Source organism: Triturus cristatus, chromosome 1_1 (assembly GCF_964204655.1).
Source record: "Triturus cristatus chromosome 1_1, aTriCri1.1, whole genome shotgun sequence".
Lineage (NCBI taxonomy): Eukaryota > Metazoa > Chordata > Amphibia > Caudata > Salamandridae > Triturus > Triturus cristatus.
The window spans coordinates 894,899,916-895,185,224 of NC_140579.1; positions in this window are offsets into that span (position 1 = coordinate 894,899,916).

Below are 285,309 nucleotides of genomic sequence, written 5' to 3' on the forward strand. Positions count from 1 at the left end.
GTGTGCAGGATGAGCAATGTGTGAGTGTGCAGGGAGAGCAGTTTGTGAGTGTGCAGGGTGAGCAGTGTTTGGGTGTCCAGGGCCAGCACTGTGTGAGCATGCAGGGTGAGCAGTGTGCGAGTGTGCATGGTAAGCAGTGTGTGCGTATGCAGGGTGAGCAGTGTGTGGACGTGCAGGGTGATCAGTGTGTTAGTATGCAGGGTGAGCAGTGTGTGAGTATGCAGGGTGAGCAGTGTGTGAGTGTGCAGGGTGAGCAGTGTGTGGGTGTGCTGTGTGAGCAGTGTGTGAGTATTCAGGGTGAGCAGTGTGTGAGTGTCCAGGACCAGCAGTGAGTTTGCATGGTGAGCAGTATGTGAGTGTGCAGGGTGAGCTGTGTGTGAGTATGCAGGGTGAGCAGTGTGTGAGTGAGCAGGATGAGCAATGTGTGAGTGTGCAGGGTGAGCAGTCTGTGGGTGTGCAGGGTGAGCAGAGTGTGGGTGTGCAGGGTGAGCAGTGTGTGAGTGTGCAGGGTGAGCAGTGTGTGAGTGTGCAGGGTGAGTAGTGTGCAGGGTGAGCAGTGTGTGAGTGTGAGCAGTGTGTGGGTGTGCAGGGTGAGCAGTGTGTGGGTGTGCAGGGTGAGCAGTGTATGAGTGTGCAGGGTGAGCAATGTGTGAGTGTGCAGAGTGAGCAGGGTGTGAGTGGGCAGGATGAGCAGTGTGTGAGTGTGTGGGGGGAGCAGTGTGTGAGTGGGCGTGGAGAACAGTGTGTGAATGTGCAGGATAATCAGTGTGTGAGTGTGCAGCGTGAGCAATGTGTGAGTGTGCAGGGAGAGCAGTGTGTGAGTATGCAGTGTGAGCAGTGTGTGAGTGTGCAGGGTGAGCAGTGTGTGGGTGTGCTGTGTGAGCAGTGTGTGAGTATGCAGGGTGATCAGTGTGTGGGTGACCTGGACCAGCAGTGAGTGTGCTTGGTGAGCAGTATGTGAGTGTGCAGGGTAAGCTGTGTATGATTATGCAGAGTGAGCAGTGTGTGAGTATGCAGGATGAGCAATGTGTGGGTGTGCAGGGTGAGCAGTCTGTGGGTGTGCAGGATGAGCAGAGTGTGGCTGTGCAGGGTGAGCAGTGTGTGGGTGTCCAGGGCCAGCATTGTGTGAGTGTGCAGGGTGAGCAGTGTGTGAGTGTGCAGGGTGAACAGTGTGTGGGTTTCCTGGGCCAGCAGTGTGTTAAATAGTGAGCAGTGCTTGAGAGTGCAGGGTGAGCACTGTGTGGGTGTGCAGGGTGAGCAGTGTGTTTGTGTCCTGGGCCAGCAGTGTGTAAGTGTGCAGGCTGAGCACTGTGTTCCTATGCAGGGTGTTGGACCCGGCCTCGTGGCGTGGTCCTGAACCCTCCTACCCGACCCGACGGGGGCTGCCCCCACCCTTCGGGGTCCCTCCGGATTGTACCTGGCTACCCGCACCAGCCTACGCGACACGGCTCGCCCCGGCCTCGGCCCCAGCGAAGCCCCGACATCGAGGCACCAAGATCCGGCCAGGGGGCACCAAGTGGCCACTCCACCGATCCCGGAGGAGGGGAGTTTCGATGGGACCCCCAACCGGCCCCCAACGCCTGGTTTCGATCGCCCTCCGGCCTTCCTGGGCCCTGGCGCCTTCCCCGCTGGGTGTCTGGCCTCTCCCATCCCGGCCCCTCCGCCCCCCAGGCACAAGGGTCCGGACATCAAAGGGGTCCAGACCTATATCTGGGGCAGCCTGAAACCAGGACAGCAGTTGTATCCTGGAGTCAAGAGCCCTGCTGATCGGATCGCGGCTGACCCTACGGAGAAAAGACTCATTACTTGGAACTGGGAACACTGAGCCCTGCTGACAGCGTCGCGGCTCCCCCCCTTGCTGAGAAGAAGACCCTCACGGAACATCGGAGCCCTGCTGACCTCGTCGCGGCTCGACCTCGCAGAAGTAAACCATCGGAGCCCTGCTGACCTCGTCGCGGCTTGACCTCGCAGAAGTAAACCATCGGAGCCCTGCTGACCTCGTCGCGGCTCGACCTCACCGCAACAATCCCCCGAGCCCTGCGGATGATGTCCCGGCTCCCGGAACCGCCCCGGCTCGAGGATTGAGAGCTAGGCGCAGGGTGTTCCAGTACCAGGCTAAGACTGAGACTGTCCCGCTACCCCATCCCAACCAGACTTTGAGACTCTTTTGGATCCCTCGATCCGCCTGTAAATATTGCCACAGAAATCTGCCTTGATAACCGATAAAAACTTAGAAGAATAAATACCCTGGCTGTGTCCCTTTGTGGTGGTGGGGTTGCTTAGCTGATATGATCATAGGAGAAGGACCTCGCCCAGGAGGCTTCTCAGCGGCGCTCGGCTACTCGCCTACGGAACGGTGGTCCCCGGGGTGGTCAGTCCGACACCATCGGGCTCCCGGAGGGCGCCCTTCTAACATTGGTGGCCAGCGGTGCGATCCGAGCCCGATGCAGATCGTACAGCGAGTAACTCACCCACTACCTACCTAGACACAGGGTAACCATGAACGACCAACAGACCACCCCAACCGCGGAGTTCCGACAAGAACGGTTGGAGGAATATACACATAAGGAACTAAAACAGTTTTGTAAAGACAAAGGCATCGCGACCACCGGATTAAACACAAAAGAAGACCTGCAAAAAGCCCTGTAGACCTGGGTAGAGTCCGAAGTGGCCTCCCCCCAAACCGAAGAAAACCCGGTGCCAAACGTACACCGGCAACCAACCGCCGCCCTGACAGAGAGGAGGACAACCAGCATAGAGACCGGCCTCTCCCCGGAAGAGATACGAGAACGGGAGAGGGTCAGGACCCACGAGTTAGAGCTCGCCCGACTCCGCCTGGACGGCGAACTCCTATTAGCCGAAAAGAAATTGGCCCTAGAGCAACTGCGGCTGCAAGAAGAGATAGAGGAGAAAAAGCGGCACCGAGAACTGGAAGAGAGGAGGCTAACCCTCGAGCATGAGCGGGGCCTTAAAGAACTTGAAATCAAGTCCAGAAATGGAGAGACCGGCACCCCCGGAAACAGAGACACCCGCACACCGGTCGAGGCAAAAGTACATATCCCCAAGGATGTCGTCAAAGAGTACTACAAGAACGACGACATCCAACAATGGTTCAAGGCCTACGAGGTAGCCATGACCGTCCATCGGGTACCCCGGAAAGATTGGGGTGCCGGCCTATGGGGACGGTTCCTCAGCGAAGGCAGAGACACCCTGCTACAGCTCCCAGACGCAGTGATGACCTCCTATGACCATATGAAGGAGGCCCTGCTCACCCGCTATGGGCTCACCCCAGAGATGTACCGCCAACGCTTCCGGGACTGCAAGAAGCTCCCCGGCACCACCTGGGTGGAATATGTGGACTTTTTTAGCAGAGCCCTGGAAGGTTGGATCAAGGGCAGCAAGGTCACCTCCTACGAACAACTGTTCAACCTCATTGTATGGGAGCACCTCTCTAACAACTGCTTCATCGAGCTGAGACAGCACCTCCTCGACAGCAAGCTGACCGAGCCGCGGAAGCTCGCCGCCGAGGCCGATCGATGGGTGAACACCCGGGTCCCTCGGAACTCGATGGGGGAGTACCAACGGAACACCACGGGGCCCCCCCGCCAGCGGGGCGGAGGAGGGGGATCGAACAGGAACAGAGACTTTCCAGCGGGGCCGCCCCGGTGTCCTCCCCGGGGACCGCCCTCAAACCGCACGTCCCCGTCCCTCGCCCGAAGAGGGGCCCCCCCAGCCCGACCAGGGCTTTGACCGATGGTGACGTGCTACAACTGCCAACAACCAGGGCACTATGCCAGTGACCCTACTGCCCTGTGAACCGATGGGCGGGGACCACCGGGCCACCCCCCCGCCAGTTGGCGGCTGCTGCCCTGGGGGAAGGGGGAGAAGAGGAAGAGAACTACGACGCCGGACCAACCGAGTGGGAACCCGCTGCCATGACATTAGTCTACCTGGGCAGCCGGGAAATGGTACCCCGGGCTCCCATCCCGAGCAACACCCAGAAGTACCAACAGTGGGTCACCATTAATGGGCGCCGGGCCGAAGCCCTCCGAGACACCGGAGCCAGCGTGACAGCCGTCCGCTGCCACTTGGTGACCCCCGAACAGATCTTGCCTAATGTACTGTGCCCCGTCCAGTCGGCAGACAACACTGAGAGCTTGTGCCAGATGGCCCGGATCCCCTTCGAGTGGGGGGGAGTGTCGGGCATGCTAAAGGTCACCATCCGCGACGACGCCCCCGTGGACTGCCTCCTCGGGAACGACCTGGAAAGTTCCCCCTGGGCCCACGTGGAGCGCCGAGAGCATCTGGGGATGCTGGGACTGCCCGAATGGGTCTGCGCAACCACCCGGTCCACGACCGCCCGGGCCATCCAACCGAGCGTCGAGGCTCTCCCCGAAGAGCCGGAAGGGCCCGAACCACCACCCCCCTCTGCCGAAGAAGAAGCCGACAACGAGGCCGGGCCGCCAGAACTCGCCCCGGACGAGGTCGCCGCGCTCGGCGACCTCCCCGAACTCGCCCAATGGCGCCAAGAAGGTGGCCCCACAAGGGAGCAGTTCCGCCAAGAACAAAAGACCTGCCCCTCCCTCGAAGGGACTCGACAGCAAGCAGCCGCCCAGGCCGCCGGGGACCAGACGGGGACCCACTGGGTCTATTGGGACAATGACCTCCTCTACAGCGAGCAGAAGACCGCAGAATTGGGGGCCAGCCGCATGCTGGTGGTCCCCCTCAGATTCCGGGACTTCCTCCTCAATCTGGCGCATGATGTGCCCCTCGCCGGGCACCTGGGGCAGGACAAAACATACAGCCGCCTGGTGACCCACTTCTACTGGCCCCGAATGCGGAAAGACGTGGACAATCATTGCCGGACCTGCCCGACCTGCCAAGCCAGCAGGAAGAGCGGGGGAAGGGTCAAAGCCCCTCTCCAGCCCTTTCCAATAGTCAACACCCCGTTCGAGCGAGTGGGGATCGACATCGTGGGGCCCCTGGACCCCCGAACCTCCCAGGGGCACTGCTTCATCCTCGTCCTGGTCGACCATGCCACCCAATACCCCGAGGCCATCCCTCTCTCCGAACAGTGATGGCCACCATGGTGGGCCGGGCCTTGATGGGAATCTTCTCCCGAGTAGGCTTCCCCCGGGAGGTGGTGAGCGACCGAGGCACCAACTTTATCTCGAAGTATATGCGGTCCCTGTGGCAACAGTGCGGGGTCACCTACAAATTTACCACCCTGTACCACCCCCAGGGGAACGGTCTAGTCGAACGATTTAACCGGACATTGAAAGGGATGATCAAAGGCCTGGAGGAGCCCCTGAGACGCAAGTGGGACGTCCTGCTGCCCTGCCTCCTGTTTGCCTATCGGGTGGTCCCGCAAAAGTCTCTGGGGTTCAGCCCCTTCGAACTCCTGTACGGACACCCTGTCCGAGGCCCTCTCAGCCTGGTCAAGGAAGGCTGGGAGACCACCATCCAAGATGCTCCCCCCGACGTCTATCGGTACCTCCTGACCCACCGAAACCAAACCCGGAAATTCAGGGAGCTGGCCGAAGCCAACCTCGAGGCCAGCCAGGAGGAGATGAAACGCTGGTATGACCAGAACGCCTCCTCCATCGAGTTCGAGCCCGGCCAGCAGGTCTGGGTCATGTCGCCCGTCGACCCCTGTGCCCTCCAAGACAAGTGGACCGGGCCCTTCAAGGTGGTTGAGAAAAAGAGCCCCGTCACCTACCTGGTCGACCTGGAATCCCCCAGGAACCCCCTCCGGGTTCTCCATGCCAACAGGCTCAAACCCCACTTTGCCCGAACAGAACTTAGCCTGTTGATGGCTACGGACGATGGGACCGAGGACGACTCCGAGCCCTTACCCGACCTCCTGAAAACCTCCAAAAAGGACGGCTTAGTGGAGGGAGTCATCCTCTCCGCCACCCTGACTCCCGATCAGCGCCGAGAGTGTCAAGGACTGCTGCATCACTTCGCTGCTCTCTTCTCCCTCACTCCCGGAGTCACACGATGGTGCGTCCACGACGTCGACACCGGGGACAGCCCCCCCATGCGACACCGAGCCTATCGGGTCGCTGAGCGAGTGCGGGCCTGCATCCACGCCGAGGTCGCCAAGATGTTGGCCCTGGGGGTCATCGAACCCTCCGACAGCCCCTGGGCCAGCCCTGTGGTCCTGGTGCCGAAAGCTGCCGCCCCCGGCACCACCCCGGAACTCCGATTTTGCGTGGACTATCGGGGATTGAATGCCGTCACCAAAACCGATGCCCATCCCATTCCTCGGGCAGATGAACTGATCGACCGCCTAGGAGCAGCCCGCTACCTTAGCACCTTCGACCTCACCGCCGGATACTGGCAGATCGGGCTCACCCCCGGCGCCCAAGAGCGTTCCGCTTTCTCCACCCCCGATGGCCATTACCACTTCCGAGTGATGCCCTTGGGCATGAAAAATGCCCCGGCGACCTTCCAGAGGCTGGTAAATAGGGTACTGGCCGGCCTAGAAGCGTTCAGCTCCGCCTACCTGGACGATATTGCGGTGTTCAGCAGCCACTGGGCCGAGCACCTGAGGCACCTCGGGGAGGTCCTGACCGCCCTCCAAAGGGCCGGACTTACCATAAAAGCCAGCAAGTGTCAGATAGGCCAAGGATCAGTAACCTATCTGGGACATCAAGTGGGGAGCGGCCATGTGGCTCTCCTCCAGCCAAAGATCGACGCCATCGTAGCCTGGGAGCCCCCAATCACCCAAACCGCTGTGAGGGCCTTCCTGGGACTCACGGGCTATTACAGGCGGTTCATTCAGAACTATGGAAGCATTGTGGGCCCCCTCATGGAGCTCACATCAAAGAAACAGCCCAAGAAGGTGCACTGGATGCCCCGCTGTCAGGCGGCCTTCGAGACCCTCAAGACAGCGATGTGTACCGCTCCCGTGCTACAAGCCCCCGACTACAGCAAGGAGTTTGTGGTGCAGACGGATGCCTCGGAGTACGGGGTCGGGGCTGTCTTGTCCCAAGTGAATTCTGAGGGGGTTGACCAGCCGGTGGCCTTCATCAGCCGGCGCCTGCTGCCCCGGGAGCAGAGATGGAGCACCATCGAACAGGAGGCCTTCGCCGTGGTGTGGGCCCTCAAGAAGCTCCGGCCCTACCTCTTTGGCACCCACTTTCGGGTCCAAACCGACCACCGACCCTTGCGGTGGTTGATGCAGATGAGAGGCGAGAACCCGAAGTTGTTGCGATGGTCCATCTCTCTGCAGGGGATGGACTTCACTGTAGATCATCGGCCCGGCAACGACCACGCCAACGCCGACGGCCTGTCCCGCTTCTTCCGCCTCGGCGAGGAGAACCCCCAAGACGATGGGTGACTCTCCCTGCTTTCAGCTGGGGGGCATGCCTGTTGGACCCGGCCTCGTGGTGTGGTCCCGAACCCTCCTACCCGACCCGACGGGGGCAGTTCCCACCCTTCAGGGTCCCTCCGGATTGTACCTGGCTACCCGCACCAGCCTACGCGACACGGCTCGCCCTGGCCCCAGCAAAGCCCCGACATCGAGGCACCAAGATCCGGCCAGGGGGCACCAAGTAGCCACTCCACCGATCCCGGAGGAGGGGAGTTTCGATGGGACCCCCAACCGGCCCCCAACGCCTGGTTTCGATCGCCCTCCGGCCTTCCTGGGCGCTGGCGCCTTCCCCGCTGGGTGTCTGGCCTCTCCCATCCCGGCCCCTCCGCCCCCCAGGCGCAAGGGTCCGGACATCAAAGGGGTCCAGACCTATATCTGGGGCAGCCTGAAACCAGGACAGCAGTTGTATCCTGGAGTCAAGAGCCCTGCTGATCGGATCGCGGCTGACCCTACGGAGAAAAGACTCATTACTTGGAACTGGGAACACTGAGCCCTGCTGACTGCGTCGCGGCTCCCCCCCTTGCTGAGAAGAAGACCCTCACGGAACATCGGAGCCCTGCTGACCTCGTCGCGGCTCGACCTCGCAGAAGTAAACCAATGGAGCCCTGCTGACCTCGTCGCGGCTCGACCTCGCAGAAGTAAACCATCGGAGCCCTGCTGACCTCGTCGCGGCTCGACCTCACCGCAGCAATCCCCCGAACCCTGCGGACGACGTCCCGGCTCCCGGAACCCCCCCGGCTCGAGGATTGAGAGCTAGGCGCAGGGTGTTCCAGTACCAGGCTAAGACTGAGACTGTCCCGCTACCCCATCCCAACCAGACTTTGAGACTCTTTTGGATCCCTCGATCCGCCTGTAAATATTGCCACAGAAATCTGCCTTGATAACCGATAAAAACTTAGAAGAATAAATACCCTGGCTGTGTCCCTTTGTGGTGGTGGGGTTGCTTAGCTGATACGATCATAGGAGAAGGACCTCGCCCAGGAGGCTTCTCAGCGGCGCTCGGCTACTCGCCTACGGAACGGTGGTCCCCGGGGTGGTCAGTCTGACACCATCGGGCTCCCGGAGGGCGCCCTTCTAACACAGGGTGTGCAGTGTGTGGCAGTGCAGGGTGAGTAGTGTGCAGGGTGAGCAGTGTGTGAGTGTGAGCAGTGTGTGGGTGTGCAGGGTGAGCAGTGTGTGGGTGTGCAGGGTGAGCAGTGTGTGAGTGTGCAGGGTGAGCAATGTGTGAGTGAGCAGAGTGAGCAGGGTGTGAGTGTGCAGGATGAGCAGTGTGTGTGTGTGGGGTGAGCAGTGTGTGAGTGTGCAGGGAGAGCAGTGTCTGAGTGTGCAGGATAAAGAGTGTGTGAGTGTGCAGCGCGAGCAATGTGTGAGTGTGCAGGGAGAGCAGTGTGTGAGTGTGCTGGGTGAGCAGTGTTTGGGTGTCCAGGGCCAGCAGTGTGTGAGTGTGCAGGGTGAGAAGTGTGTGAGTATGCAGGGTGAGCAGTGTGTGAGTATACAGGATGAGCAGTGTGTGGGTGTGCAGGTTGAGCAGTATGTGAGTGTGAACAGTGTATGAGTGTGCAGGGTGACCAGTGTGAGGGTGCCCAGCACCAGCAGTGTGTGCGTATGCAGGGTGAGCAGTGTGTGGATGTGCAGGGTGAGTAGTGTTGGAGGGAGGACCACCGGGGAGTCAGGGGGACTGCTCCAGCCATCTCCCTTCCGCAAAGTTATAGCCGAGCGCCGCTGAGAAGCCTCCTAGGAGAGATCCTTCTCCTGAGATCGTACTAGGCCCAGTAACACCACCACACAGGACTCTGTTTCAGTTGCTTATCTTGGTTCTTTATCAAAGGTAGCACATTCAATATTTACAGTGGGATCGAGTGATCCAAAAAGAGTCTCAATGTCTTTAGGGGGATAGGGTAGCGGGTCAGTCTCAGTACCAGCCAGGTACGGAGAGGCTCTGCGCCAGACCTTGCGTGCTGGTCTCGAAGTAGCTCGGACGGGGAGAGCCGCGACGGTGTCTGCAGGGCTCGGGGGGTTAGTTCCGCTTGAGTCGAGCCGCGACACAGTCAGCAGGGCTCCGGTGGTAGGTCCGCTTTGGTCGAGCCGCGACGAGGTCAGCTGGGCTCTGATGGCAAATTCAACAAGGTCGGGCCGCGACAGCGTCAGCAGGGCCCCAAAGGTTCGTGAAGGTCTTTAAGCACGGTGGAGCCGCGACGTCGTCAGCAGGGCTCAGGGTGTAGTTTCAGGATGAGTCTTTCTCCGTAGGGTCAGCCGCGATCCGATCAGCAGGGCTCTTGACTCCGGGATACAACTGTTGTCTTGTTGCCGGGTCGCCCCAGATATAGGACTGGAGCCCTTTGATGTCCGGACCCTTGCGCCCGGGGGGGGGGGCGGAGAGGCCGGGTAGGGAGCGGCCAGACGCCCAGCAGGAGAGGCGCCAGGCCCCAGAGAGCTGTGGGGCACTCGCACCTAGGTGTGGAAGGACGGTTGGGGGTCCCATCGATACTGCCCTCCGCCGGGAGTGGGAAGGGTTCACGTGGTATCCCCCGGGCCAGGGGTTGGCGCCTCAATGTCGGGCCTCGCTGGGACCGAGGCCGGGTGGAGCGGGGTCACGTCGGTGGTCACGTGGAGTGACGTATAATCCAAAATGGAGGAGCCCCGAGGTGCATGGGACCTCGTGCGGCTTAGCGAGGGGGAACAGGACCACGCCACGAGGCCGGCTCCAACACGCGTCCCCCCCAGCTGAAGGCAGGGAGAGTCACCCATCTCCTTGGGGGTTCTCCTCACCGAGGCAGAAGAATCTGGACAGGCCGTCCGCATTGGCGTGGTCGTTGCCGGGCCAGTGCTCCACGGTGAAGTCCATCCCTTGCAGCGAGATGGACCATCGCAACAGCTTGGGGTTCTCGCCCCGCATTTGCATTAGCCACCGCAAGGGCCGGTGGTCAGTTTTGACTCTGAAGTGGGTGCCGAAAAGGTAGGGCCGGAGCTTCTTGAGAGCCCATACCACAGCGAAGGCTTCCCGCTCGATGGTGCTCCACCTCAGTTCCCGTGGCAGCAGTCGGCGGCTGATAAAGGCCACAGGTCGGTCGAGGCCCTCGGCGTCCATCTGGGAGAGGACCGCCCCGACCCCGTACTCTGATGCATCGGTCTGAACCACAAATTCCTTGCTGTAGTCAGGGGCCTGTAGCACAGGGGCAGCACACATGGCCGCCTTGAGGGCTTCAAAAGCGGTCTGACAGCGGGGCGTCCAGTGCACCGCCTTGGGCTGTTTCTTGGAAGTGAGCTCCGTAAGGGGCCCCACAATGCTGCCATAATCTTTAATGAATCGCCGGTAGTAGCCTGTGAGGCCTAAGAAGGCCCGGACAGCGGTTTGGGTTGCGGGGGGCTCCCACGCCTGGATGGCATCAACCTTTAACTGGAGGGGCGCCACCTGGCCACTCCCCACCTGGTGGCCCAGATAGGTCACAGATCCTTGACCGATCTGGCATTTGCTGGCCTTAATTGTGAGCCCGGCCCTTTGGAGAGCGGCCAGGACTTCTCTGAGGTGTCCTAGGTGCGCGACCCAGTGGTTGCTGAAGACGGCAATGTCGTCGAGGTAGGCCGCGCTGAAAGCTTCTAGCCCGCCAGGACCTTGTTCACCAGCCTCTGGAAGGTCGCTGGGGCGTTCTTCATCCCGAAGGGCATCACCCGAAAGTGGTAGTGCCCATCGGGGGTGGAAAAGGCGGATCGTTCCTGGGCGCCGGGAGTGAGCTTGATCTGCCAGTACCCAGCGGTGAGATCAAAGGTGCTTAGGTATCGAGCGGCCCCTAAGCGATCGATCAGCTCGTCTGCCCGTGGCAGGGGGTGGGCATCGGTCTTGGTGACTGCGTTCAGGCCCCGGTAGTCTACACAAAATCTGAGTTCCGGGGAGGTGCCGGGGGCAGCGGCCTTCGGCACCAAGACCACTGGGCTGGCCCACGGGCTGTCTGATGGCTCGATGACTCCGAGGGCGAGCATCTTGGAGACCTCGGTCTGTATGCAGGCTCGGACTCGGTCGGGTACTCTGTAGGCGCGGTGCCGCACCGGGGGGCTGTACCCGGTGTCCACGTCATGGACGCACCAGGGGGTCACCCCGGGCGTGAGAGAGAAGAGGGCAGCGAAGGGTTGCAGCAGCTTCCGGCAGTCATGGCGCTGTTCTGGGGTCAGGGTGGCGGAGAGGTGGATGCCCTCCAGGGAGCCGTCTTGGCCCGAGGACCCCAGGAGGTCTGGTAGGGGCTCTGAGTCGCTTTCGCCCCCATCGTCGGTAGCCAGCAGCAGGCTTAGTTCAGTTCGGGCAAAGTGGGGCTTGAGCCGGTTGGCGTGTAGGACCCGGAGGGGGTTCCTCGGGGACTCCATGTCGACCAGGTAGGTGACGGGGCTCTTCCTCTCAACCACCTTGAAGGGCCCGGTCCACTTGTCCTGCAGGGCGCAGGGGTCCACGGGCGACATGACCCAGACTTGCTGGCCCGGCTCGAACTCGATGGTCGAGGCATTCTCGTCATACCAGCGTTTCATGTCTTCTTGGCTGGCTTCGAGGTTGGCTTCTGCCAGGGCCCGGAACCTCCGAGTCTGGTTCCGCAGGGTCAGGAGGTACCGGTAGACGTCGGGGGGGGCATCTTGGACGTTCGCCTCCCAGCCCTCCCTGACCAGGCTGAGGGGCCCTCGGACGGGGTGCCCATACAATAGTTCGAAGGGGCTGAAGCCCAGGGATTTCTGTGGTACCTCTCGATAGGCGAACAGGAGGCAGGGCAGCAGGACGTCCCATCTCCTCCTCAGGGGCTCTTCCAGACCCTTGATCATTCCCTTCAGGGTTCTGTTGAACCGCTCGACCAGTCCGTTCCCCTGGGGGTGGTAAGGGGTGGTGAATTTGTAGGTGACCCCACATTGTTGCCAGAGGGATTTCATGTATTTTGAAATAAAGTTCGTACCCCTGTTGCTCACCACTTCTCGGGGGAACCCCACTCTGGAGAAGATGCCCATCAGGGCCCGGCCCACCACTGGAGCGGTCACAGTGCGGAGTGGGATGGCCTCGGGGTATCGGGTGGCGTGGTCGACCAGTACCAGGATGAAGCGGTGTCCCAGGGCGGTCCGGGGGTCGAGGGGTCCCACGATGTCGATCCTTACTCGTTCGAACGGGGTGTGGACGGCTGGAAATGGTTGGAGGGGGGCCTTAACTCGACCCCCAGTCTTTCCGCTAGCCTGGCAAGTCTGGCAGGACCGGCAGTGATGGTCCACGTCCCTCCGCATTCGGGGCCAATAGAAATGGGTCACTAGGCGGCTGTAAGTTTTGTCTCGCCCGAGGTGTCCGGCGAGGGGCACGTCATGCGCCAAGTTCAGGAGGAACTCTCGGAATCGGAGGGGAACCACCAACACCCGGCCGGCTCCCAGTTCGGCGACTTTCTGCTCGCTATACAATAAGTCATTGTCCCAATAGATCCAGTGGGTTCCTGTGGGGTCCCCCGAGGCCTGGGCGGCCGCTTGCTGTCGGGCCCCCTCGAGGGACGGGCAGGCCTTTTGCTCTTGCTGGAATTGTTCGCGGGTGGGGCCCCCGTCGTCGCGCCACTGGGCCAGCTCGGGGATCTCGCTGAGGGAGGCGGCCTCTTCGGGAGGAAGTTCGGATGGCCCGGCCTCATCGTCAGGTTCCTCCGTGCCGGAGGAGGGTGGTAGTTCTGGGCCCGTAGGCTCGTCGGGGGCCGCGGCAGCGGCAGGTTGGGCGGTCATGGACCGTGTGGTGGCGCAGGCCCACTCGGGCAGCCCCAGCATCCCCAGATGCTCGCGGCGCTCCACCTGGGCCCATGGGGAGCTCTCTAGGTCATTCCCCAGGAGGCAGTCCACCGGGGCATCGTCGTGGACAGTTACTTTGAGGGTGCCTGACACTCCTCCCCACTCGAAGGGTATCCTGGCCATCCGGCACATGCTTTCGGTGTTGTCCGCGGTCCGGACAGGGCATAGGACATGCGGCAGGATTTGTTCGGGGGTCACCAGGTGGCAGCGGACAGCGGTCACGCTGGACCCAGTGTCCCGGAGAGCTTCGGCCCGTTGTCCATTGATGGTGACCCACTGCTGGTACTTCTGGGTGTTGCTTGAGATGGCAGCCCGGGGCACCATTTCTCGGGGGCCCAGGCATACGAGTGACATGGCAGCTGGAGCTGGTTCCCACTCGGGGGACCCGTCCTCGCGGTTTTCCTCCTCTTCCTCCCCTTCCCCCAGGGCTGCGGCGGCTATTTGTCGGGGAGGGGGCCCAGCGGTCCCGCTCCGCCGGTTCACAGGGCAGGCCGGGTCGCTCGCATAGTGGCCGGTCTGTTGGCAGCCGAAGCAGGTCACTGTTGGTCGGGGTCCAGGCCTGGCGATGGGGGTCCCCCTTCGGACCAGGGTCGGGGACGTGTGGTTGGCGGCTTGGCCTCGTGGCGGGCTTCTGGGCGGCCCGGTCGGGAAGTCTCGACTGCGGTGGGACCCCCCTCCTCCGCCCCGCTGGCGAGGAGGTCCCGTGGTACTCCGTTGGTAGTCCCCCACGGGGTTCCGGGGGACCCGGGTGTTGACCCATCGGTCGGCTTCGGCGGTGAGCTTCCGGGGCTCGGTCAGCTTACTGTCCAGGAGGTGTTGCCTTAGTTCCACAAAGCAGTTGTTGGCGAGGTGCTCCCAGACAATGAGGTCGAATAGTTCGTTGTACGAGGTGACCTTGCTCCCTTTTATCCACCCTTCAAAGGCCCGGCTGAAGAAGTCCACGTATTCGACCCATGTGGTGCCGGGGAGCTTCTTACAGTCCCGGAAGCGCTGCCGGTACATCTCGGCTGATAGTCCGTAGCGTGTGAGTAGGGCTTCTTTCATGTGGTCGTATGAGGTCATCACCGCGTCGGGGAGTTGCAGCAGGGTATCCCGGCCCTCGCTGAGGAACCTCCCCCATAGGCCGGCACCCCAATCCTTCCGGGGTACACGATGGGAGGTCATGGCTACCTCGGAGGCTCGGAACCACTGCTGGATGTCGTCGTTTTTGTAGTATTCCTTGACGACATCCTTGGGGATATGAACCTTCGGCTCGGTTAGTGGCAGAGCGTCCCGGGCCCCGGGGGTGCCGATCTCCCCCGTTTTGAATTTCAGTTCGAGTGCCTTGAGGCCCCTCTCGTGCTCGAGGGTTAGCCGTTTCTCTTCTAGTTCTCGCTGCCGTTTCTTTTCTTCGATTTCATCCTGCAGCCGGAGTTGCTCCAAGGCTAGTTTCTTCTCTGCCAGCAGGAGTTCACCGTCCAGCCGGAGTCGGGCGAGGTCCATTTCGTGTGTCCGGACCCTCTCCCGTTCTTGCATCTCCTCGTGGCACAGGCCGGCTTCCAGGATGCTTCGTCCCCCATATGTCGGGGTTATGGTCGGTGGCAGGTTTCCGCCCCGGGCCGCGGTTCGTTCGGCTCGGGGGGGAGTGGTCTCGGATTCTGCCCAGGTTTTCAGGGCTTTCTGCATTTCTTCCTTGGTGCCCAATCCTGTGGTTGGGATCCCTTTGTCCTTGCAGAATTGTTTCAGTTCTTTGTGGGTGTATTCTTCCAGCTTTTCCAGTTGGAAGGTTGCGGCGATGGTTGCTTCTTGGTCGTTCATGGTTCCCTTCTTTCCGTCTGGTTAGGTAGTGGTTGCGTTACTTGCTTGTACGATTGCGTCTGGCTCGGATCCCGTCGCTGGCCACCAAATGTTGGAGGGAGGACCACAGGGGAGTCGGGGGGACTGCTCCAGCCACCTCCCTTCCGCAAAGTTATAGCCGAGCGCCGCTGAGAAGCCTCCTAGGAGAGGTCCTTCTCCTGAGATCGTACTAGGCCCAGTAAAACCACCACACAGGACTCTGTTTCAGTTGCTTATCTTGGTTCTTTATCAAAGGTAGCACATTCAATATTTACAGTGGGATCGAGTGATCCAAAAAGAGTCTCAATGTCTTTAGGGGGATAGGGTAGCGGGTCAGTCTCAGTACCGGCCAGGTACGGAGAGGCTCTGCGCCAGACCTTGCGTGCTGGTCTCGAAGTAGCTCGGACGGGGAGAGCCGCGACGGCGTCTGCAGGGCTCGGGTGGTAGTTCCGCTTGGGTCGAGCCGCGACACAGTCAGCAGGGCTCCGGTGGTAGGTCCGCTTTGGTCGAGCCGCGACGAGGTCAGCTAGGCTCTGATGGCAAATTCAACAAGGTCGGGCCGCGACAGCGTCAGCAGGGCCCCAAAGGTTCGTGAAGGTCTTTAAGCACGGTGGAGCCGCGACATCGTCAGCAGGGCTCAGGGTGTAGTTTCAGGATGAGTCTTTCTCCGTAGGGTCAACCGCGATCCGATCAGCAGGGCTCTTGACTCCGGGATACAACTGTTGTCTTGTTGCCGGGTCGCCCCAGATATAGGACTGGAGCCCTTTGATGTCCGGATCCTTGCGCCCGGGGGGGGGAGCGGAGAGGCCGGGTAGGGAGTGGCCAGACGCCCAGCAGGAGAGGCGCCAGGCCCCAGAGAGCTGTGGGGCGCTCGCACCTAGGTGTGGAAGGACGGTTGGGGGTCCCATCGATACTGCCCTCCGCCGGGAGTGGGAAGGGTTCACGTGCTATCCCCCGGGCCAGGGGTTGGCGTCTCGATGTCGGGCCTCACTGGGACCGAGGCCGGGTGGAGCGGGGTCACGTCGGTGGTCATGTGGAGTGACGTATAATCCAAAATGGAGGAGCCCCGAGGTGCATGGGACCTCGTGCGGCTTAGCGAGGGGGAACAGGACCACGCCACAAGGCCGGCTCCAACAAGTAGTGTGTGAGTATGCAGGGTGAACAGGGTGTGGGTGTCCAGGGCCAGCAGTGTGTGAGTGTGCAGGGTGAGCAGTGTGTTCCTATGCAGGGTGAGCAGTGTGTGAGTATATAGGTTGAGCAGTGTGTGGGTGTGCAGTGTAAGCAGTGTGTGAGTGTGCAGGGTGAGCAGTGTGTGAGTGTGCAGGGTGAGCAATGTGTGAGTGTGCAGGGTAAGCAGTGTGTGAGTGTGCAGGCTGAGCAGTGGGTGGGTGTCCAGGGCCCGAAGTGTGTGAGTATGCAGGGTGTGCAGTGTGTGAGTGTGCAGGGTGAGCCATGTGTGTGTGTCCAGGGCCAGCAGTGTGTAAAAGAGTGAACAGTGCTTGAGAGTGCAGGGTGTGCAGTGTGTGGGTGTGCAGGGTGAGCAGTATGTGTGTGTCCAGGGCCAGCAGTGTGTGAGTGTGCAGGGTAAGCAGTGTGTGAGTGTGCAGGGTGAGCAATCTGTGAGTGTGCAGGGTGAGCAGTGTGTGAGTGTGCAGGTTGAGCAGTATGTGGGTGTCAAGGGAAAGCAGTGTTTGAGAATGCAGGGTGAGTAGTATGTAATTGTGCAGGGTGAGCAGTATGCAGGGTGAGCAGTGTGTGAGTATGCAGGATGAGCAGTGTGTGGGAGTGCAGGGTGAGCAGTATGTGAGTTTCAGCAGTGTGTGAGTTTGCAGGGTGAGGAGTGTGTGAGTATGCAGGGTGAGCAGTGTGCAAGTGTGCATGGTAAGCAGTGTGTGCGTATGCAGGGTGAGCAGTGTGTGGGTGTGCAGGATGAGCAGTGTGTGAGTGTGCAGGGTGATCAGTGTGTGAGTGTGCAGGGTGAGCAGTGTGTGAGTATGCAGGGTGAGCAGTGTGTGAGTGTGCAGGTTGAGCAGTGTGTGGGTGTGCTGTGTGAGCAGTGTGTGAGTATGCAGGGTGAGCAGTGTGTGGGTGTCCAGGGCCAGCATTGTGTGAGTGTGCAGGGTGAGCAGTGTGTCAGTGTGCAGGGTGAATAGTGTGTGGGTGTCCAGGGCCAGCAGTGTGTTAAATAGTGAGCAGTGCTTAAGAGTGCAGGGTGAGCAGTGTGTGGGTGTGCAGGGTGAGCAGTGTGTTTGTGTCCTGGGCCAGCAGTGTGTAAGTGTGCAGGCTGAGCAGTTTGTTCCTATGCAGGGTGAGTAGTGTGTGGCAGTGCAGGGTGAGTAGTGTGCAGGGTGAGCAGTGTGTGAGTGTGAGCAGTGCGTGGGTGTGCAGGGTGAGCAGTGTGTGAGTGTGCAGGGTGAGCAATGTGTGAGTGAGCAGAGTGAGCAGGGTGTGAGTGTGCAGGATGAGCAGTGTGTGTGTGTGTGGGGTGAGCAGTGTGTGAGTGTGCAGGGAGAGCAGTGTGTGAGTGTGCAGGATAAACAGTGTGTGAGTGTGCAGCGCGAGCAATGTGTGAGTGTGCAGGAAGAGCAGTGTGTGAGTGTGCTGGGTGAGCAGTGTTTGGGTGTCCAGGGCCAGCAGTGTGTGAGTGTGCAGGGTGAGAAGTGTGTGAGTATGCAGGGTGAGCAGTGTGTGAGTATACAGGGTGAGCAGTGTGTGGGTGTGCAGGTTGAGCAGTATGTGAGTGTGAACAGTGTATGAGTGTGCAGGGTGACCAGTGTGAGGGTGCCCAGGGCCAGCAGTGTGTGTGTATGCAGGGTGATCAGTGTGTGGATGTGCAGGGTGAGTAGTGTGTGAGTATGCAGGGTGAACAGGGTGTGGGTGTCCAGGGCCAGCAGTGTGTGAGTGTGCAGGGTGAGCAGTGTGTTCCTATGCAGGGTGAGCAGTGTGTGAGTATATAGGTTGAGCAGTGTGTGGGTGTGCAGGGTAAGCAGTGTGTGAGTGTGCAGGGTGAGCAGTGTGTGAGTGTGCAGGGTGAGCAATGTGTGAGTGTGCAGGGTAAGCAGTGTGTGAGTGTGCAGGCTGAGCAGTGGGTGGGTGTCCAGGGCCCGAAGTGTGTGAGTATGCAGGGTGTGCAGTGTGTGAGTGTGCAGGGTGAGCCATGTGTGTGTGTCCAGGGCCAGCGGTGTGTTAAAGAGTGAACAGTGCTTGAGAGTGCAGGGTGAGCAGTGTGTGGGTGTGCAGGGTGACCAGTGTGTGTGTGTCCAGGGCCAGCAGTGTGTGAGTGTGCAGGGTAAGCAGTGTGTGAGTGTGCAGGGTGAGCAGTGTGTGAGTGTGCAGGTTGAGCAGTATGTGGGTGTCAAGGGAAAGCAGTGTTTGAGAATGCAGGGTGAGTAGTATGTAATTGTGCAGGGTGAGCAGTATGCAGGGTGAGCAGTGTGTGAGTATGCAGGAGGAGCAGTGTGTGGGAGTGCAGGGTGAGCAGTATGTGAGTTTGAGCAGTGTGTGAGTTTGCAGGGTGAGGAGTGTGTGAGTATGCATTGTGAGCAGTGTGCAAGTGTGCATGGTAAGCAGTGTGTGCGTATGCAGGGTGAGCAGTGTGTGGGTGTGCAGGGTGAGCAGTGTGTGAGTGTGCAGGGTGATCAGTGTGTGAGTGTGCAGGGTGAGCAGTGTGTGAGTATGCAGGGTGAGCAGTGTGTGAGTGTGCAGGTTGAGCAGTGTGTGGGTGTGCTGTGTGAGCAGTGTGTGAGTATGCAGGGTGAGCAGTGTGTGGGTGTCCAGGACCAGCAGTGAGTGTGCATGGTGAGCAGTATGTGAGTGTGCAGGGTGAGCAGTGTGTGTGTGTCCAGGGCCAGCAGTGTGTAAGTGTGCAGGCTGAGCAGTGTGTTCCTATGCAGGGTGAGCAGTGTGTGGGTGTGCAGGGTAAGCAGTGTGTGTGTGTCCAGGGCCAGCAGTGTGTAAGTGTGCAAGCTGAGCAGTTTGTTCCTATGCAGGGTGAGCAGTGTGTGGGTTTGCAGGGTGAGTAGTGTGCAGGGTGAGCAGTGTGTGAGTGTGAGCAGTGTGTGGGTGTGCAGGGTGAGCAGTGTGTGGGTGTAGGAAGGTGGATATCTGACTATGGTTACCCCCAAATTTTTGCCTAGTGTCTAGCTGGTTTTTCGACTTAGTTGGCCTGAGATCCTGCTATTCAGGATCTCAGCCTGGCTGTTCTCTCTTTAAAATGGACTCCATGTACCTTAGGTACATACCCAATTGGTTGGATCACCCTGTCAGCCCCTGTACCAGTGTACACTAGGTACCCAGGGCATTGGTGTACCCAAGGCCTGCCAGGGGCTGCAGCATGTATTATGCCACCCCAGGCTTGGCCTAACAATCTGACACAACTGGCTGATCACTCAGCTGGGGTAAGTTGGTGTAATCACCTCTTACTTAGGTGTAGTATACCTATACCTAACCTTAAATGGGACACCTGGTAACCTATAAGTCACTCCTATGGCAGGCCTTAACAATCCTGAAGGCAGAGTGCTTGGTTCCATGTGAGATGGTGCTCTGGCATGAGCTGAGCCTGTCTGCAGGGGTCGGAACAACTTCCTTCTACTGTTTCCAGATATCGTCATACCATATACTCTTAAGTGCATTATGAACCTCGCGGTTAAATGCTATCTTTGGTTTGGCTTTATCAAAACATGTCGAGTAAGGTGTCATACGAATTGGAATACTAACCCCTCGCCAATTCTGGCGACGGGGTTAGCATTCCACCCTTCTAGAGGGACACGACATGTACAGTACCTGAAACCCGGGTAAAATCAGACATAGCCTCAGCTCCACAAAATGGATGCTGCCACCACAGACACAAGTCTGCCCTCCTGCTGCTGGGAGTCCTTCCAGCTTGGGAGGTGTGGACAAAGGGTTTCCTGCCAGGGGAGGTGCATGCACCACCCCAGACAGGATTTTGTGTATTGGTCAGGTAGGGCTTGAAAGAAACCAGACATGCCTGTGGCTCACAAGGAGCCTCGGTGCATATGCCAGTTCAAACCGGTCCTGGGGCACACCAGTCCCGGGCCTGGGGCGAGCTGGACAAAGGATTGGGGGTGTAACCACCCCCCTTCCTGGTCCCACCCCTAGGGAGGGACCTAGCAGGTAGTCCGGCCCCTAGAATCCGAATAAAGGTAGGAGCTGTGTCCTAAGACTTCAGACATCCTGGAATCAACTTGAAACTAAGAAGAAGACGGGAACTTCGACATTCTGCTGCACAGAAGACTGAAGAAAATCTCCCCTGTGGTCAGGGAGTGACCACCTTGCTAACGCAAGCACCATCCAGCGAATCACCGTCTGCTTTGCCGCCGCCTCCCGCCGGAGCCCGAGCCCAGAGACTGACAAGACCTGGACCTCCAGACCTCTCACCGCCCGATCCACAGTCCCTGCAAAGAGGAGACCCGTGGAGGCACCGAGACACGTGGAGCCAGCCATCTTGGAACGACTACGACAAGCTGACAAGTGCAACAACCGAGGCTCCCTCCAAGTTGTGCTTTGGGTCCTGAGAAGCCCAACCCTCGAGCGGCATCTGCACCAAAGGTGAGCCCTCCAGCATCTCCACGATCTGCGTGGGGCCCTTCTGCATTTTGCCACTCGACGCGCCTAACCGGTTGCTGGCCCGCTGGCTAGTGGCCATCTTGGCGACGAAATCTACGACAAACACCGCTGGTCTGGTTGCTCCAGACTGGCCCTTGCTCCCCTCCAAAGGAGCAATCCATCTGACCTTGCTGGTCAGAACCAACAGCTGATTTCCGAATCCTCCTGCAATTGCTTTTGCCAAGGCTTGTTTGCTTCGATCAAGTCGCCGACACCGCCGACAGCGAGAGCCTGCGTGGGACAGCTCGTGAGCCGACTCCTGGACGTCGTCGACCTTCAGGGACCACGTGGCTGCGGAGACAAGCTACCCCTCATCACCTGTTTGCACCCGACATCGCCTGGTACCCACCTGGTGCCACGCTGGTCACTGGCTAGTGACTGTGAACACTGTCCCCTCTGCTTACAGGTCTTCAACATCTCCGATCCACTCTTGGATCCACTGCATCTCTTCCCGACCGACCGCCTGCAGCATCTTTGTCCCAGGCTCAACGGAACAGATAGAAGAAACCCGACGCACTTTGAGGCCTATGCACCCGCTTCCTGTGGGTGAGGTAAAGCTGGCACACCTGTGCCCAAGTGTAGTAATACATCTCTAGTGCCTGTGTTCCAAATCTTAAGTTCCTAGGTCATCCGGAAGATTCCTTTTGCAGTAACTTTGTACTTTTTACGCACCCATTGAAACCTATGGGAGCCCGCGTGTGACTATTTGCTCTGCACACGCCACCCGTGGACCTCCTGGTCACTAACTGACGTTAGCTCCTTGTAGGCCCAGCGATTCTAGAGGCCCTAGGCCTTTTCCCTTTTCTGTTCGTGGTACTTATACCACTATTTTAGTATATGGTTCGAGTGGCCACCAGGGCCTATCCATATAAAGTGCAACTTCTGTGTATTCTGTTATAATCTTGTTTGACGATTTGTGCTCCTGTGCTCATAAAGAGACTAGGGGTTACTTTGAGAAATAAATACATATATATTTTGAATATATATCTGTGTGGTGTCCTTTCATTGGTATAAAAGGGGGTTACTATTGGTAAAACAGCCTGCTTAACACGCTTCACGAGTTTAGCCTCAAAGACTGCTTAGCCTACGCTACCACTAGGGCAGCTAGTCCAAAAAGGTTGACTTACAACCACACCATAAGGGTTGCTTGGCATGGTACAAGGTGGTCACTAGAACTAGTGAACAGCATATACCAGGCCAACTTCTCACATTGGTGAGCAGCGGTTGGATTTGAGCTTGCTGTGTTTTACCATTGTAATCTCTTGGTTACCAATTGAAAGATCACATAGGTACCTGTAGGTACATATAAAACAAGATTAGATATACATAAGTTCTACTGAACTTAGTTGTTGTAGAGCAAAGGGAGTAGCACACCCTGACTACAACTACTAGATAGGTTTAGTAGGTAAACACAAGTGTAGGTAGATTGCAACACATCCACCCACACTTAAGAGCAATGGCCGGGGCAGAGGGGTCCACTGTACCCATCTCTGTTGAGAGTGACCCCCAGAGGGCACCATCCAGCTTTGCTACCCTTAATCAGAATGAGCTCAGGCATTTGGCAACTCTTAGAGGCCTTAAACAGCCCAAGAACCCAAACTCTGCTGAGCTCAGAGAGCTCTTACAGAATGATGAGAATCAGAGAGCACTCAAGAAAGCTTCCCAGTTAGCCCCCTTAGGGTCAGGAACAGGAGGCCCCCCTTCTGAAGATACTACAGAGGTACCCAGTTCCAATAGCCATCCCTTAGATGAGAACCATACTACAGGGGAGGAAAGAGATGGGGATACAGATGTGAGTGGGGATGAAGGGAGAACTAGCCCAGTGCCAAGTGTTATACTTGGCCCAGCTAAACTAAGGCTGTTGGGGACTGACAGTGGGTTCACCCCATTGGATCTCCCCAGTGGACTTAACACAGGGCTTGGAAGGCAAAGGAATCGCTCAGGTGACTCCAATGCTTCCCATGGCTCTAGAGGCTCTCAAGGTCACTCCAGAAGGAGACTGACCACCCCTCAGAGGAGGGAACATGAGGCCAGAATGCAGGAAGCCCAGCTGAGGATCAGGAAGCAGGAGCTAGAAGTAGCCCTGATGGAAGAAAAACTGAACAAGGCTAGGCAGCCTAGAGAGAGTGGGTCTATACCCACTGGTGGCAGCAATGTCCCTAGGGACAAAGATAGGGTCTTTGACAATAGGAACCTGTCCAAGATTGTGCCCCCCTACAAAAGTGGGGATGACATCCACAAATGGATGACTGCTCTTGAGAGAGCCTGCAAAGTGCAGCAGGTTCCTGAAGACCAGTGGGCAGCAATCTTATGGCTCTCCTTTGAGGGGAGAGGCAGAGATAGACTCCTCACTGTTAGAGAAGAGGATGTCAGAAATTACAGAGTCCTGAAGAGTGTCCTAGTTGATGGGTTAGGCTTAACCACTGAACAGTACAGGTTAATGTTCAGAGACACCCAGAAGACACAGACTCAGGACTGGTCTGAATATGTGGAATGTGCCACTAAGGCTTTGGAGGGTTGGTTGCTGGGAAGTAAGGTGTCTGATTATACAGGATTGTACAATTTGATGATGAGAGAGCAGATTTTAAGTAATTGTCAAAACCAGCTTCTCCATCAACAGATGGTAGACTCAGATTTGACCTCTCCCCAAGAATTGGGAAAGAGGGCAGATAAATGGGTCAGGACCAGGATCAGGCCTAAAAACCAGGGTGGTGACCAAAAGAAAGATACCACCAAGCCTCAAGAGAAGGGTGGGGATAAAGAAAAAGAGAAACCTTCCTCAGGGCCCCAAAACTCCACACAGGGTGGTGGGTCCCAAGCTCCCTCCTCTACCACAGCCAAAAAGCCCTACTGCCATGAGTGTAAAACTCCTGGGCATTGGAAAACTGACAGCGGTTGCCCAAGGGCTAAAAACAAAACTGTTCCTCCAATTACTCCTGTCACACCACCTATTACTGTCAGCAGTAATCCCCCAGGTGGTGGGAGTGCCCCCAGAAATCTGGGTGGGTTTACTTGGGGAACACAGGGGGACCCTGGCTTAGCCAATTCCCCTGCAGCAGATACTCTTGTCTGTGATGGTGGCATGGGGTTTGCCAACTTCACTGCCTGTCCCAACACTTTGGGTAGGTACAGACAGGAGCCCTACATCAATGGTACAAAAGCTGAGGCCTACAGAGACACTGGAGCTAGCATCACAATGGTGGCCCATTGGCTAGTTCCCTCTGAGCAGCTTTTGCCTGGTTTCTCCTACCAGGTGACCAACATTGATGGCAAACAGAACAGTCATCCCATGGCAGAGGTATGTCTCAGCTGGGGAGGTGTCACTGGCCCTAAAAGGGTGGCAGTGTCCCCAACCTTGCCTGTAGACTGCTTACTGGGGAATGACTTAGAACTCTCAGCTTGGGCTGGAGTTGAACAAGACACCCATTCTAAAATGGTAGGCCTGTCACAAAAGGGTAGGGGGGTTGTGCCATTCACAACCCCTGTCCAAATAGATTTCCTCCCTGAAAAGGTTGGAAGGGCAGTGGTAGCCACAGCCCAGGCACAGACAGACTTCCCTGTAGAGACTGGCAGAGCTGTGACAGTCACAGCTCAAACACAAACTGAGTGCACCCCTGAAAAGGTTGGCAAGGCTGTAATGGTCTCAGCCTATACTCAGACTGACATAGGTGTAGTGAAGCCTGAAACAATGGATCACTCCACACAAACTGAGAGTAGTGGGGAGGAAGAAAAGTCTCCCTCTCCCCAGACATTAGGAAAAGGTCAGCCTCCTCAGGGATCTGACCTCACCCCTTGTGAAGGAACTGCCCCAGAGGTAGCCAGGCCTGGCCTGGCAGAGCCTCTGATGTCAGTGGCCCCTTCCAAGGTGGGACCCAGTCTGGTGCAGGTAACCTGCCTCTCTCTACCCTGCCCCAGTCAGCCCAGGACTGCAGAGGTCAGGGAGGCCAGTGGACCCCCAGAGGGCCCCTGTCCACAAGAACCCCCCCATCAAAAGAATGAGGATTGCCTGGCTAGTAGCCCTAGTCAGGTGATGGGTAAAAACATTCCTGAGGGATCTCCTTTACAGGTAGTTAGGGACCTCCCCCAGAGGGATTCTGTTGGGCACAGGCAAACCTGGGACCTTAGGGCCCCAAACCTGACCTGTCCCTCCAGTAAGCCCACAAAAGGGACCCAGCCTCCAGCTTTAGGTAGCCAGAGGCTGACCCTGAGAGCACAGTGCAACTCAGTTAAGGAAAGAAAGGCATCCATGGTGAAGGATGATTGGAGGAAGCTGAGGCCTCACTTTGAGGACACTCACTTCAGTACTCCATCTCAACACCAGCCTTTTACTTTGCCAAGACACGCCAAAGGTAGAGATTCCCTATGGTGGAGACCCTCTGATACCCTTAGGGTGAGGGATTGCTTAGTGGACCATGAGACAGGGGGTAACCATGCCAGTGCTGGTTCCTCCTTATATGGCCACTTGGGCAATATAGGCTTACCTGGTCAAGGTCAGCCTTATCTCCCTTCGTTTGGGGGGGGGTTGTGTAGGAAGGTGGATATCTGACTATGGTTACCCCCAAATTTTTGCCTAGTGTCTAGCTGGTTTTTCGACTTAGTTGGCCTGAGATCCTGCTATTCAGGATCTCAGCCTGGCTGTTCTCTCTTTAAAATGGACTCCATGTACCTTAGGTACATACCCAATTGGTTGGATCACCCTGTCAGCCCCTGTACCAGTGTACACTAGGTACCCAGGGCATTGGTGTACCCAAGGCCTGCCAGGGGCTGCAGCATGTATTATGCCACCCCAGGCTTGGCCTAACAATCTGACACAACTGGCTGATCACTCAGCTGGGGTAAGTTGGTGTAATCACCTCTTACTTAGGTGTAGTATACCTATACCTAACCTTAAATGGGACACCTGGTAACCTATAAGTCACTCCTATGGCAGGCCTTAACAATCCTGAAGGCAGAGTGCTTGGTTCCATGTGAGATGGTGCTCTGGCATGAGCTGAGCCTGTCTGCAGGGGTCGGAACAACTTCCTTCTACTGTTTCCAGATATCGTCATACCATATACTCTTAAGTGCATTATGAACCTCGCGGTTAAATGCTATCTTTGGTTTGGCTTTATCAAAACATGTCGAGTAAGGTGTCATACGAATTGGAATACTAACCCCTCGCCAATTCTGGCGACGGGGTTAGCATTCCACCCTTCTAGAGGGACACGACATGTACAGTACCTGAAACCCGGGTAAAATCAGACATAGCCTCAGCTCCACAAAATGGATGCTGCCACCACAGACACAAGTCTGCCCTCCTGCTGCTGGGAGTCCTTCCAGCTTGGGAGGTGTGGACAAAGGGTTTCCTGCCAGGGGAGGTGCATGCACCACCCCAGACAGGATTTTGTGTATTGGTCAGGTAGGGCTTGAAAGAAACCAGACATGCCTGTGGCTCACAAGGAGCCTCGGTGCATATGCCAGTTCAAACCGGTCCTGGGGCACACCAGTCCCGGGCCTGGGGCGAGCTGGACAAAGGATTGGGGGTGTAACCACCCCCCTTCCTGGTCCCACCCCTAGGGAGGGACCTAGCAGGTAGTCCGGCCCCTAGAATCCGAATAAAGGTAGGAGCTGTGTCCTAAGACTTCAGACATCCTGGAATCAACTTGAAACTAAGAAGAAGACGGGAACTTCGACATTCTGCTGCACAGAAGACTGAAGAAAATCTCCCCTGTGGTCAGGGAGTGACCACCTTGCTAACGCAAGCACCATCCAGCGAATCACCGTCTGCTTTGCCGCCGCCTCCCGCCGGAGCCCGAGCCCAGAGACTGACAAGACCTGGACCTCCAGACCTCTCACCGCCCGATCCACAGTCCCTGCAAAGAGGAGACCCGTGGAGGCACCGAGACACGTGGAGCCAGCCATCTTGGAACGACTACGACAAGCTGACAAGTGCAACAACCGAGGCTCCCTCCAAGTTGTGCTTTGGGTCCTGAGAAGCCCAACCCTCGAGCGGCATCTGCACCAAAGGTGAGCCCTCCAGCATCTCCACGATCTGCGTGGGGCCCTTCTGCATTTTGCCACTCGACGCGCCTAACCGGTTGCTGGCCCGCTGGCTAGTGGCCATCTTGGCGACGAAATCTACGACAAACACCGCTGGTCTGGTTGCTCCAGACTGGCCCTTGCTCCCCTCCAAAGGAGCAATCCATCTGACCTTGCTGGTCAGAACCAACAGCTGATTTCCGAATCCTCCTGCAATTGCTTTTGCCAAGGCTTGTTTGCTTCGATCAAGTCGCCGACACCGCCGACAGCGAGAGCCTGCGTGGGACAGCTCGTGAGCCGACTCCTGGACGTCGTCGACCTTCAGGGACCACGTGGCTGCGGAGACAAGCTACCCCTCATCACCTGTTTGCACCCGACATCGCCTGGTACCCACCTGGTGCCACGCTGGTCACTGGCTAGTGACTGTGAACACTGTCCCCTCTGCTTACAGGTCTTCAACATCTCCGATCCACTCTTGGATCCACTGCATCTCTTCCCGACCGACCGCCTGCAGCATCTTTGTCCCAGGCTCAACGGAACAGATAGAAGAAACCCGACGCACTTTGAGGCCTATGCACCCGCTTCCTGTGGGTGAGGTAAAGCTGGCACACCTGTGCCCAAGTGTAGTAATACATCTCTAGTGCCTGTGTTCCAAATCTTAAGTTCCTAGGTCATCCGGAAGATTCCTTTTGCAGTAACTTTGTACTTTTTACGCACCCATTGAAACCTATGGGAGCCCGCGTGTGACTATTTGCTCTGCACACGCCACCCGTGGACCTCCTGGTCACTAACTGACGTTAGCTCCTTGTAGGCCCAGCGATTCTAGAGGCCCTAGGCCTTTTCCCTTTTCTGTTCGTGGTACTTATACCACTATTTTAGTATATGGTTCGAGTGGCCACCAGGGCCTATCCATATAAAGTGCAACTTCTGTGTATTCTGTTATAATCTTGTTTGACGATTTGTGCTCCTGTGCTCATAAAGAGACTAGGGGTTACTTTGAGAAATAAATACATATATATTTTGAATATATATCTGTGTGGTGTCCTTTCATTGGTATAAAAGGGGGTTACTATTGGTAAAACAGCCTGCTTAACACGCTTCACGAGTTTAGCCTCAAAGACTGCTTAGCCTACGCTACCACTAGGGCAGCTAGTCCAAAAAGGTTGACTTACAACCACACCATAAGGGTTGCTTGGCATGGTACAAGGTGGTCACTAGAACTAGTGAACAGCATATACCAGGCCAACTTCTCACAGTGGGTGTGCAGGGTGAAGCAGGGTGTGAGTGTGCAGGGTTAGAAGTGTGTGAGTGTGTGGGGTGAGCAGAGTGTGAGTTTGCAGGGAGAGCAGTGTGTGAGTGTGCTGGATAAACAGTGTGTGAGTGTGCAACATGAGCAATGTGTGAGTGTGCAGGGAGAGCAGTGTTTGGGTGTCCAGGGCCAGCAGTGTGTGAGCATGCAGGGTGAGCAGTGTGCGAGTGTGCATGGTAAGCAGTGTGTGCGTATGCAGGGTGAGCAGTGTGTGGGCGTGCAGGGTGATCAGTGTGTTAGTATGCAGGGTGAGCAGTGTGTGAGTATGCAGGGTGAGCAGTGTGTGAGTGTGCAGGGTGAGCAGTGCATGGGTGTGCTGTGTGAGCAGTGTGTGAGTATGCAGGGTGAGCAGTGTGTGAGTGTCCAGGACCAGCAGTGAGTGTGCATGGTGAGCAGTATGTGAGTGTGCAGGGTGAGCTGTGTGTGAGTATGCAGGGTGAGCAGTGTGTGAGTGTGTAGGATGAGCAATGTGTGGGTGTGCAGGGTGAGCAGTCTGTGGGTGTGCAGGGTGAGCAGAGTGTGGGTGTGCAGGGTGAGCAGTGTGTGGGTGTCCAGGGCCAGCAGTGTGTGAGTGTGCAGGGTGAGCAGTGTGTGAGTGTGCAGGGTGAGCAGTGTGTGGGTGTCCAGTGCCAGCAGTGTGTAAGTGTGCAGGCTGATCAGTGTGTTCCTATGCAGGGTGAGCAGTGTGTGGGTGTGCAGGCTGAGTAGTGTGCAGGGTGAGCAGTGTGTGAGTGTGAGCAGTGTGTGGGTGTGCAGGGTGAACAGTGTGTGGGTGTGCAGGGTGAGCAGTGTATGAGTGTGCAGGGTGAGCAATGTGTGAGTGTGCAGAGTGAGCAGGATGTGAGTGTGCAGGATGAGCAGTGTGAGTGTGTGGGGGAAGCAGTGTGTGAGTGGGCATGGAGAACAGTGTGTGAATGTGCAGGATAATCAGTGTGTGAGTGTGCAGCGTGAGCAATGTGTGAGTGTGCAGGGAGAGCAGTGTGTGAGTATGCAGTGTGAGCAGTGTGTAAGTGTGCAGGGTGAGCAGTGTGTGGGTGTGCTGTGTGAGCAGTGTGTGAGTATGCAGGGTGATCAGTGTGTGGGTGTCCAGGACCAGCAGTGGGTGTGCTGTGTGAGCAGTGTGTGAGTATGCAGGATGAGCAATGCGTGGGTGTGCAGGGTGAGCAGTCTGTGGGTGTGCAGGATGAGCAGAGTGTGGGTGTGCAGGGTGAGCAGTGTGTGGGTGTCCAGGGCCAGCATTGTGTGAGTGTGCAGGGTGAGCAGTGTGTGAGTGTGCAGGGTGAACAGTGTGTGGGTGTCCAGGGCCAGCAGTGTGTTAAATAGTGAGCAGTGCTTGAGAGTGCAGGGTGAGCAGTGTGTGGGTGTGCAGGGTGAGCAGTGTGTTTGTGTCCTGGGCCAGCAGTGTGTAAGTGTGCAGGCTGAGCAGTTTGTTCCTATGCAGGGTGAGCAGTGTGTGGCAGTGCAGGGTGAGTAGTGTGCAGGGTGAGCAGTGTGTGAGTGTGAGCAGTGTGTGGGTGTGCAGGGTGAGCAGTGTGTGGGTGTGCAGTGTGAGCAGTGTGTGAGTGTGCAGGGTGAGCAATGTGTGAGTGAGCAGAGTGAGCAGGGTGTGAGTGTGCTGGGTGGGCAGTGTGTGTGTGTGGGGTGAGCAGTGTGTGAGTGTGCAGGCAGAGCAGTGTGTGAGTGTGCAGGATAAACAGTGTGTGAGTGTGCAGCGTGAGCGATGTGTGAGTGTGCAGGGAGAGCAGTGTGTGAGTGTGCTGGGTGGGCAGTGTTTGGGTGTGCAGGGCCAGCAGTGTGTGAGCATGCAGGGTGAGCAGTGTGTGAGTGTGCAGGGTGAGAAGTGTGTGAGTATGCAGGGTGAGCAATGTGTGAGTATACAGGGTGAGCAGTGTGTGGGTGTGCAGGGTGAGCAGTATGTGAGTGTGAGCAGTGTATGAGAGTGCAGGGTGACCAGTGTGAGGGTGCCCAGTGCCAGCAGTGTGTGAGCATGCAGGGTGAGCAGTGTGTGAGTGTGCAGGGTGAGAAGTGTGTGAGGATGCAGGGTGAGCAGTGTGTGAGTATACAGGGTGAGCAGTGTGTGGGTGTGCAGGGTGAGCAGTATGTGAGTGTGAGCAGTGTATGAGCATGCAGGGTGACCACTGTGAGGGTGCCCAGTGCCAGCAGTGTGTGCGTATGCAGGGTGAGCAGTGTGCGGAAGTGCAGGGTGAGTAGTGTGTGAGTATGCAGGGTTAGCAGGGTGTGGGTGTCTAGGGCCAGCAGTATGAGTGTGCAGGGTTGGCAGTTTGTGAGTGTGCAGGGTGAGCAGTGTGTGAGTGTGCAGGGTGAGCAATGTGTGAGCGTGCAGGGTGAGCAGTGTTTGGGTGTCCAGGGCCAGCAGTGTGTGAGCATGCAGGGTGAGCAGTGTGCGAGTGTGCATGGTAAGCAGTGTGTGCGTATGCAGGGTGAGCAGTGTGTGGGCGTGCAGGGTGATCAGTGTGTTAGTATGCAGGGTGAGCAGTGTGTGAGTATGCAGGGTGAGCAGTGTGTGAGTGTGCAGGGTGAGCAGTGCGTGGGTGTGCTGTGTGAGCAGTGTGTGAGTATGCAGGGTGAGCAGTGTGTGAGTGTCCAGGACCAGCAGTGAGTGTGCATGGTGAGCAGTATGTGAGTGTGCAGGGTGAGCTGTGTGTGAGTATGCAGGGTGAGCAGTGTGTGAGTGTGTAGGATGAGCAATGTGTGGGTGTGCAGGGTGAGCAGTCTGTGGGTGTGCAGGGTGAGCAGAGTGTGGGTGTGCAGGGTGAGCAGTGTGTGGGTGTCCAGGGCCAGCAGTGTGTGAGTGTGCAGGGTGAGCAGTGTGTGAGTGTGCAGGGTGAGCAGTGTGTGGGTGTCCAGTGCCAGCAGTGTGTAAGTGTGCAGGCTGATCAGTGTGTTCCTATGCAGGGTGAGCAGTGTGTGGGTGTGCAGGCTGAGTAGTGTGCAGGGTGAGCAGTGTGTGAGTGTGAGCAGTGTGTGGGTGTGCAGGGTGAACAGTGTGTGGGTGTGCAGGGTGAGCAGTGTATGAGTGTGCAGGGTGAGCAATGTGTGAGTGTGCAGAGTGAGCAGGATGTGAGTGTGCAGGATGAGCAGTGGGAGTGTGTGGGGGAAGCAGTGTGTGAGTGGGCATGGAGAACAGTGTGTGAATGTGCAGGATAATCAGTGTGTGAGTGTGCAGCGTGAGCAATGTGTGAGTGTGCAGGGAGAGCAGTGTGTGAGTATGCAGTGTGAGCAGTGTGTGAGTGTGCAGGGTGAGCAGTGTGTGGGTGTGCTGTGTGAGCAGTGTGTGAGTATGCAGGATGAGCAATGCGTGGGTGTGCAGGGTGAGCAGTCTGTGGGTGTGCAGGATGAGCAGAGTGTGGGTGTGCAGGGTGAGCAGTGTGTGGGTGTCCAGGGCCAGCATTGTGTGAGTGTGCAGGGTGAGCAGTGTGTGAGTGTGCAGGGTGAACAGTGTGTGGGTGTCCAGGGCCAGCAGTGTGTTAAATAGTGAGCAGTGCTTGAGAGTGCAGGGTGAGCAGTGTGTGGGTGTGCAGGGTGAGCAGTGTGTTTGTGTCCTGGGCCAGCAGTGTGTAAGTGTGCAGGCTGAGCAGTTTGTTCCTATGCAGGGTGAGCAGTGTGTGGCAGTGCAGGGTGAGTAGTGTGCAGGGTGAGCAGTGTGTGAGTGTGAGCAGTGTGTGGGTGTGCAGGGTGAGCAGTGTGTGGGTGTGCAGGGTGAGCAGTGTGTGAGTGTGCAGGGTGAGCAATGTGTGAGTGAGCAGAGTGAGCAGGGTGTGAGTGTGCTGGGTGGGCAGTGTGTGTGTGTGGGGTGAGCAGTGTGTGAGTGTGCAGGCAGAGCAGTGTGTGAGTGTGCAGGATAAACAGTGTGTGAGTGTGCAGCGTGAGAGATGTGTGAGTGTGCAGGGAGAGCAGTGTGTGAGTGTGCTGGGTGGGCAGTGTTTGGGTGTGCAGGGCCAGCAGTGTGTGAGCATGCAGGGTGAGCAGTGTGTGAGTGTGCAGGGTGAGAAGTGTGTGAGTATGCAGGGTGAGCAATGTGTGAGTATACAGGGTGAGCAGTGTGTGGGTGTGCAGGGTGAGCAGTATGTGAGTGTGAGCAGTGTATGAGAGTGCAGGGTGACCAGTGTGAAGGTGCCCAGTGCCAGCAGTGTGTGAGCATGCAGGGTGAGCAGTGTGTGAGTGTGCAGGGTGAGAAGTGTGTGAGGATGCAGGGTGAGCAGTGTGTGAGTATACAGGGTGAGCAGTGTGTGGGTGTGCAGGGTGAGCAGTATGTGAGTGTGAGCAGTGTATGAGCATGCAGGGTGACCACTGTGAGGGTGCCCAGTGCCAGCAGTGTGTGCGTATGCAGGGTGAGCAGTGTGCGGATGTGCAGGGTGAGTAGTGTGTGAGTATGCAGGGTTAGCAGGGTGTGAGTGTCCAGGGCCAGCAGTATGAGTGTGCAGGGTTGGCAGTTTGTGAGTGTGCAGGGTGAGCAGTGTGTGAGTGTGCAGGGTGAGCAATGTGTGAGCGTGCAGGGTGAGCAGTGTGTGAGTGTGCAGGCTGAGCAGTGGGTGGGTGTCCAGGGCCCGAAGTGTGTGAGTATGCAGGGTAAGCAGTGTGTGAGTGTGCAGGGTGAGCAGTGTGTGAGTGTGCAGGGTGAGCAATGTGTGAGTGTGCAGGTTGAGCAGTGTGTGAGTGTGCAGGGTGAGCAGTGTGTGGGTGTCCAGGGCCAGCAGTGTGTTAAAGAGTGAGCAGTGCTTGAGAGTGCAGGGTGAGCAGTGTGTGGGTGTGCAGGGTGAGCAGTGTGTGTGTGTGTCCAGGGCCAGCAGTGTGTGAGTGTGCAGGGTGGGCAGTTTGTTCCTATGCAGGGTGAGCAGTGTGTGAGTATATAGGTTGAGCAGTGTGTGGGTGTGCAGGTTGAGCAGTGTGTGAGTGTGAGCAGTGTGTGAGTGTTCAGGGTGAGCAGTGTGTGTGTGTCCAGGAACAGCAGGGCGTAAGTATGCAGAGTGAGCAGTGTGTGGGTGAGCAGGGTGAGCAGTGTGTGAGTGTGTGCAGGGTGAACAGTGTGTGAGTGTGCAGAGTGAGTAATGTGTGAGTGTGCAGGGTGATCAGTGTGTGAGTGTGCAGGGTGAGCAGTGTGTGGGCATGCAGGGTGTGCAGTGTGTGAGTAAGCAGCATGAGCTGTGTGAGTGTGCAGTGTGAGCAGTGTGTGGGTATGCAGGGTGAGTAGTTTATGAGTATGCAGGGTGATCAGTGTGTGGGTCTCCAGAGGCAGCAGAATGAGTGTGCAGGGTGAACAGTATGTGGGTGAGCAGTGCATGGCTATGCAGGGTGAGTAGTGTGTGTGTGTGCAGGTTGAGCAATGTGTGAGTGTGCAGGGTGAGCAGTGTGTGAGTGTGCAGGGTCAGCAGTGTGTGGGTGTCTAGGGTCAACAGTGTGTGAGTGTGCAGGGTGAGCAGTGTGTGAGTGTGCAGGGTGAGCAGTGTGTGAGTGTGCAGAGTGAGCATTGTGTGCGTATGCAGGTTGAGCAGTGTGTGAGTATGCAAGGTGAACAGTGTGTGGGTATGCAGGGTGAGTAGTGTATGAGTGTGAGCAGTGTGTGAGTGTGCAGGTTGAGCAGTGTGAGAGTGTGCAGGGTGAGCAGTGTGTTGGTGTCCATGGCCAGCAGTGCGTTAGTATGCAGGGTGAGTAGTGTGTGAGTGTGAGCAGTGTGTGAGTGTGCAGGGTGAGCAGTGTGTGATTTATGAAGGGTGAGCAGTGTGTTGGTGTCCAGGGCCAGCAGTTTGTTAGTATGCAGGTTGAGTAGTGTGTGAGTATGCAGGGTGAGCAGTGTGTGAGCATGCAGGGTGAGCAGGGTGTGAGTATGCAGGGGGAGCAGTGTGTGGGTGTGCAGGGTGGGTAGTGTGTGGGTATGCAGGGTGAGCAGTGTGTGGGTGTCCAGGGCCAGCAGTATGAGTGTGCAGGGTAAGCAGTGTGTGAGTGTGCAGGGTGAGCAGTGTGTGAGTCTGCAGGGTGGGCAATGTGTGAGTGTGCAGGGTGAGCAGTGTGTGAGTATGCAGGGTGAGCAGTGGATGGGTGTCCAGGGCCAGCAGTATGTGAGTATATAGGGTGTGCAGTGTGTGAGTGTGCAGGGTGAGCAGTGTGTGTGTGTCCAGGGCCAGCAGTGTGTGAGTGTGCAGGGTGGGCAGTTTGTTCCTATGCAGGGTGAGCAGTGTGTGAGTATATAGGTTGAGCAGTGTGTGGGTGTGCAGGTTGAGCAGTGTGTGAGTGTGAGCAGTGTGTGAGTGTTCAGGGTGAGCAGTGTGTGTGTGTCCAGGAACAGCAGGGTGTAAGTATGCAGAGTGAGCAGTGTGTGGGTGAGCAGGGTGAGCAGTGTGTGAGTGTGTGCAGGGTCAACAGTGTGTGAGTGTGCAGGGTGAGTAATGCGTGAGTGTGCAGGGTGATCAGTGTGTGAGTGTGCAGGGTGAGCAGTGTGTGGGCATGCAGGTTGTGCAGTGTGTGAGTAAGCAGCATGAGCTGTGTGAGTGTGCAGTGTGAGCAGTGTGTGGGTATGCAGGGTGAGTAGTTTATGAGTATGCATGGTGATCAGTGTGTGGGTCTCCAGAGGCAGCAGAATGAGTGTGCAGGGTGAACAGTATGTGAGTGTGCAGGGTGAGCAGTGCATGGCTATGCAGGGTGAGTAGTGTGTGTGTGTGCAGGTTGAGCAATGTGTGAGTGTGCAGGGTGAGCAGTGTGTGAGTGTGCAGGGTCAGCAGTGTGTGGGTGTCTAGGGTCAACAGTGTGTGAGTGTGCAGGGTGAGCAGTGTGTGAGTGTGCAGGGTGAGCAGTGTGTGAGTGTGCAGAGTGAGCATTGTGTGTGTATGCAGGTTGAGCAGTGTGTGAGTATGCAGGGTGAACAGTGTGTGGGTATGCAGGGTGAGTAGTGTGTGAGTGTAAGCAGTGTGTGAGTGTGCAGGGTGAGCAGTGTGTGATTTATGAAGGGTGAGCAGTGTGTTGGTGTCCAGGGCCAGCAGTTTGTTAGTATGCAGGTTGAGTAGTGTGTGAGCAAGCAGGGTGAGCAGTGTGTGGATATGCAGGGTCAGCAGTGTGTGGGTGTGTGGGGTGAGTAATGTGTGAGTATGCAGGGTGAGCAGTGTGTGGGTGTTCAGGGCCAGCAGTGTCAGTTTGCAAGGTGAGCTGTGTGTGTGTGCAGGGACAGCAGTGTGTGAGTATGCAGGGTGAGCAGTGTGTGAGCGTGCAGGGTGAGCAGTGTGTGGTTGGGCAGGGTGAGCAGTGTGTGAGTGTGCAGGGGGAACACTGTGTGTGTGCAGGGTGAGCAGTGTGTGAGTGTGCAGGGTGAGCAGTGTGTGGGTGTGCTGTGTGAGCAGTGTGTGAGTGTGCAGGGTGAACAGTGTGTGGGTGTCCAGGGCCAGCAGTGTGTTAAATAGTGAGCAGTGCTTGAGAGTGCAGGGTGAGCAGTGTGTGGGTGTGCAGGGTGAGCAGTGTGTGTGTGTGTCCAGGGCCAGCAGTGTGTAAGTGTGCAGGCTGAGCAGTGTGTGGGTGTCCAGGGCCCGAAGTGTGTGAGTATGCAGGGTAAGCAGTGTGTGAGTGTGCAGGGTGAGCAGTGTGTGAGTGTGCAGGGTGAGCAGTGTGTGAGTGTGCAGGGTGAGCAATGTGTGAGTGTGCAGGGTGAGCAGTGTGTGAGTGTGCAGGGTGAGCAGTGTTTGGGTGTCCAGGGCCAGCAGTGTGTTAAAGAGTGAGCAGTGCTTGAGAGTGCAGGGTGAGCAGTGTGTGGGTGTGCAGGGTGAGCAGTGTGTGTGTGTCCAGGGCCAGCAGTGTGTGAGTGTGCAGGGTGGGCAGTTTGTTCCTATGCAGGGTGAGCAGTGTGTGAGTATATAGGTTGAGCAGTGTGTGGGTGTGCAGGTTGAGCAGTGTGTGAGTGTGAGCAGTGTGTGAGTGTGTAGTGTGAGCAGTGTGTGGGTGTCCAGGAACAGCAGGGTGTAAGTATGCAGGGTGAGCAGTGTGTGATTATGCAGGGTGATCAGTGTGTGGGTGTGCAGGGTGAGCAGTGTGTGGGTGTGCAGGGTGACCAGTGTGTGAGTGTGTGCAGGGTGTACAGTGTGTGAGTGTGCAGGGTGAGCTGTGTGTGGGTGTTGAGGGCCAGCAGTGTGTTAAAGAGTGAGCAGTGCTTGAGAGTGCAGGGTGAGCAGTGTGTGGGTGTGCAGGGTGAGCAGTGTGTGTGTGTCCAGGGCCAGCATTGTGTGAGTGTGCAGGGTGAGCAGTGTGTGTGTGTGCAGGGTGAACACTGTGTGGGTGTGCAGGGTGTGCAGTGTGTGAGTAAGCAGCATGAGCTGTGTGTGAGTGTGCAGGGTGAGCAGTGTGTGGGTATGCAGGGTGAGTAGTTTATGAGTATGGAGGGTGATGTGTGTGTGGGTCTCTAGAGGCAGCAGAATGAGTGTGCAGGGTGAACAGTATGTGAGTGTGCAGGTTGAGCAGTGCATGGCTATGCAGGGTGAGTAGTGTGTGTGTGTGCAGGTTGAGCAATGTGTGAGTGTGCAGGGTAAGCAGTGTGTGAGTGTGCAGGGTCAGCAGTGTGTGGGTGTCTAGGGTCAACAGTGTGTGAGTGTGCAGGGTGAGCAGTGTGTGAGTGTGCAGGGTGAGCAGTGTGTGAGTATGCAGGGTGAACAGTGTGTGGGTATGCAGGGTGAGTAGTGTGTGAGTGTGAGCAGTGTGTGAGTGTGCAGGGTGAGCAGTGTGAGAGTGTGCAGGGTGAGCAGTGTGTTGGTGTCCAGGGCCAGCAGTGTGTTAGTATGCAGGGTGAGTAGTGTGTGAGTGTGAGGAGTGTGTGAGTGTGCAGGGTGAGCAGTGTGTGAGTGTGCAGGGTGAGCAGTGTGTTGGTGTCCAGGGCCAGCAGTTTGTTAGTATGCAGGTTGAGTAGTGTGTGAGCATGCAGGGTGAGCAGTGTGTGGGTATGCAGGGTCAGCAGTGTGTGGGTGTGCAGGGTGAGTAATGTGTGAGTATGCAGGGTGAGCAGTGTGTGGGTATCCAGGGCCAGCAGTGTAAGTTTGCAATGTGAGCTGTGTGTGTGTGCAGGGACAGCAGTGTGTGAGTATGCAGGGTGAGCAGTGTGTGAGTGTGCAGGGTGAGCAGTGTGTGGTTTGGCAGGGTGAGCAGTGTGTGAGTGTGCAGGAAGAGCACTGTGTGTGTGCAGGGTGAGCAGTGTGTGAGTGTGCAGGGTGAGCAGTGTGTGGGTGTGCTGTGTGAGCAGTGTGTGAGTGTGCAGGGTGAACAGTGTGTGGGTGTCCAGGGCCAGCAGTGTGTTAAATAGTGAGCAGTGCTTGAGAGTGCAGGGTGAGCAGTGTGTGGGTGTGCAGGGTGAGCAGTGTGTGTGTGTCCAGTGCCAGCAGTGTGTAAGTGTGCAGGCTGAGCAGTGTGTTCCTATGCAGGGTGAGCAGTGTGTGGTGGTGCAGGGTGAGTAGTGTGCAGGGTGAGCAGTGTGTGAGTGTGAGCAGTGTGTGGGTGTGCAGGGTGAGCAGTGTGTGGGTGTGCTGGATAAACAGTGTGTGAGTGTGCAACATGAGCAATGTGTGAGTGTGCAGGGAGAGCAGTGTGTGAGTGTGCAGGGTGAGCAGTGTTTGGGTGTCCAGGGCCAGCAGTGTGTGAGCATGCAGGGTGAACAGTGTGTGAGTGTGCATGGTAAGCAGTGTATGTGTATGCAGTGTGAGCACTGTGTGGGCGTGCAGGGTGATCAGTGTGTTAGTATGCAGGGTGAGCAGTGTGTGAGTATGCAGGGTGAGCAGTGTGTGAGTGTGCAGGGTGAGCAGTGTGTGGGTGTGCTGTGTGAGCAGTGTGTGAGTATGCAGGGTGAGCAGTGTGTGAGTGTCCAGGACCAGCAGTGAGTGTGCATGGTGAGCAGTATGTGAGTGTGCAGGGTGAGCTGTGTTTGAGTATGCAGGGTGAGCAGTGTGTGAGTGTGTAGGATGAGCAATGTGTGGGTGTGCAGGGTGAGCAGTCTGTGGGTGTGCAGGGTGAGCAGAGTGTGGGTGTGCAGGGTGAGCAGTGTGTGGGTGTCCAGGGCCAGCAGTGTGTGAGTGTGCAGGGTGAGCAGTGTGTGAGTGTGCAGGGTGAGCAGTGTGTGGGTGTCCAGTGCCAGCAGTGTGTAAGTGTGCAGGCTGATCAGTGTGTTCCTATGCAGGGTGAGCAGTGTGTGGGTGTGCAGGCTGAGTAGTGTGCAGGGTGAGCAGTGTGTGAGTGTGAGCAGTGTGTGGGTGTGCAGGGTGAGCAGTGTGTGGGTGTGCAGGGTGAGCAGTGTATGAGTGTGCAGGGTGAGCAATGTGTGAGTGTGCAGAGTGAGCAGGATGTGAGTGTGCAGGATGAGCAGTGTGTGAGTGTGTGAGTGTGTGGGGGAAGCAGTGTGTGAGTGGGCATGGAGAACTGTTGGAAAGGCGTCCGCCGGAAGGGGGTTCGATACACGTCTTGCCCACCCCTTTGACCCACCTCTCCTAAGTAAGCCGAACCAGGCGCGCACACCCTGATCTGCACTGTGAACAGAGGGACACCACACGTATTCTTTGTAGGACGATAAGTTCTTTTATCGATGATTCAGGGATCTTTATGACCCAAACGGCAAATAGTACAGCAGTGGCACACGTACCACAAATCAGTCGTGGGGAATGGGGGTAGCGGGACAGTCTTTCAAGATAGTGTCTCTGCGAAATACCCTGCGGAAGCTCACAATCCTCGAGCTGGAGGGTGTCGTGTCTCTGGGCGATCTCTTATCGAGTCGTCCTCAAGGGGAGCGCTGCGAGTCTCTCAGCAGGCACAGGTGGTCGGAGTTCAGGAGCCGCGATTCCGTCCGCAGGGCTCAGATGGTTCAATAGCTGGGGGCCGCGAGTCACTCAGCAGGCCTAGGTGGATCAGTGTTCGGGAGCCGCGACCTCGTCCGCAGGGCTCAGATGGTTCAATAGCCAGAGGCCGCGAGTCACTCAGCAGGCCCAGGTGACTTCAGCGTTCAGGAGCCGCGACAGCGTCAGCAGGCTCAGATGGTTCCAGGTCTTCTCTGTCCTTGTTTCTCCGGCACCCCTTGTTATACTCCGCTGGTTCTTTGAAGTCCGGAGTGCTCGCAGAGGGGGGACTGGGGTGACGGAGGGGGTTTGGCGGGATTTCCTGCCGCTCACTTCTTTGGTCTTTTCAGGTGGGCCTGGGAGGGACCCCAGACGCTCGGTAGGGGAGGCGCCTGCTCCCCAGGGGCCTGGTGGCCGATTGAGTCCTCCCGGGGAAGGCGACCCGAGGTGTGACTGGGCTGGCGCCTCTGGGTCTGTGTTGAGGCTCCCGCTTCCTTGGTTGGACATGCGTGGTAGGGTGGTGAGTTGGTCAGGCCTCTGGCCGGCCCGCGGATCGGGGGTGGCTGGGGCGGCCGGAGTCGGGGATGTCGTGTCTTGAGGGTGGTTGCAGGTTGGCTGGATGATGAAGAGGGTTCCGGTTTGATCACCGGGGGGCTGGGCTTCGGCTTGTTGTCTAAGTCCCTCGAGGGAGGGGCAAGTGGTCTGTTCCTGGCAGAACTCTTCGCGGGAGGGCCCCCCTTCGCAGTGCCACTGGGCCAACTCGGGCAGTTCTTCGGGTTCCATCGGGGCCTCCGGGGCGGAAGGTTCCGGTCCTTCCCCTGGGTTAGTGTCTCCTTCTTCCTCGGAAGGAGGGTTGTCTGCTTCTGGTAGGGGGTCCCTGTTCTCGGGGAAAGTGTTCGGTAAGAGGGCTTCACCGCCCTTGGAGGGGGCCACTCGTGCGGTCATGGAGCGCGTGGTGGCGCAGACCCATTCCGGTAGGCCCATCATCTCTAGGTGGGCTCTTCGTTCTACCTGCCCCCACGGGGAATTTTCCAGGTCGTTGCCCAGGAGGCAGTCTACGGGCTGTGAGGTCCGGACCGCTACCTTCAGTTCTCCGGAGACCCCTCCCCACTCGAAGGGCACCAGGGCCATCTGGCAGAGGCTCTCAGAATTGTCGGAGGATACGACCAGACAGAGGGCCCCGGCTAGGATCTGGTCTTCGGAAATTAGGCTGCGGTGGACCGCGGTGACACTCGCCCCGGTGTCGCGAAGGCCCTCGACTCGGTGGCCGTTGATAGTCACCTGCTGTCGGTATTTCTCTGTGTTGGCGGGCAAGGGTGTCCCGGGGACCATTTCTCGATCCCCAAGGGAGACCAGGGCCATGGCCGCCGGTTCCCATTCCTCGGAGTCTTCCATTTCTTCCCCCAGAGCCACGGAGGCCATCTGCCGGGTCGTGGGGTTGGTCGTTGTGGTTCGCTGATACTGGGGACACTGGGGGTCATTGGCGTAGTGTCCGGGCTGCTGGCAGCGGAAGCAGGTGATCCCAGCTCGTGGACCTGGTCGTCCTGGGGCTCCGGTGCTGGCTGGAGACTGGGCCGAACCCGCCGCTGGTGGGCTGCTGGGGGGGCTGGTGGAGGACCTCCAGGCAAAGTCTCTTGGTCGGCCGTGGTTCCCTCCGCCCCTCTGGCGGGGGGGACCCTGACTGTTGCGGCCGTAGTCCCCCACGGGGCCCCGGGTGGCCCGGGTGTTCACCCAACGATCAGCCTCAGCGGCCAGCTTCCGAGGGTCGGTGAGTTTACTGTCTAGGAGATGCTGGCGCAGTTCTATAAAGCAATTGGCCGCTAAATGTTCCCAGGCGATCAGATCGAACAGTTCTTCGAAGGTGGAGACCTTGCTGCCCTTGATCCACCCGTCCAGAGCTCGGCTGTAAAAGTTCACGTATTCGACCCACGTGGTGCCCGGTATCTTTTTGCAATCTCGGAACCGTTGTCGGTACATTTCGGGGGTGAGTCCGTACCGGCCCACGAGGGCTTCCTTCATGTGGCTGTAGGAGTTCATGACCGCGGAGGGCAGATCGAGCAGAGTGTCCCTTCCTTCGCTTAAGAACCGGCCCCATAGGCCAGCCCCCCAATCCTTCTGCGGGACTCGGTGAGAGGTCATGGCGACTTCGTAGGCTTTAAACCACTGCTGGATATCATCGTTCTTATAATACTCCTTGACCACATCCTTGGGGATGTGAACTTTGGTTTCCCCGGCGGGAGCGGGCTGGGGATTCCCGGGCGGCTGTGACTTTTCGTGTCTAGCCCGCAACTCAATTTCCTTCAGGCCGCGTTCATGTTCTAGCTGGAGTTTCTTTTCGTCGTGCTCCCTTTGGAGTCTCTTCTCTTCGAGTTCCCCTTGTAGCCGTAACTGCTCGACGGCTAACTTCTTCTCTGCCAGTTTTATCTCTCCCTCGATTTTTAGTTTTGCCAGTTCCAGTTCGTGGTTGCGGCTTCTCTCTCGGTCCGCTAGTTCCTCGGAGGACAGGTTCCCCTCTGGCCCGTTGTTTCTCGCCGGGGTGCTTGTTTGTTCATGGGTAGAGTCTCTTTCCGTTTGGGTCGGGGGCGCCCCCGTCTCGACCCAGGCTTTCAGTACTTTCTGGTAGTCTTCCTTTGTGCTCAGTCCGGTGGTAGCGATGCCAAGGTCTTTGCAAAACTGTTTTAGTTCTCTATGCGTGTAATAGTCCAATTGATCTTCTCAGAACGGTGAGCTTATTTCGGTACCTGTGGCACCCAGGGAGGTTTCTCCTTCCATTTCTGTTTGGTAGTGCGTCAGTCGTTTACTGCACGCTCTCCTTCGGTGTCGGCTCGGATCCCGTCGTCTGCCACCAAATGTTGGAAAGGCGTCCGCCGGAAGGGGGTTCGATACACGTCTTGCCCACCCCTTTGACCCACCTCTCCCAAGTAAGCCGAACCAGGTGCGCACACCCTGATCTGCACTGTGAACAGAGGGACACCACACGTATTCTTTGTAGGACGATAAGTTCTTTTATCGATGATTCAGGGATCTTTATGACCCAAACGGCAAATAGTACAGCAGTGGCACACGTACCACAAATCAGTCGTGGGGAATGGGGGTAGCGGGACCGTCTTTCAAGATAGTGTCTCTGCGAAATACCCTGCGGAAGCTCACAATCCTCGAGCTGGAGGGTGTCGTGTCTCTGGGCGATCTCTTATCGAGTCGTCCTCAAGGGGAGCGCCGCGAGTCTCTCAGCAGGCACAGGTGGTCGGAGTTCAGGAGCCGCGATTCCGTCCGCAGGGCTCAGATGGTTCAATAGCTGGGGGCCGCGAGTCACTCAGCAGGCCTAGGTGGATCAGTGTTCGGGAGCCGCGACCTCGTCCGCAGGGCTCAGATGGTTCAATAGCCAGAGGCCGCGAGTCACTCAGCAGGCCCAGGTGACTTCAGCGTTCAGGAGCCGCGACAGCGTCAGCAGGCTCAGATGGTTCCAGGTCTTCTCTGTCCTTGTTTCTCCGGCACCCCTTGTTATACTCCGCTGGTTCTTTGAAGTCCGGAGTGCTCGCAGAGGGGGGACTGGGGTGACGGAGGGGGTTCGGCGGGATTTCCTGCCGCTCACTTCTTTGGTCTTTTCAGGTGGGCCTGGGAGGGACCCCAGACGCTCGGTAGGGGAGGCGCCTGCTCCCCAGGGGCCTGGTGGCCGATTGAGTCCTCCCGGGGAAGGCGACCCGAGGTGTGACTGGGCTGGCGCCTCTGGGTCTGTGTTGAGGCTCCCGCTTCCTTGGTTGGACATGCGTGGTAGGGTGGTGAGTTGGTCAGGCCTCTGGCCGGCCCGCGGATCGGGGGTGGCTGGGGCGGCCGGAGTCGGGGATGTCGTGTCTTGAGGGTGGTTGCAGGTTGGCTGGATGATGAAGAGGGCCACGCCGTGAGGCCGGTCTCACAAGAACAGTGTGTGAATGTGCAGGATAATCAGTGTGTGAGTGTGCAGCGTGAGCAATGTGTCAGTGTGCAGGGAGAGCAGTGTGTGAGTGTGCAAAGTAAGCTGTGTATGATTATGCAGGGTGAGCAGTGTGTGAGTATGCAGGATGAGCAATGTGTGGGTGTGCACGGTGAGCAGTCTGTGGGTGTGCAGGATGAGCAGAGTGTGGGTGTGCAGGGTGAGCAGTGTGTGGGTGTCCAGGGCCAGCATTGTGTGAGTGTGCAGGGTGAGCAGTGTGTGAATGTGCAGGGTGAACAGTGTGTGGGTGTCCAGGGCCAGCAGTGTGTTAAATAGTGAGCAGTGCTTGAGAGTGCAGGGTGAGCAGTGTGTGGGTGTGCAGGGTGAGCAGTGTGTTTGTGTCCTGGGCCAGCAGTGTGTAAGTGTTCAGGCTGAGCAGTTTGTTCCTATGCAGGGTGAGCAGTGTGTGGCAGTGCAGGGTGAGTAGTGTGCAGGGTGAGCAGTGTGTGAGTGTGAGCAGTGTGTGGGTGTGCAGGGTGAGCAGTGTGTGGGTGTGCAGGGTGAGCAGTGTGTGGGTGTGCAGGGTGAGCAGTGTGTGAGTGTGCAGGGTGAGCAATGTGTGAGTGAGCAGAGTGAGCAGGGTGTGAGTGTGCAGGATAAGCAGTGTGTGTGTGTGGGGTGAGCAGTGTGTGAGTGTGCAGGCAGAGCAGTGTGTGAGTGTACAGGATAAACAGTGTGTGAGTGTGCAGCGTGAGCAATGTGTGAGTGTGCAGGGAGAGCAGTGTGTGAGTGTGCTGGGTGGGCAGTGTTTGGGTGTCCAGGGCCAGCAGTGTGTGAGCATGCAGGGTGAGCAGTGTGTGAGTGTGCAGGGTGAGAAGTGTGTGAGTATGCAGGGTGAGCAATGTGTGCGTATACAGGGTGAGCAGTGTGTGGGTGTGCAGGGTGAGCAGTATGTGAGTGTGAGCAGTGTATGAGAGTGCAGGGTGACCAGTGTGAGGGTGCCCAGTGCCAGTAGTGTGTGAGCATGCAGGGTGAGCAGTGTGTGAGTGTGCAGGGTGAGAAGTGTGTGAGTATGCAGGGTGAGCAGTGTGTGAGTATACAGGGTGAGCAGTGTGTGGGTGTGCAGGGTGAGCAGTATGTGAGTGTGAGCAGTGTATGAGCGTGCAGGGTGACCAGTGTGAGGGTGCCCAGTGCCAGCAGTGTGTGCGTATGCAGGGTGAGCAGTGTGTGGATGTGCAGGGTGAGTAGTGTGTGAGTATGCAGGGTGAGCAGGGTGTGGGTGTCAAGGGCCAGCAGTATGAGTGTGCAGGGTTGGCAGTGTGTGAGTGTGCAGGGTGAGCAGTGTGTGAGTGTGCAGGGTGAGCAATGTGTGAGTGTGCAGGGTGAGCAGTGTGTGAGTGTGCAGGCTGAGCAGTGGGTGGGTGTCCAGGGCCCGAAGTGTGTGAGTATGCAGGGTAAGCAGTGTGTGAGTGTGCAGGGTGAGCAGTATGTGAGTGTGCAGGGTGAGCAATGTGTGAGTGTGCAGGGTGAGCAGTGTGTTAGTGTGCAGGGTGAGCAGTGTGTGGGTGTCCAGGGCCAGCAGTGTGTTAAAGAGTGAGCAGTGCTTGAGAGTGCAGGGTGAGCAGTGTGTGGGTGTGCAGGGTGAGCAGTGTGTGTGTGTCCAGGGCCAGCAGTGTGTGAATGTGCAGGGTGGGCAGTTTGTTCCTATGCAGGGTGAGCAGTGTGTGAGTATATAGGTTGAGCAGTGTGTGGGTGTGCAGGTTGAGCACTGTGTGAGTGTGAGCAGTGTGTGAGTGTTCAGGGTGAGCAGTGTGTGTGTGTCCAGGAACAGCAGGGTGTAAGTATGCAGAGTGAGCAGTGTGTGGGTGTGCAGGGTGAGCAGTGTGTGAGTGTGTGCAGGGTGAACAGTGTGTGAGTGTGCAAGGTGAGCAGTGTGTGGGTGTTGAGGGCCAGCAGTGTGTTAAAGAGTGAGCAGTGCTTGAGAGTGCAGGGTGAGCAGTGTGTGAGTATGCAGGATGAGTAATGTGTGAGTGTGCAGGTTGATCAGTGTGTGAGTGTGCAGGGTGAGCAGTGTGTGGGCATGCAGGGTGTGCAGTGTGTGAGGACGCAGCATGGTGTGTGAGTGTGCAGGGTGAGCAGTGTGTGGGTATGCAGGGTGAGTAGTTTATGAGTATGCAGGGTGATCAGTGTGTGGGTCTCCAGATGCAGCAGAATGAGTGTGCAGGGTGAACAGTATGTGAGTGTGCAGGGTGAGCAGTGCATGGCTATGCAGGGTGAGTAGTGTGTGTGTGTGCAGGTTGAGCAATGTGTGAGTGTGCAGGGTGAGCAGTGTGTGAGTGTGCAGGGTCAGCAGTGTGTGGGTGTCTAGGGTCAACAGTGTGTGAGTGTGCAGGGTGAGCAGTGTGTGAGTGTGCAGGGTGAGCAGTGTGTGAGTGTGCAGAGTGAGCATTGTGTGCGTATGCAGGTTGAGCAGTGTGTGAGTATGCAGGGTGAACAGTGTGTGGGTATGCAGGGTGAGTAGTGTGTGAGTGTGAGCAGTGTGTGAGTGTGCAGGGTGAGCAGTGTGAGAGTGTGCAGGGTGAGCAGTGTGTTGGTGTCCAGGGCCAGCAGTGCGTTAGTATGCAGGGTGAGAAGTGTGTGATTTATGAAGGGTGAGCAGTTTGTTGGTGTCCAGGGCCAGCAGTTTGTTAGTATGCAGGTTGAGTAGTGTGTGAGCATGCAGGGTGAGCAGTGTGTGGGTATGCAGGGTCAGCAGTGTGTGGGTGTGTGGGGTGAGTAATGTGTGAGTATGCAGGGTGAGCAGTGTGTGGGTGTTCAGGGCCAGCAGTGTCAGTTTGCAAGGTGAGCTGTGTGTGTGTGCAGGGACAGCAGTGTGTGAGTATGCAGGGTGAGCAGTGTGTGAGTGTGCAGGGTGAGCAGTGTGTGGTTGGGCAGGGTGAGCAGTGTGTGAGTGTGCAGGGAGAACACTGTGTGTGTGCAGGGTGAGCAGTGTGTGAGTGTGCAGGGTGAGCAGTGTGTGGGTGTGCTGTGTGAGCAGTGTGTGAGTGTGCAGGGTGAACAGTGTGTGTGTGTCCAGGGCCAGCAGTGTGTTAAATAGTGAGCAGTGCTTGAGAGTGCACGGTGAGCAGTGTGTGGGTGTGCAGGGTGAGCAGTGTATGTGTGTGTCCAGGGCCAGCAGTGTGTAAGTGTGCAGGCTGAGCAGTGTGTGGGTGTCCAGGGCCCAAAGTGTGTGAGTATGCAGGGTAAGCAGTGTGTGAGTGTGCAGGGTGAGCAGTGTGTGAGTGTGCAGGGTGAGCAATGTGTGAGTGTGCAGGGTGAGCAATGTGTGAGTGTGCAGGGTGAGCAGTGTGTGAGTGTGCAGGGTGAGCAGTGTTTGGGTGTCCAGGGCCAGCAGTGTGTTAAAGAGTGAGCAGTGCTTGAGAGTGCAGGGTGAGCAGTGTGTGGGTGTGCAGGGTGAGCAGTGTGTGTGTGTCCAGGGCCAGCAGTGTGTGAGTGTGCAGGGTGGGCAGTTTTATCCTATGCAGTGTGAGCAGTGTGTGAGTATATAGGTTGAGCAGTGTGTGGGTGTGCAGGTTGAGCAGTGTGTGAGTGTGAGCAGTGTGTGAGTCTGCAGGGTGAGCAGTGTGTGGGTGTCCAGGAACAGCAGGGTGTAAGTATGCAGGGTGAGCAGTGTGTGAGCATGCAGGGTGAGCAGTGTGTGATTATGCAGGGTGATCAGTGTGTGGGTGTGCAGGGTGAGCAGTGTGTGGGTGTGCAGGGTGAGCAGTGTGTGAGTGTGTGCAGGGTGAACAGTGTGTGAGTGTGCAGGGTGAGCTGTGTGTGGGTGTTGAGGGCCAGCAGTGTGTTTAAGAGTGAGCAGTGCTTGAGAGTGCAGGGTGAGCAGTGTGTGAGTATGCAGGGTGAGTAATGTGTGAGTGTGCAGGGTGATCAGTGTGTGAGTGTGCAGGGTGAGCAGTGTGTGGGCATGCAGGGTGTGCAGTGTGTGAGTAAGCAGCATGAGCTGTGTGTGAGTGTGCAGGGTGAGCAGTGTGTGGGTATGCAGGGTGAGTAGTTTATGAGTATGGAGGGTGATCAGTGTGTGGGTCTCTAGAGGCAGCAGAATGAGTGTGCAGGGTGAACAGTATGTGAGTGTGCAGGTTGAGCAGTGCATGGCTATGCAGGGTGAGTAGTGTGTGTGTGTGCAGGTTGAGCAATGTGTGAGTGTGCAGGGTAAGCAGTGTGTGAGTGTGCAGGGTCAGCAGTGTGTGGGTGTCTAGGGTCAACAGTGTGTGAGTGTGCAGGGTGAGCAGTGTGTGAGTGTGCAGGATGAGCAGTGTGTGAGTATGCAGGGTGAACAGTGTGTGGGTGTGGGAGCCGGCCTCGTGGCGTGGTCCTGTTTCCCCGCGCTAGCCGCACGAGGTCCCATGCACATCGGGGCTCCTCCATCTTGGATTGCACGTCACTCCACGTGACCACCTGTATGACCCTGCTCTACCCGGCCTCGGTCCCAGCGAGGCCCGACATCGAGACGCCAACCCCTGGCTCGGGGGATACCACGTGAGCCCTTCCCACTCTCGGCGGAGGGCAGTATCGATGGGACCCCCTACCGTCTCTCCACACCTGGGTGTGATCACCCCACAGCTCTCTGGGGCCTGGCGCCTCTCCTGCTGGGCGTCTGGCCGCCCCCTACCCGTCCTCTCCGCCCCCTCCGGGCGCACGGGTCCGGACATCAAAGGGCTCTTGTCCTATATCTGGGGCGACCCGACAACAGGGCGGTAGTTGTATCCTGGAGTCGAGAGCCCTGCTGATCGGATCGCGGCTGACCCTACGAAGAAGACTCACCCTGAACCACCCCTTGAGCCCTGCTGACGACGTCGCGGCTCCACCGTGCTTAAAGACCTTCACGAACCTTTGGGGCCCTGCTGACGCTGTCGCGGCCCGACCTTGTTGAACCTTACCACCAGAGCCCAGCTGACCTCGTCGCGGCTCGACCTAAGCAGAACTACCATCCGAGCCCTGCAGATGACGTCGTGGCTCTCCACGTCCGAGCCGCTCTGAGACCAGCACCCAAGGTCTGGCGCAGAGCCCTCCCGTGCCTGGCTGGCACTAAGACTGTCCCGCTACCCTATCCTCTTGAACGAACACTGAGACTCTGACAGGATCCCTCGATCCCTCTGTAAATATTGCACGTATTACTGCCGATAAAGAATCTAATCTCGCAACTACTATTGAGTCCTGTGTGGTGGTGTTACTGGGCCTAGTACGATCATAGGAGAAAGACCTCCCCGAGGAGGCTTCTCAGCGGCGCTCGGCTATAACTTTGCGGTAGGAAGGTGCCGGAATAGTCTCCCTGACTACCCGGCGGGCCTCCCTCCAACATTTGGTGGCCAGCGGCGGGATCCGAGCAAACGCAATCGTACAAGCAAGTAACGCAACCACTACCTGACCAGACGAGAAGAGAAAAAGGGAACCATGGATGGCCAAGAAGCAACCATGGCCGCAACCTTCCAGTTGGAGAAACTGGAGGAATACACCCATGTTAGAAAGGATAGACGGACCGGGAGGGTCGGCCGGGGTCAGGGGGAGAGGTCTCCGGGGAGAGCCGTCTCCAGCGATCGTACAGAACAGTAACTTCCCCCCCCACAGACAGATACCACACACGGATAAGGTTCAGTGTTCTTTATAAGCACTTCTTAAGGTACGGTTGAATGGTACAAGGAGGTCTGGACTCAGGGGTCCCCTCGATTCAAGTCTCTCAAAGCAGGGTAAGGGGTAGCGGGACAGTCTGTCTACCAGTCAGGTAGTTTGGATGAGATGATGATTAGCTCACAATCCTCGAGCTTAGTTGGTGCGGGCCGCGGCAGCGCCAGCAGGTCCCGGAACGATGGTCGATGTACGGTCCGCGGCAGCGCCAGCAGGTCCCGGTGAGGATGGTCGTTACAACGGGCCGCGGCGGCGCCAGCAGGTCCCGACGAGGATGGTCGTTACAACGGGCCGCGGCAGCGCCAGCAGGTCCCGACGAGAATGGATGTTGTAGAAGGCCGCGGCAGCGCCAGCAGGCAGGACGATGGTTCACAAGAGCGGGCTACGGCAGCGCCAGTAGTCCGTCAAGGCTGAGTTCTCTCGGTGTCTCTCGACTCCAGGATACAACTGCCTTCCTGCTCCGGAGTTGCCCCAGTTATAGGGCAGGCGCTCTTTGATGTCCGGACCCTCGCACTTGGAGGTCGGAGGGCCCGGGATGAAGGTGTCCAGACACCCAGCAGGGGGTGGAGCCAGCGCCTGGGGGAGCTGGGGGCGATCGGCACCTGGCGGGGGAAGAGCTCTTGACACTTCGTCCTCCCATTGACCTGCCAAGTGGTCCGCTCACCTCCTGGGTGGATGGTGGTGCCGGGATGTCGGGGCCGGTCAGGCCCGGGGTTAGGGTCGGGGCGAGGCCACGCGGCCTCGTGGTGCAGGGCCCAAGATGGCGGCTTGAACCGGCCGGGGAAGCCGGTGGGGCTGGGCCTCGTGAGGAGTAGAGGTCCGAGGGCAGAAGATCCGTCGGGAGACGGGGTACGGGTGCTTTTCGTTGGTTATGCCTGGTGGGCCGGAGCTCGGGCCCTGTCGTGCGGGGAGGGAGCAAGCCCTTCGTGTGGCCTGTCCAACATGCGTCCCCCCCAGCTGAAGACGGGGAGAGTCACCCATCTCCTTGGGGACTCTCCTCGTCGAGGCGGAAAAAGCGGGACAGGCCATCCGCGTTGGCGTGGTCTTGGCCTGGTCGGTGCTCCACAGTGAAGTCCATTCCCTGCAGGGAAATGGACCAGCGCAAGAGTTTTGGGTTCTCCCCCCGCATCTGCATCAGCCACTGCAGGGGTCGATGGTCGGTTTGTACCCGGAAGTGGGTACCGAAGAGATAGGGCCGGAGCTTTTTGAGGGCCCACACCACTGCGAAGGCCTCCCTCTCGATGGTGCTCCAGCGCTGTTCTCGGGCCAGGAGACGTCGACTGATGAAGGCCACCGGCTGGTCATGACCTTCGGGGTTTAACTGAGAAAGGACGGCTCCGATGCCGTGGTCGGAGGCGTCGGTCTGTACCATGAATTCCCGACTGTAATCGGGGGCCTGGAGCACAGGGGCGGTGCATAGAGCGGCCTTCAGCTTCTCGAAGGCCGCTTGACAATCGGGGGTCCAGTTAATCCGCTTCGGCTGGTTCTTGGACGTGAGACCCGTGAGGGGCCCCACGATGCTGCCGTAGTCTTTCACGAACCGCCGGTAGTAGCCGGTGATCCCCAAGAAGGCTCGGACCTCGGTCTGGGTGACGGGGGGCTGCCAGGACTGGATGGCAGCAATCTTAAGTTGTAGCGGGGCCACCAGCCCGCTTCCCACTTGGTGCCCAAGGTAGGTCACAGACCCTTGGCCAATTTGGCACTTGCCGGCCTTAATTGTGAGGCCGGCCCGCTGGAGGGCCTGTAGGACCTCTTGGAGGTGACGGAGGTGGTCGGGCCAGTGGTGGCTGTACACAGCGATATCGTCCAGGTAGGCAGCGCTGAACTCTTCGAGCCCCGCCAAGACCTGGTTCACGAGGCGTTGAAACGTGGCGGGGGCATTCTTCATGCCGAAGGGCATGACCTTGAATTGGTAGTGGCCATCGGGGGTAGAGAAGGCTGACCGTTCCTGAGCCCTGGGTGTGAGGCCGATCTGCCAGTAGCCCGCTGTTAGGTCGAAGATACTGAGGTAGCGGGCGGCCCCCAGCCGGTTGATCAGCTCGTCTGCTCGGGGGATTGGATGAGCGTCGGTCCGGGTGACAGCGTTCAAGCCCCGGTAGTCGACGCAGAATCTCAGTTCAGGTGCGGTGCCGGGGGCAGCGGCTTTGGGGACCAATACAACCGGACTGGCCCAGGGACTGTCCGAGGGCTCGATGACTCCGATTGTGAGCATCTTGGCCACCTCCTCCTGTATGCAGGCCCGTACCCGATCTGGTATGCGGTAGGCCCGGTGTCGGACAGGGGGACTGTCCCCGGTGTCCACGTCGTGCAAACACCAAGGGGTGACCCCGGGGGTGAGGGAGAACAGGGTAGCGAACTGCAGCAGGAGGTTCCGGCAGCCCTGGCGTTGCTCCGAAGTGAGGGTGTCAGAGAGCCGGACCCCGTCCACGGAGCCGTCCTTCTCCTGAGTCTTCAGAAGATCCGGGAGGGGTTCGGAGTCTTCCTCTGCCCCACTGTCCGTAGCCATCAGGAGGCTGAGTTCTGAGCGCACAAAGTGTGGTTTGAGTCGGTTGGTGTGGAGGACCCGAAGGGGGTTCCGGGAGGTCCCCAGGTCGATGAGGTAAGTGACGGGGCTTTTGCGCTCGACCACTTTGAAGGGCCCCGTCCACTTATCTTGCAAGGCACATGGTTCGGTGGGGGACATCACCCATACTTGTTGTCCAGGCTCGAACTCAACGGAGGAGGCATTGTGATCATACCACCTCTTCATGTCCTCCTGGCTGGCCTCGAGGTTCGCCTTGGCCATCTCTCTGAAGCGCCGGGTCTGATTGCGTAGGGCCAGGAGGTATTGAAGACGTCTGGAGGGGTCTTTAGGGGGGCCATCTCCCAACCTTCTTTTACTAGGCTGAGGGGCCCTCGCACAGGGTGTCCGTACAGGAGTTCGAAAGGGCTAAAACCGAGGGACTTCTGGGGAACTTCGCGGTAGGCGAAGAGGAGGCACGGGAGTAGTACATCCCACTGGCGACGGAGGGGCTCTTCCAATCCCCCAATCATCCCCTTGAGGGTGCGGTTAAAACGCTCCACTAGTCCGTTCCCTTGGGGGTGATAGGGGGTCGTGAATCTGTAGGTGACCCCGCATTGTTGCCAGAGGGACTTCATGTATTTGGATATAAAGTTCGTGCCTCGGTCGCTGACGACTTCTCGGGGGAAGCCTACCCGGGAGAAGATCCCCATCAGGGCCCGGCCAACCACCGGAGCTGTCACGGTCCGTAGGGGCACCGCCTCGGGGTAGCGGGTGGCATGGTCCACCAGTACTAAGATGAACCTGTGTCCTTGTGCCGTGCGGGGGTCCAGAGGCCCCACGATGTCTATCCCCACCCTCTCGAACGGGGTGGTGACCACAGGGAAGGGTTGCAGAGGGGCTTTCAGCTTCCGACCACTCTTCCCGCTGGCTTGGCATGTGGGGCAAGATCGGCAGTGGTTCAGGACGTCATTCCTCATCTTCGGCCAGAAAAAGTGGGTCACTAGGCGGCTGTACGTTTTATCTTGGCCCAGGTGTCCAGCCAGGGGGACATCGTGGGCCAGGTTGAGCAGAAAGTCTCTGAAGCGGAGAGGTACCACCAGTACTCGACCGGCCCCCAGCTCGGCGATTCTTTGCTCGCTGTATAGCAGGTCGTTATCCCAGTAGACCCAGTGAGTTCCGGTGGAGTCCCCTGCGTTCTGGGCGCTGGCTTGTTGGCGGAGTCCCTCGAGGGAGGGACAGGTCTTTTGTTCCTGGCGGAACTGTGCTTGGGTGGGCCCCCCCTCTTGACGCCACTGAGCCAGGTCAGGAAGGTCCTGGGGTTGCGCGTCCCCTTCGGCCGTCGGGTCTGGGAGGCTGGCCTCGTCGGTGTCTTCTACTGGGGCGACTGGGGGCAGAGGTGCTGGCCATTCTGGTTCTTCTGATCGAGGGACGGCACGGGCGGCCATGGACCGGGTGGTTATGCAGGCCCAGTCCGGGAGGCCCAGCATCCCCAGGTGCTCTCTTCTCTCAACGGTGGCCCACGGGGAACTCTCGAGGTCATTTCCCAGGAGGCAGTCCACGGGGGCATCGTCCCGGACCGTCACCTTCAACAGGCCGGAGACCCCTCCCCATTCGAATGGAACGCAGGCCATTTGACACATACTTTCAGAGTTGTCTGCCGAGCGGACGGGGCAGAGAATGTTCGGCAGGATCTGCTCGGGTTTCACCAGGTGACAGCGGACGGCCGTCACACTGGCGCCTGTGTCACGCAAGGCCTCGGCTCGCTGTCCATTAATGGTCACCCACTGACCGTATTTCCTGGTGTTAGCGGGTAGGGGAGCCCGCGGGACCATGTCTCTTCCCCCTAAGCACGCCAGGACCATGGCGGCCGGTTCCCACTCTTGCTGGGCCGGCTCATACTCCTCTGGTTCCTCCAATGATCGCTCTTCCCCCAGGGCGGCGGCAGCTACCTGGCGGGGCTTGGGTGTTTGGTTCTGCGGGCAGCTCGGGTCATTGGCGTAGTGGCCGACTCGCTGGCATCGGTGGCACGTGACGTTGGCTCGGACCCCAGGACGCCACGGGGGGTTGCCCCGACCGGCCGGAGCCGGGGTGCTGGCCACGGGTGTTGCGGGCAAGGCGTCTCTCCCTCGCCCCTGGCCCCCTCCTCCTCCCCGAGGACGGTGCTGGCTTTGGTTGTTTCTGTTCTGTTCGTGTGGCCCCCTCCGGCCCACTCGGGTGCTTTCCCATCGGTCAGCTTCGGCGGCGAGCTGCCGGGGGTCAGTCAGCTTACTGTCGAGGAGGTGCTGCCTGAGCTCGACGAAGCAGTTGTTCGACAGGTGCTCCCATACCATCAGGTTAAAGAGTTGTTCGTAGGTGGTGACCTGGCTCCCCTTTATCCAACCCTCGAAGGCACGGCTGAAATAGTTCACGTATTCTACCCAAGTTGTACCTGGGATCCGGGTGCAATCTCTGAACCTCTGGCGGTACATCTCGGGTGTGAGGCCAAAGCGGGTGAGGAGGGCAGCCTTCATGTGGTCGTAGGACGACATTTGGTGATCTGGGAGCTGCAGTAGGGCATCGCGCCCCTCGTTGATAAACCTCCCCCAGAGTCCGGCTCCCCAATCACTCCGGTCGATCCGGTGGGAGGTCATGGCGATCTCGTAGGCTTTAAACCACTGTTGTATGTCGTCTTCTCGGACATACTCGCGGACAACATCCTTGGGGATGTGGACTTTTTTCTCGATTGGCCCCGGGGTGTGTGGTCGCTCAGGCACCCCCAGTTCTTTATTCTGTTTCCGAAGTTCTATTTCCGCCAGTTTGCGCTCGTGCTCGAGCGTTATTTTTTTCTCCTCCAGCTCTCTCTGTCTCTGCTTCTCTTCTCGTTCATCTCGGAGCCGCATGTGCTCGAGGTTGAGTTTCTGTTCAGCTAACTTGAGTTCCCCATCCATCTTGAGTCGTGCCATTTCCAACTCGTGCAATCTGGTTCTTTCTCTTTCCCGGATCTCCTCCTGCGAGAGGCCCGTTCCCCGCTCCTCGGGAGCCGTGGCGTTCCCCTCTGGTGTGATGCTGCTTTGGTCGGAGGGTCCGGCGACCCCAGTTTCTGCCCACGACTCTAGGGCGTGCTTTAGATCCTCTTTGGTACTCAGGCCGGTGGTAGCAATGCCAAGTTCTATGCAGAATTGTCTCAGTTCGCGGTGGTTGTATTCTTCTAATTTCTCCATTTGGAATTTCTCGGTGGAGTTGCTATCTTTGGCTGACATCGTGTTGTTGTCGTGGGGTGAGCTACTCTCTGTACGATTACGCGTTGATTCGGATCGCGCCGCTGGCCACCAATGTTAGAAAGGATAGACGGACCGGGAGGGTCGGCCGGGGTCAGGGGGAGAGGTCTCCGGGGAGAGCCGTCTCCAGCGATCGTACAGAACAGTAACTTCCCCCCCCACAGACAGATACCACACACGGATAAGGTTCAGTGTTCTTTATAAGCACTTCTTAAGGTACGGTTGAATGGTACAAGGAGGTCTGGACTCAGGGGTCCCCTCGATTCAAGTCTCTCAAAGCAGGGTAAGGGGTAGCGGGACAGTCTGTCTACCAGTCAGGTAGTTTGGATGAGATGATGATTAGCTCACAATCCTCGAGCTTAGTTGGTGCGGGCCGCGGCAGCGCCAGCAGGTCCCGGAACGATGGTCGATGTACGGTCCGCGGCAGCGCCAGCAGGTCCCGGTGAGGATGGTCGTTACAACGGGCCGCGGCGGCGCCAGCAGGTCCCGACGAGGATGGTCGTTACAACGGGCCGCGGCAGCGCCAGCAGGTCCCGACGAGGATGGATGTTGTAGAAGGCCGCGGCAGCGCCAGCAGGCAGGACGATGGTTCACAAGAGCGGGCTACGGCAGCGCCAGTAGTCCGTCAAGGCTGCGTTCTCTCGGTGTCTCTCGACTCCAGGATACAACTGCCTTCCTGCTCCGGAGTTGCCCCAGTTATAGGGCAGGCGCTCTTTGATGTCCGGACCCTCGCACTTAGAGGTCGGAGGGCCCGGGATGAAGGTGTCCAGACACCCAGCAGGGGGTGGAGCCAGCGCCTGGGGGAGCTGGGGGCGATCGGCACCTGGCGGGGGAAGAGCTCTTGACACTTCGTCCTCCCATTGACCTGCCAAGTGGTCCGCTCACCTCCTGGGTGGATGGTGGTGCCGGGATGTCGGGGCCGGTCAGGCCCGGGGTTAGGGTCGGGGCGAGGCCACGCAGCCTCGTGGTGCAGGGCCCAAGATGGTGGCTTGAACCGGCCGGGGAAGCCGGTGGGGCTGGGCCCCGTGAGGAGTAGAGGTCCGAGGGCAGAAGATCCGTCGGGAGACGGGGTACGGGTGCTTTTCGTGGGTTATGCCTGGTGGGCCGGAGCTCGGGCCCTGTCGTGCGGGGAGGGAGCAAGCCCTTCGTGTGGCCTGTCCAACAACCCACAAGGAACTCAAACAATTCTGCAAAGACAAAGGGATCCCAACCACAGGATTGGGCACCAAGGAGGAAATGCAGAAAGCCCTGAAAGCCTGTGCAGAATCCGAGACCCCTCCACCCCGAGCCGAAGGGACCTCGGCCCGGGACGGAAACCTGCCGACCACGGCCCCGACAAACGGGGAGCGAACCATCCCAGACACCAGCCTTTCCCCCGAAGAGATACGAGAACGGGAAAGGGCCCGGACACACGAAATGGATCTTGCCCGACTCCGGCTGGACGGTGAGCTCCTACTGGCGGAGAAAAAGATTGCCCTGGAGCAACTACGACTACAAGAAGAAAAGAAGAAATTGAGGAGAAGAAAAGGCATCGGGAGCTAGAGGAGAGACGGCTAACCCTCGAGCACGAGAGGAGCCTTAAAGAACTTGAACTAAAAGCTAAAGCTGGGGAGACCAGCAACCCCGGAGCCCGGGACGCTCTGCCCCCGACCGAGCCAAAGGTTCACATCCCCATGGATGTCGTCAAGGAGTACTATAAAAATGACGACATCCAGCAATGGTTCCGAGCGTACGAAGTCGCCATGACCTCCCATCGGGTACCCCGGAAGGATTGGGGCGCCGGCCTATGGGGGAGGTTCCTCAGCGAGGGACGGGATACCCTGCTGCAACTCCCCGACGCAGTGATGACCTCGTACGACCACATGAAGGAAGCCCTACTCACACGCTACGGACTGTCGGCCGAGATGTACTGGCAACGCTTCCGGGACTGCAAGAAGATCCCCGGTACCACATGGGTCGAATACGTGGACTTCTTCAGCCGAGCGTTGGAGGGATGGATCAAAGGGAGCAAGGTCACCTCATATAACGAATTATTCGACCTCATTGTCTGGGAGCACCTCGCCAACAACTGCTTTGTGGAACTAAGGCAACACCTCCTGGACAGTAAACTGACCGAGCCCCAGAAGCTCGCCGCCGAAGCGGACTGATGGGTCAACACCCGGGTCCCCCGGAACCCCGTGGGGGACTACCAACGGAGCACCACGGGACCTCCCCGCCAGCGCGGCGGAGGAGGGGGGTCCCACCGCAGTCGAGAGTTCCCAGCTGGACCGCCCAGAAGTCCGCCACGAGGGCAAACAACCAACCCCGCTTCCCCGACCCAGGGCCGAAGAGGGACCCCTATCGCCCGGTCTGGACCACGACCGACAGTAACCTGCTTCGGATGCCAACAGACCGGCCATTATGCAAGTGACCCGGCTTGCCCCGTGAACCGACGGAACGGGACCACGGGGCCACCTCCCCGACAAATTGCCGCCGCAGCCCTGGGGGAGGGAGAGGACGAGGAGGAGAACCACGACGACGGGTCCCCCGATTGGGAACCAGCCGCCATGTCGCTTGTATGCCTAGGCTCCCGAGAAATGGTGCCCCGCGCCACCATCCCAAGCAACACCCAGAAGTACCAACAGTGGGTCACTGTTGGACAGGCCACATAAAGGGCTTGCTCCCTCCCCGCATGACAGGGCCCGAGCCCCGGCCCTCCAGGTGTTACCCACAGAAGCAACCCGCACCCCGTCTCATACGGGACTCCTGCCCCCGGACATCTCTGTATCATGGGGCCGAACCACTACCGGCTCCCTCGCCCGGCCCGGCTGCCATCTTGGACACTGCACCACGAGGCCGCGTGGCCTCAGCTCGACCCTAACCCTGGGCCTGGCCAGGCCCCGACATCCCGGCACCACCATCCACCCAGGAGGTGAACGGACCACTTGGCAGGTCAATGGGAGAAAGAAGTGTCGATGGCTCTCCCCCGCCAGGTGCCGATCGCCCGCCAGCTCCCCCGGGCGCTGGCTCCACCCCCCTGCTGGGTGTCTGGACTCCCTCATCCCGGACCTCCCGACCTCCAAGTGCGAGGGTCCGGCCATCAAAGGGCGCCAGACCTATAACTGGGGCAGCTCCAGAGCAGAAAGGCAGTTGTATCCTGGAGTCGAGAGACACCGTGAAGAACTCATCCTTGACGGACTACTGGCGCTGCCGTAGCCCTGCCTTGCGAACTATCGTCCTGCCTGCTGGCGCTGCCGCAACCTTCTGCATCTTTCATCCTCGTCGGGACCTGCTGGCGCTGCCGCGGACCGTTGTAACTACCACCTTCACTGGGACCTGCTGGCGCCGCCGCGGACCGTCACTACCTACGATCATCTCGGGACCTGCCGGCGCTGCCGCGGCCCGTCCATCTAGAACGCCGAGCTCGAGGATTGTGAGCTATCCATCATATCATCGCATCTACCAGATTGGTAACAAGACTGTCCCGCTACCCCCTTTCCCAACCAAGGGACTAGAATCGAGGGGACCCCTGAGTCCTGACCTCCTTGTACCATTCTATCGTACCTAAAGATTGCTTATAAAGAACGTTAAACCTTATCTTTGTGTGGTGTACATCTGTGGGGGGAAGTTACTCGTCTGTACGATCGCTGGAGACGGCTCTCGCCGGAGACCTCTCCCCTTGTCCTCGGCCGACCCTCCCGGTCCGTCTAACATTGGTGGCCAGCGGCGCGATCCGAATCAACGCGTAATCGTACAGAGAGTAGCTCACCCCACGACGAAACCACAATGACAACCAAAGAGAGCGGATCCACCGAGAAATTCCAGATGGAGAAATTGGAAGAGTACAGCCATCGTGAGTTGAAACAATTCTGCATTGAACTAGGCATTGCTACCACCGGTCTGAGTACCAAAGACGATTTCAAGCACGCCATTGAGTCGTGGGCAGAAACCGGGGCCGCCAGACCCCCGGACCAAAACATTGCAGCATCAGAGAGGAACACCACGGCTCCCGAGGAGCGAAGAACGGGTCTCTCGCAGGAAGAGATCCAAGAGAGAGAAAAAAGCAGACTACATGAGTTAGAAATGGCACGGCTCAAAATGGACGGTGAACTAAAATTAGCCGAACAAAAACTGAACCTAGAACATCTGCGGCTCCGAGAAGAACGGGAAGAAAAACGGAGGCAGAGAGAGCTCGAAGAAAAGAGATTAGCGTACGAACACGAGCGCAAACTGGCAGAAATAGACCTACGGAAGCAGAACAAAGAACTGGGGGTGCCCGAGCAACCGCGCACCCCAGGAGCGACAGAAAAGAAAGTCCACATCCCCAAGGATGTCGTTCGAGAGTATTTCCGAGATGACGACATACAACAGTGGTTCAAGGCCTACGAGATCGCCATGACCTCCCACCGGATCGATCGAAGTGACTGGGGAGCCGGTCTATGGGGGAGGTTCGTCAATGAAGGCCGCGATGCCCTGTTACAGCTCCCAGACCATCTGATGACATCCCACGACCACATGAAGGCTGCCCTCCTCACCCGATATGGGCTCACACCCGAAATGTACCGCCAGAGGTTCCGAGACTGCACCCGGATCCCGGGTACAACTTGGGTGGAATATGTCAACTATTTCAGCCGAGCCTTCGAGGGTTGGATCAAGGGAAGCCACGTAACGACCTACGAGCAACTTTTTAATCTCATGGTGTGGGAGCACCTCTCTAACAACTGCTTCGTCGAGCTCCGGCAGCACCTCCTCGACAGTAAATTGACTGACCCACGGCAGCTCGCCGCCGAAGCTGACCGGTGGGAAAGCACCCGAGTAGGCCGGAGGGGGCCGCACGAACAGAACCGGAACAATCAAGGTCAGCACCGTCCCCGAGGAGGAGGAGGAGGCCAGGGACGAGGAAGAGACACCGTCGCGGCCGCCCCCGCTGCCAGCACCCCGCCCCCGGCCAGCCGGGGCAACCCCCCGATGCGCCCGGGGTTCCGAGCCAATGTCACGTGTCACCGATGCCAGCGAGTCGGCCACTACGCCAATGACCCGAACTGTCCACAAAACCAAACTCCGAGACCCCGCCAGGTAGCTGCCGCCGCCCTGGGGGGAGAAAAAATCTCCGAAGAACAGGAAGAATGCGAACAAGAACAACAAGAGTGGGAACCGGCCGCCATGATTCTAGCGTGCCTAGGGGGAAGAGACATGGTCCCGCGGGCTCTCCTACCCGCCAACACCAGAAAATATAGTCAGTGGGTGAACATTAATGGACGCAGGGCCGAAGCACTACGTGACACGGGGGCCAGTGTGACGGCCGTCCGCTGTCACCTGGTGACCCCAGAACAGATCCTGCCGAACATTCTCTGCCCCGTCCGTTCAGCCGACAATTCGGAGAGTCTATGTCGGATGGCCTGCGTCCCCTTCGAATGGGGAGGAGTCTCTGGCATGTTGAAGGTGACGGTCCGAGATGATGCCCCCGTGGACTGTCTCCTGGGGAATGATCTTGAGAGTTCCCCGTGGGCCGCCGTAGAAAGAAGAGAGCACCTGGGGATGTTGGGCCTCCCGGACTGGGCGTGCGTAACCACCCGGTCCATGGCCGCCCGTGCCATCCCCCGACCAGAAGAACCAGAATGGCCAGCCCCTCCTCCCCCGATCGCTCCAGTAGAGGACACCGACCATACCGACCCCCCAGAGCAAACCCCCGAAGGGCTCGCTCAGCCCCAGGACCTTCCCGACCTGGCTCAGTGGCGTCAAGAAGGGGGGCCCACCCAGGAACAGTTCCGTCAAGAGCAGAAGACCTGTCCCTCCCTCGAGGGACTCCGCCAGCAAGCCCTCGCCCAGAGTGCAGGGGACACCACCGGAGCCCATTGGATCTATTGGGACAACGACCTGTTGTACAGTGAACAGAGAATCGCGGAGTTAGGGGCCAGTCGAGTGCTGGTGGTGCCCCTCCGTTTTAGAGACTTCTTGTTAAATTTGGCCCACGATGTCCCTCTGGCTGGACACCTGGGCCAGGACAAAACCTACAGTCGCCTGGTGACCCACTTTTTCTGGCCAAAGATGAGAAACAACGTCCTCAACCACTGCCGGTCCTGCCCCACGTGCCAGGCCAGCGGGAAGAGCGGCCGCAAACTTAAAGCACCTCTGCAACCCTTCCCAGTTGTCACCACCCCGTTCGAGAGGGTGGGAATAGACATTGTGGGGCCCCTGGACCCCCGTACAGCACAAGGACATCGGTTCATCCTGGTACTGGTGGACCACGCCACCCGCTACCCCGAGGCTGTTCCCCTGCGAACTGTAACAGCCCCGGTGGTCGGCCGGGCCTTAATGGGGATCTTCTCCCGGGTTGGCTTCCCCCGAGAAGTCGTCAGCGACAGAGGCACAAACTTTATTTCAAAATATATGAAGTCCCTCTGGCAACAGTGCGGGGTCACCTACCGATTCACGACCCCCTATCACCCTCAAGGAAACGGACTAGTCGAGCGGTTCAACCGCACACTCAAGGGAATGATTGGGGGGTTGGAAGAGCCCCTCCGTCGCCAGTGGGATGTGCTACTTCCGTGCCTCCTCTTCGCATATCGAGAAGTCCCCCAGAAGTCCCTCGGCTTCAGCCCTTTCGAACTCTTGTACGGACACCCGGTGCGAGGGCCCCTCAGCCTAGTCAAAGAAGGTTGGGAGATGGCCCCCCTAAAGACCCCTCCAGACGTCTTCAAGTACCTCCTGACCCTACGCAATCAGACCAGGCGATTCAGAGAAATGGCGAAAGCGAACCTTGAGGCCAGTCAGGAGGACATGAAAAAATGGTACGATCAAAATGCCTCCTCCATCGAATTCGAACCTGGCCAACAAGTGTGGGTGATGTCCCCCACCGAACCATGTGCCTTGCAGGACAAGTGGACGGGGCCCTTCAAAGTGGTCGAGCGCAAGAGCCCCGTCACCTATCTCATCGATATGGAATCTCCACGGAACCCCCTCCGGGTCCTCCACGCCAACAGACTCAAACCCCACTTTGTGCGCTCGGAGCTCAGCCTCCTGATGGCTACAGACAGTGGAGCGGAAGAAGACTCCGAACCTCTCCCTGATCTCCTAAAGACTCGTGAGAAAGATGGTTCCGTGGACGGGGTCCGACTCTCAGATGCCCTCACCCCGGAACAGCGCCAAGGCTGCCAGGACCTCCTGCTGCAGTTTGCGACCCTGTTTTCCCTCACCCCAGGGGTCACCCCCTGGTGCTTGCACGACGTGGACACTGGGGACAGTCCCCCTATCAGACATCGGGCGTACCACTCAAAGTCATGCCATTCGGCATGAAGAATGCCCCAGCTACTTTTCGGCGACTGGTGAACCAGGTCTTGGCGGGACTCGAGGAGTTCAGCGCCGCCTACCTGGACGATATCGCTGTGTACAGCCGCCACTGGTCCGACCACCTCCACCACCTCCGAGAGGTCCTGCAGGCCCTCCAATGGGCCGGCCTCACAATCAAGGCCAGCAAGTGCCAAATTGGTCAGGGGTCCGTGACCTATCTCGGACACCAGGTGGGAAGCGGTCTGGTGGCCCCTCTACAACTCAAGATCGCTGCCATCCAGTCCTGGCAGCCTCCAGTCACGCAGACCGAGGTCCGAGCCTTCTTGGGGCTCACCGGCTACTACCGGCGGATCGTGAGGGACTATGGCAGCATTGTGGGGCCCCTCACGGAACTCACATCCAAAAACCACCCGAAGAAGGTCAACTGGACCCCAGACTGTCAAGCGGCCTTCGAGAAGCTGAAGGCCGCCATGTGCACTGCCCCTGTGCTCCAGGCCCCCGACTACAGTCGGGAATTCATCGTACAAACAGATGCCTCCGACCATGGCATCGGGGCGGTCCTCTCCCAGTTGAACTCCGAGGGACTTGACCAACCAGTGGCCTTCATCAGCAGATGCCTCCTGGCCCGAGAACAGCGCTGGAGCACCATCGAGAGGGAGGCCTTCGCAGTGGTGTGGGCCCTCAAAAAGCTCCGGCCCTATCTCTTCGGTACCCACTTCCGGGTGCAAACAGATCATCGGCCCCTGCAGTGGCTAATGCAGAAGCAACCCGCACCCCGTCTCATACGGGACTCCTGCCCCCGGACATCTCTGTATCATGGGGCCGAACCACTACCGGCTCCCTCGCCCGGCCCGGCCGCCATCTTGGACACTGCACCACGAGGCCGCGTGGCCTCAGCTCGACCCTAACCCTGGGCCTGGCCAGGCCCCGACATCCCGGCACCACCATCCACCCAGGAGGTGAACGGACCACTTGGCAGGTCAATGGGAGAAAGAAGTGTCGATGGCTCTCCCCCGCCAGGTGCCGATCGCCCCCCAGCTCCCCCGGGTGCTGGCTCCACCCCCCTGCTGGGTGTCTGGACTCCCTCATCCCGGACCTCCCGACCTCCAAGTGTGAGGGTCCGGCCATCAAAGGGCACCAGACCTATAACTGGGGCAGCTCCAGAGCAGGAAGGCAGTTGTATCCTGGAGTCGAGAGACACCGTGAAGAACTCATCCTTGACGGACTACTGGCGCTGCCGTAGCCCTGCCTTGCGAACTATCGTCCTGCCTGCTGGCGCTGCCGCAACCTTCTGCATCCTTCATCCTCGTCGGGACCTGCTGGCGCTGCCGCGGACCGTTGTAACTACCACCTTCACCGGGACCTGCTGGCGCCGCCGCGGACCGTCACTACCTACGATCGTCTCGGGACCTGCCGGCGCTGCCGCGGCCCGTCCATCTAGAACGCCGAGCTCGAGGATTGTGAGCTATCCATCATATCATCGCATCTACCAGATTGGTAACAAGACTGTCCCGCTACCCCCTTTCCCAACCAAGGGACTAGAATCGAGGGGACCCCTGAGTCCTGACCTCCTTGTACCATTCTATCGTACCTAAAGATTGCTTATAAAGAACGTTAAACCTTATCTTCGTGTGGTGTACATCTGTGGGGGGGAAGTTACTCGTCTGTACGATCGCTGGAGACGGCTCTCCCCGGAGACCTCTCCCCTTGTCCTCGGCCGACCCTCCCGGTCCGTCTAACAGTCACCATCAATGGGCGACGGGCCGAGGCCCTCTGGGACACTGGGGCCAGTGTGACCGCTGTCCGCTGCCATCTGGTGACCCCCGAACAGATCCTACCACATGTCCTCTGCCCTGTCCGGACCGCCGACAACACCGAGAGCATGTGCCGGATGGCCCGAATCCCCTTCGAGTGGGGAGGAGTGTCCGGCACCCTAAAAGTGACTGTCCGCGACGACGCCCCGGTGGACTGCCTCCTGGGGAACGACCTAGAGAGCTCCCCCTGGGCCCAGGTGGAGGGCCGAGAGCATCTGGGGATGCTAGGACTACCCGAGTGGGCCTGCGCCACCACTCGGTCCATGACCGTCCAGCCAGCTGCGGCCCCGGCCCCTGACAAACCGGCAGGCCCCGAACCATCTACCTCCTCCAGCCCGGAGGAACCTGACGAGGAGGCCAGGCCCTCCGAACTTTCTTCCAACGAGGCCGCTCCCCTCAGCGAGATCTCCGAGCTGGCCCAGTGGCGCCACGACGGGGGCCCCACCAGTGAACAATTCCAGCAAGAACAGAAGGGCTGCCCGTCCCTCGAGGGGGCCCGACAGCAGGCGGCTGCCCAGGCTGCGGGGGACCCCTCGGGAACCCACTGGGTCTATTGGGACAATGACTTATTGTATAGCGAGCAGAAAGTCGCCGAACTAGGGGCCAGCCGGGTGCTGGTGGTCCCCCTCCGATTTCGAGAATTCCTCTTGAACCTGGCACATGACGTGCCCCTCGCCGGACATCTCGGGCGGGACAAGACGTACAGCCGCCTCGTGACCCATTTCTATTGGCCCCGAATGAGACGAGACGTGGACCAGCACTGCCGGTCCTGCCCGACCTGCCAAGCTAGCAGGAAGACTGGGGGACGCGTGAAAGCCCCCCTGCAACCATTTCCAGCCGTCCACACCCCGTTCAAACGAGTGGGGATAGACATCGTGGGGCCCCTCGACCCCCGGACCGCCCTGGGCCACCGCTTCATCCTGGTACTGGTCGACCACGCCACCTGGTACCCAGAAGCTGTTCACCTCCGAACTTTGACCGCTCCAGTGGTGGGCCGGGCCCTGATGGGCATCTTCTCCAGGGTGGGGTTCCCCCGAGAAGTGGTGAGCGACAGGGGGACGAACTTTATCTCGAAGTACATGAGATCCCTCTGGCAACAATGTGGGGTCACCTATAAATTCACCACCCCTTACCACCCCCAGGGGAACGGACTGGTCGAGTGGTTCAACCGAACCCTGAAGGGGATGATCAAGGGCCTGGAAGAGCCCCTCAGGAGGAGATGGGATGTCCTGTTGCCCTGCCTCCTGTTCGCCTACCGGGAGGTACCACAGAAGTCCCTGGGCTTCAGCCCCTTCGAACTGTTGTATGGGCACCCCGTCCGAGGGCCCCTCAGCCTGGTCAAGGAGGGTTGGGAGGCGAACGTCCAGAGTGCCCCGCCCGACGTCTACCGGTACCTCCTGACCTTGCGGAACCAGATTCGAAAGTTCCGTGCCCTGGCAGAAGCCAACCTTGAAGCCAGCCAAGAAGATATGAAACGCTGGTATGACGAGAATGCCTCAGCCGTCGAGTTTGAGCCGGGCCAGCAAGTCTGGGTCATGTCACCCGTGGACCCCTGCGCCCTGCAGGACAAGTGGACCGGGCCCTTCAAGATAGTTGAAAGGAAGAGCCCCGTCACCTACCTGGTCGATATGGAGTCTCCGAGGAACCCCCTCAGGGTCCTGCACGCCAACCGGCTCAAGCCCCATTTTGCCCGAACTGAACTAAGCTTACTACTGGCTACCGACGATGGGGGTGAAAGTGACTCCGAGCCCCTACCAGACCTCCTGGGGTCCTCGAGCCAAGACGGCTCCTTGGAGGGCGTCCACCTCTCCGCCACCCTGACACCCGAACAGCGCCATGATTGCCAGAAGCTACTGCAACCCTTCGCTGCCCTCTTTTCTCTCACGCCCGGGATAACCCCCTGGTGCGTCCACGACGTGGACACGGGGGATAGCCCCCCTGTACGACACCGCGCTTATAGAGTGCCTGACCGAGTCCGGGCCTGCATAAAGACCGAGGTCGCCAAGATGCTCGCCCTCGGAGTCATCGAGCCTTCTGACAGCCCGTGGGCCAGCCCGGTAGTCTTGGTGCCGAAGGCCGCCGCCCCCGGCACGGCCCCCGAACTCAGATTCTGTGTCGACTACCGGGGCCTGAGCGCAGTTACCAAGACCGATGCCCACCCTTTGCCACGAGCCGATGAGCTGATTGATCGCTTAGGGGCCGCCCGCTACCTAAGCACCTTTGATCTCACTGCTGGGTACTGGCAGATCAAGCTCACTCCCGGCACACAAGAACGATCAGCTTTCTCTACCCCCGACGGCCACTACCACTTCCGGGTGATGCCCTTCGGCATGAAGAACGCCCCAGCGACCTTTCGGAGGCTGGTAAATAAGGTCCTGGCCGGTCTCGAAGCCTTCAGCACGGCCTACCTCGATGACATTGCTGTCTTCAGCGACCACTGGGCCGCGCACTTAGGACACCTTGGGGAAGTCCTGGCCGCTCTCCAAAGAGCCGGCCTCACAATTAAGGCCAGCAAGTGCCAGATCGGTCAAGGATCTGTGACCTATCTGGGCCATCAGGTGGGGAGTGGCCAGGTGGCCCCCCTCCGGTTAAAAGTGGACGCCATCCAGGCGTGGGAGCCCCCCGCCACCCAAACCGCTGTCCGGGCATTCCTGGGCCTCACAGGCTACTACAGACGCTTCATAAAGGATTACGGCAGCATTGTGGGCCCCCTTACGGAACTCACTTCAAAGAAACAACCCAAGGCGGTGCACTGGACGCCCCGCTGCCAGACCGCGTTTGATACTCTCAAAGCAGCCATGTGCGCTGCCCCTGTGCTACAGGCCCCCGACTACAGCAAGGAATTTGTAGTCCAGACCGATGCCTCGGAGTACGGGGTCGGGGCAGTCCTCTCCCAGCTGGACGCCAAGGGCCTCGACCGACCGGTGGCCTTTATCAGCCGCCGACTGCTGCCGCGAGAACAGAGGTGGAGCACCATCGAGCGGGAGGCCTTCGCTGTGGTATGGGCTCTCAAGAAACTCCGGCCCTACCTTTTCGGTACCCACTTCAGGGTCCAGACTGACCACCGGCCCTTGCGGTGGCTCATGCAAATGCGGGGCGAGAACCCCAAGCTGTTACGCTGGTCCATCTCGCTACAAGGGATGGACTTCACTGTTGAACACCGGCCCGACAACGACCACGCCAATGCTGACGGCCTGTCCCGATTCTTCCGCCTCGGCGAGGTGAACCCCCAAGAAGATGGGTGACTCTCCCTGCTTTCAGCTGGGGGGGACGTGTGTGGGAGCCGGCCTCGTGGCATGGTCCTGTTTCCCCGCGCTAGCCGCACGAGGTCCCATGCACATCGGGGCTCCTCCATCTTGGATTGCACGTCACTCCACGTGACCACCTGTATGACCCTGCTCTACTCGGCCTCGGTCCCAGCGAGGCCCGACATCGAGACGCCAACCCCTGGCTCGGGGGATACCACGTGAGCCCTTCCCACTCTCGGCGGAGGGCAGTATCGATGGGACCCCCTACCGTCTCTCCACACCTGGGTGTGATCACCCCACAGCTCTCTGGGGCCTGGCGCCTCTCCTGCTGGGCGTCTGGCCGCCCCCTACCCGTCCTCTCCGCCCCCTCCGGGCGCACGGGTCCGGACATCAAAGGGCTCTTGTCCTATATCTGGGGCGACCCGACAACAGGGCGGTAGTTGTATCCTGGAGTCGAGAGCCCTGCTGATCGGATCGCGGCTGACCCTACGAAGAAGACTCACCCTGAACCACCCCTTGAGCCCTGCTGACGACGTCGCGGCTCCACCGTGCTTAAAGACCTTCACGAACCTTTGGGGCCCTGCTGACGCTGTCGCGGCCCGACCTTGTTGAACCTTACCACCAGAGCCCAGCTGACCTCGTCGCGGCTCGACCTAAGCGGAACTACCATCCGAGCCCTGCAGACGACGTCGCGGCTCTCCACGTCCGAGCCGCTCTGAGACCAGCACCCAAGGTCTGGCGCAGAGCCCTCCCGTGCCTGGCTGGCACTAAGACTGTCCCGCTACCCTATCCTCTTGAACGAACACTGAGACTCTGACAGGATCCCTCGATCCCTCTGTAAATATTGCACGTATTACTGCCGATAAAGAATCTAATCTCGCAACTACTATTGAGTCCTGTGTGGTGGTGTTACTGGGCCTAGTACGATCATAGGAGAAAGACCTCCCCGAGGAGGCTTCTCAGCGGCGCTCGGCTATAACTTTGCGGTAGGAAGGTGCTGGAATAGTCTCCCCGACTACCCGGCGGGCCTCCCTCCAACAGTGGGTATGCAGGGTGAGTAGTGTGTGAGTGTGAGCAGTGTGTGAGTGTGCAGGGTGAGCAGTGTGAGAGTGTGCAGGGTGAGCAGTGTGTTGGTGTCCAGGGCCAGCAGTGTGTTAGTATTCAGGGTGAGTAGTGTGTGAGTGTGAGCAGTGTGTGAGTGTGCAGGGTGAGCAGTGTGTGAGTGTGCAGGGTGAGCAGTGTGTTGGTGTCCAGGGCCAGCAGTTTGTTAGTATGCAGGTTGAGTAGTGTGTGAGCATGCAGGGTGAGCAGTGTGTGGGTATGCAGGGTCAGCAGTGTGTGGGTGTGCAGGGTGAGTAATGTGTGAGTATGCAGGGTGAGCAGTGTGTGGGTATCCAGGGCCAGCAGTGTAAGTTTGCAAGGTGAGCTGTGTGTGTGTGCAGGGACAGCAGTGTGTGAGTATGCAGGGTGAGCAGTGTGTGAGTGTGCAGGGTGAGCAGTGTGTGGTTGGGCAGGGTGAGCAGTGTGTGAGTGTGCAGGGAGAGCACTGTGTGTGTGCAGGGTGAACAGTGTGTGAGTGTGCAGGGTGAGCAGTGTGTGGGTGTGCTGTGTGAGCAGTGTGTGAGTGTGCAGGGTGAACGGTGTGTGGGTGTCCAGGGCCAGCAGTGTGTTAAATAGTGAGCAGTGCTTGAGAGTGCAGGGTGAGCAGTGTGTGGGTGTGCAGGGTGAGCAGTGTGTGTGTGTCCAGTGCCAGCAGTGTGTAAGTGTGCAGGCTGAGCAGTGTGTTCCTATGCAGGGTGAGCAGTGTGTGGCGGTGCAGGGTGAGTAGTGTGAAGGGTGAGCAGTGTGTGAGTGTGAGCAGTGTGTGGGTGTGCAGGGTGAGCAGTGTGTGGGTGTGCAGGGTGAGCAGTGTGTGAGTGTGCAGGGTGAGCAATGTGTGAGTATGCAGGGTGAGCAGTGTGTGAGTGTGCAGGGTGAGCAGTGTGTGGTTGGGCAGGGTGAGCAGTGTGTGAGTGTGCAGGGAGAGCACTGTGTGTGTGCAGGGTGAGCAGTGTGTGAGTGTGCAGGGTGAGCAGTGTGTGGGTGTGCTGTGTGAGCAGTGTGTGAGTGTGCAGGGTGAACGGTGTGTGGGTGTCCAGGGCCAGCAGTGTGTTAAATAGTGAGCAGTGCTTGAGAGTGCAGGGTGAGCAGTGTGTGGGTGTGCAGGGTGAGCAGTGTGTGTGTGTCCAGTGCCAGCAGTGTGTAAGTGTGCAGGCTGAGCAGTGTGTTCCTATGCAGGGTGAGCAGTGTGTGGCGGTGCAGGGTGAGTAGTGTGAAGGGTGAGCAGTGTGTGAGTGTGAGCAGTGTGTGGGTGTGCAGGGTGAGCAGTGTGTGGGTGTGCAGGGTGAGCAGTGTGTGAGTGTGCAGGGTGAGCAATGTGTGAGTGTGCAGAGTGAGCAGGGTGTGAGTGTGCAGGGTGAGCAGTGTGTGGGTGTGCAGGGTGAGCAGGGTGTGAGTGTGCAGGGTTAGAAGTGTGTGAGTGTGTGGGGTGAGCAGAGTGTGAGTTTGCAGGGAGAGCATTGTGTGAGTGGCCTGGGTGAGCAGTGTTTGGGTGTCCAGGGCCAGCAGTGTGTGAGCATGCAGGGTGAGCAGTGTGCGAGTGTGCATGGTAAGCAGTGTATGCGTATGCAGGGTGAGCAGTGTGTGGGCGTGCAGGGTGATCAGTGTGTTAGTATGCAGGGTGAGCAGTGTGTGAGTATGCAGGGTGAGCAGTGTGTGAGTGTGCAGGGTGAGCAGTGTGTGGGTGTGCTGTGTGAGCAGTGTGTGAGTATGCAGGGTGAGCAGTGTGTGAGTGTCCAGGACCAGCAGTGAGTGTGCATGGTGAGCAGTATGTGAGTGTGCAGGGTGAGCTGTGTGTGAGTATGCAGGGTGAGCAGTGTGTGAGTGTGTAGGATGAGCAATGTGTGGGTGTGCAGGGTGAGCAGTGTGTGGGTGTCCAGGGCCAGCAGTGTGTGAGTGTGCAGGGTGAGCAGTGTGTGAGTGTGCAGGGTGAGCAGTGTGTGGGTGTCCAGTGCCAGCAGTGTGTAAGTGTGCAGGCTGATCAGTGTGTTCCTATGCAGGGTGAGCAGTGTGTGGGTGTGCAGGCTGAGTAGTGTGCAGGGTGAGCAGTGTGTGAGTGTGAGCAGTGTGTGGGTGTGCAGGGTGAGCAGTGTGTGGGTGTGCAGGGTGAGCAGTGTATGAGTGTGCAGGGTGAGCAATGTGTGAGTGTGCAGAGTGAGCAGGATGTGAGTGTGCAGGATGAGGAGTGTGTGAGTGGGCGTGGAGAACAGTGTGTGAATGTGCAGGATAATCAGTGTGTGAGTGTGCAGCGTGAGCAATGTGTCAATGTGCAGGGAGAGCAGTGTGTGAGTATGCAGTGTGAGCAGTGTGTGAGTGTGCAGGGTGAGCAGTGTGTGGGTGTGCTGTGTGAGCAGTGTGTGAGTATGCAGGGTGATCAGTGTGTGGGTGTCCAGGACCAGCAGTGAGTGTGCATGGTGAGCAGTATGTGAGTGTGCAGAGTAAGCTGTGTATGATTATGATGGGTGAGCAGTGTGTGAGTATGCAGGATGAGCAATGTGTGGGTGTGCAGGGTGAGCAGTCTGTGGGTGTGCAGGATGAGCAGAGTGTGGGTGTGCAGGGTGAGCAGTGTGTGGGTGTCCAGGGCCAGCATTGTGTGAGTGTGCAGGGTGAGCAGTGTGTGAGTGTGCAGGGTGAACAGTGTGTGGGTGTCCAGGGCCAGCAGTGTGTTAAATAGTGAGCAGTGCTTGAGAGTGCAGGGTAAGCAGTGTGTGGGTGTGCAGGGTGAGCAGTGTGTTTGTGTCCTGGGCCAGCAGTGTGTAAGTGTGCAGGCTGAGCAGTTTGTTCCTATGCAGGGTGAGCAGTGTGTGGCAGTGCAGGGTGAGTAGTGTGCAGGGTGAGCAGTGTGTGAGTTGAAGCAGTGTGTGGGTGTGCAGGGTGAGCAGTGTGTGGGTGTGCAGGGTGAGCAGTGTGTGAGTGTGCAGGGTGAGCAATGTGTGAGTGAGCAGAGTGAGCAGGGTGTGAGTGTGCAGGATGAGCAGTGTGTGTGGGGTGAGCAGTGTGTGAGTGTGCAGGCAGAGCAGTGTGTGAGTGTGCAGGATAAACAGTGTGTGAGTGTGCAGCATATGCAATGTGTGAGTGTGCAGGGAGAGCAGTGTGTGAGTGTGCTGGGTGGGCAGTGTTTGGGTGTCCAGGGCCAGCAGTGTGTGAGCATGCAGGGTGAGCAGTGTGTGAGTGTGCAGGGTGAGAAGTGTGTGAGTATACAGGGTGAGCAATGTGTGCGTATACAGGGTGAGCAGTGTGTGGGTGTGCAGGGTGAGCAGTATGTGAGTGTGAGCAGTGTATGAGAGTGCAGGGTGACCGGTGTGAGTGTGCCCAGTGCCAGCAGTGTGTGAGCATGCAGGGTGAGCAGTGTGTGAGTGTGCAGGGTGAGAAGTGTGTGAGTATGCAGGGTGAGCAGTGTGTGAGTATACAGGGTGAGCAGTGTGTGGGTGTGCAGGGTGAGCAGTATGTGAGTGTGAGCAGTGTATGAGCGTGCAGGGTGACCAGTGTGAGGGTGCCCAGTGCCAGCAGTGTGTGCGTATGCAGGGTGAGCAGTGTGTGGATGTGCAGGGTGAGTAGTGTGTGAGTATGCAGGGTGAGCAGGGTGTGGGTGTCCAGGGCCAGCAGTATGAGTGTGCAGGGTTGGCAGTGTGTGAGTGTGCAGGGTGAGCAGTGTGTGAGTGTGCAGGGTGAGCAATGTGTGAGTGTGCAGGGTGAGCAGTGTGTGAGTGTGCAGGCTGAGCAGTGGGTGGGTGTCCAGGGCCCGAAGTGTGTGAGTATGCAGGGTAAGCAGTGTGTGAGTGTGCAGGGTGAGCAGTATGTGAGTGTGCAGGGTGAGCAATGTGTGAGTGTGCAGAGTGAGCAGGATGTGAGTGTGCAGGATGAGGAGTGTGTGAGTGGGCGTGGAGAACAGTGTGTGAATGTGCAGGATAATCAGTGTGTGAGTGTGCAGCGTGAGCAATGTGTCAGTGTGCAGGGAGAGCAGTGTGTGAGTATGCAGTGTGAGCAGTGTGTGAGTGTGCAGGGTGAGCAGTGTGTGGGTGTGCTGTGTGAGCAGTGTGTGAGTATGCAGGGTGATCAGTGTGTGGGTGTCCAGGACCAGCAGTGAGTGTGCATGGTGAGCAGTATGTGAGTGTGCAGAGTAAGCTGTGTATGATTATGATGGGTGAGCAGTGTGTGAGTATGCAGGATGAGCAATGTGTGGGTGTGCAGGGTGAGCAGTCTGTGGGTGTGCAGGATGAGCAGAGTGTGGGTGTGCAGGGTGAGCAGTGTGTGGGTGTCCAGGGCCAGCATTGTGTGAGTGTGCAGGGTGAGCAGTGTGTGAGTGTGCAGGGTGAACAGTGTGTGGGTGTCCAGGGCCAGCAGTGTGTTAAATAGTGAGCAGTGCTTGAGAGTGCAGGGTAAGCAGTGTGTGGGTGTGCAGGGTGAGCAGTGTGTTTGTGTCCTGGGCCAGCAGTGTGTAAGTGTGCAGGCTGAGCAGTTTGTTCCTATGCAGGGTGAGCAGTGTGTGGCAGTGCAGGGTGAGTAGTGTGCAGGGTGAGCAGTGTGTGAGTTGAAGCAGTGTGTGGGTGTGCAGGGTGAGCAGTGTGTGGGTGAGCAGGGTGAGCAGTGTGTGAGTGTGCAGGGTGAGCAATGTGTGAGTGAGCAGAGTGAGCAGGGTGTGAGTGTGCAGGATGAGCAGTGTGTGTGGGGTGAGCAGTGTGTGAGTGTGCAGGCAGAGCAGTGTGTGAGTGTGCAGGATAAACAGTGTGTGAGTGTGCAGCATATGCAATGTGTGAGTGTGCAGGGAGAGCAGTGTGTGAGTGTGCTGGGTGGGCAGTGTTTGGGTGTCCAGGGCCAGCAGTGTGTGAGCATGCAGGGTGAGCAGTGTGTGAGTGTGCAGGGTGAGAAGTGTGTGAGTATACAGGGTGAGCAATGTGTGCGTATACAGGGTGAGCAGTGTGTGGGTGTGCAGGGTGAGCAGTATGTGAGTGTGAGCAGTGTATGAGAGTGCAGGGTGACCGGTGTGAGTGTGCCCAGTGCCAGCAGTGTGTGAGCATGCAGGGTGAGCAGTGTGTGAGTGTGCAGGGTGAGAAGTGTGTGAGTATGCAGGGTGAGCAGTGTGTGAGTATACAGGGTGAGCAGTGTGTGGGTGTGCAGGGTGAGCAGTATGTGAGTGTGAGCAGTGTATGAGCGTGCAGGGTGACCAGTGTGAGGGTGCCCAGTGCCAGCAGTGTGTGCGTATGCAGGGTGAGCAGTGTGTGGATGTGCAGGGTGAGTAGTGTGTGAGTATGCAGGGTGAGCAGGGTGTGGGTGTCCAGGGCCAGCAGTATGAGTGTGCAGGGTTGGCAGTGTGTGAGTGTGCAGGGTGAGCAGTGTGTGAGTGTGCAGGGTGAGCAATGTGTGAGTGTGCAGGGTGAGCAGTGTGTGAGTGTGCAGGCTGAGCAGTGGGTGGGTGTCCAGGGCCCGAAGTGTGTGAGTATGCAGGGTAAGCAGTGTGTGAGTGTGCAGGGTGAGCAGTATGTGAGTGTGCAGGGTGAGCAATGTGTGAGTGTGCAGGGTGAGCAGTGTGTGAGTGTGCAGGGTGAGCAGTGTGTGGTTGTCCAGGGCCAGCAGTGTGTTAAAGAGTGAGCAGTGCTTGAGAGTGCAGGGTGAGCAGTGTGTGGGTGTGCAGGGTGAGCAGTCTGTGGGTGTCCAGGGCCCGAAGTGTGTGGGTGTGCAGGGTGAGCAGTGTGTGGGTGTCCAGGGCCAGCAGTGTGTGAGTGTGCAGAGTGAGCAGTGTGTGAGTGTGCAGGGTGAGCAGTGTGTGGGTGTCCAATGCCAGCAGTGTGTAAGTGTGCAGGCTGATCAGTGTGTTCCTATGCAGGGTGAGCAGTGTGTGGGTGTGCAGGCTGAGTAGTGTGCAGGGTGAGCAGTGTGTGAGTGTGAGCAGTGTGTGGGTGTGCAGGGTGAGCAGTGTGTGGGTGTGCAGGGTGAGCAGTGTATGAGTGTGCAGGGTGAGCAATGTGTGAGTGTGCAGAGTGAGCAGGATGTGAGTGTGCAGGATGAGGAGTGTGTGAGTGTGTGGGGGAAGCAGTGTGTGAGTGGGCGTGGAGAACAGGGTGTGAATGTGCAGGATAATCAGTGTGTGAGTGTGCAGCGTGAGCAATGTGTCAGTGTGAAGGGAGAGCAGTGTGTGAGTATGCAGTGTGAGCAGTGTGTGAGTGTGCAGGGTGAGCAGTGTGTGGGTGTGCAGTGTGAGCAGTGTGTGAGTATGAAGGGTGATCAGTGTGTGGGTGTCCAGGACCAGCAGTGAGTGTGCATGGTGAGCAGTATGTGAGTGTGCAGAGTAAGCTGTGTATGATTTTGCAGGGTGAGCAGTGTGTGAGTATGCAGGATGAGCAATGTGTGGGTGTGCAGGGTGTGCAGTCTGTGGGTGTGCAGGATGAGCAGAGTGTGGGTGTGCAGGGTGAGCAGTGTGTGGGTGTCGAGGGCCAGCATTGTGTGAGTGTGCAGGGTGGGCAGTGTGTGAGTGTGCAGGGTGAACAGTGTGTGGGTGTCCAGGGCCAGCAGTGTGTTAAATAGTGAGCCGTGCTTGAGAGTGCAGGGTGAGCAGTGTGTGGGTGTGCAGGGTGAGCAGTGTGTTTGTGTCCTGGGCCAGCAGTGTGTAAGTGTGCAGGCTGAGCAGTTTGTTCCTATGCAGGGTGAGCAGTGTGTGGCAGTGCAGGGTGAGTAGTGTGCAGGGTGAGCAGTGTGTGAGTGTGAGCAGTGTGTGGGTGTGCAGGGTGAGCGGTGTGTGGGTGTGCAGGGTGAGCAGTGTGTGAGTTTGCAGGGTGAGCAATGTGTGAGTGAGCAAAGTGAGCAGGGTGTGAGTGTGCAGGATGAGCAGTGTGTGTGTGTGGGGTGAGCAGTGTGTGAGTGTGCAGGCAGAGCAGTGTGTGAGTGTGCAGGATAAACAGTGTGTGAGTGTGCAGCGTGAGCAATGTGTGAGTGTGCAGGGAGAGCAGTGTGTGAGTGTTAGAAGGCGACCTCAGAGGGGCCCGGAGGGGGCCCTGACTACCCTGAGACCCACCCTCGAGGTATCGTAGCCGGGCGCTGGCGGGAGACTCCTCAGGGGAGGAACCTCGTATCTAGGATCGCACACTCGGCACCACACGACAGAGAGACACCACACGAGGAGTTCTTAAGAGCAAATCTTTATCAGATCGGAGTGGTAGGATCTTTATGATCAGCAAGGCAAAATATATACAAGTAGAGCGCGGGCTCACCAAGTCTTGGAGGGGGGATAGGAGGTAGCGGGACAGTCTTTGGGGATATGGCTCAAATTCCAGATCGTACCCGGCGCACAGCTCACAATCCTCGAGCTGGGGGATACGCTTGTCGTCGTGGGGTCCGGCGGGACCAAGAGAGTCTGTGGGAGCCGCGAGTTACTCAGCAGGGCTCAAGCGCGAGTTCGGAAGTCTTACGATCTTCAGGGAGCCGCGAGTCACTCAGCAGGGCTCAAGCTCAAGTTCGGGGGTCTTACGATCTTCAGGGAGCCGCGAGTCACTCAGCAGGGCTCAGGCACAAGTTCGGAGGTCTGACGATCTTCAGGGAGCCGCGAGTCACTCAGCAGGGCTCAGGCACAAGTTAGGAGGTCTGACGATCTTCAGGGAGCCGCGAGTCACTCAGCAGGGCTCAGGTGTTTCCAAGGCGAATCTGCCGGACAGTCCCAGAGCACCCCTTGTTATAAGGCGACTCCTTTTTGATGTCCGGAGTCTGTGCAGGCAGGGGTCTTGTCACCTGGGGGTCGCTTGTTGGGGGTTTCCTGCCATTGTCCTTTGATCCTTTCAGGGCCGGGTCGGGAGGAGCCCCAGACACCCAGCAGGCGTGGAGCCAGCCCTCGGGGAGGCCGGCGGGTCGATCTTAACCCACCTCCCCAGGGAAGCGCAGAGGTGTGATGGAAACTGCTCCTCCCTTTCTCATCCCAAGGGGAGCGCGATGTCCTCCAGCCGGAGTGGCGCCTATGGGCTAGGGTCGCGCTGGGGCCGGGCGGCCATCTTGGTGCATGAAGTGGGCACGTGGGCCCGGGGTGGCCGAAGGAGGAAGGCCACGGACGGGGGAAGTCCGGGTCGGGTGTGTGTGTTCTGGTGGGAAGGATCGGCTAGGCCGTGGGCTCGGGGCTGGTGTGAGGTGCAGGGGTCAGGTCTGACAATGTTACGAGGGCCGGGTCTAACACGCGTCCCCCCCAGCTGAAAGCCGGAGAGAACTACCCATCTTCTTGGGGGTTCTCTTCGCTGAGGCGGAAGAATCAGGAGAGGCCATCGGCGTTGGCGTGGTCCGTACCAGGGCGATGTTCCACGGTGAAATCCATCCCCTGGAGGGAGATTGACCACCGCAGAAGCTTGGGGTTTTCTCCTCGCATCTGCATGAGCCATCGCAAGGGGCGATGGTCGGTTTGGACCCTGAAATGGGTGCCGAACAGGTAAGGGCGTAGTTTCTTGAGGGCCCAGACTACGGCGAACGCCTCGCGCTCGATGGTACTCCATCTCTGTTCCGGGGGCAACAGCCTTCGGCTGAGGAAGGCTACGGGCTGGTCTAGACCCTGGTCATTTACCTGGGAGAGGACTGCCCCGATGCCATGCTCGGAGGCATCAGTTTGTACCACAAACTCTCTGGAGTAGTCGGGGGCCTGGAGGACGGGGGCCGTACACATGGCCGTTTTCAGGGCATTGAATGCCTCTTGGCAGGCAGGGGACCACTGCACCTTCTTGGGCTGCTTCTTGGACGTGAGTGCCGTGAGGGGACCGACCAGGCTGCCGTAATTCCGGATGAATCTCCGGTAGTAGCCCGTGAGGCCCAGAAAGGCTCGGACCTCTGTTTGGGTAGTGGGGGGTTCCCAGGCTAGGATGGCGTCGATTTTGGGCTGTAGAGGGGCGACCTGCCCGCTCCCGACCTGGTGCCCCAGGTAGGTTACCGAACCTTGCCCAATCTGGCATTTGCTGGCTTTCACGGTGAGGCCCGCCTGGCGTAGGGCGGTTAGCACCCTCCGGAGGTGCTGGAGGTGCTCACTCCATTCGGAACTAAAAACTGCAATATCGTCGAGATATGCAGCGCTGAATTTTTCCAGCCCGGCCAGGACTCTATTTACCAGTCGCTGGAAGGTGGCCGGGGCATTTTTCATCCCGAAGGGCATCACGCGAAAGCGATAGTGCCCATCCGGGGTGGAGAAGGCGGACCGCTCCTTGGCTCCCTCTGTGAGCGCAATTTGCCAGTAGCCGCAGGTGAGATCGAAGGTGCTGAGGAACCGAGCAGCCCCGAGCCGGTCAATGAGCTCGTCGGCTCGGGGAATGGGGTGGGCATCGGCTCGGGTGACTTCATTGAGTCCCCGGTAGTCCACGCAGAAGCGGAGTTCCGGGGCGACCCCGGGGGCAGCTGCTTTTGGGACCAGGACCACGGGGCTGGACCAGGGGCTGTCTGAGGGTTCGATCACACCTAGGGACAACATTTTCGAGACTTCGGCTTGGATACAGGACCGGACCCGATCAGGGACTCGGTAGGCTCGGTGTCTCACTGGTGGGCTGTCCCCGGTATCCACATCATGAACACACCAGTCGGTGACCTTGGGGACCAGGGAGAAAAGGTCCGGAAACTGCCCTAGGAGCTGGCGGCAATCCTCACGTTGCTGGGGAGTGAGAGACGGGGAGAGGTTCACTCCCTCTACGGAGCCGTCCTTCTCCTTGGTGCACAGAAGATCAGGGAGAGGATCTGACTCTTCTTCGGACCCGTCATCAGTGGCCAGTAGGAGGCTCAGCTCCGTCCGCACAAAGTGGGGCTTGAGGCGGTTCACGTGGAGGACCCGGAGGGGGTCCCGGGGTGACTGGACTTCTACCAAGTACGTGACCGGGCTCTTCCGCTCAACTACTTTGAAGGGCCCGGTCCATTTATCCTGGAGAGCGCAGGGTTTCACGGTGGCCATGACCCACACCAGCTGGCCTGGCTGAAACTCGACCAGCGCGGCGTTCTGGTCGTACCAGCGCTTCATCTCCTCCTGACTCGCCTCCAGGTTGGCCTCTGCCATCTCCCGGAATCTCCTAGTCTGATTTCGGAGGGTCAGGACGTAACGGAACACATCTCAGGGGGGGCCTCGGGGCGCCGCCTCCCACTCTTCCTTGACCAGGCTGAGGGGCCCCCTGACGGGGTGCCCGTAGAGTAACTCAAAGGGTCTGAAACCCAAGGATTTCTGGGGAACTTCTCGGTATGCGAATAGGAGGCAGGGGAGCAGGATGTCCCACTTACGCCGGAGGGGCTCTTCCAGGCCCGCGATCATCCCCTTCAGAGACCGGTTAAACCGCTCTACCAGGCCGTTTCCTTATGGGTGGTATGGGGTGGTGAACTTATAGGACACCCCGCACTGTTGCCATAAGGACCTCATGTATCGGGAGATAAAGTTGGTGCCGCGATCGCTCACGACCTCGCGGGGAAAACCATGCGGGAGAAGATCCCCATCAACGCCCGGCCCACCATTGGGGCCGTGACGGTGCGCAGGGGGATGGCATCAGGGTAACGGGTGGCATGGTCCACCAGGACGAGGATGAACCGGTGCCCCTGGGAAGTTGGGGGGTCCAGAGGTCCTACAATGTCGATCCCGACCCGCTCAAAAGGGGTACTGACGACAGGGAAGGGTTGGAGGGGAGCCTTGCGCTTCCCTCCACTCTTCCCACTGGCCTGGCACGTGGGACAGGATTTGCAGTGGGCTTCCACATCCGCTTTCATTCTGGGCCAGTAGAAGTGAGTCACGAGGCGACTGTATGTTTTGTCCTGACCCAAGTGGCCTGCGAGGGGAACGTCGTGGGCCAAGCCCAGGAGGAGGTTTCGGAAGCGTAGGGGTACCACCAGCACCCGGCCTGACCCTAGCTCCACCGACTTCTGTTCGCTGTACAAAAGGTCATTCTCCCAATACACCCGGTGTGTCCCCGTCTGGTCGCCTGTGGCCTGGGCCTCTGCCTGTTGCCGGGGCCCGACCAGGGAGGGACAGGTAGCCTGCTCTCGGCAGAACTCCTCTCGGGAGGGGCCCCCCTCGTGGCGCCACTGGGCTAATTCGGGCAGATCGCCTAACTCGGTGACTGGGGTGGAGTCGGAAGGCGGGGGTTCGTCACTGGCGATCGACTCTTCTGGTGGGGGGACCCTCGTCCGGGACCATCCTATCTTCAGGGGTCGGGGCGTCGTCGACTTCCCTCAGGGGGGTCAGTCGAGCCGCCATGGATCGAGTGGTGGCGCACACCCACTCAGGGAGGCCCATCATCCCTAGGTGGGTCTTGCGCTCAACTTGTCCCCAGGGGGAACTTTCCAGGTCGTTCCCCAGGAGACAGTCGACGGGCTGGGAGGTTCTCACTGCGACCTTCAGTTTACCGACCACCCCTCCCCACTCAAAGGGCACCAGGGCTACCTTACATAGGCTTTCTGTGTTGTCGGCTGAAATGACAGGGCAAAATACGTTGGGGAGGACCTGGTCTCCATGTACTAAATGGCTGAGGACACCGGTGATGCTGGCCCCGGTGTCACGGAGGGCTTCTACTTGGTGGCCATTGATCGTTACGAGCTGCCCATATTTCTTTGTGTTAGAGGGCAGGAGGCTCCCAGGGACCATCTCTCTATCTCCTAAGTATACTAGGGCCATAGCGGCGGGTTCCCACTCCTCGGCCTCCTCAACCTCCTCCCCCAGGGCTACATTGGCTATCTGTCTAGCAGGGGGTGCTGCCTGGGTGGTGCGTGGGGTCATGGGGCATTCAGGGTCGGTGGCGTAATGCCCGGGCTTCTGGCAACGGAAACAAGTGATGGTCACCCGGTGCCCCCGTCTAAGGGGGGGGCCGGATACAGCTGGTGGGGGTGCCGGGAAAGGTGGAGGTTGGGACTTCGGGGGACTAGCCTGGGACTCTCTCTGCCCTCCCTGGTTTCCCCCCCCTCTCTGGCGGGGTGGTCCCTGACTGGCTCGGGGGTACTCTCCTACAGGGCCCCGGGAGACCCGGGTGTTGGTCCAGGGATCCGCCTCGACAGCCAGCTTTCTTGGGTCCGTGAGCTTGCTGTCGAGTAGATGCTGGCGTAGTTCCACAAAGCAGTTGGCAGCCAGGTGTTCCCACAACATAAGGTCGGTTAGTTCTTCCAGGGTGGTTACCTTGCTGCCCTTGATCCACCCATCGAAGGCGCGGCTGAAGAAATTCACATATTCCACCCAGGTGGTACCCGGGATCTTCCTGCAGTCCCGGAACCGCTGGCGGTACATCTCCGGGGTGAGGCCGTACCTTGTGAGGAGGGCCGCTTTCATGTGTTCATAGGAGGTCTGCATGGAGGTGGGTAGGTCGAGCAGGGTGTCTCTCCCTTCGCTCAGGAATCGTCCCCATAACCCAGCCCCCCAATCCTTCTGCGGGACACGATGGGAGGTCATGGCGACCTCGTAGGCCCGGAACCACTGCTGAATGTCATCATTTTTGTAATATTCTTTGACCACATCCTTGGGGATGTGGACCTTCTGCTCCGTCGGGGCGGCCGCCTCCCGGTTCCCCGGGGGCCGCGCTTCTTCGCTTCTTGCTTTCAGTTCCATTTCCTTCAGGCTGCGTTCATGTTTGTTAGAAGGCGACCTCAGAGGGGCCCGGAGGGGGGCCCTGACTGTCCTGAGACCAACCCTCGAGGTATCGTAGCCGGGCACTGGCAGGAGACTCCTCAGGGGAGGAATCTCGTATCTAGGATCGTACACTCGGCACCACACGACAAAGAGACACCACACCGAGAGTTCTTAAGAACAAATCTTTATCAGGTCGGAGTGGTAAGATCTTTATGATCCGCAAGGCAATATATATACAAGTAGAGCGCGGGCTCACAAAGTCTTGGAGGGGGGTTAGGAGGTAGCGGGACAGTCTTTGGGGGAATGGATCAAATGCAGGAGCGTATCCGGCGCACAGCTCACAATCCTCGAGCTAGGGGATGCGCTTGTCGTCGTGGGGTCCGGCGGGACCAAGGGAGTCTGGGGGCGCTGCGAGATACTCAGCAGGCTCGAGTACAAGTTCGGAGGTCTTATGATCTTCAGGGAGCCGCGAGTCACTCAGCAGGGCTCAAGCACAAGTTCGGAGGTCTTACGATCTTCAGGGAGCCGCGAGTCACTCAGCAGGGCTCAAGCACAGGTTCGGAGGTCTTACGATCTTCAGGGAGCCGCGAGTCACTCAGCAGGGCTCAAGCACAGGTTCGGAGGTCTCACGATCTTCAGGGAGCCGCGAGTCACTCAGCAGGGCTCAGGTGTTTCCAAGGCGAATCCGCCGGACAGTCCCAGGGCACCCCTTGTTATAGGGCGACTCCCCTTTGATGTCCGGAGTCTGTGCAGGCAGGGGTCTTGTCCCCTGGGGGTCGCTTGTTGGGGGTTTCTTGCCATTGTCCTTTGATCCTTTCAGGGCCAGGTCGGGAGGAGCCCCAGACACCCAGCAGGCGTGGAGCCAGCCCTCGGGGAGGCCGGCGGGTCGATCGAAACCCACCTTCCCAGGGAAGCGCAGAGGTGTGATGGAAACTGCTCCTCCCTTTCTCATCCCAAGGGGAGCGCGATGCCCTCCAGCCGGAGTGGCGCCTGTAGGCTAGGGTCGCGCTGGGGCCGGGCGGCCATCTTGGTGCATGAAGTGGGCACGCGGGCCCGGGGTGGCCGAAGGGGGGAAGGCCTACGGACGGGGGAAGTCCGGGTCGGGTGTGTGTGTTCTGGTGGGCAGGATCGGCCAGGCCAGGGGCTCGGGGCTGGTGTGAGGTGCAGGGGTCAGGTCTGACTATGTTACGAGGGCCGGGTCTAACAATGTTCCAGTTGAAGTCTCCTTCCCTCGTGTTCTCATTGGAGTTTCTTCTCTTCTAGTTCTCCTTGTACTCGCAACTGTCCTACTGCTAGCTTTTTCTCGGCTAATTTCAACTCGCCCTCAATTTTGAGTTTGGCTAATTCGAGCTCGTGATGGCGACTTTTTTCTCTGTCTGCGAGTTCCTCCGGGGATAGGCCCCCGTCTGGTACGAAGCCTCGCACCTGGTTGCTGCTGCGTTCTCCTTGGGAGGGTCCAGCTTCATCGTGGGGCTCCCCCGCTCCTTCTGGGCGGGAGGCTCCAGAATCCACCCAAGCTTTCAGTGCCTTTTGCATATCTTCTTTGGTGTTGAGACCAGTGGTAGCGATTCTGAGTTCCTTACAGAATTGCTTTAGTTCTTTGTGAGTGTACTCTTCCAGCTGTTCCACCTGGAACACGGTACTGGCGTTGTTTTCTATGAGAACCACGGCGTTTCCTTCTGCCATCTTTGTCGGTAGTGCGTCAGCCGTTCACGGTACGATCTCTAGATTATGGGCCCGAATCCCGTCGCTTGCCACCAATGTTAGAAGGCGACCTCAGAGGGGCCCGGAGGGGGCCCTGACTACCCTGAGACCCACCCTCGAGGTATCGTAGCCGGGCGCTGGCGGGAGACTCCTCAGGGGAGGAACCTCGTATCTAGGATCGCACACTCGGCACCACACAACAGAGAGACAGCACACGAGGAGTTCTTAAGAGCAAATCTTTATCAGATCGGAGTGGTAGGATCTTTATGATCAGCAAGGCAAAATATATACAAGTAGAGCGCGGGCTCACCAAGTCTTGGAGGGGGGATAGGAGGTAGCGGGACAGTCTTTGGGGATATGGATCAAATGCCGGATCGTACCCGGCGCACAGCTCACAATCCTCGAGCTGGGGGATACGCTTGTCGTCGTGGGGTCCGGCGGGACCAAGAGAGTCTGTGGGAGCCGTGAGTTACTCAGCAGGGCTCGAGCGCGAGTTCGGAAGTCTTACGATCTTCAGGGAGCCGCGAGTCACTCAGCAGGGCTCAAGCACAAGCTCGGGGGTCTTACGATCTTCAGGGAGCCGCAAGTCACTCAGCAGGGCTCAGGCACAAGTTCGGAGGTCTGACGATCTTCAGGGAGCCGCGAGTCACTCAGCAGGGCTCAGGCACAAGTTCGGAGGTCTGACGATCTTCAGGGAGCCGCGAGTCACTCAGCAGGGCTCAAGCACACGTTCGGGGGTCTTACGATCTTCAGGGAGCCGCGAGTCACTCAGCAGGGCTCAGGCACAAGTTCGGAGGTCTGACGATCTTCAGGGAGCCGCGAGTCACTCAGCAGGGCTCAGGTGTTTCCAAGGCGAATCTGCCGGACAGTCCCAGTGCACCCCTTGTTATCAGGCGACTCCTCTTTGATGTCCGGAGTCTGTGCAGGCAGGGGTCTTGTCACCTGGGGGTCGCTTGTTGGGGGTTTCCTGCCATTGTCCTTTGATCCTTTCAGGGCCGGGTCGGGAGGAGCCCCAGACACCCAGCAGGCGTGGAGCCAGCCCTCGGGGAGGCCGGCGGGTCGATCAAAACCCACCTCCCCAGGGAAGCGCAGAGGTGTGATGGAAACTGCTCCTCCCTTTCTCATCCCAAGGGGAGCGCGATGTCCTCCAGCCGGAGCGGCGCCTATGGGCTAGGGTCGCGCTGGGGCAGGGCGGCCATCTTGGTGCATGAAGTGGGCACGCGGGCCCGGGGTGGCCGAAGGAGGAAGGCCACGGACGGGGGAAGTCCGGGTCGGGTGTGTGTGTTCTGGTGGGAAGGATCGGCTAGGCCTTGGGCTCGGGGCTGGTGTGAGGTGCAGGGGTCAGGTCTGACTATGTTACGAGGGCCGGGTCTAACAGTGAGTGTGCTGGGTGGGCAGTGTTTGGGTGTCCAGGGCCAGCAGTGTGTGAGCATGCAGGGTGAGCAGTGTGTGAGTGTGCAGGGTGAGAAGTGTGTGAGTATGCAGGGTGAGCAATGTGTGCGTATACAGGGTGAGCAGTGTGTGGGTGTGCAGGGTGAGCAGTATGTGAGTGTGAGCAGTGTATGAGAGTGCAGGGTGACCAGTGTGAGGGTGCCCACTGCCAGCAGTCTGTGAGCATGCAGGGTGAGCAGTGTGTGAGTGTGCAGGGTGAGAAGTGTGTGAGTATGCAGGGTGAGCAGTGTGTGAGTATACAGGGTGAGCAGTGTGTGGGTGTGCAGGGTGAGCAGTATGTGAGTGTGAGCAGTGTATGAGCGTGCAGGGTGACCAGTGTGAGGGTGCCCAGTGCCAGCAGTGTGTGCGTATGCAGGGTGAGCAGTGTGTGGATGTGCAGGGTGAGTAGTGTGTGAGTATGCAGGGTGAGCAGGGTGTGGGTGTCCAGGGCCAGCAGTATGAGTGTGCAGGGTTGGCAGTGTGTGAGTGTGCAGGGTGAGCAGTGTGGAGTGTGCAGGGTGAGCAATGTGTGAGTGTGCAGGGTGAGCAGTGTGTGAGTGTGCAGGCTGAGCAGTGGGTGGGTGTCCAGGGCCCGAAGTGTGTGAGTATGCAGGGTAAGCAGTGTGTGAGTGTGCAGGGTGACCTGTATGTGAGTGTGCAGGGTGAGCAATGTGTGAGTGTGCAGGGTGAGCAGTGTGTGAGTGTGCAGGGTGAGCAGTGTGTGGTTGTCCAGGGCCAGCAGTGTGTTAAAGAGTGAGCAGTGCTTGAGAGTGCAGGGTGAGCAGTGTGTGGGTGTGCAGGGTGAGCAGTGTGTGTGTGTCCAGGGCCAGCAGTGTGTGAGTGTGCAGGGTGGGCAGTTTGTTCCTATGCAGGGTGAGCAGTGTGTGAGTATATAGGTTGAGCAGTGTGTGGGTGTGCAGGTTGAGCAGTGTGTGAGTGTGAGCAGTGTGTGAGTGTTCAGGGTGAGCAGTGTGTGTGTGTCCAGGAACAGCGGGGTGTAAGTATGCAGAATGAGCAGTGTGTGGGTGTGCAGGGTGAGCAGTGTGTGAGTGTGTGCAGGGTGAACAGTGTGTGAGTGTGCAGGGTGAGCAGTGTGTGGGTGTTGAGGGCCAGCAGTGTGTTAAAGAGTGAGCAGTGCTTGAGAGTGCAGGGTGAGCAGTGTGTGAGTATGCAGGGTGAGTAATGTGTGAGTGTGCAGGGTTATCAGTGTGTGAGTGTGCAGGGTGAGCAGTGTGTGGGCATGCAGGGTGTGCAGTGTGTGAGTAAGCAGCACGAGCTGTGTGAGTGTGCAGGGTGAGCAGTGTGTGGGTATGCAGGGTGAGTAGTTTATGAGTATGCAGGGTGATCAGTGTGTGGGTCTCCAGAGGCAGCAGAATGAGTGTGCAGGGTGAACAGTATGTGAGTGTGCAGGATGAGCAGTGCATGGCTATGCAGGGTGAGTAGTGTGTGTGTGTGTGCAGGTTGAGCAATGTGTGAGTGTGCAGGGTCAGCAGTGTGTGGGTGTCTAGGGTCAACAGTGTGTGAGTGTGCAGGGTGAGCAGTGTGTGAGTGTGCAGGGTGAGCAGTGTGTGAGTGTGCAGAGTGAGCATTGTGTGAGTGTGCAGGGTGAGCAGTGTGTGAGTGTGCAGGGTGAGCAGTGTGTGAGTGTGCAGAGTGAGCATTGTGTGCGTATGCAGGTTGAGCAGTGTGTGAGTATGCAGGGTGAACAGTGTGTGGGTATGCAGGGTGAGTAGTGTGTGAGTGTGAGCAGTGTGTGAGTGTGCAGGGTGAGCAGTGTGAGAGTGTGCAGGGTGAGCAGTGTGTTGGTGTCCAGGGCCAGCAGTGCGTTAGTATGCAGGGTGAGAAGTGTGTGAGTGTGAGCAGTGTGTGAGTGTGCAGGGTGAGCAGTGTGTTATTTATGAAGGGTGAGCAGTGTGTTGGTGTCCAGGGCCAGCAGTTTGTTAGTATGCAGGTTGAGTAGTGTGTGAGCATGCAGGGTGAGCAGTGTGTGGGTATGCAGGGTCAGCAGTGTGTGGGTGTGCGGGGTGAGTAATGTGTGTGTATGCAGGGTGAGCAGTATGTGGGTGTTCAGGGCCAGCAGTGTCAGTTTGCAAGGTGAGCTGTGTGTGTGTGCAGGGACAGCAGTGTGTGAGTATGCAGGGTGAGCAGTGTGTGAGTGAGCAGGGTGAGCAGTGTGTTGTTGGGCAGGGTGAGCAGTGTGTGAGTGTGCAGGGAGAACACTGTGTGTGTGCAGGGTGAGCAGTGTGTGAGTGTGCAGGGTGAGCAGTGTGTGGGTGTGCTGTGTGAGCAGTGTGTGAGTGTGCAGGGTGAACAGTGTGTGGGTGTCCAGGGCCAGCAGTGTGTTAAATAGTGAGCAGTGCTTGAGAGTGCAGGGTGAGCAGTGTGTGGGTGGGCAGGGTGAGCAGTGTGTGTGTGTGTCCAGGGCCAGCAGTGTGTAAGTGTGCAGGCTGAGCAGTGTGTGGGTGTCCAGGGCCCAAAGTGTGTGACTATGCAGGGTAAGCAGTGTGTGAGTGTGCAGGATGAGCAGTGTGTGAGTGTGCAGGGTGAGCAGTGTGTGAGTGTGCAGGGTGAGCAATGTGTGAGTGTGCAGGGTGAGCAGTGTGTGAGTGTGCAGGGTAGGCAGTGTTTGGGTGTCCAGGGCCAGCAGTGTGTTACAGAGTGAGCAGTGCTTGAGAGTGCAGGGTGAGCAGTGTGTGGGTGTGCAGGGTGAGCAGTGTGTGTGTGTCCAGGGCCAGCAGTGTGTGAGTGTGAAGGGTGGGCAGTTTGTTCCTATGCAGGGTGAGCAGTGTGTGAGTATATAGGTTGAGCAGTGTGTGGGTGTGCAGGTTGAGCAGTGTGTGAGTGTGAGCAGTGTGTGAGTGTGCAGGGTGAGCAGTGTGTGGGTGTCCAGGAACAGCAGGGTGTAAGTATGCAGGGTGAGCAGTGTGTGAGCATGCAGGGTGAGCAGTGTGTGATTATGCAGGGTGATCAGTGTGTGGGTGTGCAGGGTGAGCAGTGTGTGGGTGTGCAGGGTGAGCAGTGTGTGAGTGTGTGCAAGGTGAACAGTGTGCGAGTGTGCAGGATAAGCTGTGTGTGGGTGTTGAGGGCCAGCACTGTGTTAAAGAGTGAGCAGTGCTTGAGAGTGCAGGGTGAACAGTGTGTGAGTATGCAGGGTGAGTAATGTGTGAGTGTGCAGGGTGAGCAGTGTGTGGGCATGCAGGGTGTGCAGTGTGTGAGTAAGCAGCATGAGCTGTGTGTGCAGGGTGAGCAGTGTGTGGGTATGCAGGGTGAGTAGATTATGAGTGTGGAGGGTGATCAGTATCTGGGTCTCCAGAGGCAGCAGAATGAGTGTGCAGGGTGAACAGTATGTGAGTGTGCAGGTTGAGCAGTGCATGGCTATGCAGGGTGAGTAGTGTGTGTGTGTGCAGGTTGAGCAATGTGTGAGTGTGCAGGGTAAGCAGTGTGTGAGTGTGCAGGGTCAGAAGTGTGTGCGTGTCTAGGGTCAACAGTGTGTGAGTGTGCAGGGTGAGCAGTGTGTGAGTGTGCAGGGTGAGCAGTGTGTGAGTATGCAGGGTGAACAGTGTGTGGGTATGCAGGGTGAGTAGTGTGTGAGTGTGAGCAGTGTGCAGGGTGAGCAGTGTGAGAGTGTGCAGGGTGAGCAGTGTGTTGGTGTCCTGGGCCAGCAGTGTGTTAGTATGCAGGGTGAGTAGTGTGTGAGTGTGAGCAGTGTGTGAGTGTGCAGGGTGAGCAGTGTGTGAGTGTGCAGGATGAGCAGTGTGTTGGTGTCCAGGGCCAGCAGTTTGTTAGTATGCAGGTTGAGTAGTGTGTGAGCATGCAGGGTGAGCAGTGTGTGGGTATGCAGGGTCAGCAGTGTGTGGGTGTGCAGGGTGAGTAATTTGTGAGTATGCAGGGTGAGCAGTGTGTGGGTATCCAGGGCCAGCAGTGTAAGTTTGCAAGGTGAGCTGTGTGTGTGTGCAGGGACAGCAGTGTGTGAGTATGCAGGGTGAGCATTGTGTGAGTGTGCAGGGTGAGCAGTGTGTGGTTGGGCAGGGTGAGCAGTGTGTGAGTGTGCAGGGAGAGCACTGTGTGTGTGCAGGGTGAGCAGTGTGTGAGTGTGCAGGGTGAGCAGTGTGTGGGTGTGCTGTGTGAGCAGTGTGTGAGTGTGCAGGGTGAACAGTGTGTGGGTGTCCAGGGCCAGCAGTGTGTTAAATAGTGAGCAGTGCTTGAGAGTGCAGGGTGAGCAGTGTGTGGGTGTGCAGGGTGAGCAGTGTGTGTGTGTCCAATGCCAGCAGTGTGTAAGTGTGCAGGCTGAGCAGTGTGTTCCTATGCAGGGTGAGAAGTGTGTGGCAGTGCAGGGTGAGTAGTGTGCAGGGTGAGCAGTGTGTGAGTGTGAGCAGTATGTGGGTGTGCAGGGTGAGCAGTGTGTGGGTGTGCAGGGTGAGCAGTGTGTGAGTGTGCAGGGTGAGCAATGTGTGAGTGTGCAGAGTGAGCAGGGTGTGAGTGTGCAGGATGAGCAGTGTGTGTGTGGGGGGTGAGCAGTGTGTGAGTGAGCAGGGAGAGCAGTGTGTGAGTGTGCAGGATAAACAGTGTGTGAGTGTGCAGCATGAGCATTGTGTGAGTGTGCAGGGAGAGCAGTGTATGAGTGTGCTGGGTGAGCAGTGTTTCAGTGTCCAGGGCCAGCAGTGTGTGGGCATACAGGGTGAGCAGTGTGTGAGTGTGCAGGGTGAGAAATGTGTGAGTATGCAGGGTGAGCAGTGAGTGAGTATACAGGGTGAACAGTGTGTGGGTGTGCAGGGTGAGCAGTATGTGAGTGTGCAGGGAGAGCACTGTGTGTGTGCAGGGTGAGTAGTGTGTGAGTTTGCTGTGTGAGCACTGTGTGAGTGTGCAGGGTAAACAGTGTGTGAGTGTGCATGTAGAGCAGTGTGTGAGTGTGTAGGGTAAACAGTGTGTGAGTGTGCAGGGTGAGCAATCTGTGAGTGTGCAGGGTGAGCAGTGTGTGCAGGTTGAGCAGTATGTGGGTGTCCAGGGAAAGCAGTGTTTGAGAATGCAGGGTTAGTAGTATGTAATTGTGCAGGGTGAGCAGTATGTCAGTATGCAGGGTGAGCAGTGTGTGACTATGCAGGGTGAGCAGTGTGTGGGTGTGCAGGGTGAGCAGTATGTGAGGGTGAGCAGTGTGTGGGTGCCCAGGGCCAGCAGTGAGTGAGTATGCAGGGTGAAGAGTGTGTGAGTATGCAGGGTGAGCAATGTGCGAGTGTGCATGCTAAGCAGTGGGTGCATATGCAGGGTGAGCAGTGTGTGAGTGTGCAGGGTGATCAGTGTGTGAGTGTGTAGGGTGAGCAATGTGTGGTTGTGCAGGGTGATCAATGTGTAGATGTGCAGGGTGAGCAGTGTGTGGGTGTGCAGGGTGAGCAGTGTGTGGTTGTGCAGGGTGAGCAGTGTGTGACTGTGCAGAGTGAGCAGTGTGTGGGTGCCCAGGGTCAGCAGTGTGTGAGTATGCAGGGTGAGCAGTGTGTGAGCATGCAGGGTGAGCAGTGTGTGTGTATGCAGGGTGAGCAGTGTGTGGATGTGCAGGGTGAGTACTGTGTGAGTATGCAGGGTGAGCAGGGTGTGGGTGTCCAGGGCCAGCAGTGTGAGTGTGTGGGGTAAGCAGTGTGTGAGTGTGCAGGGTGAGCAGTGTGTGAGTGTGTAGGATGAGCAATGTGTGAGTGTGCAGGGTGAGCAGTCTGTGGGTGTGCAGGATGAGCAGAGTGTGGGTGTGCAGGGTGAGCAGTGTGTGGGTGTCCTGGGCTAGCAGTATGTGAGTGTGCAGGATGAGCAGTGTATGAGTGTGCAGGGTGAACAGTGTGTGGGTGTCCAGGGCCAGCAGTGTGTTAAATAGTGAGCAGTGCTTGAGAGTGCAGGGTGAGCAGTGTGTGGGTGTGCAGGGTGAGCAGTGTGTTTGTGTCCAGGGCCAGCAGTGTGTAAGTGTGCAGGCTGAGCAGTGTGTTGCTGTGCAGGGTGAGCAGTGTGCAGGGTGAGCAGTGTGTGAGTGTGAGCAGTGTGTGAGTGTGCAGGGTGAACAGTGTGTGGGTGTCCAGGGCCAGCAGTGTGTTAAATAGTGAGCAGTGCTTGAGGATGCAGGGTGAGCAGTGTGTGGGTGTGCAGGGTGAGCAGTGTGTTTGTGTCCAGGGCCAGCAGTGTGTAAGTGTGCAGGCTGAGCAGTGTGTTCCTATGCAGGGTGAGCAGTGTGCAGGGTGAGCAGGGTGTGAGTGTGAGCAGTGTGTGGGTGTGCAGGGTGAGCAGTGTGTGGGTGTGCAGGGTGAGCAATGTGTGAGTGTGCAGGGTGAGCAATGTGTGAGTGTGTAGGGAGAGCAGTGTGTGAGTGCGCAGTGTGAGAAGTGTGTGAGTATGCAGGGTGAGCAGTGTGTGAGTATACAGGGTGAGCAGTGTGTGGGTATGCAGGGTGAGCAGTATGTGAGTGTGAGCAGTGTATGAGTGTGCAGGGTGACCAGTGTGAGGGTGCCCAGGGCCAACATTGTGTGCATATGCAGGGTGAGCAGTGTGTGGGTGTCCAGGGCCAGCAGTGTGTGAGTGTGCAGGGTGAGCAGTGTGTTCCTATGCAGGGTGAGCAGTGTGTGAGTATATAGGTTGAGTAGTGTGTGAGTGTGAGCAGTGTGTGAGTGTGCAGGGTGAGCAGTGTGTGGTTGTCCAGGAACAGCAGGGTGTAAGTATGCAGGGTGAGCAGTGAGTGAGCATGCAGGGTGATTAGTGTGTGATTATGCAGGGTGAGCAGTGTGTGGGTGTGCAGGGTGAGCAGTATGTGGGTGTGCAGGGTGAGCAGTGTGTGAGTTTGTGCAGGGTGAACAGTGTGTGACTGTGCAGGGAGAGCAGTGTGTGGGTGTTTAGGGCCAGCAGTGTGTTAAAGAGTGAGCAGTGCTTGAGAGTGCAGGGTGAGCAGTGTGTGAGTATGCAGAGTGAGCAGTGTGTGAGTATACAGGGTGAGCAGTGTGTGGGTGTGCAGGGTGAGCAGTATGTGAGTTTGAGCAGTGTATGAGTGTGCAGGGTGACCAGTGTGAGGGTGCCCAGGGCCAGCAGTGTGTGCATATGCAGGGTGAGCAGTGTGTGAATGTGCAGGGTGAGTAGTGTGTAAGTATGCAGGGTAAGCAGGATGTGGGTGTCCAGGGCCAGCAGTGTGTGAGTGTGCAGGGTGAGCAGTGTGTTCCTATGCAGGGTGAGCAGTGTGTGAATATATAGGTTGCGCAGTGTGTGGGTGTGCAGGGTAAGCAGTGTGTGAGTGTGCAGGGTGAACAGTGTGTGAGTGTGCAGGCTGAGCAATGTGTGAGTGTGCAGGGTGATCAGTGTGTGAGTGTGCAGGCTGAGCAGTAGGTGGGTGTCCAGGGCCCGAAGTGTGTGAGTATGCAAGGTGTGCAGTGTGTGAGTGTGCAGGGGGGCAGTCTGTGGGTGTCCAGGGCCAGCAGTGTGTTAAAGAGTGAGCAGTGTTTGAGAGTGCAGGGTGAGCAGTGTGTGGGTGTGCAGAGTGAGCATTGTGTGTGTGTCCAGGGCCAGCAGTGTGTGGGTGTGCAGGGTGAGCAGTGTGTTCCTATGCAGGGTGAGCAGTGTGTGAGTATATAGGTTGAGCAGTGTGTGAGTGTGAGCAGTGTGTGAGTGTGCAGGGTGAGCAGTGTGTGGTTGTCCAGGAACAGCAGGGTGTAAGTATGCAGGGTGAGCAGTGAGTGAGCATGCAGGGTGAGCAGTGTGTGATTATGCAGTGTGAGCAGTGTGTGGGTGTGCAGGGTGAGCAGTATGTGGGTGTGCAGGGTGAGCAGTGTGTGAGTTTGTGCAGGGTGAACAGTGTGTGAGTGTGCAGGGAGAGCAGTGTGTGGGTGTTTAGGGCCAGCAGTGTGTTAAAGAGTGAGCAGTGCTTGAGAGTGCAGGGTGAGCAGTGTGTGAGTATGCAGGGTGAGTAATGTGTGAGTGTGCAGGGTGATCAGTGTGTGAGGGTGCAGGGTGAGCAGTGTGTGGGTGTCTAGGGTCAGCAGTGTGTAAGTGTGCAGGGTGAGCAGTATGTGAGTGTGCAGAGTGAGCAGTGTGTGAGTATGCAGGTTGAGGCAGTGTGTGGATGTGCAGGGTGAGTACTGTGTGAGTATGCAGGGTGAGCAGGGTGTGGGTGTCCAGGGCCAGCAGTGTGAGTGTGTGGGGTAAGCAGTGTGTGAGTGTGCAGGGTGAGCAGTGTGTGAGTGTGTAGGATGAGCAATGTGTGAGTGTGCAGGGTGAGCAGTCTGTGGGTGTGCAGGATGAGCAGAGTGTGGGTGTGCAGGGTGAGCAGTGTGTGGGTGTCCTGGGCTAGCAGTATGTGAGTGTGCAGGATGAGCAGTGTATGAGTGTGCAGGGTGAACAGTGTGTGGGTGTCCAGGGCCAGCAGTGTGTTAAATAGTGAGCAGTGCTTGAGAGTGCAGGGTGAGCAGTGTGTGGGTGTGCAGGGTGAGCAGTGTGTTTGTGTCCAGGGCCAGCAGTGTGTAAGTGTGCAGGCTGAGCAGTGTGTTGCTGTGCAGGGTGAGCAGTGTGCAGGGTGAGCAGTGTGTGAGTGTGAGCAGTGTGTGAGTGTGCAGGGTGAACAGTGTGTGGGTGTCCAGGGCCAGCAGTGTGTTAAATAGTGAGCAGTGCTTGAGGATGCAGGGTGAGCAGTGTGTGGGTGTGCAGGGTGAGCAGTGTGTTTGTGTCCAGGGCCAGCAGTGTGTAAGTGTGCAGGCTGAGCAGTGTGTTCCTATGCAGGGTGAGCAGTGTGCAGGGTGAGCAGTGTGTGAGTGTGAGCAGTGTGTGGGTTTGCAGGGTGAGCAGTGTGTGGGTGTGCAGGGTGAGCAATGTGTGAGTGTGCAGGGTGAGCAATGTGTGAGTGTGTAGGGAGAGCAGTGTGTGAGTGCGCAGTGTGAGAAGTGTGTGAGTATGCAGGGTGAGCAGTGTGTGAGTATACAGGGTGAGCAGTGTGTGGGTATGCAGGGTGAGCAGTATGTGAGTGTGAGCAGTGTATGAGTGTGCAGGGTGACCAGTGTGAGGGTGCCCAGGGCCAACATTGTGTGCATATGCAGGGTGAGCAGTGTGTGGGTGTCCAGGGCCAGCAGTGTGTGAGTGTGCAGGGTGAGCAGTGTGTTCCTATGCAGGGTGAGCAGTGTGTGAGTATATAGGTTGAGTAGTGTGTGAGTGTGAGCAGTGTGTGAGTGTGCAGGGTGAGCAGTGTGTGGTTGTCCAGGAACAGCAGGGTGTAAGTATGCAGGGTGAGCAGTGAGTGAGCATGCAGGGTGATTAGTGTGTGATTATGCAGGGTGAGCAGTGTGTGGGTGTGCAGGGTGAGCAGTATGTGGGTGTGCAGGGTGAGCAGTGTGTGAGTTTGTGCAGGGTGAACAGTGTGTGACTGTGCAGGGAGAGCAGTGTGTGGGTGTTTAGGGCCAGCAGTGTGTTAAAGAGTGAGCAGTGCTTGAGAGTGCAGGGTGAGCAGTGTGTGAGTATGCAGAGTGAGCAGTGTGTGAGTATACAGGGTGAGCAGTGTGTGGGTGTGCAGGGTGAGCAGTATGTGAGTTTGAGCAGTGTATGAGTGTGCAGGGTGACCAGTGTGAGGGTGCCCAGGGCCAGCAGTGTGTGCATATGCAGGGTGAGCAGTGTGTGAATGTGCAGGGTGAGTAGTGTGTAAGTATGCAGGGTAAGCAGGATGTGGGTGTCCAGGGCCAGCAGTGTGTGAGTGTGCAGGGTGAGCAGTGTGTTCCTATGCAGGGTGAGCAGTGTGTGAATATATAGGTTGCGCAGTGTGTGGGTGTGCAGGGTAAGCAGTGTGTGAGTGTGCAGGGTGAACAGTGTGTGAGTGTGCAGGCTGAGCAATGTGTGAGTGTGCAGGGTGATCAGTGTGTGAGTGTGCAGGCTGAGCAGTAGGTGGGTGTCCAGGGCCCGAAGTGTGTGAGTATGCAAGGTGTGCAGTGTGTGAGTGTGCAGGGGGGCAGTCTGTGGGTGTCCAGGGCCAGCAGTGTGTTAAAGAGTGAGCAGTGTTTGAGAGTGCAGGGTGAGCAGTGTGTGGGTGTGCAGAGTGAGCATTGTGTGTGTGTCCAGGGCCAGCAGTGTGTGGGTGTGCAGGGTGAGCAGTGTGTTCCTATGCAGGGTGAGCAGTGTGTGAGTATATAGGTTGAGCAGTGTGTGAGTGTGAGCAGTGTGTGAGTGTGCAGGGTGAGCAGTGTGTGGTTGTCCAGGAACAGCAGGGTGTAAGTATGCAGGGTGAGCAGTGAGTGAGCATGCAGGGTGAGCAGTGTGTGATTATGCAGTGTGAGCAGTGTGTGGGTGTGCAGGGTGAGCAGTATGTGGGTGTGCAGGGTGAGCAGTGTGTGAGTTTGTGCAGGGTGAACAGTGTGTGAGTGTGCAGGGAGAGCAGTGTGTGGGTGTTTAGGGCCAGCAGTGTGTTAAAGAGTGAGCAGTGCTTGAGAGTGCAGGGTGAGCAGTGTGTGAGTATGCAGGGTGAGTAATGTGTGAGTGTGCAGGGTGATCAGTGTGTGAGGGTGCAGGGTGAGCAGTGTGTGGGTGTCTAGGGTCAGCAGTGTGTAAGTGTGCAGGGTGAGCAGTATGTGAGTGTGCAGAGTGAGCAGTGTGTGAGTATGCAGGTTGAGCAGGGTGTGGGTGTGCAGGGTGAGCAGTATGTGAGTGTGAGCAGTGTTTGAGTTTGCAGAGTGAGCATTGTGTTGGTGCCCAGGGTGAGCAGTGTGTGAGTGTGCAGAGTGATTAGTGTGTGAGTATGCAGGGTGAGTAGTGTGTGAGTGTGCAGGGTGAGCAGTGTGTGGGTGATCAGGTTGAGCAGTATGTGAGTGTGAGCAGTGTGTGAGTATGCAGGGTGAGCAGTGTGTGAGTGTACAGGGTGAGCAGTGTGAGCAGTGTGTGAGTTTGCAGGGTGAGCAGTGTGTGGGTGTCCATGACCAGCAGTGAGTGTGCATGGTGAGCAGTATGTGAGTGTGCAGGGTGAGCTGTGTATGATTATGCAGGGTGAGCAGTGTGTGAGTGTGCAGGATGAGCAATGTGTGGGTGTGCAGGGTGAGCAGTCTGTGGGTGTGCAGGGTGAGCAGAGTGTGGGTGTGCAGGGTGAGCATTGTGTGGGTGTCCAGGGCCAGCAGTGTGTGGGTGTGCAGGGTGAGCAGTGTGTGAGTGTGCAGGGTGAGCAGTGTGTGGGTGTCCAGGGCCAGCAGTGTACTAAATAGTGAGCAGTGCTTGAGAGTGCAGGGTGAGCAGTGCGTCATTATGCAGGGTGAGCAGTGTGTGGGTGTGCAGGGTGAGCAGTGTGTGTGTGCATGGTGAGCAATGTGTGAGTGTGCAGAGTGATCAGGGTGTGAGTGTGCAGGATGAGCAGTTTGTGAGTGAGTGGGGTGAGCAGTGAGTGAGTGTGCAGGGAGAGCAGTGTGTGAATGTGCAGGATAAACAGTGTGTGAGTGTGCAGCGTGAGCAATGTGTGAGTGTGCAGGGAGAGCAGTGTTTGGGTGTCCAGGGCCAGCAGTATGTGAGTTTGCAGGGTGAGCAGTGTGTGAGTATGCAGGGTGAGCAGTGTGTGAGTATGCAGCTTGAGCAGTGTGTGGGTGTGCAGGGTGAGCAGCATGTGAGTGTGAGCAGTATATGAGTGTGCAGGGTGAGCAGTGTGAGGGTGCCCAGGGCCAGCAGTGTGTGTGTATGCAGGGTGAGCAGTGTGTGGATGTGCAGGGTGAGTAGTGTGTGAGTATGCAGGGTGAGCAGGGTGTGGGTGTCCAGGGCCAGCAGTGTGAGTGTGCAGGGTAAGCAGTGTGTGAGGGTGCGGGGTGAGCAGTGTGTGAGTGTGCAGGGTGAGCAATGTGTGAGTGTGCAGGGTGAGCAGTGTGTGAGTGTGCAGGGTGAGCAGTGGGTGGGTGTCCAGGGCCAGAAGTGTGTGAGTATGCAGGGTGTGCAGTGTTTGAGTGTGCAGGGTGAGCAGTGTGTGGGTGTCCAGGGCCAGCAGTGTGTTAAAGAGTGAGAAATGCTTGAGAGTGTAGGGTGAGCAGTGTGTGGGTATGCAGGGTGAGCAGTGTGTGTGTGTGTCCATTGCCAGCAATGTGTGAGTGTGCAGGGTGAGCAGTGAGTGGGTGTCGAGGGCCAGCAGTGTGTTAAAGAGTGAGCAGTGCTTGAGAGTGCAGGGTGAGCAGTGTGTGAGTATGCAGGGTGAGTAATGTGTGAGTGTGCAGGGTGATCAGTGTGTGAGTGTGCAGGGTGAGCAGTGTGTGTGACTCCAGGGCCAGCAGTGTGTGAGCATGCAGGGTGTGCAGTGTGTGAGTAAGCAGCATGAGCTGTGTGTGAGTATGCAGGGTGAGCAGTGTGTGGGTATGCAGGGTGAGTAGTTTATGAGTATGCAGGGTGATCAGTGCGTGGGTCTCCAGAGGCAGCAGAATGAGTGTGCAGGGTGAGTAGTATGTGAGTGTGCAGGGTGAGCAGTGTGTGGCTATGCAGGGTGAGTAGTATGTGTGTGTGCAGGTTAGGCAATGTGTGAGTGTGCAGGGTGAGCAGTGTGTGAGTGTGCAGGGTCAGCAGTGTGTGAGTGTGCAGGGTGAGCAGTGTGTGAGTGTGCAGAGTGAGCAGTGTGTGAGTATGCAGGTTGAGCAGTGTGTGAGTATGCAGGGTGAACAGTGTGTGGGTATGCAGGGTGAGTAGTGTGTGAGTGTGAGCAGTGTGTGAGTGTGCAGGGTGAGCAGTGTGTGAGTGTGCAGGGTGAGCAGTGTATTGGTGTCCAGGGCCAGCAGTGTGTTAGTATGCAGGGTGAGTAGTGTGTGAGCATGCAGGGTGAGCAGTGTGTGAGTATGCAAGGTGATCAGTGTGTGGGTGTGCAGGGTGAGCAGTGTGTGTGTGCAGGGTGAGCAATGTGTGAGTGTGCAGAGTGAGCAGCGTGTGAGTGTGCAGGATGAGCAGTGTGTGAGTGAGTGGGGTGAGCAGTGTGTGAGTGTGCAGGGAGAGCAGTGTGTGAGTGTGCAGGATAAACAGTGTGTGAGTGTGCAGTGTGAGCAATGTGTGAGTGTGCAGGGAGAGCAGTGTTTGGGTGTCCAGGGCCAGCAGTATGTGAGCATGCAGGGTGAGCAGAGTGTGAGTTTGCAGGGTGAGCAGTGTGTGGGTATGCAGGATGAGCAGTGTGTGAGTATGCAGGGTGAGCAGTGTGTGGGTGTGCAGGGTGAGCAGTATGTGAGTGTGAGCAGTGTATGAGTGTGCAGGGTGAGCAGTGTGAGGGTGTCCAGGGCCAGCAGTGTGTGAGTAGCAGGGTGAGCAGTGTGTGGATGTGCAGGGTGAGTAGTGTGTGAGTATGCGGGGTGAGCAGGGTGTGGGTGTCCAGGGCCAGCAGTGTGAGTGTGCAGGGTAAGCAGTGTGTGAGGGTGCGGGGTGAGCAGTGTGTGAGTGTGCAGGGTGAGCAATGTGTGAGTGTGCAGGGTGAGCAGTGTGTGAGTGTGCAGGGTGAGCATTGGGTGGGTGTCCAGGGCCAGAAGTGTGTGAGTATGCAGGGTGTGCAGTGTGTGAGTGTGCAGGGTGAGCAGTGTGTGGGTGTCCAGGGCCAGCAGTGTGTTAAAGAGTGAGCAGTGCTTGAGAGTGTAGGGTGAGCAGTGTGTGGGTATGTAGGGTGAGCAGTGTGTGTGTGTGTCCAGGGCCAGCAGTGTGTGAGTGTGCAGGGTGAGAAGTGTGTGAGTATGCAGGGTGAGCAGTGTGTGAGTATACAGGGTGAGCAGTGTGTGGGTATGCAGGGTGAGCAGTATGTGAGTGTGAGCAGTGTATGAGTGTGCAGGGTGACCAGTGTGAGGGTGCCCAGGGCCAACAGTGTGTGCATATGCAGGGTGAGCAGTGTGTGGGTGTCCAGGGCCAGCAGTGTGTGAGTGTGCAGGGTGAGCAGTGTGTTCCTATGCAGGGTGAGCAGTGTGTGAGTATATAGGTTGAGCAGTGTGTGAGTGTGAGCAGTGTGTGAGTGTGCAGGGTGAGCAGTGTGTGGTTGTCCAGGAACAGCAGGGTGTAAGTATGCAGGGTGAGCAGTGAGTGAGCATGCAGGGTGATCAGTGTGTGATTATGCAGGGTGAGCAGTGTGTGGGTGTGCAGGGTGAGCAGTATGTGGGTGTGCAGGGTGAGCAGTGTGTGAGTTTGTGCAGGGTGAACAGTGTGTGACTGTGCAGGGAGAGCAGTGTGTGGGTGTTTAGGGCCAGCAGTGTGTTAAAGAGTGAACAGTGCTTGAGAGTGCAGGGTGAGCAGTGTGTGAGTATGCAGGGTGAGCAGTGTGTGAGTATACAGGGTGAGCAGTGTGTGGGTGTGCAGGGTGAGCAGTATGTGAGTTTGAGCAGTGTATGAGTGTGCAGGGTGACCAGTGTGAGGGTGCCCAGGGCCAGCAGTGTGTGCATATGCAGGGTGAGCAGTGTGTGAATGTGCAGGGTGAGTAGTGTGTAAGTATGCAGGGTAAGCAGGATGTGGGTGTCCAGGGCCAGCAGTGTGTGAGTGTGCAGGGTGAGCAGTGTGTTCCTATGCAGGGTGAGCAGTGTGTGAATATATAGGTTGCGCAGTGTGTGGGTGTGCAGGGTAAGCAGTGTGTGAGTGTGCAGGGTGAGCAGTGTGTGAGTGTGCAGGCTGAGCAATGTGTGAGTGTGCAGGGTGATCAGTGTGTGAGTGTGCAGGCTGAGCAGTAGGTGGGTGTCCAGGGCCCGAAGTGTGTGAGTATGCAAGGTGTGCAGTGTGTGAGTGTGCAGGGGGGGCAGTCTGTGGGTGTCCAGGGCCAGCAGTGTGTTAAAGAGTGAGCAGTGTTTGAGAGTGCAGGGTGAGCAGTGTGTGGGTGTGCAGGGTGAGCATAGTGTGTGTGTCCAGGGCCAGCAGTGTGTGGGTGTGCAGGGTGAGCAGTGTGTTCCTATGCAGGGTGAGCAGTGTGTGAGTATATAGGTTGAGCAGTGTGTGAGTGTGAGCAGTGTGTGAGTGTGCAGGGTGAGCAGTGTGTGGTTGTCCAGGAACAGCAGGGTGTAAGTATGCAGGGTGAGCAGTGAGTGAGCATGCAGGGTGAGCAGTGTGTGATTATGCAGGGCGAGCAGTGTGTGGGTGTGCAGGGTGAGCAGTATGTGGGTGTGCAGGGTGAGCAGTGTGTGAGTTTGTGCAGGGTGAACAGTGTGTGAGTGTGCAGGGAGAGCAGTGTGTGGGTGTTTAGGGCCAGCAGTGTGTTAAAGAGTGAGCAGTGCTTGAGAGTGCAGGGTGAGCAGTGTGTGAGTATGCAGGGTGAGTAATGTGTGGGTGTGCAGGGTGATCAGTGTGTGAGTGTGCATGGTGAGCAGTGTGTGGGTGTCTAGGGTCAGCAGTGTGTAAGTGTGCAGGGTGAGCAGTATGTGAGTGTGCGGAGTGAGCAGTGTGTGAGTATGCAGGTTGAGCAGGGTGTGGGTGTGCAGGGTGAGCAGTATGTGAGTGTGAGCAGTGTTTGAGTTTGCAGGGTGAGCATTGTGTTGGTGCCCAGGGTGAGCAGTGTGTGAGTGTGCAGAGTGATTAGTGTGTGAGTATGCAGGGTGAGTAGTGTGTGAGTGTGCAGGGTGAGCAGTGTGTGGGTGATCAGGTTGAGCAGTATGTGAGTGTGAGCAGTGTGTGAGTATGCAGGGTGAGCAGTGTGTGAGTGTGCAGTGTGAGCAGTGTGTGAGTTTGCAGGGTGAGCAGTGTGTGGGTGTCCATGACCAGCAGTGAGTGTGCATGGTGAGCAGTATGTGAGTGTGCAGGGTGAGCTGTGTATGATTATGCAGGGTGAGCAGTGTGTGAGTGTGCAGGATGAGCAATGTGTGGGTGTGCAGGGTGAGCAGTCTGTGGGTGTGCAGGGTGAGCAGAGTGTGGGTGTGCAGGGTGAGCATTGTGTGGGTGTCCAGGGCCAGCAGTGTGTGGGTGTGCAGGGTGAGCAGTGTGTGAGTGTGCAGGGTGAGCAGTGTGTGGGTGTCCAGGGCCAGCAGTGTATTAAATAGTGAGCAGTGCTTGAGAGTGCAGGGTGAGCAGTGTGTCATTATGCAGGGTGAGCAGTGTGTGGGTGTGCAGGGTGAGCAGTGTGTGTGTGCAGGGTGAGCAATGTGTGAGTGTGCAGAGTGATTAGGGTGTGAGTGTGCAGGATGAGCAGTTTGTGAGTGAGTGGGGTGAGCAGTGTGTGAGTGTGCAGGGAGAGCAGTGTGTGAGTGTGCAGGATAAACAGTGTGTGAGTGTGCAGCGTGAGCAATGTGTGAGTGTGCAGGGAGAGCAGTGTTTGGGTGTCCAGGGCCAGCAGTATGTGAGTTTGCAGGGTGAGCAGAGTGTGAGTTTGCAGGGTGAGCAGTGTGTGAGTATGCAGGGTGAGCAGTGTGTGAGTATGCAGCTTGAGCAGTTTGTGGGTGTGCAGGGTGAGCAGTATGTGAGTGTGAGCAGTATATGAGTGTGCAGGGTGAGCAGTGTGAGGGTGCCCAGGGCCAGCAGTGTGTTTGTATGCAGGGTGAGCAGTGTGTGGATGTGCAGGGTGAGTAGTGTGTGAGTATGCATGGTGAGCAGGGTGTGGGTGTCCAGGGCCAGCAGTGTGAGTGTGCAGGGTAAGCAGTGTGTGAGGGTGCGGGGTGAGCAGTGTGTGAGTGTGCAGGGTGAGCAATGTGTGAGTGTGCAGGGTGAGCAGTGGGTGGGTGTCCAGGGCCAGAAGTGTGTGAGTATGCAGGGTGTGCAGTGTTTGAGTGTGCAGGGTGAGCAGTGTGTGGGTGTCCAGGGCCAGCAGTGTGTTAAAGAGTGAGAAATGCTTGAGAGTGTAGGGTGAGCAGTGTGTGGGTATGCAGGGTGAGCAGTGTGTGTGTGTGTGTCCATTGCCAGCAGTGTGTGAGTGTGCAGGGTGAGCAGTGAGTGGGTGTCGAGGGCCAGCAGTGTGTTAAAGAGTGAGCAGTGCTTGAGAGTGCAGGGTGAGCAGTGTGTGAGTATGCAGGGTGAGTAATGTGTGAGTGTGCAGGGTGATCAGTGTGTGAGTGTGCAGGGTGAGCAGTGTGTGTGACTCCAGGGCCAGCAATGTGTGAGCATGCAGGGTGTGCAGTGTGTGAGTAAGCAGCGTGAGCTGTGTGTGAGTATGCAGGGTGAGCAGTGTGTGGGTCTCCAGATGCAGCAGAATGAGTGTGCAGGGTGAGTAGTATGTGAGTGTGCAGGGTGAGCAGTGTGTGGCTATGCATGGTGAGTAGTATGTGTGTTGTTGGAAAGGCGCCCGCCGGAAGGGGGTTCGATACATGTCTTGCCCACCCCTTCGACCCACCTCTCCCAAGTAAGCCGAACCAGGCGCGCACACCCTGATTTGCACTGTGAACAGAGGGACACCACACGTATTCTTTGTAGGACGATAAGTTCTTTTATCGATGATTTCAGGGATCTTTATGACCCAAAAGGCAAATAGTACAGCAGTGGCACAACGTACCACAAATCAGTCGTGGGGAATGGGGGTAGCGGGACAGTCTTTCAAGATAGTGTCTCTGCGAAATACCCTGCGGAAGCTCACAATCCTCGAGCTGGAGGGTGTCGTGTCTCTGGGCGATCTCTTATCGAGTCGTCCTCAAGGGGAGCGCCGCGAGTCTCTCAGCAGGCACAGGTGGTCGGAGTTCAGGAGCCGCGATTCCGTCCGCAGGGCTCAGATGGTTCAATAGCTGGGGGGCCGCGAGTCACTCAGCAGGCCTAGGTGGATCAGTGTTCGGGAGCCGCGACCTCGTCCGCAGGGCTCAGATGGTTCAATAGCAAGAGGCCGCGAGTCACTCAGCAGGCCCAGGTGACTTCAGCGTTCAGGAGCCGCGACAGCGTCAGCAGGCTCAGATGGTTCCAGGTCTTCTCTGTCCTTGTTCCTCCGGCACCCCTTGTTATACTCCGCTGGTTCTTTGAAGTCCGGAGTGCTCGCAGAGGGGGGACTGGGGTGACGGAGGGGGTTCGGCGGGATTTCCTGCCGCTCACTTCTTTGGTCTTTTCAGGTGGGTCTGGGAGGGACCCCAGACGCTCGGTAGGGGAGGCGCCTGCTCCCCAGGGGCCTGGTGGCCGATTGAGTCCTCCCGGGGAAGGCGACCCGAGGTGTGACTGGGCTGGCGCCTCTGGGTCTGGCTCGAGGGTTCCCGCTCCCTCGGTTGGGCATGCGTGGTAGGGTGTTGAGTCTGTCAGGTCTCTGGCCGGCCCGTGGATCGGGGGTGGCTGGGGCGGCCGGAGTCGGGGATGTCGTGTCTTGAGGGTGGTTGCAGGTTGGCGGGATGATGGAGAGGGCAACGCCGTGAGGCCGGTCTCACATGTGTGTGCAGGTTGGGCAATGTGTGAGTGTGCAGGGTGAGCAGTGTGTGAGTGTGCAGGGTCAGCAGTGTGTGGCTATGCAGGGTGAGTAGTATGTGTGTGTGCAGGTTGGGCAATGTGTGAGTGTGCAGGGTGAGCAGTGTGTGAGTGTGCAGGGTCAGCAGTGTGTGGGTGTCTAGGGTCAGCAGTGTGTGAGTGTGCAGGGTGAGCATTGTGTGAGTGTGCAGAGTGAGCAGTGTGTGAGTATGCAGGTTGAGCAGTGCGTGGGTCTCCAGAGGCAGCAGAATGAGTGTGCAGGGTGAGTAGTATGTGAGTGTGCAGGGTGAGCAGTGTGTGGCTATGCAGGGTGAGTAGTATGTGTGTGTGCAGGTTGGGCAATGTGTGAGTGTGCAGGGTGAGCAGTGTGTGAGTGTGCAGGGTCAGCAGTGTGTGGGTGTCTAGGGTCAGCAGTGTGAGAGTGTGCAGGGTGAGCATTGTGTGAGTGTGCAGAGTGAGCAGTGTGTGAGTATGCAGGTTGAGCAGTGTGTGAGTATGCAGGGTGAACAGTGTGTGGGTATGAAGGGTGAGTAGTGTGTGAGTGTGAGCAGTGTGTGAGTGTGCAGAGTGAGCAGTGTGTGAGTGTGCAGGGAGAGCAGTGTATTGGTGTCCAGGGCCAGCAGTGTGTTAGTATGCAGGGTGAGTAGTTTGTGAGCATGCAGGGTGAGCAGTGTGTGAGTATGCAAGGTGATCAGTGTGTGGGTGTGCAGGGTGAGCAGTGTGTGTGTGCAGGGTGAGCAATGTGTGAGTGTGCAGAGTGAGCAGGGTGTGAGTGTGCAGGATGAGCAGTGTGTGAGTGAGTGGGGTGAGCAGTGTGTGAGTGTGCAGGGAGAGCAGTGTGTGAGTGTGCAGGATAAACAGTGTGTGAGTGTGCAGTGTGAGCAATGTGTGAGTGTGCAGGGAGAGCAGTGTTTGGATGTCCAGGGCCAGCAGTATGTGAGCATGCAGGGTGAGCAGAGTGTGAGTTTGCAGGGTGAGCAGTGTGTGGGTATGCAGGATGAGCAGTGTGTGAGTATGCAGGGTGAGCAGTGTGTGGGTGTGCAGGGTGAGCAGTATGTGAGTGTGAGCAGTGTATGAGTGTGCAGGGTGAGCAGTGTGAGGGTGCCCAGGGCCAGCAGTGTGTGAGTATGCAGGGTGAGCAGTGTGTGGATGTGCAGGGTGAGTAGTGTGTGAGTATGCGGGGTGAGCAGGGTGTGGGTGTCCAGGGCCAGCAGTGTGAGTGTGCAGGGTAAGCAGTGTGTGAGGGTGCAGGGTGAGCAGTGTGTGAGTGTGCAGGGTGAGCAATGTGTGAGTGTGCAGGGTGAGCAGTGTGTGAGTGTGCAGGGTGAGCATTGGGTGGGTGTCCAGGGCCAGAAGTGTGTGAGTATGCAGGGTGTGCAGTTTGTGAGTGTGCAGGGTGAGCAGTGTGTGGGTGTCCAGGGCCAGCAGTGTGTTAAAGAGTGAGCAGTGCTTGAGAGTGTAGGGTGAGCAGTGTGTGGGTATGCAGGGTGAGCAGTGTGTGTGTGTGTCCAGGGCCAGCAGTGTGTGAGTGTGCAGGGTGAGCAGTGTGTTCCTATGCAGGGTGAGCAGTGTGTGAGTATATAGGTTGAGCAGTGTGTGGGTGTGCAGCTTGAGCAGTGTGTGAGTGTGAGCAGTGTGTGAGTGTGCAGGGTGAGCAGTGTGTGGGTTTCTAGGAACAGCAGGGTGTAGGTATGCAGGGGGAGCAGTGTGTGAGCATGCAGGGTGAGCAGTCTGTGATTATGCAGGGTGAGCAGTGCTTGAGAGTGCAGGGTGAGCAGTGTGTGAGTATGCAGGGTGAGTAATGTGTGAGTGTGCAGAGTGATCAGTGTGTGAGTGTGCAGGGTGAGCAGTGTGTGGGACTCCAAGGCCAGCAGTGTGTGAGCATGCAGGGTGTGCAGTGTGTGAGTAAGCAGCGTGAGCTGTGTGTGAGTATGCAGGGTGAGCAGTGTGTGGGTATGCAGGGTGAGTAGTTTATGAGTATGCAGGGTGATCAGTGTGTTGGTCTCCAGAGGCAGCAGAATGAGTATGCAGGGTGAGTAGTATGTGAGTGTGCAGGGTAAGCAGTGTGTGGCTATGCAGGGTGAGTAGTATGTGTGTGTGTGCAGGTTGAGCAATGTGTGAGTGTGCAGGGTGAGCAGTGTGTGAGTGTGCAGGGTCAGCAGTGTGTGGGTGTCTAGGGTCAGCAGTGTGTGAGTGTGCAGGGTGAGCAGTATGTGATTGTGCAGAGTGAGCAGTGTGTGAGTATGCAGGTTGAGCAGGGTGTGAGTATGCAGGGTGAACAGTGTGTGGGAATGCAGGGTGAGTAGTGTGTGAGTGTGAGCAGTGTGTGAGTGTGCAGGGCGAGCAGTGTGTGAGTGTGCAGGATGAGCAGTGTGTTGGTGTCCAGGGCCAGCAGTGTGTTAGTATGCAGGGTGAGTAGTGTGTGAGCATGCAGGGTGAGCAGTGTGTGAGTATGCAAGGTGAGCAGTGTGTGGGTGTGCAGGGTGAGCGGTGTGTGAGTATGCAGGGTGAGTAATGTGTGAGTGTGCAGGGTGATCAGTGTATGAGTGTGCAGGGTGAGCAGTGTGTGGGAGTCCAGGGCCAGCAGTGTGTGAGTATGCAGGGTGTGCAGTGTGTGAGTAAGCAGCATGAGCTGTGTGTGAGTATGCAGGGTGAGCAGTGTGTGGGTATGCAGGGTGAGTAGTTTATGAGTATGCAGGGTGATCAGTGCGTGTGTCTCCAGAGGCAGCAGAATGAGTGTGCAGGGTGAGCAGTATGTGAGTGTGCAGGGTGAGCAGTGTGTGTCTATGCAGGGTGAGTAGTGTGTGTGTGTGCAGGTTGAGCAATGTGTGAGTGTGCAGGGTGAGCAGTGTGTGAGTGTGCAGGGTCAGCAGTGTGTGTGTATCTAGGGTCAGCAGTGTGCAGGATGAGCAGTGTGTGAGTGTGCAGAGTGAGCAGTGTGAGAGTATGCAGGTTGAGCAGTGTGTGAGTATGCAGGGTGAACAGTGTGTGGGTATGCTGTGTGAGTAGTGTGTGAGTGTGAGCAGTGTGTGAGTGTGCAGGTTGAGCAGTGTGTGAGTGTGAGCAGTGTGTGTGTGTGCAGGGTGAGCAGTGTGTGCAGGGTGAGCAGTGTGTGAGTATACAGGGCGAGTAGTGTGTGAGTATGCAGGGTGAGCAGGGTCTGGGTGTCCAGGGCAGCAGTGTGAGTGTGCAGGGTAAGCGGTGTGTGAGTGTGCAGGGTGAGCAGTGTGTGAGTGTGCAGGGTGAGCAATGTGTGAGTGTGCAAAGTGAGCAGTGTGTGAGTATGCAGGGTGAGCAGTGTGTGGGTGTCCAGGGCCAGCAGTGTGTTAAAGAGTGAGCAGTGCTTGAGAGTGCAGGGTGAGCAGTGTGTGGGTGTGCAGGGTGAGCAGTGGGTGTGTGTACAGGGCCAGCAGTGTGTGAGTGTGCAGGGTGAGCAGTGTGTTCCTATGCAGGGTGAGCAGTATGTGAGTATGTAGGTTGAGCAATGTGTGGGTGTGCAGGTTGAGCAGTGTGTGAGTGGAGCAGTGTGTGAGTGTGCTGGGTGAGCAGTTTGTGGGTGTCCAGGCCCAGCATGGTGTAAGTATGCAGGGTAAGCAGGGTGTGAGCATGCAGGGTGAGCAGTGTGTGATTATGCAGGATGAGCAGTGTGTGGGTGTGCAGGGTGAGCAGTGTGTGGGTGTGCAGGGTGAGCAGTGTGTGAGTGTGCAGGGTGAGCAGTGTGTGGGTGTCGAGGGCCAGCAATGTGTTAAAGAGTGAGCAGTGCTTGAGAGTGCAGGGTGAGCAGTGTGTGGATATGCAGGGTGAGCAGAGTGTGTGTGTCCAGGGCCAGCAGTGTGTTAAAGAGTGAGCAGTGCTTGAGAGTGCAGGGTTAGCAGTGTGTGGGTGTGCAGGGTGAGCCGTGTGTAGGTTTCCAGGGCCAGCAGTGTGAGTTTGCAGGGTGAGCAGTGTGTGGGTGTGCAGGGTGAGCAGTGTGTGAGTGAACAGGGCGAGCAGTGTGTGAGTGTGCAGGGTGAGCAGTGTGTGGGAGTCCAGGGCCAGCAGTGAGTGTGCATGGTGAGCAGTATGTGAGTGTGCAGGGTGAGCTGTGTGTGAGTATGCAGGGTGAGCAGTGTGTGAGTGTGCAGGATGAGCAATGTGTGGGTGTGCAGTGTTAGCAGTCTGTGGGTGTGCAGGGTGAGCAGAGTGTGGGTGTGCAGGGTGAGCAGTGTGTGGGTGTCCAGGGCTAGCAGTGTGTGAGTGTGCAGGGTGAGCAGTGTGTCAGTGTGCAGGGTGAGCCGTGTGTGGGTGTCCAGAGCCAGCAGTGTGTTAAATTGTGAGCAGTGCTTGAGATTGCAGGGTGAACAGTGTGTGGGTGTGCGGGGTGAGCAGTGGGTGTGTGTGTTCAGGGCCAGCAGTGTGTAAGTGTGCAGGGTGAGCAGTGTGTTCCTATGCAGGGTGAGCAGTATGTGGGTGTGCAGGGTGAGCAGGGTGCAGGGTGAGCAGTGTGTGTGTGAGCAGTGTGTGAGTGTGCAGGCTGAGCAGTGTGTGGGTTTCCAGGGCCAGCAGTTTGTAAGTATGCAGGGTGAGCAGTGTGTGAGCATGCAGGGTGAGCAGTGTGTGATTATGCAGGGTGAGAAGTGTGTGGGTGTCCTGGGCCAGCAGTGTGAGTGTTCAGGGTGAACAGTGTGCAGAGTGAGCAGTGTGTAGGTGTGCGTGGTGAGCTATGGGTGTGGGTGTGCAGGGTGACCAGTGTGTGAGTGTGTGCAGGGTAAACAGTGTTTGAGTGTGCAGGGTGAGCAGTGTGTTGGTGTGAAGGGCCAGCAGTGTGTTAAAGAGTGAGCAGTGCTTGAGAGTGCAGGGTGAGCAGTGTGTGAGTGTGCAGGGTGAGCAGTGTATGTGTGTCCAGGGCCAGCAGTGTGTTAAAGAGTGAGCAGTGCTTGAGAGTGCAGGGTGAGCAGTGTGTTGGTGTCCTGGGTGAGCAGTGTGTGGGTATGCAGGGTGAGTAGTTTATGAGTATGCAGGGTGATCAGTGCGTGTGTCTCCAGAGGCAGCAGAATGAGTGTGCAGGGTGAGCAGTATGTGAGTGTGCAGGGTGAGCAGTGTGTGTCTATGCAGGGTGAGTAGTGTGTGTGTGTGCAGGTTGAGCAATGTGTGAGTGTGCAGGGTGAGCAGTGTGTGAGTGTGCAGGGTCAGCAGTGTGTGTGTATCTAGGGTCAGCAGTGTGCAGGATGAGCAGTGTGTGAGTGTGCAGAGTGAGCAGTGTGAGAGTATGCAGGTTGAGCAGTGTGTGAGTATGCAGGGTGAACAGTGTGTGGGTATGCTGTGTGAGTAGTGTGTGAGTGTGAGCAGTGTGTGAGTGTGCAGGTTGAGCAGTGTGTGAGTGTGAGCAGTGTGTGTGTGTGCAGGGTGAGCAGTGTGTGCAGGGTGAGCAGTGTGTGAGTATACAGGGCGAGTAGTGTGTGAGTATGCAGGGTGAGCAGGGTCTGGGTGTCCAGGGCAGCAGTGTGAGTGTGCAGGGTAAGCGGTGTGTGAGTGTGCAGGGTGAGCAGTGTGTGAGTGTGCAGGGTGAGCAATGTGTGAGTGTGCAAAGTGAGCAGTGTGTGAGTATGCAGGGTGAGCAGTGTGTGGGTGTCCAGGGCCAGCAGTGTGTTAAAGAGTGAGCAGTGCTTGAGAGTGCAGGGTGAGCAGTGTGTGGGTGTGCAGGGTGAGCAGTGGGTGTGTGTACAGGGCCAGCAGTGTGTGAGTGTGCAGGGTGAGCAGTGTGTTCCTATGTAGGGTGAGCAGTATGTGAGTATGTAGGTTGAGCAATGTGTGGGTGTGCAGGTTGAGCAGTGTGTGAGTGGAGCAGTGTGTGAGTGTGCTGGGTGAGCAGTTTGTGGGTGTCCAGGCCCAGCATGGTGTAAGTATGCAGGGTAAGCAGGGTGTGAGCATGCAGGGTGAGCAGTGTGTGATTATGCAGGATGAGCAGTGTGTGGGTGTGCAGGGTGAGCAGTGTGTGGGTGTGCAGGGTGAGCAGTGTGTGAGTGTGCAGGGTGAGCAGTGTGTGGGTGTCGAGGGCCAGCAATGTGTTAAAGAGTGAGCAGTGCTTGAGAGTGCAGGGTGAGCAGTGTGTGGATATGCAGGGTGAGCAGAGTGTGTGTGTCCAGGGCCAGCAGTGTGTTAAAGAGTGAGCAGTGCTTGAGAGTGCAGGGTTAGCAGTGTGTGGGTGTGCAGGGTGAGCCGTGTGTAGGTTTCCAGGGCCAGCAGTGTGAGTTTGCAGGGTGAGCAGTGTGTGGGTGTGCAGGGTGAGCAGTGTGTGAGTGAACAGGGCGAGCAGTGTGTGAGTGTGCAGGGTGAGCAGTGTGTGGGAGTCCAGGGCCAGCAGTGAGTGTGCATGGTGAGCAGTATGTGAGTGTGCAGGGTGAGCTGTGTGTGAGTATGCAGGGTGAGCAGTGTGTGAGTGTGCAGGATGAGCAATGTGTGGGTGTGCAGTGTTAGCAGTCTGTGGGTGTGCAGGGTGAGCAGAGTGTGGGTGTGCAGGGTGAGCAGTGTGTGGGTGTCCAGGGCTAGCAGTGTGTGAGTGTGCAGGGTGAGCAGTGTGTCAGTGTGCAGGGTGAGCCGTGTGTGGGTGTCCAGAGCCAGCAGTGTGTTAAATTGTGAGCAGTGCTTGAGATTGCAGGGTGAACAGTGTGTGGGTGTGCGGGGTGAGCAGTGGGTGTGTGTGTTCAGGGCCAGCAGTGTGTAAGTGTGCAGGGTGAGCAGTGTGTTCCTATGCAGGGTGAGCAGTATGTGGGTGTGCAGGGTGAGCAGGGTGCAGGGTGAGCAGTGTGTGTGTGAGCAGTGTGTGAGTGTGCAGGCTGAGCAGTGTGTGGGTTTCCAGGGCCAGCAGTTTGTAAGTATGCAGGGTGAGCAGTGTGTGAGCATGCAGGGTGAGCAGTGTGTGATTATGCAGGGTGAGAAGTGTGTGGGTGTCCTGGGCCAGCAGTGTGAGTGTTCAGGGTGAACAGTGTGCAGAGTGAGCAGTGTGTAGGTGTGCGTGGTGAGCTATGGGTGTGGGTGTGCAGGGTGACCAGTGTGTGAGTGTGTGCAGGGTAAACAGTGTTTGAGTGTGCAGGGTGAGCAGTGTGTTGGTGTGAAGGGCCAGCAGTGTGTTAAAGAGTGAGCAGTGCTTGAGAGTGCAGGGTGAGCAGTGTGTGAGTGTGCAGGGTGAGCAGTGTATGTGTGTCCAGGGCCAGCAGTGTGTTAAAGAGTGAGCAGTGCTTGAGAGTGCAGGGTGAGCAGTGTGTTGGTGTCCTGGGCCAGCAGTGTGTGAGTGTGCAGGGTAAGCAGTGTGTGGGTGTGCAGGGTGAGCAGTGTATGGGTGTGCAGGGTGAGTAGTGTGTGGGTGTGCAGGGTTAGCAGTGTGTGTGTGCAGGGGGAGCAGTGTGTGGGAGTCCAGGGCCAGCAGTGAGTGTGCATGGAGAGCAGGTTGTGAGTGTGCACGGAGAGCTGTGTGCAAGTATGCAGGGTGAGCAGTGTGCGAGTGTGCAGGATAAGAGATGTGTTTGGGATTACCTGCTGAGCAGTCTGTGGGTGTGCAGGGTGAACAGAGTGTGGGTGTACAGGGTGAGCAGTGTGTGGGTGTCCAGGGCCAGCAGTGTGTGAGTGTGCATGGTGAGCAATGTGTGAGTGTGCAGGGTGAGTAGTGCGCGCATGTCCATGGCCAACAGTTTGTTAAATAGTGAGAAGTGCTTGAGAGTGCAGGGTGAACAGTGTGTGGGTGTGCAGGGTGAGCAGTGTGTGTGTCCCCAAGGCCAGCAATGTTTAAGTGTGCAGGGTGAGCAGTGTGTTCCTATGCAGGGTGAGCAGTGTGTGGGTGTGCAGGGTGAGCAGTGTGCAGGATGAGCAGTGTGTGAGTGTGAGCAGTGTGTGGGTGTGCAGGGTGAGCAGTGTGAGAAGGTGGCCTGATATATGCTGTCCACTAGTTCTAGTGGGCACCTTGTATCAGTCCAAACAAGCCCTTATGGCGATAGGTTAAAGATAACCTTTATTGAAAGCTATCCTAGTGTTAGCTATGGAGAGCAGCCTTCAGGCTAAGTCTTGAAGGAATGTAAAGCAGCTTGTTTTACAAGTCTATAATCTCTTGAATGATTAAATGAAAGGACAACCACACCAGGTATATATTTAAAATATATGTATTTAGGTTAACACACACCCCTCTAGTCTCTTTATGAGGCTGGAGTTCGAAGTACTTAAGTTACAAGATAGCAATCATCAGTAAAAGCACAAATACACGTTTGGGCCCTAGGGGCGTACCAAACCATATACTAAAAAAGTGGTATAAGAACCACGACTGGAACAGGCACTAGGCCTATTGCCTCTAGAATCGCTGGGACCCCAAGGAACCACCCAAGGTAGTGACACCGAGGACCCACGGGGACTGTATGCATTGTGTAAAAACTACCGCGGGTTACTATTATCTTCTAAGGGCAATGTCGCAGTTGGAAATTTAAAGATTAGGGACACTTCTAATCGAGTCTGGACCAAACCCTACTGGGCTTAAGAAGTTCTAGGGCTAGCACCCACGAGATCACCGGAGTACTCGAGTTACCTCACCCAGGGAAGCCGGGTGCATAGGTGTCTTTTGGTGTCGTGTCGCGTCGTTGATTTCAATGGAAGCCTGCAAAGAACTGCTGATGCCGTGATGTAGGAAGGTGGATATCTGACTATGGTTACCCCCAACTTTTTGCCTAGTGTCTAGCTGGTTTTTCGACTTAGTTGGCCTGAGATCCTGCCATTCAGGGTCTCAGGCTGTCTGCTCTCTCTTTAAAATGGACTCCATGTACCCTAGGTACATAACCAATTGGTAAGGATCACCTTATTGGACCCTGTACAGTGTACCCTAGGTACCCAGGGCATAGGTGTACCCTAGGCCTCCCAGGGGCTGCAGCATGTATTATGCCACCCCTGGTCTGGCCTTCCAATCAGACACAACTGGCTGATCACTCAGCTGGGGCAAGGTTGTGTAATCACCCCTTGCTTAGATATAGTATGCCTATATCTACCCTTATATATAGACACATGTGTACCTATCAGTCACTCCTATGGCAGGCCTTAACAATCCTGGAGGCAGAGTGCTTGGTAACATGTGAGATGGTGCTCTAGCATGAGCTGAGCCTGTCTGCAGCTTTCGGAACCAAGTCCTTATAGCTGTTCTATGATATAGCCTACCATATACTCTTAAAGTGCCTTATAATCTTAAACGGTTATGGTAACTATGGTTTGGCTTTATCAAAACATGTCGTGTAAGGTGTCTAACACTTTGGAATAATACCCCCATACCATTTCTGGTGATGAGGATATTATTCCTCCCTTCTAGAGGGAGAGACATGTTAAAATCCTACTTTGCTGTTGAACTCTAACCAAAGCCTCAGCATCACAAAATGGATGCTGCTGCCACAGACACAAGTCTGACCTCCTGCTGCTGGGAGTGATCCCAGCCAGGGAGGCCTGGACAATAGGTTTCCTGCTTGGGGAGGTGCTAGCACCTCCCCAGACAGCCTTTAGTGTATTGGGGCAGGGTGGGCTGAAAGGAATGAGACATGCCTGGGGCACACAAGGTGTTCCTTGCATAGTCCAGTTCAAACCGGCGCTGGGGCACTCCAGCCCCAGCTCTGGCGCGAAACTGGACAAAGGGAAGTGGGTGTAACCACCCCCTCCCAGGTCCCACCCATAAGGCGTGACCTAGCAGGTATCCCAGCCCCCCAGATTAGTATAAGAGTGGGAGTTGGGCCTCAAGACTTTAGATTATCCTGAACCTGCAAAACTGAACAGAAACTCTGGACCTTCGACATTCGACGAAAGAAGAAGACTGAAGAATCTCCCTTGTAGCCAAGGAGTGGCTACCCTGTGCAAACAGGCACCATCAAGAGACTACCCTTTGCTTTGCCCACGTTCTACGAGGAACCGACTGCAGAGCCTGACCAGAGCCTTGACTTCCAGACTTCTCCGACCCTGATCCACATCGACAGCAAAGCTGAGATCCGTGGAGGCGACGAGCGACGTGGGACCGGCTACCTGGAAAAAGTGGCTAGTAACTTAAAGCGCAGCTTCTGAGGTACCCTCGAAGTTGTGCACCGGGGATTGAGAAGCCCCAACCCCAAGCACCATCTGCACCGAAGATCAGCCCCCCACACTCCACGAGTCCTGCGTGGGGCCCTTCAGCATTTTCCTGCTTGCCGCGTCTGTCCGGTTGCTTGCCCGCTGGCTAGTGGCCTTTGTGACGACGCACCCTGAAATCTTCTGCGCTGGTTTGGCTCCTCCAGACTGGCTCCCACTTCTCTGCAAAGAAGAAGCACCCCAGACCTTCCTGGTCTGCACCAGAAGCAAGTCCTTCGTTCTTCGTGGGTTCCGCTTGCCAAGGCTTGGTGAGTCCTAGTCCAACTTCGACGCCGCCGACAGCAAGAGCCTTCGTGGGACAGCTCGCCTCCTGGTCCTGGTCGTCCTCGACGCTTCCTGGTCCTCCTGGCTGCAGCGACAAGCTTCACCTTCACCTGCAATCTTCACGACATCGCCTGGTTCCTTCCTGGTTCCACGTGGTCACTGGCTAGTGACCTTGACTCTGTCCCTTCTGCTTGCAGGTTTCTTCTCTTCTTGATCCCAGCCTTGGGATCCACCGGACACTCTTCACTGACTGCCTGTCAGCATCTTTCTTCAGGCATCCATAGGAGTCGACGACGAAAACGACGCATCTTCACCCCTATGCACCCGCAGCCTGTGGGCTAGGTAACTTGGGTACTCCGGTGCTCATCAGGATAGTGACTATCCTAGTGTCTAGTTTTCAAGTCTCAACTTCCTAGCTACTCCGGAAGTGTCCTAAATCTACCGTTTTCTAAACTGTACTATTGCTATTGACTTTTACGCATTACGCATGAGTGTTTCCACTCTGCACACGAATCCCGTGGGCCTCCCACTTCCTAACTAACGCTAGTGTAGTGTAGCCCCAGCGATTCCCTAGGCCTAGGCCTATTCTATTTCCGTGTCAGTGGTTCTTATACCACTTACTTAGTATATGGTTTGCGTGGCCCCTAGGGCCTAACTGTATTACTTACCTGTGTGACTTAATGTATGCTTAAATAAGACTGTGTTGTACTTACCTCTAATCTCATAAAGAGTGCTGAGGGTTTGACTAGAATAAATACACTTTATTTTATATATATATCTGTTGTGGTGTCCTTTCATTTGGTATTCAAGGGATTATATATGGTATCACAGCTGGCTTCACATGCCATTCAGAGTTTAGCCTAAGACTGCTCTTGTCCATGCTAGCACTAGGATAGCTGGTCTATAAGGTTGACTTTACAACCAATCACCATAAGGGTATTTGGACTGATATAAGGTGTACACTAGAACTAGTGACATCATACATCAGGCCAACTTCTCACATTGGTGAGCAGCGGTTGGGATCTGAGCTTGCTGTTGTAATACCATTGTAATCTTGAGATACTAAATTGAAAGATCACACAGATATTGTCTAGGTACATATAACATAGATTATAATACTTAAGTCCTACTGGACTTTGTAGTTGTAGGCTGAAGGGAGTAACACACCCTGACTACAACTACTAGAGAGGTTTAGTAGATACAACTAGTGTAGGTAGGTGCACACACCACACCCTCACTAGATCATGTCTCTGAGAGGAGATCAAGTAGATGCTCCCTCAGGAGGATCAGGTCTGCAAAAGACCCCCTCTAGATATGATACCTTAACATTCCAGGAGATGAGACACTTGTGTACCTCCAGAGGAATAAAACAGGGTGCAAACCCTACCCTCCTTCAGTTAAGACAACTCCTAGAGGAGTATGACATTATTAGGGCATCTCAGGCAGGTACCCTAGGTACAGAGGAGGGTCTACCCACCACAGAGGAGTCAGAGGAGACTTTAGATGAAGAGGTAGACAGCCAGGGCCAAGTAGGAAGACTTAGCCAGGCTAACCTAAGCTTACATGGGAGTCTGCATGGGGTCCCCCCTTACAGACCCCCAAGTAGGCTTACACAGAGAAGCAGGAGGGACAGATCCCCTTCAAGGGAATCCATCCACTCCCATGTCTCTAACATCTCTAATGCTTCCTCTCACAGGGGAATGACTTCCCCTGAGAGAAAGGAGCATGAAGCCAGAATGAGGGAAGCTAATCTGAGGATTCAGAGGGAAGAACTTGCCCTTGCCAAAGAGAAGCTTGCTCTGGCTAGAGAACAAAAGTTATGTGGGTTAGAACCCACTGGTGGCAGCAACATTCCTAGAGATAGGGATAGGTCTTATGACCATAGAAACCTAAGCAAGATAGTCCCCCCATATCAGAATGGGGATGACATCCACAAGTGGATGACTGCTTTGGAGAGGGCCTGCAAAGTACAGCAGGTACCCCAGAGTCAGTGGGCAGCTATCTTGTGGCTCTCCTTTTCTGACAAAGGTAGAGACAAGCTCCTCACAGTCAGTGATGAGGATGCTAACAATTACAAAGTCCTGAAGAGTGCTCTGATAGATGGGTTTGGCTTAACCACTGAGCAATATAGGTTGTTGTTCAGAGACACCCAGAAGACACAGACACAGGACTGGTCTGATTTTGTGGATTGTGCCACTAAGGCTTTGGAAGGTTGGTTAAATGGCAGCAAGGTGCAGGACTATACAGGATTGTACAACTTGATTATGAGGGAGCAGATCCTTAGTAATTGTCAGAACCAGCTTCTCCATCAACACCTGGTAGACTCAGATTTGACCTCTCCCCAAGAATTGGGAAAGAGGGCAGATAAATGGGTCAGGACCAGGATTAGGCCTAAAAATCAGGGTGGTGACCAAAAGAAAGATACCACCAAGCCTCAAGAGAAGGGTGGGGATAAAACAAAAGAGAAATCTTCCTCAGGGCCCCAAAACTCCACACAGGGTGGTGGGTCCCAAGCTCCCTCCTCTACCACAGTTAGAAAGCCTTACTGCCATGTGTGTAAAACTCCTGGGCATTGGAAAACTGACAGCAGTTGCCCACAGGCTAAAGACAAAACTGTTCCTCCAACTACTCCTGTCACACCACCTATTACTGTCAGCAGTAATCCCCCAGGTGGTGGGAGTGCCCCCAAAAATTTGGTTGGGTTTTCTTGGCAACACAGGGGGACTCTGGCTTAGCCAATTCCCCTACAGCAGCTACTCTTGTCTGTGATGGTGGCATGGGGTTTGCCAACTTCACTGCCTGTCCCAACACTTTGGGTAGGTACAGACAGGAACCCTACATCAATGGTAGAAAAGCTGAGGCCTACAGAGACACTGGAGCTAGCATCACTATGGTGGCCCATAGGCTAGTTCCCTCTGAGCAGCTTTTGCCTGGTTTCTCATACCAGGTAACTAACATTGATGGCAACCAGAACAGTCATCCCATGGCAGAGGTATGTCTCAGCTGCGGAGGTGTCACTGGCCCCAAAAGGGTGGCAGTGTCTCCAACCTTGCCTGTGGACTGCTTACTGGGGAATGACTTAGAACTCTCAGCTTGGGCTGGAGTTGAACAAGACACCCATTCTAAAATGGTAGGCCTTTCACAAAAGGGTAGTGGGGTTGTGCCAGTCACAACCCCTGTCCAAGTAGATTTCCTCCCTGAAAAGGTTGGAAGGGCAGTGGTAGCCACAGCCCAGGCAAAGACAGACTTCCCTGTAGAGATTGGCAGAGCTGTGACAGTCACAGCTCAAACACAAACTGAGTGCCTTCCTGAAAAGGTTGGCAAGGCTGTAATGGTCTCAGCCCATACTCAGACTAACATAGGTGTAGTGAAGCCTGAAACTATGGATCACTCCACACAAACAGAGAGTAGTGGGGAGGAAGAAAAGTCTCCCTCTCCCCAGACATTAGGAAAAGGTCAGCCTCCTCAGGGATCTGACCTCACCCCTTGTGAAGGAACTGCCCCAGAGGTAGCCAGGCCTGGCCTGGCAGAGCCTCTGATGTCAGTGGCCCCTTCCAAGGTGGGAACCAGTCTGGTGCAGGTAGCCTGCCTCTCTCTACCCTGCCTCAGTCCGCCCAGGGCTGCAGAGGTCAGGGAGGCCAGTGGACCCCAAGAGGGCCCCTGTCCACAGGAACCCCCCAATCAAAAGAATGAGGATTGCCTGGCTAGTAGCCCTAGCCAGGTGATGGGTAAAAACATTCCTGAGGGATCCCCTTTACAGGTAGTTAGGGACCTCCCCCAGAGGGATTCTGTTGAGCACAGGCAAACCTGGGACCTTAGGGCCCCAAACCTGACCTGTCCCTCCAGTAAGCCCACAAAAGGGACCCAGCCTCCAGCTTTAGGTAGCCAGAGGCTGACCCTGAGAGCACAGTGCAACTCAGTGAAAGAAAGAAAGGCATCCATGGTGGAGGATGATTGTAGGAAGCTGAGGCCTCACTTTGAGGACACTCACTTCAGTACTCCATCTCAACACCAGCCTTTTACTTTGCAAAGACACACCCAAGGTAGAGATTCCCTATGGTGGAGACCCTATGATACCTTTAGGATGAGGGATTGCTTAGTGGACCATGAGACAGGGGGTAACCATGCCAGTGCTGGTTATTCCTTATATGGCCACTTAGGCAATAGAGGCTTACCTTGTCAAGGCCAGCCTTATCTCCTTTCGTTTGGGGGGGGGTTGTGTAGGAAGGTGGATATCTGACTATGGTTACCCCCAACTTTTTGCCTAGTGTCTAGCTGGTTTTTCGACTTAGTTGGCCTGAGATCCTGCCATTCAGGGTCTCAGGCTGTCTGCTCTCTCTTTAAAATTGACTCCATGTACCCTAGGTACATAACCAATTGGTAAGGATCACCTTATTGGACCATGTACAGTGTACCCTAGGTACCCAGGGCATAGGTGTACCCTAGGCCTCCCAGGGGCTGCAGCATGTATTATGCCACCCCTGGTCTGGCCTTCCAATCAGACACAACTGGCTGATCACTCAGCTGGGGCAAGGTTGTGTAATCACCCCTTGCTTAGATATAGTATGCCTATATCTACCCTTATATATAGACACATGTGTACCTATCAGTCACTCCTATGGCAGGCCTTAACAATCCTGGAGGCAGAGTGCTTGGTAACATGTGAGATGGTGCTCTAGCATGAGCTGAGCCTGTCTGCAGCTTTCGGAACCAAGTCCTTATAGCTGTTCTATGATATAGCCTACCATATCCTCTTAAAGTGCCTTATAATCTTAAACGGTTATGGTAACTATGGTTTGGCTTTATCAAAACATGTCGTGTAAGGTGTCTAACACTTTGGAATAATACCCCCATACCATTTCTGGTGATGAGGATATTATTCCTCCCTTCTAGAGGGAGAGACATGTTAAAATCCTACTTTGCTGTTGAACTCTAACCAAAGCCTCAGCATCACAAAATGGATGCTGCTGCCACAGACACAAGTCTGACCTCCTGCTGCTGGGAGTGATCCCAGCCAGGGAGACCTGGACAATAGGTTTCCTGCTTGGGGAGGTGCTAGCACCTCCCCAGACAGCCTTTAGTGTATTGGGGCAGGGTGGGCTGAAAGGAATGAGACATGCCTGGGGCACACAAGGTGTTCCTTGCATAGTCCAGTTCAAACCGGCGCTGGGGCACTCCAGCCCCAGCTCTGGCTCGAAACTGGACAAAGGGAAGTGGGTGTAACCACCCCCTCCCAGGTCCCACCCATAAGGCGTGACCTAGCAGGTATCCCAGCCCCCCAGATTAGTATAAGAGTGGGAGTTGGGCCTCAAGACTTTAGATTATCCTGAACCTGCAAAACTGAACAGAAACTCTGGACCTTCGACATTCGACGAAAGAAGAAGACTGAAGAATCTCCCTTGTAGCCAAGGAGTGGCTACCCTGTGCAAACAGGCACCATCAAGAGACTATCCTTTGCTTTGCCCACGTTCTACGAGGAACCGACTGCAGAGCCTGACCAGAGCCTTGACTTCCAGACTTCTCCGACCCTGATCCACATCGACAGCAAAGCTGAGATCCGTGGAGGCGACGAGCGACGTGGGACCGGCTACCTAGAAAAAGTGGCTAGTAACTTAAAGCGCAGCTTCTGAGGTACCCTCGAAGTTGTGCACCGGGGATTGAGAAGCCCCAACCCCAAGCACCATCTGCACCGAAGATCAGCCCCCCACACTCCACGTGTCCTGCGTGGGGCCCTTCAGCATTTTCCTGCTTGCCGCGTCTGTCCGGTTGCTTGCCCGCTGGCTAGTGGCCTTTGTGACGACGCACCCTGAAATCTTCTGCGCTGGTTTGGCTCCTCCAGACTGGCTCCCACTTCTCTGCAAAGAAGAAGCACCCCAGACCTTCCTGGTCTGCACCAGAAGCAAGTCCTTCGTTCTTCGTGGGTTCCGCTTGCCAAGGCTTGGTGAGTCCTAGTCCAACTTCGACGCCGCCGACAGCAAGAGCCTTCGTGGGACAGCTCGCCTCCTGGTCCTGGTCATCCTCGACGCTTCCTGGTCCTCCTGGCTGCAGCGACAAGCTTCACCTTCACCTGCAATCTTCACGACATCGCCTGGTTCCTTCCTGGTTCCACGTGGTCACTGGCTAGTGACCTTGACTCTGTCCCTTCTGCTTGCAGGTTTCTTCTCTTCTTGATCCCAGCCTTGGGATCCACCGGACACTCTTCACTGACTGCCTGTCAGCATCTTTCTTCAGGCATCCATAGGAGTCGACGACGAAAACGACGCATCTTCACCCCTATGCACCCGCAGCCTGTGGGCTAGGTAACTTGGGTACTCCGGTGCTCATCAGGATAGTGACTATCCTAGTGTCTAGTTTTCAAGTCTCAACTTCCTAGCTACTCCGGAAGTGTCCTAAATCTACCGTTTTCTAAACTGTACTATTGCTATTGACTTTTACGCATTACGCGTGAGTGTTTCCACTCTGCACACGAATCCCGTGGGCCTCCCACTTCCTAACTAACGCTAGTGTAGTGTAGCCCCAGCGATTCCCTAGGCCTATTCTATTTCCGTGACAGTGGTTCTTATACCACTTACTTAGTATATGGTTTGCGTGGCCCCTAGGGCCTAACTGTATTACTTACCTGTGTGACTTAATGTATGCTTAAATAAGACTGTGTTGTACTTACCTCTAATCTCATAAAGAGTGCTGAGGGTTTGACTAGAATAAATACACTTTATTTTATATATATATCTGTTGTGGTGTCCTTTCATTTGGTATTCAAGGGATTATATATGGTATCACAGCTGGCTTCACATGCCATTCAGAGTTTAGCCTAAGACTGCTCTTGTCCATGCTACCACTAGGATAGCTGGTCTATAAGGTTGACTTTACAACCAATCACCATAAGGGTATTTGGACTGATATAAGGTGTACACTAGAACTAGTGACATCATACATCAGGCCAACTTCTCACACGTGAAAAGAAGTGTCCGCAGAGATCCAAGCCTGGATTTAGGATGTAAGGAACCTGAAAGCAGAGGAGACAGAGTCTGGGTCACTAGCCAGTGACCGAAGGCAGGATGGACCAATGCCCACAGATGTCGGGTGCTTCAGGTGAGTTGATGGGTGTCTTGACTCTTCAGCCACGAGGTCCAGGAGGTGTCGACGAAGTCCACGAGCCGAATTGGACCTGTCCCAAGAAGTCTGTCGAAAGCTGCGGTGTCGGCGACCGGAATGGACCCAACAAGCCTTGGCAACGGCAAGTCACTAGAATTTAGAGAAAGGACTGCGATGCAGACCAGCAAGGTGTGAGGGACACACCCAGCAAGGGTAAGTCAGGGCACTCCTGGAGCAACCAGGAGAGCCCAAGCAGAAGAGGAGTTGCCTTTGTGGGGCCCTGCTAGCCAACGGGCTAGTGATCGCGAAGGAGCCTTGAGCGGTCGCACTTGAAGCTGGCCCACGGGTCACTCGTGTAGTGGAGGCCAACAATTTTCGATGCAGGAGGTGCTCAAGGCTGGGGCTACTCGGAGGCCAAAGCACAACTTCGAGGAGGACCAGCAAGAGAGTGTTGCTGCAAATGTTCACGGTGTCCGGGGGTCACGGTTCCACGTCACCCACGATAGCCACGGGCCTCAGCTTTGCTGTGGACTCAGGGTAGCCTCGGAGAAGTCTGGAAATCTACGTCTGGTGATGCAAAGACTTCGGCGTCTGGCAGGAGCTTCAGAAATGCAGACTGGTTGGTTGCTTCTTTGGAGCCTGCCAAGCAGGGGAGTCACTCCTTGACCCCAAGGGAGATCTCTTCAGTCTTCTAGTCAGGATAGAACATCGAAGGTCCAGGATGTACGTTGCAGAGTTTCGTCCTGGGTAATATAAAATCCTAGGGACTGGATTTCTATACTTATAGTAAGTTTAGGGGATGGACTAACTCTAAGGCCCCACCTATGGGTGGGCCAGGAAAGAGGGGTGGTTACACCCATTTCCTTTGTCCAGTTTCACGCCAGAGCAGGGGCAGGTAGCCCCTGCAACCGGTTTGAACTGGAGTATGCACAGGGACACCAAACGTGCCCCCAGTGCAGGACTTCAAAGCACTAGAGAGTGCTCCCACCCAGCCCCAATACACGTCTGCCTGTCTGGGGAGGTGGTTACACCCCCCTTCGACAGGAAACCTATTGTCCAGGCCTCCCCTGCCGGAGTTTCGGTCAGCAGCAGGAGGCCAGACCGGTGTCTGTGGCAGAGGCATCATTTTGTGATGCCAGGGCTCGGGAAAGTCTTACTGGGTTTGACCAGTGTGAACATGTCTTTCCCTCTAGAAAGATGCAATGCTACCCCCGTCGCCAGAACTGGCGGGGGGGTAGTATTCCAAAACGTTTGACACCAAACACAACATGTTTTGATGCAGCCATTCCAAAGTTAGCATTTACCGCGAGGTTCTAATGCACTTAAGAGTATATGGTATGGCTGTATCTCAGAACAGCCATAAGGAAGTATTTCCGAAAGCTGCAGAGGGGGTCATCTCATGCTTGGGCACCCTCTCACACAAAACCAAGCACTCTGCCTTCAGGATTGTCAAGGCCTGCCATAGGAGTGACTTATTGGTTTATATGTGTCTGCATGTATATGTGGATATAGGTAGCCTATACCACTGTAAGGGGTGCAAGCACACCCTTACCCAGGCTGCAGTAGCATACCTGTGGTGCCATTTTGGAGTGCTTCCCAGGTGTGGCATAATATATGCTGCAGCCCCTGGTAGGCCTCTGAGGTACCTAGGCCCTAGGTACATAGTATACCATATACTAGGGGCTTATAAGGCACTCCGGAATCCAATTAGATATGTACCTAAGGTACATGCAAACCATTTTAGAGAGGAAGCAGCTAGGCTGTGGTCCTGATTAGCAGGGCCACAGCCAGACTAAGGTCGAAAAACAGTGAAACTCCAGCAAAAAGTGGGGGCACCCATGTGAAGCAGATCCTATTCTCCTACAAACAGTGTGTGGGTGTGCAGGGTGAGCAGTGTGTGAATGTGCAGGGTGAGCAGTGTGTGAGTGTGCAGGGTGAGCAGTGTGTGTGTGCAGGGTGAGCAGGGTGTGAGTGTGTGGGGTGAGCAGTGTGTGAGTGTGCAGGGTGAGCAGTGTGTGAGTGTGCAGGGTAAGCAGTGTGTGAGTGTGCAGCGTGAGCAATGTGTGAGTGTGCAGGTGAGCATCGTTTGTATGTCCAGGGGCAGCAGTGTGTGAGCATGCAGGGTGAGCAGTGTGTGAGTGTGCAGGTTGAGCAGTGTGTGAGTATGCAGGGTGAGCAGTGTGTGGGTGTGCAGGGTGAGCAGTATGTGAGTGGGAGCAGTGTGTGAGTATGCAGGGTGAGCAGTGTGTGAACATGCAGGGTGAGCAGTGTGTGGGTGTGCAGGGTGAGCAGTATGTGAGTGGGAGCAGTGTGTGAGTATGCAGGGTGAGCAGTGTGTGAGCATGCAGGGTGAGCAGGGTGTGAGTATGCAGGGGGAGCAGTGTGTGGGTGTGCAGGGTGGGTAGTGTGTGGGTATACAGGGTGAGCAGTGTGTGGGTGTCCAGGGCCAGCAGTGTGAGTGTGCAGGGTAAGCAGTGTGTGAGTGTGCAGGGTGAGCAGTGTGTGAGTCTGCAGGGTGGGCAATGTGTGGGTATGCAGGGTGAGTAGTGTGTGAGTGTGAGCAGTGTGTGAGTGTGCAGGGTGAGCAGTGTGTGAGTGTGCAGGGTGAGCAGTGTATTGGTGTCCAGGGCCAGCAGTGTGTTAGTATGCAGGGTGAGTAGTGTGTGAGCATGCAGGGTGAGCAGTGTGTGAGTATGCAAGGTGATCAGTGTGTGGGTGTGCAGGGTGAGCAGTGTGTGTGTGCAGGGTGAGCAATGTGTGAGTGTGCAGAGTGAGCAGCGTGTGAGTGTGCAGGATGAGCAGTGTGTGAGTGAGTGGGGTGAGCAGTGTGTGAGTGTGCAGGGAGAGCAGTGTGTGAGTGTGCAGGATAAACAGTGTGTGAGTGTGCAGTGTGAGCAATGTGTGAGTGTGCAGGGAGAGCAGTGTTTGGGTGTCCAGGGCCAGCAGTATGTGAGCATGCAGGGTGAGCAGAGTGTGAGTTTGCAGGGTGAGCAGTGTGTGAGTATGCAGGGTGAGCAGTGTGTGGGTGTGCAGGGTGAGCAGTATGTGAGTGTGAGCAGTGTATGAGTGTGCAGGGTGAGCAGTGTGAGGGTGTCCAGGGCCAGCAGTGTGTGAGTAGCAGGGTGAGCAGTGTGTGGATGTGCAGGGTGAGTAGTGTGTGAGTATGCGGGGTGAGCAGGGTGTGGGTGTCCAGGGCCAGCAGTGTGAGTGTGCAGGGTAAGCAGTGTGTCAGGGTGCGGGGTGAGCAGTGTGTGAGTGTGCAGGGTGAGCAATGTGTGAGTGTGCAGGGTGAGCAGTGTGTGAGTGTGCAGGGTGAGCATTGGGTGGGTGTCCAGGGCCAGAAGTGTGTGAGTATGCAGGGTGTGCAGTGTGTGAGTGTGCAGGGTGAACAGTGTGTGGGTGTCCAGGGCCAGCAGTGTGTTAAAGAGTGAGCAGTGCTTGAGAGTGTAGGGTGAGCAGTGTGTGGGTATGCAGGGTGAGCAGTGTGTGTGTGTGTCCAGGGCCAGCAGTGTGTGAGTGTGCAGGGTGAGAAGTGTGTGAGTATGCAGAGTGAACAGTGTGTGAGTATACAGGGTGAGCAGTGTGTGGGTATGCAGGGTGAGCAGTATGTGAGTGTGAGCAGTGTATGAGTGTGCAGGGTGACCAGTGTGAGGGTGCCCAGGGCCAACAGTGTGTGCATATGCAGGGTGAGCAGTGTGTTGGTGTCCAGGGCCAGCAGTGTGTGAGTGTGCAGGGTGAGCAGTGTGTTCCTATGCAGGGTGAACAGTGTGTGAGTATATAGGTTGAGCAGTGTGTGAGTGTGAGCAGTGTGTGAGTGTGCAGGGTGAGCAGTGTGTGGTTGTCCAGGAACAGCAGGGTGTAAGTATGCAGGGTGAGCAGTGAGTGAGCATGCAGGGTGATCAGTGTGTGATTAAGCAGGGTGAGCAGTGTGTGGGTGTGCAGGGTGAGCAGTATGTGGGTGTGCAGGGTGAGCAGTGTGTGAGTTTGTGCAGGGTGAACAGTGTGTGACTGTGCAGGGAGAGCAGTGTGTGGGTGTTTAGGGCCAGCAGTGTGTTAAAGAGTGAGCAGTGCTTGAGAGTGCAGGGTGAGCAGTGTGTGAGTATGCAGGGTTAGCAGTGTGTGAGTATACAGGGTGAGCAGTGTGTGGGTGTGCAGGGTGAGCAGTATGTGAGTTTGAGCAGTGTATGAGTGTGCAGGGTGACCAGTGTGAGGGTGCCCAGGGCCAGCAGTGTGTGCATATGCAGGGTGAGCAGTGTTTGAATGTGCAGGGTGAGTAGTGTGTAAGTATGCAGGGTAAGCAGGATGTGGGTGTCCAGGGCCAGCAGTGTGTGAGTGTGCAAGGTGAGCAGTGTGTTCCTATGCAGGGTGAGCAGTGTGTGAATATATAGGTTGCACAGTGTGTGGGTGTGCAGGGTAAGCAGTGTGTGAGTGTGCAGCGTGAGCAGTGTGTGAGTGTGCAGGCTGGGCAATGTGTGAGTGTGCAGGGTGATCAGTGTGTGAGTGTGCAGGCTGAGCAGTAGGTGGGTGTCCAGGGCCCGAAGTGTGTGAGTATGCAAGGTGTGCAGTGTGTGAGGGTGCAGGGGGGGCAGTCTGTGGGTGTCCAGGGCCAGCAGTGTGTTAAAGAGTGAGCAGTGTTTGAGAGTGCAGGGTGAGCAGTGTGTGGGTGTGCAGGGTGAGCATTGTGTGTGTGTCCAGGGCCACCAGTGTGTGGGTGTGCAGGGTGAGCAGTGTGTTCCTATGCAGGGTGAGCAGTGTGTGAGTATATAGGTTGAGCAGTGTGTGAGTGTGAGCAGTTTGTGAGTGTGCAGGGTGAGCAGTGTGTGGTTGTCCAGGAACAGCAGGGTGTAAGTATGCAGGGTGAGCAGTGAGTGAGCATGCAGGGTGAGCAGTGTGTGATTATGCAGGGTGAGCAGTGTGTGGGTGTGCAGGGTGAGCAGTATGTGGGTGTGCAGGGTGAGCAGTGTGTGAGTTTGTGCAGGGTGAACAGTGTGTGAGTGTGCAGGGAGAGCAGTGTGTGGGTGTTTAGGGCCAGCAGTGTGTTAAAGAGTGAGCAGTGCTTGAGAGTGCAGGGTGAGCAGTGTGTGAGTATGCAGGGTGAGTAATGTGTGAGTGTGCAGGGTGATCAGTGTGTGAGTGTGCAGGGTGTGCAGTGTGTGGGTGTCTAGGGTCAGCAGTGTGTAAGTGTGCAGGGTGAGCAGTATGTGAGTGTGCAGAGTGAGCAGTGTGTGAGTATGCAGGTTGAGCAGGGTGTAGGTGTGCAGGGTGAGCAGTATGTGAGTGTGAGCAGTGTTTGAGTTTGCAGGGTGAGCATTGTGTTGGTGCCCAGGGTGAGCAGTGTGTGAGTGTGCAGAGTGATTAGTGTGTGAGTATGCAGGGTGAGTAGTGTGTGAGTGTGCAGGGTGAGCAGTGTGTGGGTGATCAGGTTGAGCAGTATGTGAGTGTGAGCAGTGTGTGAGTATGCAGGGTGAGCAGTGTGTGAGTGTGCAGGGTGAGCAGTGTGAACAGAGTGTGAGTTTGCAGGGTGAGCAGTGTGTGGGTGTCCATGACCAGCAGTGAGTGTGCATGGTGAGCAGTATGTGAGTGTGCAGGGTGAGCTGTGTATGATTATGCAGGGTGAGCAGTGTGTGAGTGTGCAGGATGAGCAATGTGTGGGTGTGCAGGGTGAGCAGTCTGTGGGTGTGCAGGGTGAGCAGAGTGTGGGTGTGCAGGGTGAGCATTGTGTGGGTGTCCAGGGCCAGCAGTGTGTGGGTGTGCAGGGTGAGCAGTGTGTGAGTGTGCAGGGTGAGCAGTGTGTGGGTGTCCAGGGCCAGCAGTGTATTAAATAGTGAGCAGTGCTTGAGAGTGCAGGGTGAGCAGTGTGTCATTATGCAGGGTGAGCAGTGTGTGGGTGTGCAGGGTGAGCAGTGTGTGTGTGCAGGGTGAGCAATGTGTGAGTGTGCAGAGTGATCAGGGTGTGAGTGTGCAGGTTGAGCAGTTTGTGAGTGAGTGGGGTGAGCAGTGTGTGAGTGTGCAGGGAGAGCAGTGTGTGAGTGTGCAGGATAAACAGTGTGTGAGTGTGCAGCGTGAGCAATGTGTGAGTGTGCAGGGAGAGCAGTGTTTGGGTGTCCAGGGCCAGCAGTATGTGAGTTTGCAGGGTGAGCAGAGTGTGAGTTTGCAGGGTGAGCAGTGTGTGAGTATGCAGGGTGAGCAGTGTGTGAGTATGCAGCTTGAGCAGTGTGTGGGTGTGCAGGGTGAGCAGTATGTGAGTGTGAGCAGTATATGAGTGTGCAGGGTGAGCAGTGTGAGGGTGCCCAGGGCCAGCAGTGTGTGTGTATGCAGGGTGAGCAGTGTGTGGATGTGCAGGGTGAGTAGTGTGTGAGTATGCAGGGTGAGCAGGGTGTGGGTGTCCAGGGCCAGCAGTGTGAGTGTGCAGGGTAAGCAGTGTGTGAGGGTGCGGGGTGAGCAGTGTGTGAGTGTGCAGGGTGAGCAATGTGTGAGTGTGCAGGGTGAGCAGTGTGTGAGTGTGCAGGGTGAGCAGTGGGTGGGTGTCCAGGGCTAGAAGTGTGTGAGTATGCAGGGTGTGCAGTGTTTGAGTGTGCAGGGTGAGCAGTGTGTGGGTGTCCAGGGCCAGCAGTGTGTTAAAGAGTGAGAAATGCTTGAGAGTGTAGGGTGAGCAGTGTGTGGGTATGCAGGGTGAGCAGTGTGTGTGTGTGTCCATTGCCAGCAGTGTGTGAGTGTGCAGGGTGAGCAGGGAGTGGGTGTCAAGGGCCAGCAGTGTGTTAAAGAGTGAGCAGTGCTTGAGAGTGCAGGGTGAGCAGTGTGTGAGTATGCAGGGTGAGTAATGTGTGAGTGTGCAGGGTGATCAGTGTGTGAGTGTGCAGGGTGAGCAGTGTGTGTGACTCCAGGGCCAGCAGTGTGTGAGCATGCAGGGTGTGCAGTGTGTGAGTAAGCAGCGTGAGCTGTGTGTGAGTATGCAGGGTGATCAGTGCGTGGGTCTCCAGAGGCAGCAGAATGAGTGTGCAGGGTGAGTAGTATGTGAGTGTGCAGGGTGAGCAGTGTGTGGCTATGCAGGGTGAGTAGTATGTGTGTGCAGGTTGGGCAATGTGTGAGTGTGCAGGGTGAGCAGTGTGTGAGTGTGCAGGGTCAGCAGTGTGTGGGTGTCTAGGGTCAGCAGTGTGTGAGTGTGCAGGGTGAGCATTGTGTGAGTATGCAGGGTGAGCAGTGTGTGAGTATGCAGCTTGAGCAGTGTGTGGGTGTGCAGGGTGAGCAGTATGTGAGTGTGAGCAGTATATGAGTGTGCAGGGTGAGCAGTGTGAGGGTGCCCAGGGCCAGCAGTGTGTGTGTATGCAGGGTGAGCAGTGTGTGGATGTGCAGGGTGAGTAGTGTGTGAGTATGCAGGGTGAGCAGGGTGTGGGTGTCCAGGGCCAGCAGTGTGAGTGTGCAGGGTAAGCAGTGTGTGAGGGTGCGGGGTGAGCAGTGTGTGAGTGTGCAGGGTGAGCAATGTGTGAGTGTGCAGGGTGAGCAGTGTGTGAGTGTGCAGGGTGAGCAGTGGGTGGGTGTCCAGGGCTAGAAGTGTGTGAGTATGCAGGGTGTGCAGTGTTTGAGTGTGCAGGGTGAGCAGTGTGTGGGTGTCCAGGGCCAGCAGTGTGTTAAAGAGTGAGAAATGCTTGAGAGTGTAGGGTGAGCAGTGTGTGGGTATGCAGGGTGAGCAGTGTGTGTGTGTGTCCATTGCCAGCAGTGTGTGAGTGTGCAGGGTGAGCAGGGAGTGGGTGTCAAGGGCCAGCAGTGTGTTAAAGAGTGAGCAGTGCTTGAGAGTGCAGGGTGAGCAGTGTGTGAGTATGCAGGGTGAGTAATGTGTGAGTGTGCAGGGTGATCAGTGTGTGAGTGTGCAGGGTGAGCAGTGTGTGTGACTCCAGGGCCAGCAGTGTGTGAGCATGCAGGGTGTGCAGTGTGTGAGTAAGCAGCGTGAGCTGTGTGTGAGTATGCAGGGTGATCAGTGCGTGGGTCTCCAGAGGCAGCAGAATGAGTGTGCAGGGTGAGTAGTATGTGAGTGTGCAGGGTGAGCAGTGTGTGGCTATGCAGGGTGAGTAGTATGTGTGTGCAGGTTGGGCAATGTGTGAGTGTGCAGGGTGAGCAGTGTGTGAGTGTGCAGGGTCAGCAGTGTGTGGGTGTCTAGGGTCAGCAGTGTGTGAGTGTGCAGGGTGAGCAGTATGTGATTGTGCAGAGTGAGCAGTGTGTGAGTATGCAGGTTGAGCAGGGTGTGAGTATGCAGGGTGAACAGTGTGTGGGAATGCAGGGTGAGTAGTATGTGAGTGTGAGCAGTGTGTGAGTGTGCAGGGCGAGCAGTGTGTGAGTGTGCAGGGTGAGCAGTGTGTTGGTGTCCAGGGCCAGCAGTGTGTTAGTATGCAGGGTGAGTAGTGTGTGAGCATGCAGGGTGAGCAGTGTGTGAGTATGCAAGGTGATCAGTGTGTGGGTGTGCAGGGTGAGCGGTGTGTGAGTATGCAGGGTGAGTAATGTGTGAGTGTGCAGGGTGATCAGTGTATGAGTGTGCAGGGTGAGCAGTGTGTGGGAGTCCAGGGCCAGCAGTGTGTGAGTATGCAGGGTGTGCAGTGTGTGAGTAAGCAGCATGAGCTGTGTGTGAGTATGCAGGGTGAGCAGTGTGTGGGTATGCAGGGTGAGTAGTTTATGAGTATGCAGGGTGATCAGTGCGTGTGTCTCCAGAGGCAGCAGAATGAGTGTGCAGGGTGAGCAGTATGTGAGTGTGCAGGGTGAGCAGTGTGTGTCTATGCAGGGTGAGTAGTGTGTGTATGTGCAGGTTGAGCAATGTGTGAGTGTGCAGGGTGAGCAGTGTGTGAGTGTGCAGGGTCCGCAGTGTGTGTGTATCTAGGGTCAGCAGTGTGCAGGATGGGCAGTGTGTGAGTGTGCAGAGTGAGCAGTGTGTGAGTATGCAGGTTGAGCAGTGTGTGAGTATGCAGGGTGAACAGTGTGTGGGTATGCTGTGTGAGTAGATGGTGAGTGTGAGCAGTGTGTGAGTGTGCAGGTTGAGCAGTGTGTGAGTGTGAGCAGTGTGTGTGTGTGCAGGGTGAGCAGTGTGTGAGTGTGCAGGGTGAGCAGTGTGTGAGTATACAGGGCGCGTAGTGTGTGAGTATGCAGGGTGAGCAGGGTCTGGGTGTCCAGGGCAGCAGTGTGAGTGTGCAGGGTAAGCGGTGTGTGAGAGTGCAGGGTGAGCAGTGTGTGAGTGTGCAGGGTGAGCAATGTGTGAGTGTGCAGAGTGAGCAGTGTGTGAGTATGCAGGGTGAGCAGTGTGTGGGTGTCCAGGGCCAGCAGTGTATTAAAGAGTGAGCAGTGCTTGAGAGTGCAGGGTGAGCAGTGTGTGGGTGTGCAGGGTGAGCAGTGGGTGTGTGTACAGGGCCAGCAGTGTGTGAGTGTGCAGGGTGAGCAGTGTGTTCCTATGCAGGGTGAGCAGTATGTGAGTATGTAGGTTGAGCAATGTGTGGGTGTGCAGGTTGAGCAGTGTGTGAGTGGAGCAGTGTGTGAGTGTGCTGGTTGAGCAGTTTGCGGCTGTCCAGGCCCAGCAGGGTGTAAGTATGCAGGGTAAGCAGGGTGTGAGCATGCAGGGTGAGCAGTGTGTGATTATGCAGGATGAGCAGTGTGTGGGTGTGCAGGGTGAGCAGTGTGTGGGTGTGCAGGGTGAGCAGTGTGTGAGTGTGCAGGGTGAGCAGTGTGTGGGTGTCGAGGGCCAGCAATGTGTTAAAGAGTGAGCAGTGCTTGAGAGTGCAGGGTGAGCAGTGTGTGGATATGCAGGGTGAGCAGAGTGTGTGTGTCCAGGGCCAGCAGTGTGTTAAAGAGTGAGCAGTGCTTGAGAGTGCAGGGTGAGCAGTGTGTGGGTGTGCAGGGTGAGCCGTGTGTAGGTTTCCAGGGCCAGCAGTGTGAGTTTGCAGGTTGAGCAGTGTGTGGGTGTGCAGGGTGAGCAGTGTGTGAGTGAACAGGGTGAGCAGTGTGTGAGTGTGCAGGGTGAGCAGTGTGTGGGAGTCCAGGGCCAGCAGTGAGTGTGCATGGTGAGCTGTGTGTGAGTATGCAGGGTGAGCAGTGTGTGAGTGTGCAGGATGAGCAATGTGTGGGTGTGCAGTGTTAGCAGTCTGTGGGTGTGCAGGGTGAGCAGAGTGTGGGTGTGCAGGGTGAGCAGTGTGTGGGTGTCCAGGGCTAGCAGTGTGTGAGTGTGCAGGGTGAGCAGTGTGTCAGTGTGCAGGGTGAGCCGTGTGTGGGTGTCCAGAGCCAGCAGTGTGTTAAATTGTGAGCAGTGCTTGAGATTGCAGGGTGAACAGTGTGTGGGTGTGCGGGGTGAGCAGTGGGTGTGTGTGTTCAGGGCCAGCAGTGTGTAAGTGTGCAGGGTGAGCAGTGTGTTCCTATGCAGGGTGAGCAGTATGTGGGTGTGCAGGGTGAGCAGGGTGCAGGGTGAGCAGTGTGTGTGTGAGCAGTGTGTGAGTGTGCAGGGTGAGCAGTGTGTGGGTTTCCAGGGCCAGCAGTTTGTAAGTATGCAGGGTGAGCAGTGTGTGAGCATGCAGGGTGAGCAGTGTGTGATTATGCAGGGTGAGAAGTGTGTGGGTGTCCTGGGCCAGCAGTGTGAGTGTTCAGGGTGAACAGTGTGCAGAGTGAGCAGTGTGTAGGTGTGCGTGGTGAGCTATGGGTGTGGGTGTGCAGGGTGACCAGTGTGCGAGTGTGTGCAGGGTAAACAGTGTTTGAGTGTGCAGGGTGAGCAGTGTGTGGGTGTGGACGGCCAGCAGTGTGTTAAAGAGTGAGCAGTGCTTGAGAGTGCAGGGTGAGCAGTGTGTGAGTGTGCAGGGTGAGCAGTGTATGTGTGTCCAGGGCCAGCAGTGTGTTAAAGAGTGAGCAGTGCTTGAGAGTGCAGGGTGAGCAGTGTGTTGGTGTCCTGGGCCAGCAGTGTGTGAGTGTGCAGGGTAAGCAGTGTGTGGGTGTGCAGGGTGAGCAGTGTGTGGGTGTGCAGGGTGAGTAGTGTGTGGGTGTGCAGGGTTAGCAGTGTGTGTGTGCAGGGGGAGCAGTGTGTGGGAGTCCAGGGCCAGCAGTGAGTGTGCATGGAGAGCAGGTTGTGAGTGTGCACGGAGAGCTGTGTGCAAGTATGCAGGGTGAGCAGTGTGCGAGTGTGCAGGATAAGAGATGTGTTTGGGATTACCTGCTGAGCAGTCTGTGGGTGTGCAGGGTGAGCAGAGTGTGGGTGTACAGGGTGAGCAGTGTGTGGGTGTCCAGGGCCAGCAGTGTGTGAGTGTGCATGGTGAGCAATGTGTGAGTGTGCAGGGTGAGTAGTGCGTGCATGTCCATGGCCAACAGTTTGTTAAATAGTGAGAAGTGCTTGAGAGTGCAGGGTGAACAGTGTGTGGGTGTGCAGGGTGAGCAGTGTGTGTGTCCCCAAGGCCAGCAATGTTTAAGTGTGCAGGGTGAGCAGTGTGTTCCTATGCAGGGTGAGCAGTGTGTGGGTGTGCAGGGTGAGCAGTGTGCAGGATGAGCAGTGTGTGAGTGTGAGCAGTGTGTGGGTGTGCAGGGTGAGCAGTGTGAGAAGGTGGCCTGATATATGCTGTCCACTAGTTCTAGTGGGCACCTTGTATCAGTCCAAACAAGCCCTTATGGCGATAGGTTAAAGATAACCTTTATTGAAAGCTATCCTAGTGTTAGCTATGGAGAGCAGCCTTCAGGCTAAGTCTTGAAGGAATGTAAAGCAGCTTGTTTTACAAGTCTATAATCTCTTGAATGATTAAATGAAAGGACAACCACACCAGGTATATATTTAAAATATATGTATTTAGGTTAACACACACCCCTCTAGTCTCTTTATGAGGCTGGAGTTCGAAGTACTTAAGTTACAAGATAGCAATCATCAGTAAAAGCACAAATACACGTTTGGGCCCTAGGGGCGTACCAAACCATATACTAAAAAAGTGGTATAAGAACCACGACTGGAACAGGCACTAGGCCTATTGCCTCTAGAATCGCTGGGACCCCAAGGAACCACCCAAGGTAGTGACACCGAGGACCCACGGCGACTGTATGCATTGTGTAAAAACTACCGCGGGTTACTATTATCTACTAAGGGCAATGTCGCAGTTGGAAATTTAAAGATTAGGGACACTTCTAATCGAGTCTGGACCAAACCCTACTGGGATTAAGAAGTTCTAGGGCTAGCACCCACGAGATCACCGGAGTACTCGAGTTACCTCACCCAGGGAAGCCGGGTGCATAGGTGTCTTTTGGTGTCGTGTCGCGTCGTTGATTTCAATGGAAGCCTGCAAAGAACGGCTGCTGCCGTGAAAAGAAGTGTCCGCAGAGATCCAAGCCTGGATTTAGGATGTAAGGAACCTGAAAGCAGAGGAGACAGAGTCTGGGTCACTAGCCAGTGACCGAAGGCAGGATGGACCAATGCCCACAGATGTCGGGTGCTTCAGGTGAGTTGATGGGTGTCTTGACTCTTCAGCCACGAGGTCCAGGAGGTGTCGACGAAGTCCACGAGCCGAATTGGACCTGTCCCAAGAAGTCTGTCGAAAGCTGCGGTGTCGGCGACCGGAATGGACCCAACAAGCCTTGGCAACGGCAAGTCACTAGAATTTAGAGAAAGGACTGCGATGCAGACCAGCAAGGTCTGAGGGACACACCCAGCAAGGGTAAGTCAGGGCACTCCTGGAGCAACCAGGAGAGCCCAAGCAGAAGAGGAGTTGCCTTTGTGGGGCCCTGCTAGCCAACGGGCTAGTGATCGCGAAGGAGCCTTGAGCGGTCGCACTTGAAGCTGGCCCACGGGTCACTCGTGTAGTGGAGGCCAACAATCTTCGATGCAGGAGGTGCTCAAGGCTGGGGCTACTCGGAGGCCAAAGCACAACTTCGAGGAGGACCAGCAAGAGAGTGTTGCTGCAAATGTTCACGGTGTCCGGGGGTCACGGTTCCACGTCACCCACGATAGCCACGGGCCTCAGCTTTGCTGTGGACTCAGGGTAGCCTCGGAGAAGTCTGGAAATCTACGTCTGGTGATGCAAAGACTTCGGCGTCTGGCAGGAGCTTCAGAAATGCAGACTGGTTGGTTGCTTCTTTGGAGCCTGCCAAGCAGGGGAGTCACTCCTTGACCCCAAGGGAGATCTCTTCAGTCTTCTAGTCAGGATAGAACATCGAAGGTCCAGGATGTACGTTGCAGAGTTTCGTCCTGGGTAATATAAAATCCTAGGGACTGGTTTTTTATACTTATAGTAAGTTTAGGGGATGGACTAACTCTAAGGCCCCACCTATGGGTGGGCCAGGAAAGAGGGGTGGTTACACCCATTTCCTTTGTCCAGTTTCACGCCAGAGCAGGGGCAGGTAGCCCCTGCAACCGGTTTGAACTGGAGTATTCACAGGGACACCAAACGTGCCCCCAGTGCAGGACTTCAAAGCACTAGAGAGTGCTCCCACCCAGCCCCAATACACGTCTGCCTGTCTGGGGAGGTGGTTACACCCCCCTTCGACAGGAAACCTATTGTCCAGGCCTCCCCTGCCGGAGTTTCGGTCAGCAGCAGGAGGCCAGACCGGTGTCTGTGGCAGAGGCATCATTTTGTGATGCCAGGGTTCGGGAAAGTCTTACTGGGTTTGACCAGTGTGAACATGTCTTTCCCTCTAGAAAGATGGAATGCTACCCCCGTCGCCAGAACTGGCGGGGGGGTAGTATTCCAAAGTGTTTGACACCAAACACAACATGTTTTGATGCAGCCATTCCAAAGTTAGCATTTACCGCGAGGTTCTAATGCACTTAAGAGTATATGGTATGGCTGTATCTCAGAACAGCCATAAGGAAGTATTTCCGAAAGCTGCAGAGGGGGTCATCTCATGCTTGGGCACCCTCTCACACAAAACCAAGCACTCTGCCTTCAGGATTGTCAAGGCCTGCCATAGGAGTGACTTATTGGTTTATATGTGTCTGCATGTATATGTGGATATAGGTAGCCTATACCACTGTAAGGGGTGCAAGCACACCCTTACCCAGGCTGCAGTAGCATACCTGTGGTGCCATTTTGGAGTGCTTCCCAGGTGTGGCATAATATATGCTGCAGCCCCTGGTAGGCCTCTGAGGTACCTAGGCCCTAGGTACATAGTATACCATATACTAGGGGCTTATAAGGCACTCCGGAATCCAATTAGATATGTACCTAAGGTACATGCAAACCATTTTAGAGAGGAAGCCGCTAGGCTGTGGTCCTGATTAGCAGGGCCACAGCCAGACTAAGGTCGAAAAACAGTGAAACTCCAGCAAAAAGTGGGGGCACCCATGTGAAGCAGATCCTATTCTCCTACAAACAGTGTGTGGGTGTGCAGGGTGAGCAGTGTGTGAATGTGCAGGGTGAGCAGTGTGTGAGTGTGCAGGGTGAGCAGTGTGTGTGTGCAGGGTGAGCAGGGTGTGAGTGTGTGGGGTGAGCAGTGTGTGAGTGTGCAGGGTGAGCAGTGTGTGAGTGTGCAGGGTAAGCAGTGTGTGAGTGTGCAGCGTGAGCAATGTGTGAGTGTGCAGGGTGAGCATTGTTTGTATGTCCAGGGGCAGCAGTGTGTGAGCATGCAGGGTGAGCAGTGTGTGAGTGTGCAGGTTGAGCAGTGTGTGAGTATGCAGGGTGAGCAGTGTGTGGGTGTGCAGGGTGAGCAGTATGTGAGTGGGAGCAGTGTGTGAGTATGCAGGGTGAGCAGTGTGTGAACATGCAGGGTGAGCAGTGTGTGGGTGTGCAGGGTGAGCAGTATGTGAGTGGGAGCAGTGTGTGAGTATGCAGGGTGAGCAGTGTGTGAGCATGCAGGGTGAGCAGGGTGTGAGTATGCAGGGGGAGCAGTGTGTGGGTGTGCAGGGTGGGTAGTGTGTGGGTATGCAGGGTGAGCAGTGTGTGGGTGTCCAGGGCCAGCAGTGTGAGTGTGCAGGGTAAGCAGTGTGTGAGTGTGCAGGGTGAGCAGTGTGTGAGTCTGCAGGGTGGGCAATGTGTGAGTGTGCAGGGTGAGCAGTGTGTGAGTATGCAGGGTGAGCGGTGGATGGGTGTCCAGGGCCAGCAGTATGTGAGTATATAGGGTGTGCAGTGTGTGAGTGTGCAGGGTGAGCAGTGTGTGGGTGTCCAGGGCCAGCAATGTGTGAGTGTGCAGGGTGAGCAGTGTGTTCCTATGCAGGGTGAGCAGTGTGTGTGTATATAGGGGAGCAGTGTGTGGGTGTGCAGGTTGAGCAGTGTGTGAGTGTGAGCAGTGTGTGAGTGTGCAGGGTGAGCATGTGTTGGTGTCCAGAGCCAGCAGTGTGTAAGTATGCAGGGTGAGCAGTGTGTGAGCATGCAGGGTGAGCAGTGTGTGATTATTCAGGGTGAGCAGTGTGTGGGTGTCCTGGGCCAGCAGTGTGGGTGTGCAGGGTAAGCAGTGTGTAGGTGTGCAGGGTGAGCAGTGTGTGGGTTTCCAAGAAAAACTGCTCCAGCGTACAATTTCCTATCCTCCCTTCGTCACAAACCAGATACCATACTAACACTTTCACTCAATACATTCATTGATGGGGCCCATAACATCCAAACTCACACACTCTCATTTGTTCTGTTCTTACAGGAGAGATAGATGTTCCAAACGCTGGTGTGAAAAGAATATTTTATAATCTAATGAAATTCTATTTACATAAACATACACTAAATATCCTTAATCCAGCACATCTTGATCCTGAATCTCAAGATATTCCTTCCACTTAGTCGATGGATCAATTTAGTTGAATTTGGAAAAGTGATTCTACTCCTTTTCATTTATACTCAGATGATAATAAATAACCCAACACATTTGCTTGTTAATTAATAATATTTTTATCTAATAAATGCAAATTTTTAGTAAGAATTTTAATCAATCCACAGAACATCATAGTTACCTAATCTGGCTATTAGTCGTCCTCTTAAGTCAATCAATTCGTCATGCAGCACGCTACAGTCCCAAAGATTGGGTCTGGACCATAACATGTCCGCATCAATCAATGCCCATCAGTCTAACAGTCCTCAGTTCATCAGGAAAATGGGCAGCAATTTAGTCTGTCAAAGATTCAGGGAAACAGCTGTCCTGCAGTGTCACCGTCCTCTCCGTCAGCATAACGTCAGGAAAAAGAAAAATCAGCAAAAAAAAGGAGCGACGCAACTCACTATTCTACCGTCTTTTTATAATGAAATTAATGATAAAATGTAGCAAGAGTCAGTTTTAGGCACTTCTGATTGGATGGTTAAGATCATCTGTTTCGGTTTCCCATAGTCTATGATGTCACACTGTCAGACATGATCCATCCGGTTTTGTTAAAATTGTCCATTGTTAAAGCTCTTGACAGTAGTCCAGTCGTGACCTTGTCAGGGTACAGGCTGTGTGGGTCATCTTGAGGTCACTCGTTCAGGAGCCTGGAGCATGCGCACTTAGTCGGAAACCTCGTGGAATGGTAGCTGTTTCGTCGCGTCCATGAGTCGGCCATTTTGTCATAGGCCAAAATGGTCAACTTAAGCAAAACAAACACAAAAGTAATTAAAACATGGAAATAACTAATAAAATGTTTAACCCTCAATAATTCCCTTATGTGTGTGTAATTATCTAGCATATTGGCGACATTTAAAGCGTTTTATACTCACCCAATGATGTCATCTGGTGCAACTTACAATTACATCACAAAAGCAACATATACCATGTAATATTTTATTTTTCTAGTGTTAGCATGCATACGCATATTAGTTTACAAATCATTTTAGCCTTACAAATGCAAATCCCACGTGTAATTCATACATTAGTAGGGTTGATTAGATAGCAAACAAACACATTAATACTTATTATAATTAATTGATTATTCTAATTAGTGTAAACATGCAGAATGGGGGGGTATACAAAATTTTGTTTTACCCGCTCCATCACAGGGTGGGCAGTGTGTGAGTGTGTGCAGGGTGAACAGTGTGTGAGTGTGCAGGGTGAGCAGTTTGTGGGTGTCCAGGGTCAGCAGTGTGTTAAAGAGTGAGCAGTGCTTGACAGTGCAGGGTGAGCAGTGTGTGGGTGTGCAGGGTGAGCAATGTGTGGGTGTGCAGGATGAGCAGTGTGTGATTGTGCAGGGTGAGCAGTGTGTGAGTGTGCAGGGGAGCAGTGTGTGGGAGTCCAGTGTCAGCAGTGTGTGAGTGTGCTGGGTGAGCAGTGTGTGAGTGTACAGCTTGTGAGTGTGCAGGGTGAGCAGTGTGTGGGTGTGCAGGTGTTGGAAAGCGTTCCCCCGGGATGTTGCGGAATACGTTCCTGACCACCCGGAGGCTCACCTCTCCTCGAGTTCGGCCGAGCAAGAGCGGGGAGGCCCTTCCTGGAAGGGTCTCGTACCTAGGATCGCACACGCTGCACTACTATTTTCAGATAGAGGGACACCATACAGTAGTTCGTTGCAGGATAATAGATTTTATCATAGGTTATTAGGGATCTTTATGATCCGGAAGGCAGGAGCAGAATTAGTGCCACAAGCGGCAGAGGTCTCGTGATGAGGGGTAAGGGGTAGCGGGACAGTCTTTGAATCAGTGTCTCTGCGGAGTACCCGCCGCACAGCTCTCAATCCTCGAGCTGAGGGGGTGTTGCTTCTCTCGGCAATCTCTGGCGGTTCTCTTGGAGGAGCGGGCCGCAGGCACCGGAGGTTCGTAGTTCGAGGAGCCGCGGCGACATCGGCAGGGCTCAGATGGATCAGAATTCGGGGAGCTGCGACAGCGTCAGCAGGGCTCAGATGTTTCAGAGTTCGAGGAGCCGCGACAGCGTCCGCAGGGCTCGGATGGTTCAGGGTTCGGGGAGCCGCGACAGCGTCAGCAGGGCTCGGATGGTTCAGCGTTCGAGGAGCCGCGACAGCGTCCGCAGGGCTCGGATGGTTCAGCGTTCGAGGATCAGCGACAGCATCCGCAGGGCTCGGAGGGTTCAGTGTTCGAGGAGCCGCGACAGCGTCAGCAGGGCTCAGATGATTCAGAGTTCGGGGAGCCGCGACAGCATCAGCAGGGCTCAGATGTTTCAGAGTTCGAGGAGCCGCGACAGCGTCAGCAGGCTCTCGTCAGTCCAGGTCTTCTCTTTTTTCCCATCCCTTCAGCACCCCTTGTTATACTCCCCCTCCTCTTTGAAGTCCGGAGTCCTCGTGGAGAGGGGTCTGGTGCCTGGGGCGGTGTGTCGGGGTTCTGCTCCTTTGATCTGTTCAGGGGGGTCCTGGAGGGACTCCAGACACCCAGCGGGTGAGGCGCCTGCTCACCGGGGGCCTGGTGGTCGATCGAACCTCCCTCGGGGAAGAGACCAGAGGTGTGACCTGATCGGCGCCTCTCGGTCTGGTTTTGGGGGGGTTTCGCCCTCCCTCATCCGGGCATGCGTGTTGGGGATCTGGCCGGCCCTCGGGAGGCTTGCCCACGGGGGCCGGGAGGCTGTAACATCGAGGTTCGGCGTGGTTGCAGGGTAGCTGGCTGGTCGGGAGGACCCACGCCACGAGGCCGGTCTCACACGGGCCCCCCCCAGCTGAAAGGCGGGGAGAACTACCCATCCGCTTGGGAGTTCTCCTCGCTGAAGCGGAAGAATCGGGACAGGCCGTCCGCGTTGGCGTGGTCCGTCCCGGGGCGATGTTCCACCGTGAAGTCCATCCCCTGGAGGGAGATGGACCAGCGTAGCAGTTTGGGGTTTTCCCCTCGCATTCGCATCAACCACTGCAGGGGTCGGTGATCCGTTTGTACTCGGAAGTGTGTTCCGAACAGGTAGGGCCGTAGCTTTTTGAGGGCCCAGACTACTGCGAAGGCCTCCCTCTCAATTGTGCTCCACCGCTGTTCTCGGGGTAGCAACCTTCGGCTGATGAAGGCTATGGGCCGATCTATGCCCTTGTCGTCGAACTGGGAGAGGACTGCCCCGATGCCGTGTTCCGAGGCATCCGTCTGGACCACAAACTCCTGGGCGTAGTCGGGTGCTTTGAGCACCGGAGCCGCACACATGGCGGTTTTTAGGGTGTCGAACGCCTTCTGACAGGAGGGAGTCCATTGTACTTTCTTGGGGTGTTTTTTGGAGGTTAGTTCTGTGAGGGGGCCTGCGATGCTGCCATAGTTCTTAATAAACCTCCGGTAGTACCCGGTGAGGCCCAGGAAGGCCCAGACTTCCGTATGGGTCGTGGGGGGTTCCCAGGACATGATGGCGTCGATCTTTGGCTGGAGGGGGGCGACCTGCCCGCTTCCCACCTGGTGCCCCAGATAGGTTACGGAGCCGTGCCCAATTTGACATTTGCTGGCTTTGATGGTGAGGCCGGCCCGGCGCAGAGCCAGCAGGACTTGTCGGAGGTGCTGGAGGTGTTCGGTCCATTGGGAGCTAAATACCGCTATATCATCGAGATACGCTGCGCTGAACCCCTCTAGTCCGGACAGGACCCGGTTCACCAGCCGCTGGAAGGTGGCCGGGGCATTCTTCATTCCAAACGGCATCACCCTAAAGCGGTAGTGCCCATCCGGGGTGGAGAAGGCGGAGCGCTCCTTGGCTCCCTCTGTGAGGGCAATCTGCCAGTATCCACTCGTTAGGTCGAAGGTGCTGAGGTAACGAGCGGCCCGAGGCGGTCAATGAGCTCATCGGCACGGGGGATAGGGTGAGCGTCCGCTCGGGTGACCGCATTGAGTCCTCGGTAGTCCACGCAAAACCTCAGTTCGTGGGCGACACCCGGGGTAGCCGCTTTCGGAACCAGGACTACCGGGCTGGCCCAGGGGCTGTCGGAGGGTTCAATCACCCCAAGGGCCAGCATCTTCGCTACCTCGGTCTGGATGCTGGTTCGGACCCGATCAGGGACCCGGTAGGCCCGGTGTCGCACGGGCGGGCTGTCGCCGGTATTCACGTCGTGTACACACCAGTTGGTGACCCCAGGGGTTAGGGAGAAGAGGTCCGCGAACTGCTTTAGGAGCTGGCGGCAGTCGGCGGACTGTTGGGCTGTGAGGGTGGTTGATAGTCTCACCCCTTCCACGGAACCATCGGTCTCTTCTGCCCCCAGGGGGTCTGGAAGGGGCTTGGTGTCTTCTTCGGCCCCATCGTCGGTGGCCAGGAGCAAACTCAATTCTGTCCTTACAAAGTGGGGTTTGAGGCGGTTCACGTGGAGAACCCGGAGGGGGTTCCGTGGGGACTGCACATCGATGAGATAGGTGACTTGGCTCTTCCGCTCGACCACCTTGAAGGGTCCAGTCCATTTATCTTGGAGGGCGCAAGGCTTCACCGGGGCCATGACCCAGACTTGTTGGCCCGGCTGAAACTTGACCAGCGTAGCATTCTGGTCATACCAGCGCTTCATTTCTTCCTGACTAGCCTTGAGGTTCGCTTCTGCGAGTTCTCTGAATTTCCGGGTCTGGTTGCGGAGCGCCAAGATGTATCGGAACACATCCGGAGGGGTCCCCCGGGGGGTCGTTTCCCAACCCTCCTTGACCAGGCTCAGGGGTCCCTGGACGGGGTGTCCATATAGCAGTTCGAATGGGCTGAACCCCAGGGATTTTTGGGGAACCGCCCGGTAGGCGAACAGGAGGCATGGGAGGAGGACGTCCCACCTCCGGCGTAGGGGTTCCGCGAGGCCCATGATCATTCCTTTCAGTGTCTTGTTAAATCGCTCGACTAGGCCGTTCCCTTGGGGGTGGTACGGGGTGGTGAACTTGTACGATACTCCGCACTGCTGCCAGAGGGACCTCATGTATCGGGAGATAAAGTTCGTACCCCGATCACTAACGACTTCGCGGGGGAACCCCACGCGGGAGAAGATCCCCATCAAGGCCCGGCCTACCACGGGGGCCGTCACGGTACGGAGAGGGATGGCTTCGGGGTAACGGGTGGCATGATCCACCAGGACGAGGATGAACCGGTGGCCCTGGGCTGTCTTGGGGTCCAGTGGTCCCACGATGTCGATCCCTACCCGCTCAAAAGGGGTACTGACGACTGGGAAGGGTTGCAGCGGAGCCTTGCGCTTCCCCCTACTTTTTCCGCTGGCCTGGCACGTGGGGCAGGATTTGCAGTGGGCCTCCACATTTGCTCGCATCTTGGGCCAATAGAAGTGGGTGACGAGTCGCTGGTAGGTCTTATCTTGTCCTAAGTGTCCGGCCAGGGGTACATCGTGGGCCAGGCCCAGGACGAGACTTCGGAAGCGCAGGGGTACCACTAGTACTCGGGCCGATCCCAACTCGGCCGACTTCTGTTCGCTGTACAGGAGGCCGTTTTCCCAGTATACCCAGTGGTTGCCAGTCTGGTCGCCTGCTGCTTGGGCCTCGGCCTGTTGTCGGGGTCCAATGAGGGACGGGCAGGTGGATTGTTCTTGGCAGAATTCTTCTCGGGAGGGGCCTCCTTCGCAGTGCCACTGGGCCATTTCTGGCAGGTCTTCGAGCTCGGTCAGGGGTTCGGGGTCGGTAGGCACGGACCCCTCGTCGGGAACGGTCGCTTCGTCCGGAAGGGGGTCGTTGGCCTCGGGTGGCGCATCTGGGACCTCGGGGATGGTGGCGGTGCTCCGCGGCATGGCCTCCCCCTCCTCGGAGGAAGGCACTCTGAGAGTCATCGAGCGCGTGGTGGCGCATACCCATTCGGGTAGACCCATCATCTCGAGATGGGCTCTTCGTTCCACTTGTCCCCACGGGGAATTCTCGAGGTCGTTGCCCAGGAGGCAGTCCACGGGCTGGGAGGTTCGTACCGCCACCTTTAACTTGCCGGTGACTCCCCCCACATTCGAAGGGAACCAGAGCCATCCGGCAGAGGCTCTCGGAATTGTCTGAGGATATGACGGGACAAAAGGCGCCGGGTAGGATCTGATCTTCGGAGACCAGGTGACAATGAACCGCCGTGACACTCGCCCCCGTGTCCCGGAGGCCCTCGACGCGGTGACCGTTGACCGTCACCTGCTGTTGGTACTTCTTCGTGTTAGCGGGCAGGGGCGCTCCGGGGACCATCTTCCGGTCCCCTAGGGAGACCAAGGCCATGGCGGCGGGTTCCCATTCTTCGGAGTCTTCCATCTCTTCCCCCAGGGCTACGGAGGCCATTTGTCGAGCCGGTGGAGTTGTTGTGGCGGTTCGCTGGTACATGGGACATTGAGGGTCGCTGGCATAGTGTCCGGTCTGTTGGCAGCGGAAACAGGTGATCCTCACGCGAGGCCCCGGCCTCCCCGGTGGCCCGGTGCTGGCTGGAGGTGGAGCTGGAAAGGGTGGAGGTTGTCCTCTGGGGGGGCTGCGTGGGGATCCCCCCGGAAGTTCCCTTGGCCGGCCTTGATTCCCTCCGCCCCTCTGGCGGGGGGGGCCCTGACTGTGGCGGCCGTAGTCTCCCACGGGACCCCGGGAGGACCGGGTGTTTACCCACCGGTCAGCCTCGACGGCCAGTTTTCGAGGGTCTGTGAGTTTGCTGTCCAGGAGGTTCTGGCGTAGTTCTACAAAGCAATTAGCGGCCAAGTGTTCCCAAGCGATCAGGTCGAACAGCTCCTCAAAGGTGGAGACCTTGCTGCCCTTGATCCACCCGTCCAAGGCCCGGCTGTAAAAGTTCACGTACTCCACCCAGGTGGTACCGGGTATCTTCTTGCAGTCTCTAAACCGTTGCCGGTACATTTCAGGGGTGAGCCCATATCTGGCTACTAGGGCCTCTTTAATGTTACTGTAGGAGCTCATTACTGTGGAAGGCAGGTCTAGCAGGGTATCTCTTCCCTCGCTCAGGAACCGGCCCCACAGCCCAGCCCGCCAGTCTTTCTGCAGGACTCGGTGGGAGGTCATGGCGACTTCGTAGGCTTTGAACCATTGCTGGATGTCGTCGTTCTTATAGTATTCTTTCACCACATCTTTGGGGATGTGGACCTTTAGTTCCACATTGGCGGAAGGGGGTCGGGTTTCCGGGGGTCTGACTTCTGCATTCTTAGCCTTGAGCTCGATCTCCTTCAGGCTACGTTCGTGCTCTAGCTGGAGTTTTCTTTCTTCGTGTTCTCTTTGTCGTTTCTTTTCCTCAAGTTCTCCTTGTAGGCGTAACTGTTCTACTGCCAGTTTCCTTTCGGCCAGCTTTATCTCTCCTTCGATTTTCAATTTTGCTAGTTCTAGTTCGTGGTTGCGACCTCTTTCTCGGTCCACTATTTCCTCTGGGGATAGGCCCCCCTCGGGGGCGCTGTTCCTCCCCGGGCTGCTTCGGGGTTCGTTAGGAGGCTCCCCTTCTGTTTGTGTCTGGGGAGTCCCCGCCTCGACCCAGGTTCTTAATGCTTCCTGGAAGTCCTCTTTCGTGCTTAGTCCGGTGGTAGCGATTCCAAGGTCTTTGCAAAATTGTTTCAGTTCTCGGTGCGTATAAGATTCCAACTGGTCCTCTCGGAATGTCGTGCTCGGGTTGGTGCCGGCGGCACCTAGGGAAGTTTCTCCTTCCATTTCTTCTGGGTAGTGCGTTAGCCGTCTACTGCACGATATCTAGGTGTTGGCTCGGATCCCGTCGCTGCCACCAATGTTGGAAAGCGTTCCCCCGGGATGTTGCGGAATACGTTCCTGACCACCCGGAGGCCCACCTCTCCTCGAGTTCGGCCGAGCAAGAGCGGGGAGGCCCTTCCTGGAAGGGTCTCGTACCTAGGATCGCACACGCTGCACTACTATTTTCAGATAGAGGGACACCACACAGTAGTTCGTTGCAGGATAATAGATTTTATCATAGGTTATTAGGGATCTTTATGATCCGGAAGGCAGGAGCAGAATTAGTGCCACAAGCGGCAGAGGTCTCGTGATGAGGGGTAAGGGGTAGCGGGACAGTCTTTGAATCAGTGTCTCTGCGGAGTACCCGCCGCACAGCTCTCAATCCTCAAGCTGAGGGGGTGTTGCTTCTCTCGGCAATCTCTGCCGGTTCTCTTGAAGGAGCGGGCCGCGAGTCACTCAGCAGGCACCGGAGGTTCGTAGTTCGAGGAGCCGCGGCGACGTCGGCAGGGCTCAGATGGATCAGAATTCGGGGAGCCGCGACAGCGTCAGCAGGGCTCAGATGTTTCAGAGTTCGAGGAGCCGCGACAGCGTCCGCAGGGCTCGGATGGTTCAGGGTTCGGGGAGCCACAACAGCGTCAGCAGGGCTCAGATGGTTCAGCGTTCGAGGAGCCGCGACAGCGTTCGCAGGGCTCAGATGGTTCAGCGTTCGAGGAGCCGCGACAGCGTCCGCAGGGCTCGGAGGGTTCAGTGTTCGAGGAGCCGCGACAGCGTCAGCAGGGCTCAGATGATTCAGAGTTCGGGGAGCCGCGACAGCGTCAGCAGGGCTCAGATGTTTCAGAGTTCGAGGAGCCGCGACAGCGTCAGCAGGCTCTCGTCAGTCCAGGTCTTCTCTTTTTTCCCATCCCTTCAGCACCCCTTGTTATACTCCCCCTCCTCTTTGAAGTCCGGAGTCCTCGTGGAGAGGGGTCTGGTGCCTGGGGCGGTGTGTCGGGGTTCTGCTCCTTTGATCTGTTCAGGGGGGTCCTGGAGGGACTCCAGACACCCAGCGGGTGAGGCGCCTGCTCACCGGGGGCCTGGTGGTCGATCGAACCTCCCTCGGGGAAGAGACCAGAGGTGTGACCTGATCGGCGCCTCTCGGTCTGGTTTTGGGGGGGTTTCGCCCTCCCTCAGCCGGGCATGCGTGCTGGGGATCTGGCCGGCCCTCGGGAGGCTGGCCCACGGGGGCCGGGAGGCTGTAACATCGAGGTTCGGCGTGGTTGCAGGGTAGCTGGCTGGTCGGGAGGACCCACGCCACGAGGCCGGTCTCACAGCAGGGTCAGCAGTTTTGTGGATGTCCTGGGCCAGCAGTGTGTGAGTGTGAAGGGTGACCAGTGTGTGGGTGTCCAGGGCCAGCAGTGTGTTAAAGAGTGAGCAGTGCTTGAGAGTGCAGGGTAATCTCTGTGCGTGCTTGCAGGGTGAGCTGTTTGTGCAGGGTGAGCAGTCTGTCTGTGTGGAGGGAAAATCATATCTGTGAGTGCAGGGTGTTGTTTATGCATGCAGGGTGTGAACGCTGTATGACTGTTTGGTGAGTGTGTATGAGTTCAGGGTGTGTGGATTCTAAGTACGGGTGAACAGTGATTGAGTGCTGGGTGAGAGGTGCAAGAATGACATATGAGTAGTGTCAGTGATGCGCTGAGTTGCATTAAAGGGATAGAGCAGGAGAGCGTTATATCTTCTAACATTTGGTGCTGCATCTGTCTTCGCCAGCACTGTCGCAGTTTCTGGCTACGCAGCACCACGCACACACCTTTGTACCATAGAGCAAAGGTGTGCGTATGAGTCTTGCAATAGGTTTTATACTTGAAGAGCACCCTCCAGTAAAAGCATTATGCTTAGACTAGTTTAACAAAAAGTCGGCTTGTATTGTATGTGTGCTGTACAGTGCAGCACACATACAAAGCTGGAAAAGGAAGAGGCGTACAATTGTAGTACAAAGGCCTGTCTACAAATGTTAGTAGGTACGGATTTGCATTAAAACCATAGGTGGTAGCATGGACATGCCCATGTACCACCAAATGGGAGGTCTGCCTTGATGCAAAATAGCATACAGAGGCATTTGTGGTGCTTTATGGTCTATTATTCAATGCAAAAAAAGCTCTCCACTGAAAAGTAAATACTTTATCAGGACTTTGCACAAGTTTGCGTTACTTTTTTGCACCGGCGCATACTGTTGAGAAATCTGCCCCTCGATCTCTTTCTACTTCCAATCAGAGTGATCTTATGTTTGCATGTATTTTCGATAATTATGAATCACTACTGTCAAAATAAGTACATCGATAGACTGCTTGCAATTTCTTGCAAGTAGATTTTAATTTAGGTCAGCATCATTGATTAGTTTTACAATATCTAGAATACATTCTGTGAGACGTTGGCCTGGTATATGCTGTCCACTAGTTATAGTGGGCACCCTGTACCAGTCCAAACAACCCCTTATTGGTTATAGGTTAAAGACAACCTTTATTGAAAGCTATCCTAGTGGTAGCTATGGAGAGCAGCCTTCAGGCTAAGTCTTAAAGGAATGTAAAGCAGCTTGTTTTACCTGTCTATAATCTCTTGAATGGCTAAATGATAGACAACCACACCAGGTATATATAAAAAAGATATGTATTTATTTCTAAACACACCCTCCTAGTCTCTTTATGAGGCTAGAGGTCAAAACACATAAGTTTCACTTCAAATAGTAAAGTAAAATAGCACAAATACAAGTCAGGCCCAAGGGGGGAGCCAAGCCATAAACTAAAATAGTGGTATAAGAACCACGACTTAACTAGACACAAGGCCTAGAGCCTGTAGAATCGCTGGGACCCCAAGGAACCACCCAAAGTAGTGACACAGGGGCCCACGGGGGCCGTGTGCAGTGTAAGAACACAGCCGCAGGCTCCCCTTAACTTCTATAGGGAAAGTCGCAGTTAGATTTTTAAGGATTAGCGACACTTAGAAATGAGTCAGGACCAAACCCTTTGGGACTTAGGAAGTTCAAGGGTCAACACCCACGGGAGCACCGGACTACTCGTGTTACCTCACCCAGGGAAGCCGGGTGCATAGGTGTCAAATGGTGTTGGGTCGCGTCGTCGATTTCAGTGTTTGCAGGCGAAGAAGTGCTGCAGCCGGGAAGAAGCGAAGTGTCTGAAGAGATGCAAGCCTGGATCAAAGTCGAGAAGAACCTGAAAGCAGAGGGGACAGAGTCTGGGTCACTTGCCAGAGACCAGGAGCATGATAGGCGAATACCTACCGAAGTCGGGTGATTTCAGGAGAAGAAGGTGAAGCTTGACTCTTCAGCCACGAGGACCAGCAGGTGTCGAGGATGACCAGAAGCTGAGTTCGAGCTGTCCCACGAAGGATGTCCAGTGCTGCAGCGTCGGTGCCCAGATTGGACACAACAAGCCTTGGCAACAGCAACCCAAGCAGAAAGGAGAGAGATGCTTCGGTGCAGACCAGCAAGGTCTGAGGGACTCACCACGCGGTGGAGAGTCAGAGCACGTCTGGAGCAACCAGGGAAGCCCAAGGTAAATCAGAGTTGCCAGTCGATGGACCAGGGATCGCAAAGAAGCCCCGAGCTGAAATGCAAGAAGCGGGCTCACGGAACACTAGTGAAGTGTAGGCCCACAATCTTCAGTGCAGATGGTGCTCGAGGTGGGAGCTACAAGTAACCCCAAACATGACTTCAAGAGACGTCGAGAAGTCAATGCACTTGCAAATGTGAACAATGACCAGGAGTTCCAGTTCCACGCTACTCACGAGGGCTGCGGGTCTCAGCTTTGCTGGGGACTCGAGTCGGCCTCTGAGATGTCTGGAAATCCTCTTACTGGGCTGCAAATACTTCAGAGTCTGGCAGGAGCTTCGGAGATGCAGACCGGCAAAATGCTTCGTTGGTGCCTGCCAAGCAGGGAAGTCACTCCTTGATCCCAAGGGAGATTTCTTCAGTCCTCTAGTCTTCAGTAGAGCGTCGAAGTTCCAAGGTTCAGCTTCAGAGTTTTGTCCAGGGAAATCTAAAGTCCTGTTGCCAGCCGTCAACTGGTTGGAAGAGAAAATTGCAGTGTGGGCTAAAATTCCACTGTCATTAGCAGGAAGAATCGCATTTATAATGATGGTCTTATTACTTCAATTTTTATATCTATTTGTGAACCTGCCGCTCATACTTACATAGGCCTTTTTTAAAACAATGCACTCATTGCTAATATCATTGGCTTGGGCGGGAGGACAAGCTCGAGAACTGTTGACTCTACCGCTTAAGCAGGCGTGACTAGGAGCTCCCGTATGAAGCTGTATGCATTGTGTGCACAAGCACAGTTCTTACATTATTGGGTTCACCCAACGCCGTTTCAGCCACACGTGGCAGTAGAGACGGATGCATTGGCGCCGGTTCCTCTGCAGGTGGCAGTGTATCAGAAATATAGACGACCTGTGGATGGCATTGACACCCCTGAAACTCTCAGATGGGCCTGGGACAGGTTTGTGACGGCGAGCAGGTGCGCAGATACTATATGCCCCCTCCATACCAGTAGGACAGAATCCAATGCTACCTAACATACGAGATGAAATCAGCAAAAAGGTTGCTCAGAAGATGCAACCTAATACTTTTGAAGATCTATACCCAGAGGGGTTGTTCAGAGAGCCCCCGACGGCAGAGGAGGGTCAGGGAGTGTCCTTCAGGGAGACATTTCTTTATCATAAGCTACGTGCCGCCTGTAGGTCATTACATGCTGAGTTCCCTGCTCAGCCACCCCCCTTGGCGGCCCTAGAAAATTTGCTTCGCACGCCATCGCCACGTAAACTCATTACTAGGTTATACAAGCGCATGCAATCTGACGCCCCAGTGACGGAGCCATGTGCTCGGCATAAATGGAATGCAAGAGTTACCAGACCCCCTGACTGAGGAACAATGGTCCTATTGTTGTACCCAACTTACTGAACTATCCCCCAATTACAGACTCCACCTAATGCACTTTAAATTTTTACACAGATGCTACAGGACACCACTGAGCTTACACCGTATGGGACTAAGAGATAATGACTGTTGCTGGCATTGTGGGTTACATTCAGCCTCATTCCTGCACATGGCGTGGGAGTGTCAAGCACTTTTTGACTATTGGACTGCAATTTTTACATCTATTAATCAGATCCTGAGCATAGAAGTATCACCCTCTCCAATAGTGGTTCTGTTAGGTTATGTCAAAGATACACATGTCAAAAAACGTAAATTGCATGTCCTACTGTTATTGTTTGCCAAGCGCCAGGTTGCCACTAATTGGGGAAGAAAGAGAAAACCTAAGATCACGGAATGAATAAGGGAGGTTACTTTTGTCATGTCCAGCTTGCTACGTTCTGGGAATTGATGCCGCCCGCCTCCAGACCGAGAGAGATCTGGGAACCGTTCATTGCCTGGGTTCAGGAAAGAACAACTATAATAGCAGATGCCGAAGAGTTGGTCACTGGAGATGCAGATGTGTAAGCCCCTTAATATGTGGAAATTGCTGTGTATGGAGTCCAGGGAATACTTGCGCATTTAAATATGGCTGTCATATTGTCCCAGTATTCTGTTTATTGACATATTTTTACATTTATGTTAATGTCATGTAAATAGGACACATCGCCTGGAAGGACACCTGTTGCCATGTGTGGGAAAAGCATGTTCTTCACTATTGTATAACGAAGCCAAACACCTCAGTTGGTTTGTTGTAGTTTAAGACATGTAATGTATCGATCTGAAAATACCAATAAAGAAATAATAAAATAAAAAAAGTCCTGTTGTCAGGGGTTCCTTACTTATACCATAAACCGCCGCCTTAAACTGAACACAGACAAGACGGAGATCCTCATTCTCGAGCACAACACCTCAGCTTGGGACGACTCCTGGTGGCACGCATCACTGGGGACACCCCCTGCACCTACCAACCACGCACGCAACCTGGGAGTCATCCTAGACTCGAAACTCACCATGACCAAACAAGTCAACGCTGTCTCCTCCTCCTGCTTCAACACCCTCCGTATGCTCCGAAAAATCTACAGATGGTTCCCGACAGACACAAGGAAAACAGTCACCCAGGCCCTAGTCAGCAGCAGACTCGACTATGGAAACGCCCTCTACGCCGGAGCCCAGACCAAGCTCATCAACAGACTGCAAAGAATCCAGAATGCCTCTGCACGCCTGATCCTTGACGTCCCGCACCGCGACCACATCACCCCCATCTGAGGAACCTACATTGGCTCCCTGTCGACAAAAGAATCTCCTTCAAACTCCTGATCCACACACACAAGACACTCCACAAGACCGACCCAGCCTATCTCAACAGTCGACTCTCCTTCTACGTTCCCAACAGGACACTCTGCTCCGCAGACCTCTCCCTGGCTACCGTCCCACGCATCTGTAGAACCACAGCCGGAGGCAAATCCTTCTCCCACCGCGCCGCCAAGACCTGGAACACCCTCCCCCTCATCCTACGACAAACCGAAGACCTTCTAACCTTCAGGAGGCAACTCAAGACCTGGCTGTTCGACCAGTAGCAACAGCACCCCCCTTCCTCCCCTCCCTTCAGTGCCTTGAAACCCTTGTAGGTATGTAGTGCGCTTTACAAATTATCTGATTGATTGATTGATTGATTGATTGATTGATTGATTGATACCTAAGGAAGGGGTTGGACTAGCTCTGGGGACCCACCTATGGGAGGGTTTGGAAAGATGGGTGGCTACACCTATTTCCTTTGTCCAGTTTCATGCCAGAGCAGGGGCTGGAAGCCCCTGAACCGGTTTGAGCTGGACTATGCACAGGGACACCAAATGTGCCCCCAGTGCAGGACTTCAAAGCACTCTGAGAGTGCTCCCACCCAGCCCCAATTCAGATCATCCTGTCTGGGAGGTGGTTACACCTCCCTGTGACAGGAAACCTATTGTCCAGGCCTCCCCTGCTGGGGTTGCAGTCAGCAGCAGGATGCCAGACCCTTGTCTGAGGCTGCAGCATCCATTTTTTGATGCCAGGGCTTAGTTAAGTTGGTACCGGGTATACTGGTGCTGTCATGTCTCTCCCTCTAGAAGAGTGGGATAATATTCTCACATCAGGAATTGATGTGGGGGTATGATTCCAAGATGTTTGACACCAAACACGACATGTGTCCGTACAGCCAGTCCAAAGTTAGCATTAACCGTTTTAGATATAATGCACTTAAGAGTATATGGTCAGGCTGCACCACTGGCAACCCCAGAGAAGAGATTCCGAAGGCTGCAGAGGGGCTCAGCTCATGCCTGAGCACCCTCTCACATATAACTAAGCACCCTGCCTTCAGGATTGATAAGGTCTGCCATAGGGGTGACTGATAGGTTACTATGTGCAGTGATAGGTGAGGTATAGTGAACCTATACCTCGGTAAGGGGTGCATGCACCACCTTATCCAGGCTACAGTAGCAGACCTGTGGTGTCATTTTGAAGGGCTTTCCAGGGGTGGCACAATACATGCTTCAGTTCTTGGTTGGCCTCTGGGGTATCTATGTCCTGGGTACATAGTATACCATATACTAGGAACTCACAAGAGTACCCCAGAATCTAATCTGGAGTGTACCTAAAGTACATGTAATTAAATTAGAGAGGAAGCAGCTAGGCTGGGGTCCTGAATAGCAGGGCCCCAGCCAGACTAAAGTCGAAAAACAGATAAACACCAGCAAAAAGTGGGGGTAACCATGTGAAGCAGATCCTACTTCTAGGAGAGTAGGATCTGCTTCACATGGCTATCTTTGTATAAGTATGGGAACCCAGTCCTTGGGACTTTAGATTACCCTGGACGAAACTCTCCAACATATATCCTGGACCTTCGACTTTCTATTTCGACTAGAAGACGGAAGAAATCTCCCTTGGGGTCAAGGAGTGACTCCCCTGCTTGGCAGACACCAAAGAAGCAACTGTCCGGTCTGCAACTCTGAAGCTCCCGCCGGACACCGAAGTCTTTGCATCACCAGAGGTGGATTTCCAGACTTCCCCGAGGCTACCCTGAGTCCACAGCAAAGCTGAGGCTCGTGGCTATCGTGGGTGATGTGGAACCGTGACCCCTGGACACCGTAAACTTTTGCTGATATATCATCTTCCTGGTCTTCCTCAAACTTGTGCTTTGGACTCCGAGTAGCCCCAGCCTTGGGCATCACCTGCACTGAAGATTTCTGGCCTCCACTCCGCGAGTGACCCGTGAGCCAGTTTCCAGTGCGACTGCTCAAGGCTCCTTCGCGATCACTAGCCTGTTGGCTAGTGGGTCCCCAGGAAGGCAACTCCTCTTCTGATTGGGTTTTCCTGGTTGCACCAGACGTGCCCTGACTTACCCTCGCTGGGTGAGTCCCCCAACCCTTGCTGGTCTGCACTGACGTCCTTCATCTATTTCCACTTGTCTTGCCGTTGCCAAGGCTTGTGGGGTCCATTCTGGTCGCCGACACCGCAGCACTTGACAGACTTCGTGGGACAGCTCGAATCCAGCACCTGGTCATCATTGACGCCTCCTGGACCTCATGGCTGAAGAGTCAGGACACCCATCAACTCACCTGAAGCACCCGACATCTGTGGGCATTGGACTACCATGCCCCTGGTCACTGGTAAGTGACCCAGACTCTGTCCCCTCTGCTTTCAGGTTCCTTCCATCCTCGAACCAGGCTTGGATCTCTTCGGACACTTCTCCTCTTCATGGCAGCAGCACTTCTTTGCCAGCTTCAATTGAAAACGACGCCGCGACCCGACACCAAAAGACACCTATGCACCCAGCTTCCCTGGGTGAGGTAACTCGAGTACTCCAGTGCTCCCATGGGTGTTGGCCCTAGACACCTCTAAGTCCAAAGGGGTTTGCTTGTAGTCATCCTCTAATTCCCCTAACTTCTAATTTTCCAACCGTGACTTTCCCCATAGAAGTCAACGGCGATTTGCGCCTGTGTTCTAACACTGCACGCGTCCCCCGTGGGTCCCCTACGTCACTACCTTGGGTGGTTCCTTGGGGCCCAAACACTTCTAAAGGCTTTACGCCTTGTGTCTAGTTCAGTCGTGGTTCTTATACCACTTTATTGGTATATGGTTTGGTACGCCCCTAGGGCCCAAACGTGTATTTGTTCTTTTACTGTTGAATACTGACTTGTAACTTAAGTACTTCGAACTCTAGCCTCATAAAGAGACTAGAGGGGTGTGTTTTATCTGAAATACATATATTTTGAATATATACCTGGTGTGGTTGTCCTTTCATTTGGTCATTCAGGAGATTATAGGCTACCACTAGGATAGCTTTCAATAAAGGTTGTCTTTAACCTATCGTGAGAACACAAGGGCACAACATTACGATCCCCATCAAGCTGCACAGCCATTATTCTTCAAAACGAATCCAATGAATTAAATCCATGAAACTCTTCACTTATTCCACAATTTTGTCCATTCAAATTAATCCTCTTTAATCCTTAATTTTCTTCAATTCGTTTTACTCATTTTTCTTGCGTTTCAGTATTATTCAAATAATCACAGGAATGATGCTATGATTACTTACCGGTAATCCCCATTACTCTTAGTCCTACTCGTCCTCGACCCAGTCATCACTAATGAGGTATTCCACAAGACAGGAAACAAAACAGGAAACGCTTTTTAGGCTCCACCCACCCTCCCGTCAGGGGCTATAAGAACCCAGCCAACCAAAAGCACATCCTGACATACCAAGCAACAAAGGCCTGGACAGGGAGGGCGGGCGGGAAGTATGACTGGGTCGAGGACGAGTAGGACTAAGAGTAATGGGGATTACCGGTAAGTAATCATAGCATTACCTCTACGTCCCTCGTCCTCGACCCAGTCATCACTAATGAGGCATACCAAAGCACCCCCAACAACAGGCCTTTGGCAAACCACACAGAAAACAGAGACCGAACACAAAGAGGCGTGCAGCAAAAAATAGTTTAATGAAAAAACACAGAATCAGGGAGGCGGAACAACCTCCACAGCACGCAACACACCACAACCGAAATTGGGTCGGTCAGACAGAGCACAATTCAAGCGATAGTGCCTCACAAAAGTAGACTCAGAGGCCCACGTCCCAGCCCGACAGATTTCATCAAGGGAAACCCCATGAAAAGCAGCCCAGGAAGCAGAAACACCCCTAGTGGAACGGGCCTGAACACCAGAAGGGCAAGGCAAACCAGATCCCTGATAAGCCAAAGAAATAACAGACTTGATCCAGCGACCAAGAGTAAGCCGAGACGCAGCCTTACCCCGACCAGCCAAACCAAAAGTCACAAAAAGGGAGTCCGAGGAACGGAACCCCGCAGACCGTGCAACATAAAGGGATAAAGCACGCCGCACATCCAAAGAGTGAAGCAACAACTCAGCAGGGGAAGAAGGAGAAGGACAGAAAGAAGGAAGAATCAACTCCTGAGAGCAATGAAACTTAGAACGAATCTTGGGAACAAAACCAGGATCCAAAGAAAGGACCACCGCGTCATCCAAGAAACGCAAAAAGGGAGGAGAACAACGCAAAGCAGTGAGTTCACCCAACCGCCTGGCAGAAGTCACAGCAACCAAAAACGCCACTTTAAAAGAGAGAAACTTAAGGTCCACCGACTCCAAGGGCTCAAAAGGAGCAGACTGCAGAGCACCCAAGACCAAAGAGAGATCCCAAGGAGGAACCGGAGAGCGTGAAGAAGGAGATGACAGAGAGAAACTCCGGAACAAACGGGAAACCAACAAACCATCCGCAGGAGGAAGAGAAGCCGGATCCCGGAAAGCCCGAAGAGCAGCCCACTGGCCCCTCAGAGTAGACAAGGCATATTTCTTCTGAAAACCATCCAAGAAAAACTGCAGAACGGAAGCGATAGGACAAGATACAGGAGAGAGACCAAGCCCCGCACACCAAGAGGAGAAAGAAGCCCAATGTTTAGAGTAGGAGGACAAAGTGGAACCCCTACGAGACCCCTGCATCACAGTGATGAGGTGATCAGGCAAACCCCGGACTCCAAGCGACAGCCGTTCAACCTCCAAACCGCCAAGGTGAGAGGGACCAGGAGGGAAGGGGAGGGGGACCTCAGGGGAGACGGATAACGTGGCAGAATCCAATGAGGGCCCACCGCCCGGCTCAACAACAAAGGGAACCAGGACCTCCGCGGCCAGTGAGGTAAGACCGCTACCACCTGGGCACCCAACCGCTGGACCTTCAGCAAGAAGGCAGGAATCAGGGGGAAGGGGGGGAAGGCGTACAGCAACCAAGAGGGCCACTGAAGAGACAACGCCTCCACCCCCCAAGCACCCAACTCCGGGGCCCGAGAACAAAACAGGGGGAGTTGAGCATTCGCCCGGGAGGCAAACAAGTCCAGCAGGGGAGTCCCGAACCTCCGACAGATCAACCGGAACACCCTGGGGGAGAGACACAGGGAGAGGGAAGATGGAAACCTGCGACTCAAGGCGTCCGCCACCACATTGTCCACCCCCCGGATATGCTGAGCCGAGAGAGCCAGAAGATGACGCTCCACCCAACCTGCAATCGCACAAGCCACCAAATTCAAGGAAGGGCTGCGAGTACTGCCCTGGTGGTTGATGTAAGCCACAGTCACGGTGTTGTCCGACCTCACCAGGACATTGCACCCCAGCAGACGGTAATGGAAGAAACGAAGAGCCCTGGCCACAGCAGACAGTTCCCTCCAATTGGACGAGCGACGGGACTCCATCCGGAGCCAGCGAGCCTGAACAGACCACTGTCCCAACGTGGCCCCCCAACCGGCCGCACTGGCATCCGTCGTCAACACCAAAGGGGGCGGCAGGTGAATCCACATCCCCTTCGAGAGATTCGCGGAATCCAGCCACCACTGGAGATCCGACACCACCCCCAAGGACACAGGCACAGACAGAGCATAGTCCCGAACTGGAAACGGCACCCAACGCTGAATATGCCACAGCAGAGGCCGCAGATGAACCCTGGCCCAGGGCACCGTGAAGACAGTAGCGGCCATATGACCCTGAACCTCGAGCCACTGAAGAAGGGGGGCCGCAGCCTGGGACAACAAGATCCGCAACAGGGACTGAAGACGCTGAATCCGGGAATCCGGCAGGAACACCTTGCCCAGGACGGAGTCGAAGATGGCCCCAATGAAAGTCCGTCGAGTGGCAGGAAGAAGCTGGCACTTTGGAAAGTTCACCAGAAAACCATGACTTTCTAGCGTAAGGATGGTCAATGAAAGGTGCTGAGACATGACCTCTGGGGAGGGAGCCTGGAGCAGCCAATCGTCCAGGTAGGGGAACACAGACACCCCCCGGCTGTGAAGAAGGGCCACCAAAGGAGCAACCACCTTGGTGAACACCCGGGGAGCGGACCGGAGACCAAACGGAAGGACACAGAACTGCCAATGATGACCCTCCAGGCAGAAACGCAGGAACATCTGATCCTCCCGGGCCACCGGCACATGAAGGTAGGCGTCCTGGAGATCCAGAGTAGTAAACACCCATCCGGCCTGAATCAGCGGGACCACTCGCTGCAAGGTCTCCATTTTGAACGGGATCTTCTTCACAAATAGGTTCAGACTCCGGAGATTGATGACAAGCCGGAACCCCCCCGTGACCTTCGGCACCAGGAAAACAATCGAATAGGTCCCCAGACCCCACTCCAACCTGGGAACGGGAACAATAGCGTTCTTGAAAAACAGGGCCTGAACCCCGTCCCTCAAGGATTGGCGACGGGAGTGGCACAAGGGAGTCGGAGTCCGCACTACACCCGAGGGAGGCGGAGGGGACAGAAACTCGATCCGATACCCCCGGTCCAGGACATCCAGCACCCACTGATCCGAGGTCGACAGACGCCAGGCTGGAAGGAACAACCTCAATCTCCCACCAACCACGGGCGTCACTCCAGTGGGATCCACGAACGGAGGGGCATAGTCAGGAACGCTGCGGCCCAGGACCAGCATCTCGAGGAGGCTTCTTCTGGAACTTCCGAGGGAAACCACGACCGGCTCCACGAGAACCTTTAAAGGAGGATTGCTGAAACCGGGAAGGTTGACGAAAAGACTTGGCCTGCGAAGAGGAAAAATCTTTATGGGAAGGTTGCCTCCGGAAGGAAAAGGAATGTTTACGTTCTTTAAACACTTTATGCAGTTTGTCTTCCAAGGCATCCCCAAAGAGACGAGGGCCAGTAAAAGGTAAACGTAAGGCCATGGACCTCTGGGCGGCATCAGTATTCCAACCCTTCAACAGCAGATTCCTACGGGCAGCGATAGAGGAACCACAAGACAGAGCAGAAGCACGCACAGAATCAAAAGCAATATCCGAAAGGAATTCAGTCTGACGCTCCATAGATTCCAGCAAATCTGGACAGCAGCCACCCTCCTGCATAGTTGAAAACAAAGTCTTAAAGTCAGTCAGGAGCGATTGAGCCACATAAGCACCGTAGATACCGGAACGTATGGCAAGGTGAGAACCAGCATAGGATTTACGCAAAGCAGAGTCAATCTTCTTATCCACCCCATCGCGAAGAATGTTATCATCAGCCATGGAAGGACGGCCAACCAAACTAGCGACAATGGAGTCCACCTGCACAGACTCAGGAAAAGAATCCTCCATGCCCTGCAACGGGTAAAGCTTTGACATGAAGCGCGGCAACATAATATGATCAGGGTCCTTCCACTCATTCAAGAGCACATCCATCACAAACGGATGAATAGGAAGTGAAGTCGCAACAGGTTTCCGAAACTGCGGCAGAACAGCATCCGACGAAGTACTGGCCACAGCGTCTTCTGGAAACCCCATGTTCTCACGAACATGAGAAAGCAGGTCCGGCAACAACTCCCTGGAGACATACTTCCCCTTAAGATCCACCGCATTCAAAGAAGCATCATCAGAGGACCCAGAAGATGAAATGTCAGAATAAATGGCCACACCCCCACCAGAACGACCGGCAGCTGAGTGTTTGGAGGATTGAATGTCAGACAAAGTCTTCAGTATCAGAAGCTTCAACCGGTCCTCATCCAACCTGGGACGCTTCACCGCAGGCGCAGGATCCTCACTATCCGGAGGAGAAGAAGAAGAGGACACAGGAGACACATGCCTCCGCTTTCTATGATGTTTCCCCATTACAAACAGCAGCAAACCAGGAGCAGTAACCGAAGGTAAGACCAACACGGTAGCATAGAAATTGAGAAAGGACTCCTTTTGAAGAAAACGACCAAGACAAACCCCGCCCCCCCCCAGCAGAACCGAAAGAGAGGTAAAGGGGGCGTGGCCAGCACAGGAGAACAGAAAACAACGCTGAGTTCGGCCGCCGAAGGCAGAACAAGCCAGCAACTCAACCGGAGCCCACCCGTCGTCACCAACATCGTCCAAGAAACGGGAACTCGGACCCAGGAATAGCGAGCGCCCGGACCCCAACCTGGGCGCTCCAAAGAAAAACAAGCCCGGAAGAACACCGAGCGCCCGGACCCCATCCCGGGCGCTCAAAACGAAAAGGCGGGCCCAGAAAGCACGAGCGTCCGGACCCCATCCCGGGCGCTCGTAACAGAAAGCGGGCGCAAGAATAAACGAGCGCCCGGACCCCATCCCGGGCGCTCGCATCCAAAAGCAGGCAAATGAGAACACGAGCGCCCGGAGCCAACCCGGGCGCCCAACAGAAGCCGGTGTTGGACATACACGAGCGCCCGGATCCCAACCCGGGCGCCCGAGACCGAAAGCGGCCAGAGAGACACGAGCGCCCGGACCCCAACCCGGGCGCTCAAAACAGAAGGCGGGCCCAAGGCAACAAAAGGACCCGCCCTGGACAACAAACCTGGAGGCAAATCCGGCGCAGCAGGAGCAGGAACCAGAGGAAGCCAACACAGCCCAGCAGGATCAGCAACCAGGAACCTGAAGAGTCCAGGAAGCCCAGCAGCCTGACTCAAGAAGTCCCACGGAGGTCCAGCAGCGCCCCCAAAGCCCAGCAGAGGACGAGACCACAGGACAACAGCAACTTGTAGCAGGTAAGTGCCCGGCACCTGCCCCAGCGTCCCCGTCAGGTCCACTGACAGGAAACAAAACAGGATGTGCTTTTGGTTGGCTGGGTTCTTATAGCCCCTGACGGGAGGGTGGGTGGAGCCTAAAAAGCGTTTCCTGTTTTGTTTCCTGTCTTGTGGAATACCTCATTAGTGATGACTGGGTCGAGGACGAGGGACGTAGAGGTAATGCATGTTTCCACATGTCACGCTTTATTGGAAAACACCCAATGCATTTCGGGACGAACCCTTCATCGAGGTATCTATGATGATAAAAGAATACATTGCCAATAATTACAAATATCATGCTTATGATGTGATAAACATACTATATGCACTCATGTTTGTATAACACTGTTAGCTTTTTGAACGTGTCTATTAACATCTCACCAACTTGTATGTGTATCTGAATGAACTTTCTGTCCAAAAGGAGAGATTGCACCCGAAAAGGAGAAGGGACAAGTGAAACAGGTTCAAATCAGTGGACATTAACATCAATATATGGCGCAGGATTGTTTGTTTCCCTGTCATACAATGACTTTAACCTTGAAACAGAACTGTTTTCCAGCTATGGTGTGTTCCGAGAATTTTTAGTGATTACTATGCATTCATGTAAAATATTTTATGTACAGTAGTCAGTTTGTTGCTTCAAGCATTGTTGTTTGAGTTTTGAATATCGCCGCATGTCATAAGATAAACAGTGTAGCACTACCAGGGTGAGAAGTGTGATGTCGAGTTTCTTAGTTTAATTATTGTTGCATTCTGGGTAACTGAGTGCAACAAACTCCTAGCATCATTGCAAGCTTACTAGCATTATCTGTCAGTGGGGACGGAGTTTAGCGCATGAGAGTTGGCACGTGACAATTTACCTGGGGATAGTTGAAGGAACAAAAGCGGAGTGAAGCCAGTAACAGTCAAACTGCCAAGGTCGATGGTATAAGCGGGAGAATTTCGCGTTTTTTTTGCCGCGAGATGGAAGGGAATTGTGTGAAACATGAGTCACGGTAAGCTTGCTCGAGAGGATGTTAATATGCAATAGTAAGCGCTGACTGAAGGGGTTGATAAGGTGTTGTGAACTAGTGCGCAGGGCATTGCTGTTTAGAGTTTAGAGACTCGGGTTATGGGGTAGCAGGGGCAAGGAGAGGTCGATGTTAAGATTTATGGCAGTAGAAATAGATACACCTAGAAATTGTTAATAGACACGTTCAAAAAGCTAACAGTGTTGTACAAACATGAGTGCATATAGTATGTTTATCACATCATAAGCATGATATTTGTAATTATTGGTAATGTATTCTTTTATCATCATTGATACCCCCGAAGAAGGGTTCGTCCCGAAATGCATTGGATTTAATTCATTGGATTCGTTTTGAAGAATAATGGCTGTGCAGCTTGATGGGGATCGTAATGTGGTGCCCTTGTGTTCACACTATTATTGCAGCGCAATTGAACAGAGCGCAGAGCAAGCGGGCACGCCAAATAGGTTTAAATGCGGGAGTACGTTAAAACAATGTTTAAATCGAGAATGGGAGTACATAGGTGTGCATCTCACCATCTTGTATGTATGTCTTTAACCTATCACCATAAGGGGTTGTTTGGACTGGTACAAGGTGCCCACTTTAATTAGTGGACAGCATATACCAGGCCAACTTCTCACATTGGTGTGCAGCATGTGGCATTCCAGCTTGCTATTGTTTTACCAAATAATCTCAATTGAATTGATCAACTGAAAACCACTAAAGGTACCTTAGGTACAAATAATATCAAGCTTAGTATACAGTAAGTTCTACTGAACTTAGAGTTGTGTGTCAAGGGCTTAGCACACCCTTTCTACAACTCAAGAGAGTTTAGAAGGCCACACCAGTGTAGGTAGTGCAATACACCACACCACACTAGTAATGTCTAATCAGCCAGGAACCAGTGGGTCCCTGTCAGCAGCCAGTGGGCTTCTCACCTATAAGTATGAGGATCTCACCTTTGCTCAACTTAGGGCCTTATGTTCTATTAGGAAGCTGAAGACAGGCAAAAGCCCAACCACCCAGCATCTCTTGCAGATACTCAGGGTGGATGATCTCTCAGGGCCTAGTGGGCCTGAAGGGGAAGGAAGAGTGGGTGGGGCAGCAGTTGAGGGTCGACCTAGGGGTGGAACTCCCCCTGGCCCAACCTCTGCTGCTGACCAGACTGATGACAATGATCAGGATCTGGCAAACCCAGCTCCACTGGATGATGATGATGAGGATGAGCAAAATGCTCCCCTCTTTGTCCCTCCAGGAAGAGTTGAAAGTAGGGTTAGAAGGGATAGATCTCTCTCAAGGGAGTCTGTCCAGTCTACCTCATCTGTAGGTACCTCTATTTCTTCTCACAAAGGGAGGGAAACCTCCCAGGAGAGGAGAGAGAGATGGCTGAAGTATGAGCAATCTCAGCTTCACCTCAGAAAGCAGCAGATGGCCCTAGATAAGGAAACCCTAGAGCTCTGCAGAGCTGGAAAAAAGGAGGGACTATAGTCCCTTGGTGGCAGCAACTTCCCTAGAAATAGGGAGAGGTCTTATGACCATAGAAACCTAAGTACGATTGTCCCTCCCTACCAGAGTGGGGATGACATCCACAAATGGATAACTGCCTTGGAGAGGGCCTGTAAAGTACAGAGGGTCCCCCAAGGGCAGCGGGCAGCAATCTTATTGCTCTCCTTTGCAGACAAAGGTAGAGATAAGCTCCTCACTGTAAGAGAAGAGGATGCTGATGATTACCAGGTCTTGAAAAGTGCACTGATAGATGGGTTTGGCCTAACCACTGAACAATACAGGTTAAAGTTCAGGGATACCCAAAAGGCACAAAATCAAGACTGTGTGGACTTTGTTGACTGTTCTGCTAAGGCTCTGGAAGGTTGGTTATTGGGCAGTAAGGTGTGTGACTTCACAGGATTGTACAATCTAATAATGAGGGAGCAGATTCTTAATAACTGTCAAAATCAGCTGTTGCACCAGTACCAGGTAGACTATTATCTGACCTCTCCCCAAGAATTGGGAAAGAAAGCAGACAAATGGGTCAGAACCAGGGTGAGGCAGAAGGTACAGAACCAAGGTGGTGACCCTAAGAAGCAAGATTCTAAGAACTCTGACAAGGGTGGGGACAAGGGTAAAGACCAGAAGTCTTCACAAGGGCCCCCAAAATCTTCTTCAGGTGGGGATTCACAGTCTAACAAAGGGAAAGGCCAAAAGAAACCATGGTGCAAAGTCTGTAAGCAAAAGACACACTGGACCAGTGATTGCACCAAGTCCAAAGAGAATACTCCAGCCCCCACCAATGTCCCTAAGGCACCTGCTCCCCCTAGTGCAGTTACAATCGGTGGTGGGAGTGCACAATCCAAGGGTTTAGTAGGGTTGACCCTGGGTACTGAGTTGGGCTCTGGCCTAGTCCGAGAAACCACTCAGGCTGCTCTTGTCTGTGATGGGGGCATGGATTTGACCCCCTCTGTGAGTCCCAGTAACTTGGGCAAGTACAGGCAACAGCCGTTAATCAATGGAGTACAGGCTTTGGCATTCAGGGACACAGGAGCAAGTTTCACTATGGTAACAAAAGGTCTTGTGGATCCTGGGCAGATTATACTTGGTGAAATGCACCAAGTGACCAAAGTTAGCAATGTCAGAACAGACCATTCTCTGGCAGTTGTTAACTTCTCCTGGGGATGGGTAATTGGCCTTAAGAAGGTTGTGGTGAGTGCAGACCTACCAGTCGAATGCTTGCTTGGCAATGATCTAGAGACTTCAGCTTGGGAAAAAGTAGATCTCAGGACTCATGCAGAAATGCTGGGCATCCCTGCAGATGTGTTTGCTGTGACCAGGTCACAGGCCAAAATGTCTGAAACTGAACAGGCCTTGGATTCTGGAAAAATGGACCAAGTGCCATCCAAGAGGAGGAGCAGAAGGGTTAATGCAGAACCCCTTCCCCCCTGACTCAGAAGGAGGATCAGTCTCTTGAGGGAGATGATCACAGTCCTGAAGAAGGAACTGTCCCAGAGGAGCTTGAGCCTGATCAGGTTGAGTTCTTGGGGACAGGGGGCCCTTCCAGGGCAGATCTGAGCCAGGAGCAGCAGAGCTGCCCCTCTCTTGAACCCCTCAGAGAGCAAACTGCTGCTGAGGCTGCTGGGAGTGCTAGTGGTCCCCATAAGGTGTAATGGGATGATGGACTCCTGTATTCAGAGTGTCGAGACCACAAGCTTGGTTATACCTCTGAAGTTCAGGGGCTTCCTATTGACCCTAGCCCATGATAGCCCTTTAGCAGGTCACCTGGGCCAGAACAAGACTTGGGACAGACTTGTCCCTCTCTGTCACTGGCCCCACATGTCTGAAGACACAAAGGAGTTTTGTCGCTCCTGTGTAACCTGCCAAGCCAGTGGCAAAGCAGGTGACACTACAAAGGTCCCCCTGATACCACTACCTGTGGTGGGGTGCCCTTTGAAAGGGTGGGGATTGACATTGTTGGTCCCATAGATCCCCAAACACCATCTGGGCACAGATTTATCCTGGTGGTAGTGGATCATGCTACCAGGTACCCAGAAGCTATTTCCCTTAGGACCACTGCAGCACCTGTGGTGGCAAGTGCCCTCTTGGGAATTTTCTCAAGAGTGGGTTTTCCTAAGGAGGTGGTATCAGACAGAGGTACCAACTTCATGTCTGGTTACTTAAGAGCAATGTGGAAGGAGTGTGGAGTGACTTACAAATTCACCACACCCTTTCACCCACAATGCAATGGTGTGGTTGAAAGGTTCAACAAAACCTTCAAGGGCATGATTAAAGGGCTCCCAGAAAAGCTTAGGCGAAGATGGGACATTCTCTTGCCCTGCCTTTTGCTTTGCATACAGGGAGGTGCCACAAAAGGGGGTTGGCTACAGCCCCTTTGAACTTTTGTTTGGTCACCCTGGCAGGGGTCCATTGTGTTTGGTGAAGGAAGAATGGGAGTTACCTCTTAAGCCCCCAAAGCAAGACATAGTGGACTATGTACTTGGTCTCCACTCCAGTATGGGTGAGTACATGAACAAGGCAACTAAAAACCTTGAGGCTAGCCGGGAACTGCAAAAAGCCTGGCATGACCAAAAGGCTGTACTGACTGTTTACCAGCCAGGACAGAAAGTGTGGGTGTTGGAGCTTGTGGCCCCAGCAGCTCTCCAAGACAAATGGAGTGGACCCAACACGATTGCTGAACAGAAGGGAGAGGTTACTTACTTAGTAGACCTAGGAACTCCCAGGTGTCCCAACAGGGTTCTCCATGTCAACAGGCTAAAGCCATATGTAGACAGGGCTGACATGGGCTTGCTCATGGCTACTGATGACGGACAGGAGGAAGAGGGTGACCCACTCCCTGACCTCCTCTCACAGAACCCTGATGATGGGTCAGTTGATGGTGTGGCCTTGGCAGGCAGCCTCACTGCCCAGCAGCAAACTGATTGCAGACAGGTGCTCAATCAGTTCAGAAACATGTTTTCTCTGACTCCAAGTCAGACTACCCGGTGAACTCATGAAGTGGACACTGGGGACAGTCTGCCTATTAAAAATAAGATTTACAGGCAACCTGACCATGTCAGGGACTGTATCAGGACAGAAACCCAGAAAATGTTGGATTTGGGAGTGATTGAACCCACATATAGCCCTTGGGCTAGTCCAGTGGTCCTTGTGCCAAAACCTCACACCAGTGGTGGGAAAAGAGAGAGATGAGATTTTATGTGGACTACAGGGGTCTCAATGCAGTCACTAGGACTGATGCCCATCCAATTTCAAGGGCAGATGAGCTTATAGATACTTTGGCCTCAGCCAAGTATCTTGGCACATTTGACTTGACAGCTGGCTACTGGCAGACCAGACTATCTAATGATGCAAAGCCAAAAACAGCATTTTCGACCCCAAGTGGGCACTACCAATTTATGGTGATGCACTTTGGTTTGAAGAATGCACCTGCCACTTTCCAAAGGTTGGTGAATACAGTTCTCACAGGTCAGGAAGCCTACAGTGCAGCTTATCTAGATGATATTGCTGTCTTTAGCTCCACCTGGGAGGATCACTTGGTCCACCTAAGGAATGTTTTGGAGGCCCTGCAAAAGGCCACCAAGTGCCAGATAGGGCAGAGTCAGGTTGTGTACCTGGGCCACCTTGTAGGTGGAGGCCAGGTTCAACCACTGCAGAGCAAAATCCAGACCATCATGGACTGGGTTGCTCCAACCACCCAGACTCAGGCGAGAGCCTTCTTAGGCCTGACTGGGTACTATAGGAGATTTGTCAAGGGGCATGGATCAATAGTGACACTCCTGAATTACTTAACTTCTAAGAAAATGCCCAAAAAGGTTCAGTGGACAGCTAGGTGTCAAAAGGCATTTGATGACCTGAAGCAGGCCATGTGCACTGCTCCCATTCTACAGAGTCCTGATTACTCCAAGAAGTTCATTGTCCAAACAGAGGCATCTGAATTGGGGGTAGGGGCTGTACTGTCACAATTGAATGATGAAGGTCAGGATCAGCCAGTAGCTTTCATAAGCAGAAGGCTGACCCCTAGAGAGAAACGTTTGTCAGCCATTGAGAGGGAAGCCTTTGCTGTGGTTTAGGCTCTGAAGAGGTTGAGGCCATACTTGTTTGGTACTCACTTCCTAGTTCAGACAGACCATAAGCCCCTCTTATGGCTAAAACAAATGAAGGGTGAAAACCCCAAACTGCTTAGGTGGTCCATTTCCCTACAGGGGATGGACTTTACAGTGGAACATAGACCTGGGAGTAACCATGCCAATGCAGATGGACTCTCTAGGTATCTCCACTTAGAACATGAAGACTCAACTGGTCAAGGTTAGTTTAATGTCCCTGCGTTTGGGGGGGTTGTGTAGGAGAGTAGGATCTGCTTCACATGGGTACCCCCACTTTTTGCTGGTGTTTCACTGTTTCACTGTTTTTCGACCTGCTAATCAGGACCCCAGCCTGGCTGCTTCCTCTCTAAAATGGTTTCCATGTACATTAGGTACATCTCTAATTGGATTCTGGAGTACCTTATCAGTCCCTAGTATATGGTATACTATGTACCCAGGGCATAGGTACCTCAGAGGCCTACCAGGGGCTGAAGCATGTATTATTCCACCCCTGAGAAGCACTCCAAGATGACACTACAGGTCTGCTACTGCAGCCTGGGTAAGTTGGTGCATGCACCCCTTACTGTGGTATAGGCTACCTATATCACTACCATTGCACACACATATAAAACCTATAAGTCGTTCCTATGGCAGGCCTTAACAATCCTGAAGGCAGAGTGCTTGGTTTTTAAGTTCAGAGGGTGCCCCTGCAACGGCGGAGCCCCTCTGCAGCATTCGGAGTACATCCACTGATGCTGTTTGTGGTGCAGCCTGACCATATACTCTTAAGTGCATTATAACCTCGCGGTAAATGCTAACTTTGGACTCGCTGCATGGAAACATGTTGTGTTTGGTGTCAAACACTTTGAAATACTACCCCCCCCGCCAGTTCTGGAGGCGGGGGTAGCATTTCACCCTTCTAGAGGGAGAGACATGTTAACACTGGTCTACCCGGTAAAGACTTTCTAAAGCCCTGGCATCACAAAATGGATGCCACTGCCACAGACATGGTTCTGGCCTCCTGCTGCTGATCAAAACTCTGGCAGGGGAGGCCTAGACAATAGGTTTCCTGTCCCAGGGAGATGTAACCCCCTCCCCAGACAGGCAGATGTGTTTTGGGGCTGAGCGGGAGCAGTCTCTAGTGCTTTGAATTCCTGCAATGGGGGCACACTTGGTGTCCTTGTGCATAGTCCAGTTCAAACCGGTTGCAGGGGCTACTTGACCCTGCTCTGGCGCAAAACTGGACAAAGGAAATGGATGTAACCACCCCTCTTTCCAAACCCTCCCATAGGTGGGTCCCCAGAGTATGTCCAACCCCCTATCTTAGTATAAGTATGGGATCCCTGTCCTTGAGACTTTAGATTACCCTGGACGAAACTCTGAAACATATATCCTGGACCTTCGAATTTCTATTTCGACTAGAAGATGGAAGACATCTCCCTTGGGGTCAAGGAGTGACTCCCCTGCTTGGCAGGCACCAAAGAAGCATCTGTCCGGTCTGCAACTCTGAAGCTCCCGCCGGACGCCAAAGTCTTTGCATCACCAGAGGTGGGTTTCCAGACTTCCCCAAGGCTACCCTGAGTCCACAGCAAAGCTGAGGCCCATGGCTATCGTGGGTGACGTGGAACAGTGACCCCTGGACACTGTGAACTTTTGCCAGTACATCATCTTTCTGGTCTTCCTAGAAGTTGTGCTTTGGGTTCCAAGTAGCCCCAGACTTGGGCATCTACTGCACCAAAGATCTCTGGCCTCCACTCTGCGAGTGACTTGTGGGCCAGTTTCCAGTGCGACTGCTCGAGACTCCTTCGTGATCACTAGCCCGTTGGCTAGTGGGTACCCACGAAGGCAACTCCTCTTCTGATTGGACTTTCCTGGTTGCTCCAGATGTGCCTTGACTTACACTCGCTGGGTGAGTCCCCCAGACCTTGCTGGTCTGCATCAACTTCCTTCTTCTATTTCCACTTGACTTGCTGTTGCCAAGGCTTGTGGGGTCCATTCTGGTCGCCGACACTGCAGCACTCGACAGACTTCATGGGACAGCTTGAATCCAGCTCCTGGTCATTGTCGATGCCTCCTGGACCTCGTGGCTGAAGAGTCAAGACACCCGTCAACTTACCTGAAGCACCCGACATCTGTGGGCATTGAACTATCGTGCCACTGGTCAGTGGTAAGTGACCCAGACTATGTCTGTAGCTATGGTGAGCAGCCTTCAGGCTCAGTTTTGAAGGAATGTAAAGCAGCTTGTTTTACCAGTCTATAATCTCTTGAATGTCTAAATGAAAGACAACCACTCCAGGTATATATATAAAATATATGTATTTATTTCTAAACACACCCTCCTAGTGTCTTTATGAGGCTAAAGATCAAAACACATAAGTTACACTTCAAATAGTACAGTAAAATAGCATAAATACACGTCAGGCCCTAGGGGCGAGCCAAACCATATACTAAAATAGTGGTATAAGAACCATGACTTAACTAGACACACGGCCTAGAGCCTGTAGAATCGCTAGGACCCCAAGGAACCACCCAAGGTAGTGAGACAAGGGACCCACTTAGAAATGAGTCAGGACCAAAGCCTTTGGGACGTAGGAGCTTCTAGGGTCAACACCCACGGGAGCACCGGAGTACTCGTGTTTCCTCACCCAGGGAAGCCGGGTGCATAGGTGTCAAATGATGTCAGGTCGCGTCGTCGATTTCAATGGGAGCTGGCGAAGAAGTGCTGCTGCTGGGAAGATGCGAAGTGTCCGAAGAGATCCAAGCCTGGATCAAAGTCGAGAAGAACCTGAAAGAAGAGGGGACAGAGTCTGGGTCACTTGCGAGTGAGCAGGAGCACAATATGTGAATGCCCACCGAAGTCGGGTGACTTCAGGTGAAGAAGGTGAAGCTTGCCTCTTCAGCCAGGAGGACAAGGAGGTGTCGAGGACAACTAGGTGCTAGATTCGAGCTGTCCCACAAAGGATGTCGAGTGCTGCAGCATCGGTGCTCGGATTGGACACAACAAGCCATGGCAACAGCAACCCACGCAGAAAGGAGAAAGATGCTTCGGTGCAGACCAGCAAGGTCTGAGGGACTCACCACGCGGTGGAGAGTCAGGGCACGTCTGGAGCAATCAGGGAAGCCCAAGGAAAATCAGCGTTTCCTTCTCAGGGGCCCACCAGTTGACGGACCAGGGATCGCAAAGGAGCCCCGAACTGAAATGCAAGAAGCGGGCTCACGGAACACTCGTGGAGTGTAGGCCCACAATCGTCAGTGCAGATGGTGCTCGAGGTGGGGGCTACAAGTAACCCCAAGCACGACTTCGAGAGACGTCGAGAAGTCAATGCACTTGCAAATGTGCCCGGTGACCGGGAGTTCCGGTTCCACGCTACTCACGAGGGCTGCGGGCCTCAGCTTTGCTGGGGACTCGGGTTTGCCTCTGAAATGTCTGGAAATCCTCATCCTGGGATGCAAATACTTCGGAGTCCGGCAGGAGCTTCGGAGATGCAGACCGGCAAATAGCTTTGTTGGTGCCTGCCAAGCAGGGGTGTCACTCCTTGACCCCAAGGGGGATTTCTTCAGTCCTCTAGTCTTGAGTAGAGCGTCGAAGGTTCAGGATTCAGCTTCAGAGTTTCGTACAGGGTTATCTAAAGTTCTGGTTACAGAGGTTCCTTACTTATACCTAAGGAAGGGGTTGGACTAGCTCTAGTGACCCTCCTATGAGAGGGTTTGGAAAGAGGGGTGGCTACACCCATTTCCTTTGTCCAGTTTCACGCTAGAGCAGGGGCTGGAAGCTCCTGAACCGGTTTGAGCTAGACTATGCACAGGGACACAAAATGTGCCCCCAGTGCAGGACTTCAAAGCACTCTGAGAGTGCTCCCACCCAGCCCCAATACACATCATCCTGGCTGGGAGGTGGTTACACCTTCCTGTGACAATAAACCTATTGTCCAGGCCTCCCCTGCTGGAGTTTCAGTCAGCAGCAGGAGGCCAGACCTGTGTCTGTGGCTGCAGCATCCATTTTGTGATGCCAGGGCTCAGTTAAGTTGGTACTGGGTATACCGATGCTGTCATGTCTCTCCCTCTAGAAGGTTGAGATCATATTCTCACATCAGGAATTGATGTGAGGGTATGATTCCAAGGTGTTTGACACCAAACACGACATGTGTCCGTGCAGCCAGTCCAAAGTTAGCATTAACCGTTTTAGATATAATGCACTTAAGAGTATATGGTCAGGCTGCACCACTGACAACCCCAGAGAAGAGATTCTGAAGGCTGCAGAGGGGCTCAGCTCATGCCTGGGCACCCTCTCACATATAACCAAGCACCCTGCCTTCAGGATTGATAAGGACTGCCATAGGGGTGACTGATAGGTTACTATGTGCAGTGATAGGTGAGGTATAGTGAACCTATACCTCAGTAAGGGGTGCATGCACCACCTTACCCAGGCTGCAGTAGCAGACCTGTGGTGTCATTTTGAAGGGCTTTCCATGGGTGGTACAATACATGCTTCAGCCCCTGGTAGGCCTCTGGGGTACCTATGCCCTGGGTACATAGTATACCATATACTAGGGACTCACAATGGGTGCCCCAGAATCCAATCTGGAGTGTACCTAAAGTACATGTAATCAATTTAGGGAGGAAGCAGCTAGGCTGGGGTCCTGAATAGCAGGGCCCCAGCCAGACTAAAGTCGAAAAACAGTGAAACACCAGCACAAAGTGGGGGTAACCATGTGAAGCAGGTCCTACCCCGCTACACATGCTTAAAGATGTCACCACAAGACCGGAGGCTACATTATGCATATTTCTTTTAATGCAGTCCAAGCAGCTTTATACATCACAAAGAAAAAGGTTCCAGAACAGAACATTAGAAACATACAATAGGCATGAGCCAACAACAATCAGCCTCTTTTAAATGCAGCTCCAGGCAGATAAGTTTTAACTTTCATTATTTGTCTACTTAACTGTCTCTCTTTTATTACTTAATATCTATTTTACGGAATTTTATTGACCTACTGGGACTAACCCCAATTTATGGAGATCTCTCGCTCCCCTTTTCTTTCCCTCCCTTAACAAGAGCTTAACCCAACCCAATTCCACTATCGTTATCGTTCGCACTCTCACCCATCTGTATTAGTTCAGTTTCTCCGGAACCAACGTTAACCATGTCCTATTTCAAAATACCTTAACTCTGCCAATTTCTATGATGTGACCCATTAGAGTGGGATCTTCCGGATCAAAGCACTTCGTCTTTGGGAGGCACCCGCTTAACCTGCAGTGCCTCTCTCCTCTTTATTCAAGACCCGGGGCTCCGGCTCCACTTCTAATATAGCCATTAAAGGAAGGGACCTTGGCAACGAGATCGCAACGTCCTCCCGTTGACAAGAGCTATTCTTCCTCGCATTTCTGACCTCCAACTCATCGTCACAGGCGATCGCGCTCGAGACACTGATTCCACAAAGAGACTGGCAGCAGCTGATCGCTCGAGCTCGTGAGTGTCAGTTGCTCGGTCTCTGATCGCGATCAACTGCTGCCAACCTCGCTCAAACCGCAAGTGCCTTTATCTCTATAAAAAAAAAAAAAGGGGGGAATTAACAGATTTTAGGAGAAAAACCTGCCTAAAGGGATAACATTGATTTTCTGCCTACTCCATCTATAAGGTCTTAAAACAGGAATACTTTGCCCAATTTGACAAGGGTTGTCCTGGAGTGTTAAAACCCCTATATTACTTTAGAGTGCCCTTTCCATGAGTGCCTTGTTTCTAAGCCACTTTATCAACTACCTGCCCAATGTCTGACATCGATTCAGACGACGCTATTGCCCTCACTCCCAACATGGATAATGAGGCCTTTAAAAAAATTATTCATAAGGAAATGAGGTCCTGCTTGCTAGAAACCCGGAGTCAAGTCATGGCCTCAAAGAGGTCCCTCCCTGTTGAGGAAGACCACATAACAGGGAACCAAGGCTCCCATACCTCTGGCGACCTCATTGAAATAAGGGGGAAAAGACAAAAGAAAAGTAAAAATATTGAACGAGCAGCCCCCAAGAGCACGATGGGAGGTCTTAACACCTCAATCAATTCTGGAGGTCTTGGCACCTCAATTATTAACGGAGATCCCTGCACCTCAATCTCCCTGGGTGTTCCTAGCGGCACAACCTATACTGGTGTCCTTAGCGGCACAAAACATCTGGGTGACCCTAGCTGCACAAAATATCATAGTGCTCATTACAATGCGGGAGATAATGACCTAGATGATGATGAGTCTTCAGACATTCCTGACCAATACATCTTAGTCTTGGACGAGGACAACCAAGAATTTTACAGCCCTGAGGAGGAACTCCCTTCCTCATCAAACATTATCCTTAACCCCTTGGGTGAAGAAATGTTCTCCCCTCTAAAGATCAAACACCCAAAAAGTTCAGAGGGGTGTCCACTAGATCATGTGGCCAAATTCATTAAAAAAGTCTAAGAAACTCCTTAGATAGGAGCACTCAAAATTTACTCAAAGCCAAGTGCTCAAGAATACCCTCAATAGAGGACAAGACCTGCCAAACCCCTAACCTGGACCCGGAATTGATTAAATTCCTTTTCAAACTCGGCAGAGATCTGAGAAAAGGAATGGAAAGATCCCTCAAGGGGTGTCAGGACCGCCTCCTCGACGTCCTGGGAACCTTATCCAGGATCATAGACTCCGCTGAGAAAAGCCAATTTATGGCACTCCCCTGGATACAGATCTGATCAGGGGATGGAGCCAGAGAGCGCTAATACTCCTGGGCAACGCCAATGCTAGCCTCAATGCCGAAAGGAGAAGAGTCGTTCTGACCAAAATTAATCCCAAACTGAGTGACATGGCGGACAGAGAACCCTCTCAAAATTCAAAAGGATTACTCTTCGGCGAAGACCTCATAAAATCTTTGGGAAAGTACGTCTCCACTTTTACGGCCTTGGATAAGGCCCAACAAAATATGAAGCGCGTTTTTAACCCTAACCTTTTTGATCAGGCCGGAAGAAGAGGCCTCTCTTCCAGCTGCTTCAATCAAAGGCCCTATTCAAGATCCCGAAGCTACTGAAGAGGTTATCAACCCAACAACCATCCTCAATTCTACCCCCAGAGAGGGAGAGGCCCATATAACAGAGGGTTTAGAACTTATGGATCCACCAACCCATCTAGCGAGTATTCTACCTCTTCCCCTTTCCCCTTCTTTCCCCCTAAAAGTGGGCGGCAGACTCAAATTCTTTTTTCAGAAATAGAAAATGATTACCTAAGACCCATGGTATTAAACAATGTCAAGGGTGTCACAATAGATTTTTTAGAAATCCCTACTCAAACCTTTTTCCTGAGAGACATCCCGCTTTCTCTAGATCATCAAAAAATAATAGAGGAAGAGATCTCCTCTATGCTTCAGAAAGGTGCTCTAACAGAGGTTCCACTTGAAGCTTTAAGATTTATAAGCAGTCTCTTTCTCGTAAAGAAAAAAGACAAAGGTTGGAGACCCGTCATAAATTTAAGGGAATTAAACAAATATTTGGTTTACAGAAACTTCGAAACGGAGGGGATCCACCTCCTAAGGGATCTATTACTAGACGGAGACTGGCTAGTTAAATTGGACATAAAAGATGCATAATTTACTATACCAATGGCCAGAATTCACCAACCCTTCCTCCAGTTCATGTTGAAAAACCACCTGTGCCATTTTCAAGCCCTTCCTTTCGGCCTATCTTCTACCCTATGGTGCTTCACCAAGGTCATGATTACAATTGTATCATCCTTAAGAGAAAGAGGTATTCGTTTGATCATCTACTTAGACGACATTCTTATAATTTTCCAAGATCTCTCACAGATAGTCCAAGATCTGAAGAGCGTCATGGACCTTTTAGAAAGCTTAGGGTTCATTATAAACAAAGAGAAATCGATATTGACTCCTTCCAGAACCCTGGAATTCTTAGGCCTCACTGTAGATACAACCAAATGTCTCCTTTTACTACCTTCAAAATCAGGAAGGAAATAAGACATGTCTTGAAACATGAAAACCTAACTCTGAGGGAACTAGCCAGACTTCTGAGCCTCCTTTCCTCTTCCATCCAAGCCATCTTTCCGGGCCCTTTAAACTATCGGGCTCTTCAAAGAGTAAAAGCGAGAGCCCTAAGACCTGGCCTTTGGTACGGAGATCACATTACCCTAGATCTAGAAGTCAGATCAGAACTAGCCTGGTGGCTAGACAACCTAGACGCGTGGAATGGCTAAGTAATTTTTAGTTAAATTCCAGAGTTTGTTTTAGAGTCAGATGCGAGCCTTCATGACTGGGGAGCTTGCCTTCTCGATCAGAATACAGGCGGTATCTGGTCGCAAGATGAGTCTTCTCACCACATAAACTACTTAGTACTAACTGCTGGTCTTTATGCGTTGATGAGCTTCAGACACTCCCTACAGGGCAGATCAGTCATCATAAAGATGGACAACATGTCTGCAGTAGCCTATATAAATCGTCTGGGAGGTACCAAATCTGCAGACCTTTCGAATTTAGCAAAAAAACTCTGGATGTTCTGTCTGGAATACAAGATTGCTCTTAGAGCAGAATACCTCCTAGGGAAATCCAACATTTCTGCGGATTGGTACTCAAGGTTCCTTCAAGATCACAGCGATTGGAAACTCAATGATTCCGTGTTCAGGTGTCTCAACAATATTTGGGGTCCCTTAGAGATAGACCTGTTTGCGAGCAGACTAACCTTCCAATTGGGGAAATACTTCAGTTGGATGCCCGACCCGGGTGCTCTTGCAGTGAACGCATTTCTCCAATCAGGGAAAGGAGCCAAAGCTTACACTTTACCTCCCTTTGCCATGATCCAGAGAGTTCTACAGAAAGTGAGACCGGACCAATGCTCCCTAATCCTAATAACTCTGTTCTGGCCATCTCAGGCCTGGTTCCCCACCACTCTAGAACTAGCTTGCAACCCCCCTTTCTTGATTCCAACCCTAGAGAATCTTCTAACAGAAGTAGATGGAGGAGGCCACCCCTTAATTCAGACCAGGAATTTGAACCTTCTTGCCTGGAGAGTGTCAGGAGATCCAATGAAGTCTCAGGACTTTCGTCGACAGCTGCAACTCTCCTCGGAGAGTCCTGGGCCCCTGGCCCTCACTACAGGTATAACAACATATGAAGAAGCTGGGTACGTTGGTGCCTGGAAAGGAACCTGGATTCCGTTCAGGCCCCTATTGTTGACATAGTAAACTTCCTTGTAGAACAGTTTGAAAGGGGTCTCAGCTATAGAACAATCAATTGCTATAGATCGGCTATCTCTGCAGGCCATTCCCTTGTCAACTGTAAAACGTTAGGTAAGAATGTCATTGTTTGAAGAGTTATGAAAAGTATTCGACTAAGGAGACCTCCTAAACCCAGGAACAATTCTCTCTGGGATGTTAAGTTAATTCTAAATCTTTTCACGAACTGAATGGATAATGCTCTTTTGAATAGAAAAAATCTATCAATCAAGCTCGCAACACTACTATGCTTAATATCCTGCCGAAGGGTTTCTGATGTTAAAGCTCTGGAAATCACAAATAGATCCTATATTATGTTTGGTGCCAAATTTGAACCATTCAGGAGAACTAAGACTATGTCTGACTCAATCTTTTATCTACGTTTTGATCTATGCCCCAAACTCTGTGTATTGGATTGTATGAGAGAGTATGATCGCAGAATGAATAGTCTTCGTGCTCATGGTGTGAATCAATTACTTATAGCCTTTGTTAAACCTCATAGAGCTATTAATTTGGCCTCCATTGCCAGATGGGTTAAAACTGTCATGAATTTAGCAGGTATCGATTTGAAGAAATTTCAAGCTCACTCACTTATAGGTGCTATGGCTAGTAAATCTCTCTGGTCTGGTAGTAAGTTGGACGATATTCTCAAAGTGACCGACTGGTCTAATGCTAGCACCTTCGCACAGCATTATTGCAAATCTATTAAGCACATGTCTGATGTAGTCTTACAAAGCTACCAACATGCATAATGTAGCCTCCGGTCTTGTAATGAAATTGTGATTCTCCTATTACCATGACTAGAGAATCTGGATTTCGTTAAAGACCCGGAGGCTAACATTATCCCACCCTTCCCTTCCCTTTGGATGGGTAAGACTTTCATTATATTTATTCTCATGTCTATTACCTTTAATTAAGTTGTTTCCTAATGTTTTTAATGTTATATAATATTTAGTTAATTTTATCGTTATTATTAGACTTGGCACCTTGATGTTGGTCTGCTTTCCATTTTTTGCTGTTGCCTCATGTGTTTTTGCTGGAGTTAGATGCTTTGGGCACTGTGCCACTGATATCCTGTGCCACAGTGCAAGTGCTCCCTATTGTAAATTGATGTATGGATTAGTGATTCCATGATTGGCTGATATGGTGTACTTGTCAGACCCTAGTACAGTGCACCAGAAGTGCCCAGGGCTGGTAAATCCAAGTGCTGCTAGTGGGCTTGCAGCACTGGTTGTGCCACCCACAGAAGCAGCCTGGTAAAGTGTGTCTAAGGCTTGCCATTGCAGAGCCTGTGCTAGAGCGGAAGACCGGGAGAAACGGGGAACAAACTTATACCAGTATCCTCCCTGCGTCGCAGACCCTTCGTCACACACTCTCATTCATACATGCATCCATTGGTGGGGCCCATAACACCAACACTCACACAACCTATTCAAGAGTCCGCACGCAGGAGGGATGAGTGGTTCACGCTCCAGATATGTGAGGGAAACGCCTTATAACCTATAGGGAAGGAAAAATCATTTACAAAATATACATTAACGCCCTCTCGCCTATAGATCCTTAATCCCAAAACATCAAGGCACTCCTCTCACTTCGGTCAATGGACCAAATTAGTTGGATTGGTTGATGGCGATTTAGAACCAGCTAAAACACATTTTAAGACTTCAGAATCTATCTCTTAAATAAAACTCATGACACATGAATTCTCGTTAATCAATAATTGTTTATCTAATATTTCATAATGAATTTAAATTTTCATTTTGTCTCGTCAAAGTTTAGAAAGTTCATATCAATATTTGAGTACATTGCAGATCATCATATTTACCTAATCTGGCTATTTGGAGTCCTCTAATTCATTGGCTCTGCATAATTTTGTCGTAAATCGCCCGAAAGCAAGCCAAAGCTCAATAGTTCTTAGCTCGGCAGGTTACAGTCCAAAACGTCAGTGTCAGTATCAGCCAAAGTGTCAGAATCTCGAAAAGATGGAGGTAGAGAGAGAGTATAATAATCCCTGTCTATTCTACTAGTTCTTTTATAATAAAATGTAGTACAGAAGATACAATATAATAATTTTGGACAGTCCTGATTGGCTGGTTGAGATCGTCCGATGTCAAATTTTAGTTTACAGTACAGTTCGAGGGGTGATGTCATGAAATTGTTCAAAGTCAGTTTTTTCCGGTTTTATTGTAAAGTCGATTGTTTTCTAGGCTTGGCTGGTAGCCCACTATGTCCTTGCTCGGGTACATCTCGGACCAAAGGTCATGATGAGGTTTAGGAGAATCCTTGCGCGTGCGCATTTCACTCCGCGCCTCGTGGAACAGTGGCCACTTCGTCATGTGGTGTCGGCGGCCATCTTGGTTTTAGGCCCAAGTGCTAAATTAGGCGAAACAAACACAAAAGTGTAATTAATACATAGAAATAATGAATCTAATGTTAACCCCTTACTAATCCCTCAATGTGTTTGTATTTATCTAGCGTATAGCAACATTTAAAGCCATTATATTCACCTTTTCGGTTCTCTTCTTGGGCAACATTACGAAAGCAACATATATCATACAATATTCTAATTACCACTTATACTATTGTTAATATGCGTACAGATTTTAGTCATAAAAGTTATTTTAGCCATGCAAATGCAAATCCCACGTGTAATTCGAATGTTAATTATGTTGGTTAATAAAACATGCATACTTGTTTAATAATATTATAGTTAATAGATTATTTAATTAGTATTTTCATACAGGATAGGGAAGGAATACAAAGTTTTGTACTAACCGCTCCATCAATCCCCCCTTTGGTGATTTTATCACCACACCATTAAAATTTTGTATCAATTTTGTAATGAAAGCGAAATGAATTCTTTAGTTTAGTTCACATCTCTGTTTCCCCAATTTCTTCTCTTCTTGCTGTTTTATACATATTATCATTCATCTCTTCTAATTCTACTTCTTCAAATTCCCTCTCCTGTCTCTTATTCTGTCTTCTTTTAAAATTTTCTCTTTTTAACTTTTTCTGAATTTTCTTCCTTTTGTAACATAAACATCCTAGTCTCAAAATTAATACTAGAAAAATCACACATGTTAATGGAAATGGAAATAAGATCCTACCTATAAATGTACTAACTAAGTTAAATAAGAAATCTTTAGTGGAAGAAAGTTTCTTTCCAATCTTTTCCCACACACTTTCAACCTCCAGTGGTGTAATTTCCTCATGCAATTCAGTTATATTTTTAATGTAGATCTTCAGATCTTTACTTTTGTCCGGAATGTAAGTACAACAATGTTGAACCTTAAGCATTCCACAGACTCCACCCTCTTTTGCCAATAATATATCAAGGGCAAGTCGATTTTGTATCACCATGGCACGCATGGCAACCATTTCAGTATTTACCAATAAGAATCCTCCAGCGGTGCTTGTTGACAAGCGATTCACTACTGTTGACAATTTTCTAATTTTGTGTGCATTCAGAGATATTCCCACTGCTGGTATCAATGCTCCAAAGATGTCTCCTACAATTTCTGACCAAGATTCTCTTTTTCTACGTGTTAGTAGACTACCTAACTTATGTACACCATCTTCTCCTCTTCCCATGTGGAATATCTTAGGAAAAACCAGACCTACATAACATGTGCCATACCAATGGTCCGGCAACCGATAGTATGCCTTGTTCCCGCAGATAAAATATAACCCCTGGAAAAACTGGATCATTTCCTTCTTTAAATCCCCATCCACCCATGATTCGGTATGTATCATGGCATTCACTGTTACCTACAAAGTAATTATCATATGCAGTTTGATTCCTTCTAATACACAAATTTCCTTTCTGAGGCCAATCTAGAGCCATTGTTGGACTAGCTTCTCCTTTCAAATGCTTTTCCATTTCAACATCCCAGACTGTCTTTTCCTCTCTTCCCTCAGGTACTTTCTTTTGCATTTTTAATCTCCTTTCTTCAACCATATCCAAGAACACTTTCTCCTCCTTCTTTAAACTACAAGTTAGATTATTCCTAAAAAAGATTCTAGTGTTAATTCCTTAGTTTCTAAGAAAAATTCACCTTTGCAGGTTTCACTTTATTCAATTTGTTAATTACAGGTACTTGTGAAAATATGTTATCTACATCTGAAAAATAATATTCTAATTTCCCTATTTTGTAAAATAAACTAGCTATCACACTACATGTTATTCCATATGTTACTGGAAGGTGATGGTAGGTCACTCCCTCAGATACAGATGCAGGTAACTGCATGCAGACGTAGCAATCCCTCACATCCATTGTCTTTACATATTCATACAGTAGTTTCAAAAATACATTGTTAGAAAAATCATTTATAGACCTGTCTTTATGCAGATAATTTCTATCTATTTTAGTCGGATATACTTTTTGAATCTTTTCTATATTAGTTTTATTTTCACTATGTCCTTGTATTGTTTCTAATGTAACTTTAAATGATATCATCAAAGATAATACACTCCACATAAGCATTAGTAATCCTGTACAACAACAACACATTTTAAACCACCTTCAAAGGAATGTACATTTAGCTTTTCTACTTTCTGTGTTTACCATTTTCGTAAAAATTATCAGTGTCTTTTGACTTAGCCTCTTCTATTTCACAACTAGTTTTTTCTAACCCAAGGCTCTAAGCACCTACTTGGTTCTATCAGTTATGTCTTTTTCCGTATTTCATTGTCTTTTCATTTGCAACACTTTTTGTCTTATTCAGTTTGGCATTTGATCGTCTTTCACTTTTCTCTCATAATCTTGATACAGAACTTCCTGAACATCCGTTTCTTCTCCAATATCGGACAAGATAACTCTCAGGATTTCCGATTCTTCGTCTTCCTCCACCACTGCTTGTACAGTCACCTCTGGGTTTTCTTGGCTATCTGCCTCTTCTTTTATTTCAGGCATGGCCACATACGTCCATTCTGGCGACTTATACTTCTGGTTAGGTTTTCTCGTTCTCTTGTTTTCCTCTTCTGTAGTTATTTTCTCATTTTTCGATTTTTCTTGACTGGATACTTCATTCACTTGTTCTGCTCTAGGTGAATTTACTCGTGTCAGTCTATATCTCAATCTCTTTATTTTGTTTGGCCAGATTTCATCTCATGCTGGTCTTTTCGATTTATTTCCTTTATCATTCTTTTCAGTTCTCCATGCTCTTTTCCTCAGGACTCGACCTTCTGGTATTTCTTACTCACTATCCTCTGACTTGGATTCAACTTGCTTTTTGCTTTCAGCTGTTCTTCTTTCCACAAATTCTTTTATTTCCCCTACTTCTGTCCCTCCTCGTGGTTCTTGCACACAATCTTCCTGCTGACTAACTGACCCTTCTTCTAACAGGATGTTTGAATTCCCTACAACTCCTCGGGGGTCTTCCGCAAGAATCTTTCCCTCACTTTCTGTAACTGGCACCTGTTCATCTATTTTTGTTATTTCAGGTGGAATTTCTCTCAGCTTTCCATCAGGAACTTCTTTATCAACAATTTCTTTGATTGTCTCTTCACTGCTTTTCTCTTTTCTCCAATGTACCTGTGCTTGTTCAGTCTCTGAGTCTGAGCTGGTATTAGAAATCTGTAATTTCCTTCTCAAGGGGATATTTTCAGGAGCAACAATCAAATTTGGTTCAGACTCCCCCCTTTCAGGTTTTTCTGTAGTTCTTGTTTCTTCTGTATCTGATTCAGAACTAGTCTCTGACTCTTCAAAATATTCTCCTTCCTTGTTATCCACTGGATTTGGAATTCTCAATGTGTGACTAGCATGGATCCAGTTCTTTATTCCAGCACACTTCACAGCTGTTGTTGTGGTCAAAATCACTTGTCGTGGTTTTCCCCAACGTGGGACCCTTTCTTCTTCTGTGTACTTTAATTCTCACCCAGTCTCCTGGGCTCAAGTCATGAGCTTGCTTCTTTTCAAGGGTGGTTGCATCCGATCCAACCTGATGAAATACAGAATGAACTGCGTCAGCCAGCCCCTTACAGTAATCCAACACCAAGTCATCAGTTATTGGCAACAGCTTGTTGACTGGTATGAAAACATGTTGCATTGCTCTTCCCGTGACAATCTCATGGGGACTCAGACCTGTGTTCCTATCTGAAATAGATCTAATAGTCATGAGTACAAGAGGCAAGACATCAGGCCATTTCAAACCTGTGACTAAACACATTTTTCCCAATCGGTTTGTAATAGTGCCATTCATTTGTTCCACCACACCAGAAGCCTCTGGGCGATAGGCACAATGTAGTTTCTGTTGTACATTCAATGCTTCACAAATCAATTTCATGATCTCATTGTGGAAATGCCTTCCTCTATCTGATTCAGTTGTGACTGGGAACCCGAATCTAGGGATGAATTCCCTCAAAAGCAATTTTGCTACTGTGATTCCATCACTCCTTCTTGTGGGATATGCTTCTACCCATCTAGAAAACAAGCATACCATCACTAGAACATACCTCAACCTGTTACAAGGAGGCATTTCTATGAAATCAATCTGCATTCTGGTGAAAGGCCCTCCTTCTCGACCTATCGTTCCTAGACTTACCACTGTCTTCCTTCCAGGATTGAACTGCTGACATATAAGTCATCTTTGACAAAGGCTCTCAGCTACAAGTCTGAATTTTGCATTGTACCATGTTTGTTTAAAGGACCTAATCATCGCGTCTCTCCCTATGTGTGCTTGTCCATGATACATCCGTGCCATGGCAGACACCATGCTATCAGGCATAACTGGTCTTCCATCTCGATAAACCCACACATGATCTGTTTCTCTGGGTGCACTTCCTGCTTTTACCCATTGTCTCACTTCCTCATCTTCCCAGGTACTCACAATCTGGCACATGCATCAAGTCAAAATCCAGTCGGTAAAATACCGAATCGCTAAAATCACCCGTTAGCGAGTAAAATAAACCGAATCCCAATGCATCAACCCAAAATGTGAGCAAATAACGAATCGCTAAATGAAATCCGGTAAAATACCGAATCGCAAATAACCAACATGCAAAAATACCGAATCCCTAAATACCGAATTAGCAATCACCGAAATCACTAATAGCTCCCGGCAAGTGCCAATGGCTAATAACGAATCGCAACCCAATGCAACAACAGTCGCAAATACCGAAAATCCCAAAAATCGCTATTTAGCATGAGCTAAATAAGGGGAATCAGAACCTGGAGGTAAAGTTAAAAAAAAAGTCATGTGAATAAAAAAAAATAAATAAACATGTGCAACTGATTGTGTTAATCACCAAACCCTTAAATGTGGCCAAGTAGACCCTGTTGGCTACCACAAAATGGCAGCCCTCTACGTGCTTGCAAGGAGGATGCGTATCAATGTGGCAGGACAGCGCAGGAGAAGGGTCCAGGAGAGAGTTTTCAGACTGCGCATCACCTTGCTCGGGCAGAATGAGGACGAGGTGTACGAGAAGTATCGACTGAATCGTGCCATTATCATGCGCCTCATTGCAGACCTGGAACCATTACTGCAGCACCAGACACACCGGACCAATGCAATCCCTGCGCACGTCCAGGTCCTATGCAGCCTGCACCTACTGGCCTCAGGAAGTTTCCAGGGGGTAATTGCGGTAGCCGGAGGCCTATCGCAAAGCGCACTCTCGCGCTTCTTCAAGAAATTCCTAGATGCCATGCTGACAATGCTACACACCCACATCAGCTTCCACACAACCCCACAGCAGTTGGACCGCAACAAACAGGCATTCTACCAGGTGGCACAATTCCCCCAATTGGATGCATCGACTGTACGCATATTCCCATATGTCCACCCGCAGCAAATGAGTACATATTCCGTAACTGCAAGTCATACCACTCAATCAACGTGCAGGTTGTGTGCGATGCCAATCACATCATAACGGACCTAGTGGCACAATTTCCGGGGAGCGCACACGACTCCTACATATTCCGCCACAGTGGAATCCACAGGCGTCTACTCAACGGAGAATTTGGAGAGGGACTCCTGCTTGGTACGTACAAATTCCGCTTCCCCACATGAACACCACACTTGTATGAACATCACCATTGCTAAGTCTTTGCTTCTATCTTCTAGGTGACAGTGCTTACGCCCTGCGTGAACATATACTCACCCCATACAACAATCCAGCAACCCCACAGGAACAACGCTACAACGCAGCACACATAAGCACTAGGAATGTCATAGAGAGGACATTTGGGATTCTGAAGAGTCACTTTAGAATCCTACATAAGACTGGCGGCGCCTTGCTATACAAACCTGAAACCTGCTGCAGGATTATTGCTGTATGTGCAATGCTGCACAACATTGCGACCAGAAGGGGGATACCCATAGAGGTGGACAGGAATGACGACCACCGGGATGACCAACCACCCGCCCAACACCGACAGGCACACGTCCCTAACACAGCAGAGGGCCATAGGAGGCGGACATACATCATGCAACATCATTTCTGAATCAGGTGAGAATGATACATTACTATTTTGTTGGGGGTGCAACTGTTTAATGCACAGTAGCACTGCGGTATGTGCAACCAAACAAGCGATGTAAATAATGCTCCACATGACAAAAGTTATTACAAATGTGCGTTAAAGTCACGGCTGTGCAGCCTCAGGGAGGGGAGGACCATGGTTGCCCCACCACGGTCAGGTATGGCTGTAAATCTGTCTAGTGGCACTTGCCACGTACACCAAGCCTCCGCTCAGGTGTCTCCGACGCCTCACCACGGCCTGTCCCCATGGAGGCCCGCGAACTGCGGCGCCTGGTGCTGGCCTCCTCCACTGACACACTGCTGACACTTGAGGCAGCCTCACTGCCGTCTTCCCCTCCCAATGCACCAGCACTGAATGTGCCGCTCTGTAGGTGTTCGACAGCAGCGGTCATCTGCCCTAGTGCCTTGGCAACATCCCTGCAAAAGTGCCCAAGGTCCACCTGCAAGGACACCGAGCGGCGTGCCAACACTGCGGTGCTGGTGCTGAGACGTGTGATGGCCTTTGTAGAGGCCGCGGACCGCACCAATTGCTGACGGTGCCTCCTCCTCTCGCACTCATGGCCCTCCCTCATGGCACGGGTGAGCTCATGGATGTCCTCCCTGAGGTGCCCATTGCCCTCTGCCACCACAGTGGTCATGTCCCTAACCGCCGCAGTCATGGCACGCATTTCCCTTGCAAGGCGCACGATATTTGAGCTTATTGTTGCCATGTGTCGTCCCTGCAGGCGCTGTACATGCAGCATCCTCTCCTCGATGGCAGAAGTTTGTGGGAGATCAAGGTCGCCTGAGGAGACAGAACTTGGCCGAGCCCTGCGCCGCTGTGGCAGTCTGCCGCGTCCAGGTGGTGCAGCAGGCGGTGTGATGGTGCACACCCTTTGTCCCAATTGTGTGGAGGGTGTTCCCATCACCTGCAAGTGCGCAACTTGGGACCTGCGCCTCGGCGCTTTAGTGGCTGTTGTAGCTGCAGCTGGTGTGGCTGGTGCTGGTGGTGCTGGTGCTGGTGGTGCTGGTGGTGGTGGTGGTGGTGGGGTGGCAGGTGGAGGTGATGCATGCGCATCCTGCGCTGTCTCCATGTCGGAATCCACAGGTGTCTCAGATATAATCAGCTGCCCGCTGTCGTCCGATTCCCCAGGAGATGCATCTGTGTGTGAAACAGTGCATGGTTAGTGGGATAGTTACACCTACGTAATGTCGTACACATACATGTCCCTCTGTGATCCACTAAATAAACAGTCTCTATCCATGTTCAACTTATGTGGTGATTCGTAATTGTATTTACGCCTGTACATGCCCACTGGGCTGACTAGACTACAACTCCCATGATGCACTAGTGTTAACAGTAAAGCTGTGTGGGCCAAAGCTGCATGCACACTCAGATCCTGCTGGGGGCATGGGAATGGATTTACGCTATGCTGGGTATGGGCACAGGCATGCATCTTACCTTGGGCACTTGTGGCTGCGCCGGAGGTGTCCATCTGGGTCACTCCCACGACGGCTTCATGCTCGATTGTCCCTTCCACCAGCTCTTCCAGGGCAGTGTTGGCTTGGACTGTCGAAGGGCCGCCTCCGGTTCTGATCGCCTACCGGAGCCTCTCCGCAATCCTCTCCTTAGCACGCTTCCGCAGGTCGTACCATCTTTTCTTGAGGTGGTCAATGCTGCGGGGCGTCACACCAACAGCATTCACCCTCTCCCGGATGCACTGCCATATGCGCCGTTTCTCCCCCTCAGGCACCTTGAGGGACAGCTTACCAAAAAGGCGATCGTGCTTGCTGCTGACTCCCTCTATCAGGTGCTCCAGCTCCCTGTTGGAGAACTTGCGCTTGCGCTTGCGTGCAGCCTTAGCGCTGGATGGTGCTTCCTTCTCCATGGTTCTTTGGTTTGGCGGATAGCTCAGTCGGTGTGGCTTCACTCTGCACAGGCAGTCTTCACTCACAGCTCCTGTTTGCTCCTCTGTCGAGGCAATGAGGGTGGGGCTGCAGTATTTCCTGGTTGGTGATGTCATCTACACATTCCCGGAGCGACGCGGTCATTTGCGATTTCGCTAATACCGAATTCGCTATTAGCTAATTCGGTATTACCGAACTCCCTATTAGCTAATCGGAGTTTGCATGCCCCGCTATTGATTATTCGGTAAAAATAGCGATTTTTAAGGAATCGCTAAAATTTACTGAATCTGTTGATGCATGCCCAAAAGCGATTCCTTAATAACGATTCCTTATTTCTCGCTATTAAGGAATCGCTTTTTGTTTGGTTGATGCATGTGCACCATAGTTAGTAAACAGTAGGGGGCAAGAATTCATTTCTCTTTCTTTCACCCGGTTGATTGAATTTTGATTGCGAGCACAATATTGCGCTACATCGTTGGCGTACTTATTACCAACTGCGACATAATCCCCTGTCTGAACGTGTGCAGCACACTTCACAACGGCCAATTGCTTAGGCAGCTGTATCGCCTCAAGAAATTTCCCAACCACTTCAGCATTCTTTATAGGAGTTCCACTTGAAGTCAGAAATCCTCTCTGCAACCATATCTGACCGAAATCATGTACAACACTAAAGCCATACTGACTATCAGTTATCACAGTTACTCTCACATTCTTTCCCAACTTGCATGCTCTAGTTAAGGTTACAAGTTCAGCAACCTGGGCTGATTTTACTCCTTTCAGGTAAGATGCTTCCATTACTGCTGCAACTGTGCATACTGCATATGCTGCACTTAGCATTCCTTCGTCTGTTCTCAAGCATGACCCGTCCACAAACATCACAAAGTCACTTTCTGACAATGATACATCTTTTATATCAGGACGTGGTTTGGTACAGAAATCAAGTACATCCAAACAATCATGATCCACGTCATCTCTGACTTCCACATTCTCAGCATCAGGCAGTAATGTTGAAGGATTCACATCCAAGCATCTCGTAAGGCTCACATTCGTTGCACCTAATATGACCGTCTCATATTTAGTCAGCCGACTATGTGTCATGAACTGAGTGCGGCTCCTTGTTGAAAGGATTGCCACATCATGAGGTACAAACACTCGCACAGGATATCCCATCACAATTCCTTCACTCTGTTCCAGACTCTTACAAGTAGCAGCTACTGCTTTCAAACAACCTGGCAATGCTACAGCTACAGGGTCTAACATAGCTGAAAAATATGCAATCGGTCTTCTCAATTTCCCATGTTTCTGTATTAGTACAGAGAGTGCACATCCATTCCTCTCACTGCAGTACAACTCAAATTATTTTTCGGAATCAGGCATTCCTAATGCTGGTGCTTCACACAGACTGTCTCTCAATTGTTTAAAAGCTGCTAGTTCTTCCCGGATGTATGACATTACAACGCGTGTCATTACAACGCGTGCAGTTACATCACATGCGTTACAACGCATGCGATGTTACAACGCTATGCCATTACAACGCAAGTCCTTACATCGACTTGCACTAGATGGCGTGCTAACATTAGAAAAGTGTGATTTACTATTCCAACCACAGTCCACGTAACAGTAGGGAAGGTGTTGGGATAGTAAACTACACTATTTGTATTGTTAGCACGCCATCTAGCGCAAGTCGATGTAAAGACTTGCGTTGTAATGGCATTGCGTTGTAAATTCGCATGCGTTGTAACGCATGCGATGTAAAAGCTGCGCGTGGTAATAACCACGTTGTAATGGCCCGTTCTTCCCTATTTAAGTCAATTGGGTCTTTTACATCACTTCTTGTCAGGCGTACCAAAGGTTTTGCGATCAGGGAAAAGTTACTTATCCACTGACGACAATATCCTACCATTCCAAGAAACATTCTTACTTCTCTTTGCGTCATTGGGGCTTTCATTCCTTTTATTATCTTAATTTTGTCTGTAGTTATTTTCTTCAGTCCCTTTTCAATTTTGTGGCCTAAATATTGTACTTCTTTCTGACAAAATTGCAATTTCGATGGGGATACTTTAAGTCCTCCATCTGCCAAATGGTTTAGCAATGCTATGGTGTCCATTACACAAGCTTCTCTAGTCTTTGACGAAACAAGTAGGTCGTCAATATATTGAACCAGCACTGAATTCTCGGGCATTTCTAGGTCTTCTAAGGACTTCTTTCATTATCTGATTAAATATCGAGGGGCTATCTGTATACCCCTGTGGGATTCATCACCATGCCAAAATACGTTCACCAAAACGGAACGCAAAAATTTGTTGACTGTCATGATGCAACGGGATGGAAAAGAAAGCATGACACAAATCAATCACTGTATACCATTCTGCATCATGTGGAATCTGATACAAAATCACAGTTGGATTTGGTACAATAGGACAACATGATACAACAATTTTGTTTATCTTTCTCAAATCTTGCACTATTCTGAACTTTCCATTAGGCTTTTTCAGTCCCATAATTGGTGAATTACATGGACTACTCATTATTTCTCTCAAAATACCCTGTTTAACCATTTTCTCAATTATAGGAGTAGCTCCTTCAATTATCTCAAGTGTCAATTTATATTGAGGAACGATTTGGGTAACTTATTCCTTCCTTCACTGTTATTTTTACAGGATCCACATTTTTCATTAATCCTACATCTTCTCCTGTGAAATCCCAGACTTCTGCTTTTACTGTTTGTTTCAATTCTCTTGATAGTTCATCAGGGTTGAACACACCAAATGCTTCAGTAATCTCAGGTTCCATGTTAGCCATTGTCATTTTATACAGTACATCTTCATCAGGGGTCTCAAATGCTATACCATCAGGGGGTACAAAATATGGTGCAATTCATCTTGCACAGTAAGTCTCTTCCTAACAAATTTACAGGACTTGAATCGCACACAACAAAGTGGTGCATTTTGGAAAAGTTCCCTATATTGACTTTTACTGGTTCTGTGAGATATGTTTTAATCTCTCTTTTGGATACTCCAGCCACTTGGATTGTTTCGTCCGAGAGAGGAAGATTCTTAACATCAGCTGACCTAACAGTTGATCGAGTAGCACCAGTATCTACTAGGAAAGTAATATTTTCATCATTTACCTTTCCGTCCACAAAAGGGCCTGTCTGGTCTACTTCTAGAGTTGCGCCAAGTACGCACTCTTCTTCCTCCCTTCGGCACCGACAATAACCTTCTTCTGACTCACTCTCATCGCGTTTTAGCCAATACTGCGAAACAGCGCTAGCGCACAGCAGCTCAGTTACCTGTTCTTCGTTGTAGAATCCTATCTCATTACTGTATTTCTGTGAATTTACGCTCTGTGGAAAAGGCGGTTTTGGGGCCTGATTCTGTTGGGTAACAACCTGCTGCTGTCGCTGCGGTTGACAACTCACCTCTTTCTGCACCTGTGGATTCAATGATGCATTATCACTGTTAGTATTCGGGGGAAATTTACACTCGGATTTCCAGTGCCCTATTCTTCCGCAATTGTGACATGGACATTTCTTTTTGGCTTCTTCTATATTGAATTGTCCCTTACCTTTTCCAGTATTAAATTTAGGTTTTGATCCTGCACTATTTGCTCGTTCAACCAACTGAGATTCCTGTCTTTCTGCCACCTTTACCTGTGCCCACATGGCTTTTTCTTTTAACTTTCGCTGCTTGGCTTCAATTTCATCACTAAAATATTTTGCATGCCTTAGTACTTCAGCTATTTTCTTATTTTGCCAATCTACTGTATGCTGTTTAATCATTTCACTGATCTCTGGACGTAAACCATATACAAATCGGTATACAAAGTGACTTAAATCCTTTTCTCTCAAGTTTTCATCACCACTAAACTGTTTAAAGGCAAGAATTTACCTTTCGTAATAAGCATGTACTGATTCCTTAGCTTCCTGATGAGTTCGATCTATTTTTACCCAATCAGTCTCCTTGGGAGGTACCTTGTTTTTCAGGAAAACAATTACTTGTTCATATTTTTTCATAACTTCCGGATCTGGGGCTCCTGTTTTTGGGTCTCTAGGGTATTCTTGTGTAGGCCAATTGATCATTAACTTGCACTCTGCCCATAGATCTGCCGGTACTATTATGTCAAATAGACTATTTAGATCAATCCACAAAACTTTCGATAATTTTACAAATCTATCCACTTGCCTATACCACTCGACTGGCTTTTCGCGTAGTCGAGGGAAATCATTTGTAAATGACAAAATATCTTGCCTGGTCCAAGGAACATGTACATATCCTCCTCCTGGAATTTCTCTCATGGGACATTCTGTCACTACCTTTTCTTTTTCTCTTACAGGAAAAGCTGCAAATGTTTTGTCTGAAACATCATCTCGTTTTCTGAACCATCTACTTTTCCATTTATCTACGTCTCCCTATTTTCTTAACAAAATCATTATATCTTTAATTTGAGTTATTCTTCCTGTGGTGTTCAGATTTTCAATATCTTTTTCAGAAAAATCTACGCTGTAGAGTTTTTGTAATGCTTTTACTCTTTCGAAGTCTATACCCATTTCGTTTGCCACTTCTTCTAGTCTTTCATGTAGGTTTCTTGCTCTACAGGTTATACTCTTGCATAGAAATAGTAATTCTTCAACCTGATAATTTTTAAGCTTTTCTGTGGGGATAGTCCCTACTATTAATTCTTCCAAAACCATCCTGAGTTTGGCCACATCTATAGATTGGGGTTCTTTATCTTTTTGCTGCAAACTCCTTAGCCATTCACTCAATTCTTCTGAGGTAGGACCTACACTGTCTTTCTCAGTATTTTGTGGTGCTAATCTTTCTGGTGTTCCCTGGACTGATTCTGTCGTCATTATTATCCTATCCACGAAACTTTGATTTACTGTCAAATTTCTAGGTGTACTCTGTTCTAGTATACTTGTTGATTGTCTCCATGGATTCTTGTCTATATTCTTTTCTGGCCTCTCTGTTTGTTTATTACTGTTATAGGGAATTGTCAGACAATGCTCACTATCCTTCTGCTTATCAAAAATAGGCATTACAGGTCCTATGGTCACTGAAACAGTTACGGCTTCCAAATTTTTAGTTAATTCCCTAATCTTCTCAGTTAATTCTAAAGTGGTCTTTGCTAGTTCAGTTGAATTTTCATTACCCATTTTACCATGTTGCGTTTGCTCTAATTCTTTAAAAGGATTGTTCCTTCCTGTCTCCGGTAATACTGATTCATATTTTATATTCTGTGAAGTTTCTCTCATTGGGGCACTTGGTGTCAATACAGTAGAATCTGACTGATAAGGAGGTGGATTTTTATAAAACATGTCGTCAAGAACATCATCCTCTGATTCATGCACATCATATCCTTTTGACTCGACATTTTTTTCTCTTTTCCATACATTTTCTACTGCTAGCTTCTTCAGTATGTCTCACAGGGAATAAACCATCAGCCATATTTGCACTTCGCCATCTCCTCATTCTATCATCATGACTCTCCTGTCCATATGTTCTACCAAACATGTACCTATACCTTCCACCACTCCTCTGTCGTTCCCTGTCATGCATCTCATCTTCCCATTCAGTCAATGCTTCAAACTGTGTTGGTCTAGGTCTCGGTTCTAGATTCATCATTCTTTCTCTTAAATTTCTTAAAACCGCTAAATTAAATTAACCATGTTCTGGAAATGCCAAAACTCCATCATCTTTTGTATACTTTGCCCAATTGTCCAACCAAATACATGTATGATATCCGTATTTTGCAACCATAAAGGATGCAGGCGATTTCGGTGGAGGAAGCAACTGTCCCTCTCTAGTCTTAATCGGTTTTTACTTTTTGAATAAACTCTTGATCTTTCCAAACCAGGTCTTTTTCTCTTTCTCTGGTGGATCGTAATACATCATTTTGTCTTCCGTGTATCGCTAGACTATTCTGTTAACCAATCGCAGCGCGGCTCACACTATCGCACCAATCAGGAACGTCTACGTCACCCTGTAATTCTCCACTCTCAGCGCGGCATTCACTAACGCACCAATCAGAAGCGTCTACGTCTCTTACTAACTAGCCAATCCCAGCGCGGTCTTTCTGACGTCAGTTTTTCTCTCTGCTCCTGCTTCTGCTGACCCCTCCTTTACAAAAAGTTCTCGGTGAGCTTTTTACGTTCTTTAAACTTACAAATCTGTTAGTAATGACATAAATACGCCACCATTATCTGTTTTGCTAACCAAGAATAGTTAATGACCTTTCTTACAAGAATTCCGTCTTTCCTGAGAGCAGCGCTTACCTCTGCCCTACTACGGAATCTTTTCTTCTTTTGATAAAGTGGCACATCCCTCTACCTTACCCTTCTAACAAGCATCAGCCAAACCGTTTCTCCAGAATTAAGACACCTAGTTGGAGACCCAATGCTCCTGAGAAATAAAACCAAAGTTTCACAATTAACCTGGATGCTATTTCATTCACGCACTTTTATACGGAAAATGTAGTTCATTCACACAGAATTCTGTCTTTCCCGAGAGCAGCGAACAAACTGCCCTACTACAGAATTATTACACTTGTTAATAAAGTAGCACTTCCCTCTACTTTATCCTTCTAGCAAGCTTAGGGAACACCTATTACCTTTCCAGTGATAAGCGTAATCAGAGTGCCTTTTGTACTCCTGGTACCTAAGACCAAAATTTCACAGGTGACCTTCGCTACTATACATTTCTCTCATACAGAAAATGTCTCTAATGGCAACACACGAAGATGTTACCGAAACGAACCCAGACAATGCGTCGTGCAACTTCAATCGTCACACGTTTTCCCCGTGTACCTACAGGGCAACAACAATTCCGTCTTTCCCGAGAGCAGCGCTTACCTCTGCCCTACTACGGAACCGTCACAAACTTCCGACTTCCTACATCCCAGAAGTCAAACAACGTAGAACTCGACGCGACTCAACATAGAGTGTTAATACATAAACCAATTCTTATCCACAATCAATAATCAATAAGCAATTTACAAGCAATAATGACCAAACCAAAACAATAATAACCATCATCTTGCTACCAGAAAAACTGCTAGAGCGGAAGACCGGGAGAAACGGGGAACAAACTTATACCGGTATCCTCCCTGCGTCGCAGACCCGTCGTCACACACTCTCATTCATACATGCATCCATTGGTGGGGCCCATAACACCAACACTCACACAACCTATTCAAGAGTCCGCATGCAGGAGGGATGAGTGGTTCACGCTCCAGACATGTGAGGGAAACACCTTAAAACCTATAGGGAAGGAAAAATCATTTACAAAATATACATTAACGCCCTTTCGCCTATTGATCATTAATCCCAAAACCTCAAGGCACTCCTCCCACTTCGGTCAATGGACCAAATTAGTTGGATTGGTTGATGGCGATTTAGAACCAGCTAAAACACATTTTAAGACTTCAGAATCTATCTCTTAAATAAAACTCATGACTCATGAATTCTCGTTAATCAATAATTGTTTATCTAATATTTCATAATGAATTTAAATTTTCATTTTGTCTCGTCAAAGTTTAGAAAGTTCATATCAATATTTGAGTACATTGCAGATCATCATATTTACCTAATCTGGCTATTTGGAGTCCTCTAATTCATTGGCTCTGCATAATTTTGCCGTAAATTGTCCGAAATCAAACCAAAGCTCAATAGGTCTTAGCTCAGCAGGTTACAGTCCAAAACGTCAGCGTCAGTATCAGCCAAAGCGTCAGAATCTCGAAAAGATGGAGGTAGAGAGAGAGTATAATAATCCCTGTCTATTCTACTAGTTCTTTTATAATAAAGTGTAGTACAGAAGATACAATATAATAATTTTGGACAGTCCTGATTGGCTGGTTGAGATCGTCCGATGTCAAATTTTAGTTTACAGTACAGTTCGAGGGGTGATGTCAAGAAATTGTTCAAAGTCATTTTTTTCCGGTTGTAAGGTCGATTGTTTTATAGGCTTGGCTGGTAGCCCACTCTGTCCTTGCTCGGGTACATCTCGGACCAAAGGTCATGATGAGGTTTAGGAGAATCCTTGCGCGTGCGCATTTCACTCCGCGCCTCGTGGAACAGTGGCCACTTCGTCATGTGGTGTCGCGGCCATCTTGGTTTTAGGCTCAAGTGCTAATTTAAGCGAAACAAACGCAAAAGTGTAATTAATACATAGAAATAATGAATCTAATGTTATCCCCTTACTAATCCCTCTATGTGTTTGTATTTATCTAGCGTATAGCAACATTTAAAGCCATTATATTCACCTTTTCAGTCCTCTTCTTGGGCAACATTACGAAAGCAACATATATCATGCAATATTCTAATTACCACTTATACTATTGTTAATATGCGTACAGATTTTAGTCATAAAAGTTATTTTAGCCATGCAAATGAAAATCCCACGTGTAATTCAAATGTTAATTATGTTGGTTAATAAAACATGCAACCTTGTTTAATATTATAGTTAATAGATTATTTAATTAGTATTTTCATACAGGATAGGGGAGGTATACAAAATGTTGTACTACCCGCTCCATCACATGTGAGCAGTCTGGTACTGCCATGTTGAATGGGCAAGTGCACCCACTTGCCAGTCCCTAAACCTTCCCTTTTCTTCATATCAGACACCTCTATTGTAGGCCCAAGGGCAGGGTGCATTGTAAGTATAAGGTAGGACATGCCCTGATGTGTGTGGCATGTCCTAATAGTGAATTACAGCCATTTTCGTTATTCACTATTGCAAGGATACCTGTTCCCCATAGACCAGAATGGGCAGTTTGATTATTACATCTTATAATCCTAACTGACTCAGGGAACTAGGTAGAAATTCGAGTTTAGTAGGCCTGAACTCAGAATGATAAAATGCATCTTTTAGTGAAGTTGGTTTTAACATTCAGTGTTTGAAAATACCACTTTTAGAAAGTATGTATTTTCTTGTCTAACCATCCAAGCCTGCCTCTGCTAGGTTGTGTATTCCTTGTCTGGAATTTGAGTGACAGGGGCTGGGGGATTCCAGGAGACAGGGTGAGTCAGTGTAGGAGAGTAGGATCTGCTTTACATGTTTACCCCCACTTTTTGCTGATGTTTCACTGTTTTTCAACTTTAGTCTGGCTGGGACCCTGCTATTCAGGGCCCCAGCCTAGCTGCTTCCTATCTAAATTGATTCCATGTACTTTAGGTACACCACAGATTGGATCCTGAGGTACCCTTGTGGGTCCCTAGTATCTGGTATAATATTTACCCAGGGCATAGGTACCCAAGAGGCCTACCAGGGGCTGAAGCATGTATTCAGCCACCCCTGGAAAGCCCTCCAAAATGACACCACAGGTCTGATACTGCAGCCTGGGTAAGGAGGTGCATGCACCCCTTACTGAGATATAGGATCACTATATCTCCCCTATCACTGCACATAGAAACCTATCAGTCACCCCATGACAGGCCTTATCAATCCTGAAGGCAGGGTGCTTGGTTATATGTGAGAGAGTGCTCAGGCATGAGCTGAGCCCCTCTGCAGCCTTCGGAATCTCTTCTCCGGTTGTCAGTGGTGCAGCCTGAACATATACTCTTAAGTGCATTATATCTAAAACGGTTAATGCTAACTTTTGACTGGCTGCACGGAAACATGTCGTGTTTGGTGTCAAGCACCTTGGAATCATACCCCCACATCAATTCCTGATGTGAGAATATGATCCCACCCAACTAGATGGAGAGACATGGCAGTACTGGTATACCCGGTAGAAATCTAACAGAGCCCTGGCATCACAAAATGAATGCTGCATCCTTTGGTGTCCCTGTGCATAGTCCAGCTCAAACCAGTTCAGGGGCTTCCAGCCCCTGCTCTGGCGTGAAACTGGACAGAGGAAATGGGAGTACCCACCCCTCTTTCCAAACCTTCCCATAGGTGGGTCCCCAGAACTAGTCCAACCCCTTCCTTAGGTATAAGTAAGGAACCTCTGTAACCAGAACTTTAGATATCTCTGGATGAAACTCTGAAGCTGAATCCTGGAACTTCGATGCTCTACTAAAGACTAGAGGACTGAAGAAAATGAAGCAATTTGCTGGTCTGCATTTCTGAAGCTCCTGCCAGACTCCAAAGTATTTGCAGCCCAGGAAGAGGATTTCCAGACCTCTCAGAGGCCGACCCGAGACCCCAGCAAAGCTGAGACCCGCAGCCCTCGTGAGTAGCGTGGAAACGGAACTCCTGGTCACCGTGCACCTTTGCAAGTGCATTGACTTCTCGAGATCTCCTGAAGTCGTGTTTGGGGTTACTTGTATCCCCTACCACAAGCAGAGAATCCACCAAAGATTGTCAGCCTAGTCACCCCGAGTGATCCGTGGGCCGCCATTTTGTGTTTCCTCTCAAGGTCCCTTCGCAATCCCTAGACCGTCGACTGGTGGCTCCCTGAGGGGGTAACTTTGATTTTCCTTGGGCTTCTCTGGTTGCTCCAGACGTGCCCTGACTCCCTCAGACCTTGCTGGTCTGCACCGAAGCATCTTTCTCTTTTCTGTGTGGGTTGCTGTTGCCAAGGCTTGTTGTGTCCAATCCGGGCACCGATGCTGCAGCACTCAACATCTTTTGTGGGACAGCTCGTATCCAGCTCTTGGTCATCCTCGACACCTCCTGGTCCTCGTGGCTGAAGAGTCAAGCTTCACCTTCTTCACCTGACACACCCTACATCGGTGGGCATCCGCCTATCGTCCTCCTGGTCACTGGCAAGTGACCCAGACTCTGTCCCCTCTGCTTTCAGGTTCTTCTCATCTTCGATCCAGGCTTTGATCTCTTCGGACACTTAGCATCTTCCCAGCAGCAGCACTTCTTTGCCAGCTACCATTGAAATCGATGACACGACCGACACCATTTGACACCTATGCACCCGGCTTCCCTGGGTGAGGAAACACGAGTACTCTGGTGCTCCCTTGGGTGTTGGCCCTAGAACTTCCTAAGTCCCAAAGGGTTTGGTCCTGACTCATCTCTAAGTGTACCTAATCTTTAAAAATCTAACCGCGACTTTCCCCATCGAAGCTAACGGGAGCTCGCGGCTGTGTTCTCACACTGCACACGGCCCCCGTGGGTCCCCTGTGTCAATACCTTGGGTGGTTCCTTGGGGTCCCAGCGATTCTACAGGCTCTAGGCCTTGTGTCTAGTTAAGTCATGGTTCTTATACCACTATCTTAGTATATGGTTGGCTCGCCCCTAGGGCCTGACGTGTATTTGTGCTAGTTTACCGTCATATTTGAAGTGTAACTTATGTGTTTTGACCTCTAGTCTCATAAAGAGACTAGGAAGGTGTGTTTAGAAATAAATACATATATTTTATATATATACCTGGTGTGGTTGTCTTTCATTTAGCCATTCAAGAGATTATAGACTGGTAAAACAAACTGCTCTACATTCCTTCAAGACTTAGCCTGAAGGCTGCTCTCCATAGCTACCACTAGGATAGCTTTCAACAAAGGTTGTCTTTAACCTATCATCAATAAGGGGTTGTTTGGACTGGTACAGGGTGCCTACTATAATTAGTGGACAGCATATACCAGGCCAACTTCTCACATTGGTGTGCAGCGTGTGGGATTCCAGCTTGCTACTCTTTTACCAGATAATCTCAATTGAGTGACTAACTGAAAACCACTAAAGGTACCCTATGTACATATAATACAAGCTTTAGAATACAGTAAGTTCTCCTGAACTTAGAGTTGTGTGTTAAGGGCTTAGCACACCCTTTCTACAACCCAATAGAGTTTTGTATGTCACACTAGAGTAGGTAGTGCAATTCACCACACCTCACTAGTAATGTCTTCAAGGGCAGGAACCAGTGGGTCCCTGCCAGAAGCCAATGGGCTTCTTGTCTCTAAGTATGATAACCTCCCTTTCATGGAACTGAGAGCATTATGCACTACTAGGAAACTGAAGACAGGCAAAAGTCCACCCACCATCTCATAGAGGTACTCAAGCTGGATGATCTCAGAAGACCTATAGTGTCTGAAGGGGTAGGCAGAGTGGGTGGAACAGCACACGAGGAAGGGCCTAGGGGTGAAATGACCTGACCTCTAATGCTGACCAGGAATATGACAATGATCTTGACCTGGAAAATCCAGCTCCCCTGGAAGATGAGGGGGAGGGCCACACTGGCTCCCTGTTTGTCCCTCCTGGAAGAGTTGGTGGTGGGCCTAGAAGGACTAGATCTCCCTCAGTGGAGTCTAACCATTCTGATTCATCTATAGGGACCTCTATTTCTTCTCCTAGGAGGGAAACCTCACAGGAGGGAGAGACTGCTCAAGTATGAGGAAGCACAGCTTGAAATCAGAAGAAAGCAGGTAACCCTAGATAAGGAGGCCCTAGAGCTCTACAGAGCTAGGAACAAGTTGGGACTAGAGTCCCATGGCGGCAGCAACGTCCCTAGAGATAGGGAGAGGTCTCATGACCATAGAAACCTGATTAAGATTGTCCCTCCCTATCAGAGTGGGGATGACATCCACCAATGGATAACTGCACTGGAAAGGGCCTGTAAAGTTCAAAGGGTCCTTCAGGAGCAGTGGGCAGCAATCATATGGCTCTCCTTTGCAGACAAAGGTAGAGATAAGCTCCTCGGTGTTAGAGAGGAGGAGGCAGATGATTACAACAGTCTGAAGAGTGCCTTAATTGATGGGTTTTGCCTAACCACTGAGCAATACAGGTGAAAGTTCAGGGATACCCAAAAGGCACAGACTCAGTACTGAGTAAACTTTGTAGATTGTGCTAATAAGGCTCTGGAAGGTTGGTTACTTGGCAGTAAAGTGCATGACTATCAAGGATTGTACAATTTAATTAAGAGGGAGCAGATCCTTAATAATTGTCAGAATCAGCTGTTGCACCAGTACCTGGTAGACTCAGATCTGACCTCTCCCCAAGAATTGGGAAAGAAGGCAGGCAAGTGGGTCAGAACCAGGGTGAGGCAGAAGGTACAGAACCAAGGTGGTGAACCCAAGAAGCAAGATCCTAAAATCTCTGATAAGGGTGTGGAGAAGGGTAAAGACCAGAAGTCTTCACAAGGTCCCCAAAAATATTCTTCAGGTGGGGATTCACAGTCTAACAAGGGAAAAGGCCAAAAGAAACCATGGTGCAAAATCTGTAAACAGAAGACTCACTGGACAAGTGATTGCACCAAGTCCAAAGACTCAACTACAGCCACCATTGCCCCTAAGGTAACTGTTCCCCCTAGTACAGCTACAATTGGTGGTGGTAATGTTCAGAATAAGGGTGTAGTAGGGTTGACCCTAGGTTCTGAGATGGACTCTGGCCTAGTCAGAATTCCAACTCAGGCTGTCCTGATTTGTGATGGAGGCATGAATATGTCCTCCTTTGTGAGTCCCAGTAATTTGGGCAAATACAGACAGCAGCCTTTAATAAATGGAAAATAGGATTTGGCATTCAGGGACACAGGAGCAAGTGTCACAATGGTGAGAAAAGATCTTGTGGATCCTGGGCAGATTATACTTGGTGAAATGTACCAAGTGATCAATGCTAGCAATGTCCGAACAGACCATTCTCTGGCAGTTGTTAACTTCTCCTGAGGAGGGGTAACTGGTCTTAAGAAGGTTGTGGTAAGTGCAGACCTACCAGTTGAATGCTTGCTTGGCAATGATCTGGAAACTTCAGCTTGGGCTGAAGTGGAGCTCAGGACACATGCAGAAATGTTAGGGATCCCTGCTCATGTCTTTGCTGTGACTAGGTCACAGGCCAAAATGCCAAAACTGGACAGGCCCTGGATTCTGGAATAATGGACCAGGTGCCTCCCAAGAGGAGGAGCAGTAGGGTTAAGGCAGTGCCTTCCCACCTGACTCAGAATACAGATCAGCCTCCTGAGGGGGATGATCTTGAGCCTGAAGAAGGAACTGTCCCAGAGGAGCTTGAACCTGACCAGGTTGAGTTCTTGGGGACAGGGGGCCCTTCCAGGTCAGATCTGAGCCAGGAGCAGAAAACCTGCCCCTCTCTTGAACCCCTCAGAAAGCAAGCTGCTGAGGAGGCTGCTGGGAATGCTAGTGGCACCCATAAAATGTATTGGGATGATGAACTCCTTTATTCAGAGTGCAGCGACCCCAAGCCTGGTGCTTCCAGGAGGTTGGTTATACCTCTGAAGTTTAGGGGCTTCCTATTGATACTAGCCCATGATATTCCTCTAGCAGGACACCTGGGCCAGAACAAGACTTGGGACAAAATTGTTCCTCACTTTCACTGGCCCCACATGTCTGAAGACACTAAGGAGTGTTGTCACTCCTGTATCACCTGTCAAGCTAGTGGCAAGGCAGGTGGAACCACAAAGGCCCCCCTGATACCACTACCTGTGGTGGGGGTTCCCTTTGAGAGGGTTTGGATTGACATTGTTGGTCCTTTGGCTCCTCAAACTGCATCTGGGCACAGATTTATCCTGGTGGTGGTGGACCATGCCACTAGGTACCCAGAGGCAATCCCACTTTGGACCACTACAGCACCTGTAGTGCAAGAGCTCTCTTGGGTGTATTCTCAAGAGTAGGCTTCCCTAACGAGGTAGTATCTAACAGGGGTGCAAACGTCAAGTCTAGTTACTTGACTGCTATGTGGAAGGAGTGTAGAGTAAACTACAAGTTCACCACACCCTATCACCCACAATGCAATGGTTTAGTTGAAAGATTCAACAAAACCTTAAAGGGCATGATCAAAGGCATCCCAGAGAAGCTTAGGCGGAGATGGGACATCCTTTTGCCCTGCCTTTTGTTTGTCTACAGGGAGGTTGTAGGAAGGTGGAATCTGACTACATGGTTGCCCCCACTTTTTTTCCTGGTGTTTTGATGGTTTTTTACTAGTCTGGCTGGGATCCTGCTATCCAGGACCTCAGCCTATCTGCTTACTCCCTTCAACGACATGGTGTGCACATTAGGTGCACTAGTGATTGGACACTGTGGTCCCTTGTGAGCCCCTAGTATATGGTACCTTAGGTATAAAGGGCATAGGTACTTTACAGGTCTACCAGGGGCTGAAGCATGTATTATGCCACCCCTGGGAAGCAGACTAAATCTGACACCACAGGCCTGCTACTGCAGCCTGGGTGAGGTAGTGTTAGCACTCCTCACTGAGATATAGGTACACTATATCTCTACCTGCACACACATATAAACCTATCAGTCACCCCTAAGGCAGGCCCTATCAATCCTGAGGGCAGGGTGCTTGGTTTCCATGTGAGGGGGTTCCTCTCCCTGAGATGGGCCCCTCTGCAGCTCTCAGGGTCCATTCTCTGTGGCTGTTTGTGGATGCGGTCAAACCATATACTCTTAAGTGCATTATAACCTAGCGGTAAATGCTAACTTTGGAATGGCTGCATCAAAACATGTTGTGTTTGGTGTCAAATGCTTTGGAATCATACCCCCAGACCAGTAACTGGTGTGGGAGTATGAACCCACCCTTCTAGAGGGATAGACATGTATCACTGTGGAAACACGGTAGAATCCTGAAGAGCCCTGCCATCACAAAATGGATGCCACCAGCACAGACACTGGGCTGTCCTCCTGCTGCTGACCGAAACTCGCAGTGGAGGAGGCCCAACAATAGTCATCCTGTCACAGGGAGGTGTAACCACCTTCCAGACAGGATTTAGTGTATTGGGGCTGGGTGGATGCACTCCTAGAGTGCTTTGAAGTCCTACACTGGGGGAGCAGTAGGCTCCTCTGTGCATATGCCAGCTCAAACCGGTTCAGGGGCTACCAGCCCCTGCTCTGGTGCGAAACTGGACAAAGGGAAGTGGGTGTAGCCACCCACTCCCCTGACCCTCCCATAGGTGATGTCATAGAGCTAGTCCCTCCCTTCCTTCTAGTATAAGTTAGGGAACCCTTGCCATTGCAAACTAGATATCCCTGGACAACGCTCTGAAGAAGAATCCAGTACCTTTGACATTCCACTACCTCTGGAAGACCGTGCACTATTGTCAAGGTCAACCCCTTCACGACGTTCTACAAACTTGTGCTTTAGACCATGTATGGTCCAAGCCTCCAGCAGTATTTCCTCCAAAGATCAGAGGCCTACCTTGTCCCGAGTGACCATGGGCTCCTGGTGAGTGAATCCTCCTGAGGCGTCTTTGCGATCCCTTGCCGGTTGGCTTGTGGGTCTCCAGAAGACTTTTCTACAGAACCAAAGGGCTCCCCTGGTTGCTCCAGGCCTGCCCTGGCTTTCCTTCGCTGGGAGAGTCCCTCAGACCTTGCTGGTTTGCACCGACTTTCTTCACTTTCCACAAGACTTGCTGTTGCCATTGCTTGTTGGGTCCAATCTGGTTGCTGACACATCAGTAAGCTGCAAACTTTGTGGGACATGCCGAATCCAGCTCCTGGTAATTGTCGACACCTCCTGGACCTCGTGGCTGATAAGTCAAGACACACGTGATCACCTGAAATCACCCGATGACTGTGGGTATCCAGCTTCCTTGCCCCGGGTCACTGCCAAGTGACTTTGAACACTGTCCCTTCTGCTTTCAGGTGTTCTTTCTTCTGAATCCAGCCTTGGATTCCACCGGACACTTCTCCTGTCTTCACAAGCAGCAAGTCTTCTTTGGCTCCCATTGAAAACAACGCTGCGACCCGACACCAATAGACACCTATGCACCCGGCTTCCCTGGGTGAGGTAACTCCAGCACTACGGTGCTCCTGTGGGTGTTGGCTCTAGAACTACTTACCCTGTAAGTGACTTGCTTGTAGACTCTCCCGAAGTATCCTAAAACTTTAAAATTCCAACCGCGACTTGCTCCATTGAAGTCTATTGGGATCCGCGGCTGTGTTCTCACACTGCATGCATCTCCCGTGGGTCCTTTACTTACCTGCCTTGAGAGGATTAGTGAGTCCCCAGTGCTTCTACAGGCCCTAGGCCTTGTCCCCTTGCAAGTCGATCTTCCTAAGTCTCTTTTTTAGTATATGGTCTGGTACGCCCCTAGGGCCCCAGCCATATTTGTGCTTAACTTGTTTTGAAATGTTGATTTGTGCATATGTCCTTGACTTCTAATCTCATAAAGAGATTAGTAGAGTGTGTCTAGTAATAAATACATATATATTTTATATATATATACCTGTGTGGTGTCCTTTTATTTAGTAATTCAAGAGATTATAAGGTAAAACAAGCTGCTTTACATTCCTCTAAAGACTTAGCCTGAAGGCTGCTCTCCACAGCTACCACTAGGATAGCTTTCTTTAAAAGGTTGTCTTAAACCTATCTACCATAAGAGTCGAATTGTACTGGTTCAAGGTGGCCACTTTAACTAGTGTACAAACTGGGGGGTAGCTGTTCCTAAAAAGATGGGAAGAGAGAAGAAAAAAAAAAGAAAAACCAGTAAAGGGTAACTACAACCACCCAATTAGAAGTCAATATGGGTGAGACGAAAAGGGGGAATTACTCCTTGAGTATTTAGTGCCCTCACACACCCTAGCAGGTGTCATGCTTCATCATAGGGCGTAGCTCCTCGTGAGGGTGGCGCTGCAGTCCCTCACAGGCCCCGCAAGAGGGCTCTTTAGCAGATATCTTTTTGAGGAGCCGCCGCAGTTGTGCATGGGACCCGACGTTAGGAGGGTAGGTGTTTCCACCCTTCCACAGGCGAGCAAACTTCCTCGGCCTGCCAACTTCGCGCTGCCGATGTAGCACTTCCTCATGAATTTTGGGGTTGGGTATAGGCTCCTACTATTAGAGTGCCTTACAGCGCTTGGACGCATTTTGCCTTTAATCAAGGTACCCCAGAAATACAGGTTTTTCTTGAAACCTGTCCTCTCCCTTTACCTCTTTCTTGACAACACTACACCCTCATTTCTTCTATTGGTCCTGACGAAGCGCTGTAGGATCCCTTATTGACCACCACTGAGCGCGAAACATGTTGACCCTATTCTAGATGTACCTCGTTTACACCACAGCACCCATCCTGAGAGCAGCGGTTAGTTACACGTCCGCCCCCTACATTTTTTCCAAAGAGGAGCTCCAGGATTTACTACGTTTTTAACCATCTATCTGGACCCGTGAATAAAAATTCAGTTTCAGGGTTCCACTTAGTCATTTTAACACTCACTCACCATACTTGTCTAGGCCCACACACACCCATGCACAACTGCGGCGGTAGTTACCCTTTACTGGTTTTTCTTCTCTCTTCCCATCTTTTTAGAAAACAGCTACCCCCCAGTTTGTACACTTAACTCTAGAGGAGCATGGGTACTGGACCTCTATTTTTCCAACGCAGCTCCTAGTCCCCCCCTCTTTTTGTGTTATCACTTAAATAGTGACCAGCATATACCAGGCCAACTTCTCACATTGGTGGGCAGCGTGTGGGATTACAGCTTGCCATTGTTTTACCAGAAAATCTCTATTTCAATTACTAACTGAAAACCACTATAGGTACTCAATGTACATATAAAGTCAAGCTTAGTATCAATAAGTTCTACTGAACTTAGAGCTGTGTGTCAAGGGATAGCACACCCTTTCTACAGCTCAAGCTAGGATCAGTATGCCACACACTAGTGTAGGTAGTACAACACTGCACAACACTAGAATGTCCTTAAGGGTTGGAGCCAGTGGGTCCACCCAGTCTTAGTATAAGGACATGACTTTCTTTGACTTGAAAGCCATGTGTGCTGTAAGGCACCTGAGGATAGGACAGAGTCCCTCCACACTTCACCTGATAGATCTGCTGACAGCAGATGACCTTAGATTAGCTCTAGGAGCTAATGAGTCTGAATCAGGGGGTAGGTCAATTACAGTGTCTGGGTCAGATGATGAAAATCAAGATGACCTGGACTCTGTGGTTGAAGGGCCAGATCCACAGGGATCTGAAAAGGATAGAGGAATTCTCCCTAAGAGAGCTGACAGAGTGGAAGAGAGGCCTAGGTCCCCTTCTAGGGAATCTGACCACTCCTATCACTCTGGCAGAGAATCTGTCCAGCAGAGGAACTCATACTTTATCAGAAGAGAGACCTCCTCTGAAAGAATGTACAAGCTGCTGCAGTATGAGGAAGCAAGATTTGCCCTCAAGGCCAAGCAGTTGGCATTAGACAAAGAAACCTTTGAGCTCCAGAGAGCTTCTAAAAGAGAGGGGTTAAAACCCCCTGGTGGCAGCAACAGTGTCCCTAGAATCCGAGAATACATTCCAGACCATAGGTACACTACGCACACGACTCCACGATGCAGGGATCCGAGACAAAGCCCTGGTCGGGACCTCCTCCTTCCTCTCCGGCAGAACCCAGAGAGTCCGCCTCCCCCCTTTCCCATCTGAAGCCTCCGAGATCATCTGCGGCGTCCCGCAGGGATCCTCCCTCAGCCCGACGCTGTTCAACGTCTACATGGCGCCCCTCGCACGCTTCGCCCAACATCACAACCTCAACATAGTATCCTACGCCGACGACACGCAACTGATCCTCTCCCTCACCAAGGACCCCCTCACCGCCAAATCCAGCCTCCACCAGGGAATGGAGGCCGTCGCCGACTGGATGAAGGATAGCCGCCTTAAGCTGAACACAGACAAGACGGAGATCCTCATCCTCGGGCCCAACCCCTCAGCATGGGACGACTCCTGGTGGCCCGCGTCGCTGGGGACTCCCCACTCACCCACCAACCACACACGCAACCTGGGAGTCATCCTCGAATCGAAACTCACCATGGCCAAACAAGTCAACGCTGTCTCCTCCACCTGCTTCAACACCCTCTGCATGCTCCGCAAGATCTACAGATGGATCCCGACTGCCACAAGGAAAACAGTCACCCAGGCCCTAGTCAGCAGCAGACTCAACTACGGAAATGCCCTCTACGCCTGAGCCCCAACCAAGCTCATCAACAGACTGCAAAGAATCCAGAATGCCTCTGCACGCCTGATCCTCAATGTCCCGCGTCACAACCACATCACTCCCCACCTGAGGAACCTGCACTGGCTCCCTGTCGTCAAAAGAATCTCCTTCAAGCTCCTAATCCACGCACACAAGGCACTCCACAAGACCGGCCCAGCCTACCTCAACAGCCGAGTCTCCTTCTATGTACCCAACAGGAAACTCCGCTCCGCAGACCTCTCCCTGGCTACCGTCCCATGCATCCGCAGAACCACAGCGGGTGGCAGATCCTTCTCTCACCGCGCCGCCAAGACCTGGAACACCCTCCCCCTCATCCTACGACAAACCGAAGACCTTCTAACCTTCAGGAGACAACTCAAGTCATGGCTGTTCGACCAATAGCTGCAGCCCCCCCCCCCCGCTCCTTCAGCACCTTGGAACCCTTGCGGGTATGTAGACGCGCTTTACAAATGGCATGATTGATTCCTCCCTACCAGAGTGGGGATGATATCCACAAATAGGTAACTACTATGCAGAGGGCCTGTAGAGTACAACAGGTCCCCCAGAAACAGTGGGCAGCAATCTTGTGGCTCTCCTTTTCAGATAAAGGTAGAGACAGACTCCTCACTGTTAGAGAAGAGGATGCTGATGACTATGAAGTCCTGAAGAGTGCACTGATAGATGGGTTTGGCTTAACCACTGAGCAGTACAGGTTGAAGTTCAGAGATACCCAGAAGGCACAGACACAAGACTGGGTGGACTTTGTAGATTGTGCTACCAAGGCTCTGGAGGGTTGGATAATTGGCAGTAGGGCAACTTACTTTAAGGGATTGTATAATATAATGATGAGAGAGCAGATCCTTAACAATTGTCAGAACCAGCTCTTACACCAGTACCTGGTGGACTCTGATCTGACCTCTCCCCAAGAATTGGGAAAGAAGGCAGACAAATTGGTCAGAACCAGGGTGAGGCCCAAGAACGAAGGTGGTGACCAGAAGAAAGATTCCACTAAGCCCAAAGAGAAAGGTGGGGAAAATAAAAATACAGAAAAGTCCTCTGAAGGGCCCCAAAAATCAAATTCTGGGAGTGTGTCCCATAATCCTTCCTCATCCAATAAGAAACCATATTGCCATGTGTGCAAGCAGCCTGGCCACTGGAAAACTGACTTCAGCTGTCCAAAGAATGGCAATAAAGACAATGTTCCTCCCACTGCAGCTCCAACACCTCCTGTTACTACCAGCAGTAATCCTCCAGGAGGTGGAAGTGCACCCAAAAACTTAGTTGGGTTTTCCTGGCGAACTCCGGTGGACTCTGGCCTAACCAGGTCCCCTACACAAGCAACTCTAGTCTGTGATGGTGGCATGGTGTTTGCCAACTTTACTATGAGTCCCAATACTTTGGGCAGGTACGGACAAGGGCCCATGATCAATGGTCAGAAGGCTGTGGCCTACAGGGACACAGGGGCTAGTGTCACCATGGTGAAAAAGAGACTAGTGCCCCTAGAACAGCTTTTACCTGAGTTTAGATACCAGGTGACCAATATTGATGGAATTAGGACAGACCATCCCATTGAGGAAATATGAATTTTGTGATCAGTTATGTCCCCTATCGTAGACCCCAACGGTTCCATGTGCATGTTACAAGTACATGTATGTTCCCTCCAGTTCCAGTTATGAAGACGCAAATACATGTGCGTCCACCGTCAACATGTCCTCTTTCAGATCCGCCATGAATGGGTCAGATATTCCATTCCTAAGTATGCAAGGCCACCGACTTTATGTGGTTCACTTTCCACATTTTACAGTTCAGGCGAGTAGGCCCTGAATTCTGCCATCAAGCCTTTTCCTGCCTTCTGCCTCTGAAAGCTCCAGTCCGAACATGCATCTGTATCCATGAACTTTGTCCTACTCCCTGCGCGGCTAACGGTGCCTGATCCGGCCCGTTGCCTGCCAAAAACTGTATTTCACCTTCAAGATTATCTGCTCCGCCCCTCATCCGATGCATTCCTGTCTAGTAGTTTAGGTAAACATTCTTCCAGCTACCGTGCAAAGGGCCAGGCCTCACTGTCCTCATGCAAGTAATTCATAGCCCTTGTTACCATGGAAGATTCCTGCCCCCTCGCATCTCATGTAGACACTTAGACGCTTGTACACGCACTAACAGTCAGTATAGAATAGATTCCGTCCGAGAGACCTTTCCTTTTGGATAATACAGTTCTTTAAACATAAGATATCAGATATGATTTGGGATTAGGTTGACATGACCCCTCAGACTTCTGTCTCCACTTGTAGAGCTAAATGTCAAGTCCCCTTCACCCTCTAGTTGCACGTCAATCACACGTCATGCGGCTGCGCACGCATCTCTGCCAAGTATTTCTGCTGACATTGCAGGATTCTCTTATGGATCCACCCACTTGTGACATCATGTTTAATGACGTTTCTAGTTACGCCTATATGTACGCCTTTTTCATTACGTATGTGTAGTATTGTCTGTATTATCAGCTGTTACGCCTCTTACATCTGTCTTAATGTAATACTTTTCATATAAGTATCATTACTTGTCAATAATGTATTGCCTTCCCTTCCTGAACATTCGTGGTGATGGAATTTGAAGCCTACAGTTCGAACTGTAATTCCTTTATAGAGGAATAAAGCCTTTTAGAACCTCTAATACCACGGATTCTGCCTCTTATATTTACTGAGTTATTCTTACTAGACTTTACCGCATAAAAAATAGTACCGGTAATGAAATATTTACCACATAAATTGGCGCCCGAACAGGGACACTTTCCCATCTCACGCGCCGGAGGTGCGTTGCAGGCCCGGTCTCCTGCCACAGCTGGACGGACAACAACGCGTACCCGCAGGATTTCCTGTATCTCCCTCCGGCCAAGCGGGGGTGACTGAGGCTGCGATCAACACCCAGACGAGGCGGTGAGAAGTGCGAAGTATCCCGACCAGAGCCTAGCTGAGAGAGCAAGATCCGAGGTATACAGAGGCCCACCAGGTTCCGAAGTTCCGAGTCGAGTCGAGTCCAGTCCGGTCCAGTTTCAGTTCAGTTCCGAGGCCTTCCGTTCCGTGCTACCCGGTGAGTACCGTTGCTGGGGAGGCAGTTAGACGTGCACATTAGGTTGTGCCGGTCAAGACGGGTTTGGGTACACAAATCCGGTCTGCACTGTTTTAGCAGTGTATCTGTACTGTTTAGCAGTATATCTAGTATGTCTTGCATATAATTCAGTATTATTTAGTGTCAGTATTATGTCAGTAACTAGTTTTCTATTAATTATCATCGTTCATTAAATGTTAAATGTTTTAATACGTTCTACATATTGTGGTGTGAATGATTGTTCATTATTGTGTTTATTGTATTAAGTATGTTCAAGATTAAGTAATAAGGTCTAAAAAATGCCGCTCTTTTCAAAATTAAGACAGATCAAAACCAGAAAAGGGGTACTCGAAGAGGCTGTTCCCATTCCACCTAGGGACACTCCAGGGTACTTTTTGTATCATAAACATGGCCTAGATGCCGTATTATTTCTTGATTTATGGGTGGACTACACCAAAGATTTACCAGAAAGTCAGAGATGGCCCGCAGCGGGAACCTGGGATGCAGATTGCATCATGAGAGTAGAAGAAGAATTATGGAAAAAGAAAGCCAGACAGTCACAGAAAGATGCCATTGAATTATGGCGTAAAGAATCATATAGACGTACAGAAAAAGCGCTCAGACAAGAAGAGAAAGGTAGGGAGAACTCGAATAAAACCCGAGAAAATGTATTAATTGAGGAAGGTACCCGAGTAAAAACAGAACAAGTAGACAGACAACGAAACACTCTTATGAATGGTATGTATCCTCTTTTGGCCGAAGGGTTACCTCAGGCCACCCCGGAAATACCGAAAAACTTGACGCCTCCATTACTTCCGATAAAAGCACATCCCAAAACAGCAAAAGACGTTTTCCTTTCTTCCTATTTAGATGATGTAGCTCCTGAATATGCTAATGCTCCGCCACACGCACAGCCCACTGATGGTGCTCAACGCCAAGATCATCCGTCGGTATCCCCGCAACAACAAACTCCTACACCCATTCCCACAGGTCCGTCCGTTTCTACCGTTTTTCCCGCATCTACAATTTCTATCCTACATCCAACAAATCCTTTCTTGCCCAGCACCTCAGATGGTGCTACAAGAGGTACGACAGACATGTTTGCCACCCCGCCGCGAAATAAACAGACCCTTAGAGATTTAGCACTCCAACGTACACCCCAACTAGCGACATCCGACATGTTTAAAGAACACCTTGTGGATTGTAGATACGATCCAGTGCCAGGTAAACAGGACAGATTGCTACTATCATCACTACGTATACGACGAGCTACATTATATTTAATGACGATACCAGGAATGGTTGAACACCTAGACAATATATATCACTTTGTCCAAACAGGGCGAGGCCCAGAAAGTATTAACGAAGCTATGGAATACCAGAAAGTGGATGTACAAAGACAACTACTACGTTTTTTTATAAACTGCGTGATCAGGAACCAAGACAGGCCTGAGGCAGATCATGATACCATGCAAAAACTTGCCAAATGGGGTCATAACATATCAGACGAGAAACATGATAGACAGGCGTGTATAATCGCCATGTATCGAAAGATCCGCAAGGAAGTAGAACGAATACATAAAGAAAGACGAGAAGCAGACAGAATTGAATCAGAGGGAGAGGAGGAGCAAGAATCAGAACAATTAGATACAATGGCTTATGTAGGTAAAGGAAGATCTTTTAATAATACCAGATGCTTTAATGATCCGATACGTCCGATACGTCCAGAATGTAACAGACATTTTCAAGCCCCTATGTTAAATACAAGGTCCCCTGAACACCTATTCCAAGCCGCTGATAAATTACTCCGAGATCGAAGGGGGTACCATATGCTCGATTCCATGGATGAACAAGAATTAGCCAGGTCAGCAGTACAATGGGCTGACAGTCCCAGCAAATACAGTGATGATGCACTAGCACACACGTTTCTGAATCTTGCCCCAGACGAACAGCGTCTAGCTAGTACATACATGATTCAACACCTCCTTATATTATATAAAAGCCAACACTCCGATCCAGGACCCTTACCTGACATATTGACTGAATTACTCACGAATAAATGGAGAGGGTCAGGTACTGATTTAATTAAAGAAATTCTAGAATTTCGAAACCAGTATATAGTTTCCGCATACCCAGAACACGTTCCAAATCCCACTATGGGAAGAAAAATGTATCACATAGATAGACAGAATCCGTTACGCGAAGTGCACCCAATCAGAGGTGAAGATAATACCTTTAAACGCGTGTTTGTGTACACGCCTATAACTAAAATTGAATTATTAGAAATGAAGAAGGTAGTACCCAGCCATGACAAGGATCCAGCAGGTTTCCACCGTGAGATAAAAGACATGTTACTCATGGGAGAGTATACCTACCCCGACATTATGAAAATATTAAAAGTATTAATGCCTGCCGGTGTTTACGAGAAACTCAAAGAAAAGGAATGGGAGGTGGGAGACCAAAAGATAGATTGGACAGCATTAGAAAACGAAGAAAAGGCCCGAGCTGCAGGATCAGGGCTTGGGGAAAAGACTACAGCACTACCAGGATTACTAGTACAGGTACTGCCACGTTTATTAACTACGAAAAAGGAGGACTGGGGTGCAATCTCAGCCTGTAAACAAAAGCAAGATGAAGACACTAGTGATTTCTATTCGCGATTTGAAAAATGTTTTGGTATAAATAGTGGCATAAAAGCAAGTAGCGAGTCATATCCCCATCTGTTTGTGACAAAATTAGTTGAAAATTCCCTACCGCAAGTTAAGAATAGAGTATTGAAATTTGAGAGTACCTGGCAAGGTAACACCCCGTCACAGATGTTACAGATGTTACAATATCACCACAATAGAATTAGAGAAGAACAAGAACATGAACAAAGACGTATGAAAGATACGAAAATGAAAATGCTTGTTGCCCAGTCAGTTCCAGCTGATGGTCATAAAAAAGGTGATTCGGCAGGTCCGACGAAAGGGACGTGCAACTATTGTAAGCAACAAGGTCATTATATACATGATTGTCCAGTTCTGAAACATAATATCGCCACGGGTAGAACACAGGAAAGACCACGTCCACCTAGACAGGATCAGAACCAACAACAAATCCCTCAGCATGCACAACCTAGGTCAGCTCCGCAACAACTAGCTCCGCAACAGGCAGCTCTACAACAGACCGTAGCACCACCACAAGCGCAGCCTATTGCTGCCACACAAGCAACAACGCAACAGATGTACCAGTATGCACAAAATGACTATCCCGATTATCAGCGATACACATGAAATAGCCTAGAGAGGGAAGTTGGCTTACCCCTTATCGAGGTTCCCGTAGATCAAGAGGGTCCTTACGTACAGAGTCAAGTATTAGGGAAAGACAGAAAGTTTCTACTCGATACAGGGGCAAGCAGAACCACTATCAGTCACAGCGAAGTCCCAGGGGCACCCCTCTCAGGCTCACAAAATATTTCCCTTGGTTTTTCAGGAAAGCCTACTATTAACGAAGTATCGCAACCACTTGCATTTACAGTCGGTCCATTAACACGGACTACAGATCTATTACTTACGAAATCATGTCCAGAAAACTTGTTAGGTATAAAAACATTGAAGGCTCTAGGAGCTGTAATATGTTGTTCTCCGGAAGGAGTACGACTATTTTTGCGTGACTTTAAAGGTCACTACGTGTCCAGAGACATGGATCACCGGCTGCAGAATTTACCTGCACATTTATGGGCACAAGGTCCCACTGATGTAGGTTGTATGCACATTACACCATATCGAGTCACACTCAAAACAGGAGTGGTACTACCACGAATGCGACAATACAAATTACCGCCAGATGCTGTTGTGGCTTTGCTGCAAATCATTGACGAGCTCATTGCACAAGGAGTGGTTGTAGAAACAGACTCCAATGTATGTAATTCACCGATAATTCCGATTCTTAAAAGAACGGATCCAAAAGCACCACCAGTATATCGATTAGTTATTGATCTGCGCGAATTAAATAAATGTATTATACCACAATACCCTGTGGTCCCAGATATCTCTTCATTACTAACAGCTATTGACTCAGAAGCAACGTTCTTCACTGTAATTGATCTCAAGAATGCCTTCTTTAGCGTCCCAATAGATCCGGAAAGTCAATATTTGTTCGGATTCAGTTTAAATGGACGAAGTTTTAAATTCACACGCGCACCTCAAGGATTCACAGAAAGCCCCAGCATCTATAGCCAAGCACTGAAACGAGAACTTGACAGTATCCACATGCCAGTTAACACTGCCCTGCTTCAATATGTCGATGATCTGCTGATCACCGCCCGAAGCGAACCTGAATGTGAAAAAGCGTCACTGACGGTTTTAAGATTTCTGGCCGACAAGGGGCACAAGGTGTCCCCTTCTAAGCTGCAATTCTGTGTCCAGCAAGTTGTTTATCTTGGGCACTCGCTGTCCAAGGAGGGAAGACAGCTTACACCCGACCGCATCCAGTTAATTGCTAACATGTCACCACCAAAGACACAAAAGGAGGTGCGGGCTTTTATAGGTCTCACTTTATACTGTAGGCAGTGGATCCCTCAATATGCATTTCTAGCAAAACCACTCATCCAGTTGAAAACACAGGAGGCAGCCACATCGACTGTCCTCCCTTGGACTCAAGAACATACACATGCCTTTGAAAGCTTAAAGAAAGCTTTATGCCAAGCACCTGTTTTAGCAACACCATGTTACAGTAAGCCTTTTACACTCTTTGTTACAGAACGCGAAGGTACTGCCTTGTCAGTACTCACTCAGGAACAAGCAGGATCACACAAACCATGTGCTTATTTCTCTAGTACATTAGATCCAGTAGCTCAGGCTCTTCCTGCGTGCCTGAAATCAGTGGCAGCAACAGCTTTAGCAATCAGACAAAGCGATGCCATAGTGTTAGGACATCAATTGACAGTACAAGTACCACACGCAGTAGAGGTTCTCTTGAACCGCACACAAACACAACACTTGACTATAGCAAGACTCACCGGTTATGAATTAACATTGTTTCAGCCACATATAGAAATCAGACGTTGTAATACGTTAAATCCTGCCACACTTTTGCCCGTAAATGGAACAGATCCATTAGCACATGATTGTATTGAAGTCATTACTATCACGACGAAACCCAGACAAGACTTGACAGACATCCCTTTATCAGATCCAGACCTGACATTGTATGTAGATGGTTCATGTATGAGAACAAATATAGGAGAGTTAGTGGCTGCTTACGCAGTCACAACAGACACTGAAGTCATTGAAACAAATTGTATTAACACTTTGTCAGCTCAAGCAGCAGAGCTCATCGCTCTGACACAAGCTTGTATTCAAGCCAAAAATAAGAAAGTCAACATATACACAGATTCACGTTATGCATTCGGAGTCGTCCATGACTTCGGCGTACTGTGGCGAGAGAGAGGTTATTTAACTTCTCACGGTGCCCACATCCAACATGGACCCCTCATTCAAGCCCTATTAGACGCGATTCATCTACCTATTGCAATATCGATTATGAAATGCAAAGCCCATACAAAAGTTACCGATATCATTTCTCAGGGTAATGACCTAGCTGACAGAACAGCTAAACAGACTGCTCAGAATCAGACCCATACAACTGACACGACAAAGACAATAGTTCCGACACCAACACATTGCATGACAGTTAAGGATCCCGCCCTTGATGTAATTGACATACAGACACATGCTACACCAGAAGAAATAAAGAAATGGACTGAATTAGGAGGGATCCAAACAGATCAAGGATGGATGACGAAGGAAAAATCTATATGGTTTCTTCCCGACTCCATGGTTCAAGTCATCATTAACACAATACATAGTCCAGCGCACCTAGGAGAAAAAGCTATGCTAGACAGTATTCAACACATTTGGTTCAACAAACACTTGCGAGCAGCAGCCAAACAGAAAGTACGTACCTGTATGATATGTTGTCAGTTTAATCCAGGTAAAAGCATCCCCGTAGAGCAGGGTGGATTTCAACCTCCCGATCATGCTTTTGAAGTCCTCCAGATGGATTATATCCAGATGGAACGATGTCGAGGATTCAAATATGTTCTCGTAGTTGTCTGTGCTCTTTCCCGTTGGACAGAAGCCTACCCGGTTTCAGATTACACTGCCCCGACTACTGCCAAACAGCTAGTTCGAGAATTCTTCCCACGATTCGGTTTACCACGTGTCGTGTACTCAGATAACGGCCAGCCATTCTCATCTGAACTAATGAAACACGTTTCACTTCTGTTAGGTTACCAATGGAAATTCCACTGTGTTCGACATCCCGAGGCAGCAGGTCTTGTGGAACGTCATAATCAAACTCTGAAAATTAGATTGTCCAAAATATGTAGAGAAAAAGGTGTCGATTGGATAGTAGCCTTACCAGTTGCGCTCTTTTATATGAGAATGGTAGCACATTCTCGAACAGGGCTATCCCCGTACGAGGTGATCTTCGGTAGACCACCAAATATGTGGGGGACGCCTATACCTCGCAAAATCACTGATGTTGACTGTAATATGCTGACAGACTACCTGGCTTCCTTGATGTCTGCACTACAATCTTGTCGTTCACAGGTAGCTGCAGCTTTTCCCGATAACACTGAGGTGAAGCCCCATGACGTGGTTCCAGGTGATCTGGTTCTTGTAAGGAACTTCGACCGGAAGACCCAATTGGAGCCCAGGTGGAAATCGCCCAAACTCGTCCTGCTGACTACAAGGACAGCCGTGAAGATTGAGGGACGTAAAGGGTGGTTGCACTCGAGCCATATCAAGAAATTTTATGGACTACCGTCCGATGTGAACGCTCAGCCCTGCATTCCCTCACAGACAGACTCAAAGCTCCCCTTGGTTGAACAGACAAAAAATGAACTCTATAAACTGAAATTAAGGTCTAGCAAGTCAGACAATTTGATTGTTTAAGTCCTCTCCAAGGTGAATCGGTTGAATTTGTCTCTGACATGTATCCTCTAGACCGAAATAGAGAGAGAAATAGACAGATAAAGCTTAAAAAACATGCGTACTGTAAATCGCTTCGTAGTCACTGCACAGTTACATTATTAATTTTGTTTTTTCTAAGTCTTTTGATCATCATTTCTAGTGTATTGTTACATATGTATTACCCTATTTCTAAGCATGCTTACAATGTTACCGCAGAACATTCTTTTAGCGAATTACCTCCGCATGAGTTGTCTTATAGATTTGCGCTGCGCAACAACACTTTCATTAGTATGTTACATCATTCCCATCAGACCAGCAATGCTACAAATTGTTGGATATGTGGCCGACTCCCTCCCTATCAGAACTATAAGGGAGTTTTGCCCCTCTTTCCGTATCCGTTCACACACAATGGCTCCTGTGGAGCATGGTATAGTTTGATTAATTCCCTAGATTCAAATCCCGTAGTTTATCAAGACAACTGGGTATGGGGAAACCTGAACCTAGTTTTGCTTAAAGTCTGCTACCCTAACAAGGAGGGACTTCCCAAAAGAACAGGAACTGATCTAGAAAATGAAGTATATGGATTAGGTAATTTTACACTTAACCTCCTGATTCTGAATGTTGAATCCGAAGCTACGCCAATCTTATCCGTTATGTCAGTATTCCCAGTTAAAGGGGAATTATGTGTAAGAAAAAATGGTTCCATACACATGGGCCATAGTAAATGCACCACTGTAATAAAATTCAGTGATCAAGGCAAGTCTACATTTAGAGCTTCCCGTCATTCCTACTTCATATGTGGCCAGACCGCATATATACGTCTACCTCTAGATTGGGATGGTACCTGTTACATAGCATTCCTTCTGCCACCTGTTTTCCTAGCCCCTCCTGACTATCACAGAAATACCCATTTAGTACACAATAGACAGCAGAGAGATCTCCCGATTGTCGATTACACTGAAACGGCATGGGAGCAATACACAGATTTCAATAAAGGTTTCTTTCCCTATATAGGTACAGTCACTAATAGTAAACTGATACGTAGATTAACTAGAACCCTTGAAGCAGTAGTGAATGAGACTACTTCAGCCCTAGGCAACTTAACAGAGGAGCAGTCTGCGATGCGGATTGTTGTGCTTCAAAATCGTCTTGTCCTTGACGTCATCCTGGCCGATAGGGGCGGAGCTTGTAGGGTCATCGGATCAAGTTGCTGTGTTTTCATACCAGAAAACTCGCCATCAGTATATAAAGCCATAACTCGCCTTCATAAGATTATAAGCCAGATACACCAGAGTCCAGGCACCTGGACTTGGTCCGGTTGGTTCTGGAGCGTGTTGTCAGCCTGGGGATGGAGGATCCTATCCTTCCTAGGTATTGGCTTTCTCATACTATTCAGTTGCTGCTTATGTCTACAATGTGGGCCAGCGATTTGTGGTCTGTGTGCCACATCGTGTATCCCGCATCCAAGTTTTCGTTCAAAATCCCGGAAGAAGAAAGAAGAACAAATGATGCTATATGACCAGATCGATGGATTGATGAAGATCGATATCTCCTGAGGGTCCGTAGGGGACAAGGAGGGAATGAGGAAATATGAATTTTGTGATCAGTTATGTCCCCTATCGTAGACCCCAACGGCTCCATGTGCATGTTACAAGTACATGTATGTTCCCTCCAGTTCCAGTTATGAAGACGCAAATACATGTGCGTCCACCGTCAACATGTCCTCTTTCAGATCCGCCATGAATGGGTCAGATATTCCATTCCTAAGTATGAAAGGCCACCGACTTTATGTGGTTCACTTTCCACATTTTACAGTTCAGGCGAGTAGGCCCTGAATTCTGCCATCAAGCCTTTTCCTGCCTTCTGCCTCTGAAAGCTCCAGTCCGAACATGCATCTGTATCCATGAACTTTGTCCTACTCCCTGCGCGGCTAACGGTGCCTGATCCGGCCCGTTGCCTGCCAAAAACTGTATTTCACCTTCAAGATTATCTGCTCCGCCCCTCATCCGATGCATTCCTGTCTAGTAGTTTAGGTAAACATTCTTCCAGCTACCGTGCAAAGGGCCAGGCCTCACTGTCCTCATGCAAGTAATTCATAGCCCTTGTTACCATGGAAGATTCCTGCCCCCTCGCATCTCATGTAGACACTTAGACGCTTGTACACGCACTAACAGTCAGTATAGAATAGATTCCGTCCGAGAGACCTTTCCTTTTGGATAATACAGTTCTTTAAACATAAGATATCAGATATGATTTGGGATTAGGTTGACATGACCCCTCAGACTTCTGTCTCCACTTGTAGAGCTAAATGTCAAGTCCCCTTCACCCTCTAGTTGCACGTCAATCACACGTCATGCGGCTGCGCACGCATCTCTGCCAAGTATTTCTGCTGACATTGCAGGATTCTCTTATGGATCCACCCACTTGTGACATCATGTTTAATGACGTTTCTAGTTACGCCTATATGTACGCCTTTTTCATTACGTATGTGTAGTATTGTCTGTATTATCAGCTGTTACGCCTCTTACATCTGTCTTAATGTAATACTTTTCATATAAATATCATTACTTGTCAATAATGTATTGCCTTCCCTTCCTGAACCTTCGTGGTGATGGAATTTGAAGCCTACAGTTCGAACTGTAATTCCTTTATAGAGGAATAAAGCCTTTTAGAACCTCTAATACCACGGATTCTGCCTCTTATATTTACTGAGTTATTCTTACTAGACTTTACCGCATAAAAAATAGTACCGGTAATGAAATATTTACCACACCATGGCAGTGGTAAATCTCAGCTGGGGAGGGGTCACTGGCCCAAAGAGAGTGGCAGTGTCCCCAACCTTGCCTGTAGATTGTCTACTGGGGAATGATCTGGAAATCTCAGCCTGGGCTGAGGTGGATCACAATGCCCATTTAAGAATGTTAGGCATCCCTGAGAGAGTGGATGAGACCCCGAGGGCCTCACCTCCACCCCAGGAGAAATTAAGGGGAGTGAAGCCTGAAACAATGGATCACTCTACACAAACAGAGAGCATAGGGTGTGAGGAACAGTCCTCCCCCCACCAGACTAAAGGTAAGGGTCAGCTTTCTAAGGGAACTGATACTGCCCCTAACGAAGTAACTGCCCGAGAAGTGGTCAGGCCTGTCCTGGCCACATCTCTGATGGCAGGGGATCCTTCCAAGGTGGTACCCAGTCTGGAGAAGGTATCCTGCCCCTCTCTACCCTGCCTCAGTCAGCCCAGGGCTGCAGAGGTCAGGGCCTTAGTGGGCCCCTGTCCAGAGGAATCCCCTCATCAACAAATTAGGGACACCCAGCAGAGTAGTTCTAGCCAGGTGAATATTCCTCTACATACTGAGGGATCCCCCTTACCCCTAGGTATAGGTATCCCACAGGTGGACTCTGTTGGGCACAGGAAGACCTGGGACATAGTTGCCCCAAACATTCCAATGCCCTCCACTATTCCAACCAGTGGGACCCAACCCCCAGCTGTAGGCAGCCAGAGGTAGACCCTTAGGACCAGATATGACACAGTCATGTGTTAAAACAAGAAGAGAGGGGCCCTGTACCACAAAAGGGGTGGAGCACCAAGTAGACAAAAGTCAAAGAGAAAATTCCCCTTTTGGCACAAAAGAGCTTCTATCCACACATTCACAACTCTACCCAATCTGTCACCAGGATAAGACACCAAAGGTAATCCCCAGTCAGGTTTTCATATGGGAAATTCAATGTATTTTATTAAAAATATAATCATGTGGCTTCACACAATCGAAAGTTCATACAACACAACATTAAAACAGTTAAAAACATTAAATAAGTATACAATATGATGAATGCACAAACAAAACACTACAGAGGGAGACACAGTAAGAAAAAATGTTTTCTTATCTACAGGAATAGGGAAACATATGATCAAGATCAGCTATTTTCCTAGTTGATTATCTCAAGGTTCAGTGATTCGGAAAACAGATGTCAGTACAATCTATAATCTCCCTCCTAGATTTGCGTCGACGCGTTTCGGTGGAAATCAGAAGATAAACGACCACCTTCTTCAGGACAATTATTCTATTCTCCCATGAAGTCAATGTACAATCTAAATCAGATAACAGAATATACATATTAAAAACATGTTCAACGTTATTTTATTCTATTTACAAGTAGAAAATCCAATTAAAACCACACCCTATTCAAACATTAAACTATGCACAGAAATCTTTAAGGTACAGCATTGATTCCTGCCATTAAACATAACACATACATAAGAATACTTTTAATAACAAGGTGTTATTCTCCTGGTGATTTCACTCAAACTCATTCATTAACACTACAACCAAATCAGATTATATCATACATTCATACTACTATTGTGATGTCACATTATTCCTCATAGCATCAAATTTTGTACCTTATGTATGGGATGTAGTAGAGTGATAAATACTCAAGGGATCCTTGCCTCCTCGTACCACCTCACCACTGTCACTCAGTGGAGTCACACACAGATAGATTGACCCATCAGTCTAAAGAGATTGAGACACTTATGGTTTAGCTGGAGTCTATAATCTCTAGCATTTAGACATTCTAGAGCACCTGAGATTACCTGTCATCCTGTGCTCTTATGGTCACTAGGTTCAGGTATTGATGATAAAATAATCTAGAAAAGAACAAGGTTCATGATACATATTATTCTACTATTCAATTGGATCCTTTATGTTAGGTCTTATAGATCTCGGAATTAATCATGCACTGGATTTACCTTTAATGGTTCAGTAAATTAATAGTTTCTTTTTCTTTTTACAGAGACGTGGTATTGAGGAGACTCTTTTCTTCCCTCAGATATTTCAGCACGATCATCAGATTCTTTAGTGCTGGAAAAACATGAGTATCAGTTCCAGTGAATCTGTCATCAACTTCTATGAGCAGTCACTGCATTCATCCTGCTCCCTAACGAAAACATTATCCCAAACAAACCCCTTCATTTAATCGCCTATGTGCAGAACTAAAAACCCAACTCTATCATATTTTTTCAGTGAGCGATATATTTCCTCTAAGATCAATAGGGCCCTAGATGGTAACTATCTGTCCTCCCCAGTTCCATAATCTAATGAACTTCTAATTACAATCTAAAAAGCGACATCCCACCAAGCGCGACGATTGCAGACCTACAGTCTTCGTTCTGCTCACCTCTTTAAACGCGCGTATACGTCGTGTAACAGTCTCCGGGTCCCAACGTCTCGACGAATTACTCCGAACTGATCTGCCTTATATACTACATTTCAACGAGGCCAGCTCGATTAACTATTCCCAGCTGTTTTCTGATTTCTCCAACACACACGGACTGCTTCCGATGTGGCGGCCATATTGGACTGTCCTGGCTATAGCCCAAGGCAGGAGACAAAAAACGACCCACGTTCTTACGACTAATATCATGACTAGTATACAGAAGGAGCCCAGCCTACGCTAAGGGTCAAACGGGAACTGTGGCGGCCATCTTAGAGTCCCAGAGAGATCGCCTGAACACGGTATCACTCCCGAGTAGATAACCCTACCGGCATCACCACCACCAGGGAAACAAGTTATTTTATTCATTTGACGTAACAGAATGTCTTTAGACTACATTGTAGTTCCTTATTGTGGAACCTAACATAATTACGAAAGTTTTTTCTTAAAAATTATCTCTCTTGAAAACTCGTTAAATTAATCTGGAGTGTAATCCAGCCGGTGCACGAACATTATACGACAGTGGGCACTATTCTGGAAGTCTGGTGAAGATAAAATCTACTATATTTACATCCTCAGTGGTACCACCGCTAAGGCCAAAAAAATCCATCTGTGAACATGTTTAAAGATATTTCTCGAACCCATGGAGACATCTCCTCAAGGTACTACCTTACACCATAGGTGGTCCAATTGTGTGATAAGGAAACTGACCCCAGAAACACTACTGGTTAATACACAAAACATATTAGTGGGGTATTAAGGCTTATGGTGCACACCATATAATATCTGATATGTGCACATCAGGAGGATCACTAGACTTCCCTAACGGTCCACTCCTTAAAACATTCAAGCTATCATCGCATGGTACCAAGGAATAATACTTTGGAGAGTGAAAACAAGTATAAAGTATTCACATATCAAACATGTTCTTCACAAAGCAAATAATGGGAATGTGGTCATCTGATTAAGCGTTCCCATTCCTCCTTGGAATTGAGGCCATTCCGCACTGTGTTAAACAGGGAGATATACTATTGTTCTCTTGCTTTTCTTTTCTGTTCCATATTACCCCCACGGCCCCCATCCAGATTTTCTCCAATATAAACCACTGTATATCGGAGTCACTGTGGCCAGCATCGATGTAATGGGTAACTAGGGGGGCATTTGCTTTTCTTGTTCGAATCGCTGAACGATGCTCTTGCAGTCTAATCCGCAACTCCCTGCCCGTTTCCCCAACGTATCCTTTCCCACATGGACAGCAAAGGAAGTACACAATATTCCGGCTCCTGCAGTTGTTCAAAAATCTTGAAGAGACCTTATGTCCATTGTGTTCCAAGGCATCAGATTCCAAACACAGGGGGCAAACATTACATGTGCCACATCTCACATTACCAAGAGAAAGAGTTCTGTCTAACTTGCTCTGTACTTTACCTTGATTCTCTCTATATGTGTGGACTAACTCATTCCTTAAGTTCTTATTTCTTTTAAATGCAAAAATAGGTTTCTCTAACTTCCTATCCTCTTCGTTGTTAATAATGTGCCAATTGCTGTTAATCACATTTTTGATTCGATTGCTGATGTGTGAGAACTGGCTAACAAAGACAATCTTCTCGAAATCTTTTTTGTTTTTCTCTGTCTTTGTGAACATAGCTTCTCTATTGTAAAATCTCGCACGCTTGAACGAATGTGTTATCAATTTTTTCGGATAGCCTCTGTCTTTAAATTTCTTTTTCATTATCTCAGCATGCTTGTAGAAATCGTCAATATCAGAACAGTTTCTCCGGAGACGGAGAAACTGACTGAAAGGTATGTTATCGCGTTGCGATTTAGGGTGGAAACTTGAATAGTGCAGCAAGGTATTTTTGGCCATGGGCTTGGTAAACAATTCCACTGCCAAACACCCCTCTACATCTTTAATAGTAATATCTAGAAATTCCACCCTAGAATTGCTCCACTGAGATGTAAACTTGAGATTCGAATCTCCCATATTGAGCCAAATTAAGAATTCCTCCAAGGTTTGAACCGCACCATCCCAAATAAAGAAAATGTCGTCTATATAACGATACCAGCCCACCACATTTTCAAAGAAGGGGGCTAGTTCGTTAAAAATATGTTTCCTCTCAAATTCACCGACATAGAGGCATGCCAAGCTCGGAGCACAGGTGGCCCCCATGCTAGTGCCTTTCTTTTGTTTGTAGAGCTGATCCTTGAACAAAAAAGTATTGTTCATCAGAACCATCCTGGCACACTCCACTATAAAATTCCTCTCTGCTCCTTCTAAGTCTGTACTCTCAATGGCTGTACGAACCACCTCTACTGTTGCATTCTGAGGGATGTTAGTTTTCAAAGACTCAATGTCTAGGGTAACTAGACATTGAGTCTTCCCACAGAACATCTTACCCTCAAGGAGAGATATCATATGAGCAGAATCCCTGACATATGACTTCAGACCCATAACAATGGGACGCAAAAAATGGTCCACATATTTACTTAAGGGCTCGGTGAGAGAGTTGATACGTCTTACAATTGGTCTCATCGGTGGGTTATCATGATTTTTGTGAATTTTGGGGAGTCCATACAGTGCGGGAATCCTAGGTTCCTCATTATTTAAAAAATTGAATTCTTCATCACAAATCCATTCTTTTTCTTTGGCTTCATTCAAAAGAGAGCGACAATCCTTTATGAGATTGGCTAAACGGCTTCTAGAGATAGGCTCATAGTGTTCTCTCACAGCCAACATGTCCAACATCTTCTGTTCGTATTCTGAGGTATTGAATACCACTACGCCACCACCTTTATCGGCAGGCTTTATCGTCACCGTAGCATCATCTTTAAGAAGTTTCAGTGCACGCCTTTCATCTCTACTAATGTTACTGTCAAATTGAATGGGATTCTCTAACAGGATACATTGTATACCGCTTTCTACTGCTTTTTAAAAAATCTCATGATTTTTATTTACCATAGCCAAGGTAGGGGTAAAACTGGACTTCGGTTTCAAGCCAGACACATTTTTGTGATCCCTCACCGGGCGGTCTTCAAAGAATCTTTTAAGTCTAATTTTCCTAAAAAAGGCTCGTAGGTCCTTTTCCAATTGATATTTGTTGATGCCAGAGGATGGGATAAAACTAAGCCCCTTACTGAGAACCCTAGTCTCTATAGCTGTAAGGGTTCTATTAGATAGATTGATTACTGATGTTCCGTTTGACGCCAGTACCGTTGGTTCCTCATTCTGAAGTATTCCTGTTGCGGAGGAGGAGGGCCCCGGAATTGTTGTCCTCTTCCCTGATTCGAATTGAATCTTTGGCCCCTCCTTGGTCTTTGATCTAAAAAAGAAGGGGGACCCGATTCACCAAAATTACCTCTATTACTATTGTCATCTTTTAGGGCACTCTCGTCCTCACTGCTTGAGCCTGACGTATCTGAGAAAGTGACCTGTTTTCTGCCACCTCTCCTGTAGATGGGTATGTTGTTAGGTCTTTCCCACCCCTGCTCCTGTTTCTGTAGATAGTATTTATCGTTTAAGTATGGATAGGCCAGTTCCGCGCTAAATCTCTCTATGTCTTTTTTCAATTTATTCGTCTTTTTATTAATCAGATACTCACTGTAGCCTTCAATATCTCTATTGATCTCCTCTAATCTTTTTTTTGCGTCTTCAACCCCTGTGCTTTCTTTTAGCTCTCTCTCTAGCTTTTCTATGGATTCTTTTTCAATAATGATCAGCTCCTGTGCTGTCTCAATAATGAGAAGCATCCAAACCCTACTGCACCTATTTGCAATCTGCGTCCATACTTCTAAAAACCTCTTATTTTCTATAAAAAGACCAGGTTCATTGCGAACCTGTAGGCCAATAGGGATTGTGCCCGCCTTTACATACTCTATGAGAAAATCTGCATGCGCTTCTGTACGAATCAACTTCTTTTCTAGACTGACCAGTCTCCCCCAGTTTTCTCCTCTACCTGACACGACTGTAATTTTATTGCCATTTTTTGTATTGATAATTTTGTTGAACTGATCTTCACTAAAGCCAAAGGTCTTAAAGTGATCCATGGCATTTAAGCTCATAGAAAGTACCTCCCAAGGGAGACTCTCCAGCCAAAAGGCTGTGCTTCAATTGTTAAAACAAGAAGAGAGGGGCCCCGTACCACAAAAGGGGTGGAGCACCAAGTAGACAAAAGTCAAAGAGAAAATTCCCCTTTTGGCACAAAAGAGCTTCTATCCACACATTCACAACTATACCCAATCTGTCACCAGGATAAGACACCAAAGGTAATCCTCAGTCAGGTTTTCATATGGGAAATTCAATGTATTTTATTAAAAATATAATCATGTGGCTTCACACAATCGAAAGTTCATACAACACAAAATTAAAACAGTTAAAAACATTAAAAAAGTATACAATATGATGAATGCACAAACAAAACACTACAGAGGGAGACCCAGTAAGAAAAAATGTTTTCTTATCTACAGGAATAGGGAAACATATGATCAACATCAGCTATTTTCCTAGTTGATTATCTCAACGTTCAGTGATTCGGAAAACAGATGTCAGTACAATCTATAATCTCCTTCCTAAATTTGCGTCGACACGTTTCGGTGGAAATCAGAAGATAAACGACCACCTTCTTCAGGACAAATATTCTACTCTCCCATGAAGTCAATGTACAATCTAAATCAGATAACAGAATATACATATTAAAAACATTTCCAACGTTATTTTATTCTATTCACAAGTAGAAAATCCAATTAAAACCACACCCTATTCAAACATTAAACTATGCATAGAAATCTTTAAGGTACAGCATTGATTCCTGCCATTAAACATAACACATACATAAGAATACTTTTAATAACAAGGTGTTATTCTCCTGGTGATTTCACTCAAACTCATTCATTAACACTACAACAAAATCAGATTATATCATACATTCATACTACTATTGTGATGTCACATTATTCCTCATATCATCAATTTTTGTACCTTATGTATGGGACGTAGTAGAGTGATGAATACTCAAGGGATCCTTGCCTCCTCGTATCACCTCACCACTGTCACTCAGTGGAGTCACACACAGATAGATTGACCCATCAGTCTAAAGAGATTGAGACACAGTCATGGACAGAAAGGCTTCCCTGGTGACCAGTGTCCTGAGGAAGGTGAGACCGCCCCAAATAGGGCCTCACTTCCAGACTCAGACACCCCACCAACCTGCATCTGTACCAAAACACAATACAGGTAATTTCCCTAGACTTTGGAGAAACTCCAGAACCCCTTGGGGTAGGATTTCCCAAGTGGACCATGAGACAGGGGGCAACCATGCTAGTGCAGGTTCTTCCTCATATGGCCACTCAGGAAATAAAGGCTTATCTGGAAAAGGTTAGTGTGAGACCGGCCTCGTGGCGTGGGCCCTCCCGACCAGCAAGTTACCCTGCAACCACGCCGAACCTCATTGATACAGCTTTCCGGCTCCCGTGGGCCAACATCCCGAGGGCCGACCAGATCCCCAACACGCATGCCCGGCCGAGGGAGAGCGAAACCCCCCCCAAACCAGACCGAGTTGCGCCGATCCTGTCACACCTCTGGTCTCTCCCCCGAGGGAGGTTTCGACCGACCACCAGGCCCCCGGGGAGCAGGCGCCTCGACCGCTGGGTGTCTGGAGTCCCTCCCGGACCAACCTGAACAGATCAAAGGGCCGAGCGACAGGAAAACCCGACACACCACCCCCCAGGCACCAGACCCCTCTCCGCGAGGACTCCGGACTTCAAAGAGGAGGGGGAGTATAACAAGGGGTGCTGAAGGGACGAGAGCAGAGAAGACCTGGACTGACGAGAGCCTGCTGACCTGGTCGCGGCTCGATCGCTCCCCGAACCGAAGAACGCTACCCGAACTCTGAACCATCTGAGCCCTGCTGGAGCTGTCGCGGCTCCCCGAACTCTGAACCATCTGAGCCCTGCTGACGCTGTCGCGGCTCCCCGAACTCTGAACCATCTGAGCCCTGCTGACGCGGTCACGGCTCCCCAAACTCTGAACCATCTGAGCCCTGCTGACACGGTCGCGGCTCCCCGAACTCTGAACCATCTGATCCCTGCTGACGCCGTCGCGGCTCCCCGAACTACGAACCTCCGGTGCCTGCTGAGTGACTCGCGGCCCGCTCATCCAAGAGAAACGGCAGAGATTGCCGAGAGAAGCAACATCCCCTCAGCTCGAGGATTGAGAGCTGTGCGCCGGATACCTCGCAGAGACACCGATTCAAAGACTGTCCCGCTACCCCTTTTCCCTCATCACGAGATCGCTGCCGCTTGTGGCATTAATTCTGCACCTGCCTGCCGGATCATAAAGATCCCTGACAACTACCGATAAAAGCATATTGTCTTACAACGAATTACTGTGTGGTGTCCCTCTATCCGAAGAGAGAGTAAGCGCAGCGTGTGCGATCCTAGGTATAAGACCCTTCCAGGAAGGGACTCCCCGCTCTTGCTCGGCCTAACTCTGGGAAAGGTGGGCCTCCGGGTGGTCGGGAACGCATTCCGTAGCCTCCCCGGGGAACGCCTTCCAACATTTGATGGCAGCGGTGGGATCCGAGCCAACACCTAGAGATCGTGCAGTAGACGGCTTACGCACTACCAAGAAGAAATGGAAGGAGAAACTTCCCTAGGTGCCGCAGGCACCAATCCGAGCACGACATTCCAAAAGGACCAGTTAGAATCTTATACGCACCGAGAACTGAAACTATTTTGCAAAGACTTTGGAATCGCTACCACCGGACTAAGCACGAAAGAGGACTTCCAGGGGGCATTAAAAACCTGGGTCGAGGCGGGAACTCCCCGGACACAAACAGAAGGAGAGCCTCCCAACGAACCACGAAGCACCCCGGGGAGGAACGGCGCCCCCGAGGGGGGCCTATCCCCAGAGGAACTAGCGGACCGAGAAAGAGGTCACAACCACGAACTAGAACTAGCAAAATTAAAAATCGAAGGAGAGCTAAAACTGGCTGAAAAAAAACTGGCGGTGGAGCAGTTACGCCTACAAAGATTACTCAAGGAAAAGAAACGACAAAGAGAACACGAAGAAAGAAAACTCCAACTAGAGCACGAACGTAGCCTAAAAGAGATCGAGCTCAAGGCTAAGAATGCGGAGGCCAGACCATCGGAAACCCAACCCCTCTCCTCCACCGTGGAACCAAAGGTCCACATCCCCAAAGATGTGGTGAAAGAATACTATAAGAACGACGACATCCAGCAATGGTTCAAAGCCTACGAAGTCGCCATGACCTCCCACGAGTCCCGCAGAAAGACTGGGGGGCTGGGCTGTGGGGCCGGTTCCTGAGCGAGGGGAGAAATACCCTGCTGGACCTGCCCTCCATGGTGATGAACTCCTACAGTCACATGAAAGAGGCCCTAGTAGCCAGATATGGGCTCACCCCTGAAATGTACCGGCAACGGTTTAGAGACTGCAAGAAGATACCCAGTACCACCTGGGTGGAGTACGTGAACTTTTACAGCCGGGCCTTGGACGGATGGATCAAGGGCAGCAAGGTCTCCACCTTTGAGGAGCTGTTTGACCTAATCGCATGGGAACACTTGTCCGCTAATTGCTTTGTAGAGCTGCGCCAGCACCTCCTGGACAGCAAACTCACAGACCCTCGGAAACTGGCCGTCGAGGCTGACCGGTGGGTAAACACCCGGGCCTCCCGGGGCCCCGTGGGAGACTACAGTTGCCACAGTCAGGGACCCCCCCGCCAGAGGGGTGAAGGGAATCAAGGCCGACCAAGGGAACTCCCGGGGGGATCCCCGCTCGGCCCCCCTGTTAGACCCGGCCCTTGTAACATAGTCAGACCTGACCCCTGTACCTCACACCAGCCCCGAGCCCACGGCCTAGCCAATCCTTCCCACCAGAACACACACACCCGACCCGGACTTCCCCCGTCCGTGGCCTTCCTCCATCGGCCACCCCGGGCCAGCGTGCCCACTTCATGCACCAAGATGGCCGCCCGGCCCCAGCGCGACCCTGGCCTAGAGGCGCCACTCCGGCTGGAGGACATCGCGCTCCCCTTGGGATGAGAAAGGGAGGAGCAGTTTCCATCACACCTCTGAGCTTCCCTGGGAAGATGAGTTTCGATCAACCCGCCGGCCTCCCCGAGGGCTGGCTCCACGCCTGCTGGGTGTCTGGGGCTCCTCCCGACCCGGCCCTGAAAGGATCAAAGGACAATGGCAGTAAACCCCAAACAAGCGACCCCCAGGTGACAAGACCCCTGCCTGCACAGACTCCGGACATCAAAGAGGAGTCGCCCTATAACAAGGGGTGCTCTGGGACTGTCCGGCAGATTCGCCTTGGAACACCTGAGCCCTGCTGAGTGACTCGCGGCTCCCCTGAAGATCGTAAGACCTCCGACCTTGTGCCTGAGCCCTGCTGAGTGACTCGCGGCTCCCTGAAGATCGTAAGACCTCCGAACTTGTGCTTGAGCCCTGCTGAGTGACTCGCGGCTCCCTGAAGATCGTAAGACCTCCGAACTTGTGCTTGAGCCCTGCTGAGTGACTCGCGGCTCCCACAGACTCTCTTGGTCCCGCCGGACCCCACGACGACAAGCGTATCCCCAAGCTCGAGGATTGTGAGCTGTGCGCCGGGTACACTCCTGCATTTGATTCTTATCCCCAAAGACCGTCCCGCTACCTCCTAACCCCCCTCCAAGACTTTGTGAGCCCGCGCTCTACTTGTATATATTTTGCCTTGCTGATCATAAAGATCCCACAACTCCGATCTGATAAAGATTTGCTCTTAAGAACTTCTCGTGTACTGTCTCTCTGTCGTGTGGTGCCGAGTGTACGATCCTAGATACGAGGTTCCTCCCCTGAGGAGTCTCCCGCCAGTGCCCGGCTACGATACCTCGAGGGTGGGTCTCAGGGCAGTCAGGGCCCCTTCCTGGCCCCTCTGAGGTCGCCTTCTAACATTGGTGGCAAGCGACGGGATTCGGGCCCATAATCTAGAGATCGTACCGTGAACGGCTGACGCACTACCGACAAAGATGGCAGAAGGAAACGCCGCGGTTCTCATAGAAGACGACGCCAGTACCGTGTTCCAGGTGGAACAGCTGGAAGAGTACACTCACAAAGAACTAAAGCAATTCTGCAAGGAACTCAGAATCGCTACCACTGGTCTCAACACCAAAGAAGATATGCAAAAGGCACTGAAAGCTTGGGTGGATTCTGGAGCCTCCCGCCCAGAAGGAGCGGGGGAGCCCCACGACGAAGCTGGACCCTCCCAAGGAGAACGCAGCAGCAACCAGGTACGAGGCTTCGTACCAGACGGGGGCCTATCCCCGGAGGAACTCTCAGACAGAGAAAAAAGTCGCCATCACGAGCTCGAATTAGCCAAACTCCAAATTGAGGGCGAGTTGAAATTAGCCGAGAAAAAGCTAGCAGTAGAACAGTTGCGAGTACAAGGAGAACTAGAAGAGAAGAAACTCCAACGAGAACACGAGGGAAGGAGACTTCAACTGGAACATGAACGCAGCTTGAAGGAAATAGAACTGAAAGCAAGAAGCGAAGAAGCGCGGCCCCCGGGGAACCGGGAGGCGGCCGCCCCGACGGAGCAGAAGGTCCACATCCCCAAGGATGTGGTCAAAGAATATTACAAAAATGATGACATTCAGCAGTGGTTCCGGGCCTACGAGGTCGCCATGACCTCCCATCGGGTCCCACAGAAGGATTGGGGGGCTGGGTTATGGGGAAGATTCCTGAGCGAAGGGAGAGACACCCTGCTCGACCTACCCACCTCCATGCAGACCTCCTATGAACACATGAAAGCGGCCCTCCTCACTAGGTACGGCCTCACCCCGGAGATGTACCGCCAGCGGTTCCGGGACTGCAGGAAGATCCCGGGTACCACCTGGGTGGAATATGTGAATTTCTTCAGCCGCGCCTTCGATGGGTGGATCAAGGGCAGCAAGGTAACCACCCTGGAAGAACTAACCGACCTTATGTTGTGGGAGCACCTGGCTGCCAACTGCTTTGTGGAACTACGCCAGCATCTGCTCGACAGCAAGCTCACGGACCCGAGGAAGCTGGCTGTCGAGGCGGATCGCTGGACCAACACCCGGGTCTCCCGGGGCCCTGTAGGAGAGTACCCCCGAGCCAGTCAGGGACACCCCGCCAGAGAGGGGGGGGAAACCAGGGAGGGCAGAGAGAGTCTCAGGCTAGTCCCCCGAAGTCCCAATCTCCACCTTTCCCGGCACCCCCACCAGCTGTATCCGGCCCCCCCCCTGAGACGGGGGCACCGGGTAACCATCACTTGTTTCCGTTGCCAGAAGCCCGGGCATTACGCCAACGACCCTGAATGCCCCATGGCCCCACGCACCACCCAGGCAGCACCCTCCGCTAGACAGATAGCCAATGTAGCCCTGGGGGAGGAGGTTGAGGAGGCCGAGGAGTGGGAACCCGCCGCTATGGCCCTAGTATCCTTAGGAGATAGAGAGATGGTCCCTGGGAGCCTCCTGCCCTCTAACACAAAGAAATATGGGCAGCTCGTAACGATCAATGGCCACCAAGTAGAAGCCCTCCGTGACACAGGGGCCAGCATCACCGGGGTCCTCAGCCACTTAGTCCACGAAGACCAGGTCCTCCCCAACGTATTTTGCCCTGTCATTTCAGCCGACAACACAGAAAGCCTATGTAAGGTAGCCCTGGTGCCCTTTGAGTGGGGAGGGGTGGTCGGCAAACTGAAGGTCGCAGTGAGAACCTCCCAGCCCGTCGACTGTCTCCTGGGGAACGACCTGGAAAGTTCCCCCTGGGGACAAGTTGAGCGCAAGACCCACCTAGGGATGATGGGCCTCCCTGAGTGGGTGTGCGCCACCACTCGATCCATGGCGGCTCGGCTGACCCCCCTGAGGGACGTCGACGACGCCCCGGCTCCTGAAGATGGGATGGTCCCGGCCGAGGGTCCCCACATCCCCCCACCAGAAGAGTCTATCGCCAGTGACGAACCCCCGCCTTCCGACTCCACCCCAGACACCGAGTTAGGCGATCTGCCCGAATTAGCCCAGTGGCGCCACGAGGGGGGCCCCTCCCGAGAGGAGTTCTGCCGAGAGCAGGCTACCTGTCCCTCCCTGGTCGGGCCCTGGCAGCAGGCAGAGGCCCAGGCCGCTGGCGATCAGACGGGGATGCACCGGGTATACTGGGAGAATGACCTTTTGTACAGCGAACAGAAGTCGGTGGAGCTAGGGTCCGGCCGGGTGCTGGTGGTACCCCAACGCTTCCGAACCCTCCTCCTGGGCTTGGCCCACGACGTTCCCCTCGCAGGCCACTTGGGTCAGGACAAAACATACAGTCGCCTCGTGACTCACTTCTACTGGCCCAGAATGAAAGCGGATGTGGGAGCCCACTGCAAGTCCTGTCCCACGTGCCAGGCCAGTGGGAAGAGTGGAGGGAAGCGCAAGGCTCCCCTCCAACCCTTCCCTGTCGTCAGTACCCCTTTTGAGCGGGTCGGGATCGACATTGTAGGACCTCTGGACCCCCCAACTTCCCAGGGGCACCGGTTCATCCTCGTCCTGGTGGACCATGCCACCCGTTACCCTGAGGCCATCCCCCTGCGTACCGTCACGGCCCCCGTGGTGGGCCGGGCGTTGATGGGAATCTTCTCCCGCATGGGTTTTCCCCGCGAGGTCGTGAGCGATCGCGGAACCAACTTTATCTCCCGATACATGAGGTCCTTATGGCAACAGTGCGGGGTGTCCTACAAGTTCACCACCCCGTACCACCCCCAAGGAAACGGCCTGGTAGAGCGGTTTAACCGGACTCTGAAGGGGATGATCGCGGGCCTGGAAGAGCCCCTCCGACGTAAGTGGGACCTCCTGCTCCCCTGCCTCCTATTCGCATACCGAGAGGTTCCCCAGAAATCCTTGGGTTTCAGCTCATTTGAGTTACTCTACGGGCACCCCGTCAGGGGGCCCCTCAGCCTGGTCAAGGAAGAGTGGGAGGCGGCGCCCCGAGGCCCCCCCGAGACGTGTTCCGTTACGTCTAGACCCTCCGAAATCAGACTAGGAGGTTCCGGGAGATGGCAGAGGCCAACCTGGAGGCGAGTCAGGAGGAGATGAAGCGCTGGTACGACCAGAACGCCGCGCTAGTCGAGTTTCAGCCGGGCCAGCTGGTGTGGGTCATGGCCCCCGTGAAACCCTGCGCTCTCCAGGATAAATGGACCGGGCCCTTCAAAGTAGTTGAGCGGAAGAGCCCGGTCCCGTACTTGGTAGACGTCCAGTCACCCCGGGACCCCCTCCGGGTCCTCCACGTGAACCGCCTCAAGCCCCACTTTGTGCGGACGGAGCTGAGCCTCCTACTGGCCACTGACGACGGTTCCGAAGAAGAGTCAGATCCTCTCCCTGATCTTCTGTGCACCAAGGAGAAGGACGGCTCCGTAGAGGGAGTGAACCTCTCCCCGTCTCTCACTCCCCCGCAACGTGAGGATTGCCGCCAGCTCCTAGGGCAGTTTCCGGACCTTTTCTCCTTGGTCCCCAAGGTCACCGACTGGTGTGTCCATGATGTGGATACCGGGGACAGCCCGCCAGTAAGACACCGAGCCTACCGAGTCCCTGATCGGGTCCGGTCCTGTATCCAAGCCGAAGTCTCAAAGATGTTGACCCTAGGCGTGATCGAACCCTCAGACAGCCCCTGGGCCAGCCCCGTAGTCCTGGTCCCAAAAGCAGCTGCCCCCGGGGTCGCCCCAGAACTCCGCTTCTGCGTGGACTACCGGGGACTCAATGAAGTCACCCGAGCCGATGCCCACCCCATTCCCCGAGCCGCCGAGCTCATTGACCGGCTAGGGGCTGCTCGGTTCCTCAGCACCTTCGATCTCACCTGCGGCTACTGGCAAATTGCGCTCACAGAGGGAGCCAAGGAGCGGTCCGCCTTCTCCACCCCGGATGGGCACTATCGCTTTCGCGTGATGCCTTTCGGGATGAAAAATGCCCCGGCCACCTTCCAGCGACTGGTAAATAGAGTCCTGGCAGGGCTGGAAAAATTCAGCGCTGCATATCTCGACGATATTGCAGTTTTTAGTTCTGAATGGAGTGAGCACCTCCAGCACCTCCGGAGGGTGCTAACCACCTTACGCCAGGCGGGCCTCATCGTGAAAGCCAGCAAATGCCAGATTGGGCAAGGTTCGGTAACCTACCTGGGGCACCAGGTCGGAAGCGGGCAGGTCGCCCCTCTACAGCCCAAAATCGACGCCATCCTAGCCTGGGAACCCCCACTACCCAAACAGAGGTCCGAGCCTTTCTGGGCCTCACGGGCTACTACCGGAGATTCATCCGGAATTACGGCAGCCTGGTCGGTCCCCTCACGGGACTTACGTCCAAGAAACAGCCCAAGAAGGTACAGTGGTCCCCTGCCTGCCAAGAGGCGTTCAATGCCCTGAAAACGGCCATGTGTACGGCCCCTGTCCTCCAGGCCCCCGACTACTCCAAAGAGTTTGTAGTACAAACTGATGCCTCCGAGCATGGCATCGGGGCAGTCCTCTCCCAGGTAAATGACCAGGGTCTAGACCAGCCCGTGGCCTTCCTCAGCCGAAGGCTGTTGCCCCGGGAACAGAGATGGAGTACCATCGAGCGCGAGGCGTTCGCCGTAGTCTGGGCCCTCAAGAAACTACGCCCTTACCTGTTCGGCACCCATTTCAGGGTCCAAACCAATCATCGCCCCTTGCGATGGCTCATGCAGATGCGAGGAGAAAACCCCAAGCTTCTGCGGTGGTCAATCTCCCTCCAGGGGATGGATTTCACCGTGGAACATCGCCCTGGTACGGACCACGCCAACGCCGATGGCCTCTCCCGATTCTTCCGCCTCAGCGAAGAGAACCCCCAAGAAGATGGGTAGTTCTCTCCGGCTTTCAGCTGGGGGGACGCGTGTTAGACCCGGCCCTCGTAACATAGTCAGACCTGAACCCTGCACCTCACACCAGCCCCGAGCCCACGGCCTAGCCGATCCTTCCCACCAGAACACACACACCCGACCCGGACTTCCCCCGTCCGTGGCCTTCCTCCTTCGGCCACCCCGGGCCAGCGTGCCCACTACATGCACCAAGATGGCCGCCCGGCCCCAGCGCGACCCTGGCCTAGAGGCGCCACTCCCGCTGGAGGACATCGCGCTCCCCTTGGGATGAGAAAGGGAGGAGCAGTTTCCATCACACCTCTGCGCTTCCCTGGGAAGGTGGGTTTCGATCGACCCGCCGCCCTCCCCGAGGGCTGGCTCCACGCCTGCTGGGTGTCTGGGGCTCCTCCCGACCCGGCCCTGAAAGGATCAAAGGACAATGGCAGGAAACCCCCAACAAGCGACCCCCAGGTGACAAGACCCCTGCCTGCACAGACTCCGGACATCAAAGAGGAGTCGCCCTATAACAAGAGGTGCTCTGGGACTGTCCGGCAGATTCGCCTTGGAACACCTGAGCCCTGCTGAGTGACTCGCGGCTCCCCTGAAGATCGTAAGACCTCCGACCTTGTGCCTGAGCCCTGCTGAGTGACTCGCGGCTCCCTGAAGATCGTAAGACCTCCGAACTTGTGCTTGAGCCCTGCTGAGTGACTCGCGGCTCCCTGAAGATCGTAAGACCTCCGAACTTGTGCTTGAGCCCTGCTGAGTGACTCGCGGCTCCCACAGACTCTCTTGGTCCCGCCGGACCCCACGACGACAAGCGTATCCCCCAGCTCGAGGATTGTGAGCTGTGCGCCGGGTACACTCCTGCATTTGATTCTTATCCCCAAAGACTGTCCCGCTACCTCCTAACCCCCCTTCAAGACTTTGTGAGCCCGCGCTCTACTTGTATATATTTTGCCTTGCTGATCATAAAGATCCCACAACTCCGATCTGATAAAGATTTGCTCTTAAGAACTTCTCGTGTACTGTCTCTCTGTCGTGTGGTGCCGAGTGTACGATCCTAGATACGAGGTTCCTCCCCTGAGGAGTCTCCCGCCAGTGCCCGGCTACGATACCTCGAGGGTGGGTCTCAGGGCAGTCAGGGCCCCTTCCGGGCCCCTCTGAGGTCGCCTTCTAACACCCCCCAGAGGACAACCTCCGCCCTTTCCAGCTCCACCTCCGGCCAGCACCGGGACACCAGGGAGGCCGGGGCCCCGAGTGAGGATCACCTGTTTCCGCTGCCAACAGACCGGACACTATGCCAGCGACCCTCAATGTCCCATGTACCAGCGAACCGCCACAACAACCCCGCCGGCTCGACAAATGGCCTCCGTAGCCCTGGGGGAAGAGATGGAAGACTCTGAAGAATGGGAACCAGCCGCCATGGCCTTGGTCTCCCTAGGGGACCGGGAGATGGTCCCCGGAACGTCCCTGCCCGCCAACACAAAGAAGTACCGACAGCAGGTAACGGTCAACGGTCACCGCGTCGAGGGCCTCAGGGACACGGGGGCGAGTGTCACGGCGGTTCATTGTCACCTGGTCTCCGAAGATCAGATCCTGCCCGGCGCCTTTTGTCTCGTCATATCATCAGACAATTCCGAGAGCCTCTGCCGGATGGCCCTAGTCCCCTTCGAATGGGGGGGAGTCACCGGCAAGTTAAAGGTGGCAGTCCGAACCTCCCAGCCCGTGGACTGCCTCCTGGGCAACGACCTTGAGAACTCCCCGTGGGGACAAGTGGAACGAAGAGCCCATCTCGAGATGATGGGCCTACCCGAATGGGTATGCGCCACCACGCGCTCGATGACTCTCAGAGTGCCTTCCTCCGAGGGGGGAGAAGCCCTGCCGCTAAGCACCGCCACCATCCCTGAGGTCCAGAATACGCCACCAGGGGCCAACGACCCCCTTCTGGACGAAACGACCGCTCCCGATGAAAGGTCCGTGCCTTCCGACCCCGAATCCCTGACCGAACTCGGGGACTTGCCAGAACTGGCCCAGTGGCACTGCGAAGGGGGCCCTTCCCGTGAAGAATTCTGCCAAGAACAATCCACCTGCCCGTCCCTCATTGGACCCCGACAACAGGCCGAGGCCCAAGCAGCAGGCGACCGGACCGGCACCCACTGGGTATACTGGGAAAACGGCCTCCTGTACAGCGAACAGAAGTCGGCCGAGTTGGGATCGGCCCGAGTACTAGTGGTACCCCTGCGCTTCCGAAGTCTCCTCCTGGGCCTGGCCCATGATGTACCCCTGGCCGGACACTTAGGCCAAGATAAGACCTACCAACGACTCGTCACCCACTTCTATTGGCCCAAGATGCGAGCAAATGTGGAGGCCCACTGCAAGTCCTGCCCCACGTGCCAGGCCAGCGGAAAGAGTGGGGGCAAGCGCAAGGCTCCGCTACAACCCTTCCCAGTCGTCAGTACCCCTTTTGAGCGGGTAGGAATCGACATCGTGGGACCACTGGACCCCAAGACCGCCCAGGGCCACCGGTTCATCCTCGTCCTGGTGGATCATGCCACCCGTTACCCCGACGCCATCCCTCTCCGCACCGTGACGGCCCCCGTGGTAGGCCGGGCCTTGATGGGGATCTTCTCCCGCATGGGGTTCCCCCGCGAAGTCGTGAGTGACCGGGGTACGAACTTTATCTCCCGATATATGAGGTCCCTCTGGCAGCAGTGCGGAGTATCGTACAAGTTCACCACCCCGTACCACCCCCAAGGAAACGGCCTAGTCGAGCGCTTTAACAAAACACTGAAAGGAATGATCATGGGCCTCGAGGAACCCCTACGCCGGAGGTGGGACGTCCTCCTTCCATGCCTCCTGTTCGCCTACCGGGAGGTTCCACAAAAATCCCTGGGATTCAGCCCATTCGAACTACTATATGGACACCCCGTCCGGGGACCCCTGAGCCTGGTCAAGGAGGTTTGGGAAACAACTCCCCGGGGGACCCCTCCGGATGTGTTCCGATACATCTTGGCACTCCGCAACCAGACCCGGAAATTCCGAGAACTAGCAGAAGCGAACCTCGAAGCTAGCCAGGAAGAGATGAAGCGCTGGTATGACCAGAATGCTACGCTGGTCGAGTTTCAGCCGGGCCAACAAGTCTGGGTCATGGCCCCGGTGAAACCCTGCGCCCTCCAAGATAAATGGACTGGATCCTTCAAGGTGGTCGAGCGGAAGAGCCAAGTCACCTATCTCGTCGATGTGCAGTCCCCGCGGAACCCCCTCCGGGTTCTCCACGTGAACCGCCTCAAACCCCACTTTGTACGGACAGAATTGAGTTTACTCCTGGCCACCGACGATGGGGCCGAAGAAGACACCGAGCCCCTTCCAGACCCCCTGGGGGCGAAAGAGACCGATGGTTCCATGGAGGGGGTGAGACTATCAACCACCCTCACAGCCCAACAGTCCGACGACTGCCGCTAGCTACTAAGGCAGTTCGCGGACCTCTTCTCCCTAACCCCTGGGGTCACCAACTGGTGTGTCCACGACGTGAACACCGGCGACAGCCCGCCAGTGAGACACCGGGCCTACCGGGTCCCTGATCGGGTCCGAACCTGCATCCAGACCGAGGTGGCGAAGATGCTGGACCTCGGGGTGATTGAACCCTCCGACAGCCCCTGGGCCAGCCCGGTAGTCCTGGTTCCGAAAGCGGCTACCCCGGGTGTCGCCCCCGAGCTGAGGTTTTGCGTGGACTACCGAGGACTCAATGCGGTCACCCGAGCGGATGCTCACCCTATCCCCCGTGCCGACGAGCTCATTGACCGCCTCGGGGCCGCTCGCTACCTCAGCACCTTCGACCTGACTAGTGGATACTGGCAGATTGCCCTCACCGAGGGAGCCAAGGAGCGCTCTGCCTTCTCCACCCCGGATGGGCACTACCGCTTTAGGGTGATGCCGTTTGGAATGAAGAATGCCCCGGCCACCTTCCAGCGGCTGGTGAACAGGGTCCTGTCCGGACTAGAGGGGTTCAGCGCAGCATACCTCGACGATATAGCGGTATTCAGCTCCCAATGGACCGAGCACCTCCAGCACCTCCGACAAGTCCTGCTGACTCTGCGCCGGGCCGGCCTCACCATCAAAGCCAGCAAATGTCAAATTGGGCACGGCTCCGTAACCTATCTGGGGAACCAGGTGGGAAGTGGGCAGGTCGCCCCCCTCCAGCCAAAGATCGACATCATCTTGTCCTGGGAACCCCCCACGACCCAAACGGAAGTCCGGGCCTTCCTGGGCCTCACCGGTTACTACCGGAGGTTTATTAAGAACTATGGCAGCATCGCAGGCCCCCTCACAGAACTAACCTCCAAAAAACACCCCAAGAAAGTACACTGGACTCCCTCCTGCCAGAAGGCTTTCGACACCCTAAAGGTCGCCATGTGCGCGGCTCCGGTGCTCAAAGCACCCGACTACGCCCAGGAGTTTGTGGTCCAGACGGACGCCTCGGAACACGGCATCGGGGCAGTCCTCTCCCAGTTCGACGACAAGGGCATAGATCGGCCCATAGCCTTCATCAGCCGAAGGTTGCTGCCCCGAGAACAGCGGTGGAGCACCATTGAGAGAGAGACCTTCGCAGTAGTCTGGGCCCTCAAAAAGCTACGGCCCTACCTGTTCGGAACACACTTCCGAGTACAAACGGGTCACCGCCCCTTGCGGTGGTTGATGCAGATGTGAGGGGAAAACCCCAAGCTGCTACGCTGGTCCATCTCCCTCCAGGGGATGGATTTCACGGTGGAACATCGCCCCGGGACGGACCACGCCAACGCGGACGGCCTGTCCCGATTCTTCCGCTTCAGCGAGGAGAACCCCCAAGTGGATGGGTAGTTCTCTCCGCCTTTCAGCTGGGGGGGGCACGTGTGAGACCGGCCTCGTGGCGTGGGCCCTCCCGACCAGCAAGTTACCCTGCAACCACGCCGAACCTCGTTGATACAGCTTTCCGGCTCCCGTGGGCCAACATCCCGAGGGCCGACCAGATCCCCAACACGCATGCCCGGCCGAGGGAGAGCGAAACCCCCCCCAAACCAGACCGAGAGGAGCCGATCCTGACACACCTCTGGTCTCTCACCCGAGGGAGGTTTCGACCGACCACCAGGCCCCCGGGGAGCAGGCACCTCGACCGCTGGGTGTCTGGAGTCCCTCCCGGACCCACCTGAACTGATCAAAGGGCCGAGCGACAGGAAAACCCGACACACCGCCCCCCAGGCACCAGACCCCTCTCCGCGAGGACTCCAGACTTCAAAGAGGAGGGGGAGTATAACAAGGGGTGCTGAAGGGACGAGAGCAGAGAAGACCTGGACTGACGAGAGCCTGCTGACCTGGTCGCGGCTCGATCGCTCCCCGAACCGAAGAACGCTACCCGAACTCTGAACCATCTGAGCCCTGCTGACGCTGTCGCGGCTCCCCGAACTCTGAACCATCTGAGCCCTGCTGACGCTGTCGCGGCTCCCCGAACTCTGAACCATCTGAGCCCTGCTGACGCTGTCGCGGCTCCCCGAACTCTGAACCATCTGAGCCCTGCTGATGCGGTCGCGGCTCCCCGAACTCTGAACCATCTGAGCCCTGCTGACGCCGTCGCGGCTCCCCGAACTACGAACCTCCGGTGCCTGCTGAGTGACTCGCGGCCCGCTCGTCCAAGAGAAACGGCAGAGATTGCCGAGAGAAGCAACATCCCCTCAGCTCGAGGATTGAGAGCTGTGCGCCGGATACCTCGCAGAGACACCGATTCAAAGACTGTCCCGCTACCCCTTTTCCCTCATCACGAGATCGCTGCCGCTTGTGGCATTAATTCTGCACCTGCCTGCCGGATCATAAAGATCCCTGACAACTACCGATAAAAGCATATTGTCTTACAACGAATTACTGTGTGGTGTCCCTCTATCCGAAGAGAGAGTAAGCGCAGCGTGTGCGATCCTAGGTACGAGACCCTTCCAGGAAGGGCCTCCCCGCTCTTGCTCGGCCTAACTCTGGGAAAGGTGGGCCTCCGGGTGGTCGGGAACGCATTCCGTTGGCTCCCCGGGGAACGCCTTCCAACAGTTAGCCTTATCTCCTTTAGTTTGGGGGGGGGGGGGGGTTATGTAGGAACGTGGAATCTGACTACATGGTTGCCCCCACTTTTTTTCTGGTGTTTTAATGGTTTTTTACTAGTCTGGCTGGGATCCTGCTATCCAGGACCCGAGCCTATCTGCTTACTCCCTTAAACGACATGGTGTGCACATTAGGTGCACTAGTGATTGGACACTGTGGTCCCTTGTGAGCCCCTAGTATATGGTACCTTAGGTACCAAGGGCATAGGTACTTCACAGGCCTACCAGGGGCTGAGGCATGTATTATGCCACCCCAGGGAAGCAGACTAAATCTGACACCACAGGCCTGCTACTGCAGCCTGGGTGAGGTAGTGTTATCACTCCTCACTGAGATATAGGTACACTATTTCTCTACCTGCACACACATATAAACCTATCAGTCACCCCTAAGGCAGGCCCTATCAATCCTGAGGGCAGGGTGCTTGGTTTCCATGTGAGGGGGTGCCTCTGCCTGAGCAGGACCCCTCTGCAGCTCTCAGAGTCCATTCTCTGTGGCTGTTTGTGGATGCGGTCAAACCATATACTCTTAAGTGCATTATAAACTAGCGGTAAATGCTAACTTTGGAATGGCTGCATCAAAACATGTCGTGTTTGGTGTCAAACGCTTTGGAATCATACCCCCACACCAGTAACTGGTGTGGGAGTATGATCCCACACTTCTAGAGGGATAGACATGTACCCACTGTGGAAACACGGTAGAATCCTGAAGAGCCCTGACATCACAAAATGGATGCCACCAGCACAGACACTGGGCTGCCCTCCTGCTGCTGACCGAAACTTGCAGTGGAGTAGGCCCAACAATAGGCATCCTGTCACAGGGAGGTGTGGACACCTTCCAGACAGGATTTAGTGTATTGGGGCTGGGTGGGTGTACTCCTAGAGTGCTTTGAAGTCCTGCACTGGGGGAGCAGTAGGCTCCTCTGTGCATATGCCAGCTCAAACCAGTTCAGGGGCTACCAGCCCCTGCTCTGGCGTGAAACTGGACAAAGGGAAGTGGGTGTAGCCACCCACTCCCCTGACCCTCCCGTAGGTGGGGTCATAGAGTTAGTCCCTCCCTTCCTTCTACTATAAGTTAGGGAACCCTTGCCATTGCAAACTAGATATCCCTGGACGACGCTCTGAAAAAGAATTCTGGACCTTTGATGTTCCACTACCTCTGAAAGACTGAAGGATCTCCCTTGGAGTCAAGGAGTGACTCCCCTGCTTGGCAGGCACCAAAACTTTGCATCAACGGTCGCAAACTTTCCCGCTTCCGTTGAAGTCTGAAGTCCCTGCAGCCCCGGAGGTAGATTTCCTGACTTCTCCAAGGCCATCGTGAGACCCCAGTGAAGCTGAGGCAAGTGGACCCCACGAGCGACGAGGAATAGCAATACCCGGGTACCGTGCACTATTGTCAAGTGCAAACCCTTCACGACATTCTACAAACTTGTGCTTTGGACCATGTGTGGGCGAAGCCTCCTGCACGATTTCCTCCTGCACGATTTCCTCCGCGCTCCTGTCAGTTTTGGAGGAATCCAGGAAGATCCTAGATAACAGAGGCTGCGCTGCAATTATTTTATTAGACCTCAGCGCAGCCTTCGACACGGTTAACCACTCACTCCTGATCAACCGACTCCAAGGCATTGGGGTTGGGGGTGCTGTATTGAAATGGCTTTGGTCTTTTTTAGAAGACAGAGTTTTCTCCGTCTTTGCGGACGGCTGCATCTCTGACCCAGTACCTCTTTCTTGCGGAGTCCCTCAGGGCTCAGCATTAAGCCCCACCTTGTTCAACGTCTACCTGAGTTCATTGGCAAGTATTTGGGGTGCAAATTGTCACCTATGCGGATGATACTCAGTTAGTCGTCTCTTTGAACAATAATGACAACTCAGGAGGGGCTCTTACGGTATGTCTGGAAAGTGGCTAGCTGGATGGAGGCCTCCTACTTGAACCTCAATGGAGCAAAAACGGAAGTTATGCTTCTTGGTAAGGCAACACCTATGACCATTAATTCTTGGTGGCCGGTTAGCCTTGGACCCTCACCCACCCCAAAAAAATCTATAAAAAGTCTAGGAATCGTGTTAGATGCCAACCTTGACTTTAAGGAACAGGCGCGGAAAGTCGCAGGTACTTGTTACGGTCTTCTTCGGATGATTAGGAGGATCCTTCCCATGCTCCCTTTTCTGGCTAGAAGACTGCTGGTACAGGCGCTTATCCTGTCAAGGTTGGACTATGCGAATGCCATATATCTTGGAGCCCCGCTGTCTACTATCAAAGTTATGCTGATGGTACAAAACTGCACAGCCCGACTCCTGTTGAATATTTCGAAACGCCTCTCAGCCAGATCGGCGTTATCCTCACTACATTGGCTGCCCATTCAGGAGAGGATCCAATTAAAATCTATGTGTATCATACAAAAATCTCTGACTGGGAAAGGATCTAGGCTGGTCCAGGCTATGGTTCACCCCTATCAACCACAAAGAACTTTAAGATCAGAGGGCAAATACTTGCTAATAGTTCCTAAAGTAAAACACACCAGATGTGGAGGCCGTATGTTCTCCCACTGTGGTGCAAAACTCTGGAATATGGCCCCCTTGCATATCCGGTCCCAAGCTAACCCCGGCCACTTCCGTAAACAGCTAAAAACCTTACTTTTCCCGTGAACTGTTACGAGTGATTAGAGTGTCTTTTAGCATGTGGATGCCCTCGGGTAACCAGGCGCTCTATAAATGCTTCTTCATTCATTCATCAGAGGCCTACCTTGTCCCGAGTGACCGTGGACTCCTGGTGAGTGAATACTCCTGAGGCGTATTCGCGATCCCTTTCCGATTGGCTTGTGGGTCCCCAGAAGACTTTTCTACAGAACCAGAGGGCTCCCCTGGTTGCTCCAGGCCTGCCCTGACTTACCCTCGCTGGGTGAGTCCCTCAGACCTTGCTGGTCTGCACCGCTGACTTTCTTCACTTTCCATGAGACTTGCTGTTGCCAAGGCTTGTTGGCTCCAATCCGGTTGCTGACACCTCAGTAAGCTGCAGACTTCGTGGGACACGCCGAATCCAGCTCCTGGTCGTCGTCGATGCCTCCTGGACCTCGTGGCTGAAGAGTCAAGACACCCATGATCACCTGGAATCACCCGACGACTGTGGGCATCCAGCTTCCTTGCCCCGGGTCACTGCCAAGTGACTTTGAACACTGTCCCTTCTGCTTTCAGGTCTTCTTTCTTCTGAATCCAGCCTTGGATTCCACCGGACACTTCTCCTGTCTTCACAAGCAGCAAGTCTTCTTTGGCTCCCATTGAAAACAACGCCGCGACCCGACACCAAAAGACACCTATGCACCCGGCTTCCCTGGGTGAGATAACTCCAGCACTACGGTGCTTCTGTGGGTGTTGGCTCTAGAACTACTTACCCTGTAAGTGACTTGCTTGTAGACTCTCCCGAAGTATCCTAAAACTTTTAAATTCTAACCGCGACGTGCTCCATTGAAGTCTACTGGGATCCGCGGCTGTGTTCTCACACTGCATGCGTCTCCCGTGGGTCCTTTACTTACCTGCCTTGGGTGGATTAGTGAGGCCCCAGCGCTTCTACAGGCCCTAGGCCTTGTCCCCTTGCAAGGCGATCTTCCTAAGTTTCTTTTTTAGTATATGGTCTAGTACGCCCTTATGGCCCCAGCCATATTTGTGCTTAACTTGTTGTGAAATGTTGATATGTGCATATGTCCTTGACTTCTAATCTCATAAAGAGATTAGTAGAGTGTGTCTAGTAATAAATACATATATATTTTATATATATATACCTGTGTGGTGTCCTTTCATTTAGTGATTAAAGAGATTATAAGATAAAACAAGCTGCTTTACATTCCTCTAAAGACTTAGCCTGAAGGCTGCTCTCCACAGCTACCACTAGGATAGCTTTCTTTAAAAGGTTGTCTTAAACCTATCTACCATAAGAGTCGAATTGTACTGGTGCAAGGTGGCCACTTTAACTAGTGACCAGCATATACCAGGCCACCTTCTCACAGAGGTGCCACAAAAGGGGGTTGGTTACAGCCCTTTTGAACTTTGTTTTGGCCATCCTGTTAGGGGTCCTTTGTGTCTGGTGAAGGAGGGATGGGAGTTACCTCTCATACCCCCTAAACAGGACATAGTGGACTATGTACTTGGTCTCCACTCCAGGATGGCTGAGAACATAAAAAAGGCAACTAAAAACCTTGAGGCTATCCAGGAATTACAAAAGGCCTGGCATGACCAAAAGGCTGTACTGACTGTCTATCAGCCAGGACAGAAAGTGTGGCTGTTTGAGCCTGTGGCCCCAGCAGTCCTCCAGGACAAATGGAGTGGCCCCCATACAATTGTTGAACAGAAAGGGGAGGTCACCTACTTGGTAGACCTTGGAACCCCTAGGATTCACCATAGGGTACTTCATGTCAACAGACTCAAACCATATGTTGACAGGACAGACATGGGCTTGCTCATAGCTACAGACGAGGGACAGGAGGAAGAGAGTGACCCACTCCCTGACCTGCTTTCTCAGAACCCTGATGATGGATCAGTTGATGGTGTAGCCTTGGCAGGCAGCCTCACAGTCCAGCAGCAAACTGACTGCAGAAAACTTCTCGGCCAGTACAGCCATTTGTTTTCTCTGACTCCAAGTCAGACCACCTGGTGAACTCATGAAGTGGACACTGGGGACTGTCTGCCTGTGAAGAATAAGATTTACAGGCAATCTGATCATGTTAGGGACAGAAGTACAAAAGATGTTGGATTTGGGAGACATTTAACCCTCAGATAGCCCTTGGGCTAGTCCAGTAGTCCTGGTACCTAAACCTCACACCAAAGATGGCAAGAGAGAGATGAGGTTTTGTGTGGATTACAGGGGTCCCAATGCAGTCACTAGGACTGATGCCCATCCCATCCCAAGGGCAGATGAGCTAATAGATACTTTGGCCTCAGCCAAGTTTCTAAGCACATTTGACTTGACAGCTGGCTACTGGCAGATCAGATTAGCTGATGATGCAAAGCCAAAGACAGCATTTTCTACCCCTAGTGGTCACTATCAATTTGTGGTCATGCCCTTTAGAATGTACCTGCCACTTTCCAAAGGTTGGTGAATAAAGTCCTTACAGGCCCGGAAGACTATAGTGCAGCATATCTAGATGATATTGCTGTCTTTAGCTCCACCTGGGAGGATCACCTAGTCCACCTGAGAAATGTTTTGGAGGCTCAGCAAAAAGCAGGCCTAACTATCAAGGCTAAGATAAGCCAGATAGGGCAGAGTCAGGTTGTGTACCTGGGCCAAAACCACAGGAGATGATGGACGGAGTGTTGTACATTGCACGCACTCACCCCCAGTCAACTGATCTGGGTTTAATCCATCATCATTCTTTAGCTCACGCCGCCACCCCAGTTCAGACATGGCCATATGCAAATCAGTCTGACCCTGTGCCTCATGGGAACTTTACAGCCCGGACTGCCAAGCCATGTCTTCCCTGGACCGGAAACAAGCATCCTGGGACCGGTTTCTAGCTAATCAGCTGTCATCAGCCAGGCTAGCTTGAATCCAGTGGCAAATTGAGCAAGGGACCCACGTCTGGGCATACCCTGCCAACTTAGGGCGAACAAAGCAAAACCAAAGGGAATGATGGACAGAGTGTTGAACATTGCTAGCACTCACCCCCAGTCAACTGATCTGGATTCAAGCTAGCCTGGCTGCTTCCTCTCTAAATTGATTGCATGTACTTTAGGTACATTACAGATTGGATCCTGAGGTACCCTTGTGAGTCTCTAGTATATGGTATACTATGTACCCAGGGCATAGGTACCCCAGAGACCTACTACGGGCTGAAGCATGTATTGTGCCACCCCTGGAAAGCCCTAAAAATGACACCACAGGTCTGCTACTCCAGCCTGGGTAAGGTGGTGCATGCACCCCTTACTGAGATATAGGTTCACTATATCTCCCCTATCACTGGACATAAAACCTATCAGTCACCTCTATAGCTGGCCTTATCGATCCTGAAGGCAGGGTGCTTCATAATATGTGAGAGGGTGCCCAGGCATTAGCTGAGCACATCTGCACCCTTCGGAATCGATCCACCGGGGTTGTCAGTGGTCCAGTCTGACCACATACTCTTCAGTACATTATATCTCAAACGGTTAATGCAAACTTTGGACTGGCTGCACGGAAACGTGTCGTGTTTGGTGTCAACTACCTTGGAATCATACCCCCATATCAATTCCTGATGTGAGAATATGATCCCACCCTTCTAGAGGGAGAGACATGGCAGTACTGGTATACCCGGTAGAAATCTATCGGAGCCCTGGCATCACAAAATGGATGCTGCAGCCACAAACACGGGTCTGGCCTCCTGCTGCTGACCGAAACTCCAGCAGGGGAGGCCTGGACAATAGGTTTCCTGTCACAGGAAGGTGTAACCTCCTCCCAAACAGGATTATGTGTATTGGGGCTGGGTGGAAGCACTCTCAGTGCTTTGAAGTCCTGCACTGGGGGCACATTTGATGTCCCTGTGCATAGGCCAGCTCTAAACGGTTCAGGGGCTTCCAGCCCCTGCTCTGGTGCAAAACTGGACAAAGGAAATAGGTGTAGCCACCCCTCTTTCCAAACCCTCCCATAGGTGGGTCCCCAGAGCTAGTCCAACCCCTTCCTTGGGGATAAGAAAGGAACCTCTGTAGCCAGAACTTTAGATATCCCTGGACGAAATTCTGAAGCTGAATCCTGGAACTTTGACTCTCTACTAAAGACTAGAGGACTGAATAAATCTCCCTTGGGGTCAAGGAGTGACTGCTCTGCTTGGCAGGCACCAACGAAGCAATTTGCCGGTCTGCATTTCCGAAGCTCCCGCTGGACTCTGAAGTATTTGCAGCCCATGAAGAGAATTTCCAGATATCTCAGAGGCCTACCCGAGTCCCCAGCAAAGCTGGGACCTGCAGCCCTCGTGAGTAGTGTGGAACTGGAACTCCTGGTCACCATGCACTTTTGCAAGTGCATTTACTTCTCAAAGTCTCCTGAAGTCGTGCTTGGGGTTACTTGTAGCCCCCACCTCGAGCAGAGAATCCACCAAAGATTGTCAGCCTAGTCACCCCAAGTGACCCGTGGGCTGCCATTTTGTGTTTCCTCTTGAGGAACCTTCGCGATCCCTGGTCTGCCGACTGTTGGGTCCTTTGATTTTCCTTGGGCTTCCCTGATTGCTCCAGATGTGCCCTGACTCCCAACTAAGTGGTGAGTCCCTCAGACCTTGCTGGTCTGCACCGAAGCATCTTTTTCCTTTCTGCATGGGTTGCTGTTGCCAAGGCTTGTTGTGTCCAATTCAGGCACCGACACTGCAGCACTCGTTATCCTTTGGGGAACAGCTCGAATCCAGCTCCTGGTCATCCTCGACGCCTCCTGGTCCTCGTGGCTGAAGAGTCAAGCTTTACCTTCTTCACCTGAAACACCCGACATCGATGGGCATCCGCCTATCTTCCTCCTGGTCACTGGCAAGTGACCCAGACTCTGTCCCCTCTGCTTTCAGGTTCTTCTCATCTTCGATCCAGGCTTGGATCTCTTCGGACACTTCGCATCTTCCCGGCAGCAGCACTTCTTTGCCAGCTCCCATTGAAATCGACGACGCGACCCGATACCATTTGACACCTATGCACCCGGCTTCCCTGGGTGAGGTAAAACGAGTACTCTGGTGCTTCCATGAGTGTTGGCCCTAGAACTTCCTAAGTCCCAAAGGGTTTGGTCCTGACTCATCTCTAAGTGTACCTAATCTTTAAAAATCTAACCGCGACTTTCCCCATAGAAGCTAACGGGAGCTCGCTGCTGTGTTCTCACACTGCACATGGCCCCCGCGGGTCCCCTGTGTCACTACCTTGGGTGGTTCCTTGGGGTCCGAGCGATTCTACAGACTCTAGGCCTTGTGTCTAGTTAAGTCGTGGTTCTTATACCCCTATTTTAGTATATGGTTTAGCTCGCCCCTAGAGCCTGACGTGTATTTGTGCTATTTTACTGTCATATTTGAAGAGTAACTTATGTGTTTTGACCTCTAGTCTCATAAAGAGACTAGGAGGGTGTGTTTAGAAATAAATACATATATTTTGTGTATATACCTGGTGTGGTTGTCTTTCATTTAGCCATTTAAGAGATTATAGACTGGTAAAACAAGCTGCTTTACATTCCTTCAAGACTTAGCCTAAAAGCTGCTCTCCATAACTACCACTAGGATAGCTTTCAATAAAGGTTGTCTTTATCCTAGCATCAATAAGGGGTTGTTTGGACTGGTACAGGGTGCCCACTATAATTAGTGGACAGCATATACCAGGCCAACTTCTCACAAGGAGGATCCAGACAGATACCAGATCTGGCAGCTACTATTGAGCCTGATTGAGCTTGATACGGGATCCAGGTTGGACCCAGTGAAATATTTTGAATTTGTTTCCGGTGTAACTTGAAGACACAGGGATCGTTAGATTCTGGCACTTTCTGCAGGATCTCCCCAGATTGTATTGCCTAGCTATAGCCATTACCTACAAGTAAGTACGTTTATTGTACAGTTAATTAAAACATTTCAAATAAAAACTGAAAACGTAGGATTAAAATCATGTAAAAAAAAGCCTTCCAGCTATGTGCTTTTTGTGGTGTATGCAATGCGCCAAAGATATTCAATTCGAAAACAAAGAGTTATCGAGTAATAAGTGCTTAGTTCTTTCCTATTGCCATGTTCACAGGAGACCTATGTCGATGGTCCTGATCCTGACATAAGTTCATTGGAAACAGGAGAGTTTGCCAAGTTGAAGTGCCAGTGCATCAAGATGTAAACATGGACAGTGCAAATTCGCCAAATAAATTAGACCTTTAGAAGCTTGGGTTATAAAAGTACATAGTTAAACATGACTTGTGCAAATTAGCCAATTTTGTATGCGTTTTAAAATCTTTCCAAGTTAAAGTGCTTGGTGCATAAGCAGATAGCACTGTGCTAAGACAGTGAGGTGGCTTGAGCATTTCCATCGTAGGTAGATTTCATGTTCAATTACTCCAATATTGTACTTAATCGTTTTTTCTGATTTTTCTTGAGTCTTTGGTTTGCCTGTTTTTCCATCACTGGAATGGCAATGGTGCCAGCCTCTTTTCAAATATAATAAGGTATCTCATAAAGCGGCAGTTTAATTGTGTGGCGGTCGGATCAAAACAGGCCAGTACCGCCTGTCGCCAAGTTAACGGCACTTTATCGCAGCCAAAGTTGCCATAGATTTATCGCCCCATTCACAAGCTGGTGCTAACAGCTGATATCACCAATTTACCTGCTGGCTGTGCTGCATCTGTTGGCCTCTGGTACCTTCCAACCAACAATTGTCAGAGTTGGAGGGGTCTCAAAGCCAGCCCTATCAAAGTTCATCACACCTGTTCTGGATGCCATCCTCAGCTTCATACCCCAGTACCTTCACTTCCCCAACACTGCACAGGAACAGCTGGAGACAAAGCAAAGCTTCTACGCCATAGCCGGATTCCCGGCCATGTTGGGGGCAATCGACTGCACACATGTCCCACTTGTGCCCCCTGAGGATACTGCACACCACTACCGCAACAGAAAGCATCAGCATTCCATCAACGTGCAAGCAATAGTGGACCACCGGGTACTCTTCATCAATGTCGTTGCCAACTACCTAGGCAGCGTGCATGATTCCTTCCTCTTCCGACAGTCCATCATCAACCAGCGCTTCCAGGATGGCACATATGGAATGGGACTGCTTGTTGGTAAGTGTCAAATCAACACATCACACACCCCAAAGCCACCAACACACAACGCACAACTGTGGGAATGCACAAGTGGCCAAACCACATACAACATGTCAAACTACACGACCACCTACCAGACACGACAACGCCACTCCATGGTCCTCCTGGGCTACCCCTGCACCCAATACAGACATTACATGGCACCACAGCAACACAACAGCTGAACGTGTGGAGATGCAGAATGCATCCATGTGCGAAGATGCATGTGACCCGTGAATGGGAATGTACACAACGAGAAGTGAGGCGTGGATATGCAGGACAGACATGGCAATGCAAACCACAGACATGTCCATGCAGACCACAACTGCTGGTGACTGGAGAGTAGTGAGCAGTGACAGCAACAATGTCACCCCGGCCGTGGAACAGATAGCAGAAGTGTTGCACGATCCGTCCCCCCCTGTGTGCTGCGCAGGGTTGTGGACAAAAACACTGTGGCACAGAGCGTGGTTTCTCCTGGAAAGGCCAACGTCACTGACAGGGTGGTGCTGCACAGTTCGCCACGAGGCCGACGCCATGAGCAGCGGGGCCTGCGACCCTGTATGCCTGCTGCACCCCAGGACGCTGATACCCAGACCAGACCTGCCCGCCCCAGCGCCCCAAGGCCGCACTGCTTACCTGCCGACACCGCCGTGTGTCGAAGAGGGCCCAATACGTGCCGGTGCAAGCTCCAGGCCCCAGTCACGCATGCTCAGCAGCCTCCGCTGACCCTCGCTAGCCCCCCTGACCTTGGCCCACATCACTCCTTAATTATTGACATGATCCACTGGCGTCCTCTTCGAACCAGTAGTTCCCACATGTGGAACAGTGTCCTGAGTCATAAATGGCAGTGATCCCAAGTCCGTGGCAGAGGCCACAGCACCAGACTCCCTTCGATCAGTGTGGTATAATTCCATTAAGCAGGCCTGTGACACGTGATGCCACTAACCCTGTGCGCCATGAGTGTCCGTCATCGGCCGGCAGAACATTTTTGGTGTCTGAGTCTGTGGCATGGGGGTTTTCATCAGCAACGGGCTGGTACGGACTTGGTGTCGGGCCTGGGTCTGTGGCATTCGTATGCTCCATGTTGCCGGACACAGCAGGCATGTGCCCTCTGCATCATGCCCTGGGGATAGGCCCCCCATTCTCCCCCGTGACAGTCCGCGGAAGGCACATATGACACATATGAGACCCTGCTATGCCCTCATGACCCTACATCAGTCTCCTGCAGTTCAGCGTCCCATGTCAGTGGGCCCGTGTTGGCCGCTGTGCATCTGGGGCCACTAGCCCTGTGCGACTCGAGTCATTCCCCCTTGTAGTACTGACATTGCATTACTGAGTGCCTGATGACTGTTGGAGTTGTTGCCAGCACCAGCTATTCCCTGAGGGCTGGCTTACACTCACCCCACACACAGCCAGCACAGGCGTCTCTGTATTGGTGGGCCTGCCATCACATCCTGCTGAAACAAGTATTGACTCTTTTCTCCCTGCACTGTCACAGGTGATCAAGGATATACACTCTGTCCTTGGATGATGACACCCCTCCAAAACCCGAACACACCTGCCCAGAGGCAGTACAATGTGGCCCACATACGCACCAGTGGCATCACTGAACACACATTTGGCGTGTTGAAGTCACGTTTCAGGTACCTGCATCGCACAGGTGGAAAGCTCCTGTACAGCCCGGACGTCGTGTGCAAGATGATCGTTGCATGTTGTGTATTGCACAGCGTCTGTGTTCTCACCAATGCCCCAGGGACCCCAGTTCCAGAGGTACCGGACGATGATGGTGACGATGGGGCAGGTGGCCCACATCCCACTGCAGCTGCAGCAGGAATGGCCAGAAGGAACTCCATTATTGACACTTACTTCTCATGAGCACGTCACATTGTGGCCGTCTATGGCAATCGTGGGATAATTGAGAATGTCCAATAGCGATGCATGTGTGATTAAGACATATTTGCCGGTAACAGGTTGTACTTGTACATTGTCATGTTCCATGTTCCTGCGGTTTCAGGTGTGATTTGCCATGGTGTGCACATTTACGGAACCTGTAGTGTCCTGTGTTCTGTTGTAGAGGGGTTGCTGTTTGTACCGGCATGTTGTCAATGTCGAGGTGCACTTCTGCTTATGTGCATATGTTGCACGGTGGGCGATTCGCTCCTGCGGCTTTGATTTGTCTGCCACTGGTCTCTTTCATGCGGTGTGCCGGTCGGTTCTGTTCTTCCACGGTGCTTGGATGTTGTGGTGTACATGTTGTCCTCTGCAGTCGGTCAGGGTGCATCCGTGGTACTCCGCTGTTGATGCTTTTTTTCGGTGGCATTTTCCTTATGTGTGTATTGCTGCCCACGCGCTGGTTGTCTCTGTTTTCTTTTCGCGCTTTGGCCCATCGCAGGTTTTTTGGTGTTGTGGTTTGTGTTTTTATCTCCGTTGAGGTGGTTGTATCGCAGTCATTGTCCGCGGTTTCGGCAAACTATCGCATGGTACCGCATTGTTGTGAATTCCACGTTGACATGGGGTTATTTTCCAGCCATGGGCTGTGATGTTGGAAGTTGCGTTAGGCTACTCTTGCGGTAGTTATCACACGTTCTTAGGAATATACTCCTATATCATGTGTAAAAGTTCTTCAAGCCCAATTCCGCATAGGCAGCAGGTGGTCGTTGTTGTCTTCCGATTTCAGCGTGGTAGGTATAGAAGCGAGGGTAGCAGGCCCAAGCGGTATCTCAAATATTTCTCCTTCGCTGCTAAGTCAGCTATAAAGAGATTGAACAAGGTGGGAGCAAGGACGCACCCCTGTTTTAGCCCTTTGACGGTGGGAATTCGCCTGGAGAGGTGCATCCCACCTTGACTTTTACCCAGGAATTCGTGTGCAGCAGGACTACCTGCCTTAGAAGAGCTGGGGAAATATTCCAGTTGTTCAACTTCTGTCATAATTCTGCTCGCTCAACATAGTCAATGACTGAGCGGTAATCGATTAAGCATAAGTATAGTAATTGGCTTCTTTTGCAGCATCTATTAGCAAGGATAGGGCCATGATGTCGGTGATTGTTCCCATACGCTTGCAGAAGCCAGTTTGGTTTAAAGGTATGATGGAATTGCTTGCGACCCAGGATGTTAATTCTTCCAAGATCATTCCTGCATAGTAGTTAGCATCATTATTGTTCAGGGTGACCAGGCGATAGTTTTTGCACTGCTCTTGTCTCCCTGCTTGTAGATTGGGGAAATTATAGATCCAATCCAAGATGCCAGGATCAATTCTTACATCTGTATCTGTTTGGAGACTGGTTCCAGGATTTAAGACCAGTATGCTTGAACCGTATATGCGGGATCGCGTTGGGGCCCGGGGCGCCTTCCCACCTCCCTTTGGCTATCTGTCTCTTGATTTTCTGTGTTGTGATGATGCGGGCATCCACTCCAGAGGATGTTAGAGTCTTGTGGTTTAGAGTTTCTATGCCAGCGTTATTATCGGCTTTGTTGTGTATGGGATCTTGAAGTGCTTCTTCTGCTGATTTTGCGCAGATTGCTGCTTATGTCTCCCACTGCTCGGAGCTGTCCAAATGTTCCAAAAAATCTTGGCCTAAGATTCCTCGGGTGGATGAAAATGTATTTCTATATAGTCTAGCCGTTGTAGTGAGTTGATTGTTCACTGCAACTGCACATTATCATTGCTCTTTGTGTCGTAAAGCAGTTTTGCCAACAGTGACTTATTTTCCTGCCTCTTTATAGTCCAATGTAGCTATTTTAAGGCAGCTTTTGACAACTCAATTCGCACTGCAGAGTGAAATTTTTCGGTCTCTTGCGAAGTGTTCTTAAAGTTTATGGAGCGTTTAAGCCTTTTATCTTGGAAGACGTTATGGTTTGCTGGGAGTGTCCTGGCCTGGAGTGCATTTCTGGTAGTTGTGTCAGTGGCAAATGTATCACTGAAGTCCTTGGTGAAGGTATCCCATGCAGCTGAGAGGTTCCCTGGCATATGTCATGTTAGAAATGGAGTAGCTTGGCGCAGAGCGGGTAGGCTAAACTCTAGAGCAATGTGTAAAGCATCTGCACAGTCCACACTCACAAGCGACACACTAGGCACACTACAGAAGAGACTCCACACCAGGTTGTGTAAAAATAGCTTTTGTATTATGAAAACAGATTACAATCATAACCACAGACGCATATAACACTGTGCCACCAGGCACTAGGTAGCAATTTACAGGGGGGATTATGTACAAGGCAGGGCCAATCGGGCCTATGCCAGAACCATCACCACATACCACCAATAAATGCAAACCAGCCAATACTTACTGACAAGATCCTGAACGTAGCATCATTGTATTAACATAAGGCCTGAACACATTGGTATTAGGCAGAAGTCTAAACATCACCCAGCATGATACTAGCCGTCATCATCAATGTCAAAACATTAGGCATAACCATAATCATAAATGCAACATTAGGCATACAAGTACACTATGCATAAAAATAGGCATAGGTCACATTGGGCATAAACATAAGACCTCATCGGATTAGCATCGGGCATAATCACATGGGCATGTAGGCAACGTTATGAGTAAGCAGATAAACATTAGGCATACCCAGCAGTGTAGGCCTTCCCAGGGGGCATACAATATGAACCTGAAGGCCTCCTTAGCAGGCAGGAAACACATTATGTATTCTCATTACCATAAAGGCATTTGGCAAGCACCAGCATGAATACCTTGTGCACACTCCTATCAGAATGGGGCATAAATCATAATCAGCATTAGGTCTAAACATGTGCATGTAGAGGCATTAGACCTAAGCCTCATTAGCCCTAAAACATCAAGGCATGAACAGACATGGTCACTTTTGGCACCTCCTCAGGCATCCTCGTGATTGTGAAGGCCGTAGGCATTGAAAATATATTCTTGCGTAACCATATGATGACCTTAAGCATAACCCAGGGCATAAAATCAGCAATGCGGGCAGTAGGGTAGAACACTCTAGCAAGGCATCATCTCTTTAAGTCATCTGGCATTGATACATTAGACTTGATCATCAGCATGATAATATGGCCTTGGGGCATCAAACCTAAGCTGTAGGGCACACTGATTACCCCCCCTCCCCCCGAGCACATCTACTATAATGTCCCCCAGTTGCTGCAGCTGCCCACGCTCTCGTGGCGCAGCTGGGGAAATAAGCAGGTGGCGCTACGGCGCCTGGGGGACATTATAGTAGATGTGCTCCAGGAGAAAGAGTTGTCCAATGTTGCAGCTGCCCACTACGGCGGCGCAGCTGAGGCAAAGTCAGGCCCACAGAAGTCAAAGCAACCCTGGCACCTCTGTGCCCATTGGAGCCCCACGCGGGGACTCAGAAATACAAAAAATTATGTGGCCCACAAAGTACCGGCCAGTTGGAGGCCCCTCATGGGACCCGAGGCTCAAGAAAAAATGCCTCCCGTTGCAGCGACCCACAACTGTGGCGTCGCTGTGTAGCCCACAGGGCACTGTGGCCCGGTCCATGGTGGAGCTCCACGGGGGCTTCAAAACAAAGGAGGCTGCACTTTGCATCTGCCCACTGCCAGGCAGGGCAGCTGGAAAGACAAGACCAGCGCCGACACTCACTGTGTCTCGGGGGCCTCAGGTACCGACAACGTACCTCTGCCGGCCCCCGACAGTTTCCGCTCCCAGCCCCACTCATCGGCAGTCCTGATGTGGGGCTGACTCCTCTGGACAGGGGGGGGGTGCCGGCAACTTCAGCAACACGCAGGGCTCCCCTCTCCTCACGGGAGCCCCGCCACCAGCAGCACTTCTCCTGACTTGACACGGGACTCTGCTATCTTCACCCGAGACTTCGACGAAGAGCCCGCGAGGCTCCGGGCGGCTTCCTGGCAGGCCCCGCCCACCGTGTGGCACGTGTAGGAGAGTAGGCTCTGCTTCACATGTTTACCCCCACTTTTTGCTGGTGTTTCACTGTTTTTCGACTTCAGTCTGGCTGGGACCCTGCTATTCAGGGCCCCAGCCTAGCTACTTCCTCTCTAAAATGATTCCATGTACTTTATGTACAGTTCAGATTGGATCTGAGGTGCCCTCATAAGTCCCTAGTAGATGGAATACTATGTACCCAGGGCATAGGAACCCCAGAGGCATACCAGGGGCTGAAGCATGTATTATGCCATCCCTGGAAAGCCACCTAAAATGACACCACAGGTCTGCTAATGCCGCCTGGGTAAGGTGGTGCATGCACCCCTTACTGTGATATAGGTTACCTATATCACTACATATATACACACATATAAACCTATAAGTCACTCCTATGGCAGGCATTATCAATCCTGAAGGGAGAGTGCTTGGTTCTTATGTGAGAGGGTGCCCCTGCATGAGCAGTGCCCCTCTGCAGCGTTCGGAGACCCTTCTCTGATGCTGTTTGTAGTGCCACCTGACCATATACTCTTAAGTGCATTATAACCAAACAGTAAATGTTAACTTTGGACTGGCGGCACGGAAACATGCCGTGTTTGGTGTCAAACACCTTGGAATCATACCCCCATACCAGTAACTGGTTTGGGAGTATGATCCCACCCTTCTAGCGCGATCCCTGGTCCGTTAACTGGTGGGTCCCTGAGGGGGTAACTTTGAATTTCCTTGGGCTTACCTGGTTGCTCCAGATGTGCCCCGACTCCCTACCAAGTGGCAAGTCCCTCAGACCTTGCTGGTCTGCACCAAAGCATCTTTCTCGTTTCTGCGTGGGTTGCTGTTGCCAAGACTTGTGTCCAATCCGGACACCGATGCCGCAGCACTCAACATCCTTCATCGGACAGCTCGAATCCAGCTCCTGGTTGTCCTCGATGCCTCCTGGTCCTCATGGCTGAAGAGCCAAGCTTCACCTCTATCACCTGAAATCAACCGACATCGGTGGGCATCTGTCACTGGCTAGTGACCCAGACTCTGTCCCCTCTGCTTTTAGGTTCTTCTCATCTTCGATCCAGGCTTGGATCTCTTCGGACACTTCGCATCTTCACGGCAGCAGCACTTCTTCTCCAGCTCCCATTGAAATCGACGACGTGACCCGACACCAAAAGACACCTATGCACCCGGCTTCCCTGGGTGAGGTAACACGAGTACTCCAGTGCTCCCGTGGGTGTTAGCCCTAGAACTTCCTAAGTCCAAAAGGGTTTGGTCCTGACTCATTTCTAAGTGTCCCTAATCTTTAAAAATCTAACCGCGTCTTTCCCCATAGAAGCTAACAGGAGTTCTTGGCTGTGTTCACACACTGCACACGGCCCCCGTGGGTCCCCTGTGTCACTACCTTGGGTGGTTCCTTGGGGTCCCTGCGATTCTACAGGCTCTAGGCCTAGTGTTAAGTCGTGGTTCTTATACCACTATTTTAGTATATGGCTTGGCTCGCCCCTAGGGCCTGACGTGTATTTGTGCTATTTTACTGTGATTATTGAAGTGTAACTTATGTGTTTTGACCTCTAGTCTCATAAAGAGACTTAGGAGGGTGTGTTTAGTAGTAAGTACCTATATTTTATATATATACCTGGTGTGGATATCTTTCATTTACGAACTCAAGAGATTATAGACTGGTAAAACAAGCTGCTTTACATTCCTTCAAGACTTAGCCTGAAGGCTGCTCTCCATAGCTACCACTAGGATAGCTTTCAATAAAGGTTGTCTTTAAACTATAACCATAAGGGGTTGTTTGGACTGATACAAGGTGCCCACTATAACTAGTGGACAGCATATATCAGGCCAACTTCTCACATTGGTGTGCAGCGTGTGGGATTCCAGCTTGCTTTTGTTTTACCAGAAAATCTCAATTGAGTGACTAACTGAAAACCACTAAATGTACCCTAGGTACATATAATATAAGCTTTAGAATACAGTAAGTTCTACTGAACTTAGAGTTGTGTGTTAAGGGATAGCATACCCTTTCTACAACTCAAGAGAGATTAGTAGGCCACACTAGAGTAGGTAGTGCAATACAACACACCACACTAGTAATGTCTTCAAGGCCAGGAACCAGTAGGTCCTTGCCAGAAGCCAATGGGCTTCAAGATTCCCAGTATGATAGTCTCCCATTCATGGAACTAAGACAATTATGTACAGCTAGGAAACTGAAGATGGGCAAAAGTCCAACCACCCAGCATCTCATAGAGGTACTCAGGCTGGATGACCTTAGCAGATTTTTAGGATCTGAAGGGTTAGGCAGAGTGGGTGGGACAGCACCTCAGGAAAGGCCTAGGGATGTAACTCCCCATGACCTGACCTCTGAGGTTGGCCAGGCAGATAACAATGATCTGGACCTGGAAAATCCAATTCCCCAAGAAAGTGATGGAGGGGATCAACATGGACCCCTCTTTAACCCTCCTGGGAGAGTTGGTGGTGGGCCTAGAAGGTCAAGATCTCCCTCTGTGGAGTCTAACCATTCTCGTTTATCTATAGGGACCTCAATCTCCTCTCATAGGAGGGAAACCTCTCAGGAAAGATGGGAGAGACTGCTTAAATATGAGGAAGCTCAGCTTGAAATAAGAAGAAAGCAGGTAGCCCTAGATAGGGAGGCCCTAGAGCTCTACAGAGCTAGAAAAAAGGTAGGACTAGAGTCCCATGGTGGCAGCAACATCCCTAGAGATAGGGAGAGGTCTTATGACCATAAAAACCTACGCAAGATTGTCCCTCCCTACCAGAGTGGGGATGACATCCACAAATGGATGACTGCCTTGGAAAGGGCCTGTAAAGTACAGAGGGTCCCCCAGGAGCAGTGGGCAACAATCTTGTGGCTCTCCTTTGCAGACAAAGGTAGAGACAAGTTCCTCACTGTTAGAGAAGAGGAATCTAACAATTACAAGGTCTTGAAGAGTGCTCTGATTGATGGGTTTGGCCTAACCACTGAACAGTATAGGTTGAAGTTCAGAGACACCCAAAAAGCTCAGACTCAAGACTGGGGAACTTTGTTGATTGTGCTAATAAGGCTCTGGAAGGCTGGATACATGGCAGCAAAGTGCATGACTTTACAGGATTGTACAATTTGATTATGAGGGAGCAGATCCTTAGTAATTGTCAAAACCAGCTTTTACACCAGTACCTGGTGGATTCTGATCTGACCTCTCCCCATGAATTGGGAAAGAAGGCAGACAAATGGGTCAGAACCAGGATAAGGCCTAAGAATCAGGGGGGTAACCAGAAGAAATATTCTACCAAGCCCCAAGAGAAAGGTGGGGATAAATCTAAAGATAAGTCCACTACAGGGCCCCAAAAGTCCTCTTCTGGGGGTGGGTCCCAAACTCCTTCCTCTCCTGAAAAGAAACCATATTGCCATGTCTCAAAAAAGCCTGGACACGGGAAAACTGATCCCAGTTGCCCCAGGATGGGCAATAAAGAAAATGTTCCTCCCACAAATACTACCATTCCCACTAGTAGTAATCCCCCAGGTGGTAGTAATGTACCCAAAAAGGTAGGTGCATTCTCATGGGGAACAGAGGTGGGTCCTAGTTTAGACAGGTCCTCTCACAGGCCTCCTTAGTCTGTGATGGTGGTGTGGGATTTGCCACTTTTACCATAGGTGCTTTGGGCAGGTACAGACTGGAGCCAATAATCAATGGTCAGATAGCTGTGGCCTATAGGGACACTGGGGCTAGTCTCACCATGGTGACAGAGAAACTAGTTCCCCCTCAGCAGCTTTTACCTGACTTTAGTTATCAGGTGACCAACATAGATGGTGTCAGCACAGATCACCCCATGGCCATAGTCAATCTCAGCTTGGGAGGGGTCACAGGCCGAAAGAGAGTGGCAGTGTCCCCAAACTTGCCTGTAGATTGCCTAATGGGCAATGATCTGGAAATTTCAGCCTGGGCTGAAGTTGAACACCAAGTCCATCTGAGAATGCTGGGCATACCTGAAAACGCTAGTGGGGCTGTGATGGCCACAGCCCAAACCCAGAAATATTTTGGAGTGATGGAGCCTGAAAGAATGGCCCACTCTCCTCCACAAGAGGCACAGGGGTTGAAGAACAGTCTACATCCCCCCAGACTTTAGGTAAGGGTCAGCCTCCTCAGGGAACTGATCCTACCCATAGTGAAGGAACTGCCCCAGAGGTAGTCAGGCCTGGCCTGGCAACACCTCTGATGGAAGAGGACCCTTCCAAGGTGGTACCCAGTCTGGAGCAGGTAACCTGCCCCTCTCTATCCTGCCTCAGTCAGCCCAGGGCTGCAGAGGTCAGGAAGGTCAGTGGACCCCAAAGGGGCCTCTGTCTAGAGGACCCACCCCCCCATCAGCAGATTAGGGGCTCCCAGGCTAGTAGCCCTAGCCAGGTGAAAATTCCTCAACCCACTGAGGGATCCTCTTTACCATTAGGTAGGGACCACCCCCAGCAGGACTCTGTTGGGCAAGGGCAAACATGGGACCAAGAGGTTCCAAACCTGCCAAGCCCCTCCAGTGATCCACCCAAAGGGACCCAACCCCCAGCTGTAGGCAGCCAGAGGTTGACCCTTAGAGCAAAGTACAACTCAATCATGGAAAGTAAGGCATCCATGGTGACGAGTGATCTGAGGAAGCTGAGGCCAACTTTATTAGGGCCTCACTTCTCTACTCAGACACCTCACCAGCCTTTTACTTTGCCAAAATACCCCACAGGTAGTAACTCTCCATGGTGGAGACCCTCTCATACCTTTAGGGTGAGGGATAGCTTAGTGGTCCATAAAACAGGGGGCAACCATGCTAGTGCAGGTGCTTCCTTATATGGCAACTTAGTCAATAAAGGCTCAACTGGCCAAGGTTAGCCTTATCTCCTTTCATTTGGGGTTTTATGTAGGAAGGTGAAATCTGGCTATATGGTTTCCCCCGCTTTTTTCCTGGTATTTTGCTGGTTTATGACTTAGTTGGACGGGGACCCTGCTATTCAGGGCCCCAGTCCATCTGCTTTCTCTGTAAAATGGTTTCCATGTACACTAGGTACATCTCTAAATGGATTCTGGAGTGCCTTATAAGTACCTAGTATATGGTATACTATGTACCCAGAGCATAGGTACCTCAGAGGCCTACCAGGGGCTGAAGCATGTATTATGCCACCCCTGGGAAGCACTCCAAAATGACACAACAGGTCTGCTACTGCAGCCTGGGTAAAGGTGGTGCGTGCACCCCTTACTGTGGTATAGGCTACCTATATCACTACCATTGCACACACATATAAAACCTATAAGTCACTCCTATTGCAGGCCTTAACAATCCTGAAGGCAGAATGCTTGGTTTTTATGTGAGAGGGTGCCCCTGCATGAGCAGAGCCCCTCTGCAGCGTTCGGAGTACCTCCTCTGATGGTGTTTGTGGTGCAGCCTGACCATATACTCTTAAGTGCATTATAACTGTAGGAAGGTGGAATCTGACTAATGGTTGCCCCCAACTTTTTGCCTGGTATTTGAGTGGTTTTTGACTAGTCTGGCTGGGATCCTGCTATTCAGGACCACAGCCTATCTGCTTTCTCCCTAAAACTGATGTGAGTACTCTAGGTACAAACCGAATTGGATGCTGGGCATGCCCTACCAGTCCCTTGTAGATGGTACCCTAGGTACCCAGGGCATGGGGCCCCCAGTAGGCCTACCAGGGCTGCAGCACTTATTGTGCCACCCTGGGACAGCCATACAAACTGACACCACCAGACCACTACTGTAGTCTGGGTAAGGTGGTGCTAGCACCCCTTACAGGGATATAGGTATCCTATATCCCACCCCATTACAACACATATGCTCTCATAGGTCACCCCTATAGCAGGCCTTGGTAATCCTACAAGGCAGGGTGCTGAGGTATGTGTGAGGGGGGACCCCTACATGAGTAGGGCCTCTCTGCAACCTTCGTAAAATCATTGCTGGGTTGTTTGTAGTGTAGCCATACCATATACTCTTAACCGCATTATAAGTCTATTGCGATATCGCGATAAGTTGAGAATGGCTACACAGAACCATATCGTGTTTGGTGTCAAACATGTAGGAATCATACCCCCAGTCCAGCCATGGGCATGAGGGTATGATTCCCCCCTGCTAGAGGGGCGATATGGGAAAAGCAGTCGAATTTAGACACCAATTTAAAAGTGCACTAGTAGTACAAAATGGCTACTGCCCGCCACCCACACGACTCTGGCTGGCTGTTGCTGGGGAAAACCCCAGCCTCGCCAGGTGGACAATAGGGCTCCTGTGGCAGGGAGGTGCTAGCATCTCCCCAGACAGGATTATGTGGATTGGAACAGGGTGGGTGCACCAAATGTCCTTTCAGAGTTGCACGTAGGCAGCTGCAGAAGCCTCATTCTGCATACACCGCTTGGAACCGGTTCAGGGGCATCCTCCCCCTCGCCCAGGCGGGAAACACACAAAGGGGAGAGGGTGTAGCCACCCTTTCCCGCCTCACCACTCATTGGTGGACACTACTCTGGACACTCCCCTAATCTTGGGGATAAAGGTGAATAACGTGGCCCCAGAGCCTCAGATTAATCTTGAACTTTACAGTCTTGACCTTCGACTTGCTGCTGCCCAGCTGACGGAAGAAATCTCCCTTGGGATAAAGGAGTTATCCCCCTGCTTGGCAGGCACCTGAAACACTGCAAGTGACCCAGTTGGATTTTCGCTGCTCCGACGGACTTCGACGACTTCCAGCACCCTTGAGGTGGGTTTCCAGCGCATCCCAGAGGCCAGTGAGTGTGCTCAATGAGTTTGGGCACCGTGGACCGCGTGGGTGCCGAGACCCCCAATACCCCAGGACACCGGCCACCCCTTGCATAGCACACGACCCTGACCAGTGGGGAAGTTGTGCTTTGGCCCGTTTTTGAGCCAACCATTCTACAGCAATTGTGCCAAAGACCAGCACCCTAGACCCCTCCGGTGGCCCGTGGGTGCCCTTTTACGCACGCCAAATTGCCGCCTCCTGCGGTCCCTTGTCTCTTGACTTGTGGGCCCTAGCGGAAGTCTATCTCAACAAACAAGAGTTCCTCTGGTTGCTCCAGGCCTGCTCTACAGTCTCTCCAAAGGAGACCTCACCCAGACCTTGTGGGTCTGCACTGTAGCTGATTTATTTATTGTTCGTGGGTTGCGGTTGCCAAGGCTTAGTGGATCCAATCCGGACACTAACACCGCAGCGACCCTCATCCGACGTGGGACAGTCGCCCTCCGGAAGCTGACCTTCCTTGAAGCCTCCCGGAGCCCGTGGCTGCAGATCCAAGCAACAGCACCTCTCACCTGAAGCACCCGACATCGAAGGGCTCCTTGCTTTGAGCCTCTTGGTCACTGTGCCGTGACCCAGACTCTGTCACCTCTGCTTTCAGGTTCTCCTCTACAATCTTCACATCTTTGATCTTCACGGCATCATCAACGCTTTTGGCTAGCAGCACTTTTGGACATTTTCCTATAGAAAATCAGCCCGCGACCCGACACCAGAATCGACCTATGCACCCGGCTTCCCTGTGGCAGGTAACCGTGGTACCTCGGTACTCTCGAGGGAAGTGGGCTCCTCAAAAGCTTAGGTCTAAAGTTTTAACTTTGTACTCCTGCTAGAAGTGACTTTAATCTGTATAATTTAAACCGCGACATTCTCCATAGGCTAACATTGAGATCCCGATAGCAGCTCTTTGCACTGCACGCGTCTCCCGTGGGTCCCCTTCCTCATAACTGTGGGTGGATTCTGAAGGGGCAAGCGATCCTGAATGCCCTAGGCATTGCCTGTAGAATTGTCGTGGTTCTTATACCACTTTTTTGATATATGGTTTGGTCCCCCCCTGGGGCCCATTGATTTCTGTGCTATTTATTGTGTTTATAAATGCTTGTTTGAAGTGTAACTTTGCCACTAGTCACATAAAGCGACTGTGGGATTCTGTCTAGAATAAATACATATATTTTATATATATACCTGTGTGGGCTACTCTTTCATTTGGTTATTCAAGAGGTTATTATGGTAAAACAATAAGCTTAACACTCCTTCAAGACTTAGCCTGAAGGCTTCTCTCCACAGCTACCACTAGGATAGCTTTCTTTAAAGGTTGTCTTAAACCTATCATCAATAAGAGTCGAATTGGACTGGTGCAAGGTGTCCCTATAACTAGGAACAGCATATGCCAGGCCAACTTCTCACAATAACCTCGCAGTAAATGCTAACTTTGGACTGGCTTTACGGAAACATGTTGTGTTTGGTGTCAAACTCTTTGGAATACTACCCCCGTGCCAGTTCTGGCGGCGGGGTAGCATTCCACCCTTCTAGAGGGAAAGACATGTTCACACTGGTCTACCCGGTAAAGACTTTCTAAAGCCCGGGCATCACAAAATGGATGCCACTGCCACAGACACAGGTCTGGCTTCCTGCTGCTGGCTGAAACTCTGGCAGGGGAGGCCTGGACAATAGGTTTCCTGTCCCAGAGAGGTGTAACCACCTCCCCAGACAGGCAGATGTGTATTGGGGCTGGGTGGGAGCACTCTCCGGTGCTTTGAAGTCCTGCACTGGGGGCTCACTTGGTGTCCCTGTGCATAGTCCAGTTCAAACCGGTTGCAGGGGCTACCTGCCCCTGCTCTGGCGCGAAACTGGAAAAAGGAAATGGGTGTAACCACCCCTCTTTCCAAACCCTCCCATAGGAGGGTCCCTAGAGTATGTCCAACCCCCAAACTTTGTATAAGTATGGGAACCCAGTCCTTGAGACTTTAGATTACCCTGGACGAAACTCTGCAACATATATCCTGGACCTTTGATGTTCTGTTTCGACTAGAATGAATGAATGAATGAATTTAAATTTATAAAAGCGCGAACGTAGCCCAATGGCGTCAAGGCGCTAGATGCAAACCATCGGAGGACGGGAGAAAGGGAACATGCTCATTCTGAAGGATCACAAAAGAGCCAGGTCTTTAAAGCCTTACAGAATAAAGGTCGCGAGGCCTCACTAGAGATGTTCAAAGGTAGGGAATTCCACAATTTGGGCACCATGGTGGAAAAGGCCCTGCCGCCCCATTTAGCCTTCTTAAACCTAGGCTGTGAGACGTTGGCCTGGCATATGCTGTCCTCTAGTTATAGGGGACACCTTGTACCAGTCCAATTCGACTCTTATGGTGATAGGGTAAAGACAGCCTTTAAAGAAAGCTATCCTAGTGGTACCTGTGGAGAGCAGCCTTCAGGCTAAGTCTTGAAGGAGTGTTAAGCTTATTGTTTTACCATAGATAACCTCTTGAATAACCAAATGAAAGAGTAGTCCACACAGGTATATATATAAAATATATGTATTTATTCTAGGAATAACCCCACTTGTCTCTTTATGAGGCTAGAGGTGAAGATAAAATTCAAACAAGCATTGATAGTTACAATAAATAGCACTGGAATCACAGGGCCCCAGGGGGGACCAAACCATATATCAAAAAAGTGGTAAAAGAACCACGACAATTCTACAGACAATGCCTAGGGCATTTAGGGTCGCTGGCCCCTTGTGAAACCACCCCAGGTAGTGAGGAAGGGGAACCACGAGAGACGCGTGCAGTGGCTAAAGCTACTGTCGGGATCTCTATTAAAGCCTATGGAGAAAGTCGCGGTTGAATTTTACAAGTTTAAAAACACTTCTAGCAGGAGTTCAAGTTCAATACTTTAGAGTTAAGCTTTTGAAGGGCCCACACCCACGAGAGTACCGAGGTACCACTGTTACCTGCCCCAGGGAAGCCGGGTGCATAGGTCGTTTTCGATGTCGGGTCGCGGGCTGATTTTCAATGGCAAAACGTGAAGAACTGCTGCTAGCCAGAAGCATCGTCTTTGTCGGGAAGAATGAAAATGTAGATCTTGTAGAGAAGGACCTGAAAGCAGAGGGGACAGAGTCTGGGTCAAGGCACAGTGACCAGGGGGCTCAAGAGAAGGAGCCCTTCAATGTCGGGTGCTTCCAGGTGGAAGAGGTGTAGCTTGGATTGTCAGCCACGGGGACCAGGAGGCGTCAAGGAAGGCCAGCTTCTGGAGGGCAACTGTCCCACGAACGATGAGGGTTGCTGCGGTGTTAGTGTCTGGATTGGATCCACTAAGCCTTGGCAACCATAACCCACGCAAGAAACACAAAACTGCTACTGGTGCAGACCCACGAGGTCTGAGTGAGGTATCCAGCAAGGAGACTGAAGAGCAGGCCTGGAGCAACCAGGGGAACTCTTGGAATCAAAGATTGACCTCCGCTAGGGCCCACAAGTTCAAAGACAACGGACCACGGGAGGCAGCAATTTGGCGTGCGTAAAGATGTGTCCACGGGTCGCCGGAGCGGGCTAGGGCGTCGATCTTTGGCACAGATGATGCTGAGAGGTTGGCTCAATAAGGGGCCAAAGCACAACTTCCCACTTGTCGGGGTCGGGTGCTGGGCAAGAGGTGGCCGGTATCCTGTGGTATTGGGGATCTCGGCACCCACGGGGTCCACGGTGCTGAGCTTTGCTGTGCACACTCACTGGCCTCTGGGATGCTTGGAAACCCACCTCAAGGTAGGAAAGAGTCGTTGATGTCCGTAGGAGCAGTGAGGTTCCAACTGGGTCACTTGCAGTGTTTCAGGTGCCTGCTAAGCAGGGGGGTAACTCCTTTACCCCAAGGGAGATTTCTTCAGTCAGCTGTGCGGCAGCAAGTCGAAGTTCAAGTCTGTGAAGTTCAAGAATAATCTGAGGCTCTGGGGACCCAGTATTCACCTTTATCCAAAGATTAGGGGAGTGTCCAGATCAGAGCCCACCAATGAGAGGTCAGGCGGGAAAAGGGTGGCGACACCCTCTCCCCTTTGTGTGTTTCTCGCCAGGGCAGGGGACAGGATGCCCCTGAACCGATTTGAGGCGGTGTATGCAGAATGTAGGCACTGGGGAAGCCTACGTGCAACTCTGAAAGGCATCCTATGGTGCACCCACCCAGTTCCAATCCACATAGTCTGTCTGCGGAGGTGGGAAGATCTCCCTTCAACAGGATCCCTATTGTCCAGCTGCCATGGCTGGAGTTCTGCCCAGCAACAGGCAAGCAGAGTCGTGTGGGTGGCGGGTAGCATTTATTTTGTACTACATGTGCACTTTTAAATTGGTGTCTAAATTCTGCCGCTTTTCCCATATCGCCCCTCTAGCAGGGGGGAATCATGCCCTCAGTCCCATCGCTGGATTGGGGGTATGATTCCTACATGTTTGACACCAAACACAATATGGTTCTGTGTAGCCATTCTCAAGTTATCACGCTATCGCGATATACTTATGATGCGGTTAAGAGTATATGGTATGGCTACACTACAAACAACCGGGCAATGATTTTACGAAGGTTGCAGAGGGGCCCTACTCAGGTAGGGGTCCCCCCTCACACATATCTCAGCACCCTGCCTTGTAGGATTAGCAAGACCTGCTTTAGGGGTGACCTATGAGAATATATGTGTTGTATTAAGTGGGATACAGGATACCTATATCCCTGTAAGGAGTGCAAGCACCACCTTACCCAGACTACAGTAGTGGTCTGGTGGTGTCATTTGGTATGGCTGTCCCAGGGGGTGACACAATCAGTGCTGCAGCCCCTGGTAGGCCTCTTAGGGACCCATGCCCTGGGTACCTAGGGTACCATCTACAAGGGGCTGATAGGGTGTCCTCAGTATCCAATTGGAAGGTACCTAGGGTACTCACATCAGTTTAGAAAAGAAGCAGATAGGCTGGGGTCCTGGATAGCAGGGCCACAGCCTGGCTAGTGTCATAAAACAGTCAAAACATCAGCAAAAAGTTGGGGGCAACTATGCAGTCGATGCCACTCTCCTACATAACCCCCCCCCCCAAACGCAGGGACATTAAACTAACCTTGACCAGTTGAGTCTTCATGTTCTAAGTGGAAATATCTGGAGAGGCCATCTGCATTGGCATGGTTGCTCCCAGGTCTATGTTCCACTGTATAGTCCATCCCCTGTAGGGAAATGGACCACCTGAGTGGTTTGGGGTTTTCACCCTTCATCTGTTTTAGCCATAGGAGGGGCTTATGGTCGGTTTGAACAATGAAGTGAGTGCCAAACAAGTGTGGCCTCAGCTTCTTCAAGACCCAGACCACAGCAAAGGCCTCCCTCTCTATAGCTGACCAACGTTTCTCTCTGGGGGTCAACCTTCTGCTAATAAAAGCTACTGGTTGATCCTGGCCCTCTTCATTCAGTTGTGATAATACAGCACCTACCCCCACCTCAGAAGCATCAGTTTGAACTATGAATTCTTTGGAGTAGTTGGGGCTTTGGAGCACTGGAGCAGAGCACATTGCCTGTTTTAGGTCATCAAAAGCTTTCTGACAGCTGACAGTCCACTGAACTTTCTTGGACATCCTCTTAGAGGTTAAGTAATTTAAGGGGGTCACAATGGATCCATTTCCCTTGACAAATCTTCTGTAATAACCAGTCAGGCCTAAGAAAGCTCGGACCTGAGTCTGGGTGGTTTGAGCAACCCAGTCCATGGTGGTCTGGATTTTGCTCTGTAGTAGTTGAACCTGGCCTCCACCTACAAGGTGGCCCAGGTACACAACCTGACTCTGCCCTGTCTGGCACTTAGTAGCCTTGATAGTGAGTCCTGCTTTCTGCAGGGCTTCCAAAACTTTCCTCAGGTGGATCAGGTGATCTTCCTAGGTGGAGCTGAAGACAGCAATTTCATCTAGATATGCGGCACTAAAACCATCCAGGCCTTAGAGGACTTGGTTCACCAACCTTTGAAAAGTGGCAGGTGCATTCTTCAAACCAAAGGGCATCACAATAAATTGATAATGCCTACCAGGGGTAGAAAATGCAGTTTTGGTTTTTGCAGATTCAGCTAACCTTATCTGCCAGTAGCCTGCTGTCAGATCAAATGTGCTCAGATATTTGGCTGAGGCCAATTTATCTATGAGCTCATCTGCTCTGGGAATGGGATGCACATCAGTCCTAGTGACTGCATTGAGTCCTCTGCAGTCGACACAGAACCTCATCTCTCTCTTACCATCTTGGGTGTGAGGTTTTGGCACAAGGACTACTGGGCTAGCCCAAGGGCTATCTGAGGGCTCAATGACTCCCAATTCCAACATCTTTTGGACTTCTGTCCTTATGCAGTCCCTGACATGGTAAGGTTGCCTGTAGATCTTATTCTTCACAGGCAGACTGTCCCCAGCGTCCACTTCATGAGTGCACCAGGTGGTCTGACTTGGAGTCAGTGAAAACATATGCCTGAATGACTGTAGAACTTGTCTGCAGTCAGACTGTTGCTGGGCAGTGAGGCTGCCTGCCAAGGCTACACCATTCACTGACCCATCATCAGGGTTGTGAGAGAGCAGGTCTGGGAGAGGGTCACTCTCCTCTTCCTGACCCTCATCTGTTGCCATGAGCAAGCCCATGTCAGCCCTGTCCACATATGGTTTCAGTCTGTTTACATGAAGTACCCTGTGGGGACTTCTGGGAGTGCCAAGGTCCACCAAGCAGGTCACCTCTCCCTTCTTTTCCAAAATGGTATGGGGTCCACTCCATTTGTCTTGGAGGGCTGCTGGGGCCACTGGCTCCAACACCCATACCTTCTGTCCTGGCTGGTACACCACCAGTACAGCCTTTTGGTCATGCCAGGCTTTTTGCAGTTCCTGGCTTTCCTCAAGGTTTTTTGTCGCCTTCTTCATATACTCAGCCATCCGGGAGCGGAGACCTAGTACATAGTCCACAATATCCTGTTTAAGGGGTTTGAGAGGTAACTCCCATCCCTCCTTCACTAGACAGAGTGGCCCTCTAACAGGGTGACCAAACAAAAGTTCAAAAGGGCTGTAACCAACCCCCTTCTGTGGCACCTCCCTGTATGCAAAGAGAAGGCAGGGCAGAAGAACATCCCATTTTCGCCTAAGCTTTTCTGGGAGCCCTTTGATCATACGCTTGAGGGTCTTGTTGAATCTCTCAACAAGCCCATTGCATTGAGGATGATAAGGGGTGGTGAACCTGTAGTTGACACCACACTCCTTCCACATTGCTTTGAGGTAACTACTCATAAAGTTTGTACCTCGGTCAGATAAGACCTCCTTAGGGAAACCCACCCTGGAAAAGATTCCCAGGAGGGCCCTTGCCACCACAGGTGCTGTGATGGTCCTAAGGGGAATAGCTTCTGGGTATCTGGTGGCATGATCCACTACCACCAGAATAAACCTGTGCCCAGATGCTGTTGGTGGGTCAAGGGGACCAACTATGTCAATCCCTACCCGTTCAAAGGGAACCCCCACCACAGGTAGTGGTATCAGGGGGGGCCTTTGTGGATTTACCTGCCTTGCCACTGGCCTGGCAGATAATGCAAGAGCTACAGAAACTCTTACAGTCCTCACTCATTTGAGGCCAATGAAAGTGAGGGACAATTATGTCCCAAGTCTTATTTTGGCCGAGGTGTCCTGCCAAGGGAATATCATGGGCCAGTGTGAGTAGGAAACCCCTGAACTTCTGAGGTATGACCAACCTCCTGGCTGTACCAGGCTTGGGGTCTCGACCCTCAGAGTACAGGAGTCCATCATACTAATATATCTTATGGGTTCCACTGGCATTCCCGGAAGCCTCAGCAGCAGCTTGCTGTCTGAGGGGTTCAAGAGTGGAGCAGCTCTGCTGCTCCAGAGGCTCAAGTCTGCCCTAGAAGGTCCCCCTGTCCCCAAGAACTCAACCTGATCAGGTTCAAGCTCATCTGGGACAGTTCCTTCTTCAGGTGTCAGATCCTCTTCTGCTAAAAGAGTCTCTTCAGACTGATCCTGGGGGGAAGGCACTGCCTTACCCCTGCTAATCCTCCTCTTGGAAGGTCCTTGGTTCATTTTTCCAGGATCCAAGGCCTGCTCAGTTTGTGTCAGCTTTGCTTTTGACCTTGTCAGGGCAAACACTTCTGCTGGGATACCCAGCATCGCTGCATGGGTAGTTAGCTCCACCTCAGCCCATGCTGAGGTCTCCAAATCATTCTCTAGCAAACATTCTACTGGTAGGTCTGCACTCATCACAACCTTCTTTAGGCCAGTTACCCTTCCCCAAGAGAAGTTAACAACTTCCAGAGCATGTTTAGTACTGACATTGCTTGCATTGGTCACCTGGTAAGTTTCTCCAAGTATGATCTGACTAGGGTCCACAAGGTCATTAGTCACCACGGTGACACTGGCCCCTGTGTCCCTGTAAGCTAGAGACTCCCTTTCATTTATTCTAGGCTGTTGCTTGTATTTGCCCAGACCACTGGGACTCACAAATAGGGACAGGTCCCCATCACAAACTAATACAGCCTGAGTAGGCATTCTGACTAGGCCAGATTCCTCTCCAGATCCCAGGGTCAACCCTACTATCCATTTGTTCTGTGTACCACCACCTATAGCTGGACTAGGGGTAACAGATGCCTTAGGGGCAGGTGTAGTGGTACTTGTGGAGTCTTTGGCCTTATTACAGTCTGCAGTCCAATGGGTTTTCTGTTTACAGATTTTACACCATGGCTTCCTTGGCTGCTTAGCTTTGTTGTTTTGGGAATTATCAGATGCTGATTTTTGGGGGCCTGTTGAAGACTGCTGGTCTTTTACCTTTTCCCCACCCTTCTCAGAGTTTTTGGCATCTTCCTTTTTAGTTGCACCCCCCAAGGGCTGGACCTTTTGCTTGATCCTGGTTCTGACCCATTTGTCTGCCTTCTTTCCCAATTCTTGGGGAGAGGTCAGATCTGAGTCCACCAGGTGCTGATGCAAGAGCTGATTCTGACAATTGTTAAGGATCTGCTCCCTCATAATAAGATTGTACAATCCTTTGCAATCATTTACTTTGCTGCCAGTTAACCAACCTTTCAGAGTCTTAGTAGCACAATCTACAAAGTCTACCCAATCTTGATTCTGTGCTTTTTGGGTATCTCTGAACTTTAACCTGTACTGTTCAGTGGTTAAGCCAAACCCATCTATTAAAGCATCTCTCACGATATAATAATCATATGCATCCTCTTCTCTGACAGAGAGGAGCTTGTCTCTTTCTTTGTCTGCAAAGGAGAGCCATAAGAGTGCTGCCCACTGACCTACTGGGACCCTTTGTACTTTACAGGCCCTTTCAAGTGCAGTGACCCATTTATGGATATCATCCCCTGACTGATAGGGGGCACAATCTTATGCAGGTTCCTGTTGTCAGGAGCTTTCTCTCTAACTCTAGGGGTATTATTACTGCCATCAGGGGTCTCTAGACCCCATTTTCTTGGCGCTTTCTGAAGCTCCAGGGACTCCCTGTCTAATGCTAACTGTTCTCTCCTGAGCTGAAGCTTGGCTTGCTCAAACTGGATCAGTCTGCACTTCCTCTCTTGGGAGGATTCTCTTCTCTGAGAAGAGGCAGAGGTGCTTTTGGATCTCCCAGAATGGTTAGACCCCTCTGAGGGGGATCTGTTCCTTCTGTTTGGATCCACCAATCTCCCATTAGGGATGGAGGGAGAACATCTTGGGCCATCACCTCCATGTTGTGAATGGTCTGATTCATCCAGGTCAAGTTCAACTTCCTCTTCCTGGTCCTCATCAGAGTCCACCACTAGGGTGTCCTCTTCAGCAGGATGCCCACCCAACCTGTCTACCCCTTCAGACACTAGAGTCTGCTTGAAGTCTGCTATGAGCAGGATTTCCCTGAGATGTTGAGTGTTGGCACCCTTGTTTGTCTTCAGTTGCCGAGTAGTGCACATCTCCCTAAGCTCTGCAAAAGAGAGGTTGTCATACTTGTTGACTGGGACCCTTGATGGTCCTTCCAGGGCCTTATGGGCTCCTGAACCTAAAGACATTTCTAGTGTAGTGGTACTGGTGTATCTACCTACACTAGGTGTGGCCTACTGAACCCTTTCTTGAGTTGTAGTCAAGGTGTGCTAAGCCCTCTACACACAACCACTAAGTTCAGTAGAACTTATTGTGTTCTAAGCTTAAATTTATATGTACCTTTAGTACCAAGTGGCTTTCACTTTAGAAATTCAATTTGTTATCTGGTAAAACAATGGCAAGCTTGAATCCAACCGCTGCACACCAATGTGAGAAGTTGGCCTGGCATATGCTGTCCTCTAGTTATAGGGGACACCTTGTACCAGTCCAATTCGACTGTTATGGTGATAGGTTAAAGACAACCTGTAAAGAAAGCTATCCTAGTGGTAGCTGTGGAGAGCAGCCTTCAGGCTAAGACTTGAAGGAGTGTTAAGCTTATTGTTTTACCATAGATAACCTCTTGAATAACCAAATGAAAGAGTAGTCCACACAGGTATATATATAAAATATATGTATTTATTCTAGGAATAACCCCACTCGTCTCTTTATGAGGCTAGAGGTGAAGATACAATTCAAACAAGCATTGATAGTTACAATAAATAGCACTGGAATCACAGGGCCCCAGGGGGGGAACCAAACCATATATCAAAAAAGTGGTATAAGAACCACGACAATTCTACAGACAATTCCTAGGGCATTTAGGGTCGCTGGCCCCTTGTGAAACCACCCCAGGTAGTGAGGAAGGGGACCCACGGGAGACGCGTGCAGTGGCTAAAGCTACTGTCGGGATCTCTATTAAAGCCTATGGAGTATGACGCGGTTGAATTTTACAAGCAACACTTCTAGCAGGAGTTCAAGTTCAATACTTTAGAGTTAAGCTTTTGAAGGGCCCACACACACGAGAGTACCGAGGTACCACTGTTACCTGCCCCAGGGAAGCCGGGTGCATAGGTTGTTTTCGATGTCGGGCTGATTTTCAATGGCAAAACGTGAAGAACTGCTGCTAGCCAGAAGCGTCGTCTTTGTCGTGAAGATGAAAATGTAGATCTTGTAGAGAAGGACCTGAAAGCAGAGGGGACAGAGTCTGGGTCACGGCACAGTGACCAGGGGGATCAAGAGAAGGAGCCCTTCAATTTTGGGTGCTTCCAGGTGGAAGAGGTGTAGCTTGGATCGTCAGCCACGGGGTCCAGGAGGTGTCAAGGAAGGCCAGCTTCTGGAAAGCGACTATCCCACAAAGGATGAGGGTTGCTGCGGTGATAGTGTCAGGATTGGATCCACTAAGCCTTGGCAACCGCAACCCACACAAGAAACACAAAACTGCTACTGGTACAGACTCACGAGGTCTGAGCAAAGTCTCCAGTGAGGAGACTGAAGAGCAAGCCTGGAGCAACCAGTAGAACTCTTGGAATCGAAGATTGATCTCCACTAGGGCCCACAAGTCGAGGGACAAGGGACCGCGGGAGGCAGCAATTTGGCGTGCGTAAAGATGCACCCACGGGTCGCCGGAGCGGGCTAGGGTGTCAATCTTTGGCACAGATGATGCTGAGAGGTTGGCTCAATAAGGGGCCAAAGCACAACTTCCCCACTTGTCGTGGTCGGGTGCTGGGCAAGAGGTGGCTGGTGTCCTGGGGTATTAGGGATCTCGGCACCCATAGTGGTCCAAGGTGCTGAGCTTTGCTGTGCACACTCACTGGCCTCTGGGATGCTTGGAAACCCACCTCAAGGTAGGAAAGAGTCGTCGATGTCCGTAGGAGCAGCGAGGTTCCAACCAGGTCACTTTCAGTGTTTCAGGTGCCTGCCAAGCAGGGGGGTAACTCCTTTACCCCAAGGGAGATTTCTTCAGTCAGCTGTGCGGCAGCAAGTCGAAGTTCAAGTCTTTGAAGTTCAAGAATAATCTGAGGCTCTGGGGACCCAGTATTCACCTTTATCCAAAGATTAGGGGAGTGTCCAGATCAGAGCCCACCAATGAGAGGTCAGGCGGGAAAAGGGTGGCTACCCCCTCTCCCCTTTGTGTGTTTCCCACCAGGGCAGGGGACAGGATGCCGCTGAACCGGTTCCAGGTGGTGTATGCAGAATGTAGGCACTGGGGAAGCCTACGTGCAACTCTGAAAGGCATCCTATGGTGCACCCACCCAGTTCCAATCCACATAGTCTGTCTGGGGAGGTGGGAACACCTCCCTGCAACAGGATCCCTATTGTCCAGCTGCCGTGGCTGGAGTTCTGCCCAGCAACAGGCAGCCAGAGTCGTGTGGGTGGCGGGTAGCATCCATTTTGTACTACGTGTGCACTTTTAAATTGGTGTCTAAATTCTGCCGCTTTTCCCATATTGCCCCTCTAGCAGGGGGGAATCATGCCCTCAGTCCCATGGCTGGATTGGGGGTATGAGTCCTACATGTTTGACACCAAACACGATATGGTTCTGTGTAGCCATTCTCAAGTTATCACGCTATCGCGATATACTTATAATGTGGTTAAGAGTATATGGTATGGCTACACTACAAACAACCCAGCAATGATTTTACAAAGGTTGCAGAGGGGCCCTACTTAGGTAGGGGTCCCCCCCTCACACATATCTCAGCACCCTGCCTTCTAGGATTAGGAAGGCCTGCTTTAGGGGTGACCTATGAGAATATATGTGTTGTATTAAGTGGGATACAGGATACCTATATCCCTGTAAGGAGTGCAAGCACCACCTTACCCAGACTACAGTAGTGGTCTGGTGGTGTCATTTGGTATGACTGTCCCAGGGGTGACACAATAAGTGCTGCAGCCCCTGGTAGGCCTCTGAGGGACCCATGCCTTGGGTACCTAGGGTACCATCTACAAGGGGCTGATAGGGTGTCTTCAGTATCCAATTGGAAGGTACCTAGGGTACTCACATCAGTTTAGAGAAGAAGCAGATAGACTGGGGTCCTGGATAGCAGGGCCACAGCCTGGCTAGTGTCATAAAACATTCAAAACATCAGCAAAAAGTTGGGGGCAACTATGCAGTCGATGCCACTCTCCTACATAGGCACAACAAGAAGGTTTTTGTCCGCGGACCGAAGAGACCTGGATGGGGCATAATGACAGACGATCGACTTAATACCCTCGGGACCAGAATCATAAAAGGCTTCATGAGTCAGACAAAGGATCTTAAAAATGATCCTATCATTCATCAGGAGCCAGTGCAGAAGCTTAATCGAGGCTGTAGCTGAATGAAATCTAGAAAGATTCAAGACAAATCTGGCCGCTGCATTCTGCACCATCTGCAACCGATGGATAAGACCTTTATTAATGCCCAAATAAAAGGCATTACAATAATCCAGTCTTGAGGTTACCAAGGCCACTACGGCCTGCTTACGTGCTTCAAAGGACAGATAATGAGAGATCCTTCTAAGAATCCTAATGATACCAAAGCAGGTGGAAACAGTCCTGTTTACCTGCAGCCTCAGAGAGAGAACATTGTCCATGATCACCCCTAGGTTTTTCCCATGAGAAACTGGACAAGGACAGACCCCCAGCGCGGTCGGCCACCAATCGCTGGACCAGATTTCCTGATCATTCCCAAAGATCAAGACCTCGGTCTTCTCTCCATTCAGCTTCAGAAAATTTTCCACCATCCAGAGGGAAACTGCCTCCATGCAGCTCCTAAAGTTGAGGGCCGCGTCTTTAACGGTATGAGTTATAGAGACCATTATTTGGGTGTTGTCCGCTTAGGACAGCACCTCCAGCCCAAAAGATCTTACCACCTTTGCAAGTGGGGCCACATAGATATTGAAAAGTGTAGGGCTCAAAGAAGAGCCCTGGGGGACACCGCACTGCAGAGCTTTATGGGCAGAAAAATATGGGTCTAATTTCACCCTCTGTTCACATTCCCCAAGGAAGGAGGCAAGGAGGCTCAGAGCTGTATCCCCGATACCCATCTCTCGAAGGCGAGCCACCAGCCTATGAGGAGATAAGGTGCCAAAGGCCGCAGTGAGATCCAAGAGCACCAAAAGCGTAGTATGGCCAGCATCGACCTGAGTCCGAATATTATTAAAGACTGCCATCAGGGCTGTCTCCGTACTATGATATCTCCTGAAACCATGTTGAGAACGATCCAGGAGATAATGGACTTTTAAGTATGTGCTGAGATGGAGATTTAAATGGGCCTCCAAGATCTTAGCAGGGACGGGAAGCAGGAAGTTCGGCCGAATTATTTTTAATTCACCAGGGTCTAAAGAGGGTTTCTTCAATAGAGGTTTAACCACCGCTATCTTCCACAGAGACGGGTAAACTCCTTCAGGGATGGCAACATTCATGACCCTCATGAAAAGAGGAATCACGATCTCCTGGCAGTTTTTTAACACCTTGAGCGGGCAAGGATCCAAAGGAGAGCCTGACTTGACACAGTCCAGGAGCCTATCTGTCACCTCCAAGGACAAAGGGGGGGAAAGTAAGAAACCTAGGGGTCTCCCCCGAGGGGAGAGCCTCACAGGAGAGAGTCGACATCTCTACTTCTGGCCTGATACTGGAGTTCGCTATTTCCAGCAGGGAATAAATATCGGAGATTTTAGCTTGAAAAAAATCCGAAATTTTATCACAAAGTTCCTGTGAAGGCTCTGAGGGATCCGATACCCGCGGGGAGAAGAGGGAGTTGATAACCTTAAAAAGATCCCTGGGGGATTTCAGGGAGGCGGCAACCCTGGAGAAGTATAATCTCTTTTCCTCCATAATAGCCGCCTTAAACTCTTTCAGGCACTGCTTATGTTGTTCCCTCTCTGAGGGTTCTAAGTTAGCACGCCACAACCTCTTCTGTTTATGGCAGCCCTGTTTAAGTGTTCTAAGTCTTTCTGTAAACCAGGGAGCTGAAGGCCTAGTTCTTGCCGAATAATGCTTTTTAGCCGGAGCAAGGAAATCCATTGCTGCTGTCAGTGTATGAGATAGCTCTGCAGCAGCGGAATTGGCATCGAGCTGCTTAGCAGGCCCCAGCTTATCAAGGAAAGGCCGAAGTGCCTCCTTGTCTATATGGTTGAAATTCCTTCTTTCGTCTAATTTCTTATCGCTAGGAGCAGAAGATGCTGAGGCCTGGAAATGCAAGTCAAATGGAACAGCAAAATGATCAGACCAGGCGAGGGGGATAGACTGCCCCACCTTTAGCCTAGGATCATTAGAGAAGACCCAATCGAGGGTATGCCCCGCAATATGAGTAGAGCTTCCGACCCGCTGGGCAAGCTCACAGCAGCCCAGTGTTTCCAAAAGACCTTGAGTATCCCTACAGGAGGTGTTTTCCAAATTTAAATTAAAATCCCCCAGAATCGTGATGTTGGATCTCTCCAAGTAGGGTTCTGCCAATTTGCCAAAGTCCTGACTAAAGGAAGTCCTTGGACCCGGTTGTCTATAGCATAAAATGCCAGAGTAGCTTTCTGTGGGGTGAAGATTGATCGAAAAATAGTAAGCCTGGTAAGGTTCAGAGGAAGTGGTCAGAGTCTGAGTGCGACAGATGAGGGCGTCTTTATACAGGATTCCCAGCCCTCCTCCCCGCCTGCCTACTCTATCCAATCTGGACAAGGTATACCCCGAGGGGATAGCATCTACCAGGTCAGGGCCTGACGCATCCGTCGCCCAGGTTTCTGTAATAAAAACACAGGTGGGCTTTCTAGCTGAGACAAAGTCTCTGAAAGCTATTTTGTTTTTAATAATAGACCTGGCATTAAGAAGAAAGCCATGAGCAGACATCTCCTTACCGAGAGACTTAGCGGCAGCGATGTCTGGGCAGCTCTCACTGGTCTGCTTCCAGCTAATGTTGCAACCCCTACATCCCTGGTGTAATTTCCTGGGGAGAAACTCGGGATTCCAATTGTAATGACAGGGCAGAGCAGCCGGTCGAAGATTTAATAAGCCCTCTCTAGAGTAGCAGCTCCTAGGGTAAAGATCTAAGGCAGCACAAGCAGCATCCCTGGCCCCTGGCATGGTCGTGGCGCGGACAGATGCAGACGGGCTGGCATTGGGCGCGCCTTCGGCGCGCCAGCGGTACGCCCGCTGCATGACGAATCGAGCATGATGTTTAAATAGCGAGGAGCGCTAGAGCGCTAACGATCCCCTAGCTCTTCCCCCTGACTCAGAAAACAGCCCAAATGTATGCCAGCGCCCTCCACAACAGTCGGGAGAACCCACGGTGGAATGTGTTACTGGCAGAGAGAGTTAGCAAGCAAAAGTAATTAAGGTAGGTTACACACAAAAGTGCACACTAAAAACAGTTAAAAACGAGCATAACATGCCATTCCCTATTTCAGCAGTTCAATATTTAATAAAGTTCAATATTCAGCAGGTCAAAGTTTCAACACGTCTGCTCGCGACGAGCCGAGCGTGATGTTTAAATAGCGAGGAGCGCTAGAGCGCTAACGATCCCCTAGCTCCACCCCCTGACTCAGAAATCAGCCCAAATGTATGCCGGCGCCCTCCACAACAATCTGGAGAACCCGCGGTGGAACGGGGCGCTGGCAGAGAGAGTTAGCAAGCAAAAGTAATTAAGGTAGGTTACACAACAAAAGCGCACACTAAAAACTGTTTAAAAACAAGCATAACATGCCGTTCCCTATTTCAGCAGTTCAATATTCAATAAAGTTCAATATTCATCAGGTCAAAATTTCAACACGTCCGCTCAGAAGACTGAAGAAATCTCCCTTGGGGTCAAGGAGTGACTCCCCTGCTTGGCAGGCACCAAAGAAGCAACTGTCAGGTCTGCAATTCTGAAACTCCCACCGGACGCCGAAGTCTCTACATTCCCAGAGGTGGATTTCCAGACTTCCCCGAGGCTACCCTGAGTCCACTGCAAAGCTGAGGCCCGTGGCTATTGTGGGTGACGTGGAACCATGACTCCTGGACACCGTGATCTTTTGCTGATCCATCATCTTCCTGGTCCTCCTCGAAGTTGTGCTTTGGACTCCGAGTAGCCCCAGCCTTGAGCCCCTACTGCACCAAAGATCTCTGGCCTCCACTCCACGATTGATCCGTTGGCCGGGTTCAAGTGCGACCGCTCGAGGCTCCTTCGCGATCGCTAGCCCATTGGCTAGTGGGTCCCCACGAAGGCGACTCCTCTTCTGATTGGGCTTTCCTGGTTGCTCCGGAAGTGCCCCTACTTACCCTTACTGGGTGAGTCCCCCAGACCTTGCTGGTCTGCACCGACGTCCTTTCTCTGTTTCCAAGTGACTTGCCGTTGCTAAGGCTTGTTGGGTCCAATCTGGTCGCCGACACCACAGCACTCGACAGACTTCATGCGACAGCTCGAATCCAGCTTCTGGTCATCATCGACAACTCCTGGATCTCGTGGCTGAAGAGTCAAGACACCCATCAACTCACCTGAAGCACCCAACATCTATGGGCATTGGACTATCGTGCCCTTGGTCACTGGTAAGTGACCCAGACTCTGTCCCCTCTGCTTTCAGGTTCCTTACATCCTCGATCCAGGCTTGGATCTCTCCGGACACTTCTCCTCTTCACGGCAGCAGCACTTCCTGAGCAGCTTCCATTGAAAACAGCGACGTGACCCGACACCATTTGACACCTATGCACCCGGCTTCCCTGGGTGAGGTAACTCGAGTACTCCGGTTCTCCCATGGGTGTTGGCCCTAGACACCTCTAAGTCCAAAAGGGTTCGCTCGCAGTCGCCCTCTAAGTGTCCTTAAACACTTAATTTCCAACCGCGACTTTCCCCATAGAAGTTAATGGCGATTCGCGGCTGTGTTCTCACACTGCACGCGTCCCCTGTGTCACTACCTTGGGTGGTTCCTTGTGGTCCAAGCACTTCTACAGGCTCTAGGCCTTGTGTCTAATTCAGTTGTAGTTCTAACCCTGGGCGTAGTTCGCGTAGTCGCGCTTCGCGAAGCTTCGCGAAGATGTCATTGCACTACGCGACCTTCGCGAAGCTTCGCGAGCTTGCGTAGTTGCTTGTGGCAACCTGTTCGCGATGGCTTTTTCTTGTTCGCGAGCGCGGTAAGCATGTTCGGGGAGCTGTTTGCATGCTCGGGCGATATATCTCGCGATCTTACCCATGCGGTCGCCAATGGGCGCGGCCATCTTGTTTTTCTATAGTCCCGCCCGCTCGCGACGCCTTATTTCCTGTTCCGGGTCGCGGATAGCGTGTTCGCGATGTGCATTGACGTGTTCGGGAGCGCATGTTACTTGTTCGCGATGAATAGTACATATTTGCGAGAAATATCGCGCAAACTTACCCACGCGGTCGCGAATGGGCGCGGCCATCTTGTTTTTCACTCTATGCCATGTTTCTGGGCCTACTTTTGTATCCTCCCTTTATCTTAGCAATCCTTTGTCTTTAAAGCCTTTTTCCTGACTTTCTATCTTCTTCCCCCTAACTTTTTTTCCCCTTTGGACTTTTCTTTTCCGCCTCCCACCCACCCCAGAACCATGGCCAAGGGCACACCAAGTCCCAAGGGCAAAGGACCTGCAGGCGCAGAGAAGCGCCGCCTGCCTTGCGGCAGAATGCGTCCTGCAGGGGTGCAGGCCCGGCAACTGTTTGGGGAGGAGGAGGTGGCGGCTCTTGTTTTCATCATCCAGCGCCTCCTCCCCTTGACCTTGGCAGCAGGCGGCAGGCCCGGCTCCGGGTACACTACCCAGGAGCGGCACTGTCGGTGGGCGAAGGTGCGCCGGGCCGTGTTCCGGTGCACTGGGATCCGGCGCACCCACAACCAGCTAGCCCACCGGTGGTCCGACATCCTGGACCGGGAGCAGGACCTGTTGGACCTGCTAGGTGTCGAGGTCGTCAGGCTTGCTGAGTAACTGATTGTGTATATTAAATTAGATGAACAACAAGATTACTGCTGCGTGCCAAGCGTTGCTGGTAAATTACGTTCCAAAAAGCAAAATGTTCTTTGATTTAAGGACCCAGGTGCACGGTGGTACTCTTACTTGTTTGCAACTTAGTTTGTGCTAGCTTGTGCTGATGCTGATTATGTAAGAGTTTACTTTACAGAACTGAAGTTAGGTAATGCGATTTGCTAGAGAGACTCTAGTCCTTCCATTGTCCTACTGTGAAATAGTGGTGGATGGATATTGGATACTAGGTTTAGTTTGTTAGTAGTAGTTACTAATTGTTTTATGCGGTCTGCGTGACGCATCCTCTGTCACTGAGTGCTGCTTACCCCAGTCCTCCGTCGAACCTTTTGTACTTTGTTTAGTGAGTGGTAGGCTTAGCATGGTCAGTCAGTAGCAGAACTAGATCAGAATTATGCAACCAACCCACAATTTGTTGTATGTATGCACTAATGTATGCAACTATGCATGTGTCCTCCATCTCATCTATGCATTTGATGGCTGAAAAAAATTGGTGAACAATTGGCCCGTCTGGAATAGGTGGTGTAGGTCAGGTGGTACTTACTAGGCTTTGTTAGTATTTGGAATCAGAATGATCATGGAACACTGGAGTGTTCATAAATAAGTAGACGATCCATCTGATTAGATAGGTCAATTTTATTGCACTTGTTGTTTCCTAAAATGTTCTTGGACTTATTTTTCCAAATGATTTATTATTTTTCTCACAGCACTCCTTAATGTTGGTCTCTTTCTTTATTATATTTTACATGATCATCAGCACCACCCAGGGGCAAGAAGACGGGGTCGGAGTCGGCGGGGGAACCCCAGGACCGCTCCTCTACTGAGGCTCCTGCAGCTGGCCCCAGTAAGTCCTCCATTGGTTAGATTGACATTTATATTTCCCTAAATGTTATGTTACTGCATCTTTTTTTCCCAAACTCTAAATTATGGTTCCACTTTCTGAATCTCTTTTTTTACAAAAGTTTACTTCTTTGACCTTGACTATCTGTTTACTAATTCTGTTTATCCCTGCCTCTAAGTTGCTTCTAACTCCCTCTGCTATGACTCTCTGTACTACTAATACTACTACTACTATTACTATTATTACTCTGTGTGTAGCGAAGCTTGCACAGTTGCCCACTCTTTAATAGAAGGTTTTCTTTGCAACAATAAAACTCTGATTGACCAATAGCTCTAGCCACTGGGTCCTGTCCTTTGGGTTGTCCTCTTCAAGTCTTCTCAATGTTGAGGCTTTGACAATTACCACAAACAAAATGCCCAACCAGATATTTGACTAGTATTTTTGATCGGATAGTACATGATACTACTATTGTCTAGGATTCTGCAGAGCCACATACAGAACTATGCACAACAAAATAGGATGTTGATGCTGATGGGAGGTTGGATCTTACTGATCACACCTCAGTCCGAAGAACCCAGGATCCCCTGACCGACTAGCTATAGTGTCTCACATTAGGGTCCCACTCCCGACCCCCCCCCACGAAGACAATACACAATGTTGATGAGGACTGAGACAGAGACAACCCAGAACATAATAACAAACACCATTTTGCTCACACACTTGTGTAAGTCCACTCCACCACACCAAATACCACAGAGTCTATGTGTAAGTTCAAAAGGTTTATTTGAAACAAGTATCAAACTCTGTACATCGTTAATATGAAATTTAATTTACTACAGCCATAGTCAATAAGCCAGCAAAAAGCCTAACATTAAAACAGTAAACATTTACAAGTGCATGATTGACAACAAGAACAAGAGCCAAGATCTTTTGAATTCTGGAAGACCCCTCACCGTAGAACGTAGAAATACTGGTTACATCATCTTGCATCCAATATGCTCTGTAAATCTCTGGTTTGTAGAAGGGAATCTTCCGCCTATGATATATGAGAAAAACTCTGCGAGTTAGCCGTTAGATAGTATACTGGTGAATGCTAGCATTTTGCAGGCATGCCAAAAAGTGTAACATGTATGTGTGATGGCTAAGCAATATAAACTAAACAAAGTCAATAAGTTGGTTTTTTTTCGACCTCTTCACTTGTACGCAACAGTCAAGCGGCCTTAAAGGCATCTACTGCACATGTCAATAAGCTGGCAGGTATAATATGCACCAAAAGTGTAGTAGTCGACATGATGAATCTAAAAGGGTTACTCATGGCTCAGGCTAACTTTCAAAAGAGTAGAGTAGGACTACATGACCCTAGGAAGTGGAACCATATCCTACTAGTGTCTGTCTACTGACTGTACTTACTGTCTAGTGCTGATGTATGTTGCATCGCATTAACTTTTTTTTCAATGTTCCAAGTGAACACTTAAAATAGGGGGAGGTTTACAGGCATCTAAAAAATTTGTGATGCTTTTTTCTAGGCACACTACCATCCACCAGTGCCGTCAGGGCCAGCGATGCGGCCATTCCGGAGGGGGCAGGCGAACTGGCGGCACCTGCAGGAGACACAGGGCCCAGGGGGGATCCAGCAGCAGTGGCCAGCGGCGGTAAGTTATATTCATTACTTCTTGACATTACAGCTAGATGGAACTGTGTTCACTATTTCACTGTACTGTGCGACTTATTATACAACGGTTGAAGAAGACACCCTTTACGTAGCATTACCAGCGTGAGTAGAGTAACCAATGGCCTCTTCTATGTGACTCCAAAATCAGCTGTGAATGTTTTATGGAGAAGACAAACTCAGATCAGATGACCTTCATGGATGTGTTGAACAAAGAGGGAAAGCACTAAGGGTGGAAGGACGGGCGAGATAAACAATATGACTGACTGGCAGAGAAGGATATGTTGTTGGAAGCATGTATAGGTGGCTGATAGTAATAAGATCAGATGCATGGGTTGTTGAAGGATGGGTGGAAGGTGAAAGAATGCCTGCCTGGGTGGGCGACACAGTATGGGTGGATAGTACTAGATAGCAAGAATCAGCGGTGTTTTTGGTTCAAACTCAAAGCCAAGGCAAGGAAGGAAGGAGCAGAAGCATGGGTGTTTGTTGGTGAAACCAACTAAGGTTTGTTAAGAGATATATAAAAAAGGATAGACGTTTACTTTAATGGATGTATGCCTGGATGTACTATCACCAAGAGACAGTATAGGTGGAAAGTGTCACTGGAGATTCTTACTTTGAAGAAAATGTAAAAGAAACTGCGCAACAGTAGCAAAGCCTAGGGGAATCAAGGTAGTATTATGAGCATGCAGTACACTTGCAGTAGTTTGCAAGCACGTCATATATTATCAAGCGGAAACCCCTTCCTCCCACTCTGGGGACCACTCCCTACCTATTATTATTAATGTATTTTCGATAGGGGCAGCCAGCCTGCAAAGGGTGGCCTATCTGTTGTTTATGGATATTGGTTACACAATCAATGAAAGCAAAGTACCCTCTGCAGTAGCGGTTGGTGGTGGGATTGTTGGCGGGCGGTGACATGGGGAGGGGACGGGTGGGTGGCACTGGCGTGTAAACTGTGTATTATGGCCAAATACAGGTAATCAAAATAAAAATAAATAAAATTATTTTCAAGGTGTGCACTGCACCGCCGAATGCGATGCAGTGTGTGCTACTGTGTGCAGCAATGTTTTTTTTTTATGTATTCTTTAATTACCTGTGAATGTCCTTAATCCATCGTTTACTATCCCCACCCTGCACCTTCCCACGTCACCGACCGGCAGCACTCCCACCACCGATCGCTACCGACCTGATGTCGTATATCGTATTAGCACTAGCAGCATCTATAATATGAATATAAGCAATGATCGTTGGATCCGATAAATAATCAGCCTTTTTGTAGTACCCATGGCAGGGTGTAAGTGAAATTGTGCATGCCATTTGCCCTCATGTAACAGAGTATGACCAGTGCCAACGGCCGTAAGGCGTCAGACAAAAAAAAGAGCTTCCCCACCTGCAGACAGTAGTAGTAAATAAAACTAACGTGAGTCTGCATCATGTGGCTCATATCTGTTTCTCTTGGGTGCAAGCTTAGCTGATGGACCTGGCATGCCGCCTACAACAAGGTTATGTAATTGGGCTAAACTACAGATAAGAACAGCACGACTGGTGTACCGGAGTACATACATAGTACGATTATATTTATAAATAATGTCTGAAACTGTCACAAATGTTAGAGTCCAAGGAAGTAGGATTAGAGATACTTACCCCACCACCAAATCACAAATGTTATGAACTGTGCTTGCTAGTGATACTGTGACACTATGTGTTAAATGATTTTAGTGTTCCTGTTTTGCTAAGAGTATTGGCTCCAACATGTTCTTTTTCTTTCTTGATATAGATGATACTCCTTCCACTAAACCATCAAGGAAGGAGTTGGCCGCTAGGGCCCGGCGCCGGAAACTGGAGGCCATCTGCGAGCATTATCGCCGGCTGGTGGCTCAGGAGGAGGAGGAGGAGGAGGCGGCTGCAGCTGCAGCCTCCTCCAATGCCCTGGGCCCCAGTCAGGCCCGGCCTCCACTTTCACGGCGCCGTGGTCCGGCATCCGCCCGCCGCCGCGCCTCTATTTCCAGCACTGCTGCCCCCCACCCTGGATGTAACTGTAGGGCATTTCGCCACCAGCTGCTCCGCCGGATGGCCCGCTTGGAGGAGAACATGGAGGAGCGGGTAAAGATCCTGGTGGACAAACACCTTAAGGCCCGCCGACAATAGAGGACCTCGTCGTTTGCCCCTTTTTTAATTCCTTTTGTTGGTGGGTGGGTTTGTCGGCGTTGGGGATTTCTACGGACATTGGGACTTTGGACTTTCGTTTCGTTTCGTTTCGTTGGGGTTAGGGAGGGGGTGGGTTAGGTCAGAGCGGGATAGTTTATTTTTGTTAGGGGACATTAAAAATATACTTACTATTTATTTATACGATGTTAATGTTTTGTGGTGGGTTACAGTTTTCCGAATTCAATGTAAGTTACATGGTTGTTTACTTTGTTTCCGTGCTGCTGCATGCCCACAGCCAGTGTTTGATTTAAAAGATCTGCCGATTTTGTAACACACAAACCGATAGATGCAGTACCCCTCACTGAGTTATTTTTAATTGTCATAATAGTACTGTCAGTCTCTCCTCCTAGTCCATACCTCCCACCAAACTTATCTTACCTGTGATTGATGATGAAGTTCGGCACACTGATGGCTGCATGGTTGGTTTCCCAAATTGACTGAGTAGATGCCATTATTGTGGTGGTAGTAGTAGACACTGGCAATAGCGTTTGAAAAAAGAAAGAGAAAGTCACTTGACAGACTCTGGGAGGAGTAGTAGAAGAGAACACAAAGTAAACTAGAGCATGGGTGGTCAAGCAGAAGAAGATCCTTGCCCTGCCTTAGTTGAAATTCAATTAGTGTTGCTTTCACCACATCTGCCCCAGCAAGCGTGTGATCAATTGGTGTACATAGTCATCACATCACACCTCAATATAAATCACACAGCCCGGGGGAAGAGGGTTAGGGATTGATGATTGGATGGGAAGTGGGGTTTTGGGAAAGGTTTGAGAAAGAAAAACAGACAATATGCATGGACACAACAAAAGTAAAACACAATCTTGTAAGACGACCATGATCCATTATCAAAGAAATCAAAGTATGAAGTCAGAG